Genomic DNA, 288,358 nt, shown 5'->3' with positions numbered 1-288,358 from the left:
GGAAGCCCACGCAGTCCCAAAAAATGTTACATGTTTAATTCTTTTGTAGTTTTTTTTCCTTTACAAAATGCTTTGAGCTTAACTTGAATGGAGGAACTTTGATAACAAACAGTGGGGAAAAGCTTTTGAGGGGGGACAGTGGTGTCCTAGCCTCTCATCCCGCTGTTACATGTCGTTGCAGCTGCTTCTGAAGCCTGGATTGCTCTGACCCGAGGCCACCGAGCACTGAAGGTGCATCTTTCACAAGACAAGTTGTTGTGAGAGGGATCAGGGTCCTGGCGAGGCTCTCACCGTGGAGAGCAAGCCCAACAAGGGATGAGGATTCGCAGGGCGAACAGCTCCTTCTGCCTCCGTACAAACTTGTGGGTTTGGAGGTATTATGGAAAATTGTGTCCTCTTACATTTAAACTTTTATGCATGTTCTTTTACTACTATTATTATTACTATTGTTATTACTAATTTTGTTATGGCTTATAGATATATATGTATTGTGTTTTTATCCTTAACCTTTCCTTCTTCTGTACTCCTTATGTTAGTCTGTCCACATTTACTAGGGTGTAGGTCAGAGTTGTGAGATTGTTTTGGTGTTTTCCTCTCTTGTTGTTCCTCTCCTCTCCTGGAATGTTCATTCAAGTCTGAGAGAGGATCTCCGTTCCCCAAAACATAGAAACCTAGACTGTGTAAATTATGATGCATCCCTTTGCTCGGGGCCAGACACCCAAAGCTGCCGTAGGCAGCAGGTCTCTGGACCCAGCTGCATATGTGTTGTAGTACTTCTCTGTTTATTCTCTTTTGTTAATAAATTCTTCAAAGACAATGGTTGGTTGTTAGTCAATCATTTGCTTAATCCCTCACCAGCAAGATACATATTTAACGACACTCACGTTCATTAGTTCAAACATGAGCACGTTCAGTGAACAACTCCGTCCAAATCACACAGACAGACTGATTTTAATTGATTTTTAAATCACAACAGGACATTGCTTGCTCAGTAAGTGGGTAAAAGAAGGTTTCCCGTGTCCAAGAGCATTACAGTCAACAACCAACAGGCTAGTAGACATGAATAGGCAACACTTAAATAAAATGGAGACAAAAACTTTATGCGGTGTGAGGCTAAAGAATGCAAGAGAGAGAGTTGGAGGCATGCTATTGTTCCAGCACAAACAAAGCAATTAGCAACATCCTGTTTGTGACAGGCTGGTCTTAGTTTTGAAAAACCACTTGGACTAATTATGGTATTTTGTAGCAAGAATGGTCTCATTTGTTTATAGTCAGTACCAAGATACACTTGTCTCAATCAAACTGACAGTAATGATGTCTGAAAATACATGTTGCATGTTGAACATTACTAGTTGAACACAACTCGCATTCGGAAAGCTTGCTCTGTCAAATAGCTAATGACATAATTGTTTTCCCCAAAAGTCAGCGTGTCAGCGGTTATGTTGTCAACGCAGCACACTTTCTTTCTCATTTAGGAATGAAGCTCTTCAACCTATGACGGCAATAAAGACATCACTGACATTCTCTCAGAGAAGCCATAAAACATTAATTGACAGTTATTGTTCAGACTCCCATTATCTTGTTGCTCTCCAGACCTCAGAAAGACAACAAACAAGCGTCTGGCTGGGACAGTTTACTGCACTGTGTCACACCTCTGCATTTCTTTAGCTGTGCTCAGTGAAAGTCTTATGTAGGGGGTCAGTGTTTAGTGAAAATGGTCGCCATCTATTCTCTCAGTGTTTGACTCATTTCCTTTCTTTATGTGTAACATCTGCGTGCATCAGGGGGGAAATGAAAGTGTCCTGTGAGGAGCCAGAGATGAAAGGTTTGTGGTGGTACTAAAGGAGTCAATTCCTGTAACTCAAATGTGTCAATGGTGGTTAGATAGTTTTGTCACTGGGTCATAGATTCGAGAACAGTGCACACACTTGTACAAATGCGTGCACAAGGAGAGTGTGGGAATGGACCGGCCGTTTTGGGAGAACCAAAAGGCAGAACATGGTGTTAATTGTGGGCCAAGCAGAGACAATTGTGAAATCTACCGTGAAGGCCTCCGCTCAGTCCATGTCACCCCATCCCCCCGTCTGTATGGCTCATCTGCTTCTGTCTCTCATCCCTCACGCTGTCGGCTCTTTTCTTTTCATTTTCTTTGCTCAAGTGCTCGCAAGCCTGCTAGCATGGCTCTGGCGATGGCAATATCGGTGGGTCCACTTTGGTCTAGGCTGAAATATCTTCACAACATGGAATGGACCATTTTCATGTTTCCCAGATGATGTGTCCTACTTATTTGGTGATTTCCTCTTGATCGACTTGTCCCTTTAGTGCTACCATGAGGTTCACATTTGTAGTTTTAAGTGAAATCTCAACAACAATTGGATTGCCATAACACTTTGTATAAATCACTCCCCCCTCAAGAAGAATTGTAATAACTGTATTTCTCCAACACCACCATCAGGTCATAATTTCAGTTTTTCAAATATTTTGGTTTATAACCAAATACCTGCAAAACTGACCACCCATAAGCCTTAGCTATACTTTGGATTTAGTGGTTGTTGGCAAATGTTAACATGCTAACACGCAAAACTTAGATGATAAACTAAGATGAATGACTTTGGTGATCCCTGATCTGATCTATTTATCTATCTACCTATGGATACGTTCAGTCTGCAGGCCCAAGTGACCCAAATCTAACCAAAGTCACATGGAATCTGATCTTTTCCAGTTCGGATTTGGGACACTTTCATATGTGGTCCAAATCCAACAAAGATCTTTTAAAATGCGACCCGAGTCTGGACATGGATCGGAATTGATGCGACTTTGATGTCACTCTAGAGCAGCTGTTTCACGCGGTGAACCAAAAAGCTCCACAAAAGCAATAATTAAACATGTGGCTCTCTTTCTCCTCTACCTTGCTATCATCTGCTCACAAATTCCGCAAGCTCTCTTTCGAGTTACGTGCATGCTACTTCTCCGAGCGGACGTATTGGGGAGAGAAAGAGAGTGAGTTGTGTGGCAGTTGCATTGTAAGGTGTCAGAAACCGTAATAAGAAGAACAGAAAGTTGTGAACACACTTAATTGGGGAGAAATGTGACCAGTGAGAAGACAATTAAATAGGTGAGTCTCTCGTGAAAATTTTAGAGAGTTAGCAAGTAGTAGCTAATTGGAGCTAACCATTGTGGCTTGTTTACTTCTTTACAACAGTGTGCTGTGTGTGACGTCATGTTATTCTTCTGCGCATGCGGGTCACTTTCAGGCCTTGGACAGTTCACACTGGAGTCTGATATGGGCCACATTTAAACAATAATGTGAACTGTAAAACAAAAAAATAGGATCTGGGAAAAAAATCAGAATTGAGCATTAAGGTCTGCAGTCTGAACGTAGCCTAATCTATGTCTTCATCCTCCCATGTCCTATTTCCCATGTCTCTGAACTGTCAGTCGTGACACTAAAGCCTCGTAAACCTCTGTGGATACCAGATACCAAATGCAGTCAATCAATGATTCCTGCTTTACTGTTGACTTTCAACCTTAATACACACACATTCCAGTAAATTCCTCAGAGCGAACATCACAGCTTTACGAGTACGATGGATGGGCCAAATGTCAGGAGCAGGTATTCAGCTTGTTGTCAGCAAGGCAGATGCATAGTCCCTGAGTGCTGAGCTCACAGTTGGCTCCCTGCAGGATGACAAAACAGATGCGTAAATGCTCCGAAGACACACACTCACATGGATGACCAGTAAATCAGGCAGTAGCCTCTGGATCGCAGCCAGAGGGACTGAGCTGAATTCTGACTCTTAATAATCAGCCAGTGGCTCAGCGCTGCTGGAGAATTTGTATGTGCGTGTGTGTCTTTTGTTTGTGTGTACGCATGTGGGAGCAATATGTGTTTGTGGGTTTGAGTCCAGTGTTGCGTGAGCAGGTGAACCACAGGGGTTTAAGCATCTCTGGCTGTATAACAGAATTTCCTTTGGCAATCCTGAAGAGAAAAGAAGACAAGACAAAGAAGAGGGAGAGAGATGCTTGCCTAACTCCATTTAAAAGATCACAGAGGCCTGTGTCACAGTCATCTAACCCTATTTCCTCCTCACATTTCACGGCTCTCTCTTCATCCTCTGTCCCCTTTCTTCTCGATCTCTCCCAACCATCATCTGCTCTAAAGGCACTAGACGAGAAGTTGATTCCCAGGAGTAATCTTCACTCTGCATTCACTTAACCTGTCTGACTTCATCAGTGGACACGGTGACTGTGAAAGAGTGTGTAGGTGTGTGTTTGCCTGTGTGCATGTGTGCATTTGAAAAGGTCAAGATGTCATTAGGCTTTTCCCTTGATGTTTCTGTAGTAATAATGGTGTTTGGTACAATGATCTTTGTACAAAAAATGAAAATAACCACCAATAAAACGTTTTTGCATCTGTAAAAATCATGTCTAGTAAAAACTTCAGAACAACCAAATCCCTGTGCTCCTTTTCTGACCTGTCCACTCCTCCATATGGGCCATGAGGGGACTGATGGGAGGGGGGAGATGTCTTTTCCATACAGGGAGACACAGAAGTAATGTAATGTAGGAAGATTCGATGTAGTCCCAACTTAAAGGTGGGGATTTAGGTTAGTGAATAAAGTCGAAGCACAAATCTGTTTGTAGACAAGTTGGGAAATAGGGCTTCGAAAGGCTTGTTGGAGAGAAATTGTGGATGTGAGAGCAACAGAGAGTAAGAGAGTAGGTGGACACAGAGCCCGTTTATGTGAAGATGACATAATCACCTGTTGCCCCTACATACAGCCAACATCTGTGAAATGTATTAACTTTCTATCCTTCACTCTCCTCTCCCTCTTTTTCCATCCAGCTCACCACCCATGCACAGACACTATGTCACACAGGGATAATGCTGTTATGTGTGAAGTGTGCAATTAGTTTTTATGTTCATACAGTCGTTACATTTCAGAAACAAGACTCTCAAACTGCAAATCTTAAAGGTCTATTTAAGATTGCTCTACTCAGTAATTGTTGAGCTGTGAATGTAAACAGTGAAAATACAGTGAATTAGCTAACATTTGAATTACGTCCACTTTGGACTGGATGCCAATTAGCACTAACTACAAAATGCAGCTGAAGTTTATGGGACTGCCTGATTAAATTTACAGATATTTTGTTATCAATTTCAGAACCCATCAGACATCATCTGACAGCGATTTAGCCTCTGGGGACGACGTATAATGGATATCCAGCCAAGACTTGTGGTTTCCAATTATCAATCTAGGAATCGTTCAGCTTTTGTCTGACAACAATTTGAATGCAGATACATTTTTAAAAGCTAATCTCTTTGGTTCCATGATTGATAAAAAGCATTTTGGACAATGCATTCCGCCTCTTTTGCACTCCACATGGACTGTTTGCCAGCATGCAGCCAAAGTCCGCTCAATTGTGATTGGTCAGACTACAAACCTGCAACAAACAGCTTCAAAATTCTACAATGCCTACAGTTTCTGCATATGCAGATATATGTAGAGATTATTTTGTTATAAACCAAAGTATCAGACAAATTTAAATTTTCATCTGATGATAGCTGGAGAAAATGGTTTACTTTTGCTCTTGAGGGGGACATGAAAGTGTTGTTGAGACATTTCACTTGAAATCACAAATATGAACCTCATGGTTGCACCAAAGGGAATGGTCAGGGGATCACCATAATAATTAGGATGCATCATCTCGGAATGATGAATGTATTTGCAAAATGTGTGCCAAGCAGATCTTGAGATATTTTACTGGATACCTGAAAACCTTGGCCTGCTGGTGGCACTAGATGAAAAGTCACCAGAGTAAATAGGATTAATCCTCTGGAGAATGTCTGTGCAAAATTTCATGGCAATCCATCTAATAGCTATTGAGATATTTCAGTCTGAACCAAAGTTGTGGCTCACCAGGCAGACATCCACAGAGCCATGGACTCTCCCATTTAAAATCGGAATACATGAAATAGGTTAATCCAGCCTTCCTGACTGTCACAGTTAACAACAGATTGATTTCTAACTCCCTTTTACACTCAATGGAATGAGGTTTCATTCATATCAAAAAGCTCCAAAATATCTCCCGAGCGAATACAAAGACAGTAGTGTTCTCATACAGGATCATCATCATAAAAACATGGCTCTAATCCTAAATATTAATCCTCCTGCCGCCTACACATGTGCCTATTGACTTATACCAGCATCCGGCACCCTAACATGTCCTTCTTTTAATCACAGTAGATTTACCAAAAACTGGGTTAATACTTAACAAAATCAGTCTTCTTTTCATTTACAGTATTTATATGCTGCTCCATTTTTCCAATGTATCTGTTTTTGTAAATGAGTTATTCCTTCTGTGAAGCTCTGTCTGAGACAACAGATATCCAAGTGATGGAAGAAACTGTTGCTATTTTTATCACTCATTTCATCCATCTTTCTCCATGTTTTCAAGATGGAAATCTCATATGAAACCAGCTCTTTCTCATTTTCTTTCTTTCTTGCATACAGGTTTCCTTTTTGGCCCTCTTTGTGTCCTGTGGGCAGGTCATATTATGTCTACACACCTCATGTGTGCAACAAACCTGACACACACACTGCCATACTGGAAACCATTGACTGCGAGTCTGTGCTTCCCTAAAGGAAGTGCAGAGCCCAGCGCAGACTGCTCTCCTCTGATTTTCTCCGCTGGCTCTCCTCTGGCCAGCGTGCATGCTTCCTCTGGCACAGCAGCCTCTCTTCTCACTGGACTGTGCTGCAGAAAAAAGAGAGCTCAGAGCTCCAGGCCTCCAGACGGCTCTCCTGGAGGTGCCACCGTCGCCGCAACCCAGCCCCATCTCTCTCTCACAAATGCTCACTCACAACATTCAAGCCAAACCAGAGCCACCTACAGTAGCACTCTTGTTATGCCATGATGCTTTTTATATCATGTGTGCCAGTGGGCCATTTCACTTAGGGCTTTTTGACTACAACCACTACATGACAAGAAAAAAAGTCTGTTAGTCAGCCTTGTTCTGGATCGCCAGCTGAAAGCCACACTAACCACTTTCACACATACTGATCCTGAGCTAAACACAAGCTAAAACACACACTTGCCAATACTAACGGCTGCATTCTTGCTTGTGACATACCTTTTGCTATTGCTTTTGTGAGTGTGATATTCACCCCTGTCCTTATTCAGCCATATGGCATGTGGATACATATGTTATCAATCTGTTGGGCTTCTTCTCAAAAGGGAAAGGTTTTCCACAGCAATTATGTTGGAATCTCTAACAAAGTCCAGTTGAGCAGAACGGGGTTAACTTGCTGCTGACACTTACCAGCCGTCAAAAGAAATTTATTATTCCACATTTAAGTGCATCAAAAATGTTGCTTAATTAGCTTTATTACTAACTTATGTTGCATTATTCAATTTATTCATCGTCATATTTGCATAACCATTGGTGTGTGGTGAAAACTGTGTATCTCCAAAATGTAAACTGAGGGAAAACAGCCTTGTTTTTAACATGACCGCTATGCATTTCTGAGTTTATCCAAAGGGTTTTTGAAAGGCTTTTATAAGACCAAGGGTGGAGGAATTTCTCAGCCCACAGAGGAGGACGTAATCCATCCAACTTGTGTTAAAATGTCAACATCACAAACATAGGAGTTACAAGGTTTTCACATGCCAACTGAAACTAGTTGTTTTTTTTACCCAAGTTTGGACACTAAGACGAAGGAAACATCAGCTTCACATAAATTCACAGAAATAAATGAGAGTAAACAGACGAAGTGGATGTACTGTCCTGTATGTGATGATGAAGGATGCACACCCAGCACACTGAGAGAGGTACAGCACTATGTAATGCCTTGGCCTCCCTGTGAAGGCCCTGTGCCAGCTCTGCTGCTGCCAAACAAGACCACAACATGGGCCTCTCTCTGCCTCAGCAGCAGGCCCTCTACTATTACAGCCACGCATGGCTGACCCCAGGCCTAACAGCTGTTCACAGGCTCCGTAAATCTCAGTTTGGTGCTGTTTTTTTACAACTGACCTCAGACCAGCTGTACTGTCACTGTCAATAAAAAGACTGCACTTTACAGCACACTAAGGGGAAACATGCATGCCACCATAAAGATAACATCAGTCAAATGATTGCCCTCAATGATGGCCTTTTTACACACATAGCTAACATAGCAAGTACCAGTCGTTCATTGCTAGAGGCTCTTGTCAGAGGCATTCTTTCTTTCTTTCTCTTCTTTTTCATTCTTCCTTTCTTGTCATGCTTGCATCCAAACTATAAAAATACATCAGTAACTTGTGGGTCACGTAACAGATCTGCTTAGACTTGGAGATTTTTACAAGTTTTAAATATATGTATGTTAAATACTGAATACCATTATGTGGACATGCAGTTCAAATGGTGGGCTGTGCATGATTACAGTGTAGCTTTTGGATTAAACACAGTGATTTTGAAGCCGATAAACACTTGAGATGTGTCATTCAGGCTTTTCTCTCCTTGGTTCAAACACGCTGTGGTGGAGAAAATGACACTTCTTGTATAAGTCAGAATCATAAACCATGGTGGCAGTTCTGCTCTTTTACTTTGAAATACACACACACACACACACACACACACACACACACACACACACACACACACACAATGACGCCAGCTCCTCTAGTCTGCCAGAGTGTGAAATCACACACACTTCTGGGCCCTTTTTCAGTGTGTGTGTCATTACACTTGGATTTCATGTGGTATTTTTGACAAAAGGAACTAAGGCCATGGTGAGGCCAAGAGAAAAAAAATCTCTTCTGCAGCTTCTACATTAATTAGTACTATTTTAAGCAGTTGTGAAAATTAGACCCTTTATTTACGGTGTGTAAAAGTAGCAATATCACAATATATAAAATCTTCCTCACAAGTTAAATTCCTGCAGAACAATCTTGATTAAGAACAAGAACAGAAGGACTGTCAGATAAATGTACTTATTTTACATTATCATCATATGTTTTATTCTCATAATTCATATATTGTTGTGGCTGATCCCTTTGCAATGTAGTGGAGTAAAGGTGTGAAGCAAAATTAAGTGGTGGTGATGGCCAGTGGATAAAACACATGGTGTGAGAGACCTGGGTTCAATTCCCTACTGTGACACATCCACCAATGTGTCCCTGGGCAAGATACTGAACCCCTAGTTGCTCCAAAGGCGTGCGACCTCTGATCTATATAGCAATTGCTGCCAGCTAAATGAATAAATGTAAAATTGAAGTACTGAAATAAAGTACCTCCAATTTGTAATTAAGTACAGTATTTGAGTAAATGCACTTAAGCTTCCACCAGTGGCTGCCTTCACTGTGTGCAGCTTTCTTATGTATAGGGAAAGCAACTGGATCATTTCCAGGAGCAAACAATAACAACAAAAATCCATCAAACCATACAAAACTAACATCTTCAAAACTTGCATTCAAAGTGATGGAATAACAGTCAAGACAAGCCAAAGTTGTGTTCATAATGAGCTTTTTATTTAAAAGCACATGTATTAGAGCTAAGTACATTTAGCAGAAAAAACAGCATTGCAACTATGTCTTTTTGTACAAAAAACGAGACAATAAAAAAATACTAATATTGAACTTTAATACAGGGTGTATTTTTTAACGTGTATTACAAACATAACTATTACAACCTACAATAGTTTAGTTATCTAGATACAAAATCTTTCAATCGATGCTTTTTAAGCAGCATTTTGTATAGAACACAGGTCTGTAATCATAGTGGATATATCTAAACATGTTAAGAAACGATATCTTACAGAGTTAATTTTAGTGATCTATACATTATTTATATATTTATAAAAACAGAGTGAAAACGGCATTGTGAAATGATAGGACGGACTATACGATGAGAAAGATGTGCAACATGGCGGAGTGTGTTGTTGGAGGATATCTGAGTAGGCTGTAAAAAAAAAGGGCTTCTGTATCTGTACTGTACAACTGTTAGTGATTATACAGGACAGGCTATAAACATACAAGGTTAAAGATGCTCCTTAGCAGAGAATAAAAATTATAGATCCACAGTTTTTTAATGTTCACCTGCTCACTTGCTCTGACACACAGTGGCACACAGACACACAGACACACACACGCACACCCTTGGCACAGCTGACTGTGTGTGTGTTTCATTTGACACACACAAAGTTTATCAACAGGGCTCATACATGTACACACAAATTCACACACACGAGATGTACATGTACAAGCACAAGCGTACCCATGCAAGCACAGGAGAGCACAGGACACACATACACACACACTAAGAGACAAAACTCCATCGCCAATGAGTGATTGGGTGGGTGGGAGCCCCTCCCTGCCAGCAGAAAGAGCCCAAATCATCCCAAAATAATGTGCCAGCTTTGCTGTAAAATCATCACCCACCTTCCATGGTGACAGACCGCACCCCTTCACTCTGCCCACCCATCCCCTTCCTGTTTAGGAAGTCAAACAGATGGCCCAAACACCAGGAAGTGGCATGGCACAGCCACACCTCTTATACTGGTGCTGGGAGGCTGGGAGATCTGCCTCCCTCCTTCCACAGAAAATTTACCTTTACTACATCTAACCCTCAAGAAATGCAACATCCCGGGTTTGGGCTGCTCTGAAAGTCCACTACAGAAAGCTTGACATGCTGATCTGGAGACAGAAATATTTGAGATTGGAGGCACAGTTTATTGGGTCACTGATGTATTGCCAATCAGTCAAAAGTTTCACAGACAGCCAAAGGACTACTCTGAAACCTGTTATACAGGTCTAAGAAGATCAGTATATGATCCCTACAGTGGCCTGGTACAGGGTTAATGTTATTAAAGCCATGCTATGCTAACCACACCAGGCTCAGTCGGCTTCTAGCAGTTCATATTTTTGTCTCGTGGATGTCAGCATCATCAAGTTTTCTTCCAGTTAGACATCTCAGGCAGCAAGTGGTGATAATGGACAATGAACTTAAAAACAGTGCTATAAGTTATATTTTTCTATACTGTTAATATTTCTATGCTGCTATTTATTGCAGTAATATCCTTCCCCGTAGCTAAGGAAGTTGTTGTCCTACGGCGATCCAAGGCCACAGAGAGTTCAGAGAGGGAGCATCACTGGAAATCCTTCTCTCCCTAGGCAGGGGGTTTGTCTTTTTTAAATGTCTTTTTGTCTCTTCTTATTTTGTCTTTATTCACAAGTGTTTTCCCCATCAAACCTCCACACCCTCAGCTCTGCCTGTCAAGTCATCAATTTCTTAATTCATTTCGTCTTTTAGCTTCAAATTCTTTTCTGTTTGTGCTCAAAACGATGGGCTCAAAAGTTGATTAGTAGTTAACATAATGGTAAATAATAAGTCTGGATAGTGAGAGTGGACTCTGCTGTGCAAATCTCAAATCTGACACCCTCATCCACAAAGCGCCACGCTGGGCACCGTAAAAGGGATGGAGGATGCCATTTGAGAAGCAGCTACAGTCTCTCGTCGCTACATTCTACTGTCCGATGGGAGGTGAGCAGCATTGTGATTGGCTCCTCAGTCACAGGAAGAAGTTGTTCGCCTCTCTCACACCATGTTGTGGTGGTTGTTCCTGTCAATGATGTCGGATGAAGGGAGCAGCTCCTTCTTGATGGGGGAGGGCGGGGGCGTGGCTGGCTTCACCCGGGGTTTAAACAGGTCTGACACATAGAACACCTGGTGGACACACATAGGGGAGAGCGGGGTGAGGAAACAGCAAACAGAGAGGACATAAGGAATCAGCAGAAAAAAAGAGAAGGAAAAAATTATCCCAAACCAAATAAAGATGGGATCAGATTGTTGGAGAATATGGAAATGGTTATTTAGACGTGTGTGTCCGGTTTTGTAATTTGTTTATATGAACCAAGTTACCAAATAATCCCCACATGTCTGTTCTTTAGCTATAAGGCTTCGCTCAAACATGTTTTTTTTTCTCAGATTAGCAGCAGTCATACTTTCTTGATATAAAAAAAAAAATCTAATGTAAATGCACAGGTGAAATTTGATTTAAAAAATCTTAAAAATCTTGACTCAAAATTTTTTTATATTAATTTAATACCAGGTGCACCTCTTAGCTGGATCTGCAAACAGTCTGGATAAAACATGGCTGGTCTGTAATGTGCATATGCACGCACAAGTTCTTTTATCTGCAGGGGAGCTGTGTGAATGAACGTTGCATTACTTCACAACGCCATGATGAGAAACTCCCTCTCGCCTCACACCGCCACACTTTATTCAATCCCAGACTTGCCGCACTGAGTAATCTGGCTGGAGGAAGTGATGTTATTTAAGATCACGCTAAACTGACAATCAAATTTAGTTAAGCATGAACCCTTGCTAATCTTCTCCTAAAAGATCGGGTGAATTCCCATTTTACTTCAACTGTGAGGTCAGTCTGGCAGGCACTCGCGGCAAACGAAGAAAGAAAGAGAGAGAGAGAGAAAGAGAGAAAAAAAAAAGAAATCTCTTCCTTATATCCTGATGACATCATATGTCAAACAGGAAAATGGGCAGGGGTGGACAGGAAGTGGGACCATGGAAACTACTGTCCACTGTAACAGTAGATTGTCGTTTCCACTTAAAGGGGTCTGGGGTCATTCATGAGCAACAGTGACTTCAGCTGCAGGCTAATACACACAAATACACATACACGTAATTGGCAGGCGCAGAAGCTTTTCCTTCCGTGCTGCCAGTCGAGGGCGAACAAAGGGACTGTGCCAGGGAGATGGGGAGGGCGGGCCGAGGGGAGAGGCTGCCATTCACTACTAAACTCTGAGAAAGAGAGCCCACTGTGCTCCTGCTCCTCGGGGGAAAACAATATGGATAAATCTCACTGGAGCAAATACACTGGGAAAATACACGGTGCTCTCATACGGGAATGTCCTTGGGAAAAACACATAGTGGCCAGTTCAGAGTTCATCTTTTGCTGTTTTCTGGAAAAATGGTGGACATACAGTCAGTGATCTATTTATAAAATAAAGGCTGTCTCATTGTGAGTGGTGTACTCAACACAAGGACATTCTCTTCTATTGCAGCTTGACATTTACTGAGCATAAAATGACCTTCACTGGTGACCTTTGACTGATGGATGACATCACACGTAGATAACATACATCACACACAGCTGCTCCCATCGTTTTAAAAGGGCCCTTTGTCTATACAGTCATTAGTTTGTGCAGTATCTTTACATGGGATTTCATATATGATATAATTAGGGGAGTGCATGGGGATATGATGTGCAGTCATATCTCTGAGAATCACCTGTTGTTGCTACATATACTATATATGTATATGTGTGCGTGAGTTTGTGCTTCTAATTGTGTGTAGGCAAGCCCGACACATAAAGACGCTGAGTCACACAGGAAGTGAAGGCACTAACTTGCAGGAACTGTGAATGTCTAAAAAAACCACTCATTAGACCCCAAATAAATGGTGAATTTGTTTGCACGCATATGAAACCACCTATGACTATAGTTGCAGCCTAACCACACAATACACTGTTGCATTTACACAAATGTGTTTTGCTAAATCTATATCTTAACCCACTGAGTGAAACTTTATAGGAATTGCTTCGGTGTTAATGGCTGCAGAATTATATTGCTACGGCTCTGTGAATGTTAAAGCTGAGGGAGTAAGATGGGCTCATAAGGGTTTAATACAGTAAATATTTTCTCTTTTATGTATAGCAACCTTTTTCTTTTGGCATTGTTCTGTATTCAGTCAGAGTTGCATCTGCGGACATTTTTTGTACTGGTTCCATTGTATACTGCGGCTGTTTAACTGTGGAGTCAAAACCCTTCCTATCAGAAGGATTTTTCATGTGGCCTGGAGTTCTTCTCTAATGTTATCATGTCACAATGTGTATTACTGTTTATGTGCGAATTTTCAAATAAACTACTTTGTATGTGTTAACTGACAGCATGGTAAATTTAGATTTAAAAAAACTAAAAACATTTTGTAAATAAAATATGACATCCTGCTTCCAGTTCACTGACCACACAGACACTGCTTCAATATTTGAGACCCTGAGTATGTGCAGCATGTCCTTGTATGTTTAAATCTGAGCGAGTGAAAGATAGCGACCTCTTGCCCCCTCCTCCTTTAACGCCTGACCCAACTCCTCTCCACTGTGACAATGAACCTTCGAAAAACAAATGGCCTCTGCCCCAGCTTTCTCTCTGACAGCTGCTTCCTGTTGGATTCGATACTCTTGACCTTTACTACGACACATGCTGAAAAGTAGGTCACTGTGTCTGATAGGAAGTGCCAGGTAGGATGGACGGACCATTTCCTGTGGTGGTTCCCTGATTCTCTGAATCACAGCCCCGCAGACATAGTCTGAAGTGTTTGACTCAAGAGATTAATCTACACATTCTAGACTTCATTTATCCGGCTCAGACACCATCTATCATCAAATGTGGGCTGACAAAGGGCTGTAAAGCATCAATTAACTTGCAACAAAGGCAACAAGGCCACAGTCTAACACGTCACTACATATGAATGTGTCCATACTTGGTTTGTATTGTTCATTTCCAGGCATGCACTGGGGGGTACACTGTGATTTAAGTGGTAACTGTAGTCTAGGGACACCTGGAATAGCAGTGACAATAAAGTCAAGGAGCAACACAGACAATTACTGAAATGTATTTGGAAGGAAGTCACCTTTCCACAAGGCCATATAACTCAACATGTGAGATTCAGAACAATTGGTCATAATCGCACTCTTGGGACTGACGTGCTAATCCTCTAATTTGCCCAATGTGCTCTCTTTTTCTCCGTCAGACTTTTGTATCGAAGACAAGTCCACTGTCTGTGTTTGGACACTGCTCCTTTCATGCATGTACACAAGCTCAGGCTGGATTAATGGAACACATTACCCAGGCTGCCATGGGGCTCTTAAAAATCCACTGTTTCTGCTTCATGAAAACATCTTATGAGACAATATTTCTCCAATAACAGCTGCTGCTACGACCACTGGGGTACGCTAAGAAAAACCTCAAAACTTTTGTCATGTCATGACCTTCACATAAAGCCATACATATAAACAGCAATCATTGTGCACCAAAGCGACAGGTAGTAGATCTAAGTAGAGAAGTGAACTCGTGCTTTCGTTCTGACATTTCAAGAATAATGATGGAGCCTGCACTTGTTAACTTAAGACCTAAAGATGTTCACACTTGGATTTAGTTTTTTCTGCTGGCTTTTCTGAGGCACTCAGGTTCATACCTCTTCTGTCCTGCCTCCACTCATCTCCTGTCAGCTCCGATGTGCTCCGCCGCTTATTGATAGGCTGAAACAGCCGAGCTAAATTATTCACAGATGTGTGTTTCTACTAAGACTGGGCAATTCAAAAGGGGCGTCAAGGACTGTAAAACTAACCTGACCGCCTAGATCGCCAGGGGTTTGACTACGTGTGTGTGTGTGTGCATGTATAAATATGTGGCGTGTATGCACATGGACGTAGACATTTTGTCTACGTGTACGTAAGCTGTCTCTCTGAGGGTTGTGGAATAGCTGTGTTAGATTTAACACACGCTCATCCCTGAGCCAAGCTGTAGACACGGCTCCTCTCTCCTGTAACTTCCCTCCCATCACTCCTCCTGCCAGATCTGCCCATCCAGAGGCTTTTTTTTTTCCTTGTCAAAACTGATGTCATCCAGGAGCTTCGCCCAGCTGGAGGAGCACTGATTTTGCCAGAGCAATACAGTCTATTGTAACTTGCTGTTTTTTACTCAGGATTCAGCTCTTCCTGGCACCCATGTTGTGTGTGTGTGTGTGTGTGTGTGTGCATGTGCATTTTAGCAGTGCCAAGGTCTGCCTAGGAGCCACAACTAAGTTCTTGCTAAATTTTATGCATATAATCCTTTCCACCTTTATGATTTGGATCATGTAGAAAGATAAGGGTTGCTTGTGTGTGTGTGTATGTGTATGTGCAAGTGTGTGAGTGTGTCTTTCCATACTTTTCCCAGAGGCAGCAGAGTTTAGCAGGGGCCTGCTGTGCTGAACCAGAGCCGCCAAATAAAAAACCCCACAATAATTAACAGCCTCATTCCTGTTTCAAAGGCTAATACTCTCTCTCTCTCTCTCTCTCTCTTTCCCTACTCACTCTCTTTTTACACTGCCTCTTTTTTTCCTCTTGACCCAAATTCAATTTTCCTTGGCTCCGTCTAGCTTAGTGTAATGATGAGGGTTACAAAAATCATCTGGCAACTGCCGTGGCAATATGTCACAAAAGTAGTGAAGAAGGTTGCAGAGTATGGATTCGCACTAATACGTAGACACACGCACACTCCTGGACTAGGGCCTGGCTCCAAGCAATGTGTTATTCATTAAAGGGAATCAGATTCTCCTCACGCTGCCAGCTCCCGTTCTCTTCAGAAAAAGTGAAGTGAAAAGAGAGAGCTATGCGGAGGCAAACGTTATTCGAAGGTTGGAGCTTCTGTAGGATCCCCCACTTGTAAAAAAGTATTAAGATGCAAAAAGATATTAGGTATTAATTCATGCTCACATCACGCATGTTTTCATAAAGTTTGTATGAATAGGTGCACCTAATAAAGTTAAATTTATGTGTTCTCAATGACATGTGTGCACTCACTATGCAGTATGCCACCAGGGCTCCCTGCACAAAGCCTGCCAGGACATCAGTCGGGTGGTGCTTGTGATCGGAGACACGAGATAAGCCGGTGTAAAAAGCCATCATCAACAGGGTGAACTGGAGCAGTGGGCGGAGGAGACGAGCGCCACGCCATGTAAATCTGGACTGGAGATAAAACTGGGAAGAGAAGAGAAGACACACAGCATGATTTAATATGGACAGTGTTGTGTAAAGGACACACAAGATGTATATGATGTAAAACATGTAACCCACATCATGTTATTGATGGCATTATCAATGACACTGTCACTCCTTTCTGATGCCAGTAATGACCTGAACCCTCACACACACCAGGCTAGACATTTTCATAAAAGTCATTACGTTTAACATTTGTTGCACCTGCAGTGTGTGTGTGTGTGTGTGTGTGTGTGTGTGTGTATTATTACTGTCTGAGAGGCCTAGACTGAATCAAAAGAGGGCAGGCTGGCCAGACACGCAAAGAAACACATCCTCTCTTCCACACACACACTTACAAACTTGACTGCCTGAGACCCGGACATGAATGATTCATGGTTCAACATCCCAGCTGTAAAAACAACATGACCACAGAGCGCCACTGGAACACACACACACACACACACACACACACACACACACACACACACACACGTATACCCTGCACTTTGTTGGGATGAACTCTCTACCCTCTATTAGAGTAAATAGACAAAGCGGATGCACCCCCTGCAACCAAAAACCTTTTTCTTTGTCACGATAAAGACTGAGAAGAGCCAAAACAGGAACAACTAGGTCCAAGGCCAATGTAAATACATGGACAGCCTCTTTCTCTTTTTACCGACATACATGCACGGTGGTGAGATCAGCCCAGGTTCCTCAGACATCCTGCGTTTCTGCACCACTCATACCCTTAACTTCCCGTCTCTCACACCCAGAGGTCTGTTAGGGCCTCAGCCAAGGTCTGCCCAGCCCAAAACCTCTAGACGTGTGTCTTATAATCAGCTGGGCTAACAATACCTACAGACAGCCACAACGCCTCCCAGCAATCCCAGTCCACTACGAGCCCCTGTGCGGACATAAAGCTCCCTCGCACTTCCTTTACGACTCTATCATTGTTCTCCTCCTTACGGAAGCACAGGAAGTGATCCCTCCCATCCCTTCCAGTCTTGTTCTCTCCTCCCTGGCAGGGATGTTTAAACTTCAGGCTTCCTCCGCAGTGGTTCTCAGGTAGCGAGCAGGGACTACTGATAAGTACTTTTGTCTAAAGTTCTGCAGCCATGAATGCAACATCCGAAAAACCCTTTGCACAACATCCTAAACCTCTCAATTTTAAGAATGCTTTTATGGAGGATATAGGAGGAAGAATCAGCACTTGCACTTAGCCAAAACACAGAGTTACGATGACCTGCCAATCAACACCGCCCTGTCTGACTGAAGGGCAGGGAGTAGACCCAAATAACCCGTCTCAGCCTGATTCCGGTGAAGCATGCACATAAAGTCATGATAAGCGATTTAGAAAGGTTAATGACCTAAAATCTCGAAATTAATTCTCTCCTCTTTAAATACAGTCCAGACTTAACTAGACTGCAGCAGAAAGGCATCTGCCTTTCTGACCCAAGCCATCCTCCCAGAAATTTGCTGTGTGTCTCAAATAGTTAGATCTAAAGAAAACAACAATAAAACACAACAACAAAAAGAGTCCCAGCTGATTCCCATGACAGAGAGAGACAACAGCGACACAAAGTCTGGTGGTTTGTAAAGGAATCCAGCTCATTCCAGTGAGATCTTCTCTCTCTGGCTTTCTTGCTCTGACTCAAAGTCAGCGTTAAATAAAACAGAACACACACAAACGAGTGAGAAAGTGTGTTTTTCCTGCCAGCCCCCTTCCCTTCCCCTCTTCTGGTTCACACCATGCTGGGAGACAAAAGCATAGTTGTGGTAAAAACTATTTATATCACAAGCAAACTTATTGTTTTTATTTAACCAACAACATGCTATTTGCCTCAGTGACAGAAGATTCTTATAGGCACTTAAAACCCAAAGAAATAACCCAGTCCTTTGCTACCGGATAGTTTGTCTGTAGAGATGTGTGCACATTAGACTTAACAAAAGATAGCTCAGTTGTTCTCTGTGGCTGTGGTGTTACAGCGTGCCATGCAGTCTGTGTGCCATCTCAGGCTGTGACACTGCTGGTATCAACTCAAACCACATCAGACACAGACACAGCACTCAGACACGCTTGGCAGGAAATGAAATGCCAATTAGCAAATGACTGGAGGCCGGGGGAGGGAGTGTGAGGTGACAGCCACAAAATGACACTTTCACCTTGGTGAGCAACGAGGGAGCAAAGACAAGGGCAGAGGTTGAGGGGAAGTACCCATGAAAGGGGATGCAGATTTGTCAGTGCTTGTAGAAAATGGTTTCTTGAGAACCTGTTTTCACCAGAACTTTACTGCAGAGTGGATGTTCAGATTTAATGCATCTAGTACAGAAATGATTGGTCAGAAAATGTATCAATAATAAATTTGATGAATGGTTTGTCATTTTAAAGAATAGTTACAGTTAGTAGTTACACATGGGTAACACAATAATTCTAACTCAAGGAGACTTAAAGAGAGTGGGAGGTTCTGTGAATGAAAACATGATGTCACATGGTTTTCAGCTGGCAAAAACAAAAATTGCCGCAGATTCCTTTTTCCATTTGGAATGCCACCACTGTGGGCTTTGATTCAGGATGGTTTTGTATTCCAAAACATCAACTACAAATTGTTCCTCCTCTCCTCCTCTGAATCTGCTCTCTTCACTCTTTCTGTTAGACTGTTTGCACCAGCCTCCTCTGGCTATGGTCCTGAGCTCGCCACAGCTGGAACACTGGTCTCGGACTAGTGTGTTACTCCGTGGTCTGGATGCAGCACATCTCCTTTCCCTCGCTGTTTTTTCCAGGCTTTTTATTCACTCTCCTCTCTTTTCCTTGGTCTAACCAGACTGCAGTTGTAGGTTCACACAGAGGCTGGGAAATACCCGCAGCAAGACTACACTGCATGCATACACAACCATACACCAGAGCTTCAACTGTCAGCCCACTTTGAGAACCAAGACCACCTTGTAACCAAGCTCGAGCCAGCCAGACCCAAAACATTGACTCTCTTCTCTCCTCTTCAGATGGGGGGAGATGACAGGCGAGCTATGAGTTGGCAATTGTGTGTGTGTGTGTGTGTGTGTGTGTGTGTGTGCGTGTGCATGAAATGCCTCTAGGGTGCTAAGCCCCACCCGACACCCAAAACAGGTGGAGTGAGAGGGAGACATTGAGGGAAATGGGAGAGGACAGGAAGTGCACACGCAGCTGCTCTGAAGAAAACAGGTGGAGTGCATCCATCCCTTTCTCGGAGGAGTAACAAAAAGAATTAAACTATTCATAAACTGGGTGAGGAGATAAAGCAGAGGAGCAAGAGGAGGAGAAGTGGATAAGTGGATAACAGTGTTTTGTTTTTTTCTTCATGGATCCCCCAAACACAGCCCAACTGTCTTTCCATGACTCCCTCTACAATCTGTAAACCACTGTTTCTGTTCCTGTCATGATGTGTGTGCTTAAATGAATGTTTGTGGTGTATGTGTAAGAGAGTTTAATAGTTACTTACAGCCAGGTAGAGCATGGTAAACATTGAGAAAGAGGCATGTCCTGAGAAGAAGGATTTCCTGTAGAGAGAAAGATTATCTTTTGTCATGTTTTTCAGTTTAGTATTTTTAATACAGCATATACACTGTATATTGTGGATGTATTGGTGTTCACACAAACCTGGCCTCCTGTACGTCACTCTCTTCACCAGTGCAGGTATAGTTGGTGATGTATCCCAATGAACAGTTAATGGTGGAGAAATCTGGTTTACAAACATCTATGAAATGGGGTCTCATACGACCCACTGACACCTTGGCAATATCTGTGAACGACTGACTGACGGCACATCCGAAAAGAAACACGCCCATCTGCAAAATCACACACATTAAAGATTAGACATATATCAATCTCGTCAGTTAAGTCTGACCCTGTCCCCCTGATTTACTGTTGCCAAGCCTGTCAAGCGGTGGCTTTCTGAAACAACATAGGTCCTTAATTTTAGACGTAAACGTAGGTAGACAAAAGCAGGCTACTAATTTCTTGCTTGCAATTGTTGGTTTTGTGGCTAGTGACAGCTGATACTAACAGATTTAATCAACTGTAACTCGCTAGCGAATTGCACTAATGATAGCTTCATGAACTGGCTTAAAATGTGTCTCTTTTAATTTTTTTGTTTTTACATTTCCAGCTGATTTTAAACCGAGAAGCCTGTAAAGAGGTCTTAAGTATGCACTTTGGCTAAATACATGATATCATGCTAAAATACTGAGGCTAAAGTTACATGTCCCAGGCAAAAAGTCAGCATCCTCACCAGATGATGATCCATGTAGAAGACATGGAAATCAATTAACAGCATTGCTCTTATATTTCAGAGCAGAGGTATTCAGCCCTAGTATTATATGATTACAAAAAATGTAAGATCAGACTGTATTTCATGCTAAGCTACATTCTTACAAGACAAAGGTGAGGTTTATGCTTTATTGTTCGTATTTTCAAACAGTATGTTTCACTTAATATTTCAAGAGTAAGGGCTTTCAGGATGAGAGCTAACTGATGTGTTTGGCGAATGTACCACCATCTCCAAAATCTAATAGAGCAAGACAGCTTTTTTCAACCTAACCTGTAACCCACAAAATAATGTAGTATGAAATGCTCCTTGGCCTCAGAAGTAGCACTGGTTACTTCTCTTGATAGTAAGCATGTAGCTCGACATGCTAACAATTGTAGCTTACGTGAACAGACAAACACACTGTTTAACACATTAAATACAATACACACACTTTTATTTTGGTGAAGGTCACCATGCAAACTCTTTAAATGTTCAGGGGAGGGGTTTAGCGAATGGTCAATTATACAATAATCAGAATATGTATGAAAGCACCCTTTTGGAGAGCTGACCTGTTTGTAGAGAGCTGCGACATAGGGATTCCCAACAAAAGACTTGGTTCCCTCATGTAGCTGGTGAATCCTGAAGCATTCTCCAATCACAATCTAAAAGAAAGGATTGTTTTTTGAGATAAACAGATGACACTGATCACAAATAAAAGACAAATTCTAGCTAAGTGATGCTGCTGAGTCCTACAGCCGTGCAGTACATTTAGATTCATATAACCATGCATTAAAAACAATAGCGTTTGAGTGTGTATCATGCAGGATATCTAAAATAATTCCAGACTGAAGACACAGATTGAATAGAAAGGATGTATAAAGGACAAACAGGAGAGACAGAATGAGTGGGATTCACACACAGACAAACATGTAGAATGAGCATGGCCTGCCTTTCCCTCAGGCAGTTTTGATGTGATGTGAGATCATTAATGAGTGAGTGGTGATGCTCTGCTAAATGATAAGATGGGGCTTTGTATGTGGGATATGGAGAATAATGAGACGGTGAAGTGAAAAGGAACACATAAAAACTTAAACCAAGGATCTAGACTGAGTCAATATCTCAGTCAGACTGACTTTGATATAAGGACGATTTATATTAGGGTAATGGTCTGCTATAAGGCTTAAGTCAAGTGGGCAGACCCTGATTCCTGCCTCATTCCAGCCAAGTGGTTTTAAGTAATGTTAGGGCCCATGGACAGACCTCATCTATACTGAGGGGGCTTACGCCAAGCTAACCCTCAAGGCATGGATATGTCAATCATATCTGTACCACCTGGAGTATTTGACTGACGGATTGGCTGCTCTCCACTTCTAACCACATCTCCCTTTCCTTCCTCTTTCCACACAAGGCTTCAGTCTTCGGCCTACCTTCTCACCGAGTCTCTCAGGAAAATATTTACCTGCCCATCTCTGAGCTAGCAGACACTGTGAAAGTGAATGGCATTAAGACTCTAAACGTGTGCACATCTTGAGGCTCAGAGTTCCCAGACATCCTATGAAGTCAATACAGATACATAATGTTTGTGTTTACACGTACTGTGTGTGCATTGTTAGGCTTAATGAACACACCTTTCCTGCCTATTGAGTGGTCAGCTGGCAGGCTCACAGCCAGAAGAAATAAACATGGTGGTGTATTAGTGTGTGTATGCTATTGTCAATGAATTGTTCTGATCTGACCTTAAGATTAGAACCACAGGAGGCTGATACAGGCCAGAGAAGTTTATTTGGCTTGTCAGCATTTGCATTCAAACCTCTCGTCCCCTTCTTTATCTCCTTGTCTTGGTTTATTCCTATGTGTCTGGCTGTCTAAGTGCAGACAGGGCCTGTCACGGATATAGCAGGCATCTCTGATCAGAGCAGAGGGCTCAATAGGTGCCGGATGTGTTTATTTTGATCATCAATGAGTATGCTTATAGAACAGTATTTCACTATTGCTAACTCTGCTTCACAGTGAAAACACGGCCTGTCAGACAGCGAGACTGTTTCCCTTGCAGTGAAGATAAACAAGAGGCCCAAATGGAATCTGCTACCAGTGCGCGTACATGTTTGCATATATGTGTGTGTGTGTGTTTGTCTACATGAATGAGCGCAAGTGTGTGTGCGTTAAAGGAATGGTGTAGGCATGGCAGTAGACGCCACAAATGGAACACAGCTGTGTGAGACACGCCAGCTTTGCCCACACGTGAACATGTGAGGGAACTAACTAACACGAGCAGAGTCTACTGGTTCCAATAAGAAGAAGAGCTGAGCTGTTACAGTGTAGGTGTGTGTGTGTGCGTGTGTGTGCCCACCAGAGGCAAAGTAACATCTCAGTCTGGAAACTTATGAGGGGGCTGTGCCACATAGAGTGTGGGGGCTGTAAAGATCATCTAGCCTGACCACGTGGCACTAATTGACATACAAACAGCCCACCATATGTCATTATAACATGTTTGCACTAACTTGACCCCCCTCTAATCTCCTGGCACTACACTAGAGCAATTCCTTCTCTGGAGCAAAAGTCAAGTCATAGGAATGAAGAATTCATGGTGTTGCTAACTGGTTAGATGCCTCAGGCTTTCAGTGACGCACTGTGGGTATGGGAGAGAGCACTGACACAATTCACCCGAAGCAATGTGCAGGGCACAGAGGGCATGGAGTCAGGGTGCAGGGATACGAGTGGGAGGTATGAGAATGGACCAAGAACTTGTAAAATCTCTTTGGTCTCTGGCATGCATGCGTCAGCACACACACAAACACGCACTTCCTAATGTCGATTGGGGGTCATCCCGCTACAACTGACTCGCTTAGTAAAGTCATAAAAACAGGCCATTACAAATGCCTTGGATGAAAGCTAACACGGAAGAATAAAGTATGACGATGAAAACATTATAGAATGAGAGGACAGGACATAGAGCACATTAATAACAAAAGACTGGATTATTTTGGAAAATACTGCATGATAAATCACTCAAACTTCTTGATTAAGGGGCTTTGTTAGTGAGACTAATCTACAGGACTAAAGTACATAAGAGTTCAAAAGAAGTGAGTTTAAATTGGAGTAAAAGCAACAAACAGAGGGAGGTTTAAAGGTCGACTTACAGAGAAGATGGCAATAAGAATGCCAACACCAGTAAGCACGGCATCGCTAATGGTGTCTCCCTCTTTTCGGGGGTAGCGGATGGACTCGTCCAAACAGTAAAACCCACGCTGGTACGGCTTTATGGTGCTAGTCTCAATGATCAGGAAAGGCAGGCTAGCTACAAAGAGCACAAGGAAAGAGGGGAGCCAAGAGAGAGAAAGACAGGGAGAGGGAGAGAAGAAAGAAAGCATAAAAGCACCAGGTCAGTGACACAGACATAAACAGAAGAGAACAGGGGGGGCACAAGGAGCACACTGGCAATAGGGGATCATGGGATATGGCAGAAGTGGGTGGGGCTTAAGGACGCCATGTATGGTCAGCTTATAGCAAAGGAGTGATGGATGTCCAAAATCTGATGCAACTGACACCATAAATGAAAAGCTATGTAAAGACGACTTTTCTGAACATTACTAGATCTCATGTAGCCTTGTCACTCCTTCACAGCCACCATCATAAACCACCAGCCCTCCCTGTTTCTGCCGTTGGTGTTCCCCAACACCGAGTGCTCTTTGTGTATGGGGGGGAGACTTACGGACACCGCAGGCAGTGTCAACCCAACAGTAGTAAGCACTGAGGAACGGACGGTGCTTTTCTTGTATGGGTAGCTCAGGCTTGAGTCACTGCAGTAGAGACCCCTCTGGTATGGACGAACAGAGGTACGGTGTAGAACCAGGCTGGGCAGCATAGCTACGCACACACATGAATGGAAGCATGAACCCATGCACACATATATACATAAGGCTGGCTCACAGTCACACCTATTATAGGGAATCATACTCCATCATACAGCTGACTCCACTTACCTGTAAGCTGAAGAAAAAAATATCACATTAAAACACAATTAACAGACAAGAACCTTAACAGGTGAATGTGAGCTCAGGCTATCATTGATCAGGCTATTTACTCAACAAACCCCCTCCTGCTGCTCCTGTTAATAGTGTGACACCAGGCTATTGTATCTTCTGTATGAGATATAACATGTTAATTACTTTTGAGGTGTTTGTAGGCAGATATCTTTACCTTTGAACAAAGCGAGGGTAGCCGTTTCATCTTGTTCTCAGTTTAAAGTTCTCACTTTATGCTAAGCTAAGTGGCTGCTGGCAGTAGCCACATGTTTACTGTACAAACGCGAGAGTGGTATTAGTGGTCTTCTTGTCTAACTCAACAACAAATGGACAAACAGTTGAGAGCAGCACTAGAAGTTTGGTTGGTCAAATTCATTCTGTTGTTGGCTTCTTTAACAACACACTCATGAACAGCCACATTCTACTCTGATAAACGGAAAATAAATACATATCTCCAAATCAAAGGACTACAAAAACAGGCGTGCAAACTCTGGCTGGGACTTTTAAAGTTTTCCCTAAGGGATTTTAAAATGTGTGAATACCAAGAAAAACAAAACCAAGCCCACCCAACTCACTGGAAAATGTTTCGCATGAGAGCATGTTTGCCTTGTGTATGTACGACTGCAGTAGCTCATAAATAGAGGGAGCACAAGACACAAAGGCGTCCTGAAGACCCACACACAGACACACCGACATATATATTTAACAACAGACTGTGCAGAAACTATTCCCACATGCAGTTCATGTGGTTAGCTCACATCACAGGGATTATTTGACATTTGGGTCAAAGTCAGAAACCTGCACGTGAATGTTTCTGAACCGCGGCCGTTGTCTCACCAGTGATGGGAGAGGAAGATCCTGTTACTGGTCTGTCGTGAAAAACACAGCAATCACCAGTAACCACTCGAACGAATTTCATAAAGACCTCAAAACACACTTTCTTATGCATTCTTGTGGACACACTCTCAAGGCTCTCACAGCTCCTTAACATCCACACTCTGGCATCTGCTCCACTCGAAAGAACAAAGTCTTGTTTCAAGTGTCTACTAGATCACTAGGTGCATGTCCAAACTAATATGGCTAAATCACAGAAATGTCTTAATTTTTTTGCATTTTAATATATGTGGTGGTGATTTATGACCACAGAACATTATTATTTAAAAGCTTGCGTTGTGATCTAAAGCTCCAGAACAGCTGCTAAATGGACACTGGGGTGAGAATGTTATTGTCAACTTAATGATGAACATAGTAAAGCAATCTTGAGAATCTTGCTGGCACACTCGTCTTCTTCTTGTCTAACCATAACAAAACAATATTTCAAAAACAGCTGAAAGAGGCATAAAGACTTTGAAGCAGTTTTCTATTGTTTTGCTGATTTAGTGTAATTGAAGCGGACTATCTCTTTCTCCAGTGGTTGGCAGAGGGCAGCTGATGGGATGGTCACTGAGGACAGACACCTGCACAAACAGGATGCAGCGCCAGAGCTCGACAGCCTGCTGGTGGGCCTGCACAGGGCTGGGCCAGGCTTTGGTGGTGTCTGAGAACCACACTGTCCACACAACAGGTAGGGTTAGCTTTGGGTGAGCCTTCTCATACAGAATTACAGGGGGCAAGGCAGGACAGGAAAGTCAACACAAGAAAGAGTAGATTCTGGTACAGATGTGAGTTTCACTACACGTGAGGTCCAGTTAAATTTTTATTATTAGATTATTTTTAATCATTCAAATTTAATAAGTTAATAATTAGTGAATTCTTTTAAGTCCCTTCTTAAAACATAATTTAATAGGAGAGCCTTTCCCGATTTTTTTTTTTATTTTACTTTTTTTTTTTTTTAAATTAAAATATATTTTATATTTATCTTAAACGTGTATTCTAGTCTTATAAGTGTTTTCTTGTTTTTAGCATGTAATTGTTTTTATGTGTTTTATTGTTTTATTGTGAAAGCACTTTGTAACTGGTTTTTGAAAAGTGCTCTATAAATAAAGATTATTATTATTATTATAATAACACATTTTTCTGTGGTGAGGCAAACACAGAGCATATATTCATTTTTGCTTTACACTGACTTTAAGTCACATAATGAGTCCATACAATGTTTTGTTGGGTAAACACTCTGGGGAAAGCTTTGTTCAGAAATTGGATCACGCTTTGTCTCACGCCAATCTCTACTCTGCTTTTCCATTCTCTCCTCCTTCTCCTTCCCTCTCTTTCACCATCCCTTCACTCTGGCCTACTTGTGTGTGTGTGTGTGTGGGGGGGGGGTCACATGCTAATGAGGAGAAGTGAAAGGAGAGCAGGTCATGGGCTTAACAGACATGGGAAACACACACACATGCAAACACACACACGCTTAAAGGCTAAACCGATTGGAGAATGGCAAACTCAGGAGTTGACCAGCTGAGAGACAGAAAAAGGAAAGTGAGAGATTAAGCACCTTAACGCTATGTATTGACTATTTATAAAAGCCTCTGTGTCTACATGCTGCCCAGCCTTGACCTGCCAAGCTGTTTTGTGCCCCCCCCTTCCATCTTCCTGAAAACAGCCTGGTATGTGGGCATTCTCCTCATACCACAGTCAGCTATGAACCTCTCAGCACAAGCTAAAACACTCCCTAGCGCTAACCCTTACAGCCCATCTGAGCCCTGTCTGCAATCAGTGGTTGTGAAGAAATATAGACCTCTTTAATGGCAATGGGATAAAGAGCGAGTGACCCTCACGGGGCCCGCTGACCCAGAGAGAGGAGGAGGAGAGAGATGGGGGAGTGGCAGAGGAGTGATAGATAAAAACAGAAAGCGGAGAAAAAGAAAGAGGTGGGTTGGACTGTTGGCAAAAGCCTGGGTTGCGTCAGTGAATTAAAAAACAACTATTTTACAAGCTCTGTCATGAGGTCAGTAACATTCAGTGATGCCTGAGATTCACTGAAGACGTGGGAGCACCTGTAGTGCTTGCAAACCGTCCTACTTTTTTCACCACTACGGACAGAGAGGAAGCTAAATGCTCAATTTTGCATTTACTTCAAATTGTTTCCACCCTTCGTTTTTATGTTTTTGCCCTGCCAGAGAAGTTGTGTGTTCTGTGCTTTTACAGCCAACGAGCCTTATGAGCTATCAAGCCACTGAAGCTGCTTTTAAACGGCACAAACAGGCGCCTGAGAATAATTGAGGCCTAAACACCCCTCAATGGGGAGAAAGAGGAAGAGAGAGGGAGGGTTTAGAAAATATTAAGAATGCAGCAGGAGAACAAACACACATCCTAAGTGGGTGGCTAAGCGAGTTTGGGGAACAGTTCTATTTGTCTTATCAGATCTTGTCATGCATTTCTCTCTTTCAGTCCATGAGGAGAACCACTGCAAGCCACTACAGACTACTTACCACAGGTCAGATAGAGAGAGACAGAGAGAGAATGTGTGTTAAGGAAGAGAGAGAGAGAGGTATTTCTTTGGCTGGTTGAATTAGTGTTTATATGCAGAAGTCAAGGCAGGGCCTTTGCCTGTGCGTGTGTTATTTTCCATCTGTAAATCCACTCACATGTTCAGGCTCCACTGCATGCTAAAAATCACGGCACAAAGTATGTCGGTGTGTGTTTACATCTGGTTTGTGTGCAAGTATTTGTCGGTTTAATTTTATATGTGTAGCTTGCTATGTATGTGTGTGTTTGTGTATAGACACGCATTTGTTTGTGTGAGAAAGATTATCCAGCAGGCGCCCGTATGATTGGCTTTGGAGTTAAATTTGGTATATCAAGTTAGCGCTTTGATTAGCAGGACTAACACCGCTAAGTCTGATTTTTACATTTTCCACAGACATTAGGGAAGAAACATGAAGGGAAATGTCTCTTTTATCAGCTTACTACACGGTTTGAGCTTTGATTTGGATTTGCATGTAGATGTATTTCAACACCGCTCATTATAAGAGTTATAAAGAGAGATATAAAGTTCCTCTGTCCTGCAGGGTTAGGATCAGCGAGGTTCTATTATTTTCTCTCATCTTAAGACCGCTTGTACTTACCAGAACAGGACACAATAACTATTCTTAAGGCAGCTAAAGCTCTGCATCGCTTAAAAGGTTAATTCCCCTTGACATGGCACTAATTTCCCTGTAGAGTAACACCTGCGTGTCTACTTAAACTAGAGCTGAGGCAAGCTTCCCGTTCTCCCGCTCTCATGACTCTCTCACCCTTCTGGGTTTCTATTGGCATTTTAATGGGCTCTCATGGCTTTCGGGATCAGCATAAGAATTATACCGTGATTATGGTGAGCGAGCTGGAGTGTCAGCAGTGTGTGTGAGAGGTGAATGGGAGGCGGTACGGGGCAGAGGAAGAGGTATTGTGGTCTGCTCTAATGGAGGATTTCCTCCTCCTGTCTTTCAAACACACCATGTGACCCATCCTGACAAGGAGTGGGACCAAGAACTCAGAGAAAGGTTAGCGAGGGCGGAGTCTTGACTCCATAGACTGGCCAGTCAATCAATAAGACTTTGTTTTCTCTTCTTCTGTGATTTTTCTTACTGCTCTGCAAAAATCTGATAGCTGTTAGAGAATCAGTGGCTCAGCTCAGCCCAGAGTATGGATGTTTATCTAACCTCAATGCTCTTTAGTACTTACCAATTTCTTTGGGGGCAGGTTCTATACGTTTTTTTTTGTCTGTAGCATTAGAAACAAAACCTGTCAAGTCCCAAAAAACAGCATAGGATATCTGGTTAGATCGTAACCTTATTTATTTTTTATAATATATATGTTTTTTAAAAAAAAGAAAAGAAAAAAAACTTGAACGTGTGTTGCATTTGTGATAAGTGCTGAAACAATTAGTGGACTAATGGATTAGGCGATCAACAGAATATATCATGAACTACTTTGATAATGAGATCATCTTTCAGTTATCTATTTAGCAAATTTCCAGATGTAAAAATTTGCAAATAAAAATTATCAATGAGTTTTTCCTTGACAGTGTCGCCAAGTGCTTGCTCATGGTGGGAATTGTTGGGTCTCTGTTAAAAATATTACAAAGAGTACGGTCTAGATCTGCTCCATTAATGACATAACGTTTGTTTTGAATCGCCGCTATGTAAATACAATTAAACTCAACTGAATTGAAACCATGAATCAACCTGAGCCCTCTAATCCAATAATTTGGATAAATGCCCTCCTCCAGCAGCAAGTCACAGTACAATAACAGTGTGTGTGTGCAATCTCAAGAAGACATATGCGTGTGATTGTGTGAGAGAGATTAACCTTGTGTGTGCGAACTGTAAGAGAGAGTGTGTGCTGTTTGCGTGAATCTAATAAAACGAGGCATCAGACAGAATGACCACTTGTTGGTGGACAATGTTTGGACAGAACGAAGGCAGGTGAGCAGGAAGCTTGCTGAGTAGCAACAGCATATGGGGTAGAATCATTTGAACAGTAAAACCTCCAATTCCCTTACATTAATATATATTACCATTTAGGGAGGCCACCCACACAAACATACACATCAGCTTTCAACTAAAACACTGCTGTGACCTCTGAGGTTTTGAATGCGGCCCACCGAGCAGATGCCTCGGATGTTCTGAGATGTGTCACACATGATCAAACACTACACAGTGCTGTGCGCCCACACATTTAACTTTATCTTAAGGTCACTAAAGCCACGAGCTTGAGTATGTGTGGCCTTCCAGACATTTGGGAACGGAGTGCACAGGTTAACTGAGGTTCATGACAGACCCTGGAAGTAGCTACAGGACCATGGGTCAAAGGTGAGGGATGTGACATAGATCTAGGATTATACTGTAGGATACAAGAGCAGGGCACACACGTCCCTGTAGCACTGCCTATTATATCTGTCAGCCAGTGTTCCTGTGTGTGTGTGTGTGTGTGTGTGTGTGTGGCTATGTGGGTGTTAAAGTGGATTACTGTGGTTCCACTGGTAACTTCAGCAAAGCCTTTCTCGAACATGTTTAAGTTGTTGACCACAAAGGGCTTTAAAAATGCTCTCGCAATCCAAATAAACAAACTCAGCTCCATAAAAACCACCCAGGCTTTATCCATATGTATAATCATAAACTGTTTAGGAAACAAACATTCAGAAACACGTGCATGAACATGCACATGTGTACACTGATGCAGATGTTTGGCTCTAGATATCAGTCCTTTGTTTCCACAAGCTGCTGATGTGTCTCACACATATACAAAGCTCACAAATACACAAACAGACACACACACACACACACATATATACAGGAGTGGCTGAGGTCAGCAGAGTGGTGCGCAGAGTGAATCCCTGTCCTTTTTCCCCCTCTGTGTGAATGCTGCAGCGACCGGGGGGCCGCTGGCTCAAGCATGTGCTTACTCAGAGAGATTTTATTCACAGGAGCAAATGCTTTTTACACACAGGCATCTGTTGGGACACTCTCTACGGGGACTTTTACCAGCAGGCACCTGCAAGGGCAGCCTCAGAATGCTGCTGCTGGCTCTGCGTTGCTGTTGGCTTGTAGGCACATTTGAAGAGAAATTGGATTCAACACATTCTTTTTGTGGGAAATTAACTATGGTAATGGTCCACATTACTGCGTAGAGGAGGCAAGAGGATATATTTGAAAATGTCTTTCAAAAAGATCAGTTATTCATCAAGACATTCCTAATGCTTGGCCAAAGTGTCAGTTGAAAGAGGAGGACGAACGCACAGCTGCTCCAATGAAGTGACATTTGAGCAGCGCCCAGAGGCCAGATCAAGATGATTTTGGCTGGTTGGGTGGCTGGCTGGCTGGGCGTTTCTATGTTGTTGCCATAATGGCATTATTACCCCCTGGGACAAAAGCCTGGCTGTGGAGAAGAGGGCTGTGGAGTCTTTGAAATCTGACTCCTCTGTCTGGATAATGCTCCCCTAAACTGAACTCCTTTCTTGTACTCCTTTCCTATCATGCTCACCTCTGCACACAGCAGGAGCCGTGTTTATCTGAAGACAATAGGTGTCAAATTGGAGCTACAGTGTAAATGTTCTGCATGATGTTTTCTAGTATTGCAGGGAGACTCTCTTATATACAGGATAGGGCTCAGTGGCTGCAGCAAAGATAAGGCCCGCGCCAATAAAGATGCTGAGCCGATTACTGCACAGTGCTGAGCAGATAAGTACTGCAGCCCACAATCCAGTCAACAATACTAGAAGCAACAACGGCCATAAACCACTGACAGATAATCAAACGGCATTGAGTGCCAGGCAAGGAGTCTCACACTCTCTCATCTCTACCTCATTCACTCTTTCCCTCCCTCCATTTCATCCTCCTTCTGTCTGCCACTGGCCTATTGGTCCTCGTTAACGAAACAAAGGGCGCTGAGATGCATCAAAAGGGGTATTGTTCTCAGCAAAACAGTGAAATCTCTCTGACCCCCAACCCCCCATCTCTGGCTGCGCACAGCATGTGCATGCACACAAATACAGAGGATTGTAGTGGGCAATGTAGTAAGAGAAAGTGACAGACAGAGGGGCCTGTGTAACAGCAGGGAGGAGGCCCAGGCGAGGACAGTGTGGTGTAACAGATTCATGTAATGAGGCCTATAGTTTTGAGCCTGCTGGCTATGAAGAAGCACTGCTGCCCATGCTCTCATTTACATGAAATGCTAGTTGCATTGTTGTTTGTTTTTTAAGCTGCTGATCCCATGTTAATACGTGGAAGTATAGAGAGTAAACCACAGTTCTTATTTTCATCGACATTTGTGTTTATAAATGTGCTCACTGCCCAGTCACAGGATTCCATAAAATATTAATTTACAACACCCTGTGAAAGCTCAGAAACACGAAAGAATGACTGCCAACAAACATTTATCGTCGGGTCCAGTCCAGGTATCCTGTTTTATCTGAAATAAGCAGTTTGAGGGTGTTTACCGAAGAGGGATATAATTATAGATAAGAGAGTGGAGAGAGACAGAACAGGCAGAGGCTTTACTACACTATTGTTGTCAAAGTGTAAACTACGAGCTGTTGTTCATCTATTGTCAAAGTTTAATCTTTTATTGTGCAATTTAATTGTTTGCTAAGATAGGGGCAGGAGTTAAAAGAGATGAATGTGTCTGGTTTATATAACAGCATGAAGAGAGACACTCACATCAGTCAACCTGAGGCCTTCGGCTTGCCTACGGGAACCGCATGGGACACACACAAACACACACAAATTGAGCCACAGATGCCTCACACATGCTACCCACACACGCGTTGTAGACATAAGCATACACATACACAGGCTCCTTCGCCCTTTAAGCTATAGAGTCCACGTAATGACAGCTCCCGGCGCTCCCTCTCCATCACAAACCCCACGGGACACACATGCACACGCTCACACCCACACACCTCTAATAGCAGCCCTGCGCAGACACAAACCCCAGGGGTTTGTCATTTAAGTCCTGGACCAGCAGAAACCAGCCACATGTCACAATGACGGGCTGAAAATGTTACACACACAAGTCTGGCCACAATACCAACGCTACTCTCCATCACGACACAAAGAAAAACATACGTGTATGCAAAAAAAGTTAAAGTTAAAAACTTAAAATCACATACATTCTTAGAGGACTAGTAGCCCTATGGCCTGTTGATCTTTATCTTATTACATAACACAGTGCTTGTCTTCTACCAGAGGGCACTCCTCACCTTCAGAAGAGTCCCCTAACCATGCATTGTCCTGCAGCCATAACATAAACACACATCGTAACCCACCCTGAAGCCACAGATAACTGCATACATACAGTGATGTAATCACTGTAAATGCCATACACATATCGACAATTATCAGACCAGAATCTTGAGGCTGATCTTACATACTCCTCTGTGCATGGAGCCCTTGCCTGTGTGTAAGCACAGGGAAAGAGCACTTTGGGCACTTGTCCTATATGATTCTATTTTGTGCCTGACCTTTGACCTTATCTGACAGGCAGAAGAATAGACTGACAAGGAGCATCAACAGTGGGACTGAAAATGCAAACAACTTCAATACTGCTCTTCAATAGATCCCTATGTTAGATACTAATGGCTACTAGTAGAAAGTGATCTATTTTGTTGACTGTTACAACACCCAAATTAGTTTGACATGACAGACTTCATGGAGAAATGAGTATCCTGGCATGTGTTTTCCACAATTAATCCAACCTCTCTTTGGCAGTCTAGAGCACCACTCCTCTCAGAGTAAGCTCCTGCCCCTGAATCGACAGACTTACGCAGAACTCCTGATAATATTTGCCCTTAGATTAAGGTCAGCAGCTTTGGATTGGAGCTTGTGTTTGGGTTTGTGTGTGATGGCCTCCCACACAGTGTTTGATTACAGTTTTACAGTGATTACAGTCTACCTGACACTTGGCAAAAGCTACTTATCTGTTGTGGTTGTTAGATAGATGAGTTTCTGAGAGGTGCTACTATGGATAATGTGATTTCTGGGGAACATCAGACTAAATATTGCAGTGCACTCGCCTTCAACGACACTAACCAGATATTACTGTATTTCACTCCACCGAATACATTTACATGCCATCTTTCTCCATTAGTGCAAAACCAGTTAAGAAGAGGAGAGCTCAAGTGGAGGGGGAACAGGGAGGAAAGGAAAAGGGAAATGGGCTGGGAGAAAAAAAAGGACAGGATTTTATTTCACAACCACACCTACCTCCGACCGACACTACCTTTCCGTTTCCCACCCTTTCCTGAGCACCACTAGGCATACACACACACACACACACACAAGTCATGCCCCCTGGTTCACTCACTCCCAAAATTGCACCAGATGTCACATCAAGAGTCTTCGGCCGCAGCACTGCAGCCATATGAAGAATTTGAGAAATTCTGGAAAATATTTGTGGAGCGGCTCAGGATTGAAGTGGCTGAGGCCTGGAGAGGTAGAGGTTAAACCTCTCCAGCTTTAATGAGGGCTGTGTGACTGACTGCTGTAATGCTATAGCAGCTAATGGGGAGGTGGGAGTTGGGCAGAGCCATATAGGGTTAATGCTCCAGGGCCAGTTATAAAGCTGATGCACCAGGGCCAAAAGGTTACACTCCCCTCCACTGCTAACAGCAATCTCTATGTCTGTTGCTCGTGATGTCACCATAAACCGGACTATACTGTGTATAACAGATGAGAAGAGATCGTATGAAATCTGAGAAGCTGATGGGAAAAAGGCTTTCAGTCAACTTAGATCAGCATTTGAGGTGTTAGGCAAGCTTGAGCCTGATATACACAAGTGGTTTGTCACTATAGCAACAATAAGACAGACCTTGTGAAGCTTTTAAATCAACTTACAGGACTGAAAGTCAGTGGAGCCAGTCCTGGACAATCCATGTTTAAATTCTGCAAAAAGACCCTAGCAGCTAAAACTTTGAATGGCTTCCAAACCCAGACAGACAGTAACGTATGCACCCAAGCAAACATACAATGCATAGTCTCTTTTGCATTGTGTAAACCTAATCTGGGTTTAGGTGGGGCTACTTTTAGAGGTATGGTTTCCTGGTAGCTCAAGTCTCTTTACAAAGTGTTTTCAGAATAAACATCCTCTTTAAACTGGATGATAGTGGGCTATCGGACAGTGTATAGCCACATTCATGAGCTCATGTGAGACAGGGAAAAACAGAAGAATGAAATTCCGCAGTCTGCGGTGGAGTTTGTGTATTTATAGTGAGCGTACGGTGTTTATGTGTGTGTGTGCTGCTTATAGCGTAGCTAAATCAACTCTGCTGCTCAGTAAGAGTGGAACCCAAGCCAAAGTGAAATCAGCAGTTGATTCTTGTTGCTTAGCTGCCAAAATCGTACACTGTAACTCTGGCCTCAGCAGTTGTGTGTGTGTGTGTGTGTATTAGTTTTTTTCATTACCCATTCTGGTCCTGCTGTGTTTATGCATCATTAAGCTTGATTAGCAGAAGCAACATAATGAGGGAACCTTTTTTTTCAGTTTGTACACATGTGTTGGCATGTGTGATTATAGATGACCTCAGATGGCCTTTACGCAAACAGAATCATTAGCTGTGTGTGAGGGTTTTCCTGCCAGACAGACTGACAACTTATAGAACGGTGTGTGTGTAACACCAGCTGGCAGATAGGAGCTAATTAAAGGTAATGACATATTTATGCATTAACTAGCTGTGTAGTGTACACTACCTTTTTCTGATACGCACGCAGAGCTAAGTCCATTCATGATCAGGCATTCTTCTGTGCCCTCTACACACCCACATTCCTTGTTCCTCATTCAGGACCCCCCTTCTCCTGGTCTTTCTTCTTCTCTCTTTTAACCCCCCCCAAACTACTAAAGTGGGCCAACCAATCATCACCCAGCAGCCAGATTGTGTTTAGCATGACAAAGGAGAATCTGTGTGACCATCTGTGTGTGTGTGTGTGTGCTTACATGCATGCATGTGTGTGTGTGTGCGTGCCTGCGGGTGTGTGCATGCGTTCTCCTTACATGACTGCAGAGCTTTTACCAGCGAACGAAGGAAGTTGGTTTATGCAGGAAATTCACTCCATATGTGTTCAAAGCTCATCTACATTTATGTGGGTGCAGATAAAACAGTGTATCTCTCGTCTGAGGTTCTTTAATAATCAAACCAATATAAACCCACTGGAAAACTTTGTGTCTGTCAAGCAGATCTGCTTCTACTACACAGCACTTAAGAAAATGTGGAGTTAATCTGCACCATTTGTAACATCCTGGGTAATAAAATACCGTTCCTGTGAGGCGATGTCACATATTTTGTTACTACTGTTGATGCTTCAGTTTCTCCATATAAAGCTATTGGTGTGGCTCCCACCTGCTCCTCTAATGCCTGGTCAGCCACGCGTTCCGCTTCTCCATCTCCCTCTGTTAGACTGGAGAGGCATTCCCCTGCCACAACACATGCTTAAGCAATTATTCCACACAGTCCTCTGGACAGAGAGGGAGAAAGAGGGCTAGATAGAAGGCTGGAGGGACAGAGAAAGCAATTTCAAGTGGAGTGATCAGGGGCGGCTGGCCAGGGATTTGCAGGGTTCTGGGAGAGAATGTGTAGACGTTTAGCGCAACTCCCATAATCCTTTTCTAAAAAAGAGGGAAAGGAGAGACAGAGGGAGTGAAAACAGAGCTAAGAGAAATGGGGGCCACTGGAGCTTGAAACTAAAAGGACTGGGCCACAGTGAAAAACAAACTATCAAAGCAACACACAAACAGTGGGCACAGAATCTGGACGGGACACTAGCGGAATAACAAGTTAGGACTAACACACAAACTCTACAGCACAAACAAGTTGGACAGTGACATCGCCTCTGCTTCGGTGACAGTTTCATCAATACCTTAATAATTACACTACGATTTTTACTTCAGCCGTGTTACATCTCTACCTATGGACAGCTGGAGCTGGAATGGCACCTCTGGAGGTTAGATGGTTAGATGAACAAGGTTTTGAGCGCACAGGAGGGGTGTCACTGGCTATTTAAAGGGCAGGTTGCAACACTTCAAAACATTTATGCCCCAGGCAAGTTGGCAGGAGCATCAAATGCTAGGTCCCAATGATTCTCTGTGGACTTTGAAATGATCAATATATTCTGTGATGACAACATTTATTTATTAATGTAAATCTAGCAATGTACTGGGATATATTTATAAATGGGCTAATACACATATCATGTAGTGGGTTGTTGCATTGTGAGATTGTATGCTCTCCAGTGTATTTTCCTAACATTGTGAAAGTCTGAAAAAGTGAGTGTGGTCAGTGTTTAGTTCTCTGGCATGGTGCTGCGTTGGAACTGGATGATAAGGGGATGTTGCAGATTAAGTTGCCTTCGTGTCACAGATAACAGGCCATACTTTTAAAACGATAAGGCCTTTAGTGCCAACAATTAAAATATTGTTTATGCTTTTTTTGTGTGTGAATCCAGAGTTTCTGAAGTGGCTGCCTCTTAGTCTAAATCAGCTGATGTGAGCCCAAAAGAAACACTAAACAATTAAATTTATAGCCTAACAGATACGGATATTTCGCCTAAACGTATTCATAAACTTACCAAGTAGAAGACAGAAGATGTCGAGCGCTATTAGCAGTTTCTTCTTACTGTTGTCAACACCATTGTTGTTGTTTAACGTAGAGGTTCCTCCGTTCCTTGTCTCTTGGGCCATCGCTTTCTCATACATGTACTTTTGCATTTGAGAACTCCCCGTTTCAGGTCAAAAATCCCACACCACGCGTAAGGTGAAGAAACTGGCTTTCAAGTCCTTCAAAGATTTGTCATGCACTTCAACGGGAAACAAACTTCGCACCTCGGAGGTCTCGTGAAGTTTCAGATGTGTTGATGTCTCGTATTTCACTTTTACAAGAAAATAAGTAAAAGAATATATCTATATGAGTAGAAATGATCTGGTCCCGGACCTGCGCCGCGGACTCAAGAAAGAAAAGTTGTCTGCGCACGAAATGAATGGAAAGCCCGCTCCCCTTTTATCGCCCTTGGTTCAAAGACTTGGAGTGAGTGAGAATTGCGCTGCGCATCGACAGCCGCTCTTGTTATATCAATCCTTCTTCTTCTCCTCCTCCCCCTGCGCTCTTCAAGTTCCCCCAGCAGCTTCAAGGCTCAGCCCTCTTCCCTCTGCTAGCGGTGGGTAATCACCTCCATCCCTGCATGGAAAACTTTCTTGGTCTGGAGACCAGGAGCGGGACAGGAGAGTAGCGCCCCCAGCGGTTAAGCAAAGCACGACAGACGCACCAGAGCGATGGTGGCTCGCAGTTTCAAGTTATTGGAAATGAAGGTATTTGCTCCTTCTTTTCATTCCGAGAATAATTAAAGCAATTAGTCATTATTTTAAATGCTGTAAATGTAGTTTCGTCAGGTCTTGTTGAAAGATGTATGTTGACAGATGAGAGTGAAAAAACGAGGCCATACACTTTGTAAGTATTTAAATGTTTTATTTCTCATTACATCCTAAACAAGACGTTGATATAATTTGTGTATTTTATTAATAGGATACTGAAACTTTATATATATTGTGCCAGTACCCATACAAAAAACATGTAGGTAGAGGTTTATAATTCATCATTATTATTGACATTTTTCTGTGGAAATGTGTAAAGGGGATTTGCTGAACAGAAAAAAAGGATGTAGACAAACATTTAATCTATTTAATCTAAATTTTGAATTTCAAAAATACACATTTAAAAGTGTAAATTCTAATTTGATTGCTCTAGTCGGTGAAGCCAAGCATACACACTCTGAGGAAACGAGTATTAAAAGGCATATGATTTAGTGCTTCTTTTCTAACTTTGAAAGAGGTAAAGCGCCAGTTCCACAAATGCTTGCAGAGAGTGCACAACGTAGGAGCCGTTCCAACAGTCATATTGGATGTGTAGAAATTAATCTTACACTGCCATCTAGTGGTACAAGTAATAGTAGCCTAGTTGCACGAACAACTGTAACTCATTCATCACTTCATTTAAATTCTGTTCGTTTGTTTCTTGTGGGACTGATACTTTAGAGACAATGGCCAACAAAATAACCTAAATATTACACTGTGTGTGATATGACCTCAGGGAGGACGCTATCAATATAGGATGAACAGTTAGTGCTCCGATGGCCTCGACTAGGTAGGCTACTTTGCATAACCAAAACAAAGTAACACAACAGAAACTGAATCATTCATTGGTCTTCCATTCATCCCGCATTTAGCAAATGTGAGTGATGTCTTTCAGAACTACCATTTTTATACCCCAAATATCAGCATGTGTTGCTCACAGCATGATAGGCTACTCCTTTCTTTTTTCTTTATATAAATGTCTTACTGAGGGCGAATCATATGCTTACTTAACACACAGCAGCTAATCTGATTTACACCAAAGGTACGAGTCTTTAAAGGCCTGTGTAAACAGTGGCGGGCTAATAATAGCCAATCCCACAATCTCAACCATATCTCTAGTAGGAATATGCTCATTTTACACCAAGTTATCTAGTAGGCTTATAGTAGGTACAGTATTAATCAGGGCAGGTAATTGACAAACAAGTGCAAAATTGGACACAACGCTGGGTCGGTGGGAGATGGCAGAGGCCGCTGGGCTCCTGGGAGGGATAATCCCGGTAATGCCGTACAGGCAATTGCGACAGATGTCAGCTTGCCTCCAGGAAAGCAATTACGTTTATCTGCAACAGATTTCACCGTGAACCTGACAGTGTGCGTTTATCGGGCTCCGTTGCTCTCCTCTTCCTCGCAGTGAGAGAGAAGTGAAGGGCCCCGCCCATCCGCGCGCCCCACCGGCTACCAGGCAGCACACCCACCACACCAAGCGATCCCAGCCGTCGGTCACGGAGAAGATGGCAGAGCGGCAACAACAGAAACACGAAGGCAGGGTAAAAATCGGCCATTACATCCTCGGCGACACGCTCGGAGTGGGGACATTCGGGAAAGTGAAGAGTTAAGTCATGTTTTTGTGTCATGCCGACATTATTGTGTACGTTTGCACGTTTCAGCTGGAGTAACGTGAAGTAACGTTTGACGCCGTTCCTCTCCCTCAACGGACAGTGTTGAACTTAGCGGTGAGCAGTTTGCGTAGCTGGGTGGTGTAACGGCTGCGACAGAAAGGATTTAAAGCGTAAAGGCTGTCTGAGAATCTGTTCGCTTGAAAGTCAAATTCTTTCATCGAAGTCCCCTGTGTGTCGCTAACGTTACTGTCTTCAGCTATGACAGGTGTAATTACCGGTGGGACAACAGCTACAAGGAGATGCACACTCGAGCTCACATTATTATCGTGTAACGTTAAACAAGGTTACGTTAATGTCGTGGTAGGCTTCTTTGCCCCGTCTTGCGATAAAGGACGTCTGTGTGAAGCTTAACGGTAACGTTACAGCTTGCTCGATAGCGTGAGCGTAACTACTGTTCCCTGACAACATGTTTACAAACAGCGTAGTTAACGTTAGTCCAGTATGTTAACATGGCAAGCATGCTAAGTGATTACTAAGTCGGGAAAATCATTTATAGGCGCAAAGTTTCACTGAAGAGGCCTATCACGGGATGTTATTTCAGTATTCCTACTAGCTGGTTTTCGAGCACTCTGCATGACCTTGTGAGCTTTTACTCCGCGCTCACCCCGTCTGTTTCTTGAGTGCGCAGTTTATGGGATGTGTTAGCTTAGCAGGTGGTAAACCCCCCTGAAGTCATGGCTAGCTGCATATTTCAATTCTGTATGAGGGAAATCTTTGTATGCATCATAGCAAGCAGTAGAATCCATGCAGTCTGAAATCATTGCGTTTTAATACAGAATTAAATCAAATGTTGCTATTGATAATGGTTTGCTAATAATGGTTGTTTGTGTTCGGGGGAATGCCTATGTGGGAGTTAAAGCACTTCATCCACCATTTGTCATAAGTGATGTTTGTAGTCAAGCTGTGAGTAGGGGTTGGCAGCTACAGTAACAACATGGCTTCAGAGCCTCATGCAGGCAGATAGCTGAACACCCTAAACCTGAACAAAGACAATGCCTCAAGTAAGGGCTACAGTAAGCCAAAAACTTTATTAAAATATATATATACACAAAATGATCATAATTTACTGTTATGTTAAAGCTTGCTATACAACAGATATCCAAATCAAACCTTAACCCATTGGTACCTCTACCTCACTGTGGGCATCCATATATCTTGTGCCTAACCGTCTGTGTATGATCCCCTGTGAGGTTTAACCATCTGTGTGCTGTATCAGGCTATCTGCTTCATATCTGTATTATTTTGTTTTCAGTTGGCGAGCATCAGTTGACAGGCCATAAAGTGGCTGTGAAGATCCTAAACAGACAGAAGATCCGCAGTCTCGATGTCGTTGGGAAGATCAAGCGCGAGATCCAGAATCTCAAACTATTCAGACACCCACACATTATCAAGCTGTAAGTGGAGAAAGACGACGCATCCTGTATCAGATTCTCTGTGACTCTCTGTGCAGACAGACGACCTAGAGAGATTATGTAGTTGTTGTAATGTTGTCCTTTTGCTATGCTGTATTCCGGCATGCTTTGCTTGTTCCTGTTTGTTTACTTCAGCTGTCCTGTACAGACCATGCCCACAGTACCATGCCAGGAAGTAGAACACACAAACATACCAATACACACACACACACACACACACACACACACACACACAGGCCTGGAACTAGATAAAGAAATCTGTTCTGGTCAGTACAAATCTTCAATTAAGATGATATGAAGTTGCTGTATTTTGTCTTGGCTACTGTCTTTTGCTTTCCTTCTGTCTCCCCAGCCCTTTCGTCCTTGTTAGTCCATGTCTCTCTGTCTCTCGCAACAATCTCTGTATTATTTTTAGGCCAGGTTTGGGGTTAGTCCACTGTCACACTGTAAGCTATGGTAGATATGTGAGCTCTCAGGTCCTGAGCTGGAGCACTGTGAAACACTCTGTCACAGACATATTCACCCACACACACAATTATATTTTATTTATTACAGACAGCTTCAAGTGTGGACGCTGAACTCAGCAAAGCAGACTCTGTGTGACATATTGGATCTGTTTGTAACACCAACACAATATGAAACAAATTGAATATATGAAAAAAATAGGTATTAAAATGTCCCGGGGAAAAAATTGAAAAATAATGACATTGTGATTTGGTTTGTGTTTATTTCTCGTATGGTGCCGGCATTTTGTGCTACACCCGGTTCAACAGAAATTAAGTAGATTGTGATGAAGTGCAGTATCTCCAGGAACCAACCATTCATGAGATTGGGGCTGCTTATATTTAATTTAATATACCTGACCTTTATAAAAATAATGCCTACACTCAGCAGCCATTCATCACAGCTTAGCCTCACAATTCTTTGTATTAGCTAACTTCATGTCAATACAAATGTATGTTTTTGTTTTAGGTACCAGGTGATAAGTACACCCACAGATTTCTTCATGGTCATGGAGTATGTGTCTGGAGGTGAGCTGTTTGACTACATCTGCAAACATGGACGGGTAAGACATTTCGTCTGCCATTAATTGTCTGGTAGATTTGAGTACACACCCACTGGGTTCCAGTGGTCTGTGCATCATCAGAAATTGTTAGTTCACTAGTAACCACTGCTCAAATTGGATTAACAGTAATGCCGTTGCGAAGCAGTGGCTGAGGAAGCGTGTAGTCTGGATTACAACTTTCTATTAAACACAAATTAATGGATTCTTTTTTTAATTGAATACATGGCAGCGAAGTAAGACTTCTTTCTTTAGCAGTCAAACAGTCTGCTACATGCTACTGTTGTTACTTTGTAAATTATTTTATTTGAGATAAGCATGAACAATTTTTTTTACTTTCTGAATGTATTCTTCCTCTGTAGAGAAATTAAAATTACTGTCAGACATTGGTTAAACTGCAACTATCCCCATCACTTACATATATTTTGCACCAAAATATTTACTTATTATGTATTGTTTTGGCAGTCAAAGCACTGTACAAAATGATATGATTTATAGTTTGAGTCATGAAATTTTGTTTGATGACAGTGTTCCCACCACTGCTCCACCATTCTAACAGAGATGTTTATAGGTATTTTAGTGTTTAATCATGTTTAAATGTTCACTTGTAGTTTTCTGAGATTTAAAGGATGTAGTGAAGTGTGGAATTCAACACAAACACACACACATGTTCAAGACAGATACTGACAGCTATGTAGAGACAACCTCTTCTGGGGACTCTTTTTATTTTTAATAGAACAATCCTACTTGAACTTTATCTTGGCCCTGAGCCATAGCAACCCCATGACCAACCCCGAACATGATATATTTGTTCTAAACAAGACACCACATGACCTTCATTGTTCTTTACACACATGTGCTAAAGGTCTGCTTGTGAGCTTGTTCTGTAACACTGTCTCTCGTTCATACAGTTAGACAAAGCCACAGTCCAATCATATCCGTTCATGTTGTGTCTTCCAGGTGGAGGACACAGAAGCTCGCCGTCTTTTCCAGCAGATTATCTCAGCTGTAGACTACTGCCACAGGCACATGGTGGTCCACAGAGACCTCAAACCTGAGAATGTCCTGCTGGATGCCAGCAAGAACGCCAAGATAGCCGACTTCGGTAGGATCCCCAAAGAACAGAGTTACAGTTAGAGGGAGTGGCAGAGGGATTGGCTTGGCTGATGAATTATTAGTGAATTTCAGAGGAGAGAAAGCATAACAGAATTTTCTTGGGAGGAATAGAAAAACAAAGAGGCAGAGTTTATGGCAGAGCCGAGTGGAATTATCAAGTAATTGAACTGTTTAATTAGAGTTACGTGAAAGTTTGTTGCAGAGTTGTAGGACAAAGCCTAATTCTACACTTAATTCTGCATTTTTAGAGAAGTGTGAAATCACCATCATGCGCCCGTTTACCTCATTATTAAATGAGAATGAATTTCTCACTGAACACTATCTCTGCTGTGATATAATTGTTCTAGCTGATTGGTTATAAGACTATGCCTGATGCAAAACGACCATGAGCGAGAGAAATATTTCCAAAAACGCATTAAAGCCCTTGTGTGCAGCAGGGTGTGTGGGGTGGTGAAAGGTCCCCTAGCAACGGCCAGGTCTCATATCATGTCTGGCAGGAAGCCTTGAGGCCCAGTGTCACCTGATAGGGAAGGAATCGTTGGGGTGCGGCAGGGGTGTACAGCAGGAGAAGTGTTTTGGCTGAGAGCAACAGACACCGGTGAACAGTGAGAGAGAGTATTAAGGGAACAGGGATAAAAGATAAAGGGAAGGTCAGCACATCGCAGAGCGTCTGGTGTTTAACGTTTGGCTGAGGCCCTGGCAGGCAGAGAGAGGCTCATCCAATTAGATGAGCTTTGTGTTCAGAGCTTAGGGTGTTGGAGGGTAAAGAAGGATAAAGATATCAGTGTTGTCCACAGTGTATACTCCTCACCCTCGGTGTGCAGGGCCTTGCTCAATTTAACCTGTGTATCAAAGGATCAACAGCAATAACATGACAATAGAGGATTGTTTCATTAGTCTGTGTTACAGAGTAAAAACCAAAGGGTGTTAATATGTCTTGTGTTTGGGCAACAGGACTGTCAAACATGATGTCAGATGGGGAGTTCCTACGGACGAGCTGTGGCTCACCCAACTATGCAGCTCCAGAGGTCATCTCAGGAAGGTGTGTGTTTATGTGTGTGTGATCACACATATGCTAATTCTACAATGATAATCACAATTATTTATGTGTAGAGGACAATTATTTGATTACTATAATTTATAGGGCCTTCCTCAAAACTTTTGCAAAGTCAAATTTTTAAAATCTTGCATTGTTTACTGTAAAACAGGCTTTTATTTACTAAAATCACTGAATTGACCCTGCTTAAATTTGGGACAGGCGTCCATATGGGACAGGCCTTTAATTCCTTTTGCACAAAACTGAAACTACTATGAAAACAGTTTATTTATTTTAAAAAGTATGAATATTACTTGTAAAAAAATATTATATCAAATGATTTCAAATACACTTAATTTGTTTGATCTAGCTCCGACAGACGGCTTATGCACTTTTATTTTGTAGGCAGCAATGTAACAAAAACAAACATACCCAACAACACGGTGCAGGATGAGAGTGTGGCAGAATTTAACAGACAGAGAGCAATGGACTTCACATGACAGGATTCACAACTTGGATTCAATTTTATGAAAAGCTGTTTTGATTCTTTTGATCGGTGGTGCTTTACAGACTGAAGGAATATAAATAATCAAGGAACAGACACATTCGGACTTAACAAGCGGACTTAATGAGCGGACTTAAAGAGGCTTCAAAGGTAATGGGAGTCGGCACTTTTTTCTCTTGTACCATGGGGGTTACACCGGTAAATCTATATGAATTTGACTTTAGCTCTTATTTCTGTTAAATGAACTGAACGATTGAATTGTTGAGAGTCTAACCTATCTAACAATGTGTAGCATGTTCATATTGATCATACGTTTAAACATGAATATTTGTATGGGTTTAAGAGGTTTTATACATCAAGAACTTCTATACAAACCAGACTAGGCGTCTAATGGAGACCTGCGTTTATTAGTCAAAATGTGTTCCCACATCAGGCCAGTAAACAGGGTAGATGGCTATTTGGGACTCTTTGGGACTTAATTGAAGTTTTATGGTACATTCATGTTTATAGCTTGAAGTCTTCTTCACCGCCTTTGCTGGCACATTGCTGTGTTCCTGTACATTGCCGCCACCTGTAGATCAGTGGAATAATGTGCAGTCATTAGAAGGAATGTGTTTCGCATCACCTGCCTGCGTGCATGTGTGTCCTCAAGCGCATTCGAACAAAACAGGAACCCATATGTAATAAAAAAATGTCAGAAAGAGGTTAGAAACTCCAGAGGGTACCTTGAGTTTCACAGATTCACACTATGTGTAACATACCCGTACATAAAAATAAAAAGTCTTTCTTCACTTGAGCTAAACAAAAAAACTGGACTTAGTCTTAATAATCACCACATCATGAAAAGAATTTATCCCTACATAGGAAGGCATTTATATTAGATTTGTGTGTGTGTTTTTGAGTAACACTTAATTTTAGCACCTCCTATTAAACGTTTAAACGCAGTATATAAACAAACTACCTAGTTAAATTGTGTTCTGAAGCTTCCATTAATTATATAAACACCAGCTGTGGATGCTTCATTGGGGAAGTTATAGTTGTTGCCAAACATATCAATAAAGACATAGGGCCATAAAAAGTTACCTAATATCTACATACAATTATATTACATAACATTTACAATTACGTTGTTATAAACAATTAAACATTTATATATCAAAGCTATGTAATGGTGGTTAAAAGACCGCTGCTTTTCCAGAGGACCTACAAGAGTGACACGTTGTGTATGGATCGTTTTGTTTGTTACGTGTCACATCTCATCACTCTGTCAGGCTGTATGCAGGTCCAGAGGTGGACATCTGGAGCTGTGGCGTGATCCTGTACGCTCTGCTGTGCGGCACTCTGCCCTTTGATGATGAGCACGTCCCCACGCTGTTTAAGAAGATCAGAGGAGGCGTCTTCTACATCCCAGAGTACCTGACTCGATCTGTGGCCTCTCTGCTCATGCTCATGCTGCAGGTGGACCCTCTGAAGAGAGCCACCATCAAAGATATCAGGTACTCACCCTGCACGGGTGTCCCTGACAGAGGCCTCCGTCAATTCTTATTGTTCTTTTCTTTTTCTTCCTGATTATTCTCGCCATGATCGCACCTCATTGTGAAGTGTTGCACTGGTTTCAGGCACTGTGCTGTGCTGAGGATTGCAGTCTGAAAGAGTGACATTTTTCAGCTTCATGCACTGCCCTCAATACGCCATTGCCTACAAGTCATCAACACTGGTAGATGATTGCTTTGAACAAAATCAGATAGAAGTAGGACTGGTTAAAGTTGTGGGAGGAAATCTGAAGTTAACATACATACAGCAGTGTGTATCCTCCATTTTATTGCTACCCTGTTAACTTTAAAGATTCCCCAGATGAAGTGTCATTACACAAACACACAACTGTGTTTGACAACAGTTCAGTGACTTCATGCAGGTTTAAATGTTATATACTATACATTTTGAGAATAATCACCAACATAAATCCCCATTAGATTTGGTTTTATTCTGTTATAGTAGTTTGAGTTGACTGATTACTCTCCTCTGTCAGGGAACATGAATGGTTTAAGCAGGACCTGCCAGGCTACCTGTTCCCAGAGGACCCCTCATATGATACCACAGTCCTGGATGAGGAGGCCGTCAGGGAAGTGTGTGAGAAGTTTGAATGCACTGAGTCCGAGGTTGTGTCCAGTCTTTACAGCGGAGATCCACAGGTACGCAATCAATTAGTATTTTGTGACTATAATGTGACTGTTTATACCCCACCTGATTATGTATGTCCAATATGTATGTTTTTATATATTTCCGGGGACATCTTTGGCGTCATAATCTTCCCTGAAGATCATTTTTCACGTGACATTGTTTGAGTGGAGTTTGTCGATAAAGTTGGAGGCTCTTTAGTTGTTTTTTGTTTGTTTATTTCAACTATTACAATACATTGCACAGATATATATATCAGCTTATCAATTGAAAAATAATAATTTTCACAGCTTGTACTTCAAACATAAAAAACACAAACATTTATGGGAGATATAAACTTACAAATATACTATATACCTTATTTATCCTTATAACAACGTATTTTTCCAATTATTTGACAGCTTTTAAAAAAAAAAAAACAGATGTGTTTGAAGCAGTCTGGCCTTATGGATGTGATCTTGCGGACAAGACGGACGAGCTTCAGAGCATTGTTAGGAGATTGTGAGCCTGTGTTAAAATTCAGAGACTAGACCATGTCTTCTAATGTTGGTGTAAATCTAAACATAGATAAAGCAATAGGGCAACTTCAAACCAGAACTCTTCAGAATAGGTTAATTCATGGAATAAGTGAATTCAGTTTCTGTTTTACAGAAAGAACATTCTGGAGAAATGCCTACGTTAAATGTATGTAGTAGTTTACTACAGAGATAGTATCTATGTAATATCTTCATGTGAACTTTTACTGGAATGAGTAATTTGTTAAGGTCTGACCAAACTTTTTCTCTACTAAGATCTCTGGAAAAGTTTCCATAACAGAGGCATCTTATGACATCTCAGACATCTTAGGACAAACTTTGATCTTGAAAATCTGATTGATTGTTAGAAAATGCATTAAAGTGACCTTCAGAGTTGCTTCTAATGCATGGTTTTCTTTTAACATACTCTGTTGTTTCTCCATATGAAGTTAAATAGGAGAGAATCAGTGGCTGCACATGACTTTGGATCAACTTAGAGAGAGATGGCAGGGTGTACTGTTCTTGAGAGATCTCCTTGCTTTGACTCATTCTACCCACCCAGCTAATAGACTAACATTAGAGTTGTAATCTGAAGGTCATCTTTAGTTTCAGTGAATTATCTCCTTAGTCCTCAGTTAACTTTCCATCCTCCCTCTGTCTGTGCAGGATCAGCTAGCAGTGGCCTATCACCTTATAATAGACAACCGGCGCATTATGACCCAGGCCAGCGAGTTCTACTTGGCCTCCAGTCCTCCACAGGGCTCCTTCATAGAAGAGGGCATGCCGCTACCCCCCGGGGTCAAACCCCACCCAGAGAGGATGCCTCCGCTCCTTGCTGACAGCCCCAAGTCTCGTTGCCCTCTGGATGCTCTCAACACCACCCGGCCCAAACCTCTGGCAGTGAAGAAGGCCAAGTGGCACCTCGGGATCAGGAGTCAGAGCAGACCCTATGATATCATGGCTGAAGTGTACAGGGCTATGAGACAACTCAGCTTTGACTGGAAGGTAATAATATACATAATGTAATATGTAATATGTATATTACACATGCACATACACACATTATACACATAGGTCTGCATTCGAACTAGATTGTCTGTTTTTTTGTGTAGGTGGTGAACCCATACCATCTGCGGGTACGGAGGAAGAATCCAGTGACAGGAAACCTGGTGAAAATGAGCCTGCAGCTATACCAGGTGGACAACAGATCCTATCTCCTCGACTTCAAGAGCATCGACGGTTAGTGATAGACAAAACTGATTTCAGAACATTTCTAATGTGTAATATATACAGCACTGAAAAACAAGTTTCTTTTCTACTTTGTTTTATTATACATTATATGGCTGTACCTTACCGCAGATGCAAAGCTGGTGATGCAAATGCATTAGCAGTGCCAGAACTCAGCAGTTCAATTTGTATGTTTTGTGTTATAAATCCAGCGCAGACCTTTCTTTACAGCGGTGGCTCTCGTCCGTCCCTTAAAGACCAAACTCCCTCTCAGCCCCACGTGTATGCAGGATTGGGGCTTACTTTTGCTAGCCTTCAACTCAACAATCAATCATGATCTCAGTTAAATGGTAAAGTTGCTGTTACTGTTACCTTGTCTGTGGTCCTCCGTGGAATTGATGATAGACTGGGTGCTTTCTGATCAGGTGCCGTCGTTCTGTTGCGGCAGGCTACATAAGTTTAGTTTTACGGTGCACAGACTGTCAAATTACAGAGTTGTTGTTTTCTTTTGCTTGAAATAATCCCATACTTTGAACACTTTCTTCTTCATCCCTCGCTATTTTCTCTCTCTTCCTCCATTTTGCAAACAGCTCCATCATAATCACGTCATGTTCACTTGATCACAGCGTTAGCGCGAAGTGCTGCGACAGTAATAAATGTTCATGTGAAACAGTGTGCTATATAGTTATATGGATTAAACGAAGCATCGATGCAAAGAATATGCGTCAATGCTTTTTAGTAATCTATGAATCGTTTCAGCCCCAAACTTGATAGTCACCATTATTCTCTTAAGCCTATGGCATTTTACCATGCATAAATTGGCCTAGCAGCTAGTGAACCTTTCCTCTCCTCACAGCTTAAATGACATATCATTTATACTTACTAATTTAATGTTATTTTCCCTGGTCTGTGCTTGTAAAATATCCACTGTGTCTGCATCTTCTAACATTATATCGTCTATATTTTTCTTCCACGGTTGAATTTCAGCGTTATGTAACCTAACGACTTGAGTCACATAGTTCACCCATCACCTGCTCTGCTTCATTCCACTTTGTGGAACACACACACACACACACACACACACGAAGCCCCTCAGTGCCCCCCCCCCCCCTCCAAAGCAGTCAACCTGGAGGAAACACTGCATTGCTGTCGCCTGCTGTTTAAAGTTTATAATGTTGGATTACTATTTGTTATTTCATGGGCAATTTGGGATTTTGGGGTAATGCATAATATTTAAAAAAAATGAAGCATTCAATTTTAAAAGTTCACTAAAAGCATGATGTTTCCTAATAGTCAGTAGTCAATCAGTAACACAGATTCAGTGTTATATAGGAGTACAGGTGGCACCCATGACCTTCTTCTAACTCTAAAACTGCCTTTGAATTAAACTTGGAATTTTAGCCGTTGATGTACTTGCCTTCATATTAACATAACAGTAATTTGTTGGAATTGCACATGCAAAATAAAAGTGCATTTTGGTGGTGGCACAATAATTTTTACCATAATAGTGTAATTATGAAATTAAAACATATTAACCTAACCTAACACTGGCGACTTGTCCAGGGTGTACCCGCCTTTTGCCGATGTCAGCTGGCATTGGCTCCAGCCCCATCTCGACCCTGTACAGAGGATAAGAGGTTGAAGATGGATGAATATTAACCTAATAAACTATTCCTCTGTTCAATGCTGATGTTACTATCCTCTGCTAATCTGACCCCTCAGATGACATCATCGAAGCAGTGGGCTTTAAATCGGGGTCGTCCACTCCTCAGAGGTCAGGTTCATCGGCCGGTCTCCTCAGACCCAGACTGAGCATCGACTCTGCAAGCCCAGCGATTGATCTGCCCCAGCTCAGCTCCTCTCTCCCTGGGTCGCTGTCCGGTAGCTCCCCTCTACTCACGCCACGTCAGGGATCACACACCATGGACTTCTTTGAAATGTGTGCCAGTTTGATCACCACGCTGGCACGCTGAGACCTGTCAACTCCAAACCTCGCTGTAACCTGTTTTTTAAGCCAGCCTGATCCGGGATGTAGGGAGTGTAGGTGTTCAGAGTGACTTCCTCTTTCTGTCTCCTCTCCATCTCTGTTCCGGTTGAATTATACTGGATGGGTTAATGGAAATGTGAAAAGCAAAGCCTGTCACCTCAGATTAAGGAGACATAGAGAGGAAGCCTTTCTCAGAAAGGCAGATAGATAGCTTCTTTTTTTCTTATTTTGACAGAGTCCTTGGGTCAGAGTCTTGAAGTTTAGACATCTGGCCACAGTTTGTGAAAACTGATCCTGGGACTGGAATCTGTGAACTAGCAAAGGCCCAGTAAAAGAGAGGTCACAATTCACATGGGAGTCAGCAAAGGTCAAGTTCTCTACCACTCCTCCCACAAATACCCTTATCAACTGCTGAAATGTCATCACCCACCATAACACTTAACGGTGGGAAATCCTGCTGCATTTTCCCCAGTCACTGATCAGAGGTCAGTTTAGCTACTTGTCGTATATATTTTGATTAAGGCACTGGTTGTTAAAACTGACATTAAATCTGTGTCTGAGGGAACATTAACATGTAAGATTTTATTTCAGGTTTTACAGTATATAGTTTGTAAAGAAACAGCTTTTGTTATTCATTTATATTATATTTATATACAATCAGATGATGTAGCTGAAAAGGTAAATAAAGGTATACCAAATAACAGACTTTATAGACCAGAAAGAAGATTATTATTTAGATATCAGATCCATATTTATTTCTGAGAGATTGTTTTTCGGCACTGTAGTTATTTTATTCTAGCACAGCATCGAGAGCTTTATCCTGATTTTAAGTAGAAATTGTAGAAATTTAATGAACCTAGGGAGACGGCAGGATAGTAGGACGATAATACTCGGTATTGCACGGTACTGACTGTGTCCTTCATTTAGTGTTGAAGCGCAGAAACACACCACCTCCCGTGGGTTTTCACAGCCACAATATTATCTGACTTTTTTTGCACAGCAATGGATGTATTTCAAAGATACTGTGCTTATTGTACTTTTCTCTATTGCGCATTCAGTAACTGTCGCAAATATGCAACACACATACACAGGCTCGTTGACACTTCAGTCTAGTCGTTAAAAATCTGAGCAGTTGTTAAAATGCTGCTCACCCATGCATGTACAGATTCATTCAGTCATTTTAAAAAAAGCAAATCTTCGTCAATTTTCAAAATGGCTACTAATCGTATTAGCACTGATAAACTTAATTAGCCCTGTGTCCATCCTGTAGGTGGATAAAAATGAGGGGATGATGATAATCCAGGAGGAGTAAAAGAGGCAGTGAGATGGTGTGTATCTGCTGCAGGACAGTGTAAGCCACAGAAACCTTTCTCCAGATGCCTTAAAGAATGCAACACAGTCATTCTGTGCATATATTTATGGAGAGTGTGTGCATGAGGATTTCTGCAGAGGTTTGTGAGATTTGTAGAAAGTGTGAATCAGTGAACAAAGTGACGAGGGTCAAAACATGATGCTTTGGTGTTTTTGTAGCTGTGTGGGTCTCCTCTGTTTAGTAGTTGTCTGTTCAGTCTGCACTTTAAAACAGACGCCAGGAGTTTGCGGATTTACTGTACCTGTTGTTTCTGTCCTACGTTTTGATGAATGCCTGTGTTATTTCTTTTACAAATGTTTAATGCATTGTCTTGTCAGATCGTACCAGGCATTGTGTATCAATGTTGTCATACAATATTTTTTCAAAATCTCTTCTGACTGAATGTAAAGTGGAAGGTGGCGCTGCTCAGATGAAGCCTCTCATCTATCTTTCTGTCTGGCTTTGTTCTCTCGGTTTTAGAGCAGTGTTGTTTTGATGGAGAGCAAAGAACTGTTGCCTTTCTGCTGTTCAGTAAAACACAGAGGTTGGAGGGGCGGTACAGACTTTACTTTAGACTGGTGTCACAAATAGGAAACCCCAAAATGGCCAATAATTAATATTTTTAATATTCTGTGATTATATGTAATTATTATTATATTTTAATCATCATTGTTATCTTCACTTGGGGCAAATGATTGGCAGAAGGGCAAAGAGGCAGGGGTTTGTGATAAAACTAAATTATTAGTATAAAATAAGAGTGATTACCTAATATTTGATTATAAGGAGGAGAATTTGGTAACGTTGAAGGTTCCCACACATCAGTCTAGACTATGACTCTTCAACCAGTTGCAATGTTGTTGACTGAGTACTTTGTTGGACCTACAATAATTTGATGTAGACTGAGGTTCTAGTTTGTTGCATCGTGTTTGAAATGGGGTCACTAATGTTTGCCTTATAAGAGCATTGTGAAGGCTTTTGGTCGATTTCTTGACAGTCTTTGTTACTCTGCTGACACCCTTTATTACATGTATGGTGTTTTTATGTCCTGTGAGGGGTTGCCTTTCCACTGAATATACTTTGATGTCAGGGAGACCCTCTGCTCCCTGCTGCAAGACACATGCAACTGCTCACACACAGCTTTATAAACACTAATCCATGTTGTTCAGTCAACCCTCTGTATTACACTCTATTGCTGTGTCTTAAATGACTTGTCCTCTGTATTGTGAGGTCACATCACGATCAAATCTGGTCTGATCCATTATGCATTTGTTCCTGATTCTGCTCTTGACAATGTAACATACTGATCAGTGAAGTACACTATCTTACAGAGGCCATGGGTTGTATTTATAAGCTCCTGATATAACCAATATTTGCTGTCAGATGTAGTACTGTACCATTACAACTGTATGCACCTACCAGTGGCATGTTAGTCATGTAAACTCTAATCTGTGTCAGAGCTGGGAAACACATGCCAGAGGGCCTAATCAATACAGACTTTCCGTGTTGTACCAAAGTGAGTATTTTCAACAGCAAGGCTGTGCGCTCTGTTTATCTGTGGTGGGGTTCTTATGATTACCGTAACCTTAAATACCCCAGTGTATGTCATTTGTGTGTGACATGTCTGCACTCGCACTGGTTATTGTGAAGGAATGTGTATAAGAGTGTGTTTCAGCGTGTGTGTGTGTGTGTGTGTGTGTGCGTGAATGTGACAGTGTGTTTCACTTGTCTCTCCTCGTCTCTGTCTGATTGGGGTTTGGATTTCTCTTGTTATGCACTGCATGATGTTGCTGTTATGATTTGCACTTTAATGAGTATTTATTGAAAAACAATAAACAAACACATAAAAGCAAAATGTTTTTGTCCTAAAGGCTTTTTTCAATTTGGAAATTGAGACGCATGCATACACACCCATCACAGAGGATTAGTTTACTGTTCCAAACAAAAATGCACCCTTAGATGTCAACAATATTTTACATGAAAATGACCTCAGGGGATCATCACACTACTTTCTTTTTCTGTAATACTTCTTATTCATCAGCTTGAGGGAAAGGCTGCACATAAAAGTGACACCTGCCACTACATAAAAACGAAATAAAGAAAATAAAGTTTATGGACAAGTCGCTCCAGAAGGAGAAAGTAAGACCATTAGCAACTGGTACTAGCAGAAACCTTTTTTATATTATATGTGTTTAAAACTTTCAGCATATAAATACTATGACATGAGTAGTTACATAAGCACTTCCATAATCTGTAATTATTTTTAACAAAATAATCAGGGTAAATAAAAGTAGAAAAAAATGCTCATGTACAAAAAAGGCACAATAATACAAAAAACTGACCAATATCAAGTAAATGTTTAGAGTTGGCCATGAAAACAATGTTAATCAGTCCTATAGATGCACATGTAGAAGAGGACAGAGCATGAAATGAATGAAAATATATCCCTTGTGGGGTTCAGGTGGCCACACAGAGACTTTTTAATTATTGCTGATGACCAAACCTAAAAATTGATTAAATCTTTGTTCATTTGAAGTTTATTAGATATATTGCTATTTATTCATTTGCTACCAACACTGTAAACTGGTAACAAGTGTGTAGGACATTCATTTCATCCAACCCTTGAAACTGCTGCATGTAGACCAAGATCCTCAAGGTGGTGTCTCAACTGGAAAAATACCTGGTGTGAGAAAAATCTATATTTCTGGTATTTGCATGGAAATTATGTAATTTTCCTTGTAAGAACCTCCAAGGTCACAGTACCCAGAAAGCGTCTGTGTGTCTGAAACAGTTTGCAAGTCCTTTCCTGGGATCAGCAGTCCTTGGTCCAAGGTTCAAAGTCACTCAGAGCCACCAGGCAAACTGTCCCTCACTGGTTTAACAGAGTGCTTCACAAAAAAAGTTCTGGTTGCTGAGATGGTGTATCGCTTGTGGAGAAAATCCACTTATCTTGCTCCTCTTGTAAATCATCATACTGATCCACACACACAGTCGCCACGTAAATAAGGTCACAATGCAGAACATGAAGTTGCCGTCACAGTATTAGGTGACTGGCACAGGTCACAGCTTGAAAAATAACAGAGGGCAAATCCTGTTCTGCTGTTCCAAACAGAAACACATAATGTCAGTATGTGAAGTGCACAGTGATGAGTAGTGAAAAGGCAGTCCAGGTGGTTCATCCTTACCTTGTTTTATGATAATTACTCCATGGTCAGGTCAGCATACAGGTCAGGAGGAGGTAAAATGATCATATCTGTTTGATCAAAAGCTACTTCCTGTGTTGAGCTCGCTTCAGGCCTGTGGAAAAAAAGATTTCAAAATCACACAACCTTTCCTCTCCCACCTCCCATTCTTTACTGGAGTAAAGTATTCAGGTGCTGCCACGTTGCCTAATGGAGCAGCAGGGACAAAACTTTGACCACAGATCTGATCCCATTGATAAATGTGAAGAGCACATTACAGTAAATCAGCAGCTCATTCTCCTTCCAGGACACAAGCCAATATAACTTCCTGGTTGGAGAGTCCCCTTTCTGTCTCTCTTTCTCTCACAGACAAAAATAAATTAAAATGTCTTTTCATGCTCAGCAGCCAAAAAGGAAGTAAACTTGTCTGTCTACAGGTTGCACAACATGTTCGGCATTTTTCTTTGTGTGTGTTTTACATACGGGTGAACTGATTCTTCATTCACAAGCACAGGACCTGAGATGGAAACAAAGCATTTAGGCATTAATTTCAAAATCCACTTTTCAAAGGCTTTATAATGGGAATGAATGGATCTAACCAACTACGAGCTACTGCTATTAAGCATTTATTATTTACTTTATAAAACAGATTTGTTTAATGATGTGCAACATCAACAACACCATTATACAAAATAAAATTATATCATATCATATTGGATAGTATTTATATATTGTAAATACATTCTATATTTCTATACAGAATTTCTATAGTTTTAGTATAGTTTTTGTGGGATTTTCAGGCATCACTTACTTGTCTCTGGTTCAGTGCTGTTGTAAAAAAAATGGAAAAGCAAAAAGTTAAACCGAGTTTGTGTGTGTCCCAACATGTGTGTGTATGTGTGTATACGACTGGTGCACCGCATGTGCACCATGCCTACCTGGCTGCTGGCTCCACAGGTTTGGGTGAATGGAAAAATGTGGACAACTTCTGAAGTGCTTCATTTTTTGTTCTGATAAAAAGACAAATACAAAATTAGTATATATACACATTAAAAACTGGTGGAGATTGACTGTAAGAATGACGCTGGTAAACTCACTGCACGTAGGAGCCATCTGTGTAGATATCACTGCGACTGTGCTGATGGTTTATACTAAGATCTTTATTTCCTAAGAAAATAAATAAACAAGACAGATACATATAAAGCACCTTCATAACAACAAACCTGCAGCATAAATTATAGCATAATGTCACCAGGTAACCAACTTTGGTATATATATATATATATATATATATATATATATATATATATATATACCAAAGTTGGTATATATATATATCTTCCTGTTTACTCAAACAACCTGCTCATCCAATCACGACTGTGCATCAGCATTTTAAGTATGTAAACAGGGCTTAGAGATCACCTGCCCTACACTAGCTGTAACAACCTGAAAAACCTTGATAATAAAAAAGTAGGATGTTTGTTTTATTTCTTGTATATTGTATCGACATACTACAACAACACATGGAGGAGATACAACAGAGTTGAAGTAGTGTTAATAAAGAAGACAGGTTTGGAATTTCTTACCCATGTCTGGCATTGAGAATGTCCTGGTGTGACCCCTGCAGAGGAAAGACATTGACCATTGGACTTCAGAAAACATATAACGCTTTGCCACCAGTGACTAATCAGAGATCACTGTCAGCTGTGCTGCTCATATCTCTCTGTCTCAAAAAGTAGAATACATTGAAAATCAACAATACTGCCACATAGATTCACAGACTTACATTGGAGCCAGTGGATTTGCAGTGTCAGGGAGGGGGGAGAGAGGTTCGTCGTCGTCTACGGTCCACTCCTCACTATCATCTGTGACTGTACACATCAACATCAAAATGCCGCAGATCAACTCAAATATATATGCTGTTGTTATGAATAAGAACAGGAATATACTTACAACTTTCTTCTGACGGTGGATAGTGCTCCGAGTCCCTGAGAAACACGGCTGTAAGTCACCCTTTTAACTTGACGGTGTAATGCACAATGAGTGAGAAGCTGCATAATGCTTGTTTTGTCTGTATGTGCATAAATACCTGATCCTCGTGCTGATAGCCTCTGCCTCGAAAACATTGCTGTTGCGGTTGTTTGTAGCCTTCTTCCCCAGCTCCAACATCTCCTTGATGTCCAGCTCCACGTGGTCCACTGCAACATACCCATCTGGAAGACACCCACAAAGTAAGCGGTTGTCAATCAATGACTGCAGCGCATCAAGTTGCTTTTCGGTGCAAACATTTTTTTGGTTCCAAGCGGCCCAGAATTTATACAGTTGTTTGTGTGTAAGGGAGGTGCAAAAATATAGTAGCTTCCTCGTGTGATTTCCATTGTCTTCGTCACACTCAAGGTGTAATGCAGTGTGTTCACGTCTTAACAGGTTAGAGAAAAGAGTTCATGAAACTACGACCTTTCTTAATGTACCTTCCCTTCTTTATGCACCCCTTTACCCCTGAAGTGAACACATTGCTAATAACAAGTTATTTTTGTTTTGTTTTTAACTCACAGTTGTTGCTGCTGTCCCTGGCCAGCCATTTGCCTTTGGGACAGTTGGTTGTTCGGATGATGCTGATGTTGTCACCGCTCTTGACGGGCAGATCATTCTTACGTCCCTTGGTCGTTACGGTTACTTTTGCCCGGTACATGGCATTCTCCTGTCCTGTGATCTAACAGCAAAAACCACATATACACAGTATGTACATATAAACACACACACAAAAATTGTTGAAGCACACACTACTTGCTACAGGTTAGGTGGAGACAGAAACACTTTTCTCCTGAAATGTGATCGGTATTAAAGCATAAGAGAGCAATATTTTGAGAAATTCCATCTGTTAAAAGAACTTAACACTAATTAACAATAATCCTAGAAGGACATACGACAAATCTTGCCAACAAGTGTATGTCCCTGTGTCACAACCTGAGGGAGAGCGAGTGACTCATTGAACTGTTACACTCAGTGTTGCTGCATGGGAGGTTAAATCTTGTTAATTCTTCTTTGTAGTTTACGTTCTATCTGAATTTGTCATTTTGTTGTTGACTGAATGGTCAGGATAACATTCATTCTTGTTATGTTACGTTAAAAATGTAAACTTTTGCTGCAAACCACTTTGGCAACATTGTTTAACCTAAACATTCATGCCAATAAAGCACATTGAATTGAACTGAATTGAAATTGACTGTGATAAATATGACATACACCTTTTAATAGACCTTTTCACGGCAGACATATTGACATGTCAGGAAAAGGTGTAAATAATAACTTTAAAAATGTCTGCTTTCCACTTAAGTGAGGTCCTGGCATTGTGCTTGCAGTCTGACTAGCATAGCTTACTGTGACACTTAATGGAAACGAGCCATCATTAATGTGTGACTGTGACTACTGTGACAAGTGAAAATGTCAGCTGTGAGAAATGTTTGTCTTTAGGTGCTTCATATTTAGTGACATAAACAAAGTAGCTAGCCAACAGTTATCTATTTCCTCGTCCTGCAGATACTGAAAAACATTACATTCAAAAAAAACATGTTTGAATGCTTTGAGGGCCTGCTCTGTAGAGCTGAAGGGAACCACAGAGTTGGTTAAATAATTATGGGGGTGGTGACGGCACAGTTAGATAAGACACATTCCTTCGGTGTGAGAGACCCGGGTTTTAATCCACTGTGAGACACCAATGTGTCCCTGAGCAAGATACTTAACCCCTAGTTGTTCCAGGGGCGTGCGATCTCTGACATAAATAGCAATTGTAAGTCGCTTTGGATAAAAGTGTCAGCTAAATTTATAATGTTTAATTATAATAATAATAGAAATTCTCTGTGGGTTCATCACTAAGAGTGACCCCATTTACATCGTAGTCATGTGATGCATTGGTAATATAAAAAAATATATTATAGCCGCTTTAATTATACTGGATGGCATGTTATTTGGCTTCATTGAAGTTATTTAGAGGAATGTATTGCCAGTTCTTACATAACTACAATGTGTACTATTCTTTCTTTTTGGTCAGGGATATTGGTCTAGATAAAAGTTTTTGAACACAAGCGGGACCTGATGGATCCTGGAAAAAGTCATGTTCCTTTGTTATAATATGGTAAGAATCTATTGCAGGAGTGAAGTATTATCACCAACAATGAAATGGATGTTGACACAGATTCCTTTTGAGCCTGCACATGTTGCTCAGCTCAACTCTTGCTCTGGGAGGAATGAATCCAGACAGGTTTGTATGCCAAGACATAACCCCACCCTCCTTGGCTGCTCGTTCAACTTCCATAGCGCCCTCCTCAGTCAAAACAACACCACTCACTTTGAATTTCTTCTTCATCTCGTTTTCCTTCTTTTCCCTTTCTTTCTGCTCTTTCTTTTCCCTTTCTTGTTTCTCCTTTAGCTCCCTCTTCTCCTTTTCCAGGCGCTGCTTCTCTTTCTTTTTCAGCTCCTTCTCATCCGGCCTGTCTGCAGCAGCTTTTTTGTCGCTCCTGCAGAAGAGAGAATGAGGGATATCGTCTTGTTTGAAAGGGACTCCTCGCCGCATGTTTAAATGGCAGAGGGGATTATGAGGGCTACAAAGGCAGACCAAACTCTCATCACTAACAGTGTCTGGATGATGATAAAAAGAGAACAGAGAAAAAAATAAAATAAAGGCCTTACTTTCCAAATCTGCCCGTCTTGGTTTTCTCTTCATTCTGTAAACACAAACAAAAAGATATGGCTTAATTAATTTTACACTCCATCATTAGATTCTCTGACAGATGAGCAACAATTGTTTTTTTAAATTGAAAAGGGACTTTATTCTCACAAAGCTACTTACTTTTTCCTGTGCTGCCTCAGCATATGGATCTGTGGAAAATGTAAAAAAGGTGCTAAAGTCAATGAAGAATCTAAGGGATGTTCACAGCAGGTAGAAAGATTATAGTATTCTGTTTTGATGTAGCCCTCAAGATAGACTCACACAACATTATTTATGTATGTATTATAATTTAACACAATACTATTGTGTTTGCACTTCTGTCATTTATATTTGTGGTTAAATGTTAATGCTAAAATTTCTCTTAAGTTTAATGTCACACTTCATCATACAGCCAAATACAGTAAACTTAACGAGTTCACTTGGTGAGCGATTTAGATATCTTATTGATATAAATGAATTTGATATGACGATATGCTGTAATTGTATCTGGTGTTCAAATGGTCTAATGTCTGATTGTGTTAACTGAAAAGAGTCCTTACTCTTTGGTGGTCCTTTGCGTTTCTTGCCACTTTCAGTTTTCTCTTTCTTTTTGGTGGCAGACGTGGGCATGTCCTCGTAGACATTTTCTGTACTCTTGTAAACACCGTTGTTGACGTCATCTCGGAGGCTGTGCGAGTCAGAGGGAAGAACAAATGGGAATCAAAACCAATTATCCAGAGATGGGCAAAGTATTTCAAAGCAAAGAGAGTAGAACAGTTCATGTCTCTTACCCTGCTGGTGGTGGAGATTCCTGAGCGGTAGGAATGGAGGATTCAAGTAGTGGATTGTCTTGGTCTCCAAATGCTGGTGCTGCATCGACCTCAGCTGGAGTAGTTATCCCGTTACTGTAAAACTCTGGCAGGTTCTTTGCATCTGGACTCGTGTTCTCCTCATTCCCCCACTCTGACGCCTGCAGCTCTGGAGAATAAGCATCTGAAGCCACATCGTCAAACTCTGTTGTGTCAGTCTTGGAGAATTCAGGAGGAACAGGGATCTGTGTAGCTGAGGGGGAACCACAATGTGAAAACAATGTTAGGGGGGCTGTTATAATAGGCGGTTTCCGTTTGGCTTCACAAAGTTTTAAGTGTAACAATGGTGGCCACACCATAACATTGCTCAGAAGGAGGAGGGGTGAATTCACTCATGTTGACAGATGCAGGACCCACAGACTCAAGGTCAGGGAGGACCTTCCTGGGTGGAGGAGGTGGAACCACCAGGAGCTCTGGGATAGGTCGCTCCTCAGCGATACCCTCCAACACTGGAGAGGCTTGCCCTGCAAAGAGTTATCATGTTGAATGTATGTGTATCATGATACAAATCTTAATGTACTTCTCTATAGCTAGCTTGAGAGCCATTTTCATTGTCATTTGAACACAATGAAAAAAAACAGTAAAAGCTGCAGCTGAAACACCTGAAAGAAGTTTCCAAACACAGAAAGGGAGAGAAAACAAGAGCCAGCTGAGTGGAAGAATTTGATTAGTGAGGAAACCAAACCGAACGGAAGCTGTTGTGAAATAACTCTGCAGAGCGGAGATAATGCAATTATGAGTGAAAAATCAGAACAGCTTAGCTGCAGACCTTACTTCAAAAAATTTTCTAGTCTTCTTTGTATTGTTTCTGTGACTTTGGTTTTCAAGACACTTGTCTTGTAATCTAAAGAACTTGTAAAGCACTCTGTTGTAGAAAGGTGCAATATAATTAAATTATAATACTTTTCTTCCTCTTAATGCAAACTATCAACAGTCCAACTTGTATTCAAATTTGAGGACTCTTTGGCTTATAGTGTCAAAACTGCTGTTCAAAGTTAGGATAAATATACATCCGTATTACTCCACCGTTACTTCATGAAATAGTAAATGGCTTGAGTTTGTTCACAAAGCTACATGCATGGACACCTGCACGTGCGCATTTAAAATGCTGTGTGTAAATAAAGTCCTTGTCAACACTGTCTTCTCAGTCAGTCAGTTTAACAGACAGTGTTTGTCACTGCGGCTCTCCGTCATAGTGATGGACATGCTGCTGTCATTGCTGACATACCTCTGCAGCTCTGCCCTGCCTGCTGCTCAGTTCTGGCACAAAGGAGGAATGTCAAGACTGTTCTTGTGTATGTAAGTGTGCCATGTTTTTAAACCCCAGTGGGGACTTAAACCGGAATGCACACTAACCGATGGGGACTCGTGTCACTGTGGGGACAAAAATTGAGGTCCTTATGGATAGAGACTGCTTTTTGGCTAGGGAATGCAGAACGTCAATGACTGGTCCCCATGAAGATAGTGACACATGGCTGTGTGTGTGTGTGTGATTATATCTTTAAAGCTGCTTCTTCTAACCAACACCTGAGGCAGCCCTGTGGCATAAACATTACTAAACTGCACATACCAGATTTTTTGTATAGCTGAAACCCCACACTAACAAATTATGTTCTGCAGCTGCACAGTATGGACAGTACGATGTCCTGATCATGAGATACGCTGGTCTGTACTTCAACACAGAACGAAAATCCCAAAATAATAGTCCACAAGAAAGCAAGAAACAGAGAGGTGAAGAGGAGGACTTTACGGGGATTAGTCCAGACTTACGGTGGCCAAAGCTGTTAACTTGTGCTGGTTTCGGTGAGAGGGTTTTCCCTGCCCGGTCCTCATAATCAATAGGCGGCAGCTCTGGGAGAGAGCAGGTAGGACTCTGAGGTGGGGCAATCTCTTCTAGAGGTGGAGTGGTGGAGTAGGATGTGGTGGGTTTTGCCTGCAGGCTGAAAACAGATTCTAAGATGTTTTTCAATAACAGTTGACTAAATACTATAACTGAAATGCAAATTCAGCCTTCATCACTCAAAAAATGACTTTTGGTACAGAACTGTGCATTGCATACTCTGCACTGATAAAGTTGTGTTTCTTTTACCTGGTGGCCTTCTTACGTGCCTTCTCCAGAGCATTGAAGATTCTCTGGTCAATCGAAATCCTTTTCTTGTCCCCCGCCCTCTCCAGGGCTGAGAGGGCTGAGACAGGATGCTCAGCTTTGAGAGATGATGAAATGGATGGAAGGTCTATGACTGGAGGAGGGGGCGTCTCCACTGCAGCTATGTGTACAGCCTCTATACCAGCCTCAGCTGCAATCTCAGGATAAGGAGGTGATGGAGAGGGAGCGGAGGCCACTGGAGGGGGAACTGAGATGGCACGACTGGGCGGAGGAGTTGGGACAGCGCTGGGTGGGATTGGGATGATCTCATTTTGGCTGGCAGGCCTGGAAATGGGCAGGGCAGGAGTTTCTATCTCAGGTGGTGTTACACTCTCTGTTGGGACTTTAGGGGTATCAGGAATAAAGGCAGGAGGTGGAGTGAAGTCAGGAGGGGCAGGGATAGTGAAGGGCGCGGGAATTTCCTCTGCAGCACTGGAGTCAGGCAAGGTGGGGATGTCTGATAGGAGGGCTTTTAGTGCAGAGATTTCAGGCTCTGGTGGCGCATCACTAATGTCAGAAGGTACTGGGATAAGTGGAGCTGGTCCAGTAATGTCTGAGTTGGAGGCGTCTAGGATGGGATCCGCCGTGACCTCGAATGAATCTCTTTTTGATGACATCTTGAAACCCAGGAGGCCCTTCTTCTTTGCTGTGGTGGATTTAGGTGGAGGCGTGGCTTGCACCAGCTCTGCAGTGCTCTCCTTCTTGTCTTTACTTTTGTCTTTCTTCTGCTTCTCATCTGCTGAATCCTCAACAAGCTTCTCTTTGCTTCCTTTTGTCTTGTCTTTACCTTTTTTCAGCTTCCCTTCACTCTTGTCTTTTCCCTTAGAGTCGGCCTGGATGAGAGGCCTTTTGCTCATCTTCTTCTCATCCTTGAAGACCACTCTGGGGGCCATCACTGTCTTCCCTTCCAGGCTCTGGTTAATATAGGTGATTAGGGAGGGGTGTGCTCCTGCAGGGAGGGTGTGAGGGGGGCTGTGGGGAGGAGGGACAACCTTTGGTTTCTCTGTGAGAGCAGGTTTGATCCTGGGTTGTTTCAGGAGGTGTTCCTGGTCCTGGAACTTGGCCCTCAGGGCCTTAAAGTCCATTGTGTCCTCCTGGTGAAAGGATCACACAATGCAAGCCTGAGTTGCAATACTGCTATTGTGCTGCTAATTGTGTGTTGTCATCATTAAAGATAGGGTTCTGCTTAGCTAACATGAAGAATGAAATCATGGCAATGTATCACCCTTCACAACACAATGATGGTTTTATTTTGTTTATAATTGCATTATGTGCATAATCTATCAGTCTTTCTGTATAGTTGAAGAGAGAAAGTAGGCAGACTTGATTTATAGTCATCTGCCTAAATCAGGAGAGTTTCAACACACACACTACACAGGAGGCTGGAATTTGTGTAATAAATGTAGTTGCCTGACAATTACTCTCCACAGTACAAACACTGAATCCGTCACAGCTTATTAAAGATTCATATGAAGTCCTTATGGCAGGAAGGAGAGTTACACATGTTAATACCATATTAAATATTATAATTGCAAATAGAATGGCTATAACATAATAAATGACCGTTAAATACACCTACCTTCAGAAGGATCTGGATGTATAAAAATTGCAACATACCTGATCCATTGTGCTTTTAATTATTATGTTCTTAGTGAAGTAGGTTACTTCTTCAGCCTCTCATTATGTGTCCGATGAAAATTCAACATTAACAAAAACTTCCAACACTTGTCACAACTCTGCGTGTTTCTCCTCAGCGCTGATCCAGAGAACTGTGCGTCCCATGAGCACAGGAGGTGGTTTCAGTGGAGGAATGAGGTTGAGTGGGAATACTCACACTGATCTTATACAAAAACTGCCCAGCTCGTCAAACGGGTCTGCCCCATATAACACCGACTCCCAGCAGCTTGTGTATTTTTTTTCTATCCTTCAGGAATGTTGCCGGGCTGGCACATATGTGACTCACTGTCATAAACCTTGTAGCTGGAGCTGTTTTGCTATGTGTTACATTTCTACTATGATATCTTTTTTAAAAATAGGTACAGCAAGCCTTTATCTTTGTAAAGCTGTCTATATTGTTTGTCATTGGGAGAAGTCATAGTAATGTATCATTAGACGCAGTCTGTTCTCTGTACGTTACATTTAATGTTGAGTAAAAGTAAACAGAGGAAAGGGAAACAAAAGAGGTCGGTCAACATTCCAGGTTTGTTACACAGAACACAAGTATTTCAACAGGTATGTGTGATATCACCACATGCTACAGGCACGTAGTATTCAGGCAGGTCTTATCCATGCCTTACGCCATCTTGAGCTTGTACTGACAGGTGTGTCAAAGACTCCGCCCAAGAGCTCAGAGCTCACATTGTTGCTCGTCGCTGTATGACTTACAGGCCTTGGTTTCCAGGCTACATGGTCAGTTTTGTCATACTGTACTTTTAAGAGAGGATCTGTTCACTGTTTATTTGGCTGTTTTTTAAAACATAAACCCACTGGTGTGGCCTGGATTGTAACATATTGGTAGACTAAAACACATTAAAACTGGACAGGATGAGAAACTTATTCTTAAAGGGTCGGTTCACCCACGGTTCATACACATTATGTGGGGTGGCAAAAACCTCACAGATGAGTATCTCAAAACCTCCTCAGGTAATACTGAAACGAACTGCATTGTCAGATAACACGGTGGGAAAGTGAGAAAATGTGTTTTGTTGTTGTGTGTGTGATTTGGGTGAACTGACCCTTTAAAAATATCAACAGAGGTTCAGGTTGTCCTGTATAATATGGAATTAACAATGTGTGTTAAAGTCAGTTTTCCTTTTCCATGGGGAGGATGGGGAAAGCAAGGCAAGAGAAAGAAGTCCTTGTTTGTAGTTGGTTTCAGCGCAGCAGAATGTGACATAAAATTACAACAAAATACTGTGGCACTTGCTTTACATTAACTAAAGACCCACTGGGGTCACCTCTGCCACGCACACACCATTAGGCGCACTCTCTCTTTCACACACAAAAACCCAGATCACAATTAAGACACAAGGAATATCATGTCATTTGGGATGTGTTTATTTGTAACAGTAATACATGGTGGAATACGTAAATCAAGAGAGAACCAAAAATCATCTAAAAACCCACTGTAGAATGTCATATTCATAAAGATAAAAATAATGTGTCAATTTACATTAAGAAACTGTTAGCTGAGGTAAAGTTAAAATCTAGAAATGTTATGTACTCAAACAGCAACGTTTCCCTTTTAATTCAACTTCTTTGCTCATCTTCTAGTTGTCAATTTTTTTTTGTTAATCAACATCGAAGTCCAAAAGAGTTCTCAGGTGATATGGGGACTCTGGCCATAAAATAGGGAGTCATTGGCATCACAGTTGATGTAGTTGTAGCAGAAGATGCTGCGGTCCACACACAGACGCAGCAGTTTGGCACCTGACGAACAGACAGACAGATGGGCAGAGCATCGCTGTATCTCAAAGACTATTCTAGGGGAACGCAATGTAGGGGAGAAGCATTCTGGACTACAGTGAGTGTGAGTGTTTCTGTTGCCTGCAACATAGAGTTGGAATATAGCTTTGTGGTACAGAAACACAGGGCTGTGGTGCATACATAGGCTTTGGGTAACATAAACTGCAAAAGCTAATTTGTTTGGGCCACAACAATGGAAGGTAGTGGGACTTTAAAAGACAAATAGGGGATATGTGTGGAGCTGGAATTGGGGTTAATAAGCGAGGTTAAGACAAAGACCTACAACATCCATGCATAAGAAAAAAATCAGAGGGCAAAATAAGGCAACAAAACATAGTGGGAAAACAGGAAAAAGAAAACAAATGTTGGTATTGCTTGGGTTAACGTCAAGAGTTTGCATAACTGAAGCCTTCCTATTTTATGGCACAGAAGTCCGGTGGACAAAATGGTTGTTGTTGTCATTATTTACAAAATGAGTTTGGCAAACCAACGATCAGATGCCTTAAAGCCATGTTAACTCTATAACTCCTATAGAGCTGACCCCAGCGGCTTGATTGACTTATAAAATAAAAATTCAATTTTTCAATTTCCTCTTCTTTTTTTTTAATTGGTATTGTACAAAAGCTATAGAGAATGAACAGTTCAATCACAGAATCTGTTTGACTTGCAACACTTCCCTCTCAGGGTCCTTTCCTCAGAATGTCTGGTCCTCTGGCCTCTGTGTGAGTCTGTCTGCGAGGAGAGACATTTGGCAAATTACTGTGTGTATGCATGTTAGAGAGAGTGAGAGATGACTGAGTGTGTGCGTGTGTGGTGAGCATATATAGGCTGCCGTGTGCACGGCTTGTGTGTAGTAGGTGTGTGAGTAGCTCCCAGAGAGTCTGTTTCTGCATAGTGATCCAGCAGACACTCACAAAGAATGGGGAGAAAACGCCCCAACCAACAAACCAATCAGAAGCAGTGATCCCAGTAACGGACCACCCCTGATAGGCCCGTTAGAGTCTAGCTCCTCCTGTGAGATCTCCTCGGTACTGATGCAAATTCTGTCAGTTAAAACGAAAAATGATCATTCTAATCCTGATGAGTGTGTGAGGGTGTGTGTCGGAGACAGGGAGGCACTGCTTGATTCAGTCCCTCCTTGGCAGCACAGTTTCTGGCCACACACAGGAGGCAGAGGAAGGAGGGTAAGGAGCGAAGACAGAGAGGAGGAGCGAGGGAAGGAGGGTGAGAGGGGAGGAGCAGGTTATGTCTGTAAGGCTGGGTGTGAGTCGCCACAGGGAGAAGGGAGGAGAGGAGAAGACAGCTCAGTGGAGGGAGAATCCGTCTCAGTGATTGATATCCCTTCTTGTCTGGGGTGAATGACCAAGAGAGCTCTCTCTCCTCAGGAGGAGAGCAGACTGCAGAGAGGAGGAGGAGGAGGAGCACAAGAGGAGGAGGAGGAGGAGAACAGAGGGAGCATGGAGGCTCCTCCTGGGAGGTTGTTAGCCGAAAGAGGTTATGAAGAAGGGCTTGGCCAGGCAGGGAGATGTGTCAGAAACGCACAGACACACACACACACACACACACACGCTGTGAGGGCTCTCCTCCTGTTCTCTCAGCGATGGTCAGGTCTGTCCTCCTGTGTGTCTCTTTATTTCTTCCCTTTGTTGATCTGGGCGTAGAGAGGGTCCTTCCCCTTCTGTTCATGAGAGAGAAAAACATCAGCGACTTCACACAGCTTTTACTTTTCTCTGTTAAAACCTGATTGGATTTGTAATGTCAACAGTTCATCTGAATAATTAAAAAGGGAGGAGCTGAGTTTCTGATTCTGATTCATTCTCTCATCCGACTGAACTGCAAGTATCACCAACCTGCAAGCCCTGACTAGTAAGTTCTGGCTCTGCACAGGTTTGTTAGGTCCTGTACCTACCATGGCCACCAGGTTGCAGTAGCACACTGCTTTGGAGGAGACGTCCAATCAGTTCTCCTCCAAGCCCCATTCAGAGCTCTCACTGAAAAATTCACCTCTCACTCACGACACGAGTTATTGTCGTGTCGTGCACGCACATGCATATTCTCTCCCACTCCGGGCTCCCCCCAGGACCAGTGTGAATCAGAGGTATAAACTAGTGCCTTGAAAGACCAGTTATGAGTCATCATGTCTGTATTTCTCTCCAACTGAGCTTGAAGACAACAGTGGATGATGGAACACCCTGCAGTCAGAGCACCAAGTCTGCTGCAGTCCCTCACAATGGACCAGTTATTATTGTACACATAATTACAGCCAGCCTCTCAATCGGCCGTGCGGACAACTTGATTGGAGACTACTGACTGGCCTATTATACTCTAGAACACTACTCTCACTCAGAGGTGCAGAGAAGTGTGCTTATAGTTTGGAGTCTACCAGCAGCTTCCACACAAGGATACGGTACCTAATGTTCATATAATCTGATGAAAACTGAGGATGTGAGGACAGCTGGAGTGATAGCAATTTCGGCTGATGTGAGAAAAGGTGCGACATTCTCTCAAGGCCTAAAGAATAAATGACGTTCCAGTAAGAGTCTAGCAACCTTCATCATATACAGCAGTTTCTGCTGCTGTCCAGTTAAATTATATGACATGAAGTGAATTTTAGAGACAACATGATGGGACAAACTAATGCAAACACGCATCTACGTGAGAATGTTTAACTTGAGCAAAAATATGATGATTATCCTGAGCTGTATGACTCCACTTCCGTAATGTAGAGTCAAGAGGAAGAGGTGACGGTCTGGAAGAAAAGACGGATTTCTGACAAATTTCTTTTGTTTGCCTGAGCTGCTCAATTTAAACATACACTATACACTTCACACATGCATGTCGTTGCAATGTAGAGCTGAAAAAAATGTGATGATTCATTGGTTAGTCGATCGACAGAAGATTCAGTCTTCTTTTATAAAAAAGCCCCCCACTAAATGTTCTCTGGTTCTAACTTCTCAAATGTGAGGATGTTGATCCCTTTCTTTGTCACAGAGTAAGTTAAATGTCTTTTTGTCTGTCAGACAAAACAAAAATTGTAATGGCCATTTTTCATTATTTTATGGACAAAACATTTAATTGATTAATTGAGGCAATAAGCAACAGATTTACCAGTAATGAAAATAATGACAGCAGCCCTTTTAAAGTTGATGTTCAAAACGTCTTGTTGTGCACTGGTTAGTTGTGGCCAAAACAGTAAAAGCAATTCTGTGTTGAAATTTGCACAAATCAAGCACAATCTGACTCATGTTGTATCTGAATACAGCTCTCTCATGGGACAGAGTAGTATCTGTGAGAAGAAAGAAGACTTTCTTAAAAAGCTGCTTCACGCTTAAAATCACACCAAAACCTGACCTGCATAATCTGGATCGGCTTTCATCTGAACAGAAAGGGTTTGGGGTGATGCTTTAGCTGAGGCTTTGGGCTCTGGGATACAGAGCTGTACCTGTAGGGCCGGCCAAGGCCAGACAGTCAGCAGAAAGTAGCTGCCAGCAGCCCTGTGAGAGGTGACAAAGAGGCTGAGACAAGCGGTGACAGCAAGCACATACTGCTCAGCCCCTGCACCAGAGCCACAGCCCGGCAGTGTCACCCCGCATCATCTAACCAGCGCTGCCAGCCGGGGCTGCTCCAGCTCCGTACACCCGGGCTGAGAGAGAGAGAGAGAGGAGGGAGGGACTGGGTGGAGGTATGAGTGATGTGCTGGCGTAGCACCAGCCCGAAGGCCAAAATATCTGGCCAGACTGGTACACGTGTGGACATTTATGTGCATGCGTGTGAGTGGTAGGCCCTGGGCAGGGGGAGCAATGTGAGACTGCTCAGTGAACCGTGGAAGCAGGCCATTTCACGGCTGAGACTCGGGAGCGTTCGCTGTACATGATGAGATCACCCCAGAAAAAAACACTTAAACTCCCACTAGCCTGAACACATGTCTGTCAGAGCCACACAGTGGGAGGGGAGGACAGGACATAGCCACCACCAAACACACACTCACAAACACACACGCGCATTATTTTTTTTTTGGCTCCAATATGAGCACAGGTGGTGACAGTATCGATCATTTGTGTGCTTGTCTGGGGAATAAGTGGGCCTAGTGCACAGGCGTGTTCGTTAGGGGAGATGTCTAAAGCCAATGTGATTGAGCAAGTAAACACCGTATGGGAGCAGATTCATTGGACCAGGACCAAAGCAGTCCACCTACTACAGAGGAAAAACTCTGTGCTTCTGGCCATAACAGTCAGTCTGCTGCCAGATTCACCACTCAGTACTCTACAATCCGTCCTCCTACTTAAGGCCCGTGTCCACCTGCTGCCCTGCAGCTTTCAGACCGACTGAATATGAAGACAGTACCAACGGGGGAGAGAGGCTTTTCAGCCAGCCCTCCTCCTCTCCTGGAGTGGGGAAGGACTAGAAGGCTTCTTGGGTTTTAATTAATGCCAATTATGTTGGGGCAGTCATTAATCTTGGCACCCCAGTATTAGCTGATGAAAACAAAACCCATTACATTTTTCCCTGTGTGAGTGCCAGCAGCTATCATTAAGGAGGCATCGTTGGGAATTGTGTGGGTGACGACACAGGGTAGGGAGGCAGGGATCAAAATGGCTCTCTCCTTTGGAAGCATGCCATTTCATGGCTGCGACCCAGGAGTGTGTGCGTGTATGTGTGCCCCTCCTTGAGTAGGCAGACCGCATGTTGACATGTCTCTAAAAGAAATTTCCAGCCTATACAAGTTGTGTGAAAGTTTTCCTCTAGGAAGATGTGAAAAAACACACTCCTCTTACAATACAACCCAAAAACTACACATATTATTACATCATGTAACATGCATAATGCATAAAAATGACAGCACACATCATTTTTATAATAATGCTAAACATTTAAGATCAGCATATTGCACATAACATTGACACATCCCAGAAGACATCCTGTTCGCTCAAGTGCACAGTTTATGATTGGCTGCCACACACCATTGGCTTTCCTACTGAGATATGTGCTATTTAGGGAACTGGGTGTGATTTAGGTACACATCACAAAGACATAATGAGGGCACAGAGCACCATGGTCAAAGTGATCATGCGTGATGAACTCGTCACACATTGTTTCAAAAACTCATGCAAATGCCACATCATAATAGATAGATACTTACGAAACTCTAGGTGTGGCTACGACAAAAATTACCAACACACGTAAGGTAATACAAGCAAATCCTCATACATGCACAGTCACACACATGACCACTCAAAGTCAGTCAAACACATGCCGTTCTTTGAGCATGCGTGACAGCAGGTGGAGAAGGAGAAAAACTCAGAAGAAGGAAGAGATGAAAAAAGATGCAGCACACTGAGACTGATGTAAGTAGGGGGTACAAGGGCAGGGAGGTGAAGGAGGAGGAGCTAGGGAGAGGAGAGGTATGGATACCTACCCTGCCCTGCTGCTATCTAGCTCCCAGCCTCTGGACTGGCCTGGTCTGGGCTAGGCTCTGCTGTCTCACTGGGGCAGGGTGACCCAGAGCCACAAGCCTAAAGAGGGGAAGAAGGAGAGGAAGGAAGAGAAATGTGGAGAGAAAAGATAATGGAGGGGTGTAAGAGAAGGAAATAAGGAGGAGAGGTAAGGAAAGTAGACAGAGAAGAATACATCTGAAAGAGGGATCGCAGGATTGTCTACAACAGTAGAAGTAAACAGGAGGCAAAAGAGAAAAGGCGTCAATACTCTGAAGGAGAAATTCAAAGGACTCTTAAAGTGAGAAAACACAGCCCACACAGCCTGTCTCTTCTCAGAAACACATCTGCAATACATACAAACATACTTAAACACACACACACATGTATTTTACTGATGTCTATTATGAAAGCATCTGTGGAGTTCATACTATTGATCTGCTGCTTTTTTCCTAAACCACTACCGCTTTTTACACCTCGCCCCTCAGAGAGTGGGAGGCTGTTTTCCAGCCTTTGCTCCATCTTTCCTGTCTTTCTTTGTAACCTTTTCGCGGCATTCACTCACTGCCGCCACCAGTGCACATTTCTCAGGGTTGTGTAAAGCTTCTGTGTGTTATTCAGGCCTGGTGACATTTTCAGCAGTGTGAAAGTCCTCTATTTTTTCCAATAATAGCTGGATTGGAGGCATAAAACTAATGTTTCACGCCTGGAGAGTGGAGACCAAAAGAGAAGAAAGAGGCAGGCATGAAAGAAACGCAAAAAAAGAGGGAAAGGCAGACTAGAAAAGTACTAGAAAAGTCTTCTTGGAAGTCACTCATTCTACAAGGACTTGGTCAAAGGGAGTTTCTCCGACCTTCCTAAAATCTCACTTTATCTTCTTATCTTTCCTTAATTTCACTCACTTATATGGATGTGCTGCTGGTAAAATAAATATTAATTGCCCCTGGAAGAAGAATTGGGGCATTATTCCGCCTCTATCTCACCAAAGATGAGTCTGTCCATATAGAAGTAGTGATGTATGGACACTACCTGGCTGGTATTAATAACAGCTTAATGATGCTTCTGACAATTCCACCAGCTAATTTAACGCTGTGTTGACCATACACACACACACACACACACACACACACACACACTCTGAACTACATACTTATGCAGGTACGCCACAGCTCATGTTCACACAGACACACACACTTCATGTGCACATTCAAACATGCACTGATACGAACACACACTAGCACACTAAGGGACACAACGGCATCGGTCCCCTAATCAGGCAGAGTGATTACCTGGCCCGCCAACACTGCTACAAAGGCTATTTATCAGCAGATCTCAACGCGCTGCGCAGGTTATAGCAGCATAAGGAGTGAGTTATTAAATGCACACACACTTGACTTTACCATCCTCTCTCACACACACACACAAACACAACTACACACACTTACAGCATCTTCCTCTCCACTGCGACTAGGGCTGCCCTCTGCTTCCCCAAACGAGTCATCTGTTGGGGGGTCTGTGGCGTCGGTGGGGGGGTCACTGACATGGGAGGCGGAGGACTTGGAGGGAGAGCTCTGCCTGGGAGCTGGGGTGGGTGCTGCAGGGGATGTCACGTTGAGTCAGACGTAGCTACAGACAGAAAATGCTACAGAAAAAGCAGGTCGCTTGGAGCACGGACAGACATGAATGGACAGAGTTCTTACGTGAGTTGGTGGATGGTGTTGTGGAGGTGACTGGTGTCAGATTCATTTGAGAAATGTCAAAGTCGTCACAGTCGTCCGTGTCCTGGGCAGTGCCCACACGGCTGAAGTAAGTGCTGAATGCCTCTGAGGTTCCTGTTAAACTGGGCTGTTCACCCTTTTTCGACGGCATGGCCGGAGGCTTTGCCAGCTGAAAGTCCTGCAGGAAGAGGTAAGCATTGGTCAGAAAGGCAAAAGTTAAACCTCACACAGTTACTTTAACTTTGAATACTTTGACTGACAGCATGGCCGTCAAATCTGATGAAGAGCACTTGATCACCGTGGCTAAAACCTAGGTGGCAGTGCTTCCTGTCTTGGTCTCAAGATGTTTTTTTCCTATCGTCTTGAACTTCTATCGTCTCAGCTCTTGTAGCTTTTTGGACTCAGACTTGTCTCAGCCTCCATAAATAGTCTCATCCATTCTTGTGTTCTTGTGTCAACCGTAGTGGGTTGGACTGTTTGAGCAACAAACTCCACAGAGGCTCATTCTAAATCTAGGTTGGTCTCAACGAAATTCCAGTTGTACCCAGGCCCTGCTCTTTGAGATTGGGATGCAAAAAAACAGTAAGAGTGCCAAGTTAAGGTGCTGACAATGTCCACAATTTCCCCATCTCTCTCCCCTTATTTCCTGTCAGCTATCTAATAAAAGGCATATAATGTCCCCAGAAACAATAGAAAAAGAATGATAAGATAAATACAGTTCCTGGTTTCTCTGGCTGATGTTAAATCATTTGGGCTTTTGCTGCTAATTTCTTCTTTTGCGTCATGACCACATTTTCTAAAAACAACACAAGGTAGAAAATGGAGTTCCCAACAGATATCATAATTGTGTTTTCATCAGAATTCTTTATTTTTTAGCTCCCCACCTTGAACATCTCTTTGCCCATCTTTCTCGCCCTGTCCCCGTGCTGCGGACTCGACGACGCTGAAGGGGAGGCAGCTGAAGCGCTTGCTCCAGCACCTGAATGGCTCTCGCCGGCGGGAGTCACAGTCGTGACGGGGGTGAGAGTCTGGAACATGGCGGCAGGCAGAGTGCCCACAGGTTGGGCAGGGAGGTAGGCTGTGGGGGGGAAGGCTCCGGCTGCCATGGCTGCCCACTGCTGCTGGGTGGCAGGGAAGATGTTGGCCTGGCCCCAGATGAGAGGCTGGCCGCCTGGCAGCACCTGGGCTACCGGGCCTAGAGGAGACTGGACCCCGAAGGCCAGCGGTGTCTGGGCAGCAAACGCCTGCTGGGACCAGTGGCCGGGGGGTACTGCTCCCATTGTCACATAACCTGGTGGTGAGTGGCAAGTTTGTAAACAGCTTAAGATTAAGATATACAGGAATATTTTGTAAAACCTTAATGAGATAAAAAAAAGAAGCCAGAAGAGGAAGTGATTAAAATACCCACAATGCAGATGCTCACCAGTGCTTTTCACACAGATAATAACCCATGCATCACAAGAGAATGCTGCCCTACTTCTGCCTGCAGCTAATGTGGTGTCTCCTAATGGTCATGGTGAACTATCATAATTACCTTTAGAATGAGGCAGAGTCATTATGAAAAGGAAGGGCTCACAGAACACACACTCATTAAAATCACTCAAACTCATCAGTAGAAGCTTATTCTATTATACACTTGATGGTCTCCCGTTTCTCGTGTCCCAGTTGATACCTACAGCAGAGAAAGCTGACATTTAACCTCAGCCAACCTGCTACATTGACATTTGAGAGACGAGGAGAGGGGACGAACAGAAGTGAGGGGGGAGTAAAAGGAGGAGAACCTTAAAAAATAAGTACACACTGATGTCTAATTCACAGAAGCCCTGTGCATACCAAGGAGTCTACAATCATCTCAGCATGTTTTATTACCTCTGACTTCCACAGTTGCATCAGCCACAGGTAAATCAGCAGCAGCTTAGGCAGCAAGCTAATAATCCATTTCATATTCAACACACAACCAATACCACCTTTTCTCTTCTTCCCCCTCTCCTCATCTACATTTCAATTCTATTCCGTCCCCCTCTATTTAGCAACCCCCCCTGAAGACCCCCCCACACACACACACACTTCTCTCCCCTCTGCCCTCTGCCTCCGAATCTTCTGACTCTCCAGCTCCCCTTCATCTCTTGTCTCGACTCTCTCTCCCGCTGCGTTTGTTTTCCCTCCGCTTGTAGCAGCGGTGTATTTAAGTAGAAAATGAAGGTCCTACCTGAGGGCACAGACGCAGGATTGAAGGGAGCAAACAGTTCTGTGGGAGGCTGCAAGCCCAGCGAGGGGTCGAGGGTGTTGGCTGGAGAAGCGGGGGTCTGCGCAGGGCGCGATTGGAGGTCGGATCGAGAGAAAACAATAATAATATAAAAATAATCGGAAAGTATAGTTAGGATTTTATAAGATTTAAATCACAAACCGTGCATGTATGACAGCTACTCACCGATGGAGAGGTGATGTCAGGAGGAGTGGACATGTCTCCAAAAATCTCTAATTGGTTGATATTCTGAGAATAAGAGAAAGTATACACTAGCAGTCAGGTACAATAGCTACACTGTTGTACTACATGCATTATCTGGGTCAGTTTACATTCCAGTGCAACATGCATCACACACTGCATGCAACAAGACACGAGCTTGGTTTGGTTGTGGTACCTACCTGAGCACTGTGGCAGCAACACAGAAGAGGTAACAGAGGGGTGAGGTGAGATGGGATAATGAGATGAAATGATTGATTATGATGACATACCTACCAAGAGTTATCACAGTCGTAGTTTTCTGCTACACATAAAGATGTTTTCCAGCAGCTGGTCCAAAGGCAGACTATCCCCCTCCACATCCCCACCCCACACCCCCCACCTTGCATCATTATAGTGTCTTCTTCTGGACAAGTCATTAATGTTCCTCTGTTGTAGTAGAGGATGTCTGGTGTGCCTCAGAGGAAACAGCTATCAAACACAGCAGCCTTTCTATTTGATCTGAATTTGTTCTGTATCGTTCTGTTTCCTTTCACAGTCTCCCCATGATCCTTTTCTTTAGTATCTCCGCATTAATAATATCTTTAGGCCTGGTGGCAAGTGAAGGAAACTCTATTTTTAGTCGTAAAGGAATTTAAGCCTTGAATAAATGGTCAGAGATTAGCATAAATCATGGTTGCGGATAATTTCCTTTGAAATAATGAATGTTCTTAGAATATCTTCCCTCTTGTTCTTTCTCGTAGGTCACACATAGACCAAAAAGTACTTTTTACATCTATCAGAAAATTGATCTGTGTGCATGGTGTTTAACAGTTATGGGTCTGGATGGGTATGTTAGGTTTTTTACAAAGAGAAGGGGGGAAGGAAGGCTGTAATGTGGACTATTGTTGCTGCAGAGTCTACTGCAGAAGATAAAGATCAATTCAACAAGATGCTAAGCTAGATATCAAAGATACAGAAAATGGTGCATCCAAAAGGACTGATAACAGGATTATATTCACAAAACGCATTTTAAGAAACATCCTTCTCAAACTAAAATGCAACAAATTCCTATGGCTGTTACTCAGTGTTGTGGCACAGGGTGCTCTGAGTCAATAACACACAGCATTTGCTAATGTTCTTTAAACAGAAACCCCCGGCACAGGAAAAATGCCACTGGAGCGAGTGTTCAAACAGTACAGGAAGTTTGACGTTAATAGACGTTCTGTCCACTTTTAGTTAAGTCACTTGACTCAATATTCTTTACGCATGTGGATCTGGGGTGGTGGGGTCAGGTTGCTGTGATTATCAGAGTGTTATGAATGCTTCATTAATGTGCTCTGAGCAGCAGCAGCACTCTGCAAGTGTGTCTGCAGGCGAGATGACCGCCGCTGTCTGCTAACCCTCCTGACCCCCACCCGTTCTCTAGCAGACACTCTGACCTTTACGTCCACTCTGCCCTTAAAAGACCTCTGCTCGGAGCTGCTGGGAGTGTTTTTCTCTAGGCTATACCACTCGTCCTCCATATTTTATGTATATGTACACATGCAAGTGTGAACGCACAGGTGCACCCATACGTATGGTACTCTACGCTACCTCTGCCTCAACCCGGTCACTATGCAACAGCGAGGTCGCATGTTTTATTCATAAAGGACAGGGGTCAAGAGTTGAGGTGATTTACGACTAGAGAAGAACAAAAGTGGAGCGGTACCGAGGAGGATGGGAGATCATCTGAGGATATGCCTAAAGAAGAAGTTCATGGGGGCTGATAGGTAACCTTTAGGACAGTGTGTTCCCTGCTTACAGATACTGAAAACCCTCCTAGCTTTTATCTGAACCCCAACCCCAACAGCACTGTCCTTTGCTGGATGTACGTAGCCTTACCTGAGTCACCATTTCCAGACCTAAGTCTATCAGATCCGCCACTGCCTGCTGCTGCTGTAGTTCAGTTTGTTCTTGCTGGAGTGGCTGATCATGGAAATGATGTTGGTGATGATGGTGGTGGTGGTGGTGGGGGTTGTTTTCTTGTCCATTCTGCAATCACAACCCCAGTGTTAGATGGCAGGTGGGATGAAAATGTGCTCACACACAAATAAATTAGTGGTTTTTCATGCACTCAGAGAGAGGGTGAGACAGAAGGGAGTGGGGTGAAATGAGGCTCATTTAAGAGGGGAATATAATGGTCTGCAGGTGTCACAAAACACACACACACTACCACACACATCACCATACACTCACTCAGGCGAAGGTACGGTTCTTCTTGACAGACTTAGAGCCAAAGTGAAGATTTAAAAAGGTTTAAAGATCATCCCTACCTTTAGTCTAAACTATAGCACTGAGCTGAGGTTTAAACCCTCTTTGTGTTTCTGTAAAGCCTGCTCCCCTGTGTCAGGAACCACAGTGTGAGACAGGCAGGCAGACACAGTAAGAGGAGCTGGATTAACTAACATGCTGTATGTGAGAGCAAAGGGAGGGAGTATGTTACATTTTATGGGTAAAAACTGCTTCCTTACTGCTAGCTTGCTCTGCATCATCATCAAGCTGGATCTCCATCAAAGTGAATTACAATCAAAAAATTACATGATATGTTCATGCTTTATTATCAGCAACAAATCCCATGAATAGGAATTTATCCAGCTAACAAATGTTGTCTGTACAGTCAACAGCTGATATGGCTTGTGGCTTCAGGCTTCTGAATTACGTCGTACTTGCATGGATTTTGCTCCCACCCCAGAAAAATCTGACTGTACAAACATCCTCCAATTTTTTTTTCAGCTATAGCAGAATGATCAAGGGTTCTGCCAGATCTTTTGCCAGCACTGGCACTGAAATATGATGTGCAGATAGCTCTGGCAAAGCAAGAGTAGTTGGTGCACTACAATATTGCTGAGTGTATGCTTTTCTTTGGATGAAAGCATGAAGTATGGCCATCATTAACTGATGATGAAGAACAATAACAGCTTGCCTAATACTAATCAGTTTTGGAAATACATTCTACTGGATGCATAATAGTTCATTTGAATCCAACTGATGAAATCCACCTAATCTGGATTTTTGAATATTTAAATTTACCTGACAGTTGGATTGAAACATACAGTATCTACTCGGCTAAAGGCTACAATCTGCTGTTGCCCATTCCTCTGCCTTTCTATCTTCACTCTCACTTTGTCCATCCCTCTCTCTCTTGCCCTGCCAATTATCCCTCTGTGCCCATTATACACTCTTGACCATCTCTTTGCCCAGGCCTTTATCTTTATCAGTACAGCTGCCACCTATCAATTAGCCATCTCCAGGGAAACAGTAATTACCTGTGCACATGTGTTCTGCATACAATTATCGCAGTCCCTTTAATTAACGCCACCTTGCTGATCCCTTACCGTCTGACTGATCACACAGGCAAACTGTCACATGCAAACACAAACACACACACACACACACACACACACACACACACCGTCTCACAACTCGGAACAAAACAGAACCGGACTAGGGACATTTTTCTCTCCCTTTAAGTCATTTTCTCTGTCACACTCTTTCACACACATACACTCACACACAGACACCAAAACCCTCAGCACCACACACACAAACACAATTTAGATGCAACCTTTATTTTAAGCTCAACGCAAGGCCAATAAAGACACAGATTCGAATTTACAGAAATGCCCCTTTTATATGGGTACAGTATATAATATGATACATATCATATCATATATCATACTAATTCAGTGTTTGAGCAGAGTTGATGTGTTTGGCTTGTTGGCGGTACTCTGCTGACCTCTACATGGTAGCGAGGGCTTCTGTTGATTCACACTCGCTCAGTTCTAACAGGGTCAAAAGCTCAGTAGATTGAATTGGTTTTATATGTGTGTCTGTGGGTGTTTTATTGATTTGTCATCGTTTACGGAGGTGACAGAGTAAACAACAGAAGAGATTGCTTTAAGACAGGATGTTGCATTTCTGCCGGTTCTATCATTTCATCTCAGGTGTAGTGGGTACACACACACAGCAATGATCCCATCTAATGCTAGTTTCAACTGTCATTATTTCTACTGAGGAGACGCCTCTGGTCACTCCGCCGTCAGTAATGTCACAACAAGTGCTATTGCTGCATTCATGCCATGTTGGCTGAATAGGAAGAATGAGAAAACATCTCAATTTTAAGTGTTAAAATAGTTAGCATCAATGCAAGCCCTGCAGCCACTCCATATAAACAATAATGTTGCCTAAATTTGTGATCATTAGGAATTAATAACAAATTCATCGTGTCAGCTATAAATCTCCTTTGTAATTAGCTGAATTGACTGTATTGATGTTAACAATGGAGTTTATTTACAGTACACTGGCAGCAACTGCAGCTTTGCAGCCATTTTATAAGGTGCACCAGTTTTTAGCTGTAGCTTTAGCAGTTCTTTTCACTAAATATAAGATGTATCCAAAATGCCTCGTTTCTCCTTGAGGCTGCTTATTGTAACAATAGGATGTGAATGCAGCATTTGGACTTCTGATGGAAAAATCCTGCTGTGACATCAGTGATGGAGGTGCAACATGCTTGAAAGATTCAACCCACGGAGAGAGCAGCACAGCGGCAGTTTTCTACCCTCTGGGTTAAAACCAAATTATATTGTCTTTAATACAATACATGCGGTTTGCCACAAAGTAAATTCTTAAATTTCTATGATCCATTTATATTTCTATGATCCTGGGTTATATTTACTCCCTCTGACTTACTGGGAAGCAGCAATTTGCTTTATTTAAAATAGGGTGGACGACTAGTCCGATTGGTTGCACAACAAGAGAGAAATATTGGATTTGTTCACGTTCAGACACCTGCCAACACAAAGGCAATCCAAATAGCAGCATGTGTTGTGGGCTGGGTGAGGAGAGAACAGAAATACTATGGTGCCTGTAAGCTTCTTACCAAAGCTGAGGATAATATGCAGCCAGAAAACTGCGAGACTGATTCCAAGCCTACCAAAATTCCTAGTGTGGGATTGTGACTGCCAGGAGTGACGTGGAGGAGTCCAGTTTTAGCGGTTTAAGGATAAAAGACTCACTGCAGGGGAATACACACAGAGCTGGTGAGCTCTGGATGGACTGAGGGAATACTGATCTATGGAACAGCAACATGGGCTCACAACCACACGCACAGACACATTCAGGACAGCAGCCTGGTTATTGAGAATGAAGATTTTAGCAGATTAAATCAGGCACAAATATAACTAGCATCTTTATAGGCAGATAAAAAAGCAACTGAGTTATAGTGCAGCCTGACAGTGGCCAAGGTCATCTTTCATTATAACAACTGGCAGTGTGGCAGCCACTAACAAGAGCTTAAAGATATGCCACACACACACACACACACACACACACACACACACACACACACACAAACACAAGTACTGTAAACACACATACAAACAGTGATTTAGATTTACTCTGGAAACACTCTTACTTATATGCATCAACAGGGTGAACGACTGTTCAACATCCTTCTATATAGATACAAAAATATGAGGCCATGCACATTAAAGTCAGACGTATAATTTATATCCATCAAAGAAAAGATATGACAGTGACAAAATGTGTGCTCAGCGCAATCTGGCGGGTCATGCAGCTTTGTATTGTATTAACCACTGGCAAACCACAGCCAGGCATGCGTCATAAAGCAAACTGACACGACACACGCATTCACACACAGTATTCTGGTTAACCATAAGGAGCAGGCACCACGGAGCATGAGGAGAAGGGCACCAGCCACCACAGCTACAGCACAAGCAGAAACGTAGCACAGCACATTGCACAAGAGCACTGGGTCCCAGCAAACCTCTCAGGGATAAATCACAGACACTGGATCACTGTGAGGGAGCGATGTTAACGGGAAGTAGAATCGCTGCAAAATTAGAGCTTCACAAGGCTCTACAAAAGGAGAGGGCACCGAAGGGAAAGGCTTTGCACTCGAGTAAAGGTGGGACGGCTGAGAGGTTTGTCTGAGAGGGGGAGGCAGGCTGAGTGGGGTGGTGGGACACGGACAAACACACGGTCACTCACTGGGTGTCGCTTTGGGACGTCATAGACCCCTTCCTTCTGCTGACTGGTGGGAACCTACACAATTGGCCAATGAAGTCAGAGAACAGCCAAGAGAGCCTGTTACCTCTGGACGATGAAACAGTCTTTACACATCACTGTTACAGCACTGCGACACACTGGATGCCAACACAATACCCTGAAACCTGACTCCTCAGGAATCAAATCAATCACTAGTAGAGTGTGAGTGTATGTGTGAGTGTGTGCAGGGGTAATCAGAATTAAAATCGGTGGAGTGAGAACTCATCCACTAAGGCTAATCAGTAGACTTATCGGCCTGCTGTGATGGTCTCTCCCTCTCGCTTTCTCCCTAATAAAGAATGGATAAGGCTTCTTATCGCACCCACAGACATGTAATAACTCAGATTGTCACACATGTAATATCTCCATGTCACACAGGCAGATCGATCTGACAGTGTGTGCAAGGAGAAGACACACTGCGCACTGATATGTATGAAACCTGGGATTCCTATGGTTTTGTTTCTCCTACAGTGACAGTTGGATGTGCCCTAATCAGAGTAGTAAATGAAAAATAGCACTGATGAAGAATGTGGATATCCATCTAGAACAGCCTGTCCCATTCATTCTCCTCCTCTCAATGCTTTCTGACTTCTTTTACATGTTTATTTCCAGAAGCTGCCATCTTTATTCATGCATTATTTCCTCTGTGGCTGGAGGCTGGCTGAAGCTCACGTTTCTTACGCCTGACGTGTGTGTGTGTGTGTGTGTGTGTGTGTGTGTGTGTGTTTGTTTGTACGTGTTTTTCTGTTTGTGTGAGCTTGTGCACGCGCCAGCGCTCCGTCTATTTCCAATCCATTTTATTTAAAGATCAAACGAGAGGCTGGTGATTAATCTTTCTTTCCCCCGCTTTCTTTCATCTCCTCTGGAAAAGAGGGAGGGGAGGAGAGAAAAAAAGAGGAGGGGTCCGCCTTCCACACAGGCCAGGAATAACCTCCACATCCCCTCCACGCACGCACCAAACCCTCCCCCTCTTCATCCCCTGGAGGTCTACCCACGCCTCTGAGGAGTGCACCCAGAGAAAGGCTTGTCTCCAGGGGGTATCAAGCTTTGGCTGTCAGGGCCCTCTAGAGGGTGTTAGTTGTTTGTACGCCTCTGATTCTTACAGTCTTTTATTTTCATGTATCTACAGTTTTATGGGTGAAAAAATAATCTATTAATTGTATGAGCAGTCCACAATATATCTATCCCATCAAAGAGCAATGTAGCTGCTCCTGATAGGCTAGCAAGTGGAAGATTAAATCTCTGGAGCTTCTTGTTGTTGGTAGCTTAACCACAGCTGACTACAAGATGACGACAATGTAACTGAGACACAAGCAGACAAGATGAGCTTGTGAGTACCTGATAAATGCTCTCTTCTGATTGGTCACGGATGGGCTCGTGTCCCGCCTCAAACACAATGTACTACAACGTCGGCAGCAGAGGGAGGACAGGGATGTAAGAAGCAGGACAGACATCGGAAGATAAAGAAATAGAGAGAAAAAGGTGATATTGCAGAGGAGATTAGTCAAACAGCATTGTCAATAGGTTCTCAGTGAAAAGCAGTTGAAGAACAGATAGTTCCTGGTGACACGTGGAGAATTTAAGCGGGAAAAATACCTAAAAGCAGCTGAGAAAACTAATCCATCTGTCAGCTTATCATGCATCCCAACTGGCAGACATGCACACAGACACACAAGACCCATGATCGCACAGATTCCTACAGTCTCCTACATATGTGGACCTCTAACCCTCCAAAGTGTACATATTGTGCTATTACCACACTGTCACACTGTAACCAAACAGGGGCTGTCTCCCCACAGTGCACACAGAGAGGAGCAAGCTGAATGCAGCAGGTGACAGCAGCGGGGTGATTGGTCAGGAAGTTACCTGGTAGACCGGGTCCTCCAGATCCTCCTCCAGTATTGTCTGCGGATGAGCGGTGGCAGGAGAGAGAGGGAGAGAGATCAAACGGGGAGGAGAGAAGGAGCAGAGGGGAGAAGACAGAAGAGAGGGAGGAGGCGAAGAGTTAAGCCGGTGGAGTAGAAAGAGTAGGCGGAAAGCACAACGAGACATAGCAGCTTCCCAGCATTCAGATAATCATTTGGCAATCATCAGAGAGAGAGAGGGGCAGACAGAGAGATGAAGACAAATTAAACAAGAGACGGAGAAAAGACAGAACAGAGGAAGGTGAAATAAGCACAATGGGCAGGTGGTGCCACTGATGAAACCTGAAAGTATGTCATTTGCTCGCTTTGATGTTTTTTCAAGCCTAACTTGACTTATCTGTCAAGAGTCTCTCGGATGAAGCTCATCATACTTATGGCAGATGATTAAGACACTGCTAAAAAAGGGGGGAAAAAAACAGGTAACAGAGAGTTGGTAAGTGTACCTGGTAGACCGCCTGCTCACACTGCTTGTCTTTCTGGGCCTTCTTCTCCATCTCCTCTCTCTGCTTTATCTCATAGATGAGCTGGAACAAGTCCCGAAGGTCCAGAATCACAGGCTCAGCCTAGGAAGACAAGGACACATTATTCACCCACCCTTTAACACACACACACACACACACACACTCTATATACACTAACAGTATCGATTAGAACCCATTGCAACCATGCCTGCTTATTGTAGTGTGGTGACTGAACTTGTCCTACCTCATGCCAAGAGATTAAGGCCATGGTCAGGCCAACATTAGCACTGCAATAGAAAACATTTTCACCTCATTCCTTCTCATTTCAATTAGACCTTGTCATTTGTTTGGGAATCCCGTGGGATAGGAGTCAGTTTCACCACTCATCATGGGACTGGGACAAGACAGGACAAAAAATTAACGGGAGTGGGTAGTCCAGGAATCATTATTGTTTTAATATATAAATATGCAGTTCAAATATTTATAAACGCTATTATAACTTCTGGGATTGGGATGGAGCTGGATTTCTTTTAGGAAGTGCGATGACACAGGAGGGAAAATCCACTCCCCTGACACCCTCTAATGTCAGTAAGATTGCTGCATTGGCACAGCAGTGTTCCCGATGCAGAGAGTAGTGGAAAAAAAAAGTTTAGCCCTACTCAGTGTTTACTGCAACCTTATCCAACACCCCGCTACATTGGTACATCAAATGTGAACAAGTGCACATTTTGTATCAATAACTTGGCCTAAATCTACTATTTGCCCTGCGATTGTCAAGACCAAGGACAAAATTATCGTAGCCATGATAGTTTTTCAAAATTGTAAAATGTTGCGCAGTGTTTTGACACAAGTTACTCAAACTGGACTTTCTGGATCATAATTTAACCCCCCAACCCCCTCAAAAAAAACCCCAAACATGTGTTTGTCTTATTGAGTGCTTCTTATGATCTGTGCGTCCTATTAGTCATGGTGAGTCGCAGATACATGAATGGGTTGTTGAGAAGTGATTACGGATGATTACATTATCATGACTAAACAAAGAAAATGGAAATTCCAGACAACAAATTGCTAAATAAATAAATACTGCCTATCATTGGGATCTGGAAAGCCGGTTGGGGCACACTTCCACACAACGACACACTAGACAGTCAATAAGCCTCTTACTTATCTACACAATCATTACATACGCTACTCTTTGTCTAGGCCTGGTTCAGACAGTGACAATTGCAGATACTAGCCTCTTGACTTACCTTGTACCACCTGTCTTGTCAGGGGAACAAAAGTACAGACAACAAACCAGTTAAGATGACTCACAACTTATTACTTCTGTCACAGCAGAGAGTCTTACACTACAATGGTGTTTCAGACCTAATCAATTATTGACTGATGCGAAGTGCACCAAGAGTTCACAGACTGAACGCTGCCTCGCATAAAGTAGTTCTATTTTAGTGTTTTCTTCCTACAAGATGTTCTCAGCCGCATATTGCTCATGACAGACACACTGGGGTAAACGGTGGCTCCTGCTGAGCCAACACTGAAACTTATTGTCACTCTGTCAGATTCAGAGATCCTTTGCATTTCACAATGCATGCTCTAATCTCCATCTTTTCTTGCCATCTCTTGCTCTCTCGCATCCTTTTTCGCTCCTCCTCTATCACAGCGTCTATCACAGGGAGCTGAGGCAAGCAGTGAATTTTAGAATCGTAAATGCAAGAGGCTTCGAGGATGATCTAGGAGAACTGGCCAGCTCATAGGATCATCGGGATGATATAACCTCAGTTCTGCACTCCTGAATCAGATGACTAATACATAGCCTAAGGCAACAGTGACGAATGATTCCAACAAAATGTGGTGATAAAGACTTTTTCAGGCTTTTTGGGCAAAAGATGACTCTCTCATCCACCCTGCATATTAATGCAACAGATTCACCCTCTTTTACCCAGATTAGATCCTGGTGTTGGTTACAGTTCACTGGCAGGATTTCTCCAGGATATTCCTCAATTTCTTTCTCGGTACATTGAATTTTACTCAACTTGCCTTGTTTAAATCACATTCATTTAGTGATTTCCTACATTATTTGAAACGAATCTTGAAAACCTCCAGAGAATGTGCATGAACATACAGCTACTTACAGAACTATACAGAACTTTAGGGGTTTCCCCAGGTCATGTTAGGGTCAACTGCTGTGCTAAAGTAAGCCAAAGGTGAGAGCCTGTGGCTCTCCAAAACAGTAGCTCAAACTTTTCTTCCCTGTCTGCTTGGTCAGCTGACTGACACAGAGGCCTCAATAAAGATGCACTCTGTGATTCATCTCCTAGGTAACCCACGGTCGACACATTATCTTTATTTTGTTTCATTACAGAGTGTCTGGCTCTATGTAGAAAGTGCACGTAACTTGAATGACAAACAATGACTTATGTAAGCATAGTGTCTTGGTTTGAACCAGCATCCAATAGAGGGGGGAACAACAACCCTATTTGGACACTTAGTGAATCTCTGTAGGTCTAGGAAGAATAAATATCCCCAGACAGGAAGTGTCCTTCAGATTTGGTTTGGTACTACATTGTGTCCACACTCTCTATGCTGTTGCCAGTCTCCCCAGCCAGGTTTCAATAAACAATGCTTTGTAAGACATCCAGAGTTTCGGAGGCCTTCTTTTGAGACAAAAGTACAAGAACAATAATCATTGAACCCTGTGCCAAATGGTGAATTATGACAAGCATTTGCTCCCTGAATCTTGGCTCAGACAACTTTGACTGGCACCCCTAATTTGGGTAGTTGATAAATGTGTTGCCATTAAACTAAGCTGGAGACACTGCACCAGAAAACCTGGACATAATCTATATCTGTACCCAGAAATGTACAATATACCTTGTGCACTGCAAACAAAAGGTAAAAAAGCATTAGGCGAAACTTTTCCATTAGTGAAAGCTTAGCTTGTCCTGAAACAGCAGCGAGTGAACACACTGTCCAGAGACAGCTAGACCCACCGGTGATGGCTGAACCACTTTACCACCACATTATTTTTCATTTGCAGTCGCTGCTATGATTTGTTCATGGTGGTAATTTTCCATATTTTTCAAAGAGATCAAAATAAAACATTTAATAACTGGAGATGTAATACGTTTAAAAAAAAAATTGGCAGTCAAAAAATTTGATGTTCTGGACCAAGTAGTCTTTTAACTCTCTGTAGCCTTACTACAAATTGGATACAAGGTTGCTTTTGTGATGAATAGACCTCTTCATATTAAAACTGTGATGAACTAAGAGACTGTCCACAAAATCCATTCTAACACAATTAGTGCACTTTCATCTCCACTAAAACTTGCTAAATAAAACATGTCTTTCTTGTGCTGAGACTTTGAATTGAGTGGTGAGCCAATTACTTTTCGAATGCACCCCTAAATTGGCCTTTTTGGAACAACCTAAAGTCTTATTCTTGATGACGACAGAGAAGCTTTGTTAATTCACTTCAAAGTGGTTACTTTCCAATTACAGCCCCAGCTTCTGCTCAGCTCTGTGCCTCCACCTCTTTCATCGACTGCTCCACAACTAATACTCTGAGTGCTAGTGATGGAGGGTTCAAATACCGAAAATGTGAGTAAAATATAATTGTGACCTTTCAACAGGCACACGTCAGATAAATGACAGCTTAGTTGACTGATGAGAGCTTAGCCTAGCTGTTCAGCAGGGTAGCATTTGGTTGGCAACAATTTTTTGAGTGCAAGTCTGGTTGGTGTGTGTGTGTGTCTGTCTTACTAAGTCAAAGAGCCATGGTTCATGGCTCTGGGAGGATGGATATGCCATTAGAGCTGGTGACACACACTCAAACCCTCATCGACTCACTATGGGAAATCAATATGGCTACAGAGCAAGCCAGCTGGATCCAGACTAAACTAGCCAGGCACATAGACACAATCATAACAGGTCCAAAAGAGGTACTCAATATCATATAGAGTATGTTGCTGCAGGACTGAACATGAACCCCTTCACACACAGAAACACACACAAAATCTAGAGACCTAGAATAAACAGTTTGTTTGATGAACACCAAAAAAAGGGACAGGAGCTGGTGTTCGAGGGTCCTTATCTAAATGTCAAGAGGTTCGTGCTATTGAGAAAAGACCCCGATGAATCATACATTAACCGACACAGGGCAGGTGCATGGTAAAACACGTACAGACCCTGGCTAAACACTCAAATGCACACACACACACATCTGTACACACAGATGCCTATACAGGCACTGACCGACTGTGCGGTCTTGATAGCCACAAAGCGGTGGTTCCCTTCCTTCCCACAGACGTAGCCAAAGGCTCGGTGGTCCGTGATGTCCTTGGCAATGTAGGAGATCTCGTGGACTGCATGATGGTGTTGGAGGACCTGCAGGAAGGCAAGACACAGGATGTTTAAACAAACCATGCATAGCGAAGCAAAAAAACTACGACTGTATTCTTGTGAGATTTTTAAGTTTTTCCTAAAAAAGTATGACTTCATGCAAATACAAATGCAACTTGCAAAGAATCTCAGCATCTTTTTCCCAACAAAAAAAAAACAAAAAACTGAATTTTAAACAGGTAGAAAATAAGTATATAGGGATTTAAAAAGCACCTTTCACCTTTCTCAAGTTTGATGCACTCAATATTTCTTTGTCGTCAACTGAACTGTTTGCTTCTCTTCCGTACCATGTAAAACACAAAAAACTAAGTTCTGTATTTTTCAACCTGGATTTTCCCATGTTTTTGTTCTATGTGACTAACTGGGACAACATTTTTTGAAATTGGTCAAGTATTGAGCGAGCGTGCCGCAGTCGGCAGCAGCGAAGCATGGCTTCAATGTAATGTTAAAGCCGATTGCGCCTCATCGTTTTTGCCACTGACCGGCTCAGATTGTTATTATAAGTGTCTGACAACATTGTGGAAAGGATCCCTACAGAGACAGACCTTTCTTACGTAATTTTACCTTGCAGAATGCGGAAGCTGCTGGTTTAGCTCTGCCTCGGTCGGATAGTTTGTTTGCGTTTTTGAGACTTTTGTGTTTTCATTTGTTTGTGTTATTGTGTGACTTTGGTGTTTTAAAGGGTTAAAAACACCAAAGTCACACAATTTCACAAACAAACTAACTGGCAAAAGTTTAGTGGACATACTATAATGGGGCAAAATTACTGCAAGGATTATGTTGCAGCCCTGTTTCCCTGTTCTGCCACGTAAAGCCCTGTTTTGTTCAATACTGGACCAGTTTCAAAAAATGTTACTTAGTCACATAGACACAAAAACTTGGGAAAATAGGGTCCAGGTTGAAATAAATATATCAAGTTTAACCAAAACATGTTTGAATATAGCATTTCATGACTGACAACGGAATTGAATTTGTTTTCAGTGTAAAAAAACAAAAAACAAAACATTTTGGACTTGAACACACACAAAGGTATAAAATTCCTGTACAGCTTTCCAAAAAAGCAGAAAAGAAAATCCCATGCAAACTCCCCCAGGTGTACAGACAGAAACAAGCACACAGAGACCTTGTATCCTACATTAAACTGTTATCTAGCTCCTCTGCCCTCTCCAGTTTACCCTGGGTGGGGAGTGCCAAGCTGGCATTGCCCATGGCAGATGGCACTGTTTTTCTCTAGGACAGAGGGGGGATCAGTGACAATCACAGCTCGGCAAGCTGTCGACTTGATCACTTCATCTGTGCCCTCGCTCACAACACACACAAACACAATTCACAACTTAATATGCAATAGCCCTCTGTTAAGTCACAGTAAATGTCCGCTTTGCTGTTATTGTCTATGCCAACTGCATGCTGGGAGCAGAGACACACAGTCAACATAATGACCCAGCGGCCCTTGAGTGCATGGTAGTGTTTGGAGCTCTATACGTCTGAGGCTAAACACACACTGCTCAATTTGAAGCTATTCCAGACGTAAGACACAAATTTAACATAGGGGAGTTGGAACACACACACACACACACACACACACACACACACACACACACACACACACACACACACCTAAGAGCCCCAGCAGAAATAGATAATCATTGCAGAAGTCATGTCTTCTAAATTAATAATTAGAGTAATGATTATTATTATCACCTCTGATTGACCTGAAAATGACAGCTAAGGCAGTGCATGTGCACACGCACACACACACACACACACACACACAGAGCTCAGTTGCTGAGGTTATTGAATTATCTCTGGGTGGGTGGTGAGGTGACAAAAGGGGACTCTGATTCAAAGAGAGCAGAGAATGAGATGACTGCATAAATTCAATTGCTCTGCTTTGTCTTGGTAGCAAGTACATCTTAGAGAGTAGGAACAATTTAGTTTCGGTTTAGTTTACATCTGGATCTGGGATGATTGCATAGCCAGACAGTGTCACTTTTCTGGAACAGTCTAGTGACAATATTGTTTAGAAATAATAAAACAGGTAAAACAGGTAGACTGTTACCACGAATGGATGCGCCTGGTCTTTCATGCGTGCTGTATAGAGGAATTGTGGTACTGGTGCTATTGGCTGTTTATGCCAGCAGTTTACCCTGGCCTCTATTCGACCTTAAAAAAAAATAAAATTATGAAAGCATCATTGCTGTCAAAATAAAAATCAGAACAGAAACTGCACTGATAAATTATTTTCAGTGTACTCTAAGGATAACCCTGTGAGATTAATGATGAAACTGAATGGGAAATGGACTTTTCACTTTTCAAATTGGCAGACAATGTACTACTTAGAGCAGGGGTTCCCAAACCTTTTCTGTGACCCAAACCGCTGTAACATCTACATTTATAAACTACTCAAAGACACACAAACAACAAACCATAAAAGTAAAATGTAAGTGAAATGTGTCATTATAATAGTACATCACAGCAATAATCATATTTGCTAAGTGTAAGATTTCTCACCACCTCATAACAAACATGCACTGAAAAATTTTTAAATCAATATTAAAATCAATTTGATGAAATGACTAAATATTCGCAATCTTGGATTTCCATAGCAGCACTCAAGCAACACTCTTCAATAGTCCAGTTTAAAGACATAATAAGTACAATAACCTTGTTCTTCTTAATTAAACTCGGACTCAGACTCAGACTTTTGCTGTGGTTTTCCCACCACTCTATACTGTAAACACCAGTTGTACCTAGTTGTTATTTGCAAATATTGTTAGATCTCTTATGTATGAGACATATTTACCAGCAAATCAGTGACTGCTGTTTGTGTTGCTAAAACATTCAGAATGTTTTTTGTTGCATCATCCTTGGTAAAGTTTGGACAGAACAGTGAAATGAAGTCTCTGGGGCATGGCCGTCGCTGGAGCCGACATGTCTGGCAGCAACATCTATGAGATGCCGCTCAAAAGTTGCTTAAATACATATATTCTCTGGGGAAGTGGATTGTTTGCAAAAACAGGTGGGTGTATCAAAACGTCAATACTGACTGTGTACTCTCTCTTCTCTCCTCTCCAGCACTGTTGATATGCAGTACCAGTCCTCTCACAATTTTACACACACACACACACACACACACACACACACACACACACACACACACACACACACACACACAGTGTCTCTGTGGGACTGTGGGCAGCATGCCCTTCAGCAGTTGCTGGCCACTGAACCAAGATGTCCCCTGTTAGGGTGGGAGTGGGGAGGAGGAGCAGCAGCAGGATACAGTTTCTCTCTCTCTCTCTCTCTCTCCTCCTCACATCTCCCTCCTGGAGGAGGAGACATCATCAGATGCTGTCCAGTCTCCAGCCAGTAGGACAGGACTGAGATTAGCAGTTAGCTTTGAGGTTTAATTAAATACTTGCAAGAGGTAGCACTTAAGAAACTCTCAGTAACTGATGCAAATACACATGCACATAATGTACTGTACCCATAAATAATGTTGGATATCAACAGTCTGACACTGAGGTAGGGCTGACCCCGAATAGTCGAAGATTCATGCTTCGATGGGCGGAGCCTGATTCGACTGATCTCACAGTTGAATCATCGCAGTGAAACAAGGATCATGCCATTTTGGCGATATGGGGGGGCTCAACGTCTGATTTTACATAGAACTACCAGTTTTCTCCCAATAAGTTAATATGCAGACTATAACAATATACATTTCAACGTTTAATGCTGTAACTAAATATGTAAAAAGGATAAAACTTTCAATAAATGTTTTTGAAGTGCGTGAATAAATCCAAAATTGTAACCCTAACCCTGGGTCGTCAGTGCGCATGTGTACGCGTAGCGTGTATGTGTGCAGTGGCAGAAGAGGAACGCTTGCTGAAGAGACCTCAGCTTCACGGTGTTGTGTCGAGTTGTCCGCACCTCGCGGGATTTTCGGGTTAATTTATCACCGTTGATGAACCACTTAAAGAATATTTTATCGTTTTTAAATAGCCGGCTACTTGAAATAGACCCGCGGGGAACCGTGACGTGCATGCAGTTGTCGGCAGCAGTAATGCACGTAAAAGTCTGCACAAGACCGTTGATTGACAGGCGAGAGAGAGAAAAGGGTCTTCAAAAAGCCTCAGTTTAGCTGGAAATTTACAGTGTAAGTTGAATGAAAAGAGACTGCAGCTCTGCAGCTTCTCAAGATTATAGCGGAGCTAACTGCCGCGCAGAAAAACACACGATTAAACTATCAGTCGACTATAGGCAGGACTTGACGATTCTGATTCGACTATGTAAATCCTTAGTCGGGGACAGCCCTACACTGAGGTGAGGAAGTGACAGAAAGAGTGAAGACACATATACAACATACACATACTGGAATTTCAAAGGCCCTAAAAATGTTCTCAATCAGCTTTTTTGTGCTTTTTTTACTGGTTTTTAAGTTGGCAGGGTACAGCTGGAAAAAAATAATCTCGCATACCCCCATCCACCAATCAGGATTTAGTAATATTGTCACAATCACAATCTGAGGGCACGCGGTGTACAGGATGTTTACAATGTCGCTTCATTCTCACCTAATTTCCTGTGTCTTCCTATATAGATATATAGTGTGTAAATCTCCCACCCCAAACGAACCCCTTTGTCTGCTTCCTCACCTTCTTCTCTGCTTAACTGAGAACTCCCCCGCCATGACACGTCCTGGTCTACACACTTATCAATTCCCATTCGACCCACGGTTCATGCCCTCAAGCTTGACCCTCAGTTCATCTCACCCTCCAATCTCGACCTTTCATTCCTCTGTGCCCTCCTTCAAATTATTGTCATAAGTGGGATGGTCTTTGTTAGTCAACATAAAGTTATAATACATCTGATAGGATCCAAAGTGAATGCATTGAAGGATCTGGAAGTAAATACCTGTGTTTCTCGCTGTACCCTTCTCTGTCTTGATTGCCTTGCTGCATCTCTGTCTAGCCTCCACATGAATACTTTCCTCCAGGGTGTTTTCTAAATAGCTTTCCATCAAGTTTTGCTGTTATATTGTCCTTTCTGTTGGCTGAACTGAACTAATTTGATCTTTCTGATTTCATTCTCTCATGCAGCAGCAGGCCGACTAGCTGAGCCCTTCACTCTTGTGAGTTCTTGACCTGACGTGGTGCATCGGCCCTGACGAGACTGACAAAAAGGGTTGAAGAGGGTAGGGCGCCTGTGTCTCAGTGCAGTATTCATGTGTGTGTGTGTGTGTGTCTTGAGAGAGAGGCTGGCAGAGAGAGACATGCTAGCCTGCCCTCTGTTAGATTAATGCCTCCCCTCTTCTTCTCCTCCATCTCAAGCACCACCTCTCTCCATCCTGCACGACCTTCCTTCCCTCCTCCAAGAGAGGGGCCATCCATCCATTCGCTCACCCATACTTCCATCCGCCCATCTGGCTGACTGATGCACAGAAGGGGAACGAGACTGTCAAGATCCCTGAACCTCAGCCGAACCATTCTCTCTCTCTCTGTCTCTCTCTCTGTCTCTCTCTCTCTGTCTCCTTCCCTCCCTAGCCATTAGAAGTGGTTGAAGGACTGATAGTAAGGACAGCATATCTCTATAGTTAATATTAATGTGCGGAGACAGAGGACAAGGTCTCCCTGAAGAGAGCTTTACTTTGACATATGCTCACTGATTCTCTACCTATCCCTCTAACTCTGTTTCAGTCTGTCTTTGTCCCTCCCTCCCATCATCTGTCTTTTTCACATCTTTGAATCCTCTCACCTTCTCCCCTTTGACTCTCTACCTCTTTATCTATCTCTGGTTCTTTCTCTTTATCCCTCTCGATCTTTCAGTGTAGGGAGTTTGAAACATCAGGAAGGGGAATGAGACAAAGAGAAATGAGGGTTATAAAAAGAGGGATGAAGGATTAAACCGGTGAGGGATGAGTTTGGCTGCATGCAATATGGCCGTCATTCGGGAGGCCACTAGGTACTGTGTCCTGCCTGTCTAATACCCCGCACTGTTGAATTACTGCTGGGTGCTCACACACACACACAAACATACAGTGTCAGTGACATCCAGCTCCTGTCGAGGTGTAAATCTCAGACTTAACACGTCACCCACTAAAGCCAGGTGCGGAGCAGCAAGCGTCATATTGTGTCTAAACCAGACTACATTCACAATCAGATCCACTGACAGCCAGACAGAGCAGAGCTAACACTGCACATTTGCACAACATACACAAGAGCAGCCGTTAATGTTTTACTCCAGCTGCCAAATCAAAAAATCCAACATGCACAGATGACCTTAGTGTGCTACAGTGAGCAAACCGAGCCAAGCACCTTATAACTTAAGTTTATGCGATTTAATGGGACATTAATTTTCCATTATTAACACAAATGACAGTGAAATGGCCTGTTTAGTGAGGGTGTCCTCCAACCAGAGCGCTAAGTATCTTGAGGAATGTACACGTTATATTTCTTGCTCAAGGATGCTGTGACAGGTGTGGCCAGTTGGGGAATCGAACCTGGACAGTAGCTGTCAGAGGATCCTTGAGGAAGAAATTCTAAAAGAAATCAATACGCTCTGCAGGATACTTTCGCTTGAACTGTGCCTACTCGTGCTGCAACCCGCATTTAACAACTGAATTCGCAGTTATTCTGTCCATAGAGGGTCCTCTATCTATGACCGGTCCTATTGTCGTAAATATCTCAGATGTCAATATTACTGCTGGGTCTCCGCATCAGTGTAGTGAAGAATTTTTTTTTTTGGTGGGTGGGGGGGTTACTTGGGTAATTTAGGTGATTCTATGATCTCAACCGAGAGTAAGAAGGAACAGAGGGAATCAAAATCCAACAGAGACAATTTAAAAAAAAAAAATTAAAGCAGTTGGAGAGCAAAGTCTGCCTAGATTCAGTAGATCAACCAGAAAAGCAGCCATGTAAGATGGAAAATGCATAATCCTGGAGCATAATAAAGAACCAGTGCTGTGGTTGTTTGCGTAGCGGCAAACAATGGGATAGCCATGTTCTCTCATCTACCGAGGCCTTGTTCTCAGGGTTTCAATTAGGGCCTCTTGATTTCCCCAGGGGTCCCTCTCTCTCATGGAGATGCCTCATTAACAGAGACACACACACGAGCAAACAGGCACACACACACAAACACATTTGCTTCTGAACTTACCCCTGACTTCTCATCAAAGATCTTGATCCCTCCAAAGGAAATGGTCAGAAACACCTTCTGTTTGTGTTCTCCTTTAGACCGTGCTGCTGCAGCTATTCCCTGCGGACAGAAAGACAGACACACATGGAGCAAACAACCACGTTAGAAGCAGGACAGAAACGCACATGCAGTGTAATGGGAAGGTGAGTCCATAAAGAGCCTCTCTTTGGGCACCTTCTCTCAGAAGGATTCTTTTCTTGTTGGATTATGAATTTTCTTTTACTTGTCAATATAAAATCGCTCTAAAAAATCATGAATAGAGAAATTAATCACAGAAGAGGTGAGATCCTGCAGCATCACTAGTCCATAGTCTTTTGATGCATGCTTGTGATGAATATTAACCACCATAACGTGGACAAAAACATGAATATCTGAAAAATATTTATTATTCACACCAATATCTGGTAAACCAAACACACAGGACTACAGTGCATTAAAGAATATATTTGTGAACAATGGCAGAGAAAGAACATTTTGAGAACACTGGTTAAAAATGTACAAAATAATTTTGAAAAATGACCCTTCCTTAAGTACATTAAGTACACAACTTTTTAATTGTAACAAACATTAAAATTATTATAGTTATTATTTAAGTCAAAAAAACAAATATCCCCAAATATCACATGGCCAGTACCAAGCTATGTTTGCTCTGTTCAGCCAAATACAAAACCATAATGTCATATCTTAGGCTGTTGAAAGGCATTGTGGGAAATGTAGAAATCCTTAATAGAAGGCGGGCAAAAGCAGACAAGGCAAGTTTAATTGCAACAATTCATGACAACATAACAGCTTGACTTCACCGAATGTGACATGCTGATTATTTATACCACTATAAGTGTATCTAATTCCCCTTTACGTTCACCCCACCTCCATTTGCATAGGTGAGTCACAAAAGGAGAAGAAAAGAGAGGGGCGAGATCAGAGAATTGAGGGAGTCGGGCAGGGAGAGGGAGGAGCAGTATGAAAGAAGAGGTGGAGAGATCAGAGAAAAAGAGTTGATGGATTTCCTGTCTGAATAAATGAAGAGGAGGGAAGCTGTTTGATCAATGAGCTGTCTATCCTCTCCTCACCCTTCTGCGCCTCGGCTGGATGGAGTTTTCACTACACAAACAAAACGGAAAATGTAATTTTCCCAATTTAAATACCTCCTGCAGTATGTGGATCCCATGTGTTAAAAGGCGATTAATAATGAATAAAGCACTCTACATACTGACTGTTTTCAAACTCTTTCAGCGTACATCTATGGAGGGAAAAAAAATCAATATCTAGGCTTTGTGTAAAGTTTTGACTGTTTTTGAACATTTTCTAGTGTAACATTATTTAGACATGAGTTTTCCATATGCACGCTACAGTAAAATATTCCACTAAAGCAGCTTGTTCATTAGGCCTCTATTTATAAATGAATAAATAAATGGCCTATTTCTCCACTCCCATCTCTCTTTCACCTATCATCCAAACTATCCCCCTCCATTATGCCTTCTCTCCTCTACTAACTGCCCCATCTGTCTACCTCTCCCTCTAATTGTTCCTGTCCTTGCAAATGAGACATTCACCCCGATTCCCCTCTCATCCATATGGCTAACCTCCTCACTTCCTCCTGCACTGATCATCGCCCCGCCTATAAAGGATAATGTCCTCATTTTTTATCCATCTCCTTCCACCCTTCTCCTCTGGTAATTTGCATAGAAAAATTGCAACCATACATGATTGCGCTTACACACACACACACACACACACACACACACACACACAGGCGCAGTTATTCTATGACTTACAAAACATGGATATTTAATTGAACTTTAGAATATGCATGAACTTGAAGAACTATTTACAGACAGACAACTGTGTTAGTTATTGAGGTTCAGTGGCTTTTGTGAGCCATGAAACTTACTGCGGCTAAGGGCGATCATGTCCACAGGATTTCTGGTTGTTAAAGGAATCCAAATTCATTCAGTCATTTCTACCTACTAACACGCAAAGATGCATGTCAGAGCAACTAAATTCTAAACCTAAGATGCATCAACAGAGAGAAAAGAAAAGAAGAGAGAGACTGTCCTTACCTTGAGCTTCATCATTGAGTCCTGGCAGAGTTTGTCTCCACGGGCGGCAGTGACCTCGTCCAGGCCGATGAGCTTGGCCTTGTAGCGGACGCCATCGCCCTTAAAACGCCTGATGAGAGCCGCCTCGCTGCGATCCTGCCCTGCACACACACACAAATGCAAACTCTGAAGTCTACAGTACATCTTCCAGTCAAGGACCTCCATCTACCTCAGACCAGTGCCATTACCTCAGGATCATCAATCACACAGACCATAAAAAACTTCAACAGTAATCCTACAAAAAGAAAAACAACCATGGTACAGGTCAAAGCTACTGATGTTAGCAACACCTTGTTATGTGATTAAGTCAGACTGGAGGCAGGCACTGAACCGTGCTATCATATGAATGGCACCGGTCAATATACTCAGACACATGAATCAATGCAGTTTGGCGGGATTAGAGTTACAACTGTGACATCTCCTCTCTTCTCTGCAAAATAATAGCATGACATTTTGCTCTCATCCCCCTGTGTCCCTCGGTCCTCCCTCTCTCCTCACCCTCAATTGTGTGCAAGATTGTCGCCATTGTGCACATGCATTAGTGAGTGTCGGCGATGGCGCGCGTGTGTTGACCTTGCTCTTGTCCAGGAAGTCTATATGTTATCTCCTGAAGTGACTACAACGCTCCTTGTCGCACACAATACAGAGCAGAGAGAGAGAGAGAGAGAGAGAGAGAGAGAGAGAGAGAGAGAGAGAAAAGCTGCTCATAAGGCTAAACTCACTTTGTGCAGTGCTATCTATCTTTCTCCCATTCTGTTTCTCTATCTCATCATCAAATATTGTATATATATGTGTGTGTGTGTGTGTGTGTGTGTGTGTGTGTGTGTGTGTGTGCGTCTCTGCGTTGTGTTTCTGAGTGTGTGAAAGACTGCAAGAATGATAGTGAGAGGGAGAGGCATAATGATAATGCAGCAAATTCAGATAATATATTGAGGCATTAGTTCTGTACTCTATAACAGCGTGACTCTTGGAAGGTCATAGTCGGAGTGATGGAGAGGTCCCACTCCTCCTCTCCTTGTTCTTTCACATTCCCTCTATTCACTCTGAGTCCCTACAGCATATAGTAGAAGCCTTTTAACCACAGGCGAGAGCATCGTGTTATATGGCTCTATTGAATCATCTTTGTCCAACACTAATCTCCCACCTCCCTCGGCTTTGTCTGCTGGCCCACACACAAACGTGGTCATTTTTAAATGCTTCATTTGCATTACCTGATTTCAACCATATATAGGAGGGGTTCTAGAGGTTAAACAATGGTCAAGGACATTTAAGGTTATAAAAGGCTCCATTATCAGAGAAATCACAGGATACTTGTGTTGGGTTAGCCCTTGCGATAATAACCTTGCACTAGGACAGCCTCAAATAGCAGGTTTTAAAAGTTTTAGGCTGCTGGAGATTATGTTTGTGGAAATTACTTTGTCTGAATATGAAGGAAAGATGGGCACACTCCATTGATAAAAAAGATACAGAAACACACACACATATTGGGTGGATGAGCTCATTCCTCTGAATCACTGACAAGGCACACCACTCAGTCACAGTCCTACTTGGAGTAAATCACGACTGTCTGCCTCAGAGTCTTCAGAGACAAAAGAGCTGACGAACATCTGTCCTTATTTTGGAGAGAGTAAGAGAGAACAGGTTCCTCTATTGTGTCAAGTCTCAGTTGGGCTGAGATGAGAGTAAATGATTAAACCACCGGAGGATTTTTCTGTTCAACGCAGAGACGTTTGAAGACATTTAAATATTGCCTTCATTAAACTTGAAACAGTCCCGTCAAATGTGCACATGGGCGAATACACATATAAACAACAGTCAGCAGCTATGATGAACCCCTGCCTCAACCCACCATCTCTTCCCTCTGCGTAAATAACATGAAACATGCTACTGTTGCTGTGTTAAAACACAAGACAAGATCTTTCACATCCAAATATGAGCTGCCTGTCAGGACACAGCTTTAAGTCTCTTTTGACTGCTTGTGAAAACAAACAAGGAAAATCATTTTAACAGGGTTGATAATTGTGGCTAGCGAACAACAGGCTTAAAACTAAATGTGCTCACCAGAGAAAGTGAACAGCCAACTCCTAATAAGCTTTTTCAACGGCGCTGGTTAAATTTACACAGTGCCGTAGGTACGAGTCACTCACTCTAGCCTGATTGAGAGGTCGCCATGGTAAAAACTCACAGATAATCCCACCCTGAAACATACTCTGCTTTATGGTCTATTTTCCTCTAAATGGGACCATAATTTACTAAATGACCATCATGTTGTATTATAGAAGACATGAAACCACCGATTGAGACCATAAACTTATTATGAAAGTGTTAAAGTGTTTACTAAGGTAATAAATCAGGTGAGAAGTACGGTCATTTTACCATTATTTCTAATAACCAGACTTCTTTTTGCAACCAGAAGAGTTGCCCCCTGCTGGCCGTTCAATAGAATGCAGGTTTAACGGACTTCCACATTGAATTCACCCAACTAGGCGAAAGCGCAAGCCATGGTGTGGCGATGGATGCAACTAAACTTTAAAAGTGCAAAGTGCAAAAGACACCAGCTATATGTGACATAGTGGTCAGAAGCAACACATGCAGGCAGGGGAGGTGAAAGAGTGGTGGAAGAAAAACTCTGTTTCAGACTCCCCCAAACTAAACATCCAACCATCTCGCCAAGAAAAGTAATGCATGGCAGATCAGATGGGGCTACCACATTTGTGAATAGGCTTATAGTTTACGGACCTCACTAAATCCAATGCTAAAGTTAGCCTAGCTTCCTTGCACACTTCTTGATGGCGTATACCTGTGCTGTGCTATCATCATCTGAAATCAGCTTTACTCATTGTGTGTATCATCATCTCTAACAAACAGTGCATTTACTTCTTCTAAACACATTTGCAAAGTCGATTTTTTTATCATTTAAATAGTGTTTAAACACTGTTTACATTCATGTTTACTAGCTTGAAGTCTTTTTCCAATAGAAACAAACAACTTGTATTACTTAGATTCTGATGAGATTGCATCTCAGTGTTTAAAAAATGTTTAGATCAAATACTTTTTATTGTACGAAGGGAAAAGCTACACTCATTTAATTGTAAAACCAAAAACTTGGATTTGAATGTTTGCTGTGATACATTTTGTTCACCTGGGAGTGTATATTACCTAAATGTGTGAGTGTTAAATAACCCTGGATGTGTCCAGCCGCTTTTGTTTCCCCGGAACAGCGGTTTTCATTTGGGTTTGACATTTAAGACCTGCTCCCTCCATCTGCATCCATCACTATTACTGCTGCTATACTTAGAACACCGAGGGAGAGAAACACAGAGAGAGGGAGAAGTTGAGAAAGGCCAAGAGGGGAAGAAGAAGAGAAAAAGGTAGAGGGGTCCAGGGTTACTTCTCCTGCTGAGTGGTTTATATTATTACCTTTTGGGAGCATGTTCCATGAAAGACCTCCCTGTGAGTGTGTGCATGTGTGTGTTTGCCTCTGTGTGTCAGCAGGGGAAGCATTCAGTCCGCTGTAATTAAATGTCTGCTATTGCTGTGACCCCGCTGAGCTTCAAACACAACTAATGAAAGAATCTTCCGTTTCATCTGTCATGGCTGCTCGTGGCGCACACACTCACACACACACTCACACACACACACACACACACACACACACACACACACTAGCTCACGCTCACACACATACAAGCTTCAAGTCTTGCACTACTTGCACAGAAAATACAACCAAACACACCACCTACCATACCAACACTAATGAAAGAATCTTATGGTACATCAGTCATAAGAGCTCCACAGGTGAACACACACACATATTGTTTCATTAACACACATTCACAAACATCTACTCACATCTGCACAGCCCAACTCATAAAACCACACCATACACTACAGAGGATACCAGTCGTAATATCTGGAATTCAGCTTCCTCAGCTACCGTGAAGCAATTACTAATACCGTATACAGTATATGTGTGTGTGTGTGTACTTGGTATGCAGGGAGGGACTGTCTGTCTGAAGCAACAAGCAGAGAGCAAGGAAAGGACATAAAGCGGAGAGGAAAGGATGGAAAGGAGGACTAGAACGTGATGGATGGATGAATGAGCAAGGCCTCCATTGGATAAATGTCACTCAGGATTAGAGCGTTATGACAGCCAGATCCCCCTGACTCTCTTCTCTTGCTCTCTTTCACACACACACACACACACACACACACACACAGTCTTCCACAGGTGATAGATTACAGGTGACTGCTGGTACAGTACATCTAGCCCTTCAGGGATGCCCCTAGCTTCGCCCCTGGCAACTGTAACCTCCTGTGTACCCCTCCATCACTCTCTCCCAACTAGTTCCCCTTTTACCCTCCTTTGGTCAGGTCACATTTATATTACATACATATTGAAATCAGATTTCTTTTTCTCCTTTTTGTCTTTTTCTCTCTCCACTTTCTGCAAAATTGGTAGACACTGCACATGTTTATTACAATTTGGGTCATATTTTTTTAGCCTGGTCATCATTTACATTAGTAATGATAACACTGTGTATTATAACATTGTGTATGATAGCATAAAATCTAAGATATGGAAACAACAACAGGTTTTCAGACGGATGATCCAAAACCACTGAGTATCGCTCAGATTCGGGGTGATCTTCAATGGCGCCGTTTTTCTCTATTCAAAATCATGGTGATCATCGAGGCTGAAGATTGAAGCCAAGGGTAAAGGGTTGTCAGTGTCAGGCCAACAACGCATAACAGTCTAGTTCATTCATTTCATTAGAAATTAGAGACTTAGGCCGTTAGTGTGAGGCCACTGAGTACAAAAGAGAGAAATGTACAAGAAAGAAAGGTGGACTTTGCTTTGACTTGTGATTTGTGACAAAACGTTGGTGCCATCTTTCTGTTCTTCGTTTCTGACGAACACCTGATATTCCTCTGAAGTGATGTTGGTGGCACAAACGCGGATGCCACTATTTATTTTCAGCAAGCCTATATTGTTTGCAGTGGCTAGTAAAGTGTGTAGCTTTTTTTTTTTTTACTCCTGATGAAGAAGCACCCAGAGGCTCTTAACTACAGCTGGGATGGTTCCCAACAAACACTCAACAGCACATGAGGGAACACATCAGTTACTCTCCAATTAATCCTGCTCCTAAACCCTGCTGCTGAATGTGTGTGTGTGTTTTTGTGCTTTCTTTACCTATCAGAGACTTGTTCAGATGAAGCACTCACTCATACCTGCTCTCACACAGACTCTTTTAAACCCAAAAACAGCATGTGCCAAGAAAACAACAGTTTCCCCCCTCAGCTCCATGCTTAACTCTGGCCAATTGATTTGGCACACAAAAGCTCACACTTGACTGAGTATACGCATATGCACATTTTACACAAACATAGCTATAGTTGCTGAAGTGAAATGCCTGGTGTAAACTGAGATGAGAAAGTGCCGTTGCCACTCATCAGTGCTCTGGAATTGCTGATATGCATTTTTCTGTCTTCATTGCAACATGACTACTGTTGTGTTTACTAAATGATGATGCTTCTTTTGAGCACAATCAGTTTGCTAAAATATGTGGAGTTTACACTACGATGTATTCATGTACTGCGTTGTGGTAAGTTGGAATCTACGCTAGAAGAAAACTGTGGCTCACCACTAGACAGTGACCCAACATCATAAAAGGAGGCTTTAGAGTTGAACTAAGTAAAGTAAGACTTGACTTCTTCCCCTCTTATCCCAACATTCCTTCTCTCTCCTCCTCTATTTATTTCCCCCGTTCCCCAGCGCCATCTCCCCGGGCACCCGCTGCTCCGACCTGGATGACAGGGGCACAGTCAGAGACCTGAGCTGTCTGTCCGTGAAACTGTGTGCATGCACGTGTGTCCTGAGGCATCCAGCTATCCTCTGTGGCAGAAAGTCATTAGAGCTGAAAAATACGTCAGGGACAGATGCAACGCACTTCCCATTATCACCCCCCCTCCCACAAACACAAGCACACACACACACACTGTGTGAAGGTCACTTTGGCAGAGATAGAAAATTTGACATGTGTATGGTGGGAGTTGGCGAAGACCTTTAAGGAGACTTTTTTCATTAAGTTATTTTTTTATAGCATTTGAAAGCACGTGCTATTTATTTATGTTAAACGTATTCATCTTTAAAGCTAAAAGTAATCTTGCTGACATTAATTCAGAATGAACATTATCGGTGGGATTTTTTTTTTTACATTAAACATTAAATTGTTAAGAGAAAAAAAGACCAGAACAGACATCTTGGGTCTTACACATGACTATTTGACTGAGCTCTTTAGCATTTTTAGATCCTTGATCTGTGACTTAAAATGCAGGAAAAAAACAAAAACTTCACAGATGTGCTTAATCTTCAGACAAGTGACAATGTCTGTTATAGATAACATGCTTCTACTGATGTATGTAAATCTAGTGGAATTAATTGCTGGTGCACTAAAAGTATTGGTGTGTTATCTGTTAGTAAAGCTTAAACATACTGAGATGCACACAGACACATATTTTGCTGTATGGAGCTGTAAAACTGTCTTAGATATGCACACACACCATGGGCCTGGATGAGTTTTGTGCTCGTTATTTTTTACTGCATATATCTTTGTACCCAGCCACGAGCCCGCTGAGGATTGTGCACACGACTATCATGGCAAGAGTTGATTTTATTGCTCACTTTCTGGTACGCAGAGAAGTAGAATTTTAGGAAATGCTTGAAGCTTATAATACGGCACAAAGAGCAAAACAGCACTGCTCCTTGCTCTGTGCCTGTATACTTTTCAGCACTATTGCTTTCTCAGAGGCAAAGTTGTTTTCAGAGCCCGTGTGTTCTGGGTTTTGTTTATTGCTTTCACCATAACAAGATGTACACTGTGTAATCTGGAAAAAGCACTCAGCTGAAGTTAGCAAAATGAAACCGTAGTTACTGTATGTACAACGCCTTGTTGATTAAGACCAAAATCTAAATGGAACTTTGATGATGGGGATGGCAGTGGCCGTCTGTTTTCATCTGAGAAAATGAATTGCATCCAACACACACAAACGTTCACAACATGAACACAGCGTTTTCTACAGGGGAATAAGGCGATCTAATCACCTCATCGCCCTTTCATTTCCATGTTCTCCCCATTTAATAACAAGCCAGCAATAGCTCTGCTTTAATTACAAGGTAATTGGTCGCACTAACGAAGGGGAACATGGCCTGTAACTGTGTCTATGTGCTTAATATGTGTGCATATGCATGCATGTGTGCAGTGTGTGTGTGTGTGTGCGCGCATGTGTTTTGTTTGTGTGTGCATTGGTGTGTTTTCTGGGTTCTGACAGGGCATCAGAGAGTGGGCTGTGTAAACATGCCGCTAGCATCCTGTCATGCAACGCTGAAGCGGTTCCCCATGTGGACTGCTCTGTTGGTCGCCCCTGAGCCGCCACTCTCTCTCTCACACACACACACACACACACACTTTAGCAAGGATGTTCATATAGAGCTGCAAAAGAAGATCAAGTAGTTCTCTAAGCCCTGCATGAGCTTCCACCAAATACTTCCTCTCATCAGAGTGTCATTGTCATTCATCTGTTACCTGAATACACACACACACACACACACACACACACACACACACACACACAATATAAACACTAAAAGACACATCTGACTGAAAAGTGTCAAAACTATTTGTTTCCTAAATCCCACCATCTGTGAGAACAGGAGGTGTGTGTGTGTGTGTGTGTGTGTGTGTGTGTGTCACTGAAAACACTAGAGGCCCTTCTTTCAAAGCATTAGGAAACACAGGTAACTCCTTAAAACACAGCAGTCCTCCTTTCATGCCAAGGCGAGTGTGCCAGAACAAAGCCTTCTCTCATGTCTGTCATCCCTGCCAAAATATGGAACCACTTGAAGTTGCTATCCTTCCCCTTTCTTTCTTTCTGTGTCTCATCTTGCATTGTGAACCCCCTACCATTCATTCACTCAGCTGGGGTCTTGGAAAAGAGGGATGGAGCAAAGGAGGACTGGAGAACATCATACAGCATGATAAGGAAACGGAAGCTCTGCCATCTGCTTAGTGTCTCTCTATGTCTCTAACTTTCTCTTATCTCCTCCCTGTGTAGACACTATCATCATCATCATCATCCTCCTCCTCCTCCTCCTTTGGGTCCAACTGAAATTAAATTGCTAGTTTTTGTTTCTGTTAACAGCACACAGATCTGCTTTGTAAATTACATGTCCAGAAGTTTTTATTATATAGAAAATCACAAAGAAAGGGAGCAGAAAGTGAGAAATGTATATAAAATCCTTTTGGGGGGCTTTGGCCTTTTTATTAGATAGTTATAGCTTAGCAACTGACAGGAAATATAGGAAAAGAGTTAGGGGTATGTAATGAGTTAAAGGTCTTTATATACACATATATACAGTATCTTGTGTAGCACACTAATATCAACTGAAGGAAATATGGACTGCTGACATAATTTTGCAGACTAATGAGCTTGTCGTAGCACCTGGAACAGTTTAACATCTTACCAAGATTGGTCAGATTAGATGCTAATTTTTTTATTCTTCAATACTTCTTCAGTTATAAATCACCTTTTGGTGTTACATTTTTCTTAATATTCTTTGCCTAAGACATATAAAAAAGAAAACATATTTTTCTAGTATTAGCACTGATGTTTCTTAGATAAGCACTGTACAGACAGCTCTGTTTGTGTGTTGTGAACTGAAATACAACAGCCTGTAAACATCCAACATATGAGAAATGTCCTTTCAATGCACAGTCCTTCAACCAGCACAGCAGGGTGAGAGTATTGGCCTCTATTAGGGCCTGTGTGTGACATCGGGACGTTTTTCCTTTTGTGCAAATTATGAGCAGGGAGCAAACTGTTGCTATGGAGACTGTGGTTAGTGATGCGGTGGGCAAAGCCACACCAACTAGTGTGGAGGAGAGGACTAAGCTGAACATACTGAGAGGATCACAGAATACACAAGCTACCCCAGGCACACACAGACACACACACAGTCCAAGATTCAGGAAAGCAAATAAAAGGCTTTCACTGAAATATATTTTTCTCTCTGAGTCAGGCGTTTTGAATGCTTATTCGGTGTGGTCACATTTGAAAGCTTTTTTAACATTCAGGGCAAAAGAGTGTGTCATTGGAGCTGCTGCATAGAAAGAAGATGTGGGTGTGTGGAATGAGATGCCTGTCTGGGAAATGCATTGAACACATCTCACCAAAGTTATCATAGTGCTGAAAATGGTCGATGGATAAATTGATGGGCAAGCACTGACTGGTTGGACAGGTCACAAATTTTCCAGAAATAAAATGATGGGAATGAAGGGCAGCAGATAACAAGAGAGGGCAGAGAAGAGGCAGTTATCTCTAAATATAGTTTTAGTGATGGGAAAGCCACCTTTGGAAAGTGTGTGCCACTATCTGCTAGTGAGAGTGTCATTTTTGTCTTCTATCCCCCCATATCCACTATTGGCTTTCACTGACAACCACAACAGCAGACAGCCAATTCAATTCAATCTCTGTCTGATTGGAGGGAACAGATCTGATTACCTCTCATAGAAGGCACACACAAACACATGCACCACACACACACACACACACTCAAAATACCATTGTTTGTGCTCTAAGATTCCCCAGGGAAAGATATCAGAGTAAATGGCTGCGGTGATTGTGCCAGATAGACTGGATGTGTGCATAATATCCACACGAAGTAGATAATGTGTTTGCTAATCGCACACCAGAGACGAGCAAACACACACACACACACACACACACACACACACACACGCACACACGCACACATCCACACACACACAAAGGCTAACAGCTGCACAGCTATAACCCTTAACCACTCTTTTCATGCTGTTGGCTGCCAGCTACACTGTAGAAACACCCTCCCACACATCCTCATCCAAATGCCATTGTGGGAGAGTCGTGACTTTTCAGAGTTGTGATGACAGTTGTCTGCGTGTGTTGACAGCAGTGGAAGTTATTATTACTTGTAATCACATTCTGAGTAACATCATGAAAGACAGACACACTTATGTGAATGTTTTACATTTATAACATTTAATGATGATATAAATACGATACTGCAAATAGAAAAGGAAAAAAAACCCAGCATCATCTGTTGGCCAAATTGGGCGATAAACCCAACAATACAAAAGTCAGTGTTGCTAAGTATGCTTATGTAAGTAGGGTCTTAGAAATGAATGACATCCAAGTGATTGCTGGTTACCTGCCAAAGCGGCTGCTTGGGAAGAAAAGCTTACCAGCTAACATTTGGCTAGCCACAGATATTCATTCACCACCCTGAAAATGTCTGTAAATATTGTAACAACAATTGGGCATCATGCCAGCTTCACAAAGAAATGCAAAAAACCAGCAGTTTCACTATTTTGAGCTGTATCTTTATTCACACTCATTGTTTAGTTTTGTCAGAATGGAGCCAGCGTAGAAACTGAACTTCACGCTGCATCAACTGTGAATAAATACTGCAGACAACTTGGGTTTTTTTGTGTTATACAACTGTACTAAATTAGAGTACTGTAAAACAAAACTGTCTCTCTTCCAGCTTAACAGACCAATCTTTGTACCCAGTTTTGCGTTGAGATTCCTCAGGAGGGTGAAGCAAAAGCAGAGCATACATTCATTAAGCATGCTGTAACAGTTTAAGTGTTATCTGTAATTATATTAATTACACCACATTTGACAAATGCAGAGTTGCTGAAATCCTACGTGGTAATGCCAGAATGATTTGCTTGCACAGTGAAAGTGGGAAATGCGATTCAAAGATCCCAACAGTAAGGCGTCTATGGTTCGTCGTACTTCATTAGCAAGGTGGGCGCTGAGATGTGAAAGTTTTAAGTGGAGACAAAACTGTGCGCAGCTGTTGCGCTCTTCACACATGTCAGATTGGCTTGCTGTTCTAAATAAAACGTGTGTTTGCGCTGGCAGACTGTCAGCTCTATGTTTTATTGATAATGAAGAATATCAAAATGAGTTTTCTTTTAAAAAACTAACAGTTATGCTAACTAACAAACAGCCACTCTAGGCATGTTACTGGAGCTGTATCTCTATGAGTAACTTCAAAGTTGCAATACACAGACACGAACAGCCCCGAACGTCTTGTGAAGGCAATCCAGTACACCAGTTCTGCCATAAAATCTACTTGTATGACAGTTTTTGTCATAGAAGTGTCAATTACATCTTTTAGCACCGAGGTCAGTGATGGTGTGGTATTGGACTGCATTATACTGAAATGTGTTTCTCTAAATCTGCCACCCTCATGTACTGGAAGTGAGTGTTAAGGACAAAAAATTAGAAACTGTACAGTCAAGTACAGTACAACCCACCTTTAACCATGAACTCAATAAATACAATTAAATTGTAAATTGTAAAGGCATTGCTACTCATAAGCCTAAAAGGTTGGTCTTCATGGAATAATTATGCTTTGCAGGTACACAACTGGGGGAGGAAGGAGGCGGGGGGGTGGAGAGAGAAAATCAGAGAGTTGGAGAGATGTAATCTCTCTGGATTTATTGAGGATTAATAAAGACTATGACACTTCAAGATTTAAGCATGACCAATAAGACAGACTAATGCATTGTCACAGGAAGCAGAAAGCGGCAGTTATTTAGCTCAGGTAATGTAAATACTAAAGGTCAAATGTTATCTCAATCTAGTCATGGTAATTCAATAAAACCTTCTGGTAGTGAAAATAGTTATCTTAGAAGAATGACCCCTGAGCTCACCAATAAACTGTACTCATAGACCCACAGATTCACACTGGTGCACAGGCACACACCATCTGTGATTAATGTGTAACACGCAGCAGTCCCATAGTCTTTTTCATCACATTCTTCACCACAGAACTGTGAAACAAAAGCCTGAGATTAAACAGCTCTCCTTCACATTGACTCATTAGTCTCTCTCAGTCTCTCTCTCTCTCTCTTTGTGATCAGTCTCTCCTCTGTGTCTCAGTCATTCAGGGCAAGGTCATTTAGGAGTCAGAGCAGTGGGCGGAGGAGGAGGATGAGGAGCCAGAGGAAGGATACTACAAGAGTGAAGGACTATCCTGCAGGGATTCTCACAAGAGCAAAGCCGCCATTTATACCCTAATGATGAGCAGCTTTTCAGTGGACCCATTTTCATTCAAATCCAGCTACAGAAAGTAGGGGGCTTAACAGAAACAGAAACGTCTGTAAGGTCATATACATGAAGCACAACAACAGGAACATTATCAAAGTTTCCTATTCCCAGAGCACGCTCGTTTCTTGTGTGTGGTATATTATTGCATTTGACTTTCATCACCCTGCTGAGTGTGTGTGTTTGTGTGTGTGTGTGTGTGTGTATGTGCGTGCGAGAGACATAGAGAGAAAGAGAGTTAGAGAAAGGGAAAGAGAGAGACAGGGGAAGAAGGCAGAGAGGAAAAGCTAAAAACCCTCAAGTCTGAATGCTGAAGGCAAACCATTCATCTTTCCTCTCATATGCTCTTCTGGGCTTCAATCCCAGTCCAAGCGTGTGCATGTGTGTGTGTTTGCATCTCCCCACATATGGAGAGCAGTCTGAATGATGAACATGATCTCCATTGCAGCAGAACAATACTGTTTCTAAATAGGACATGAGAGGCATTCAGCCTTCACACACTGTGTATGGGGGAACCAACGCTTGTTTGCAGGGGCTGAAGCGCATCGTGTGCAATGAGGCATCTGCTGCAGGTGATAGCGAGTGTATATATGTGTGTGTGTGTGTGTGTGTGTGCATCCATTAAGCGTTGTTCCCGACGGTGTCCGGAGCTTTTGCTACATCAATCAGATGCTTATTCAGAGAATGCTAGGCGTCGCTCTCGCAGTCGGGCAGGTGGCACCGAGCAGCTGGATGATGGCTGCCAGTCTGGCCCCTGGCATCACCTCTGCTCTGAGACCACCCAGGCCTGCTCTCATACACCTGCTAGCTACCTCCCTCTGGAGCTTTTCACACCTGGATCTGTTTGCTTCTCACCAACCACAACATCCCTGCACCTGTTTTGTAGCAACCTACTGTACCGTAATACCCCCACACCTCTAAATTAGCTATGAACAACATCAGCACTGCATTCTGTTGCCTGACCCGAATCCATCATCAACAGTAAATGAAGACACAATTAATAAAGATTTTTAAAAAGGAGCTTACAAAGGTGTTTGTGTATGCCGGTGTGTCTAACAATAGGTTTCAGAGGGTACAGCCTTAGAAAGTAATTAGTTTTTGCAATATACTCTTCTTGGTAATTCATCAGTGTAACAAATTTACATTTTGATTTTCAATGATTACATTACAAACACTGACCGAGTATTATATTACTGCATTATAACTGCAACCTCAACAGAATTACGGAACGATGCACTGAATGCACTTTGTCACATACAACATGGCAGAGGACCCACCTACACCACTGGTAAACAGACTGGGATTGTTTTTCAACGTTCAAACATGTTGCAAGATATGGTACCCATATCTACGGTCAAATCCATTTGGGAGTTTTTCAGACAAATTCTGAACAAAGTAGCAATAACACGTTAGGATTTTGTCCGAATCTAAGAGTAAATAGAGTAGTAGTAGTAAAGGGATTTTCTTTCCTCATGGAGTCAGGAGTAAATTTATTTCACTACACAACTTAGAAGAGTAATGAGCAATAACTACCTTAACACTTTTTTCAACTGTGCAACAGGTGTGATAGTGTACATACCTTTCCGCTTGGAGTCCCGTCTGACGCTGCTGGGCCTGACCGCTGGCTGTAGCTCTGTCTCTGTTGACATCCTCAGACTCCAACTGGGCTAGACTCCGCTCCGCTTGGCTCCGCTGGGCTCCGAGGGTCCAGTTCACAGCGTCAGTGACGGCTGTGGGTGCGTGGGCGCCGGGTGTGTGCGTGGAGGCGCCAGGTGTGTGTGTGGGCACACAGGCTCATGGGAGAGGGATGGGCTTTAGCCCTGACACAACATCCCACACACACCGACAGAGAGCTGGGGAGAAAGAGAGGAAGAAAGAGGTTTGCTTCAGTTAGGTTGTGTTTACTCCTGGCAGGCGAAAACTAGCAAGAGTTCCCAGCAGGCATGAGAATGAGCTTGTTTCTGATCGGGGCCTTGAGTGGATGTTGCCCATGGTAACAGACTGGAGACACCTGCTCTAAACTTCCTGCTTCCTGTCATTAATGTGTCTCTGCAAGGACACAGCTTGGAGAACAATCCCACCTCTTCAAATCACTTTCTGCCACAATTATGCATTAATTATTTTAAACAGGATTAAAAGCACTACTAATTTTCAAGTTTTACACCACATGGCATCTGCATTTAGATTAAAGAAATTAAAATTCTGGTCTCATTTTCTTAGTTTTATCCATCATTTTTATCAGTTACCATTTCACTGCACTCTGATCTAGGAACTCACTACAACAATGTTGGGGCAAGAAACACAAGCAGTCAGACAATCCAACAGGCTGCAAACAAGCAAACGGTCTAACCAGATAATCTAAAACCACTTAATTTGGAAGTAAAACCAAATGTGACACAGGGACACAGAAATATGGGTTATAATCCCTTATTGCACAGGAAAATTGCATGCGCAGAACAACAGCAGATCAAAGTTGAATCAGTCAGGCTGTAAACTGTGATGTGTTTAGAAGGGATCCTGGGTAATAATTTTACCATATTAACGGCCAAGACTTGTCTGACTTTTTCCAACTTGTTGACAATTAACTAACCATGCTAACAAACCAGGCTGTATAAATCTGTAATTTTCCTTTAACCCTATTACCAGCCTCGTTGCCCTTCCTGGGCCCTGTCCAGTGCCGAATGGGCCCCTCCGGCCCCAGCATTCTGTCCCTTCTTTGCCCATCTGCCACTACTTTATTCTGAAGTGTTGACTGGCAGCGACTACTATAATCTAGCAGCCAAAAACACTCAGATCCACACTCTAACCCTGTTGCTTGAATGCATTAAAACACACAAATGCAGACAAGCTCCTTTCTTGCACAGAGATGCTGGAGACAATAGGAGACAGCTGCAGGTTGACATGCTGAATAATGAATCCAACTACCTTCTGAGCTGCTCTTCACCTCTCCTTGGACTATCTGTCTTGACCTCGCTTTCCCTCTCCGTCTCCATCTAACAACGGCTGAGTACAGACTTGAACAAAACGAAAAGACGGGTGCTTCTTGGGGAAGAGGGAAATCTCTCTTATTCTCTTCCTCCCCCTCTCCATGGTGTTTCTGTGTGAATAGGAGGCCCCTGTGAGCCCCGGGCGAGAACAGATGAATTGAGAGGCTTTTAATTTGCTGCAGACAGAACAGAACAGAGTCCATTTAATTCTGCCAGCAGAGGCCATGTCGGCAAAATGCTGACAATATTCTTTATCTGGTCCAAACACACTGGAAAAGTGTGAGTCACTCCAATTACAGGCATTATCAGCAGCACTGTTCCACCAAATGGATGGAGAGAGAGTGAGTATGAAGAGAGGGGTTAGAGGGAAGAGAAATGAACAGAGTGGAAAGAAAGTGAGGGGTGAGTGAGCATAGAGTGGGTGAGTAAGATAATGAGCAAGGGGTAAAAGGGGAGAGAAAAAAGCCCAAGGAAGTAAAATAAGAACAGAAAGGATGGAGTTCGAGTGGCTTCAGCACTAACCCTGAACATGTCCCCCTCTGTCCCTCTCTTCTCTTTCCTTTTTGTTCTCTGAATTCGTTCTTCTCCTTCTAGCTGTGAAGTCTTTCAGGCAGCATCTGGAGCTTGTGTTTAAGAAAGGCAGTCCGTTAATCCTCGACTTGGACCAGAAAAGAAGCAGTCTAGAAATTCCCCTCACTGCCTTAACCCAGAAAATACAGCTTTTATTCTAAAACTACAAAAAAACAAGATTCAAAGATCTGTTTCTGTAGTTTTACATTGGATGTATAATCCAAAATATAGGAAGAAAGAAGAAATGGCAAAATGAGCTGTTCGTGCTCTGTCTGCTAAATTGCTCCTATGAGAGCACCACTCGCTATGTTGAAGAAGTCCAAGTCATCCAACCACCGCAAGCAAAACAGCCACTACTGCCACTGGTGAAAGTGAGCAAGAAACAAGACTCTCAGGCTGAAAATGAAAAATCTGCTGCACCACCAATCTCCAGACATATAGCTGCTTCTCCGGAGAGTCGGGGATGAGTTCTACATCTAAGCTACAGTCCCTGGTGGGGAGAACAAGCTCATTTCTCAAGAAAAGCAGCCCATGTCTGGCTTTGGCTGTACAAATACCCTGCCTCGTACACACACGCAGACAACATGAAGGAAAGAGCAGCACCATCAAAAGCCATCGTGAACACTGTAGTGGCAGTTTGACCTGGAATCAGTGCGCGAGCTAAAAGTAGCAGCAGAGTAGGCTGTGAACAAGGCTTAGTATGTCTGGATTTAGACAGCAATCTGAAGCCATACCAGAGGAGATAGGACTGGAGGAAAAGAGGAGAAGGGAGCAAGCAGTAAATTGGACGTCTGTAAATGGGGCGCCGCCAACAGGCACGAGGGGGTGATGTGAAGATCTGGCTTCCTGCGTGTGTGTGTATGTGTGTGTATGTGTATGTGTATGTGTATGTGTGTGTGTGTGTGTGTGTGTGTGTGTGTGTGCACTCCCCTGTATGTGTGACTTGATAAACAGGATGCTGCCAACAGGAGCTTAATGCCCAGAAATCATCTGCAGCTACAGTAAAGTCTGCCAGGCGACAAGAAAGAAAGAAGAGAAAAGGGAGAAGGAGGAGGAGGAGATGCTGGCTCTCCACCTTCCCCTCTCTCTCCCACCTCCCACTCTCAGGGTAATTGTGTTCTGTCCATCAGGCTCAGAGTTAGATTAGCAGCTCCACTCATTCAGCTCTACTGCCATCTCAATAATGAATAATCATAGAGACCACCTCTACACTACTTTTCTCACTACCTGTGCTCTGTCATGTACTGTTCCACCCCCCCCACCCCCACCCCCCTTCAACCACGCCACCTTTGTATCCTGACACCAATGCAGAGCCTTTATCAGCAACAGCCTCTGAGCTGTAATTGTTGATGAATAACCATGACTGTGTGTACCAAAGGTTATCCCATGGTACATTCTCTAATGGCTCAGATGCCTGAATGATAAACAAACAATTTTTCCTTTAACTACATTAAGAGTCAGACACGATCTCCTAGTTTTAGTTACCCATATGGTTAAATGCACCATGAAATGTCAACTGAATGTCATTTAGCAAACCAAAGAGAAAAATAAATGTCAATCAAAGCCAATCTGGAAAAAGCAAAGGTTTACCTCAACAGCAAAAATATGAAATATGGAGACATACCAGTTTATTATCTGCAGTAGGTAAAACACAGAGTCCACTCAACTCCGGTAGTCTGGCCAGACTCAAAACGAGACGGAGAGCAGTGAAGAATGAAATGGAGCGTAACGGAAAAGAACGGAAGAAAGGGTGAAAGATTAACTAACAGAGGTTAGAGGACAAGACGTACCACGGGGTGAATGAGTTAATAGACTGTGCGTGTGTGTGCAACAGCAAGAGAGAGCGAAAGAGAGAGAGATATAAGAAGAAGAATAGACTGGAGAATATGAGCTGTGGGTTAAAGTTCAGCGTCACACCCAGATAACCACTGCACTTCACTTCCCTTTTTCCAATAGTCAGCCAACCTCAAATGAAGTGCATTGTCACTTATCTCACATTCATTAGATTAGCATAGGACAAAATACGATTGACAGATGGTAATGATTAAATGCATGAAAGTGCAAAACAGACTGTTCAGGATGGTTTAGGATACAGGTGCCAACTAGGGATGAAAAGTTACAGTCATTTCCATAATCAAACCACAACCTAATGATCAACACCTGATTCATCATTAAAAGCTTAAAACACATAAAACAATGCTTTATATTAATTTATTTAAACAATTGTAATGCGCTATTTTCAGAACACACAAAGAGTAAATTAGGTATTTGAATACTTAATTAAATAAAAACAAATAATTCTGTCACTCAAAGCCTCTGCTCAGTGCTCCCGCTCTGCCTGTCATTCTGCAGCAAATAGCCAAACAAAATTCAAAAGACTAAAACTAATAATCCTGCTCAACTAACATGTTTTCTTGACGACATTATAATGAGAACATGTTAGGCACTTAAAACAAATCCGTTCACTGTAACTTCTTGTTGATTGATCAACTTTTTTGATAATCTATTAAGGGGTATCATGTTTTTCGAGCAACATGAATGTTACCTAGTTCCACCTTCTCAAATGTGAGGATTTGCTACTTTTCTTTATCTTATATTAATAGCAAACTTAAAATATTGGAGTTATGGACTTTTAGCTGAGCAAAACAAGCTGTTACCTTGGATTTGGGAAATCGTGATCTGCATTTTCATTATTCTATAGACCAAATAACTAACCGATTAATCCTGAAACTAATAAGCAAATTAATCAATTATGAAACAAACAAACTTTTTTGCAGCCTTAATACAAAATAAGATAAATAGCACTAACTTAAGACAGCAAACACAGTTCTTTAACTACAGCTGTTGGAACTACGAATAACACCATCTTACATTGCATCAAAGCTTCAAAAGTAGAATACTAAACAGTACTAAAAGCTGAACATAGAAAGACCTTTACAAATGAAAATGTCGAAATGCATATGATCACAGCTCACCACACCTTAGAAAGGCTGAAGCGTGATATACCAGGGCTCTGCTAAAAAGGGCCTTTTTGACACTGATCTAAATAGCCATTTCACCCCAATGCCACATTAGCAGAGCTGGATTTCAGACAATTCCTCTTGAGGTTGAAGCATGAAAAATAAAAAATTTTGTCTTTAGTGGTTACATCTGTACCACATACTGTACAAACAACAACAATTTATAGCAGCTGTCTAGTGGATAAAGCACCAGCTATTTCAGCAGGCCTGGAGGCCTATAAGAACAGCAGTGCAGCTAGTTCAGCAGGCAGTCAGCCAGCCAGGCCACCAGCCAGCACAACAGCACACTGCAGGAGGGAAACATGGAAACACAAAGCTGCTCTAGGTACTCCACATGGCTCCCTGCCTGCCTGAATGACTAGAAGGAACATTCAGCAGAGGCCTCATCAGGAAAAGGTAAACATTCACATACACACACTTTCCCACCCACAATCCCCTGCCAGAAATAGGATACCCCACAAGATGACAGATTCACGTGCGGATCGCAAATTAACACAAAAACATGCATGCACACTCACACGCTTCACATCGTCTTCACCTAACCTATTTACAGACACGGGGCTGTAGAAATCAAAGCGCTGCGCTCTCTTTGGGGAATTCCTCCTATCTCATGTTTTAAGGGGAATAGATGAAAACGAATCTAGCTCCCCCTGCACCTCCCCTATGTGTGTGTGTGTGTGTGTGTGTGTGTGTGCGTGTTTCCTCTGCCTTGTTAATGTGCTAAAATGTAAATTGGTCCTGCTCAACAATGTGCGTAAGGCTGTCTTTTTCATGCAGGTTGGAAGCTGCAGCTTTGCTGACAGACTGTGGGTATGCCTTTATTAACAAACCCACACTCTGATTCTGTCTGTCTGTCTGACTGATCTCCTCCTTCTGCCTCCTTAAACCCCACTCTATTATTCTACTACACCGGTCCGCATCATTATCATCTTCTCTATAAACACATGAAAAACACACTTTGCTGAACTCCCACATTGCTCTGAAGTTGCGGCTGATCATTTGGCAATTCATGCTTTTGTTCAGTTCTGCTGCAGCCTCTCACACATCCAGACCTACTAGATGTTGGTCCTCATGCCCAACACTAAGCAACATATGGAAGTGGTGCTGGAGCTCATTCCTCTTTAAGAATGATTCAGTGATTTTGTAGTGAACACAAGCGGGCAAATGTCAGCAATATGGTAAAGGGTTTTCATGATCAACCAAGAATAGTGCAAGCACACACTAGACCAGGGGTCGCCAAATGAGTCTGGCATTGGGCCAAATTTTTTTCAAGTCATTAGATGGCTCAGCACAGGATTCCCGGTAGTAGGGTTGTATGTTCAATTCTTTACTTTTCAAATTTTTTCTTCCTTTTTCTACAAGAATGTGAAGAAATCGTATTACATATCAATTAAGTGTCCACATCAACCTATGGACGCTTATTTTCGTTCCCCAGTCCCCCCCCATCTCCAGGCAGAAGAAATTCCTGCTTTTCTCAGTCATTGGAATCCTATCTCACGTTTTCTGACACTTTTTCAGAGGTATGTCAAGCAAGCCAGAGACTCTTTTGTATTTCCTTCAGAACTTTTCTAACGTAAAAGCTCTCCATTAAACATAAAGCAATGCTGCAAAAATTTTCTCGCACTTTTATTTTGTAGGCACAATCACTTGAAAGGAAACGATTATATGAGTAACTTTCGCTGCCAGGACCGAGATCTGTTTCAGCACCAGCTGCTATAATTGTTTTTTTCTGCTATCAAAGTAATCTGGCCACGGAACAGATATTATTGCTGATGGGCCAGCATTGGCTTTTAAATAAATCCAATTACTATGGCATCTTTACTTAGTTAACTTTATCCATAAGCATTGGGTGAATGAATGAATACATTTTGTACAGGACAGACAGACAGCAGACACAATAAAGAAGAGGACTGGAAGTTTTGCAGTGGTATTCGCAGTAAGTAACCGTGCTCACACTCAGCTTCACAATGCCATATTTTAAAATTTGGCCTGTTGCAGTCAGTGTGTCTCCAGCAGCTCTAAAGTCAGAGGTTCCTCTTTGATTTGGAAAAATCATCATCACTGAGCTGCAGTCATTGTTCTGCTGGCCTGTTAAAAATGTCCACTCGACATGATTTAGATCCCCCACAGCCCCTCTGGACCCCCATCAGCAGAGCCTTAAGTGAGTGATGGATTCGCTACATCTGTGGAGTGGAAGAAAAGAGAGGAGGATTCGGGTGCATAAAAATAGAGCTGGAGCCTGCCGGAGCAGAAGACTTAATGAGGGATGCAATCATCAATTATTCAAAACACTTAATCATGGTGTCGCACGATGCTGTTGCACAAACATACACATGCACACGCAGACGTACCACGGGCTTTTCAAACTGTGCCTCTAAAGGCAGACACACAGAGACAGATAGATGGATGAGAGGAAAATAAAGATGCAGAAAATTACTACTGTTGCTTCACTCTGTGTATGCATCATTTTCTACTGACACAGTTAACACAACAAAAGAACTTATGGACAGTAATGGGTAAACATTACATAATCCAGGAGCTGTGTCAAGTGTGCTTGCAAACACGCATGGACACTGAAATTTGAATCCATCCATCATCTATACCCACTTATCTGGTGCAGAGCCTATCACACCTCACACAGGGCGAAAAGGCAGAACAGGTTGCCAGTCTGTCACAGGGATATCAAAAAATAAGAGCAACCATTCAAACTCATATTCACACCTACTGGCAATTTGGAGTTTTCTCATTCCACTAACCTGCATGTCTCAAGACAAGGAAGCTGCACCCAAAGAAAACCAAAGCACACAAGGGGCCACCATTGCCTGATAATCAGACTGAATTGACATTTTCTTTTCACTATATTCATTTAGCTTGTTGATGTTAGCCCATATCTTGCTGGGAGGTGGGGTTACTTTTTTTGTTTTGTCCTAACCCATTAGTAGCAAGTGACGTTTCCGTCCCCATACGTCATTTTCATTAAACGTGGAAGCCACATACAGTCTATGCTTACAACATGTACGGCTGCATCAGTCGCATCTATGCTTGACATCACCTTTCTCATTCCCACCTACAAAGTTTTGTTGATTGGTGGGCAGTTTCTCCATTCGGCTTAAATAGTCATCAATGGGATTCAAAGGTCCAAAACCAAGTTGGGGACATCATGCTAACTCCACAAAGAAAAGACACCATCCATCTGATGGATTCAAGCTTAACCTGTGAGGTGACACTGCTAAATATAGCTCTGCACCACACTTCCCATTCAAGAGATTGAGGGATCCAATACCCTGGAGTGGCACAGTTGTACATACTGACCTTTTAAGTGGATCGGGTATCAGCCATGATGTGAGCCATGATGAAGAGAGATCACCGGTGTCGGATCTTATTTGGTATCAGGAAAGAAAATGTTTGACCGGTGCATCGCTAGCCCATTCCCAGACTATTTCTCTACAAACAGCTCACTAACACAAGTGAAAACACAAACTTTCACGCATATGATGTATGTTTGTATCCCTATAAACATTACAACAGTACAAAGAACCGTTTTGCTCAGTCTCTGCACATGTCTTAAAGTAGGAAAGAAACAACAAGATAAAGAGAAGGGGAAGGGCTGAATGGCAGAGGAAGGGAGTAGGTAGTGAATTAAAGAAGCTAAGGATGCTTTAGGCTAAACCTTCAACAATAACAGCCCCGATATTCTTCACTTGCAAGCCGCTGGCGAGCCCTGCCTGAGCAGCTTGCTGCCAGCTACTTGTACCAAGACGCACATGTGGAGAAGCCAACGGGCATGCTTTATCGATGGCCCCAAACTCTGTCAGTCTGTCCGTGCGGCCGGGGGGAGGGACAGATTCTCCACCTCCATCCTCTGAGCCCAGTCAGAGCGCAGAGGGAATGTCTAGGTTCAATCTACCCCTTCAAACCCTTGGGAGAAATCCCCGAGGGAGTACAAGTACATCTTCTCACCGGCCCTCTCTGTGCAGCCTCCTGCCACTAGCGGCCATCAGTCAGTCACAGTTCCTGCCTCCTGCCCGTGTGTCTAATCGCCCACGCACACTGTCACAGTCGCCTGCCCTTCCAGTTAAAACACAGACAGCCAAACAAAATCAATCTTTACTGAGTGTCCGTGTTTAATAAGGCCCTGTTGTTTCTTATGGACTCTGACAACATGATCAGCCCCCACACCACCCCACACACTCAAAAGGCGCACACACACACTCACACACGCTGAGGAGTAACTACAGCACCAATGTAAGCTGGATATTTAACACTTTCTCGCACTAAACTTCATATTTATTTGCTGTCCAATCAGTCTTTTTTCTCACATAGACAGACAAGGACATACACACACACACACACACACACACACACACACCGAGCCCAGATAAAGACTGCGCCCTCTGATGTCATCAACAGAATCACCACGGGATTGTCAGACTTGGTTCACATAATTTTAAATTCTTTTGAAGTTCGCGCAAACATTTCCAGCCAAATACACACACACACACACACACACACCACAGTAATGTGCAAAAAATCTCACGCTGCATATGGAGCAGTCTGTAAGAGTTCCTGGAGGTGAAACTTTCTGCCAGCTCTTGAAATAGACCCTTTTAGCACCCTATGGTCTATTGGACTGCTGGTCTGTCTGAACTCTCACAGAGAGTAGAGGGGCTATTGGCACTTCCCTGTGGAGCTCCAAGTCGATACAAACCTCTCAAAACTCAGAAAAGGATGTACTTGTGTGTTTCTGAGCTTGTGTGTTTCTATGTGTGTATTTGAGCGAGTGAAGTGGGTGGGTGGGGGTGTTCAAATTCAATAGTAATTTTTCCATCTTTAAGCAGGCATCTGAATGATGTCATTTGTTCCAGTCATGCATTCACTGTAAATACACTCTGGTGCGGATACGCACATACACACACGGCATCAATGTGATACAGGGATGTGTATGTAGTGCAGGTAATGATGGTGTGCTAAAGCAGAGTCCCACTCACGGCCCAGCCTCTCAGTGCCATCCATCATAGTGCAGCTGCTAATGATACCAATACATACACCAGTGCAGGGGGGAGCAGGGGAGAGATGTGTGGAAACCAAAAAGGGGGACAGGGATAGAGGAAGAGGAAGAAAGGAAGCCAGAGAGGAAGACAGTTCTGGGAAAAGTGAAGGATTTAGCTGGGATTAAAAGAGACAAAGAACAATAAGTATTTCACCGCAATTACTGCACTGTAGGTTATGTTATATATAAATCCCTGTCATGCCATTACAGCTAATTTGAATTTGCATTTGAGAGAGGCAAGGACAAGGAGGAGGAGGAGGGAAGAGGGAGCTGGTAGAGAAGAGGCAACCAGCATGAAGAGGGAAGGAAATGTGCTGTCACAAGCTGAGGAGTGAAAGACTATCTGTGTGACTGGAATAGGCAATCTGATCTGATTCTCCCAGCCCTCCTCCTCTCTCTCAAATACACACAAAGACACAGACACACACATTCAGTACTGCCCACTGCCGAAGAAGCTCATTGCATCTGTGTTGATTAATATTAAAGGCTGGTGGATGCTCCTTGTTCGACTTGACTTCCTAGATTCTCAGGAATAAGACACATTTTTGGTCAACATTCATAAACGTCTCATGAAAAGTCATGCTCAGTTCCTGCAACAACAGAGACAGAATATGTGTACATCGTTTTGGTTTGTTAATACTCCAAATATGGAGATTTTCAAGCATTCTTAAAGAGCTCTTCAAAGCATGATAAATGTTTTATATAAAACCATTTGACCATGTTGCTGTAACGAATATTTAAAGGGTTCTTCTTCCAAAACTTAGTGCTAAGCCTAGTTCACACTACACGATTCTTATCCCAATTTGCCGCTCAGCGAGCTCGGTGACAGTCAGGCTGTGATCGGGGGTAAATCAGCGGTCGATCGGCGGTCGCCACTCGTTATGTGTGAACTACACAACGACGCATCAAAACGGCTCCCCGACACATTTCTGCCACATATCTAGCATGCCAAATATCTGGAAGAGTCGGCCGACTTGACATCCACATCTAGCCAATGAGAGCAGGCAGCTGGCAGAGCAGGCAGCTACTTTTTCACCGCAAAACACTTTTTACTCACCTCCAGCTCTCTCTGTAGCTCAGACAATCCCTGCTAGCTGCGTGTGCAAATCCATTCTTTCACCCATATTTTTTGTCTTTATAGTTGCTGTCTTTATAATAACAAACAACAGCTGTTTCATGTTTAGGTTTGCGTCATTTCACGTGAAACCAGCATCATTGTTGTCAGCTCGCGTAGTGTGTGTAACCCCCGGTCCCCGATCAATCACGCAGTGTGAACGCCACAACGACTTCGAGACTCCCGTCACAAGATGGTAAGTTGTGTAGTGTGAACGGCACGGTCATCGACCGACGCTGAAAGTCGTGTAGTCTGCACGAGGCATTAGTCTATTTATTAGTCATTAGTCACACCCAGATTTTATCCTGCCAGTCCGGGGATTGAACCGTTCACAAGCTCGCTTCTCTAACCTTTAGGCCACCACTGCCCTATTGACACCAACAACAGCACAAGAGTTCACTTTTGCCAAATTCATCTTTTGATGCTAAACCAGAGAGAGACAGAAAAGGCTGAAGCACTTCTTTTCTTCTCATCGTATTCCCAAGACACATCATCTTCTTCCCTTCCTGGAGCAAGATGAAGGCCAGTGGGGCTGTGAAATTACCCTATCAGATGTCTCCAACAGCTAAAGGAGAACTCTGAATATGCTAATAGACAGGAGATTAAGATATGTAGCTGGGGGCACAACCACATGCGTGCGCGCACACACACACACACACACACACAGACTAAATCCTTTTATTCTATGATTATAGACGACAAAATTATAATGGTAAATCTCAAGAGCAGAGAGAGTGTTGGAAAATGTTACAGTGTCTTTGATGAGGATATAGGTAATGAAAAGGGTTATTTCCTATGTGGGGCTGAACAAAAAGAGAGATAATAAAAAGAAAAAGATTAAAAAGAGGCGTGTGTGTGTGTATGTATAATGATCTACAGATAACCTAGAAAGAGACTCACTAGATTACACAGGACAGCTGAGGAAATCCCTCCCCTTTTTCCTCCTCCTGCCTCTTCCCTCCATATTTCCCTCAGCCCTACTCCCTTGTTACCATTGCGTTACACAAACAGGTGCAACCCCTCTGACCCCACTCCACCAGCCCCCCCAATCTCCCCTTCCTCGATCTCCTTTAACAATCTACCCATGAAATATCGCATTCCTCCCTTCCCTTTGTCTCTTCTCCTCTGTGTTTCGCTCTCTGTGTGATTGCTCATCTTTCTTCATTGCTCTCCCTGCCTCTCTCCCAGGGCTTGCCATCTGTACAGTAACAGGTGCGCTGTGTATGTGACTGATGTGTTTGTTACCTGTAGCGCTGCCTGCAGCCACAGCCTGCGTGGAGAATAGCTGCCTCTGCCTATCTGCCTCCTGACCTACTAGCTACCACTCTGCTCTCTTTTTCTTCTCCTTTTCCACTGAGTTAGATGGCGACAGGATGAGGAGAGGAGCAGGAGATGAGCGGTGTAATGAGTTGGGGAGGCAGCAGCAAGCTGTCGTGTATTTGTATGTGTGTTTGTACATGTTTGTACCAGCCGTGCTGTGGTGGTGTGTTCACCGTGGTGGAGATTGGGTAATTAGTCCCACCAGTCTATGAACATGTACGTATAAGCAGATATGGGGGTGTGTATGTGTGTGTGGACCGCCGGCTCATCTCATTAGTCTCACAGGTGAGTGATTAAACGCTCTGCAACACCTGGAAGTGTATCATCCATCCCTCCCATCTCTGCTGTTGTCTTAATTTACAGCTATACCCCAGAGAACTCCCCTGGCCCAGTCACAACACACTCTGCAGGATGGCTATGCGCACCTTTCGACACACACCTTATCACTTACTGACATACCTCACTCTAGAGCCTTTTTCAGACGTGGAGTCTGTAACATTGCTGGGTCATCTACCCATTGAAGTATTAGCTTTTGGGTTTTCAAACCCAAGTCTTCATTATGTATACAGTTCCAAATTAAAATACATTTGTGCTGGTATATTGAAGGGTTTGTGGTTCAACCCACTACCACTACCAAAGTGTCCTTGAGCAAGATGCTGAAACCCAATTTCTCCGATTGATTAGACCAATGCCTTGTATGGTTGTGAGCTTCCATTCTATTAGATGGCTGTTTGGATATTTGCTATTTGGTAGGTGAGACAGCAGTGACACCTTCATATCAAAATAGAGATATGAAGGAAAATCTGTTCTCTTACAGGTTGCACCACTGATGGATTTATTGCGCAGGTTAAGGTTTAATGATTATCCATGGTGAACACTAGAGATGCTCGTCCCCAGTTTTCAATATAGGATCCTCTAAGTTTCCTCATCAATTTCAAAAGCAAATTTAAGGAGAGAGATTGAAAACTGAGTTTTGTCAACTATTATTTTACCCTGTATTGTAAAGGGGAAAATAATCAGTTTGTGTGAGTTTGAGTGATCTCACATGAGAAAAATCTACTCGCAACTTAAAACTGGCGATTGCTTAAACACATTTCTTGAAATGATGCCTCTTTTTCTAGAAACTCTAAACACAAATCCATAACTTCTCACTCAATTCCCCAAACATCCTATTTTCAGGTCAAAATGAAGCTCTCCACTTTAACAATTCAATCTTGCTGAAAAAACAAACTTTGCCCTCAGACATAACGCCCAAGTCCTCAAACACACCCACTTCAACACAGTCTTATACACTGGTAAGATAAATTCAAAACAATATTACAAAAACTGGTTATAAGTTATGTTGCTTGTGGTTCTCCCCTTCAAAAACCTTGTAACAAATGTACATTTGGACATTTTTTATTCCTTTGTGTTCTATACAGTACAAAACACCAACCAACAAATTATTCTGTCCCAGCATCCTGTTTTTGGCCTGGGACAGGTTCTCGTCCTCCTCCTCCTCTTTCTCCTCTCCCTACAGCTCTTCCTCCTCCTCCTCCTCGGTGATCTCTACCTCTTCCTTCTTATCTCTCTGGATCCATTGTTCCAAAACTGATTGAACTGACTCTGACCCTTTTATGGGTCTATTGAAGGTTCTGATTGGCGTGTTATCAATTATGATTATTTGTGTTTTCACATGGGTAGTTGTGTGCTAATTGCGCTCAAGCTGTGCTGACTTGAGTGAACAATGTTGAATGTTAGTGCTTTCTAAATGACCACATGTTGTATGCAATGAGAAATGAAGGGATTTGTGTAGAGTTTAGAGAATTTTGTGCACTTTTTGAAAAATGGGAGTTACGGTTTTGAAATTTTAGTTCAAAAGCAGGGTTATAGTGTTTAAGCTATTAATATGATAGCATTCAATTCAGACTCAAGCTATGTTGGCGGTGTTAAAGAAATGTTTGCTGAAACCAAGTGAGATTACTAGTGTAATGTTTATGGATAAGTGACTTGGAGATTTATTTAAAAATGAGACCAACATGTAAAATCACATTTGTGTAATGAAGTGGATGTCCAAAAGAGGCTTATGGCACTTTGATAGGAAGGAATGGTTGACAGAGATGAGAGGGAAGAAGAAGAATCAGGGAGGAGTCCATTGGGCTGCTGATGTAGATGGGGGTACAGGAGGAGTACTAGATCATATCAGTTTTACGTCCAAACATCCAGCTAGAGCACAAGTCACCCAGACATGTAATGAATAATATACATATAGTCACAGCTGGAGGCACTGTGTTGTACAAAACCATAGAGGAAGCCACAACGGTGGGCAGACAGTCATAAGGCTAGTTGTATGGGGCTACTGGGATATTAATGCGTGAGTGTCCCTGAGGGCTGACATGTGATGGATCTTAGCGGTGTAGGTAATAAATTGTGGAGGTCAAACCACTCTGGTGAAGTGGTACGCTCTGGGGGGAGGCCACCTGATAGACAATATGGGCTTCAAATATTCCCTTCAGCACACATTTCCACTTATTCCTCCGGCCTCCGTTCATCAGACTGGGAATCATTAAGTTGTTCTCTCAAGAGAGCCCTGTTCCAAGGTAGTGCAAGGGGATCACAGTAAGAACTCATTCGAGGGGCGATTTACAGCAAAGGCCAAGGTAAGAGTCTGTTTTCTCCAGGCAAGTGGAGAGTCTCCAGAGAGGGGGCAGACAAAGAGAGGTGAGACAGTGGAGCTCCAAAACCCATTAGACAGCCACACAAACGCATGAGGGCACAAGCACAAGCCAGGTGGCAGGGTGCAGGCAAGGGGTGGGTGAGGTGAGCTGGGCAAATCACAGCAGCAGGTAGTATGACTAATAACAGCAAAACTCATTGAGGCACACCAGGCAATCACAACCATTTCTCACTTCACTTCTCTCTGTCTCTCACTTACTTCTGCTCCTTCTTTATTCCTCTCTGTGTCATTCACATCTTCCTCTACCTCTTTCCCTTTCTAGGCGGCTCCATTTTAAATGCATGCCCCAAATAGTACCTTTTTCCTCCAACTTAACTTTTTATGTCCCTTTTCATTTTTTCTCCAGACGGACTATTCATAATGGCTGCTGAAGCACTTCGCTGCTTTATGACTTGCTTAAAGCACACAGTCCTTACAGATGCTACATGCTGTAGAGAACAGTGCTTGGTCTGCCTATGGAAAGATAAATGAAGAACATTCTCTCCTCACATAGAAGTATCCTTTTACAGCACATCTGCAAAAACCAGATGCCACTTAAGACTGAAGCAATGTGAAGCTGCAAAGTATAGAAAAAAAGCATGTGTACTATTTGAAATCATACACACACTAAATATTTTGGTCCACTCATCCACATCATATTATCAACTTCAAAATAAGCCCCTGACAAATAGCTCCAGCTCCAGCCACGGCTATTATGGGTGTGTGGGTGTGTGTGTGTGTGTGTGTGTGTGTGTGTGATTGAAACCATCAAATCAGTTCACAGTCATTTAATCTTGCAGCTCTTACATCTTGCCTATTCCATTAATCCAGCTTTATGTGCACACACACACACGCACGCGCCCCAGAGTGAGTGTGGCCACATGGTTGAATGGGTGGTCTTTAACACCCTCATTCCCCAAAATTACTTATCATTCTCATCAGCCCTCAGACTGCTATGGATAGAGAGCAGTCATTATCTGAACGCATATCCAGCTAATTGAAGGCTGCCTATCTTAATACTTAGATATAGAATGGGTGGGAGGGTATGTAAGTGTGTTTATGTGGGTATGTGTGAGAGAGAGGGAGAGGCAAAAAGAGAGAGAGATAGGTCATGGCCTAAGGGTAAGGGGGCCATCAAAAGCACTTTTATAATGAAAAAAATAATTTACCCTTCAGTTATATGTCCTCTTCATCATTTCAGTCTGTGTGTGTGTGTTTGTGTGTCTTCAGCAGCCCAGTAGAGTGTGTCAGTCTAGTAGATGCTCAGTGGAACTCGATCAAGGAGCACAAATGACCTGAGAGCAGGTGATTGAATCCTCCATTCGTCCTTAAAGAGGACCCCTGACTGAGAGGCTGACACACACTCACACACACACACACACACACACACACACACACACACAAAGAGAGAGAAGATTGCTGGATCCTTAAATCTGCTGAATGCACTTTCAGTCCATATTTAGAGGTAATGCCCTTCTGCTAGATTTGGCATTAGCCAAGTCCAAAGCCTGGTTTGTTCACTAAAGATACTTGAGGCAACACTGTTCACGTTGACACTGAATAATATTACCGATCCCACTGAGAATCAACACCCAAGTCTGCAGTTTTGCACAAATATCAGCCGCTTTGAGCTCAGATTTAATCTGACAGTTGAAATACACCAAAACTAAGCCAGTTCATATAAAACAACACAAAAACGCAGCTTACACAAGCTAGTTCATATGGTGAAATATGTTCAGTGTGAACAATTTCTTACACACTGAACATATGGTGAAATATGTTCAGTGTGAAATGGTGGAAATCCATCGGGAGCGGCTAAAGAAACTTTAGAAAATTAAAAACTGCGGGGAAAATGTAAATACTGGCACAAGAGGGACATATGCAGGGTCATTAATGTTTGATTGTGTAAGAAGGCATTAACATTAAATATAAATATATTAGTGAAACTAATGTATGTACTTTGGAGTTTTTGTATTTGTGTATACAAAAGAAATATTTTCCGTCCAAAGTCATAGCAGTGAGTCATCATTTCAGCCAAGCCTGAGATCAAATGTTGGCTGAGAGACAAGGGAGGTCTGAGTAATTGATTAGCAGCACTTGCCTAAAGTGTGGTGGTACTAGGTGTGATATCTCACAGAAGTCTTCATAATTCTGACGAGATTCCTGCATTATCAAACTTTGCTTTCCTTTAGCAAAAAGATGGCAAACTGTCCATTACTGGCCCAAACAAACCACAAGTTGGTGCTGAAGAGCTCTTTTACAGTTTAACCTGTGTATATCCACTCTGCAAGGTATGAAGGCTGCCCCACTGAGGTGGCACAAATCCTAAAAGGGTCAAAATGTATGGGCATGCCTCATGTCCCATTTCAGGTGCAGGCATGACAATGAGTGTTTCTCATTAAGTCTCATCTCATACAGTAAAATAAATTACTTTTGTAAATTTCTGAAATCAATCTGACATCATTGATTGTCATTGCTGGTATAACATATTCTCTATTGAGCACAACTTAGTTTTAAATGCAGTAGGCCTGTTCATTCATAATCTGCCCCTCCTCTCAGGGGTGGCTATAGGAGTTGAAGTGACTGACCTCTGCACAGCAGGCCCAAAAAATGGTCTAAAAGAGACACTGCCTGGAAAAGTGACAGACTGCTTCCCTTACCTCTTTAAATGCTTTGCAGAGTGAGAAGGGCCCAAAGAGTGTAATGTGCACAGTGGGAGGTAGATAGTTTGATGGGCAAAGAGAGTAGCAGTGCGTGTCCAAGTTTTTACACATGCACAAGCGTGTGTTCATACATGAGTGTTGACGACTCAGCATGGAGGATAAATGGCCGAGGCTGAGCAGTGAAATGGCCACTAACAGCTCTGCAGCACCATTCACACTGAGAAGCCTCAGATTTTACTTACCTCAGCCTTAACCTCCTCTGAGCTCCTTCTCTATTATGCCTCAGTTAATTTTCCTAACACATTAAAGTTTGTCAATTAGTCTATTTATTTGCAGAGGAAGAAACTGCATAATTGAATAATTAAATTCTTAATTTATAATGCTACAGTTACAATGTGTTCTACCTTAATAGGGCTGTTTAAAAGAAAAGTTACACATAAAGCACAGTAAGCAAAAATATAACAAAAACACTAAAGCCTAAGAGGTTTTCCACCGTTGCTTTAACACTGTATGAAAAAATGAATCCCATTTTGATCATTTTATGTTTCTACCTTAATTGAAACTTAACTTGGTTTATGGGTTGCAAATTTCATTAACCATGAATCCACATAAAACTCCATTCTGTGATCACAAAAGTGCTTGGGTGCGACACTGAAGTGATCAGAACCAGGAGCTGAAGCACACAAGTTTGTAGATGAGTGAAAATGATTGCAGATGTGTATGCATGTTATGCATGAGCAGTCAATGTCTGTGTGAGCTCAGCAGGCTGAATGCAGCAGCATTTGGGCATTTCCTCTGAGCCCAGTACCTGAGCCAGGCACCAGATGCTCCAGGAAGGCAACTCCTGATGTGGTTCCGACCCAGGGACAACTCTTACTGTATGTCCTGGACACAGGTGGCACAATCTGCCCCTCTTCCTCCCTGTTTCATCTGCTTTAACAGATGTCTGACACGCAAGGCAGCACAACCCTTGCCTACAAAGGACTGAATTAGATTACCAGCTCAGAGTCTTTCAAAACAACACAGGGTCAGACAGGCTATGTCATTTCTACATGACTGAGAAGACTGCTGCACAGCTCTTGCCATGCAATAAGTTACCTTACTGTGAAACATCCCTGTGAATTAGGTACAGTGAAGACAAAAGCTAATGATGGATATTGAATTGTGGCTAATCTTTGCAAACAGAGAGAGTACGGAAAGACAAAGGGGAGAATCATGGGACGGTTAAAAATTCATTAGTGAGCAGCCACAGAAAAGCACAGATGGAGATAAAGCAAGAGAGAGACAAAGACAGAAAGAAAGAAGGGGAGAAATATAAAGAGGAAATCCTCCAAGGGAAACATCTTTCCATTCCCGTCTCAGTCTGTTTCTTTCTCTAACTTTGTTGCAGTCTCACAGTGAGTGTCGAAGTCAGTGGAGCTGTTCCACAGGGAAGTGTAGCTAACAAACCCCCCAGCAAAACTGAGAGCCCACTCCCTTTCTCCCTACATGCATTCATTATCTATTGTATTCCTTGAATAAAGAATGTGATACAAAACCATGCCTCCTTTGTACATGGCTGGATGACAGGCAGAGAACGTAAATTAAAACGTAATTTATGATGCTTTGTTTGCTGCCTTCTCTCCAACACCTAAAATGTCAAAAGGAACATGTAATAATGCGGTCTAGTGCGGCTCGACACAGTACATCACTGGTGTGTGTGTGTGTGTGTGTGTGTGTGTGTGTGTGTGTGTGTGTGTGTGTGTGTGAGGTTTAAGGAGTGGGGTGGTCAGGGATCTTGACTTCTGGGGAAATGAGAATGTAAGGCATTGAATTAATTGAAGTGTTAATGTGCTGTGACTCCAGTGTGGTGCCTGTGTGTGTGTGTGTGTGTGTGTGTGTGTGTGTGTGTGTGTGTGTGTGTGTGTGTGTGTGTCTTTACCTCCTGCAAATGCCTGCTCTAAAGTGCTTTTGTTTGCTGTGAAAACTCATTAACAAAGTGAACACCTTTGCGATTTCACCCCAAAGTGCTACTCACTGGAGAAAGAAAAGCAGGAGGACCAGCAGGATGTAAAAGAAAATGTGATAATGATGATGTTAAATACTAATGGTGATGTGAATGTTAGCAGCAAAAAAGAAGAGGAACTCAAGAGTCTCAGTTCAATATTCAACATCTCATCTGAAACAAGAGGAAGCCCAGAGCAATGCTATAGGCAGATAGAGATGGAGTGAGAGAAGGGGAAAGAGAGAAGAGACAGAAGTGTAGAGAAAGATGTATAGTCATGCAGAAAAAAATCCCACACAGGTGGAACAGGGCAGAGATGGAGAACCATAGACAGAGATTAAGTAAACCCAGAGAGGACACTGTGAGGGTAAAGATGTGAAGCGGCGATAAAGAACAGATAAGCACAGGAATATAAACAGACTGGGAATGAAAAAAAGCAATTACAATGATTGTTCACTAATTTTCAGTATGAAACTGGAAAACTGCTGGTAACCCAGCTACTCTGATCTACTGTACTGTAAATATGAAAATATGTGTGTGAGGACCATCAAGGTCTTGTGGTCCATCCTGTATTTTTACAACTTTTCTAATACCTGTTGTATGTTCTAAAATGGCCACACATTTATGATAGCAAACACATAATTTACCACTTTCTTCTTAGTGATGCATACAGTACATTACATCATTTAAGGCTAACAGGCAAGGTCCTCTGTAAACAAGTAATCTTTAACTATATATACAGGTTGCCCTTTAATTTATCTGCTTATTCCCTTTCACAGTCAGAGTGTAATCTAAAACTGAGAAAACTGGCTGCAAAGGCAGAGCATGCCAAACCCACAAAACAGTCTTTTTGCGATCAAATACAAGGAGAGTGTGTAAAAGTGTGTGTGTTTGTGTGTGTGCAATGGTGACTACAAATGCTAATCCCAGTGGTGTGGACAGATTGCGAGTGTTTTAAGAAGATTACAGATTACAGGCTGCAGAGGCAGATTAGCTGCCAACTCGATCTGCACCTCTGGATTGGACTGCCCTGCTCTGTCGCTCTCTCTCTCTCTCACAGCCCCTTCTGTGGTGTGTGTTTACATGTAACAATCCTTTTTGTGTGCCTGTTTATATTTGTAAGAGGTAATCATGATTGGTGGTAATGACGGTGCACATCCAGTGTCTTCAGGCATGTGTGCGCGTCTGTGTGATGAATACTGATTTGCCAAGGTATCAAAAACACAAATCACAACTGCCTTACAGTGAATAAAGGAAATAGGGTACATATAAACACACATACTCCCAGTGGGCTGTGAACATGTTTGCGATGCCAATTATATCTGAGAAAATGTCTCCCTCACACACACACAGGACGTGGATCAATGGGAAGGGCAGCCAGCCAAGAGCCAGTCAATTCTTCCAACTTTCCTTTCACAGTAACAGTGGAAGCCCTACTGAAAAAAACAACAGTATTTAACATGTTACAACCTGTTTCAAATAATGCAGCAGAGCAAGTATAAGTTTCTCTGGGTTTTCTTCTTTTATTACCGTTTTCATTTCATAAGAATTCTACCTTTGACACAGGTGCACGTTTAAGAAGGATAAGAGCTGCATATTTAGCTCATGCACCGGAGAAGATAACCCTGGTGCACTGGACTTAACAGAGGTGAGGGGAGGCCTTAGCAGGAGGAAAAGAGTGCACAGTTGTTGTATAATTCCAGATGTACCCAAAAGGAGAAGTACAATGGCTGCATATTTTGATACTGGGCAGGATAGATTTTCCTGCCGATTGGGAAGACATGTTTGTAGAGATCTGTGCATGTCGTTGAGGAGAAAGTCAAACATGAAATGCATTTACACAGCTGTTCTCCTTTGAACTTAAAAATCATTTTGTCATATCTGCATTTGGAATATTTGCCCAGGAGCTGACCAAAATAGCATCTCAGTAAGGAGTTTAGCGGATACAAAAAACTGTAGTTGATGTAAAAAGAGCCATTGACATATCCATCTTATGGAACTGTAGCCTACATTAAAAAACAAACTAGTACTAATGAACCCAAAAGCAAGTGAACCTGGGTTCTGAATTTGGAGTTGTGTTGTTGTTGTCAAGTTTGATATAAAGTGAGCAAAAAAAAAAAAGATTCTCACTGGGCTTCCAGGTCAAACAAAGAAAGTAATAAAGGCAGAGAACTTGGTGAATGTTAGTTATCGACATGCACACATTTCATTCAGCTGTAGCTGCCTGCTCATTGTTTTCACCACAGCTGATTTAAAGAAATGCCACTGAGACACAGCCAGCGTGGAGTATTGAGTAGGTAACTTGAATAGGCTGTCAATTTATTGTAGCATTGAATTGTATCCATAGCAACAAGTGTCACTGGGGTGCAAAGCAGGCAGCAATGTGAATGATAAGGTTACAGTACAACGCTATGGTGTAAACAGGTTATGGCAGGAACTCGACTAATACATGTTATTTAAATGTCACAGCGCTTAAAGGCAGCAGTTTGTAATATTCTTACTGGCTGATAAAAAATGTGTTGTTCTTGGTCCTGTTGGGTCTAGTGAAAGTTAATTTGGACTTGGATTGGAACCGGCTGGGGACAGGTCCTTTCAGGTGGTTTCAGGGGCTCTGGCCACCCTTACTTTTAAAGTGCTTTGTTTCGACACAGTTAAAGAAACACCTTGAGCTTGATGAAAACTGTTGTGGTTTCTTTTTTACAGCTTGTCATTTCTTTGTAGACATTTACAAGGAGTCAGATGGGTTTCTGTCACAACACAGAACTAAAAAAAAAAAAAAAAAAAAGGCTTTTCAAATATCAGCGGTAGGCTACACCATGTTCCCAACTGAGATACAGAGTTACAAGCTCATTTTTTCAAAAGCTGTTCAAAAACTTTAAGAACTGGAAGAGTAAGCAGCGACTTTCTGTTTAAGATTTAGTCCAAAATTCATTCAAACTGTATTGTATTATTTATGATTTATTGTTTTATTAATTTTCTTTGTTGTGCCTTTATTGTATGTTGTTATTTATTTGTAGACTGTGTTCAGCACTTTGGTCAACAGTGTTGTTTTTAAAGGTGCTATATAAATAAAGGTGGATTGGATTGGATATACAGTGCACAGAGACACAAGACCTACTATCCTGCATTGGAAAAAAATAAATTGCAAGAAGCAGACTGGGTTGTGGAAAGTGACAGAATGGGCAAGAAAAAAAGGGGGAGGCTGGGACAGAGCAGACGGAGACAAGAATTGAAAGAGGGAGAAAGAGAGCCTTCAACTGTGTTTTCTTTGAGTTTCCACACAATACAGGGTTTCTATGACGCCCAGGAGTCGCCTGCTGGGGCCATCCAAGTAAGAGGTCTGTTTGGCAGTGGAGGAAAACGAATTCAAATCTTTAGATTAAAGCAGCAGCACAACAACATACATTTAATTACCTGAAAAAGTAAGTAAGTAACTATACAATCATAGTGCTATAAAATGTACATACAGTACTTATCAAAAGTACTCCTTTTAAGGAATAGTCGCTTTCAGGCTGCTAATGATTCATCTGTATATGCTGTATAACTATCAAAGTTGTAAGTGGTCTTACCGGTACTTGTTTGGTAGTAGATTAACAAATGGACATGCATTACATTATGTATGTTTTACATATAAAATCTGTATCTGCTGAATAACTAATAGAAGCCTTCAGAGAAATATGCTGCAGCTGAAGTACAACACTTAGACTTACCATCTGACATGCAGTACAACATAGGTATACAGTATAACAAATTGGAAATATTTAAGTAAAGCGACACTACCTCTGAATAAAAGAACAGTTGTTGAGTACAGGTGCAGGTGGTTGAAAAAACAAATACTGAGTAGTGGTTTTATTGTCCCATTTTAAAAGATGTTCACAGGATAGGCCTACAACCTATTCACATTCACACACACACCTACTACATGTATAGGCTATAGGCCTAAAACTGATGCAGGTTGCGTGTGAGACAGAAAGAGAGAGGGTACAGAGTGAGGAGCTGCAGAGCACCACAGCTTCATGATTAATGCGGCTTTTAGCTGCAGCGGAGCCTGGGCCCCCCAAAGCAAACTGACCGGGTCGCCCATTCAACTCTCCTTCCGTCTCTCTCTCTCTCTCTCTCTCTCTCTCTCCCCAAACCCAGTGACCGAGAACCAGCTATAACCTTAACAACAGTGACTACATTTGTACACTAACAACATCCATGTAACCTCCACTGTACCGCGTTTCACTTCATTTCACCCCACTCCCACTGTGAGCCAACCCTCCAAAGTGGACAAAACCCCACACATCAGGAACATTATTGCAACCGCTGCGGGCGATGGAAAGCCCCCGGTGCATTACAAGAGCGTGAAATAAGGGTGTGTGGCCATTCACTTGTAAAAAGTAAAATAAAAAACATCAGGCCAAGTGCAATGAGTTCTCAAAAACATATAACTGAATAGGCATACCAAAGCGTCATTTAAGTCGCAAAATTCCCACCAAGCATGATAAGGTTACTATAAAGTCACCATAGACTATAGGCTACATCCTAAGATCTCTTTCGTTAAGGGCTATTTTGCAATTGCTATGATTGCATCACTTTAAAAATAAAACAATTATGAATAATCTGGTGTTGAGTCTCCGAAGGGCGCCTACAGGAAACTACACACGCCGGGGAGCGGGGAGACAGATGCCAAATGCAGCAAACCAGCGTCTTTCCTCCCGCCTAACATCCCACAAACACACATTCAGCCCTTGACCACTATGTTTCACTGAGGGGGTCACCCACACCCGCCCAACACACACACACACACACACGCACGCACGCACGCACGCACACACAAATCCCGATGCACCAGCGGCAGCAATCTAATTCATTGCAGTGATACGAGCAGTGCACGCTGACTCCACAGGCTCTTCTATAAAGGTCCAAAACACTAGCCTAACTATCACACACTGATCTGAAAGTACACACTTTGTGGAGCAAATTCGTCACTAGTGCTTCCGTTCAGGCACTTTGCATTAGCGCACTTACCTTTGCACTACAGCGAAAATGAGCACAGTTAGTTCCCATTTTGTGAAAAGGCTTTAGAATCCATTAATTCCCGCGTATCTCCTCCTGGTTTATTCAGACATCCACAGTGTGTTTCAGCAGGGACAGTAATCCAGTTTTCCATCCCGGGGAGAGCACTTGCAAGCTTCGTTGCATCTTTTTCCACAATCCCCACAAAACTATGCCAGGCTTCTTTCAGCGCGTTTTTCTCCCCTCCTAGTTCCTCTGCCCCCTCTCCTTTCCTCTCCCTCTCTCTCCCTCACAGAGGTTGCCTGGTTACCTCTTTCTGTAGGCTGGTTCAGACCGCCGGCCGGCAGCCAATCACTAGGCTGGGTTACACTTAACCCCTCCGCTGCTGAACTGTCCTGATTTCCATCTTTCATGGAGTGGGGTTGGAGGGAGGGGGGCACTGGGTGATGGTGAAGGATTTGGAAAATGTATATTAATTATAATGAGCAATGAAGATGAAAGGCAAAGGAAAGAAGGAGGGGCTGATGGTTTTTAAATTAGGCTTGAAATAAAAAGTTGTGGGCAAAACGTCATCAGGCTTGTGCTTCACTGTTTGGTCAGGAAGTGTGTTAGTCGTAGTTTAGAGGCCGTGAAAGGATGAATGCACCGTCCAAAGTTCATCATCATCACACGCTCATGCTTTTTTCTTACGCACGCATAGTAATTCTGACAAAACTCATTGAGTCATAAATGCACGCAAGCAGTCGTCATGCTGCAGCCTTCACCCAGTCATTCAGCATAGACCACTGATCGATTAACTGCCCCTGCAGTTAAGTCGTGCAGCCTAAACCGTGTGTGTGAGTCATGGACTTGGCAAACTCACCATGTTGTCTAACCTTCTTTCTCTGAGTGGGAGCACACTTATCATGAGTATTTGGAACTAAGGGGTTAAAACATAATGTAGGTCCAAAGACAGAACATACTGTTTCCTTACTGCTGTTGATTAATCAGCATAAGACCGACAACAGCAACTATGCTGACCTCAGTGAACCATAGAATTTTGCTATTTCTTGCCTCTCCTCCATTCTTCCTTAAGCCTTATCCCCTTTAATCCACACCTCCTTTCACTTTTCTACCCCCACACCTCCTCTCCCTTTCTCCCCCACTTCCTCGCCTCAGATCATCCTCCTCTCCAGATGTGTGCTGCTGTCAGGGGTTTGGGATCCTCAGCATGGACACAGTTCCTCTGATCTCTGCAAAGACACAGCAGCCTTCCAACTAAACCTCTTCCGTCCACATTCACACAAGGATGTAGGTTTGGGTTCTAAGTTGGCAGAGAGAAAAGGGTGGGCTGCGATCATGATATATGATATATATTATAAACAACTTGCTTGATGTAAACGGCCATCAGGGGTGTTAAAAAGGAAAGGTTTTTTGAACAATATACAGTATGTGCCAAAATACACTTATAAAAGCCTTTGTTTTTCTTCCTTTTGAAATCAGAAAAAAATAGCATTATATTTTTGACAAGTCAACGAGAAGGCAAAATAAACTTAGATTCCCTCTTGAATTATCACGACTGTAAGATTCTAATTATAACCAAATTGCTTAAATTGTGTTCATTGGCTGACATTAGCTTGCCTGAAACAATACAGCCCCCTCATTCACTTCAATGAAGACGCTGCGTTGGCACAGCAGGAATGCCGACTCAACCTGGCTTCTGCTGCGCGCAATGCAACGTCATAAAGCAACACACTGCATTGGCCAATCAAAGATGTTAAACCGCACAATCTAGGTAAATGACTTATAACTACATTAATACAATCCACTGCATTGAAACCTTATTTCTCCATCATTTCTCCATCCCATCAACCTCACGTTTCCCCATAAACCTCTCTCTCCTCCTCCTGTACTGAACCCTACCACCTCATGACTCCGTCCCCACCTTCTCTTCCTTAGCTGCTCAGTTTTCCTACCTAAGTATAGCTGTACTTTACCTTCTCTGTGTGTATCTGTGCAGAGCCCTCCTGTCTATCCCCCTCCCACACTTCAGTATCTCTGCCCTTTTTGCCATATCTACCTCCCTCAGTATCTGCCTCCCTCCCCTCTCTCTCTCACACAGTCTCTGTCTGTCTGTCTCAGCTTGGCTGAACAGATAACTCCTGGATGCTCATGTGGGTAAGCCAGCAGCTAGCTTTCTCTATTTCCTCTCACTACTATGTCTCTCACACACACACACACACACACACCTGAGTAGATGTAATCGCATGAACACACACATAAACACATATACCCTTTTCAAAGACACGGTGTTCTTTAGGGTAATCCATGGGAATGTCCAGATGGATATGATCTCCAGTGAGAACTTGAAGGTCACCTCCCTCATATATACTGTTCACACAAAACATTGTTTTACAGAATTAGGATTCCTGTATTACGCACATACGCAAAGAGAGGGAAAGAGGCAGAGATATAGAATGGAAAAAGAAAAAGATAGGGAAAGACAGGGAGACAAGACACAGAGAGAGAAAAAAACAGAGGGAAGGAGAAAGAATAGAAATGTATGTGTATTATCAGCGAAACGGGTCAAACTCGTTAAAGGCAACAAAGGCAGCTCTCTAATTGCCTGAGCACAGCTCGGCAATGCTGAGCTACAGTAGCTCATCATTGGACATACAGTAAGCCTGATTAAAGTCCTAAGCTTTGTGATATGTAACATGTTGACCAACAATTTTCCAACTGCACATGCATCAGATTTATGGCAACAAGTATTAAACATGTTCGTATGGATGAGGGAAACTCTGGATAGAAATGATGCCAATGAGCTCAAACCGGTGGATCAGCAGAGAAGACAATGACATGGGATTTGGGGATGATGAGATCTGGATCACATGGTTAGAGCTCCAACTTGTAAAAAAAAAAAAGTGGAGCATCAAACAGCAGGTCTTCCTCAGAGTGACAAAGGGCACTGGCAGTAAAAACATTTTAAATCTTCGCACCCAGGTTCATTTGGCCCATATTCTAAAGTGATGTTAAATACGCAAATCCAGTAGTGTAAAATTTTTTCAACAACACAACGCATCAGGGTGAGGGTCACCCATGTTTTGCATTCATAATGCAACATAATGATGCGCTGTCACATACATAGTCTAGGTTCTAGGTGAAAAAGCAATCCTTGTTTTAAGAGCTCATTCTGTTTGGACGACATACATCAGATCAGACAACAACACATGATAAAATACTTTTGGTAAACTGAACCATATGGACTAAATAAAAAGATAATTTTATCTTATTTTCAATTACGTGTTCTACAGTATGATGTTTTTATGATGTATATTCATAAATGTTGTCCATGGCATTGGCTGGATGTATGAATAATTTAATAATTTAATAATAGCCGTGTGCTCAGATTTCATCCCTCCATACTATATTCAAACATAGCTTACTGTAGTCACATGACATTGTAATCAAACATTGGTTGTCGGCTCTAAATTACTCAGTCTCCTCTAAAAAAGGCGTCAATGCGTCTGGAGGTGAATTTGAGAGATGCATGCAGCCTGGAATGAGATTAGCTTTGACCCAAATGCACAAACAAGTACATAGTGACCTGTCTCACCTACAGACTTCCACACTGCCTATTTAGCTACAAACACCAGGTGTTGTGTGCGGATGTGGCGCGAAGAGTGGATGAACGAGAAAGAGAAGGAAGGCAGAGGTAGATGCAACATAGCTATGAAGCTGGACTCCCCCCACCCCCCACCTCCAAAGATGAAAAATCACAGCATAACTGTAGATATCAAAGCACGCCACTCTTCAATAACTCATGTATCAGGATATCAAGCACCTGACAGATGTGAAGAGAGTAAAAGAGCATGTGGAGATGAGGAGAGATGGTGTATCAGAGAGAAAATATATTGACTCTGAAAACTCTCTATGTGCACACCCATGCAGAGGAGTTTTGAGATGAGTTTTCACAATGTGACAGGCCATTCTTATTGTATTCTCATATGTAAATAATGTGAAAAAGAGACAGAAATGGAAATGGAGAGACTCCCGAGGATGATCACAACTTAATCTAGGTGGCAGGTTGACGTGTGTATTTGGTTATGGTAGAGGAAGGGGGAGCAAATGTTTATGTGTCTGTGTGTGTGTGTGTGTGTGTGTGTGTGTGTGTCTGTGTGTGTGTGTGTATCCTGCAGGGGGTTAGAAGAGGGTTAGATATAAAGATGTGCTCTGTTGAAATGTCACACATGTTTATGTTTTCATCAGGATGTCTAACTTTGAAGGCTTTTACCTCTGGGAGCAGCCATCATATTTCATTAACAGGTTTAATGCATATGTAGACATGGGACACACACATTCCCCTTAGAACAGAGGGGAAGTAAAGGCTACCTAATACCACCTCTGTTTGAGTGTCTCAGTGAGCCCTGCTGCTGAACTAATTGTACTCTATCAGCCCTGACACCCTGCCCCACTATGAAAAAACTGTATCACATGTCACTGCAGCACCAATAAGTCTTTAAAATATTCTTCTGTTAAAGCTTAATAGTAATGTGCTGATGTATTGACCCCAATTAGGTGGTTTTACATACATTACTATAATGCATAAAAAACACAACGCTCCGGTCAAGCTGTGAACATTGCAAGCTCTGGTGTGGCACAAGTGTGTGACACAGAAAAGACAATTATTTGTTAGTTGTTTTTTTTTAATGAGACAAAACAATAAATTAATTAATCTATCGTAATTCTAAAGTATTTTGTGAATGTGTACATGTATCATAATAGGAACATCATTTGTGTCTGAGAAGCAATTAAAGGAGGTTATTAGCAGAAATAAATTAACAGGGTCTTACTGGAGGTGACAGGAGGCAGTGGTGATAACATTAGCAACTGTTTGTTTTTGTTTTAACCGAGAAAGAAATTGTCAATGAAGCTCTAGTTTCCCTCCCAATTTTGCTTGCCAGTGAAAAAAAAGCTTGCAATGCGGTAGAATAATCTACAGCTAGATTAAACAGGCCCACTGTTTTAAATTACTCAAGAATTAAACATTTAATGTTACAAAAGTAGGTGTGTTTATCTAAGTAAGTACATGAAATAAAATGAAGATAAGCATGTGTAGATGTAGATTTCCATCACGTTTTATACATGATTTGACACTCTTTTAACTGTGTAATTTCGCTGTGCCCTCCTCTTCAACAGTGTAAGGGCACCCGACTGGAGAATTAGTGCAACCTGTTTTTTTCTGACGTTTGCCTCCAACTCCTAATAGTTACTGTCCATAACAACAGTGAATGAAAAAACACATTTTTATTTTCTTCTGCTGATTTTCTGGAAAGTCTTTTAAAATATGTGCTAAATTTGGATAGAAATTTGACTTCTGAGAGACATTTCTAAAATATAACACCGACTTGACCCTTGTGGAAAACAATTGTCCCGTGTCGTCTTGAAGAACACAAACACAGACAATATCTCTCATGCTTATGATGGGCTGCACACTTGATGTTGTGAGATCAATTAAGATAAGTTTTCCCAGCTGATTCAATAGCCTCTGTATTCTAGACAGTAGTGTTGCTTGGGCATGTAACATTGTTCGCATGATGAAGCTTGGAACAAAAAAAAAATTACACAAACAGAAGAATTGTGATTTTGCGGCACCTGTTCAAACTGCGTGTACCAGGGACAAATCCTTACCGCAGACAGCCAGTACATGTACACTTATCTGTGGAGAAATGCATCAATGGCATAAAAATCAAATACAAAAGTACATGTGTCAACTGAAGAGTTGATAAGAGGATCTGCTGTCCACTACTCAATTACTCTTGGCTACCCTCCGCTCCACTGGACTGACGAGTTATGACACTGACCTCACTCAACCTCTGGTAAACTCTGAACAGAAGGGGTTAGAGGAAAAGTGTGTGTGTGTGTGTGTGTGTGTGTGTGTGTGTGTGTGTGTGTGTGTGTGTGTGTATGTGTTGAGTGGGAGGAGAGGGGGGTGATGGTAGTACTGGGAGGAGGAGAAGAAAGGGAATAGAGGGCAGAGGAGGTGGAACAAGTCAAGCTGACATAGTTTCAGTGTATTCTCAATATTGTAAATAATGCAAGATGGGCTGTTGTCTTCATTCATATTTAACTGGTTCAGTTACATATTAGTACTCAAGCTCTCTCTCTCTCTCTCTCTCTCCCCTTCTGTGTGCCAGCATGTATGTCCAGGTATGTGCAAGTGCTACAAGTGCAGGCATGCATTTAATATGATAAACTCACCTTTTAGTTGAGGTCATAAAAAACAGGCAGGATAACGGCTTGGAGTTAATTAAACATATATCAGTATTGACCAGCTCACACTCTCTCTTGTGCTGCTTCTTTGGCAATGATTCAAGAAAAAAGTTAAGTGACTTTATGAATTCATATAAAACATACGTAGTTAAGCTTTTACACTCCAAAAAATACTTAATTTCACTGCTTTGATAACATCTACCAACTGAAAAGCCCATGGCCTCAAAATATCGCCCCATTTACTGTCACAGTGTTGCTTTGGGATGCGTCTCTTGACGACTCTGCCAAGACAGCCTTGACTCTTGTTTATCTCATTTTCATGTTTACAAACCTAGAATGAGCAATATCACAGGAATAACAGATGTTGGTGGGAGAAGACTTTCCGTACAGCAGAATGCCCAAACACAAGGCTGAAAGTGAGGACACAGTGGGAACTCCAGACCTCTGTGTACCTTCTGAGGCCTGATAATACAGCTAAGTGCAATACATTAGTTCATATGGTCAGACACAGTGTTGATGAAACCCTCTAACCTCCACCTCAGCCTCAACTCACAGCATGTGTGTTTGAGAGAGAAGGTGTGCTTCTGTGTCGGTGTGTGTCTATGTGTGCCCAGGTTGGTGAGTGAGGGCTGCCTGGGGCTCATTGCTCATCTCACTGGGTATAAATAGAAAAATAGAGAACCAGGAATATAAGAGCATCATAGTGTGTCTGTGGGGTGGAGAGGCAGCTCAGAGCTAAAAAAAAAAAGATACAAAAACCCCCTGATCCAGTAGCAGGTGAATGCGTTGCTGGATTCAAAGCTAAAAAAATGTTCTGTACATATGAATGTAACAGCAAGTTGTGTTTGTAAAACTGAAACCATATCAGATCAGTAGTATATATAAATATATATATAAATATATATATATAAATATATATATATATATATATCGTTGTAGGCTATAGGATTTAGAAAGAATTAACCTTTTATGGTGTTGAGGCCTCCCAACATAACACCAAATCAAAATGTTGAAGATGTAGTTTAATCTGACAATGCAGAATTGATTTTGCTAATACAAAATTTGCACTTTTTAAAAAATTTTAACAGGTTCAAAACAATCTATTTGGAGCTGAGTTTGCAGCACTCGTGTTTCTGTGTGTTGGCTCAGACCCTGGTTTGATTTTTGTGATTAATGAGATGTGTGGAGAGACTGCTGTGTATGTTATATGAGTTTATATTCTAATCTAGTCTATTTGCTTTGTCAACATTTGCTATGTGTGCTAATTTAAGCTGTGTCTAATAATAACGGCCTCATTCACCCTTTCACTACTCCCCATATAACAGACAATCTATCGGAAGCAGTAAATTAAGATTTATGAATCATCATCAGCATTTTGTGTCATCAGTGACGGGCTAGGAGTCGCACAAAGGCAATCTTTGTATCTATAAAATGTGACACATTGCAATGTCGATGCTGATAGTTAGCAGAAAGTACTTTATTAATTCCTTTGTGGGGATTTGTGAGGGCACTATTTAGTACATAAAAATCACACTTGAATAAAATAGCAGAGGGTAAATATAGCGCATAATATAGTAAATAAGGAGTGATTTCGGACACAGCCAGGGATTTGGTTTAGCAGTAGCTGAACAAAAGATAGAATGAATAAAGAAAAACAGAACAAACAGCACGTTATGATGTGATGACAGGGAAGTAGTGTTTGATGCACACAAACAGTGTGCTATGAGAATTAAATTCATACCTGGACGTCCCCACACCTGGTGTCCATATCACTGCTCCTCAAAGAAGGAAAATGCACCTGGAGGGAGAGGGGGGGGGGGGCATAGCATTAAGAAAAAGCACTTGTCAGGTAGCCCATTAGAGAACCATTACAATACCAATCTCTGCTCCCCATCTTTCCCTCTCAGTGTGTGTGTGTGTGTGTGTCTGTGTTCTCTTTGTGTGCCAGCGGGGAGATGAGATCATTACCTGTGACTGCGAGGGTAATGTCACACACAGCCTCAAAACACACATAGACACACACATAAGCACGAGCTCACAGGGCCACACACATGCACACGCACACTGGCAGACTAAAGAGGCTAATGTGACTCTGCCTCAGTAACAAAACTACGGTGACCGTGGGGCTTGTCTCCATTTGGATAAGCCAGCCTGTTTTACAACCTGCTTCCAATACCGGCAGACGAGAGAAACTAGAGGATAGAGAGAAGAGGGAGAAATGACAGAAGGATGAATAGAAGGGTATCTAATTGGAGACATGGTGGGAACGAACAGCCATCTCTGTCTTTCGGGTGGTGAAAAAAAAGAGCTGTGCTATATAGAGAAAAAGGTACAGCTGCAGACATAAAGTATGGCTCAGAATATGCTAATCAGCAGTGGTGGGACTGTGAATGACAGATAAGGGGAGAAGTAGAGGGGGACGATGGGAGGGGTAGAAAATGGGTCAGCATGTTGGGATGACTGGCCTGGCCTCTAATTAACTTCTCCATCAGTCCTATGGTTCTTACGTCATATTACTACTACAACATGAAACTGCCTGCAGTGTGTGTAAAGGCAGAGGCATGCTTCTCTTCCTGCACTTAATGGAACAAAGATTTGGTGTCATCTGGTGAAGTTGTGGTGGCCGTTTAATACTTGCACGGATTTTAAAGTGGAAGTTAACGCGTCCAGTTTAGTTCCAGAGTTTCATTCAAACTCATCTCCCAAAGAGAAGTTGGATCAACCAATCAGCTTGCTTCTGAACTGCTGAGCCACAAGCAACACGTTCTGCAGATCCGGGAGGTACAGCAAACGTTAGACCCTTCTCTACGTATATCTCCAAAGACATTTACATGTATCTTCACAGAGGTATAATTACCACATAAGCTTTCAAATGGAGGCAGCAAAGTGTGTGTGTGTGTGTGTGTGTGTGTGTGTGTGTGTGTGGGTGTGTGTGTGTGTGTGTGTGTGTGTTGGGTGTGTGAGGTGTATTAATCTAATATCATGGAAGCTTATCCAGAGTCTCCATTGCTTTTTGAATCTAGTGAATTATTGTAATACACACCATTAATACACCATGACCTCACAGAAGGCTTATTAAAGGCTCCAATTATGAACAATAATAACATTTCAGGGATTGTGTTATCAATGTGATACGGAATCTGTCTACGCTCTCACTCTCTTATTCCAGAGGGGAGAATTTTATGTACTGCAACTACTATATAGTTACTTATTGTGTTTCTTAAAGGAAGAAATGTCCTTCTCGTTCCATACAGCATGAAAATAAAGCTTAAAGGTGCACTCTTTGTTTATTCTACTGCTGTGAGATGCACAAACTGTGTCAGCACACATTTCACCCCTCAGACTGAACTACATATGGTAATGCTGTGGCTGTCTCTCTCCCTCTGGTGCTTCCCTTCTCCAGTCATCTCCTATTCTGTCTCTTTAATTGTCTCTTTCAATCTAATTTTATTTTCAATTTCAATTAAGCATCACATTAGCATTACTGGTAAGCACAAAAAGCATTAACAATGCAATTTACAACAAGTGTGATTTCAACACATTGTCTCTCTCTTGCCCTGTCTTTCACCTCCCAGACACGAACACCCACCATGTGTCCCTCTCATAATCATGTTGCAATCATGTGAAAAAGCGTGAGAATATTAAATATTAACTGCACATTCATTCTAGGGAAGCAGAATATGAAATGAATTAATCATGGCGTACAAGGCTGTCTAGATTCTTATCTTTTATCCTTATCTGCCTTCATGTGCAGTGAGGATGCTTTGCAGGAAATTAACAGTTGCAATTGAGAGAGACCAGAGTATGTACTGTATGTATGTCAGGGTTTTCCCTGCCATTATATGGCTTAGGCACAGAACTTGCGTGCAGCGTGTTTACGCCAAGCCTAGGCCGTATGAATGAGCATCTACGCGAACCGACACACAGGACGGTGGTGAGAATGAAGGTGTTAGCCAGTCAAAGGTTGGCTTAAAGGGTCATTTTGGTATTTTTAAACCTCTGTCCTATTTTCACATATGTTGTGGTCAAAATGACTAGTAGGTACAAGAAGGTTTGAAATCCATGCAGTGGATGGCTTCAGCGGGCAGCTGAAAGGGTGTTACCGGGTGTTACTTGGATCCTTTCAATGATGTTGTCAGACACCTGGTATAGCAGTCTGAGCCTGGAGGTGGCAAATCTAAAAATAAAAATAAGCACTTTTTGTGGACATATGTTGCAGCCACTGTATGGATTCCAAAACCTCTTGCACCTGCTAGGCAAAAGATGTGACAATAGAGCGCAGGTTTAAAAATCCTGAAAAATCACCTACAAATACACAGTAGCTTGTGGAGTGTGTGGGGTTGGAAGATGTGGGTATTTACCAGGCAAGGAGGGTCTCACAAAAGATGGTATAGAGTTGTATTATGGGAAGTGTAGGACTGCATGTTAAGAGCTTGACCCACACAAAGGATTAAGGTTCAGGATCTCTGTTGATACAACTTTGACCATTATACTTTGTTGAATTTGTCTTGCCGAAATCCCCCAACTTCATACAGTTCAGTGTCTCATTGTATTCTTCTATTGAGGCACACGAGAAGAGGAAACTCAAGGAGTTTATATTAAAGCCACACTTTAGGACTATCTCTTTTATGCTTTGGGAATGATTCTCTCTTAACCATCTTTCTCTCTCTCTCTTCATCTCTTTGCCACTTCTATCTCTCCATCTCTCACGCTTGATGGCCCCCCTACATGCTCCTAATAACCCATGATGAGTCCTCCACACTTGAGCACCCTCCCATCAGACACCCGCTGAGACTCACGCACACACACACACAAACACAATACACACACAGAGACACACACACACAATAAACAAACACTCTCTACCCCTCTGTGTCGGACATAGAGGGGTGTGGATGATGACAGCCGTCAGCATGGCAATTAATGGGCCCATCCCCGGGTTACAATACAACAGAGAGGAGAAGCTGGTAAACAACATTAGAAAATATGGCTAGACCCTAACAGTATAATTAGCATAGCGGGCTGCTCCCCACTTAGACCCAAAAACCCAAAGGCACAGCCAAGAGTGACGCAAAGACGTGGTGAAGGAGGGAGACCAAGGAGAGATGAAGTGTAGAGAGACGTGGAATATGAGTACAAGAAAATACAATTCAAGGATAAGATAAGGTTGCTGAAAATTTGCTCTGTTTTACAATAAAAGAGGGCTAGATCAGGAATGGATGGAGTACCAAAGCCAAGTAAGCATAGAGAGAGTGATGGAGGTAAGAAAGAGGACTGAGAGGGAGGGCATACAGGAGAGGTGGATGAAGGGAGGGAGAAGAGAGTGGTGTAGACACAGGACCATGCCAGTAGCATACTGATGCTGCTGTAAGACATGCAGTCAGCGTGGCCTCGGCTAAGCAACCAAGCATGTGCTGCAGAGGGCTGGGCTGCCTCATGAAAGTGTGTGCAGTTTCACGTGTGCATGTATTGTTGATTCTGCTGTGTGTGAAATAATATAAGGTAAAGATGGGATTATAGAAGCACATGCACTTTATATGAGTGCATGTGTGTTTCTGAGTTTGTACGTGGGTGCGCACGTGTGTAAATGTCTGTTTGTGCACAGTGAGCTGCAGTGGGCGGTGGGTTATTCATTATGCTGTGTGTGTCTCCCCCTGCAAAGACCCTGTTATCACAACACAGAGCCCCGGCAGCTACTGCGGTCTGTTGCCATACCTTACTCCCATGGGAGCTCCTATAGCATATTCTGCAGTATACTGGAGCTCCAACAGAAACACATACCACCATAACCCATCACATGAAGTTCAACCCATGAACTCCTGCTGATCGACATAGAAGAACATAAAGAAAGTAAGTTTCCTGAGAGGTCATGTAATGCTAATTTTCAGGTTTGTAATTATATTTAGGGGTTGTACAAGAATAAGTTTACATGGTTTTATTTTCAAAAAACACCATATTTTTGTCATACTGCACATTGCTGCAGTAACTCTTTTCACTGTGGGTGTTAAACATGCTGTTTTAGCTACCGAGTGAGGCCTCTCCATTCTGTTAGATCTTTGTTGGGAGTGGCACCTGCCCAGTAGCTACAGACTACTAGGCGGGTCCTGACAAGCAAGTAAGTGTGATCCAACACAAAGCTGCTTCAGCCAGTGGCTGTGGCTTCGGTTCAGTCTTACATGATCTGCAAACACAGGACAACCAGAACCAGCTTCGCAACCTAAACTGGAGCAAGACGTTTTAAAGTGGAAAGTTATAATATAGTTTTGTAAGATAAAACTATAGATATGAGATGAAATATACATTTGTAACAAATGTATATCTCATACATAAAGTTTTAACTGTGCACTGTCTCTACATCGCAGTAACAACTTTATGTCCGTTGACTGCCTGGAGGGTATCTAACGTTATTTTAATTTCATGCTTAGGTGTACCTGTGGAAACTGCTCGACAACACCCAGGCATGTATTATAACAAGTGTTACATAGTGACGCAGATAAGTTAAGATTACAATCAAACTGTTTTCAGGCAGTTCAGGAGCAGTGGGAGACAGGAACTCCCTTTGGGGTGGACTTAGGTTTGCAAAGTCAAAAAGCCCAATTACATGCACGAAAAAGATATATAACTAAATACCCTATAATGCAAGAATTAATATTTTTTATGACTTCATGCCCCTCCAGTGCAATTCCTGTTTACACGAGTTATAAATACACATAGCACCCTTTTTGCCTTTTTCTGCATGCTTTTTTTTTTTTTTAGCATTTTGTAGCAACAACTTGCTCTGTCACACTCTTTTTCTTTTCTTAGCCTTCTCCATCAACATCCTCTACAGTCTCGCCTCTGCCATGATTTCCATACTGAGAATACAGAGCTTCTTCTTATAGCTAGCTAAAGACCCAAAGTTGGTGGTGTGTTATGCAGTGCCCTAAAGCATTACGCACTTGATGGAGATCGTACTCACTCCACTATAGTGGGAATGAAAGAGGCACCATTCTCCTTATTTCAAGTCAGTGTACCATCAAAATGATTTGGAAGCTGTTATTTTAAGATAAAATAGTTGCATAATGTTCCATTTTGCCCTGTTATAATTCATTTTTATGTACTTTGTATTAAAAAGAAAAAAAGGAAGTGAATCATATTGCAAGTGTCTATGTCATACATCAGCACCAATTTTAATTACATTTAAATTCTTTACACATAAATTCGCAGCAAAACAACAGAATTGTAACTGCTTCCTACTATAAAGTATTGCCAGAAGGCTGTCTGTGTGATCTTGCTTTTCTCTTCCTACTCTATTTGACTCTGTCCAGGAGACAACAGGAGGTCTGCACTTCCTTTGTGTCTCACTCAATCCCTCATCTTTACCCGTATCTCAGAAAGACATCCAGAAATGGATTTCATTCATTAGCAGAGATGAGAACCGCTTACAGGGGGTACAAAAGTGTCTTTTTCTGCATTTCTAAAAGTGTGCCACATTGTGAAAAATGGGAGGAAAATAAAAAAGATGCAAAAACGCTCAGCAATGTTCTTCTCCATCTTTAATGAAAGAGATTGAGAGGAGCTGTCGCTTTCTGTCTCCCACTGCTCCACCACAACCTGATTACTGTCTGATGATGATGGCACTACTTCCTGACATCTAATTGAAATAATTGTGTGTAATCACTTTAAAAGACTGGCAGGAGACACGCAAGCGATGAAAAGTAGTTAAGAAAGGCAACGGCATTTTAATTGAATCTTCACAGAAGCATCTGATTCCATCAAACAAGTCTAAAACCACCAGGAGACAGGCAGAGACACAGCGGTGGCACAGTTCAATTGAGAGATGAATAGTGGGGTAATGGGTTTAGGGGCTGTGAAAGTGAGCAGGGTTTAGGTGGATATGCTTCAGCCATTCCCTCATAGTCACATACTTTATCCCACATAATCTGTAAGAAATCTTCAGAGTACCACACTGTCTCCAGGTTGACTTTCCCAGAAACGTATCTTTAATACAGTATTTCACATGAACAACCAAGCGAGGATTTTTATTTTAGGACTGTTATTGCTGATGCTCTAAAAAAAACACCTTTTCTGGCTGGGCAGCACCAAAGCCGAAGGCTTGTCATCACAAGGCAAAGACAGGTTCTGTTGGGATGAATATCGGACTTAAATGCTGGGTCTGGACCTCCATGCACAGCCGTTACTGTTTCGTGGGCCTGTGGACTGTAAGGGTTCTCTGTGAGTGTCTGAAGGCCCCATATCACACTGAGAGCGCAGGCTGGGGAGAGTCTGTCCATAGCCATTTCCCTACTCTTTAATCTCAGCGGCCGACTGGAAAGAGCAGCGCTGCACATTCCATTAATGTAAAGTGGGGCTTGAAGGCCCGTAATTTATTGGCTCTGCAGGCTCGCCTCCCCTCATCTCACTCATACTGGCTCCTGGCCACCAAATACTCCCCCTGATACCCGCCGACATGCAGCACCCTGCGCTCAGCGTTTTACGCTATTTCACTCTCTTTCTCCTTTTACCGCTCCCCTTCCTCTATACTCCTCTCCCTCCCTGCCTCTCTTTGCTTCTCCCTCCATCTACACTCTCTTCATACCTTTGCCTTGATATCTCTCTCAATAGTTATCTTGTGGTACCTATCTTGCATACATACAGATATTCACTCTGCAGAACCCATCTACAGTCAGAATGATCATAGTATTTCATCTCAGTTGCTCCCAAAGCATTCTGCTATGAAAGGAGCCATGGATGAAGTGAGGTTCCCAGCTCTCTGAGCCTCTAAATAACTGCTTTAACAGACAGTTTAATTACTATCAAAATGACCAGCCACAGACTACAGAAGAAAAACAGGGACACAACAAACTTGTTTTCCCTGTTGATCCTCCTCTCAATCAGTTCCCCCTTCAGTCTGGACTAATTGTCATGATCTGTGCTGCTATAGCAAGCGTGCCTTCCTGACCATTAAGCTGCCAGGATGCCAGACAGTACCGGGCTCTGCCAGGTCAGGATGGGGGACAAGCGGGTAAGAGGCACCACAAAGGTGCCAATGTAGCTGCTAGTTGTTAAAGTTAAGCCTGAACTGTGGTTACAGTGGTATAGTAAAATCAGTTAAGACAGCACATGACTGGTGTTTCAGAGGAAAACGTACTTGCTCATAACTACGTGGGTTGAATACCCAGCAGTGTTGCCCCTGGCTTGGCTGAGCTCTCTATCAAACATCTATGGGTGAGAAGCTCTTTAAGAATCATACTGGTGTTGCAGCACTGCCATCTTGTTGCAGTGTCTGCAGACCTGAACACAGCTACACAAAGCATGTTATTTTGTAAGAACAGAATACACCAACCAAACCCCCAACAGGAAAACACAGTTTTCCTTAACCTCTGACACCAGTCAGTAAATCTCCTCAGTCAGTCAGTCCCAATGCTGAGACAAATGCTGAGGTAAAATAGTGAAAGTCTAAAAGCTTCAGACAGTGCAACAGACTGACCAGCACATGAGCTCATATTATATTGACCATACACTATTGTAACTGTTTTGTAAAGTCACTGTATATATAGTCTAATTAAAGACACAACGTTTATGCATAAAGAAAATCAATATATTGATAACAAGTTAATGAAGGCATTTCATCAAAGCCATTTGCAGAATTTGTTTGATTTGCTTTTATTAGTTTGATTATTTCATTTATACCAGTGGCTATAATAATTTGACCATAATTAGGTAATCAGCAGTGTTACGTTATGGTAAAGAGGTTATTTTATGCTCTTTTTCAGGTTCATAATTATATTTAGGGGTTGTAACAGAACAGGTTTACATGGTTTAATTTTCATATATCATATTTTTGTCATACTGTACATCCTCAGTTCACCCTGTATGTTGAAGGCTCCGTTTTAGCTGCAGAGTGAAGCATCTCACTTCCGTTAGATCTTTGTTGGGAACTGCACCTGCCCAGGACCTATTTAAGAACTACTAGCCAATCAGAAGCAGAATAGGGTGGGTCCTGACAAGAAAGGAAATGTAATGCAAAACAAAGCCACTTCAGCCAGTAACTGTGGCTTTTGTTTAGCCTTACACGACCCCGAAACATAGGCAGAACAACCCGAACCAGGTCACTGAAGAAAAGGCTATACTACAATCGAGCTGTTTTCAGGCAGTTCAGGAGCACGGTTTTCTAAGGGAGATGGTTAACTCCCTTTAGGGTGGACTTTGGACTTCTATCATTTTGCAAACCTATTATATGCACACAACATTACATTCAAATAACTGCAACTTTATTCATCCCATTCTGTTTCCCACTGAACGCTCCTTGAAAGTAGTATTTGGTCAATCATCCATATCCAAAAATTGCCTTTATGCTCTATTTATCCATTTATCTCATGTATTGTGTCTTTTGTTGTTTAGTTGTAATTTAGTTTTTAAAAAATGTGTCCTGTTTGCTTAATCACGTTTTGGTTATTAAACTTACAACAACACAGCTCTACATATAATGATGCAAGTTTTTTTTAAACCAATAAATTGGTTATTATTTTTATTACTAAACAGTAATAATAATAGAAACATAATAGCATTTCACCTACTTTGCCACTGATGCTTCTTCCCCATTTGGTACTCTAATAATCTTAAATTAGTAGATTGGTCAATCATATTTTCACAAGACAGAATGTGAGATTGCAATAAAACTAAGAGGGTGTGAAGGAATTTTCCTTCTTTAAGGGTAATATCACACAGGGTTTCCCCAGATTACATAAGGCTCATTTGCAGAGCTAAAGAAAGCCAAAGGTGACAGCCTGTGACCCTCCAAAGCAATAAGTTGAACTCTGTCTCTCCTTTGTTTGGCTGACTAGACTGATGCAGCAACCTTGATGAGGCTGAACTCTGTTGTCAAGGTCATAAGCTTTATTTTGTTTCAGACAAACTGACTGCCGCTCTAACAAAGTGGTGTATAAATGTATAGATGGGTGAAGAAAACTTTATTTGGACATGTGGCTAATCTCATTGGGTCTAAGAAGGTTAAATACTTCCCCGCCAGGAAGTAATGTTCAGATTTGGCTTTGGCACTAAACTGTGTTAGTACTTTGTAGTGCTGGTGCCATTCTCCCCAGCCGGTCTTCAATACTTCTGCTTAGAATTATAGAAAGAGAACAGCTGAACTGGCACTTGTTAGACTTGGTAAAGAGTTTTTAAAGCCACCATTACAAGAGGAGGTAGGTACAGAAGCAGCAAGCATTCAGTCTAAAGGGATGACACAAATCAGAAGATAAGAGTCGCATATTGTAGGTTAATGGTATCTAATTGCAGCAGCAGTGAATTAAACATCTACATTCCCTCATATTTCCATTGTTCATATGCATGTGAAAAAGTATCTCCTATCTGTCTCTTACCGCCATAATTTGCAGACTCACTAAGTGGTAGTTAAATGAAAACAAAATTGAATACAGAATTAGTGAGACTATCAAGTAAGCAAGCAGTGCAATATTTATGAGCTGATTAAACTGTGAACGCGGTCAGAGAGAAGCCGTGAGAGGGGCGCAATTGGCCAGTGGGCCGCCTCTGACTTATTCATGCTAGGGGCTAGACATCTCTCTCTGTAAATTATTCAGACCTTTTCTTTGTGTGTGTGTGTGGTTGTGCACGCATGTGTGTTTGAGAGCAGTATATGAGGGAATCATTAAGGTTATGTGTATACAGCCACAGTAGGGATCCTCTTTAGAGGGGTCACTGCCCATGCTGTTGAAATAACATTATTATATTGCCACTGTGCTCGTGCGTGTTTGTGTAAATCCATCAGTGAGAGGGGTTTTCCATTTAGGGAATGGATCCTTGGGGATGTATCATAGACACAAAGGCCAAACTGACTAAGATAAAGAATACATGATGCTGAGGTGGAAGGGGGGAATGAAGAAAGAGAAGAAATGGGAAGAGAACAGCATTCTTGTTCCTGTTTTTTGTTGTTTTTTTTGTTTTTTTTACATACGTCTGTGAAAAATGAGCCCTTCTGCTTTTTTTCCACCTCAGAGAGGAATGAGTACATGATGGAAATGCATGTCTTTTCATTATGAATGTATTGTCAGGACTGACTGTAGGGTCCTGAGAGGGGTGCTTGTGCATTTTGACAGATTAACATGTGAAATAGCTATGCTAATAGCTATGCTAATCACGGTTCGGAACGCATGTTAGCACACTTTAAGCTTTTCACAGCAAACAGCCATTGCCTAAGCTGTGAATAATGACCACTTCAGCTTCTGCAAGGATATGTAAGCACTGGGCCGCTGATAGATAGGGTTAGTGGGCAGTTTAGAGAGTAGGGAGCAAACAGTAATAGAGGGGAGACGGGGTGGAGAGGAAGAGGAGGATGAGGAAGGATGGAAACAAGGTATGACAGCTTTCTGCATAATTACTCACATCTGTCTCACCACTCTCAACCCCTGAGTAACATTCATCTGACAAGAGACAGAGAGATAGGAACAGCCCCTTACTCAAAATACTTGTCTTGTGGCTGTATTACATCATGTATGATTGAGTCTACTATCTGCTGAAGAATCTCTGTCTCTTCTACAACAGATTTCTCCCTGTTATTTTTTATGGCTGGTACAAAATGGTGAATCTAAAGAAGCCCTTGTTCTTTGATTCTGAGGTTCTCATACATTCAGTAAAGCTGATGTCTAAAGGTGTTTCAGATAGTTGAAGTTCTTCCATTAAGCTGCTTTACCCTTGTTTAAAGCTGAATTTGAACAGACAATAGCACTGTGTCCCAAAAATTCAGTCTCCATATTCATTACATTGAGACCATTGTGTTGTTGCAGCAGGCAGCCAGAAATAGTCCAGCAAAAATAAAAAATAAATCACCATCGACAGTGCAGCATTGTGCTGATGAGACAATGATGACTGCCACGATAACTTTCCAGATACACCACCATGCAGTGTCATGTTATCTGATCTTTTGGCTATTCTCACAACAACATGCAACATGAAAAATACTATACGTAGTCACACAGTGACAACAATAATCATAGCCACAAAACTAAATGCTATATACAGGTGGGATGGACTCAATTTAACATCTACTGACCATGGGAGGTGGAGATATTTTACTTTTAGATAGGATACATTGCACTTGATTGGCAAAAGACATAAATGCGTTAGAGCAGCTCTACTGAAACATATGCAGTGTATCTGTTGTATAGCTTGAAGAGGCCTTATGAACATTTGTGAACAAAAACTTAATTATTGGCTACATGGAAGGTAGTGCATCGATCTAAAAACTTAAACTTCTTTCCACATGTGCTTTGTGGGATTTAGACCTGTACTCATTGCTGGCCACTTCAGAACTTTCCAGTGCTTTGTCTTAAACCATTTTTGGTATGCATGCTTTGGGTCAATGTACTTCTGTAAGACCCATGACCTCTGACAGAGACCCAGCTTTCTGACACTGGGCCCTACATTGCACCCCAGAATTTTTTGGGAGTCTTCACATTTTTTAATGCTATGCACACAGTCAAGACATCAAGTGCCTGAAGCAGCAAAGCAACCCCAAAATATTAGTGATCCTCCACCATGTTTGACTGTAAGGACTGTGTACTTTTCTTTGAAGGCCTCATTTTGTTTTCTGAAAACAAAAGAATGATGTGCTTTACCAAACAGCCCTATTTTAGTCTCATTTGAGGATTTTTGCTTCCTCAGGTACATTTTGGCAAACTCCAACTGTCTTTTTTATGTTTCTTCACAATGATGCACCCAATGGACACTGAAAATATAATATCTCTGGAAATGGACTTATAGCCTTGAGATTGTCCATGCTTTGGTTCTTAAATCCTCAGACAACAACACAAAGGTTGAGCCAACCTTTCTCCCTATTTTTCTCCATGGTTGTAAGTGTGATTTCTATATTGCCAGCACCTGTGAATTGCAACAGGTGAGTTTAATTACAAATTAAAGGAGTAATACATGCTTGAAATACAATTATTTCTGAAGATTTTGAAAAGGTGCCTGTTGTTCCAATGCTAACAGAAGAAATAAACATGACAATACCAAATAATTTGTAACAAATTTCTGGGTGAAGTAGTGCATTATGTGACAGACATGCAGCAGTAGCCATAATTTTGGCCATGACTGTACTGTAAACAGCATAAACAGTGAAGTTGATGGGTACAAATATTCTAAACCACCATTACAGTCCTTTGGTAGCTGGCTTGGTGTAAGGACCCATGTGTAAAATGCCGTACTGTTCGTTGTTTGGGGTGGTGGTGCTCTGTGTGTTAGTGGTAGAAGGAGGGAGAGGATGGACGGAGGAAAGGCAGAGCGGATGACCTTTGAACCCCTCCTCTGGGACTATGGTGGGCTCTGCTGAATAGTCTTTCCTCCTCATCTCGCTGCTACACGGTCTACATGGTGATCATTGACAGATGGATGGTAGTTGCCACCTTTGCTCCTGTGCAAACTTAGCACACATGTTCCTCTGTCACAGCCTGGTCTCCTTTACATATCTCCCCAGATTCACCACAAGCTCCCCAGAGAATACCTCATCATAATGACGAACATATACTGGGACCCCTAAAAAAACCTCTTGCACCTCTCTCCTGCTATACTCATTCATTTCCATTTTTCCGTCTTCTCAGCTTCCACCTTCCCCATGTCTGTCCCTGGATCAGCTACCCTCCTGGTGCTTTCCTATTTCCTCTGTTTTTTTTTCTGCATTCTGGCCAGGGAGTGATATTAGAGACTGCAAAGTGTTCTAAACCTGGAGGAAATATGTCTGTAAAGATGCTGTCTTCATGTTTATAGAGTAGCCAGGACTCCTCACGGGCACAGAAAAGTGGATTCACACAAAGGTGAGAACAGGACTAACATATTCTGCAGGAAAGATGATTTGTCACTCACTATTTTAAAGCAGGAAAGCTAAAGCAAACACTTGATCTGTAGGCCCACTGCCAAAGAGCTATTAAGGCAAGCTATGTCACTGCACTTACAAACACTTAAGACAATGTAAACAGGCTAATGTTAATGAAAAGAGACAGACTGACTTCTTACAGCTACCATTTAGCCTTGCATTTAGTTTTGCACTGAGGTAACAGCCGCTGTCATGGGAATGCTAATGAAGCTAAGGAAAACAAAGCCTGGTTAATGAGAGCTCTGAGATAAGAGAGCAGAGGCTAGGACAGACATGTGCACACACACACACACACACACTGCGACAGGCTCTTCTCCTTCGACACTAATTAGACAGGAAGGACTATATGTGGAGGAAGAGCTAACTAACCGTCCACATCAATACTGCATCTTGCGAGCCTGTCTCGGCCATTGGCCTCAACGACACGGAGGGAGGAGGGGACGGAGAGCAGAAGGAGGAAAGAGACAAAATAGAGAGAGGGCAAGACATGGAGGGCAGAGAGAAATTAATTTGTGGGAATGAAGAGGATTTCTGGGTATAGGTGTGATCCACACATGTGACACATGTAGTATTAGATCTAATCCACGTATTATAGTACATGAAGTGATGAACAGCCACCTGGAGCGAGCTTCGTTGTCACCTCTGTGCATATATCCACCAGCTGGACTCACATGCAGTTTGTGCTCACACATGTCTACATTGTATTTCAGAAACATGCTCACACACATACACATACACACACAAAGATTAACACAAATGCAAAAGTAAATTGATGGGTATAAGCAACCACGTTGCCTATAAAAAAGGCTCATATACAACTAACTTGCATTGGCAAACTCTGTTATGCAAGAAATGTAATTCGGCTCAGTTTACATTTCCTATCAACATAACAAGGAAGTGTTTATATTGAACATATGTGCAAACTGCAAACTACCCATACAAATGCTCCTTCTGAAAGTGTAAAATGTTCACTGTTATTGTATTTAATTTCCTTTCACAACAAAACCTCCTCCTGATAACTAAAGCATGATTCAGCTTTTTACGGTTAGGCCGAAAGCACTTGGAAAAATTAAAGTATTGGTCTTGGTTGATTCTACAGCCACACTAGCAGCTCTATGAAGCTTTATTCAAGCACAGCAGTGCTTTGAACTAAATGCACATGTCAGTATGCAACGTTTGCTAATTAGCACTAAACACAAAGTAACCCTGAGATTGATGGGAATGTCATAAGTTTTGCAGGTATTTGAAAAGAAAACAAAGTATTAAAGTATGGAAATTTTGACCTTATGACAACAAGATGAAAAGTAAGGGGATCAAAGTGATCACCAAAATTCATCCTCAGGGGAAACATGAATGTCTGTAACAAATTTTCATTTAAACTATCCAGTAGTTTTAGAGACTCAAATTTCACTCAAAATCATAAATGTCAACCTTGTGTTGTTAACAGAAAAGACAAGGGATCATTAAAGTCAAGAGGATACACCATCAGGAAACCTAAATGTCTGCCCAAGATTTTGTGCCAATTCCTGCCGCTAGCATGACAATATTTAAGCAAAACCGCAGTCTTTCCTTAAACTTCCTTGTGTTTTGGTAGCCTAAACTTAAATTATTTGTGTGACTCATACCCCTGACCTCATCACTACTATGAACAAAATAACGAAAACTAGATGTGAAAAAACATTCTGAAACATTAACTGAAATAATAAAAACAATGCTTTACAAAAACTATAATATATATATATACTAACTAAAACTATATTGTAAGTTTGCAAAACTAACTAAAAGTAACTCAAATGAAAGTAAAAGTCATTCGTTTTTGTCTATTTATTTATTTATTTCATAGGACCGAAGCCTACATTTCAGTGGATATAAAGCCGGGGGAATTGACGTTGTGGGGCAGTGGCTCTTGCTGGACCGGCAGTTTAGTTGTGCGTGCGGTGACTAGCAAATTAGCAAAGTCCGATAGGCACCTGTTGGTGAGCCACGGGTGTGTTATGCTTTTCTCCTCCACGTGAAGAGCTGGCCGTGTGGCTGGCCTGCCACAATTGCTTTATCCATCAAGAGAGCCCGGGGTCAGGGCGGCGTCTGGCTGCAGCGTAGCAGCTGGGAACTGCTGTTATGACGAGAACCCCATGTAACGTTATAGGGAGGCTAACTTAGTCGGGGAGACCCAGGTAGGGATCGTCTGCGTAGTTGGTGGGATTTGAACATTTTTCCTATCATCTTTTATACATGGCTTACATGTGTACAAAATAATATGAACGCAACAACTGTACAGTTTAGTTTGGGTTGCAGGTAGTGAGTCACTGTCTTAGTGGTTTTCTTTTCCTTGTTCTGTTCTGATGGTCTGGCTTAGTGCTCATCCTGTGTATGGGATAAAGTTGTTCCTTGCCCACTGATTGTGAGCTCCCCTTGTACTGGGTTAACTGTCTACTGGTCATTATATTTACTGCATGTCAGCCAGTCATACTTGCCTTCAGGGTGCTAGGGACCTGTTGTTTGTGGCTCTAAAGGGGGCCTCCACTATCTCCCAATTTCTTAGCTGTCCATCAGCTACATTTATTGTATTTCACCTATTTAACCAAGAATGATAGAACAGACTGATGTAATTATTATTATTATTATTAATTTCTTGGGACCACTGGGAAGTAGGATTAGGGTAGTTTGCTCTTAGGGTTTTCTGTATGTAGGTTTTAAATTATACCGTAGATGTAGCATGTGCTTCATTTCAGATTTGTAGCATTTATTTAGACAATGTGTTAGTATTTCAAATATATATATATATATATATATATATATATATATATATATATATATATATATGCATGCTTAGTGTTTGGGCCCCTACAAGCTTCAGATAGCTTAAAAAAAGGTGTCCCTTTTCACAAATCTGCATTATTTCTAATGATTGTACTTGCATTTTAATGTTTTGTGAATAAACTAAACTGGACTGAACTGAGCTTGGCATCGTGCAGCGACAAAGACTAAAACTAACACTAAAACTAATAAAAACTAAACTAAAACTAAGCATTTTCAAAAAATAAAAACTAAACTAGCAAATTCACGTTAAAAACTAATTAAAACTAAACTGAAATTGAATACAAAAAGTCAAAACGAAATAAAAATAAAAACTAATGAAAAATCCAAAACTATAATAACCTTGGGGTCCAGGAGTGGGTCTGTAATGGATTTTAGGTGGGACAACACAAGGCATTCAAAGGAATTCATAACCACAGAGGTCAGGGCGGCGGGTCTGCAGTTGTTTAGACCAGTGGTCCTCGGTTTCTTGGGGACAGGGATGATGGTGGAGGCTTTGAAGCAGGCTGGCACATGCCATGTCTCCAGTGAGGTGTTAAAAATGTCTGTGAACACCGGAGACAGCTGATCAGTACAGTGCTTCAGGGTGGATGGAGAGACAGAGTCCGGCCCAGCTGCTTTGCGTGGTTTCTGCCTCCTGAATAGACCGTTGACTTCCCTCTCTGTGATGGAGAGAGGAGGGGAGGGGGTGGAGCTGGCCAGCTCTGAGGAGGGCTGAGAGGAGGAGTCACGGGGGATGGTGTCCGATTGACTCTCAAAGCAGCAGTAGAACTGGTTCAGCTTATTTGCGAGGGGAGAATCGTTTATGGAGTGGGGGACTTTGGGTTTATAGTTTGTGATCTGTCTGAACTCTCTCCAGACAGAAGTGCTGTTGTTTGCAGAGAACTGGTTCTTTAGTCTCTCTGAGTACAGTCGATTATCTTCTCGCACCTCCCTGCTAAACCTGTACTTTAACGCCCTGCACCCAGCTCGGTCCCCACTCCTAAATGCCTCCTCCTTTTCTGACCTTAGCTGTCTGAGTTTAACTGTAAACCAGGGTTTGTCATTGTTATATGAATCAGAAGGACCATCACATGATCAGAGTGTCCCAGGGGAGCGCGTGTGACGGCGTGATAGGCACCGCTAACTGTGGTGAAGCAGTGATCTAAAGTGTTCCCCTCTCTGATTGGACTCTGTATTTGGGGAGTTCTTGACTAAGATTTCCCCTGTTAAAGTCACCGAGAACAATAACAAGGGGGTCCGGGTTTGTCTGCTCCACACACAGTATCTGGTCGGCTTATAAAAGGGGGTGGAGCTGCAGATAGAAATCCCCCGATGGAGACTAGACAGTGGTGGTAGTGTGATGAAGGACGGAGAAGATGCTAAGGGATCTGATGAGAAGAGGCAAGGCTTCTGCTGGGCAGAACCGCACCTGGATCTGGGGAGCAGGAGGTGAATGGGGTGGAGGAAGGCCGTCTCGATTTGTACTGAAATGACGGCTGTCAGCGAAGGAGAGAACAGATTTAAAGTGTGATAGTGACTTCCTGATGGGCTGAGCTGATTGTTGTGAAACCTGATTGGAAAACAAGGTGGGAATGCCCATAGTCAGCTGTTAGGGAGAGAAAGTGAATGAGAGAGAGGGAAAGCGAGAGATTTATGTCAGAGTCAGTCTTTCTGGTTGAACTGGGCTTCATTACACATTGTTCTGCTGCTGTATACATTGTGTGTCTGCTGACTCTTTTTGCCCATTACTCATGATCATGTTACTTATTTTAGTCACTCAACCAACATATTTTGTTCATTTAAAATCCAGAAGTCATTGAATTGGTTGTAAAAAAGTTCCAATCATACAGTAGACTCCTATACAAGACTCATTTGTATTTATGTCAAATGTGCATGGGGTTATTGCATATACTTTGTAACTTTACATCTTTACTGTTAATGCATATGATTTTCATATGTTTACATAAAGTATTGGCTATAGAGGGTTGATGTCACTTCCCCTTCCGGAACACGCTGGACTGAGTGGCAGAACATCTGTTACCGTGGCTGCGTTTAGCAATCCGGGAGTAAAACAAGTGATTATTGGCTCAAATTAAAGGCAGTCCGACTCGACAGTGATCCTTACTGCTTACCAAAGAACCAGTGGTCCAGCTCTTTCCCATTTTAGATGTGTTGTTTGTGTTTTAGCTGAAGTAGTGCTGCTAATTTTATTTGTGGTTTTCAGTTTAAAACTTGATAAAATGGTTTCAGTGTGTGTATGAGTATGTTTTGAACATTTTCAGCACATTTTAACAATACTGATAATACTGATAACAATGTTAATTTGTTCACTGTAATCGTGATAAGAAATTTTCATACTGTTCTCTATCTCTAGTATACAAAAATGTTTCTACAGAGTTGATGAGAGTGATGTTAAAGGCCACATGCAGCACCACCAGAAGTTGACCAGTGTTTGGTTTTAGCTAAGTTAAAGCCTGTTCTTCCAGACATCCTCTCCCTGCCCCCACCAGACACTGTCTACCCTCCATCTCACCTACTGTCTCTTTCCCTCCGACACTCCGGGAATACTAACCACTGGGCTTTTCCCCTCCCTGGGCTTGACCTGATATTGCTGCCACTCCTCTTCCACGAGCCCGAGGCAATGGCTGAACTTAAACTAGGTTAGGAATGGGAATAGAAAAAAGGTGCAGTAACACCAGAGAAACAGCACATAGAGAAGGGCTAGCTTAATGAACATCCAGTAAAGGTTTGGGGAGTGACTACCACTCCATCTCTATCTCTCATGTGAATCTTTCTCTCTCACTATCCATCTATCACATCTCTACCTTCCATTTTCTACCACTCACTTCCAATCCTTCCCCCTCTCTTGCAATCTAGGGTCCTTTTTATTCATCTCCCCCTCTCTGCATCTCGCCCTCTTTTGCACTCTCTCTCATTCTCAATTTCTCACTCTCTCTTGTACAATCAATCAGTTCTGAATTACTCATTTACTCTGTCTCTCAGTGCTGCATATTCTCTCTGCCACAGAGGACTCCGTTAATTTTCTCCCCTCCCGCGCTCTCCCTTTCTCTATACTCTGCTTGATAGAATCAGATGCTATTTGTCTATTAAGGGGCCACAGGGATATTTAATAAAGGGCCTCTAATAACTTTGTGGTTGCATGTGTGTGTGTGCAGGGAGTGTGCATTTCCGACCGGGCGGGTGAATATCCTTCCATTCTCCACCTTGATGAGGAAATTAACATGTCCGATGTGGTGATGAAAAGTCATCTCGACGCCAATGGTGAATGTCGCAGTTAATTTTCTATTTAGCTACAGTAACCCTAACCAACTCTAATTGATTAGGTGATCAAACGTAATTGGTATTAGGCCACAGCTATGGATTCATTTGTCTTTTATGAATACTAATTGACCCCAGGCTGCCCCTGTGCCCACACCTCTCCCGTTCTCTGGTGCGCTTCCTTTCCTCTGCAACACTTACTGGACCTGCAAGTCATCATACAATCTTCCCACACCTTCACCAGCCTGTGTGTGTGTGTGTGTGTGTGTGTGTGTGTGTGTGTGTGTGTGTGTGTGTGTGTGTGTGTGTGTGTGTATAGCTCTACACCGTGTCAGTGTGTTTCTCTCCACTTGTGTACATGTGATTAAGGATTCGTCTCTCAGCTGCCTTGCCCCCGAGCTTTGGGGAGAAAACATATCTTTTTGACTTCCATTATTTGTGCGACTGTGTGTGTGTGTGTGTGTGTGTGTGTGTGTGTGTGTGTGTGTGTGTGTGTGTGTGTGTGTGTGTGTGTGTGTGTGTTGGGCACTTGAATGTACACCGCTATGTCCTTCTGTGAAACAAACTGGAGCAGGGAAAACTGCAGGCCTTTGGGAATTAATGCGGTGATGAATCTAAATAATCTAAACAAGCATAATTTCCTCAATCCATGTTTGACATTTATGAGGCCTGGTAAAAAATAGAATGAAAGAAAATGTGTCTCCCCCTCTACTCCCCATACTGAGCCTCTGGCAGTGGCGCACACGCACAAACACACACACACACACACACAGATAAACATATAACCACAAGCCAAACATATGCACAAAAATAGAGACAAAAACAAAAAATAGATGCTCGCAAATACACACATGCAGACACCCAGACTTTTCCTCAATACATCATAGATCAGTAAACAGTAGAGACTGTTACCCTAGCATGATGTCCTCTACAGAGCCAGACATTGATTGAAGCTGATCAGAAACAGATATTGATTGAGAATGATTGGAGACTTTGCTGCTTCTTCATCAGCTTCTTAACAGGTAGGCCATGTTACCAGACTCCAGATAAGAACACCAACACACCCACAAGACTAAACTGAATCCTTATCAATGCTAAGTGTCTTTATGGCAGAAGCATAAAAAATCAAGATGTATATACATACACACACACACACACACACACACACACACCTTTTTTAGCCCTGCAGAGGCTGAGGCTATAAGGCTGTCATGGCAACCACTCTGCAAAGGTGTGATTGGTCAAGGGCAGACGACGTGCAGAGAAATGTTTGCTGAAAGGAGGTATGTAAATTTGCTACACATAACAGGAACATGCAGTTCAAACACACAGGCGCCACAGGGCACACACACAGAGTCCAGCAGTACTCAAGTTTTCTCATGAGGCAGAAAAGACACGTTCAAAATCGGTGTATCCTAAATAATGCGTAAACAGATATATACTGACAAGTCAGGGCAAAAATTAATTAGTTAATGCCATAATATAGGAAGTGACAAGTTGGTTTAGATGATCGTCAAGAAAAAAACAAAACATGCCCACACATTTAATTAAAAATATGCAAATGTGCTCACAGTTTGGAGGCTATCAAATTCAACTTATCAGAAAAAACATATTTTCGGACTACATTTCAATTACAGTCTGTCTGTGCATTTTTTACCAACTCCACTGAAACAGAGAGTGGAGGTTTCTTCCAGTGGTCTGAAATTAGACATCTAACACAAGGTTTGTCTTTGACTAAATGACAATTGTTCTAGCTGCAGCAGCACACAGACAAGATTAACAATCAACATTATTATTTTTGATTAGAACACTCCAACCACTCGTGGAGCTTGATGAAAGACCTAATGGGAAAATTATGAATATTATTTGTTGTAACAGCTGTCACAATCACAAATTGTGTTTTCTTTTGCTCTCTCTCACTGTTTAAAAAAAATAACTACTAAATACTCCTGTCATGTGTGCATTGTTAGATTTGTGTAATTTGTGGGTGCACAAAGGTACACCACATCAAAAGGGCAGTGTGGGCGAATCCAAGGCCCTTTGGCGTATCCCCTGTGTCCAATTAGAGAAGAAAGAAAATCAAACCAGTCAGCCTGGAAAATGATCGATCACACTGACCCATTGTGAGTAACATACGTATATGTAACAATGTCAGGCTATAAGCTGGGCTAATACATCAGCTAACACGTTTGTTGACCCCGACATACCCCAACAATCCCACTGTGCCTGGAACATTTGGGCTGTGGATAGTTCAGCAGGCTGAAAATGACAAAACTGTCACTGTATCATAACAGTCTGCCTTTATTGATGATTGATGACTTGTCTAATTTTGTTCCTTTTTTGAGCATGTGCAATTATTCAAAGTGGACTTTGCACTATGGGCTTTAGTTTACACTAGTGGTATAAGGTTAAGATCTATGCAAATCAGCTGTGGTCATTCCATATCCACATAGAAGAGGTATAGCACTCTGAATCCCTCTGCATTACCCTAATTAATCATTCATACTTCACATCTACATATTCAAATTACCTGAGATTAAGCCACAGCAAGTGGGGGAGGAGACAGCAGGAGAGATGGGGGCATAAGTTGCAGGAAAGAGGAGAGGAGAAAGCAAGAATGAAAAGAAAAGAAGAGTGGGCTCCTGATTAAATACTTATTGTAAAAAAGTTTGTTGATGTTAGTTTTTTCTTGGATTCATCTTGGGGCCCATGCAGCATCCAAATAGCGTAGCAGCTAGCTGTTAGCCTGTGAACATGCAGTGCCTTCTGTATTAGCACTTGGGTCTCCTGGTAACTCAGAAGAAGCTGTGTGCTGTCAGAGCTACAGCACTAAAGTCTTTAAGGCCACAGCTGACAGACTCCAACCTCTGCCCTATTAGTGAACATACTGGGAGCCTCTCTGCTCTCTTCTTTCTGTCTTTGTGTGCCTCATCTGAGAGCCTTGATTAGGGCTTTAGGGAACCAGAAGAGAGAGAGTGTAGTGATAGAGAAAGAAAAAATAAAAAGACAAAGAGAGAACGGGAAGAGAGAGGCACTATCAGAGGGAGAAAGAATCAAGATATTCAAACTATTTAAAAAAGTGTAATGCTCCGTATTTGTATAGCGCCTTTCTAGTCTTTTCGACCACTCAAAGCGCTTTTACACTACATCTGCATTCACCATTCACACACATTCATTCACTGAGCCTCAGTGCTGAAACAGAAACAAACATTCACACACATTCATACACTAGTGGAATAGCCTAACTTTAACCTTCCGATTAACAGGCAACCCGCTCTACCCCCTGAGCCACAGCCACCCCACAATGGGTGGATTCTATATATTTATCTATCCATCATTCCACAGGCTCACGTCAGTTGATCTCCAATGCATTCCAGACAGTCCACTTCCTGTATTACGGTTTTGTGCCATGCACCTGAGTGTGTTGATATCTGTCTGGCGTCGGTGATACCATCCAGCCACTCTGTTTGGTTTTCCTCTCCTCGATGATTCCTTCATTGAGTCAAACACCATGTTTTTCACCAGTTGTCTTCCATTCTACAGATATGTCTGAACAAGCTGAGTTTCCTTTTTGTGATGATTTGAATGATATTTCTTGTATTTCCCACTCTTCTCCTCAGTACTACGTTGGTGATTTTGTGTTGCCTTCGGATGTGTACACAGACGATACGCAACTATTTTTTGTTTGGAGATTGCAAATGTCTGATATATACGTAGCTAAGAAATCTGCAACAGAGACATGAGGAAAGTATTTAACTCTAAGACAGTGTACAGAGGAAGGGAGGAAGAAAGACAGAAGTGTGACAGAAGATGAAGTGCAGGTGGAGGTGAGCGAGTACATGAGAAGCAATGTGGTGCATGGTGAGGGCTGTGTTAACCTGTGTGGTATTGATGCTGTGTACCAACCCCCCTCTGTTATCACCTACTGGTACCCCTAGGGCTCAGCACACACAAGATAATCTTTGCATCCTGGAGGAGTTGTATGGGGTCATTGAGTCAGGGCTGGGGTGGGGCAAGAGAGCTACATTTGGCCAACAACAGGGCGAGTTTAAGGAATGGAGGGCCCAAAGTCCACTGCATGTCTCTCTCACAATTAGGTAATTGCACTTAACACAGCATGTGCGCAAGCCCTGCATGTGCCTCTTGAAACTTTTTCTTGCAACTAACGATTATTTTCATCATCAATGGTTTCTTCAATTAAGTGATTAACGATTTAGTTCATTTAATGGTGAAATTAGGAAAATGTGCCAATCACAGTTTCTTGCAGCCCAAGAGGATATCTATACATATTACTTGTTCTGTCCCCGATATCCAACATTTAACATGATAAAAGTAAATGCTTAATACATTCTTTAAATCATCATTTTCTGTCAATCCACTGTTTCAGCACTACCTTACATGTCAGAGTTTGTTTCACACATGAAAATGCTCCTCACTTAAGGGAAAGGATGAGAGGAAAGCTGTTATGGCTGCAGAGGACACACACATCCACAGAGCAGACAAGCCACGCACACACTGAGCATGTTTCAGCCTTAAGATAGCAAAGGTTAGCTGGAAACTAGGTGGAGGGGCTGGTGAAGGCTTAGAGCTGCAGGTAGGGGATATCTTGAGTGGGAGTGGGGGTAGGAGAGTCAGGCTCGGCTAATGACTGGGTAGCTGATGAGGAGAGAGGCTGGCTGTCAGCGCGAGCCTGCAATTGAAGGTGGGTGTGAGCTTCCCCCATGGATTCCCTACATTCTCTGACAGCTGCAGCGCAGTACAGACTGTTCACACCGAGCCGTAGTAATCCTCACCTGCTGCTACTGGCTGGACTAATGCGCATCTCCCTATCAGCTGGTTTACACAGATGGAATGTGGTGCATACACAGACCACTGGAGAAGGAGAAATAAATCTGATGTACATTCTGTTCAGAAATTAATGCACAACAATGAGTGGCTGTTCGATGTAAGGTGTATTTGACAGCAAGAGAAACATTGACTACTTTCTCTTAAGTAGCTGACTGACCTATACGGCTCACAAGAAAGACACACAGAGAGACATTTATTTCAAAAAGCCATTTTGTTATGGGATATAAAAAAATCCTTCATTTTCTATTTCGATCCATAGTTGAGTGGTGTGTTTGGTAAAGTATAGCTCCCCAGGGAGTCTGGGCCTGTGATCTGGCAGTGCTGCAGGTTGAAAGGGAACTCACATCTGCCAGTGCCTCAAATCCACCGCATCAATAAACCAGACTTAAATGTATTTCAGTTTACCATTTGCTCACATCGCGCTGGCATTTCAGAACTCTTTACAGCCGTCTTTCTTTCTGTCCCTGTTTTTCTCCCTCCCCCTGCCATGTTTTCTTCACTGACAAGGATGTAGCATTTAATAAACCTGCCATTCTCTCGCTTTTATTCTCTACCGCTCTCTGCCCTTTCTAAAAGCGAGGGGATTTGTGGCTAACCCCTGCTGTATTAGTTTCTGTTGACTTTGGGTTATCAGCATACTTTGTCTGGCCCAATGGAAAAGCCGTGTTGTGCCCTGGCTGTCTCCTAACTGGCGCACACACGCACGCACACACACAGCCATTCCATATAACTCACAGGGAAAGCTTGGAACAAATCTTCTGCATGGTAGGTCGCCGAGGCCTTGAGGACCCCTAACACTTAACACGGTCACCCACAGATGTGGCCTGCATGTAAAGCACCGAGCGGTCACACTGGATCCACGGTTTTCAGCGGAAGGCGAGGGAGCAGCGGCGAGGTGAGGTTTGGACAGAACCAGAGACACGCTCCACTGGACCACACAGACGAGCTGCTGTCGCTCTAATTGGCTGCAGAGCACGGACGAAAGCCCAATACACTACACTCATATTAGCCTCAGCTTTAAGGACAATAGCAGCTGAAGGACCACAACAGCAAAGCAGACAAGAATTAATGATAGCCATTATGGCTGCCAGCAACCACAAACCGTTAATTTCAAACCAGGTTTTTACAAGACGGGTAATTAAGGGCTAAGTTTGCCAGGCTGCATCTTCTGGCATGGAATATTTCCGCTTTTAGTGTAACACATCTGACAGTGAGATTCAATATTTAGATCTCAGCCGCCACCTCTAATCTGCCTTGACTATAGCTTTGGGCTATTTGGCAAAAACATTTATGTTCGTTTGGTTAAATGCCTTAAATTAGCCCACATCACTCTGCTCTCAGTCTGACCTGTTTAATGCATCCTGACACCAGCAATCCTCTAACAAGCGTCTGAATGTGCACAGACATGGGCTCAGCAATCCCTCCGTGCTGCTCTACTCCAACAGGGTAATTCAAAGACTCATATTTTGGTGAGGATATAAAAAGGAGTGGGAGAGCCCAAGAGAGGAAAGAGACAGAGAAAGGAGGGAGTGTTTTTTATGCTGAGAGTGAAAGGATTTTAAGTAGTCTGCGTAAAGAGGTGATGTTAATTGCCACCGATTCCTCTCTCTTGCTCAGTTTCTCCTTCATGTGTATGGCGTCTGGCTAACCAATTTCCACAGGCAGCATCACGGAATTTCTGTGTGCAATCAGATAATACGCAGAAGAGCCAGAAAGACTGAGCTCTGTGTCAAGATAATGGCTGGATTTAAGGAAAATCTCATCACGTGCCTCTTCTTCTTCTCACCTGCAAGTTAATCAGAAATACAGACAGGCAGAGGAACAATGAAGAAACCCATGTCTGCTTGTGTGCATGCATATATTTATGTATAATATGTAAAAGAATGAAACATGAAAAGAGGAGACACATCCAGAGGGAGACATGGGGAGGGGAGTCTCGGCATTCAGAAAAGGAGAAGCAAAGAAATCCTGGAGATGAGATTCTGACAAGTGCACGACATTCACCCACTCTGACAGCCGACTTGGTGAGAATGACGTTGGTGGAGAGCAGGAATGAATAAACTCCATCTGACACGGTGATGAGCCCCGACCTTTCAGGATGAGAGGAGGAGGATGTAGAGACAGGACTCACACTGCTGTGGGGGTGGCTGAGTGACACAGAAAGAGAGAAAGATGGGGGCCCTTGTATGCATTTGTGTCTGTACATGCGTACATGTACAGACACACACACACACACACACACACACAGTGTGTGTGTTTCGAAACCGTAAGACACACATTCCCATGCACTGTGTTACAGTAAATTCCTTCAAAATATGACATGGATCCAGTGTGATAGAGGCAGAGTAAGTGTAGTGGAATGTTTAACCCTGCTCAGGGCTGCTGTGTTGGGCTAAAGAGACCAGACTTGGCCCCATTGTCTCTCCTCTTTCGAGACAGGAACTGATGCGAACAGAAACACACACAAATAAAACTGTGCATAAGTTTGCTTGTGTACAACTGTGAGACTAAACTATGAGACTAAAAAGACAAAAACAATCAGAAACTAAAAACGACTGATGGATGTTTGAAGCATTCCCCTCAGATTAGGTAAAACCTGTACAGCTTCATGGTTGCCTCTCCCCTTCTGCTCCTCTGCCCCCCAGCTGGGTGAGACATAACAGCTAGTGACAGAAGTTAAGTGATTCCCAATCCCACAGTTTGCACAAAAAAACCCGGCAGCAAAACACTGTCTTGCACATGGATACTCATACATGCACTCACACACACACACATACACATCAGATTAACAGGACAACTGCGGAACAGATTGTCCTGTTCAATCCGCCTGCATGTATGCATATGTTTATGTTGTTAGGATTTAGTTTTCTTGGCTCCTGGCAACATCTCCACGGAACAATTCCAATGCACACCTGCTCATGTAAATGAACTAGTAGCTAAATACATCTCTTCTCCTTGTATGAGATTTATGTGTTTTGAACGTGGTCCCTGACAAATTAATGTACTGAACTACACTTCTATACATCCTATGCTGACAGTAGTGTCTCTCTCTGTCTTCATCTGATTCTTGATGTCAACATCAAGGTCTTAATCCCACTCTCTTCACCCAGAAGTGAGGTAGGAGCAAACGTCTAGACTAGCCAGCAAGAGTATATATCAACAGAAGTTAAAACACTTTGTCAGCAGTAGATGTCATACTTCAAAATTATGGCATAGTCAGACATATACTCACAAGCATGTACATACACACACACCCCAACTCTGGCTGACAGCAGGAGGTGAGGAAGTAGTAGAGATGGGCATATTGCTCCTTTAAAGATGCCGATTTTGTGTTGACTGAGCAGCTCTGCTGCCATGATCAAAGACATGTGAATAACTAGCTGAAGAGGATCTGACGGCCCTGCTCGTGCACATCACAGCTCGGAGAAAGAATTATCAACCACGGTAGTGGGACTTTGCGAAATGAGTTGCTCTGCAAACAAAGCAGAAACATTTAAATGATCTTTACATCAAATTAATATATGCAAACATACATGGATGCAAAGTGAGCGAATAAATGTGCAATAGACACAGAGTGCTGAAGTCCTATAAACTAAAGGCTCTCTATCTGTGTCCATTCACTCCACTTTACATCCACTGTGCTAATTAACATGCAAGCAAGAGCATTTGAAACCATTAATCAGGCATTTACGAGGCATTAAAAAGGTTATTTGCCTAATAGATAAAGAGTGTGTAGTGAAGTAGTGAGGTCTGTAGCACTGGTAAGAGCTGCGTTGCTCCTTAGTAAAAACCACTGAACTTCCTGAGCCTCAACTCACATCACTGACAGAATAAATGACCACAAAGTCACACATACACACAGCAAGCCACACACAGAAACACACACTAGAGGGAGAGTCAAGCCAGTGACCCTTGATGAAACAGTGATAAAACAGTATTTAATACATACATACATATTTTTTCTTGAACGGGAAATTAGGCCAAAAGTAGCAATTTGTGACAATCAGGGAGTGAAAAACAATTGCTTGGTTCGAGTCGTTCACTGAAGACACTCTTTTTTACTGTCTAATAACTAAAAAGTATTACATTTTAATATACAAAATCCTATACTATATGAAGATATAAGACATTTAACATTTGCTCATCTGGAAACCAAATGAGAAAGAAACAAACAGACTATTGAGCAGCAGATAGGAAGTGCTCCTCATTAGTGTTTTATTAAAAAGCAGCCTTTAAAGTTATTGTGCAAGGTTGTTGAATTTTAATGACCCCTCACTGTGCTCCAGATAGCAATCTGGTTGTGAACATAGATGGAGACAAGAGAGGAGAGAAGTGAACAGAAAGGGAGATGGAAAGGAGAGGAAAGAGAGATGAGGATGGGAAATAAATGGAATAAGAAAGAGGAGTAGAAGAAAGTGAGAAAAATGTCAAATGGCAAGAACAGAGAAGATGAAGAAGAAAGAGTTGGAGAGGGCGTGATCCAAATTAGTCTGATGATGAGATAAAAAGAGGAATGATGACATAGCTGCACAGATCTCAAGAGACGACCGAGCAGGAGGAGGAGAGCCAGACTGGGGAGAGGAAGAGGATTAGACACTTTCTATCTGTCTAGATATCTGCCTACAGTATGTCCATCCTCTGCACCAGTGCTGCCTTCCAGTGAGTCAGACAGCAGAAAAACAGTTGGTGCCTGTAAGCTGTCACTGACATGTGTCACATTGTGATGCCACATCCCTGTTGTGATCTTATTGCCTGAATGACAGCTTGTTCTCTCTGACATCAGCAGGACACACACACACACACACGCACACACACACACACGGTACAGACCACAGAGAGTGGGTGTGTTTGTGTGAGCATATATGACGGTGGGCACTGTGCAGCCTTGAGCAGTCTGTTCAGCATCGTAGAGCTTCTTCATTCAGAGTCATCCCCCCCTCCGATGCTTTTGATTTCCACGACAAGGAACCTAAGGTAACTCCTCAATCACTGCAAGCTGTGCCGAGTAAGAGTGTCACAACAAGAGTGTGATGGAACCACAGCTGCTGCCAATGATGAACAATATACTTTATGTGAAGGTTTAAAGCTTCACTAATCAATACTCAAATGACAGTGTGTAATGTGAAAGGTGACAGTGATGTACCCACAGAGAATGATCCCCTCAACTTTACAAAGTGTTGTAACATCCTCTCGCTAATTTATTTGTTTTTTTGGCTCATCACTGTAATTTCCAGCAGCAGCAAGCAGTTGTTTTCAGCCAAAAAGCTTTGATATACCCACTATATGCTCCCTGCCCAGCAACAACTGGCAAACACAAAGTTAGACATCACTGCTCATTGTGTCATTTATAGCAGCCAGCTGTTTTCATTGATAAAAGTTCAAATAAACCCAGTGCACACCACCCGCCCAGTACCAAACATCAGACAGACACAGTTAGCGACTAGCTGGTGAACATAGTGGAGCATTTAGCAGCTTAAAAGACGGCTGTTTTTCATAGGAGTAGACTAAACCCGAATAAAAACAGATATGAAAACTGGACAGGTAACACCAACTGTTGCTCTGGGTTTGCTGGATGTGTAAATGTTGCTGACATGTTCACCATAGCAACTACACAAAGTACACAGTGATGATGTTGTGTTGACAGCTTATTTAAGTCCCAAAGGGTCCACAAAACCACTTAGTGCAGCTTTAATGAGGTGGTATTATGCTCATTCAGGTTCATAATCTTATTTAGGGGTTGTACCAGAGCAGGTTGACGTGGATTAATTTTCAAAAAACACCATATTTTTGTCATACAGCACATTGCTGCCGCTCCTCTCACCCTGTGTGTTGAACGCTTTGTTTTAGCTATGGAATGATACATCTTGTCTCTAAATGATCTTTGTTGGGAGTTGCACATGCGCAGTTCCTAGTTAGGCGCTACTAGCCAATCAGCAGAGAAGGGTGGGCCAATGAGAAGCCGATAAACACGGCTTCCTTTCAGCTTACCAGCTTAGCAACATGGACTGGAGCAAGAGTTTCAGAGTGGTGTTATTAATCTGTAACAGATGTATCTTTCATCCATAAAGTTTTCACAGAGCTCTGTCTCTACATTTTAGTAACAATGTTATGTCCATTGACTGTCTGGAGGGTAGCTAGTGTTTGAAAGGGAGATGAGAGGTTTGTGCTGCAGGTGGTGTTTTTCCACCTGTGTTTATGAGGGCGTGTTGGAGTAGTCGCTTGGCGAGCATTATATGAGGCAAATTTAGCATTTATCCCTGTGACATCACAGGGATGAAAGGGAAGCGGCTGGACTACAAACGATATTTTGACTTTCTACATCACCAGTATTGCAATCGGTGATAAGAGGCGCAATGATCAGAGCTACAAGCTTAGGAATAACACATGCAGCAATTATCTATGTTCATTTTTGCTTTTACTCATATTTATAATCACCCATGGGAGGAAGGACACACATACACAAACACACAAAAGAAAATCCTTGCATGACAAGTAGCAAACATTTGGCCTCTCGACTTCCTAAATGGCAGTAATTGTGTTTTGGAACTGAGTGACTGGCAGAGTATGAGTGGCAGAAATGAGTGCAGTGGAAAAGGTCGTTTAGCTCGTTCTGACTAGCAGGTAGCAGCGGTTAGGATGCGGCAGCCGTGATTGGACCATTGAGTTCCAGCCTTCTTGATTCCTCTATTGTTTCTGATGTAGGGCTGAGATACACAGAGGGACACACACACACACACACACACTTACACTCATATGTGTGTTGTCTCCCCCCGGATGTCGTGAGTCCGTGTTTCAGAAGGCTCATTGCAGTTTGACGCCCACTTCTCTGGCTAAACGGGTTAGTTTTTCAAATGTCAGATCACGGTGGGAGAGTGTGGCGGCCCTCCGATGAGGCTATGATTGTTTTCCCAGAAAAATGGAATGAAGGCAAAGAAAGAGGGAGAGCACAAGTGGAGACGATGACTGCTTTCCATTATTAGCCTGGCTCATTCTACCGACAGAGGAAATAGTGAGGCTCTCTCATTCTGCTGATCGATCCCTCTGTTCTGGGAAGATGGCCAGCACAATACGCTCTCTATCTATCCCTTTCTCTCCATTTTCTCCCTCTCTTTTTTTATCTGTCCGTCTGTCATTTGGTTTCTATTATGTTTTCTCAGATAATTGCTTTTCACTGCAGATAATTCTTGAAGTGAAGTCCTTCGCCAATGAGCAAATTGTCATAAAAAGTTATAAGTTCTTACATTACAGTCCCCGTAAAATGGAATCCAGAGCTCTGTTCATGGCGTGTGATAAAAGCGAAATACGAGTACAAGTTGACGGGTGAGGGTGTGTGTCATCTTGATGGTGGTGCTCACCCAGAGCCCAAAGCCAGCGACTGATTATACACGCTTTAAGGTCACAGCAATAAAAGCTAAAGAAGCACTGATGAAATATGATTTGAGTCAAACACATTTATTACTCTACTTGCTGTAACTTACTAGGTGCACTGGCATTTCATTGAAATTGCTAAGCATGGGGATCTCAACAACAGCACATCTCCCTGTGTTTAATGTTCTTCTGCAGTATAGACAAAGTGAAAAAAAAAACTTCAATATATAGTGGATTGGAAACAAGCCATCAGCGCTCACCAATAAATTAAAACAATGCACTGCTGGGCTCATGAGACATTAAACTTCACAAAACATGTGAGGAGTAAAAAAACTTAACTGCAGCAAATTTCTACTAAGGCACTTTTGTATTTTTTCATCCTGTATCATCATTTAAGTATTTTATAAAGTAAATAGGTAGATTATTTAACAGCTAACAAAAGGATGGTGTTCACTAAATAAGACTTGAAAAGGATTAACTATGTACTCTGTTACAGCACTGATACTTGCACTGCATTTTCACATGTGCTCTGAAAAAGGAACAGCTTCTATTGAAATCAAATATGTGATAAGGATTTTTTAAGGCTTAGCTGGTGGTTGAAACAAAACCAAGCAAAGCAATATAACCTTAAGGGCCAATTCTGGGGTTCAAGCCAACACAGACTGTTAGCAGGTGAAAGCTTTTGAGCTGGACCTGGTCCAATGTGGTTTAGATGTGAAAAAAGCAGCGAAATGTCCCTTTGTTGCATTTTCACTAATATAACAATGGTTTCATAACAAGGCCTTAGCCTCTCTGGGATAATCTAGTTTAATGACTGGAATTGAAATAGTGATTTGTTATACTATTCGCTACTAGAAAGAGTAACATTATTACTGTCACGCAGTACGTCACATCGTGTCAAAATTATACTCTCTATTATCTTAAGTATGAAAGGCAAATAACAATATAGCAGTTTTTTACATTTATCTGACACTTTTATCCAAAGTGACTTAAAATTGCGACACATGTCAGAGGTCGCTCGTCTCTGGAGCCTAGGGGTTAAGTGTCTTGCTCAGGGACACATTGGTGGATGGGTCACAATGGGGAATTGAACCCAGGTCTCTCACACCATAAGGCATGAGTCTTATCCATTGCACCATCACCACCCCATAGTTATGTAAAACTACTACTGACATGGTTTCCATTATGACACTGTTCATCTGTTCATTACTCTAACATTGTTACACACTGAATAAGTAATGATGATTCATGTTACTGCAAAATGTATGCAGAGTATACGAACTTAACTTAATGTTTAAACAGAGACTTTCATTCTCTCCTGTAAGCCCACATGTAAAGGATTTGTGGCATCCCCTATTGGCCAATTTTTAGATAAGTTTACAAACTTAGTTCAATATAAAGATCTACCCAAGTTGTGTGATGATTGGACAAACTTACTGATTTATGGCACAAGCTTTACCAACACCCTTGTTTGGCAACAGCAACACCCCCTTATTGGTCAATACTGAACCCCTAACCCTAACATTTTGTGAATGTTTCAACAGCTTGACAATGTTTGGACAAGCTGTCAATAATTTATAGCAAAATCTTTGCCAGGCCCATGCACATGTTTGCAGCTGGTTGCACACGTTGTTCAACAGTGTAATGAAACATCCTGCCAGTTTTGTAAAGTTTAGGGCAATTTTGGGCCAGGTGAGGGGGAGGAATTCCCTACATAAGTCAGCCTCTGTTCTCTTGTCACAAAGTATGGAAATTGCATATTTCATTGTGAAAAAACAAACAAATAAAGAAGTCAATTGTCTTATTTATAGTGATATTTATTAAAAATAAGAGTAGCACATAGTAAGTGATTCAGCTGAAGGGCAGATCTCCACACCAAAGTGTGCAGAGAGAATCTGACCAGGAGAAACAGATAACTAAAACATTTATCACTATAGAGAAAAGATGTGGCATCTAGGAGAAAAGCCTTTCTCATCCTTGAGCCACAGTGGAAACTTATTTCTCACGGGGAGTCTGCATAAGACAAAACAATCTCACAGAAGTTCATTGTATGAAAATACCGGTACACTTGGTGGACACCACACAAGATATTACAAGTGCATAGGGTAACGATATGTGGGATATTATAGGTATAGGTAATGATTAATTTTGCCCTTACAGAAGGGGGGAAGGGAGGGAGTGATTTCACTATGGCACCTCAAAATGCACACTAAACCTTTACCATCACCTCAAATACTGCAGTACGGAAGAGGATTAGGGCCACATGTGATAAATCAATCTGATTTCTCCAGAATTCTGACTTTAAACTCAGAACTCAAATACATTTTTCACATGTGGCCCTAATCCTCCTCTGTACTGCAGTGTGGTACTTTGCTGTGAAGAAAATATGCCATTCTTTGTTGACAGCCTGTATTACAATTCAATAGAGCACAGGGGGGAAAAATAATTAATTGATTAAATAAATATATTTGGGTTTTGGACTGTTGGTTGCACAAAAAAAGCACTTTGAATATATTACCTTGATCTGCATTTTCTTTTTATACTTAGACATTTTATAGACTAAAGTTATTGAAAAAATAAAGAACAGATTCTATGCTGCAGTCCTAGTGTGACATGAATATATTGATCGTGTATTGCTGTGTTCGCATCTAATGGTGAGGTATTCTGTCTGCTGCGGCGACTCTCTAAATAATTCATGAGACAAAGCTCAGAGCAGAAGGGCCATCCCTCAATGTCAAAGATTCATCATCCCAACACACAATCACAGAGTGAGCTACTTCGACTTACTTCTGACTTCATAATGCAGACTGACAAAGCCAAATCACAGTCATGCAGTGAGAGGAAACTTACAAAGAATCAGACACTCAGGAGAATCCTCAGCACAACACAAAACCTGTCACACACACAATCACCTCCCACAAATCGGTAAGAAAGTGTGTGTGTGTGTGTGTGTGTGTACACCCTTCCCATGTGGTCAGCGGAACAGAGACTGCATTGTCACTGACAGAGCTCCCTGTGACATGGAGGTGTTGACAGGTAGCACTCCTATGGGACATGTGCAACCACAACAAACTAGTACGCCACGTGCCAACACACACACACGCATGCACACAGGACGTGACGTGAAGGAGTGAGAATCTCAGTGACAATGTGGCATCCTCAGCACATCAATAATGCAGCGCCTCTGACAACTGGAGGAATCAAACTCCCCGCACCTCCATCCTTCTTTATCCCCCTCTCTCACTCTCTCTCTCTCCCCATGTCGCCATCTCTCGCTCTCTATCCCCCCATCCATCTCTGCTCACTTCGTTACCCTCTCCTCTGCTGCGGCAGGAAGATGGAGCGTGAATTAGAAAGCAGGCAACAGGAACAGCAGAGACGCTATTGTTCAGACAACTTTGCTGGATAGTATCGAGAGTGACAGAATAACACATTTGGCCTTATGGGATCTAAACACATCTAAACAGCTGAAATGGATATGAGTGCTTATATGTCACAACTGTGTGTGTGTGTGTGTGTGTGTGTGTGTGTGTGTGTGTGTGTGTGTGTGTGTGTGTGTGTGTGTGTGTGTGTGTGTTTGTGTGTGTGCATCTGTGTCTACAATAAATGCATATTCGGTTAGGCTGTTAGCCACAGGCATAATAGTTCAGCCGTTTAGCTAGCTTGTCACATCAGCTACACATACACAGCGAAATGTCAGTCATAACCAAAGAGCAGCGTGACACAGCAGCCATCTGTAGCCATGACAGATGAGAGCTGCTGGAGACACTGAGAGTGCGTATATACAGTACAGACACACAGATAACAGAGCCGGAGGCCTGCTGAGTTTGGATGTCACCGCAATGGCTGTCACCAGCTGCCATGCCATTGTATTGCCACATAAATCTGTATTTTCTGGTGCCCTGTGTGTCCGTCCCTTCCTTGTCTGTCCTTCTCTTTTGCTCTGTCTGTTTCGCAAGCATGTGTGAATCAAAGGATGGTTCAACGTTGGCCTTAACTTTTGTAGTATTTCTGTTGGTTGATAACAATGGATTCACCAAGTTGAATCATGGGTACAAAGCGAACAGAAACTAAAAAAGACACATAAAAATAAGACAGGTCTTACACAAACTCCCAGGTCTGCCACATTTATTTGGTAGTAAAAACTTCCTGGTTCAACTCAGTGACCTACCAAACTTCATGTAGGTGCACCTCCAAAAAGTGGTTTTCATAAATTGGTTAAAATATAGGCTATTTCAAACTTTGTCTGATCGTCTGACTGCTGACAGCAAAGCATTCCCAGATCTCAGCAGTAACTTGTACAAAGGATGAAATAATTGTCATCATAACTCAAAAAACTGCAATAAAAAGACCACAGTTGTAATAAACTTGAATTTTCCTTTAATATGGAGGTTAATAATATGTTTCTGCAGAAAGGCCTGTGCATTCATCGTACCTGGTGATTCTGTCTTTTACTTTCTCTCTCTCTCATTCCACACTTCCTTCCTAATGGCTGAGACACAGTCAACCATGTGACTGGTCACAAATGCTAATGATGCATGGCTAACGCAAGACACTCTCCCTCTTTCTCTGAACAATTCCTAACTGCTATACCCGCAATCTAAATGGGTCTGACAAACACGCTCACATGCACGCACACACCTACACACACACACACATACACACGTCACAGACATCAACTCATCCATATAATGCTGACAGCCAGTATTGCTCTGCAGAGAGATATTACTTAGCTGTATTGTATTGCTTGCACTAGCAGCAGAGAAAAGCATATTACTCACAAATGCCATTTAGGCGCGAGACTGTGGTTGGCTGCTCCACACAAGCTGTGTGCGCTCGTCCTGTGACCAACTGCTTCAGTGCACCACATGGCACTCACACAAGTCACTACAGTGCTGTTTAGGCATAGTGACACAAACTGTTAAAAGGTTTAATTCTGAAAGGCCACTATTTTTGGGCAATAGTTGTTTCCTTGGTGCTATTACAGATGAGCACAAAACCATGGCAAGTTTTCTAAGAATTTCTCTCCTGCTGCGATGTCAGTGGTGTGTGTCATGGTGGTTGTCTGGGGAATCTAGGGTGGGGTGGATGGGGGGGGGGGGGTATGAATCCCCTTCCTTTCAAATGCACAAGCATACTTCCCTTCGCCTTTGAAGGGAAGCGCCACGCGTGATGCCACAATCTCCTGATGAAACGGGAAACCAGAAAAGAGGATTGGCGCATGGTCCCTCCAAAGAGACACCCTATTTTCCCCCTCCCTCCCTTCCGTCTCTCTCCCTTCTTCCCCCCAAGTGCTGGCAGGACGGGCCAACAGAGCAGGAGACTGTTTGCCATCTCCCATGGAAGCGCCGCAATCTATCTCTCTCCCTTTTTTTCTCTGTCACACTTTCTCTCCCTCTATCTCTCCTTCTCTCTGCGCACCCTTCATGCTGCCACTGGAGTCCTGTCGTCCTCTTTATCTCCTCTAGGCCTTGTGTTTTCCCTCTCTATCCCGTCTTCTCTGTGTTCTGTTAACCTTCCATTAGCAAGTCTAATGTCAGGCCTTCCTGGCTGCCTACTGCATGGCTCCCGGCTCTGCGCTTTCCAGGCACTATGACAATGTTTTCCTCTAGCCCCATTAGTGCCTCCTCACACCACTAACAGCCATGCAGCACAGAGAAGGATGAGAGGGGTGGGGGAGGAGAGAGTGGGGGGTGTATTGGGTGAGACTGGGGAGAACACACTGGGCAAAGTGGCTGGCCAAGTGAGAAAAAGGGTGGAAAGGGGATTAAGGGAGAGTGAAGGGGGGAATGATAAAAAGGGAAGGAGAGGGCAAGGGGAGGGTGAAGTGGGTGGATTGGGAAGAGGGTTGAGGGGTGGGTGGGATATGAGGGGGCTGGGAAATTAAGGCCTTTCCAATACTCCTGTTTAGCAAACATAATTTGCATAGAACCGATGCGGATGGAGTTCTGTGTCACAGTTATTTGCATACATTTGCATAAAATTAATCCCCTTCCCAATTGCCGCAGCGATTGTTTCTGATGCAGAAAATAAGTCAACAAAATGAACTGACGCATCCAAACAAAGCAAACATATTGACACAGACGCACGCTGGAAGAGAGCACAGGGTGAGTTTGGGCCACTGTATGTATGTGTGTGTGTGTGTGTGTGTGTGTGTGACAGTGCATCCGTGTGCACGTGCGTGAAGCCATCTGCAATAATTTGAGGTCATCTACTGCTTGTTTAACAAAACAGAGGTTTTGATCTTAAACAATGATTCTTCAGCTTTCCTTCTTCCCAAACACACACACAAACACACACACACACACACACACACACACACACACAGGGATAAAGTCCAAAGAAAAGGTTGTCAAAGAGCTTCACATTTGCACTACTGATAGATAGTTGTATACTGTTGGCTACTCTCTCCACTTCTGCAGTTCAGTATCTTGTGCAAAGGCACCTCAACAGTACGGTGATGGTAGCACACTTTTCTACCCATGGGAAATGTTGAACTTTAACAGATTGATAGCATGATGAAAGATTACATTAATATGAACATGCAATATGCACTGTGTGTATCAATAGATAGATAAGAACATTTTCTTTTCTGCCATTGTGGTCATTTTCAAAGAGTGCAAAAATTCAGGTACAATGCACTGCAGAGTTTCTAACTCACAGAGCATGATAACAACCAAGCATGAATCTGCAAGCTCCTTCAACATGTACCCGTTATGTGTTTCAATAGCAAACCAAGATCCCAGAAAGACACATCCAAGGGCAAATGCTTCTCCTTGCAAATTAATTCCAGGAGGCTCGGTGTGAGGAAAAAGGAAAATAACGACATGAAAGATTCCTTCACTAATCATTTTATCCTGCAATCAATTAAAACTACTGAGCATGAAATAATGCAGATCCTGCTCTCAGGCCGAGTGGGCATTGATCGAACTCATTTGGATGGTTTTGCATCCTTGCCCGCGTGTGTATCTGTGCACTTGTTTGTACGTGTCAAAGCAAAAAACAGAAAGAGTGAGAGTCTGTTTATGGTTGGGTTTCTGAGTGTCTGAGCCCATCTGTGTGTGTGGCCATTGATCAAAGGCAGAACCCCAGTTTGCCAGTGAGGAGAGGAGCCAATTGATCAGAAATGGCTGTAATTGGAATCTAAATAAGACCTGCAGCATCGATCCCATCTCAGTTCTCAGCTCCTGGCTTCTGTAAATGCGGGTTTGCTCAAGGCCAACCAGCCCACCTCCTCTAAACCTCCACCTCCAGCACACAGCGTTTTGCATCAATAACTGCTAAAGTTAAACTCTCACATCTCGACTGTGAGTAACTTGGATGATTGACTAAGCATCCTATATTTTAAAATATGCTGCCTGTAATTTCTCTTTTCACTGCACCACCTACTCAATGAAATGCAGTAATTAGCCAAAGTAAGGGAGAGTGATTGCAAATGCCAAACGTTTTTAAGACTCAAACAATAGAGCAAATCAAGGTGGCTGGAAATACAATGTCCAGAGTTACAGGTGCCTGGTCCACAGGCACAAAAGTGGCTGCTTGAAAGCATGTACACTTACACCTACACACACACACACACACACACATTCCCCTACAAACAACCTCCACCAGCAAGATAAGGGCTAAATTATGGGATCTGTGAGTTGCCTGGTGAGAGCAGCGTCATGAAGACAGAATGCAGCAAGTACCAAATGGCCTTTACACTGTTTACGTGTTTTTATTACTGTGTGTCTGTGTGTGTTTAAATGGTCATTCATGCATAACCACAGAAGAAGCCACAGTTTTACTCCTGTCAGGCATTTAAAATGCATTTTTCTGTCATACCCATTACTATCATATAAAGAGATGGAGAGGAGGGATATACGTTTAGACGTAATAGGAGACATATAAAAAACAAACATGTCCTTCAGAGTGTTTATGCATTCCTATTTACCAGTACATGTCATTCAAAAATCACATTAGTATTGCAAACACATCAACACGGGAACAATCCTGGAAGCATACATAGTGCAATCTCTCCCACAAAGCAACTGTACACAAACACACTCATGAACACAAATAACAGAAATGTCACACCTGTTACCAAAATGATATGTAAAATGTAATGTAATGATAGGCTGGGTGTGATCACAAGGAATAAGAACTTACGTGGTGACTTAAACATCAGTACATTTATTACCAATAAAGCCAAATATCTTAATATAGTCAGTTAAGTCATGAGAGAAGATTTCTTCTTGCAAAGCTATTGCAAAGCTAAGTCAAAATATTGTTTTCACCTTAGTTTCTCCTCTGCGTGACCATTGCCTTTCCTAATTGCAGTTGTTACTGCAATACACTATAATTAGTAATTTAGCACCACATTTGCATATGCATATCACTGAAGTACAGCCAATGAGGGAGCGACAAAAGTGGTGAAAAAAGGGGGCGTGGGAGACGTGGTGGTGCGAGGCAGCTGTGGTTGCCATGTAAATGCTTTGTGGGAAATCGGACATACTGCACCATGTGTGACAGCTGACTCCCATTACAGTATTACAATTTGATGCCACAATCTCTCCATATGCAAAGCGTGACCTTTAATGCTAATCCAAAACAGCAGAACATGGAGCTTTCTCATAATGATGATGTCTAGATTAAAAAAGCTTGTTTGCAAGTGTGTATTAGGAGGGTGTGTTTGTATTAGCCTGTGTGCATGAATCTTATTGTTTTTCTTGTGATTGTGCATTCAGATGTTGCCTTATGTATATATGCATACGCAATATATATAATACAGATCAGCTATATGCAGATATATAATACATCAGTGTGTGTATGTGTGTGTGTTCTGACTGCCTGTTCCTCAGCCACAGCAGGAGAGCTGCTTGAGTGTTAACGAGGCTGTTAATTAGTGTACTTCAGAATGTACATCTAATGAGTGTGTCTTTTACAGCAGAGAAACACGTGCGCACACACACACACACACACACACACACACACACACACACATTTTCATACACATACAAGGATGATGAAAAACAGCATTTGGATAAGGTACACATCTGGCAAATATCTCTTTCCATTGGAGAGGAGAGTGTGTGTATATGGAGAGAGATGGTGCATGCGTGCTGTATGTATGTGTTGTGTTGACTGTGTTGAAAAATGCAGACCAGCAGGAAAGATGTTGCTGGAGGCATTTCTCAGTGTGATGTGAACTAACATTCCCGTACATGGAGAGAGACGAGCTGGAAGTGAAGACAGTTCTGTGCCTTCTGCCATCTCTACTCTCCATCTGTTTACACACACTCAGTGCTCACGCCTACTGCTGCTGTCAGATTCAAGACTTGTACTGCTGAAATGTATGTTTTTGGGAGGAACTGAGTAACATCCAGTCAGATATTCCAATTGATACCAGGGCATTTTGAAACTACACAACGGGTTTGTAATGGGTCCCTGTGGGCCTTTCGGTCATAAAAAAATAACAGCGCTCAGAAAAGCACAATTCAATTCCAGTCAGAAACGATAAAACATCAAAACTGGGGGTATGAGGTTTTTGTCTGACAGCAGCACCATGATGCAATGCTGCTACATTCGCTGTTGTCCTGTAGCCTGAGCCAAATCAGATTTTCACATATCCACAGCCTGCGTCAGATCAAAGTATTAAAGTATTCATAAAGGCAGAAGACCAAACGTGCACTAATATTTATTTAATGCCGTCTGTGTTTTTGATAGACATTTCTCAAGTGTGCATACATAAGGCAACCATCAAACACTGAAATCATGTTGAACCATGATTGTTTGGATTTGAATATTTGAATTTGGCACAAATTCACATTGACAACATCTGAATGAGGGAGGGAGAAAGAAACACACACACACTCTGAGAGAATGAGTGCCTGAGCGAGACAGAAAATAAAACTTAGACAAACAGTCAAGAAGCCACAAAAAAACTGTGCAAAACAACAAATTTTCATCTCCTGAGTTCTGCCACAAACTGTCTGCTCGACATAAAAGCAGGACTGCCTTCTCATAATGTCTTAGATACAAACGTGTCCCAAACAGCACGTTTATTACGCAGTGTTGCAGCAGAAAGCTTGAGCAGAGACTGTAAATTCCAGCTCTCAAATCTCCTGTGAGTTCAGCACCAAGGACAGCTCCTCTGCTGCTGCTCACTAAGAACGTTTCCACTTTTGGAGGATTTGTAGAGGCCAGATAGGCTCATGTATAAACTTGAGAGTCCGGACAATATGGGACTTTGTAAAATGAATTACATTTTCCAGCATGACTAGTTCTGACTTTATGCCAGTAAATGTAGCATGCAGGTCTTTTCAGTCCAGAAATGAGAACTCTAGTGTTACTGTAGGACTCTTGCGAGTGTACTGAAAACACATTGTTACTGTTGTCTACTACCATAAAATCCCCACAAGAAGGATTGAGAGCCATTCTGGATCTTAAACCATAATTATTTTTTTGGGGGGGGGGGGGGGTGTCAAGAGAGTGTATGTAATAGTGGTGTCATTCACCCATACTACCACATAAACATGGCTTGTACAGTATCAGTCACAGCTTACAAGAGTGGTGATAGAAATAGTGATAAGAAGGTACTAACCTCTTACAGCTGTTCCAGGGGGATGCGGGGGAGAGAAAAAAAAAATATTCAGTGTAACAAAACAAACAATGTTCCGAGCACATGTGAAACTGTCGTTGTTACATCTAGTTACATCTAGTGTCATAGCCTTTCATTATCTATTAAACTTTGATTATTTGTTGAGTATAAATGGTCAGAAAATGAAATGCCCATCATAATTTAAAAAACAATGTCTTCAGGTGGCTCATTTTGTCTCACAGACAATCCCAAAACCCCAAATTATTCAATTTATGGTGAAATAAATAGGAGAAAAACAGCAAATCTTCACATTTTAGAAGCTACAAACAGTAAATATTTAGCAATTTTGCTTGATAAACAGTTTTACTGATTGACAGGTTATCAAAGGTTTCTAGCATTCGACTACTTGTTTCAGCACTAGTGTCATCCACCCACACATACTGTATGTCATACACAAACGCTCATACACACAGACATAAGTGAGGTCACCCACAGAGGAGAGTCTGATAAAAATGTTCTCAAAAAGTGGATGAATGCCAGAACTGCAGCAGAGGTACATCATTCCCTGGCCTCTGCCATGAATCACTCACTCTTTATACACTCGCACTCTCTCATTTTCACACATATGCGGACATATGCCTACACATGCTCATATATGTTCTCACATACTCAGAAATGCCCAAATACACACTCACACCCACAAGCCCTCCATCGCTCTTTCACGTTGCAGAAACTGTGTAAGTGTGCCCTTTCTGCGTGGCGCACTGCCAACCACTCGCAGCACATTACAGGGGTGTGACCCCTGCATGTGCTGAAAAAGGAAGCATTTAACCCCCTGCACCTTTTCTGCTGATGCACTCTCATAGAACCTCATCCTATGTTTAATATGGACCAATAAACAGTCAGCACACCACTTTGGCAATGTGTCTAAGAAAATGGTTGCATTTGAGTCTGTGTGTGGGCAGCGTCGACTTATGCATCCTGAATTCCATATTCTATATGTTTCTTTCAAGTGTGTCTTTCTATTCCCGTCTGTAAGCTGCAATGGATTCATTCCTGCTGTGGCTTTCTATCAGAGATAACATCAATCTACAAGAGTGACATTTAATCCCAAGCCTGGGCAGGTAGAGAAACACACATTCATGCACATGGCACACACATACCAAACAAACGGACACACACAACATTAGCTGCTCGCATACAGAGACACAAATCAAAAGCCGAGCATAAACCTGTGTGGAACAGAACTGCTAGAGGAAGACAAGCTAAATAAAGCTATGAAAAAATGAAGACAGAGGAAAAGGCTTGGAGGGAAAGTGTTTCCCGCATCAATCTATTGGTTGAGACGTTGACAGAATGGCTTAGAGATACAGGTGGTCAAGGAGAACGAGGAGCTGATGTATAGACGTCTGTGGTCTGTTTCTCATTGCCAGGGTTTCACCGGACACTTCAGCCCGCAGCCCTCTTTTTGCACCTGGCATCTCTGTATCTCTACAGCCACACCTACCTCTCCCCTTCTCACCATGTGACCTAATCAATCCCACCTGTTCTCCCCTGGTACTCTTCTTTTTGTTCTTTTAGACCTTTTCTCATTTCACATCTTCTCATTGAGGAAGTCACTGCAGTGTCCTCATTACCAACAGTGGTGTCATTTTCTCTACAAGCACATAGCTTTTTCCTCCAATGATGATGACTTCCTTTAATAAGGTCATGCTGAGAAATCCTGTGTGGGTCTGTGCGTGTCTCTGATTGTGTGTGACAATATTCTTACTATCATCATCAGATGCATCGCCACCTGGCTTGTCACAAAGGGAGGAATAAAGCACCAAATGAAAAAGAAGTAAAAGAGCAGGGACAAGAATACACAAAAAGCTGTTTAAAATGGTGAGAATACATGAACAAGAGCACCGAGAGAGGAGAACTATTACTGAAGGGCACCAAACCAGCAGGGCTCTGTAATCAATTTTAATTAGCACTGCGCATCACCTGGAGCCATATATTTTAGACAGCGTTGGAGCAAGGTCTGTCAGAGAGCACGGCCTCTTTTGTCACACACTGCCAACCTTCTCACTGCTCCAGTCGCAGCGGTGCCCCAGTAGCAATCCAGTCACTGTCATTATCATCTTCTGCCAGCGAAGGTCCAATTAATCAAAATCGTATGTTTAGTCCTGTCATCAACACTTTATTTTTTACAGTATCACATCAAGCTCCTGTTTAAACTAGCATCTCCGTCCAAACTCTTTTAGCACCCTCTCCAGCTGGACAGCAATGTCAATTGTCTGTAGTAACAGCAGAAGATGTTTCGCTGGTAGTGTTTTAGATTCAGATACAGGAAGATGTATAAATGTACTATAATTGCTTAAGTGTATAATATAATCACATTTTATTAATATGAATATCAAGCTAAACTATACTGTCACAGCAACAAAGATCCAGTCTAGCAAGAACCCGGTCGATTGTCAGGAAAAGTTATAAAAATAGGAATTTTTGAGAAGCAATAGTGAGTTTTTTTGGCTTAACGTCTTATACAAATTCGATGATCAAAGTAAACATACACAATGATTTCTGGCAGCATCTGTATACCTGCAGAAAATACACTAGCAAAATATGGAAGATGTTTTTTTGGAGCACCCTTTCGCACGGTGTGAAATGCTGCCTTCACAAGTTGGTCTGAAGGCAGCTTACTTGTTTGAAAAATGCTGCTCTGGCTCTTTGACACAGAGAGCCGCCAATCAGCTTTTTTCCTCTGTGTGGAAAGGATTCAAGAGGAAAGAAAATAAGACATAGTTACTGCAGTCAAAGCAACAACCATGAGGCAAGTTGAGTACTTATTGCTGGCTGTCAGAGGCACCAAAAAAATCCATCATGTGCATCATTCTACAAATACACGTTTTTAAACCGGTCGTTTCTTTCCATGCTCATGTTTTGAACGTTTAGTTAATTATCTGTCCTGTGTTTGTCTGGGTTCACCACTGGTATATATAGGTGAAGATGGGTTCAAGTGCTCCCCGCGACCCTGTACGCAGGATAAGTGGTTGACGATGTATGGATGGATAGATGGGTTCAAGTGCTAATTCATCTCAAACTAATAAGACTGCACAGACTGCTGTATTACTGAGTGTCCCTGACAAACACACGCATGTTCCCACCGCAGTGCAATTAAAACACTGATTGACTAAACAGAGAGGAGTGATGGCTCCCTGGTAGAGTGACAGCGACCAGAGTATGGAATCTGTTCCACTGTGAAGAGTGACACGTTATATGATTAGACAGCATGCTCATGACAGCTGCTACAGGTACGCACAAGCACACCCACAGCGAGAGAGAGAGAGCGAGCGAGTAGGCTTGGGACTAATGTTGCAGCTCAGTTACAGCACAGTGTAATAAAAAGAATGCTTGAATCTGCAGTATAACACAGCTAACTCCCCCTGAACATACACATTACTAAGTCACTACTAATAAAGGCTCACAACCGAGACACACAGGCCTACTACAAAACTCTACAGCGGCTAACATTTCATTAAAGGGCATGTGAGTGTGTGTGTGTGTGCGCATGCATGCGAGAGAGAGAGAAAGAGAGAGAGATTTTTGCCCTCAGGCTTTTCCTCTGATAAACAGTTGCATTAAAAGATTTCACCCGCATGGACACACACAAAGATCAAAAAAGCTACATACAGACATGTACACACAAAAAAATACACACACATAAGTGCACAAAAATACTGGGGGTTAACCCTCGTAAAGCCTTTTTAAGCACACATTCCCAATAGGGAGAAACCATTACCAGCAAAGCTTTGGTGTAAAGGGACCTGTACAGGAAGTGATGGTTGGAAAAATACCCAACCGCTGAGTTTGATAAACACAAAGCCTTACTGGTCACTCCAACTGCTTGAACGGTGACAAAGCGAGTGGGGAGCGATCATGCAAAAGAGCTGAATAGGCTACATACAGCGAGCAATAGCATTTATGATGAGACATCTAGAGAGAGAGAAAAAAAATCACCGCACATTCTCAAACAACACTCGCGTAGGAACACAGACAATACTATCAGAGACTGGGCCCCTGATAGTATTCATGAACCATCTCTTTAGCAGCCATGTATATGTATGAAGAGGTTGCAGTGAGGCATTGGGACGGGGGAGTCACTGAGGGGGACGTTAAGTCTCTTTATAGAGACTTCACAAAGCCCCAATCCCCCACATTATAGGAACAAAATTGTCTTTTTTTTTGCCGGCGATTTGTTTCACATATCTATCTATGCAGCTCAGCCTCAGATGAATCACTGTCGTTTTCGATCTGCACTGCATCTTCAGGGTGAAAATATTGTAAGGAAGAGCAAGATTTCTACACCAACTTATTTGGTATAGACTTCGCTAAGAATCCACCATATTCTTTCTTAATGATGCCCTCATCTCTTGTTTTTTAAACTAGCATCATTCAAGCCATTTTTTAAAGACCATTCCCTGAGGCTTTGGTTAACACTCTAACACATAAGCACTCGCTAGCTGTTGTTCACACGTTTCTAAAGACAAGGTGCAAATTGAACGGCATTGCTTTCTCTCTGAAAGTCTAGCACTTTCTGTGAAAACAGCACCAAAACAGCTAACACATTAGCAATTATTAGCCTGTGTGGAAGACAAAACACAACCAGCCTGAGACGTTCCTCTTAGGCTCATTCTGAATAAACAGAGGGAAAAAAAGAGGACAGTTCAAAATACACATACATCGCACACACGGGAAAAATAAAACAGGGAACTGACAACAAATGAATGCATTGTCACGGGAGTGCACTGTTTTTTTCTGTCGCACACACACACACACACACACACACACACACACAAAGCACTTCGATATCCCCCATCCATTCAGTTTCTATTTCATTATGTGTCTCTGGAAGTCTTCTCTTATTCCAAAGTGGTCCTTGTTGCAATACAATTAGTCCATCAGCTTTTAAAACAATGGACCTTAAGTTGTCTCTGCTGTTCATTTTGTGTGTCTAGTTTTATTACAATACACATTTTGTGGGTCTAGTCTTATTACAATACACTTGAGATTAAATTATACTCTTTATTTCCATTTCCTCTATGAGGTCTGACCTTCAAATGTATCAGCGCAGATCAGAGCCCAAAGCCTGAAAACTCTAATATATCCTTTTTGGCTATTTGCGGGGAAATTACATGCAGCACAATATTAGAGAAAGAAAATGAGATGTATAATGAAGAAGTGATCCAAAGTCTATCACAAATTTGCCAGGGCTTGGACTTCTGTTTCAATCCCTTCATTGTAGTGCCACGGTTGAAAAGAAATTGGACTTGAAGTTATATTAACATCAAAATTGAGACCCTAATTTATTTAGTAAGGTCTGTTAGTCAGCAAGCATATTAAAATGTGTAAAGAGGTTGGAGTGTCCTCATCTAAAATAATAATATTTCTTTTATAAGGATGAAACACCACAAAACTGTGATAATGTGCCGCATCAAGGGTATGGAAACGTTATCGGAAACCTAAGGGACACAGTTAAGACCACAATTCATTGCTCTTATATCCTCAAATCTCCAGCTTACAACCAATTACCTCCCTCAGCCAACCTCAATAAATCACCATTCTCTGTCTGATCACAAACCAGCTATCCATCCAGACAAGCAATCCTTAACCCAGCAACAATAACAAATCTGACCCCAATGCAGCATTTAGATGAGACCTGGACGGAGGAGGAGTGCGCTGTCACTGCAGTGCTGACCTCCGACCCCTGCCCTTTGAGCCTTGATCTGATTGGCTCTGCCCAAAAAAAAGACCCATCCCTCAGAGAAAGAGAACAGCGGCTTCCAGTTGAGTGCATGCTCATGCTCTCTCACACCCACACTATTCCAGATCTGTATCAGTACTGGAAATAAATTATATATTTTGTGGCCTCATACTTGACTTGTTTTTCCTTTGTGGACTACAAGACTAGTACCTTCTGCAAAACATTAATTTGGTTTGTTTTCTTCTTAGGCTCATTAATAAAAAAAAAAGGAAAAAAAAAAGAAATATGCACATAAGTTATTTACATTTTTATTGTAAATGTTTGTTTTTCAACAAAACATACAGCATAGCAACAATATAATTTATTCAAACTTCAGAATACACAGTATGTCATATGTAGTAAGTTTGTCTCAAATGAAGAAGTTAGACACTTGTGTTTTATAGGCCCTTTTCCTGGCAGACATTGTGACATGTAAGAAAAACACAGGTGTAAATAAAGAAAATGAATGATGGTTGATTTCCATTTAGCTGCTTCGGGTTTCTCACTCCTGTCTTTGTTTAGGCTGTCCTGATCAAATATTTCTATACTGGATGTATATATCTCAATAAAACCATATTCTAAAATGAACAGGAAAAAATATATATATATTTCACAGGCACACAAACATATAAGCACTTTTCAAAAACAAGTTACAAAGTGCTCATATGGACAAATATTCACACACACAGGGGCATTGTTTTGGCATGTTCATGTATCCTCTCATCTTGTCACACAGAAGAGGGAAGATATAAATTATGTGTGCCTGCACACACACAGAAGTGACTGATGACTTGGTGCAGGTGATCAGAGACTGGTCGGAAAAATCCCAGTGGCTCATGTATTCTCAGGGGAACCACACAGAAGTAGCAACAAACAAACACAGCCCCTGATAGTGCTCATTTAGGGTTATTACAAGCACACACACCTACTGAAAAATACACACGAGTGTGGAAGGTAGCGATGTAGTGTGGTATTGTCCCTAGGGGAAGATAGGATAGTACAGAATCAATAAACCCAGAGGAGGTTTGTCCATCTGATCCTCCTCAAACAGACACTAAATACAACACAATACACTGACACACATACACACACTGCCTCTCTCACGGTCTCTCTCTCCAAGGACATGTAGCAGAATCCACCCACTATGAGGTTTGGATGTTATAAAACATGCTGTAGCCTTGAAGCTCAGCGCTGCCTCCTAATAACCAGCTAATCCAATCAGGTCAAGCTAAAAACAGACCAAGTTTCAGGGCAAAACTTTGATGCTTTGTCTGGCTGATTTAGACGCTCATATCACTCGATGCCTGGGAGAGAGGGCTAATGAACAGCTACTGAAACTAAGATAAATTCTTCTGTCTCCCACACTAACTCATAATGCATACATTGTAATTTATGTAATATTCTATAGCGTTCAAGCAAGGCAGAATCATTAACCGCACCATTACACCTAAAGATAACACGGACAGTTTGGCTCATCCACCAGCCGTTTGCCATCTGTCTCATCAAACTGTGTGTGCGTGTGTGAGCGCGTGCAAACACAAGAATGTGCACGTTTGTTTGTGTGCGTGTTTTTCATTTCATTGCTTATTAAGTGTCTTACCAATGCAATCCTTTTTTAAAAATTGGACAAAAAAACCATTTGTGTGTGTGTGTGTGTGTGTGTGTGTGTGTGTCGGTTTTTGTAGAAATCCATAAAACCAAGCAACAAAATTTTATCATTCCTCTTTTTGCAATGTTTATCTGTGCGTCAACACTGTCATAACACACACTCTCTTTGACATGCCAGGATACAAAAACACCTCTGAAATGAATCTGTAAAGGAAAGGTTGCTCTCTGTCTCTTCCTCCTGCTCATTTTGCTCGCTCTGACTCTCACCTCCCATCATTGACGGACATCCTCTGTTCTGAACTGCTTTATCGAGCTGCAAGTTGATGAGATACTACTGGCTACAGCCAGTACACAATGAAAGACACACTATGTATCTCAGAACCAGCTCTGGTAATAGCTTGGGGGAGGGGTCCGCTCTACAGCTACTCATAAGAATGCAAGGGCAATTAGATAGCTGTCAGTATCAATGAGAATGCCTTTCTAGAAGTACAATGTGTGGTGCAAGAGAGGAGATGAGATCTGTCTATAAACCAGTGAGAAGAGAAAAAAAGGATGGGGAGATGAGAGGAAAATAGTGGTAAGGCTTGTGAAAAAAAGGGGGGGTTACTTTGAGGGAGGGACAACAATGGAGAGACTAGTGATGTAAAAAAGAAGAGGTAGTAATAGCAAAGGGTCTCTCTCTCTCTCTCTCTGTTGCACAGACAGGTAAATTTGTCTCCTATGCAGAGCCTTCACAGACCCACTCAAAAGACATTCTATTGACCTTTGTGGTTCCTATAGCAACACAGAGCACGGGCCAGCATCTTGTAACACACACACACAAAAACCTTTCTTGAACAAATGCAAGAGTTTAAGTAAACACAAATAAAGACACAAAGCAAACACAGTAAGTAATTAAAGTACTACTCTGACTGCTATGAGTTTAACACAATGAACACCTGTCCCAATACAAGCTGTGACAGCACCAAAATTATTATCTTATCTCCAGTGCATGGCGCTAAATGCTTTTTATGCTGACAATGGCACCCAGTGTGTTAATCAGAAATCAGATGAGACTAATGATACAACGAGGCCACTCTGGTAGAGGTCTGTGATGGACAGCGTGTGCAGTCAGTCAAATGTTAGCAATATAATAGATAACAGGTGAGACATTTTCATCCCTGGAGCTATTTTGTGCCATTACTGCTGGGCAATTGGAGACTTCAAGCTGTTTTTGTATGAAGAGCAGGTGTCCAAAGTTAATGCTATTGCACTATAATCTCCATTAATAATTGATCTACAGACCACTGAATGAAAACCAGTACCAATTTGTATTACTACAAAAGCTTATCTGATAGTAACCTAAGGCAGTTTTCAACACAATATCAATCCTTCCACCACATGCTGGGTCGCCTAACACTCAAGCTCATGCATACAATCGAGCTTGTGCAAATTAAATAGATGAGTTAAATCAAGATAGCTTTCCTTCTGACCCATAACTGGTTAGGCTGATTTGAACATTAAATCTAGTTTCTAGTCGCAGTTTGTTGGTTAGTTAGGGTCTGTGCATCATTTCAATACCATGTTCTTTTTAAACAGCTGATTTGGACTTCAAACATTGTTTTGGTTAAGTTAATGAGATGCAATAAAGTAAAGCAGCTTAGTCCACAGTATGACTCTCACTATCAAATGGAAGAGAAGAGGAGGAAAATACTTTACTATAATTGGTTCATTAGAATTGTCTGAAGCTGTTGGATCTCTTGCACACAGCAAATAATACATTCGGGCATGCACATGCATGCATGAACACAAACATGAACACACCAGTGTGTGAGTGTGCACGTATGTGCTGTACAGACAGACACGCACACAGTCAGACACACACTAATACTTCAAACAGGCTTGGATTATACAAACCAGTCTCTTGTGTCGAGGAAAGACATTTTCAGTGAATGCATAACATTAACTTTGCTTCATAAAAACACACACACATATGTACAATATATATACATCTCTCTGTCAATCGATGACAAATCAATTGAAACCTCTGCTGCATGCGTAGTGAATATGCGTCTGATTTTCAGTAAAAAGGGAGATGATTATTAAGACATTGAAATAGACACAGCCTGCACTGTGAAATGTGGCGAGGCTTCGTTTGTATCAGAGTCAAAAAGAAAGAAAGAAGCAAAGACACTCAGGATTCAGCTGTTCCCTTTCATACGCGCTCTAGGGGTTATTGTTGACATCCTCCTGTGAATTAATTCAATTTGGAAGACAGCGTTAGCATTGATGAAACTGGGTTAGCATCGACGTTAGCATTCAGCAGAGAACAAAAGTCATGATTACCAAAGCGCAAGCTGCAATTGCTAACCCCATTTAGATATACGAGGGCAGTGCTAACCTTATTCAGCGGCATTGCAGCAGCTAACCTTATTCAAAGTGAAACCCACATCTCTTAAGACCCTTTTAGCAGCCATGTGGAGTTAGCTAATTGTACTCTGGGGCTTTTTAGATGAGAACTATGTGACAAGGTGGCTTTTGAGTTCAACCCCACAGAAGTGAGATCTGTTTTCCATTTCCAAAGCCTCAGCTAGAGCTTCAGTAACATTTCCTGCATCTGCACCTGTTTGTTAGAGATGGAAAGACAGAGGTAGAGAAGACAAACGAGCAGGAAAATACTGAGATGGTGAGAACATACACTCACATTCAAGTGCCATCCACTTTACTTCCCTATATTACATTCTGACCTCTTCTCATTTTCCCCCAGTTTTTGCTTCCCTACTTTTTTATATCCCTTATCTCTTCATTCTCTTCCACTATGTTCGCTCTTAGCTTCACAATTTTTACATTCGTTATGATTTGGCATCATACCAAAAGGATTTACTTTTCCAATTTAACTCAAGCAGCCTCTCTGTCTCTCTCTTACTTGCATTTTCCCCAGCCCATCCTTCTCCTCAGAAACACACACGCCGTCCACAGCCATTTGCATGGTGTCACATTAGGACAGGCTGTGAAATAGTAACAAACAAGCCCATCTTAATGTGACAAAGTACATTTGTCTACATAAGGAAATGAATCAAACGGAAGGAAGCAGGAGGCAAACAAACGAGTAGTTTTTCATTTAATTTGAGGACATTTTCATCAGAACATTCTTGTTCTCCTCTTGTTCTTTTATTTCCTTCTCACCAACAGGTATTGTAGACCGGAGGAGTCTTTCTCTGTTTTCTATAATTACCAGTTGCTATCTACCACACTACTATGCAAATATGGAAAATGTCCCTCACAGTTACAATAAATTTGGTCTGATTGACAAATATATACAAGACCCGAGTATAAACTATGAGCTAGATACTGTACTTCAACATTTGGATAATTGTAAACTATCCCGAGCCACCTGGATACCTGATGTATATACTGCAATCGTTAATTATCAGTGTAAATTTTTCACATCTGTTGACCGACATGGCTGCCTTTGCAAGGCTGCTTACAACTCCTTGTGTTTCTAGTCAAAGAGCCCAGATTCATCTCTCAGCCTAGCACTGTATAGACACACCCAGCTCTTAGCTGCTCTCTGTAATTTGATTTTCTAGCCCTGTGATTGGATTACAAGGCTGACATCCATGTCCAAGCTACGAAAGCCATATCTATTCATTCGCTGCACTGGCACAAAAAAATAAATACACACAAATACACATACACTTGTCTTAACTTGTTTGTAACTCAAAAATTAGCAGATACTTTAGAAACCTCTTTCAAGTGGAACATCTTGACAGCACCATAGCGATAGCCTTCGTTTGGTGAGTTACTTTAAATTTTGAAATGAAAATCTATATTTCTGCTAAAATAAAAAACACCCTCTTGCTTGATATACACAAAAACCCACACATCCTGGAATTTACACACATACACATGTTGTAGGCAGCGCAGCCTTGATGTGAAATTGATTACAAGCTGTTCATTACATGAAGACGAAAATCCCTGCTCCATCTGAATAATCCTCCATAGCACTCACACTCTGTACATTAATCTTACCCTTTCCCTCATGTGAGACACAAGAAACATAAGTGTGGAACTACACCCACGGCTCACCTGCAATATTTACCCAGCACTATGACAAATGTTGCATTTAGATGAAGGTAATTTCCACACTGGGGAGGATGTGTGAGCTTGCAGTGATATCTTATTGGGACTGATGATTGAAGGAGCTGCTACACATGGTCCAGGAGCTGAGGATGTGTCAAACTTTAAGTTCTTTTTTTTTTTAAAGAAATCTCAAGACCCATCTTTTTTGTTTAGCATTTTCCTAATTCATTTTTTGTTGCTTTAATTGATCTTTTCTTTTGTGTCTTTTTGTTTTACTTACCTTTTTACTTTTCTATTTAACAATTTCTATTTTAAACCTTATTTTCTTTTCTATGTTTATCTTACCTGATAACTTTGCAATGCAAACTCTTTTATTACTATATTTTTGTTCCATGGTTATGCTGGTATTTTAACACATTGTCAAGCATTGATATAATGCAGTGTTTCCCACAGGATCTTAAGACTATAACTATGGTGGGTGGGCCTCGGACCCTGTTGGGGGGTTCTTACTTTCAATGGACACATGTAATATTTTGTATACTTTCTGTGAATATTATCCAATTAATCTTAATTCCAGTAGGCCTATAGACACCTTATTTTGAAAACCGGACGTTGTCACATGTGTGTCCTTGTGCTAAAGTCATCAAGTCTGACCCAGTTTGATAAATAATGTTGTATATGGTTCTCGTATCGCGTAAAATTAAGACTTCATAGCCTCTCTTCAGGTAGGACTCTCACACTGCAACACTTGTCTTTGTAAAAAGAGAAACTGACAAGATAAAGTCGCTAACCTGCCTAAACTCAAATTGCTGGAGTCAAAAGCATTTTACAAGCTAAAAATGGGTCCATGGGTCAGAAAAGCTTTGACTGTAACAGTCTCTCTCTCTTTCTCTCTTGCCCTCTCCTTCTACAATCATCACTCATGACATGATGATTGGAGGCAGCATATGTAAACAAGTGAGTGGCCTCTGACTCAGTCATCTCCGCTCTAAGTCCTCCTTACACATAAACAAACAATTTAGCATGTTGGAAGAGCACAGACTAAACAAGACACATGCCAGTTGGAGAAATAAAACAATTGCTATTTGGAGACAGACCTTACAGTATATACCAGTCACATATTTCTCTGCCTCTCCTGTCGCTCTTCCTCTGTCTGTTTTCTTCTTTTATACACAGCTCTTGGCTGTCTTCCTCCCTCCCACTGCTTGACAGGAGCGGAGTGGCAGTCATTTCTAATGCTGTTAATACTGGTAGAGCATAGACTGTATAAAAGAAGTGGAAGTAGCCACTGTGATGTCACCCACTGGTTTGTGAAATACTGTTTTGAAGCCTTTAGTCTGGTATATAGGCTGTCACCATCTTGAGTTTTTTGGAAGCAGAAGTGACCATATTTGAACGAGAGGGTGAAGCTAGGGAATGTGTATCCCCATTGCTACGTCCAACAGGTCGCTGTGGTAGCGACATGTCAATCACAAGGTAGCCACGCCATAAAGTATATCCATTTACATTACATTTATTCATTTAGCTGACGCTTTTATCCAAAGCGACTTATCAGAGGTTGCACGCCTCTGGAGCAACTAGGGGTTAATTGTGTTGCTCAGGGACACATTGGTGGATGTGTCACATTGGGGAGTTGAACCCGGGTCTCTCACACATTGCGACATCGCCACCCCCTGGCTCTATCATCTTTTTTACTCAAAATGGCGCCATAACTTACAAAATGAACGTCATACTGTATTGAAGAAGACTTGAAACCAGCGAATGAGACCATAAACTCATTAGGGCTCACCGGCATTATTCAGGGATAAATAGGGACATTTTCTCATAGACTTCTATACAATGACAATTGAGTGAGTGAACGAGAGAGAGACAGAGTGAGTTGATGTTTGGGTGTCAGAGTGTCGAGGTGTGTGTGCGTGCATGATCCAGCAAGAACCCTCGCAGATCAACGACAGGAATCAGTTCTATGAGTCATCATCAAGATCACCGAAGGTTTCCCCCTCAATCTTTAGGGCCGCAGGGAGCTGCCGGCCAACCCACACACAGATAGACCTATAATGACGAAGGAGCTGAGTCACCGTACACCCACCGTCTGTCTGCTTTTCCACTGATTAATAGCTCTGATCACAGGACCAGCAAATGCGTGTTCAAGTCTCACTGTAGGCAATGTTGACTTCTCTCCATTTTTTTTTTAACAATTCAAAAATAGTAGAAGATAAATTTACTTAAATTAAATTAAGAATACTATTCACTGTTGAGTCATTGCCAATAGTCAACGCCAAAATTCTGAAAACATGAAAGTCGTTTTTAACTACAGTACCGGGGATCCAACACATGGAAGATGGCGACAAATGCAGCTGCAGCAACAGCTCCGCCTTGACTCGTTGAAATGAAAACCAGTAAGACTCGTGTATGGAAAATGGGGTGGAGTTTAAAGTGCTTTAACAAGTGTAAAGACAATTATACCCAAAAGACAATAATACAAAAACAATACAAGATAAAAGCAAGAAAACATTGAAAAGACTAAAATACACATTTAAGATAAATATAAAATAAGTAAAATAGAATAAAATAAAAGGGATAAAATAAAGTCAAATAAGATAGGAAAGAGGAGAAAGGCTCTCCTATAAAAGTATGTTTTAAGAAGGGACTTAAAAGAGTTCACTGACTCAGCCGACCTGATTTCCTCGGGCCGGCTGTTCCAGAGCCTCGGGGCCCTGACAGCAAACGCTCTGTCCCCTTTAGTTTTCAGTTGAGACTCTGGAACAGACAACAGGCCTCTGCCCGAGGATCTCAAGGTACGTGCTGGTGTGTATGGGACTAAAAGTTCAGAAATATAACAAGGCGAGAGGCCATGAAGAGCTTTAAAAGTGATCAATAGAATTTTAAAGTCAATTCTAAAACATACTGGGAGCCAGTGTAATGAAGCTAAAATAGGGGTAATGTGGTTATATTTTTTTGTTCTGGTTAAAAGCCTGGCAGCTGAGTTCTGGACAGTCTGGAGTCAATCAGTAGATTTTTGGGTTAAAGAAGTGAAAAGGCTGTTGCAATAATCCAGGCGTGATGAGATGAAGGCATATAAAATGGTCTCGGTGTCCTTAAAAGTTAACATAGATCGAATTTTTGCTATATTTCTAAGTTGATAAAAACATGATTGAATAAGCTTTGTGGTGTGCTGCTCAAAATTTAAATTACTATCAAACCACTTTACTAGGGAACCAGCAGATGGCAGTATTTGCCATCTGCTGGGACCCAATGACCAGGATTTCTGTTTTGTCTGAGTTCAGCTGGAGGAAATTATTTCACATCCATTTTTTCACTTCACAAAGGCAGTTGTTAAGTGAACTCAGCATTCCAGGGTCTGTGGATCTGACGGGCAAGTATATTTGTGTGTCATCAGCATAAATATGAAAATAAATACCATGTTTATAGATAATATGTCCAAGCAGATACAAGGAAAACAAAATGGGTCCTAAGACCGACCCCTGAGGCACACCATATTTAACTGGACAGAACGAAAAGAGACATAGTTGTTTACAGACACGCAAAACTTCCTATTTGACAGGTAGGATGAAAACCATTCTAAGGCAGTACCAGAGATCCCCACCCAGTGCCTCAGTCTGTCTAACATGATGTTGTGATCAATGGTGTCAAAAGCAGCGCTAAGGTCCAGGAGTACCAGGACTGAGCACATACCTTCATCAGCAGACATTCAAAGGTCATTGGTGACTTTAAGCAGAGCAGTCTCAGTGCTGTGGTACTTCCTGAAACCAGACTGAAACTTTTCAAATAATTTCTTATTTTCCAGTACAGTAAATGTCTATCCAACACACAAGTCGCTATAGGTGGAGTGAAGGACTGTAAAAGTGCAATACAAGCCATTTCAATCATCAAAAACAGAAATCTTAAACATTTCACACGTTAGTTTGTAAATAAAGTAAAGGAAATATTTAATTAATTGTGCACATTGCAGGGTTGTAATTTCCATAGTTGCTCATTTATGAATATATTAACATCAAATCACCTCTCATCTGTCCTGGACATCCCCTCACAACTTTCAAAGCTGTTAGTTGTTTTTTTTAATGTTCAAATGTTTCTTATTTATAGAGTGTATGCTCAAGTGCTTGGTTGTTTTTTTTTATTGTGGCATCAAACTGGGTATTGAGAATTGTGGATATTGGTATGGACTACTAAATTTCTGGTTCATGACATCCCTAATTGCCAAAGCATGAATGTAAACCTAAACACAGACAAAGTTCATTTGGACTGTCTCCCTCTTCAGGCAGTTTAAATGGACCTTTCCTCAGCTGTTCTTCCAAGTCAAAATTAACTGACATCCAAACACCACATATGAGACAACAGAAATATCTATTTTACATTTGAAAACACACATCTACAGAAATTCAACATTTGACATGCAATTGCCAAACCTGAAAGCATGAATGACATGATGAATCTCATAATTGAACACAGATTGCAGTTTTGTAGAGTTTTGTTGAGTGTTTTTTCCTTTGATGGAGATGCAAACAAATTACAAGCAACCATATTAACTACAGATGTCCAAACCTTGCTTTTTTCACGAATGTTCTGATGTAGGCTAGAGGTATGCATACTAGCTGCGTGGTTCAAGGAATGGCAATGTTGGTCGGTCAGTCAGTCCACTAATATCTGTTGGATGGATTGCAATTAAATTTGGCACACCCTGACTTTGACTCCCTGAAATCATCAGGTCAAAAGTTTGTCCAGGTTTATGAGCAAATACTTACAAAACTAATTAACACTGCCATTAGCCTCAGCTGTACTTTGTGTTTGGAGTAAATTTTAGCATCCTAACACGCTAAATGAATATAGTGAATGCGGTTAACATTAAACTTGCTAATCAGCATGTTAGCATTGTCATTGTGAGAAGTGGGAGTTAGAATTTAGCATTTAGCCCAAAGCACTGCTGTGCTTAAGTACAGCCTCACAGAGCTGCTAGCATGGCTGTAGACTCCTAGTCTAGTTTCATTTCTGCACCTACCCCTTTCTGCAGGGTTTCTACCTTGCCACTCCTGCAATAATGATCCTAAACACAGATTTAATATATTCTGCATAACAATTGTGTTAGGTCCTGCCTCACCTGCTGGATAATGTAGGGCTTTGTGACCTTAGCTTCCTCAAAATCCATAAAAAAACTGCATAGTGTCAAAACATTCTAGCTCTAACAATAATCTTTTTTATTTTGCCTGTTGGATTGGAGACATTGACTATCCAGTGGCACTACAATTTATATTCCAGTGTATAATTTGTGGCACTTGGGAAGTTTATACACTTGTAACAACATAAAATAAACATGAAACCCCTACCCTCGCCATCCAGATACTGAAGCGTGAAGTCTGCGTCCACATACGGGAAGGTAGTCATTTGTAACACTGAGGATAGAGGGTCTCACGGGCTTTCATACTATGAATAATTCAGATTCACACACCACTGGGTTAACTCGGTCACTTCAACTATATACACACAAACATGTTGCACATGCATACACAACAATAAAACCGCCACCAAGGACATACATCAGCATATGCACATACTGCCATTAATTTCTATTTTTCTATATCTTCATCATGCTGGATCGTGCGCACAATTAGGCTATTATTGATGTATGATTCATGTATGAGGGAGATTTCTTACCAATTAACTTTTATAAACATTGCATACATGCTATTCTGTCATTACCATAAACTTTACTCACTTTAACTCAAAGATCAGGAAAAAAAACAAGCTTTCTTAGTCCCACTCAGTCATGAGCCTAAACGCCATGATTCATTTAAGAGAAAGCACCAAGCGAAACACTGGAAAGGCTTTGTACAGCAAGCAGGGCAGGTTGGGGGGGGGGGGTGTAAATGAAAACGTCACTCCTTTTTGTCGATATTAATTGACCCCATTTGGCTAGTTTCGGCCCAACACCCTTTATTACTCCGCACCCATGAAAAAGTGAGCTCCCCCTAAAGCCATGGCATAGTTCGCACACTGCACACTTTTCCATCATTGAAGCATTAAACTCCAACATTTCCAGTGTTTCCTGACTGTCTTCTGCAGCTGCTTTATTTGCTTTGAGTCAATATTTTCTTGGAAGGAGAGCTGCGTTGACCTTTCACCTCGACCTTGGTGAGATCAGCAGCTTTCACCACAGAAACCCAGTGACTCAGGACTTTTCAGCTTGTTGCTTGGTAACGGAGCACAGCGGCCTCAAAAACACCATCTAAATCCAGACATCCCTTGTTCATTCTCGCTCTCTCTTCCTTGCCCCGTCTGCTCCAACTGGCTCTGCTTTTTATCACTTCATCTACACAGAGATGAAGTGATAAGCAGTGAGAGTTAAAGAGAGGAATTAGAAACAGGGACCTACTCCAATTAACGAGCTATTAAAATGAAATGATACTGCAACAAGTTTGTTGTAAATGGTCGGCGCCATTTATCTTTCTCCTGCTGCCATCGCTTGTCTTCAATAGGTTTCATCACATTAGCTTATTATCCCTGCTGAGACACATGAGAAGAAAGAAATTTACAGAATAGAAGACAGCATGTCCCACTGGGGGTAGGTGAGGAAGTAAAAAGCAGGAAAGAAAGATGTAATATCTACTGAATAATGCTGCAGAGAACAGATGACCCCCTTCACCTTCTTTTCTGCAATATTTTTCTCTTTTTTCTCTGTGCTGCTTCATTCTGCTTTGACTGGATAAGACAGCAAAACACTATGTAAAACAACACTACTATTCATCTTTCTTCTCTGTCCCTCTGCAGGACATACATATTCATTGAAGATCCCAGTAGTTTGCATGCATATGTGTGCCCATATGCATGTGTACGTACATGTGCACCCACTGCAGATAATAGCTGAGTACCAATATGCATAATTCACATTCATCAACGCAGTTTAAGATCATAAGGAGTTGATATCAATATGCAAATTGGGCATTGTGACAACAAACACCAAACAGGCGAATGAAAGAAGGCTGGGGACTTGGACCTACCCAAATGGCACACACACACAACACAGGAAGAGAGAAAGAGTTTGGCCTTGGCAAGCTCACGTTAGGATCCAATATTCAGTACCCAATATTCTTCACAAGAATTCTAGGAAACAAGATGTACTTGTGTAAAAAATAGGTAGCTTTGTGCCTGTTTGTTCTTGTGCACATTCATGCGTATACCATATGTGAGGAAGTGTGTGCTCAGGTGTATACACGGTGTGTCCCTGTGTGCAATGACTAGATGTGACTCTCACTGCGCTGTGGGACATTGTGTGATAATAGGTGTAACATCACACTGCTTCAGTCCAAACTTCCTCTGCGCTATCTATACTTCCTGTCTGTAGGGAACAGCATTAGTCCTGGCAGCTCCTACTCTACAACACCGGCAGAGTTCCAACTTCTTTCTAACAACTGACTGCGGTGGATAAAGTGGATACTATTACAACAAGGAAAAAATGTTTGCTGATGGTCAACCCCTGACTGACCCCTTTACAAAAATGGTAAGGAGGGCAGTTAATGTGTTTGACAGATTTTGTATTAATCAGATACATAGATATAAATAAGGGAACATGTGAGGAAAAGTGTAAATCCACAGGAGATTTAGTAAATAAATGGGAGATGTGGTAGGACACAAGGAGATCTACGTAAGTAGAGAATGATGGAAGGCATAATACCCAGTGTGCATCTGTAAATACATCTGATTAGACAATTATGCTGGGCAGAGAATAGAACTAGGAGGTAAAACATAAGCAGTTAGAGACAACACCATGTATTTTCTGCCAAAAATCAAGAATTCCTCTCAGGAAAGGCTTCAAGAAGTAATCCTGCAGATACTGTACATACTGAACATGAGAATGTTCAGTATGTACACACAAGAAGAGGAAGCATATGATTTGTTTGTGAGAAGTGAACTCGGTTGAGTGAAACTGCTCTTAGGGATGCGTGTGTTGTTTTTCAGAAAAGAGGGTTTGTATAAACATGCAAATTACAACTCATCCATACACATGTGGTTGCACAACTAACAAAATGAACAAAAAAAAGGGTGATTGGCTAGATAAGATATGGGCTGGAACTGAACAGCATCAAGCTGAGCTACTTTAATATCCCGATGGCGCCAAGGAAAAGGTTTGTTTTGATTAGGCACATAAGCACGCCTATACAAGAGCAGGGAGACAGTCTTTCAGATTGACAGGTTCCATTGTGGGTGGGCTGTGGTGAATTTGCATGCGCTGTCACGGTGATTTCACACAACTTAACCTGTATTTCTCCCTCTGTGATGGTGCAGAGCTGGAAGAGAGGGGCCTGATGAGATGGAACACTTGTAAATGTCTCCTGTTCGGAGCAACAATCTCTAGGGAGTCCTCTCTCTCCACTCTGTGTATGTGTGTATGTGTGTGTGTGTGTGTGTGTGTGTGTGTGTGTGTACGCGCCTGTGTCGCGCACTAAGGATTTGGAAGCTTGCAGGAGTAGTTATATCTACTGTGTTAAGTTTGGAAAGGTGGCAATTATAATTTTAGTGGAAGTGACAACATTCTGCAATTATTTTGTGTGTGTGATCTGACGTATGGCATATTTAAAAGTAGCAGTCAGCCCCGGGCCACTGATGGGCTTGTCTTGTCTGGGGACATGTGCACCAGTGATTGTTGGGAGAAATGGAGGGGGGGCTACGGTGTGAGGGAAGTATTGTTAGCACAGTTCAGTTTTAGCGAGCTAAAACACAATAGGGGACAAAGTTAGGAGGCTATTCAGATAGATTCAAATCGGTAGAGGGAAAGAATCACTGCTTTCCTATTTCTCACCCCTGAATCTATTACAGTTTTGACAAAATAAAGTTAAGATTTTGCTCAAAATGTTTGACCTTTGACCTTCTCAATGTTTTTCCTGAGACGTGCCAGAAAGCATAAGAAGCACCTACTTGGTCTGACTCATCCTGCAGACTGTTTTTCATAATTCAACAGCTGCATTTTCAAACACAACTAGAATAACAAAAATATCACGATATTACAGTATGACTGGGTTGAAGTGAACGAGAGAGCGAGAAACAATCACTGGCCCCCTGGGCGTCATTCTGCTCCTTGCACACAACAGGAATTAAGTCGTTTTTATGGACTGAGTATCAATGCAATCGACTTAGAGGCCCAGGCTCTCAGAAACAGTGCTAAAACTACAGGCCCTTCTCAACTCTTTCTTTTCAGTGTTTCTGACAGCTACAACAAGCAGAAAGAAAACAACAACAAAAAAAAATGCTTCATGCTATGACCACACTATCAGATTCCCTTCGTTTCTGTCCCTAACTACCCTTGGCTGACTCAAACACAAACTCAAACACTCAGCATAAATGTCCTCTTACTCAGCCCTTCCCTTCATCCTTCCTATAATAACATGCATAAACAAATTCAAAGTGAACTCCAGTCCCTCCCTGAGCACTGTCCACCATATGGCCTGAGAAAAAAAAAAGTTTTAACATTCAATTTTCATTCCAGTACATTCATTAGTATTCATGAATATGCAAATCCAACTGTCCCAGTTGAAATAACGATGCAGGCTCCCACTGGGAGGTGTCACCGTTGTCAGGGGAGAAAAAAGCCAGCACCCTTCCGGTTGCAGGGACAGTGCATACGTGTGCGTGCATGAATGTGTGTGTGTGTGTGTCTGTGTGTGCATGCAAACCTCAAACAGATGCTCCTGTATATTTATGACCCGTTTGACTGCTGTCTCAGAGCCATGGGAATAAAACCAGTCCCATAGCATCATCCATACACACACACACACACACACAAACAGACAGACAGACAGAGGGGGGATACCGGGGCTTTGAAGGACTTGTGAACAACCTTAACAGATCTAAAGCTACAAAGTAAGATGCAAAGTAACTTCCTCTCTTGTGAATGTGAAGAGTAATGAATGAAATTGAAGAGGTGTGGCTGTATCAAAGGCAAACTGATTTACAATATATAGTAGCATACGCTGTACTGTGGAGGGAATAGGAGAGAGACTTGGGGACAGAAACACACAGTCAATACATATGCAAAGTTTCTCTGTGCGAAGTAGCTGTGTCAGCAGCTCTAGTGGCTCACTGCAAAATGAAGGGTAATCTCTAGGTAGAGAGCGCTTAGGGCGCGGAAATACACACCCCACTCCAAGGGAAAAAGGGGGGAGAAGAAGAGCAGCTGCTAAACGCTTCAGCACAGTAAAAAGGGACTAACAGTGGACACAAAGTTGACAGGTTTTCTTGCAGCGCCAACACAACATGGTGTCTATTCATGACTATGCTGGATGCCGAAATGGAGAGGCACTTATCCAAAATACAGATGGGGAATGAGACGGAGGAGAGGGAGGAGGAGGACGGATTGGGTATACGACAAAGCTTGGATCTTCATAGTGACAGTATACTCTAAAGAAAACTGAATTTGGCGCACAGGCAAAATGTGAGGTTTGTAACGAGAAGGAGGCAACAGACTTCAGTGTGTGCAGTGTGCCCAATGCAGGGCAGTTTACGTTTTGGAAACTTTCACTCAGCCTCATACATACATACATTCATACATACTTTGAATGCACCTTTAATACGATTGCTTGACAAGGTCACGTGATTGGTGATGTAGGTTCTTGTGTTTGACCTTTAGGATGCGTTTCCATGTTTCTCTCCACTGGGGCATTAAATGAACAGAGCAGACGCACAGAGTGGCAATTCAACAGCCTTTGAAAGATGTGGATTTTAATTTTGTTAAGAATATACTGCCAACCTTAGCAAACAGAAATGAAATGTACAGTATGGTGGGGATATTTCACTGTTTCCCATATAGTGTAGAAAACTGATTCCACTCAACTCCACCAGTTTTTATTTATGATAAGTATGTGTGAAAATGAATTTGAGAGAGCACACTGACTCCAAGTGTGAGTCTGTGGGAAACACTATAACGGAATATCTACCTCAAAAACACACGACTATCCACAAAACATACGGCTATTTTAGTTTGTAAGCAAATCTCTTTCAAGACGACTTCAGTAATACCCTGTACAGTATTTCTTTCATACCAGCACTTTTGCTTTTCACAATTTTCACTTCTTTCCAAATTATATTTTTGCAACAGAGATAAACACGAAATGAAATGGCAACATGCTTCTGTCATTTTATATTTTGACTGTTGTAATTTGCATTTTATAATATTCTTTTTTCCATTTCAACAAGAAAAAGGTCTTAATTTGATAACTCCAGCAGCTCCAATGCTGCTCCAGGAAAAAGAGAGATTCAAAGTGTTTTTTGAAGAGACGGAGAGAGTGTCTCCGAGGCAGGCGATGTGACACTGGGGATACGACATGGCTGTGGTTAGGTGCACCATAACCAGGTTATGGCTACAGCAGTGGATATATGGAGACAGATGACAATGGCTTCTGTAACTGTACCTGCAGAGGGACTGTGGAGGAACATCAATCCAGCTGTACACAGAGGACCACAATCCAAACTCTTATTAAACCATAAAATGTCATAGTATCTGTTAAAATACATATGTTAGAATTTCATTTATACCATACCATTTCCCAGATGGAGGATAATATGTGTGAGCAGCTCAGTATGTCAACAGGCCATATTGGACAGTGACAATGACAAAACCAGCGAATACAAAATTCTGTAATATAACTTTAAAACACTTACAGTGAGCCAATCTAAAATAATCTTTTTATACAACTTAATGTCTTTAGCGATATAATGATTCTAAAGTATTTTGCAAGCACTAATAAGCATCTCTGAATTAAAATTTATATCCCTAATGTCTATAAAGTGGGTCTAATTAATTACATCTATGTATTTTAACTATCTAATAAATTAACACTATTCCTGTTATTACTCACACATCCCCACTCTTCTGTTCAGTATATGATATTGGTTCAATGAAAGCTGCAATCCACAGCTACAACTCAAATTAGACAGAGCCAAATAAAGGAGTAAATTATAGACCATCCTGCTGTTTTATCTCTTTTCTGATACAAAGGAATTTGCTAAAGTCACATGGCTTTGTTGTAAAAGAAATGTTATGCACATTGGTTGTGTAACCTGGTTAAGCTGGAGTGCGTTGATCGAGGTATGGGGAGAAAAGTAGAATGTTTTCCACTGAGGAGGTTTGACTGAATATGTTTTGTGGTTATTGACAAAAGGAGAAAGACGCGCGCACACACACACACACACACACACGTATACACACATACATAACATGCACTCCACTGAGAGTAGATTCATCTGAAATTGCTATACAGCATTACTGAGTTTACTGCAATCAATACCCAATTGTCATGCTCCAAATATGGCCCATGAGCAGATACATCACACACACACACACACAAAATATCCACATATGACCGACTCTTCCATCTCACTCGAAGGACTTGCAGGCTGTTAAGTCAGTAGGTGTTGGAAAGTGCGTGGAGGTCTAGCATTCCTCATTGGAGAGCAGAAGTAGAATAACACATCTCCTCTTTGTGAAAGCTTGACGGGTGTTACCGGCTAATTATTCCCCCAGCTCCTTCCTGCAGTGTCACGGCTATAGCTTCCCCCTCTCAAACAGCTGCTCTGCTAATTACCTCTGGTGGAACGCACTGTAGTCTCTCCCTCTGTCTGTCTCTATTACCCATTCTTTCTCCCTCTCCATATTGTCACAGTTAAGGCATAGAGACACCAAGCTGAGACTGAGGACCATCTAATAATTCTATCCCACAGTGAAGTCATGTTCTTCTGCCAGTATGTGACAGTGAAAGCAAAGCATGCAAGCAGAGGGACTCGGTGTGACGCCGAAGCTCATAATAAAAAATAAATAAACACACATTTTAATGATTAATTATCCTCGCTAAGGCGGAATGGACTTACTTTTGTGTGGCTTTGTGTGTTTGTCACCGTATGTGTCAACGTTTTGTGTCCCCCGTTTGTGTGAGCTGACTGCGGTGACAAGCTAAAGCGTCAGGATTAGCGGGCCCCTGCCTGTCACTCAAATAGACAAGCACACACGCAGACACGTCAGCTCTGATGCACACAAACTTACACGCAGACTCACAAACACACTGTACCTACACACAAGGGAGCGAGTAGAGACGCAAGCAGGTTAATTGACTTCTCTTTTAGCTGTGAGGTATTCTGAAGGAGTCAGCACATTCAGAGGAGAAAGCGCTGGGTGAAGAGATGCTACTGTCTCTCTCTCTTTGACTGTCTCTCTGAGATGGGTTGAGTCTGAGGAATTATTATACAGGACAAGGCCTCTACTGCTGTGGTATGAATATGATAATGAAGTGTACAGGAGAGAGGATTACACTGTAGCAACTCTCCCATTGGTCTAATCCAGGTTCACACACTTGCATAAAACACCCGAGTGTTGCATGCGTCCCACCAGCACAACACTGATATGGATGCAACAAGCAGCAGGTGCAGGCTGTTTACACTAACATAAGAAAAGAGAATTGAGAATTGCCAGTAGGGGATTTGCAGCACTGCCTTTGTAGCTGAAATAATGCTGAATCAGAATGTGCAGTTTGCACTGTGATACACTATCACTGGTGTGCTTGGGGAGTTTCAACAGTTTCAAATGAAACTGTATACAACAGCACAGGGTCTGCGTAATAAGCATAAATATTATTTGAATTGTATGCCGACTATAAGAAGATTAAGAGAGCTGGCTATGCAGTTGTTTATACATTGAATAGTTGTATGGCATCTGTGCCACACTCTGCTTTCAAAAGAGGCTATTATAGTCTGCCATGTTACCATTTATGCTGTAGAGGAGGGAAAGGGATGGTTCACGGCGGCTTTGAAAAAAGACCCCAAACAAACCAAAAGATGCCGTGAGCATTCTGTGACTAGAAGATTTTTAGAGTAAGCTGGTAATTGAGCACTATATTTTGTTGGGTGGCACCCCATCCTGTCGCCTTCAGAATTATGGAAGATGTAAAAATCCATACCTGGAGACTTATCATAAACAGTCCAGCTCTTAGTGAGGCCTAAAACAGGCTCCATCGTCACTGGCAGTGATCCAGCAACCACATCTGTACCATTCAACTCTCCATTACCTTCATTCCATCCCCCCATTCATCCCTTCATCCATCTATCCATCCATCCTCACCTCATCTCCACCCTGTCAAAACAGCGGGGCCGTATGTCAGCCCAGCATGTGTGTGCACCTCTGCTCGTGTATGTGTGTGTGTCTTAGTGTATGTGCTTGTATGTCAGGGCAGCAGTAGTATGTCATGGTCATCTCCTGCCTGCAGAATCATGTTATTGATTGGACGCATGTCTTGATAGACTATAGCTAGCCATGACTGATCACATGCTGCACAGCGTGTCATTGGCAGGGCAGTCACAGCACCTGGGAGGACAGACAGAGGAAGCAATAATAAGTAATATTGGGAGTGGGGGTATTCACCTCTACAGTAAGACCTCTGCCGTGTAAAATTTCTAATGTAGAAAAAGGTCGGGGGTCTGTGGATGATCCTGAGTAACCAAGACATTTGTCTTTGGAAAGACACATTTCAAATGAAATGGTTTTTCAAATGAAAATATGTCAATGAATTAAGAATCTCAAATCTCTGAACTAATGCAATGAATCTGCATTGTGTTGGCAGCAGTGTACAGTACTGCACTGGCAGATATCTTAAAACCTAAGCACATAAAATCAAAACTGAATTGTCTCAATGCCATGACTGCTGAGTGAGAAAATATGGGGGGTTTCTTTGTTAGACAAACCCCTTAAAGAAAGAATAAACACTAGGAGAAAGAGAAGGGCATAAAACAGCAAAGCAAGAGTGTGAGGGAGTAGAGTAAAACAGGAGGAGGCATGCTGATATGAGGTGGTGCACTCAGACGGAGGCTGATAGGCCTGAAGGTGAACCAATCAATTATTCTCCACCGTCAATAATTCAGAGTAGACCAGGCGCTCTGTGTGTGTGTGTGTATGGACCAACACACAAACACACACACACACACACACACACACACACACACACACACACACACACACACACACACACACACACACGCTGAGCAGCCAGCCCAGTGCCCTGATTTGATTTAAGATGACCAGTCAATGTGGATTCAAGGCTTCAGAGGACTGAGGCTTTAAATTATTGCTCGGCTTAAAGACAGAGGGGGAGCAGTATTTTCTCCCTCCATGGCAAAGCCCTCTTATTCCAGCTCCCTGTCTCTTCAATCCCGCTTCTCCTCTCATTCCTGCTCTTGGTCTCCTCCGTCTTGACGTGTCCCAAGCCACCAATGGAGGAATACAGGCCCCTCTTGGTGTACACCTTTGCTCTTTCGCACTATGCTTCCTTACAAAATCTTTCTTTTTCCCGTTTTCTTCCTGGCTCTCCCTCTCTGCCTTTGTCTTTTCCTCTGCGCGCAAAGACACACACACACACACACACACACACACAATCCATTTCTCTGTAATTGAAAAGATGCCCTGGCTGTTTGCCACACTACTAAAATGGATCAGATGGCAGAATATCCCTGAGGTAGTACATCTCCAACAGAGAGAATTAAAGAGAAAAACCTCTCTCTCTCTCTCTCTCTCTCTCTCTACCCCTGTCCCCCCCCCCTCTCTCACACGCACACACGCAGAGTCAGACACAGTGAGTAAGGCTGACTGTGCCATTCCTAATGTCCCGGCACTCTCCTTTCTTTGTTTCAGCCCTCTATTACAATATGAATGGGCCTGTTAAAGTAGAATTGGACCATTTGTCTTGTGTGAGTTTCTTCTTCCCGACACAAGGACTAGAAAATGACTCCTCAGCTATCCAATAAAAGGCAAAAGTCTACGAAATCAAAGCAGACTGGAGAAAAGGTTCTTTTTCTCCTTTGCTGGGATGATGGAGAAAAAAAGCTACAGCACTACATCAGCCATCAACGATCCACATCCCCAAATAACAAAAGCAAGTAGCCAATGACGAGTCAACGCAACTAAAATCATACCAGTTCATCAAGTTGGTGTGACAGCAGGGTGAGATCTGTGTCAGTGTTTATTTTTGTTGTCTGTGAGAAAAGACTAAGACAGGGCTTTTGACAAACTGACAGAAATGCAAAGGTAATGCAAAGATGAGCGTTGAGCCATGAGTCATAATCAATAAAAAGGGACTCTTGAGAGATAAAATAAAAGCGTCTAAACACCACGTCAGCGATGGATGTGTGGGAGTAATGACTTGGTGCCACACAATCACCACCTGGCAGCTTTGCATTGTTTATGGAACAGAAGCTGAATTAAATTGAAAAAAATGGTGTGTGCAACTATGCATGTCAGTCATGATGAGCAGCAGGATACCAGCAACAAGGAAAAGATTTACAGTTTTTTTCAATGGCTAAGATGCAATGATCAAAACTGAAGTCACTTTTTCAAAACTTCGGAATTACCAACATGCATATTGGCACTCAAACCACCAAAACACTTCATACAAGTCTCAAAATAAACTTGTTCAACCAAAACACTGGCAACAATTCTCACTCTGAAAGCATACGATCTCACTCGCATACGCATAGGAGCCATTATATGTGGGACATGTCCCCCCCACATTTCAAAATCTGTGTTTTGTCCCCCTCACTTTTTCCCGTGATTTCGGAGTTGGCTCATAGCCGAGGCGGTTTGAATGACTAGTCAGTCAATCAATCACACACTCCGCATCAGACATGATTAAAGGTTGAAATGCGACAAAAATCATGTTGGCCTATAGAAAACGTGACACAAGGCAAAGGTGGTGCTGAAATGTTAAGGGAGAAAAAAAGAGTTCGCTCCAGGCAGGTGCAGCAAAGTGCCTCAATATTACCTTTATTTTGTGCTGCTGTTACTCATAGCCTACCTGAAGACAGCAGTGAGGACTCCTGCTGCATCGTGGGTAGAAACTTGTTACAAATAACGCACATTTGCAAAATAAATAAATAAAATAATAGGCACATTTTCATGTTCCTTTTTTAAAACTGTACTTTTACTCTTTACTCCAGTATTTTCTTTAGGCCAGTAATCTACTTTTAATTTCGCTACATTTTCCATTCATACCTTCATAACTTAACCAGTCTGTAATCTGCATTTTACTTCATTAACCGAAATGATCCAGTCTGTGTGCGCGAGTTATGCAGAAGAGCGCCTGTTATCGGCCGCTTGTCACAGTCACAGAGCTGGGCAGATGCAAACATTTAGAAAATGCATTTTAGAAAAAAGACACCTTTTTTTGTTTGAGGCTTTATTGTTCTAATAATACAACTGAAATCCAGTGAGCGCACACCATAGCACTGCTGGCCGTGTTGGAAGGCAGCCTGCGTCGCTCTTTAACAAGCCGGCAAATAAATACTTTCGCTTTCCATTAATGCCGCATTAAAAGTGTCTTCACTCTCTGCAGAGCAAACGTATAGGCCTACTTCACACTGTAACATTAGTTAGATAATCACTAGATTGATTCTGATATATTAACAGTATCCTGTTGTTGAAAAGAGCATCGCTTTCTTTTGATGGACATTAGCCTGTTTATTTTATATTGGTTACTATTTGTTTTATAGCGATGTCCGACGGTGTGTCCATAAACAGAATGTTGCCGGTGAAACGAATCTTGGCTTTCACACAGCAGCTACCAGCTGTTTATTCAGGAAACAATCATTTTTGAGATGCACAGAGAGAGAAGATATGGTGTATAAAACAGTCCTGTTGGGCTTTACCATAGATTGTATATAAAAATGGACGTAGCGTCCGTGACGTCACCCATTGGTTTCTGAAGAGCCGTTTTGAAGCTCAAAATTGGGCAACCAAAAATGGGCAAAGAGGCGGGTCGTAGGTGGAGCTGAGGTGACGTGTTGCTGAAACCACTCCCGCCTAGCTCGATGTGACCGAGTTAGCTTATGCTAAGGAGCTAATGCTACATGCTACTCTGCAGTGCTGTACGGTGGAGGTTGGAACCTGTGGCTGGTTGTTACCAGTTTACCGACATTACCAGCTACAGTCAAGGTAAGACACCAGAAAATATTAAAATAAATCCCATATCTGTTATTGACATTATACTTCACAAGGTTTTAAATTCTTTTTAATATATAAATGTTGTAACGTTAACGTTATTTTGCAACACTAAAGTTAGATTTTGTTGAGACCAACGGTTAACTTAACGAAAACGTTAACTATGAATCAGTTAATAATTACCTTAAGTTTACTTAACGTTACAGCTCAAACGAACAATTTCAAGCAAATCAATTTACATACCGTTGGTTACGAGCGGTTACGAGTCGTTTATTTGGACGTCACCTCAGTATGTTACTTGTAATAAACCTGATAAGCTAGCGGTAGAGTCCTCAGTTACATGATGGAAGCTACATATCTTGTAAAACGTTAGCCATGGCTGCTATCACGTTAATTAATTCCCCACACCGCTATTTTGAGTAACGTTGCTGCTGTCGGCAGGGCTGTGTGGGATTATTGTCTGGAATAGGACATTTGTGAGAGAAAGGTACTTTTTATATTTGTCACAAGATTGTTGTTGAGGTTCTGATGCCTCCACATCTGCTACTCAAAGCTTAAACTTTGAGTCTAAAATAATGTTGCTACTCAAAGCTAGACATTTGACAGCTGATTTAAAATTGTCTGTCTTAAAAGGACAACATAAAAACGTTTAAAGAGTCTCCCTTGTTCCATTTTCTCCCAAGTATGTGACATAATAGTCCTGTCAACATTAAACCATCGAGGCATATTTTAGAGGACCATCTCAAAAAATTTGAATACTGAGGAAAAGTTCATTGTGAGCATCACAACCAGACTGAGAGAGTTAATTAGCTGATTAGAGAGCTCTTCTCCGGTGATTTCTGTATAATTTATAATACAGAAATGTATTTTTATTCTAAAATGTTTATACATTTTGAGATAGTGGAGTTTTTATTTCCATGAGCTGTAAGCAGTAATCATCAAGATGAAAACAAAAAGGGTTTGAAATGCTTCACTTTGTGTAATGAATCTAATATATCAAAGATTCACTATTTGAATTAAATTACATTAGAAAATTAACTTCACCACACTATTCTATTTATTAAAGAATCATCTGTATTTACTTTATATTTTTTATCACCTGAAGAATTTATTACACATTTTCCTCACAGAGTCACACTGTGGATCATGTGGTCCCACCTGCTGCCAGAGAGCTGCAGAGACCTGGAGTCCTCATTGTGCTGATGGGGTGGACTGACGTGGAAAGGCGTTCTCTCCGGTTCTCTCCGGTTCTCTCCTTCTGTTTACTTTGACTTTTAAATATTGTCCATATTTGTATCATAGATCATACAGTTATTATAATGATAGAATCTGCCTTTAATATGTACTTAGAATCAATCATCCCCACTGATGAACCTCACAAAGAATAGTATAACGTTATCGTTTTTAAACAGTAACGTTACACTTGGAGGTGCACGGCTCTCCTCAGGAGAGACAGCTAGCTCAAATAGTGGCATCGGTGCTCCTCGGTGTGACAGTTTCAGGCAGAACTCCGCAGCCGCTCCCCCCTCAGCTCTCTGCCTTTAAACCCTTCGTTTCCATCAGGATCAGGTGCAGCCACTTACAATAGTATCTGACTAGTATCTAACCGAACAGTGATTCCGTTACAGGACATAGCTAAATCTCACATCGCCCATCAGTAAAAGTTACCGTTAACATAACGGCAGCTAACTGAGAGCTGACACACACTAACTTACTTACTTACACTAATTTAGCAGCTTGGGGCTGCTCGTATCTGGCTAATTAGCGTTACGAGCTAACGTTACGTTAACAAGCTATCTGCCGACAGCGATACCTGTTAAATGTTAACACATAAATAAAACACAGGAATTTCACTCACCAAGTAGAACACGGATTTCCTGGAGGTTCTCTCTCCAACGAAGTGCACAGCCTGCCATTATTCATCCGGTATCTGCATGCAGAAATGTCCAAAAGGCTCTGACAGGCTGAGCCTCAGAGCTCCGTGTGGCTGAGTGAGGCTAACAGACGGCGGACCGAGTGCTAACAGTGGCAGCGGCTAATGGCGCCTCTCAATCAAAGTGGCCACGCCCCTAATAATGCAGAACTTTAAGGCTTAATATAATTTAAACAGGTGAGTTATAGAAAAAATTCACCCCCCTCACAATTGTCACAAAAGGCAAAATTAGTGATTTGCACTAAAACCATTTTTTGAACCAGGCTGTAAACATGTTTTATTCTGCCGTAAAGTTGGGCATTTTAAAGTGGGGGTCAATGGAGATTGACTCCCTTCTGCAGCCAGCCTCAAGTGGCCACTCGATGAATTGCAGTTTCAGATACTTCCGCATTGGTATCGGAAGTGAGAGCCGGAGGTTGCCGCTTGGGCTTTACACATGACGCAGAGCTTCCTCTGTATGTAGGATTTACCTGCTTCAACAACGAGCTGCTCCGTGTTACTGTCACAATAATTATTTGCGTTATAAAGACTATTTAGATGCTTTAGGAATAATCAGATTGTATTGGCTTCCTGTGCTACTGCAAAGCAAGCGGTTTGGTTGGCCACATTTCCATAAAAGATATAGGCAACAATAGTGGCTGGGCAGTAAGCTGAGATTTTAAAGTGAACTTATCAATACCTTCATGGAGATTTAAAAAGGAAAATAATTGTATTGAACAGAAATAGCTAAAGATAATCAACCAGCAAAGCTAATTGCATTCCCTAGAAATAACCATGTTGCAGCTGTTTCCAACCTGATGAACAGTAGATGAAATATATTATTATACTTTTACTTGAGTAGAGAATTTGAGTACTCTACCCGCCACTGGGCAGCAGCACCAGTACTTGCGCTGACATGGTGAACATGAGAGAGACAGCAGAGATGAGTGCAAGAGCAGAACAGAGTCAAAGCCAGCACAGTCCAAAGCAAACCAGTTTATGGTCAGATTGATGATGATATGACTTATTGGGTTATCTACTCAAGGGCTCAGCTGAGGTGATTACTTTACTTTAGGAAAGTTAGAGAGGTGTTTCTAGTTTTGAAAATGTATTTTAAAGGCTCATTTAGTTATGTACTCTACTTGATTAAAATCCTCAAGAATGCAGGAATAAATGTCTCTAAAGACCCAGAGGCCCCGACAAATGCTTTATCTGGAGAGTGGGCTGACCAAGGACAAATTCCTGGGCCACTTTTTAAAAAACTTGTGTCCTGAAGTGTGTATGTGTCTCTGCTACGTGTCCATAAACAAGTGAAAAGTAGTCAGTGTTCACACAGAGACGAGCATCCTGCAGTATTTTAAGACGAAGAGGACAGAGGTCATAGGAGCAGGAGTAGAACAAACAGAGGAGGACAAGCTTGTAAGTTGTATGGATAGGTACTAGACGTAGTAAATTCTAAAACTCACAAGTAAAAATACTTTGTTAGACCATTGGCATGTCATCAGAGTTTGCATTCAAGACAGTTCTGTGTTCACAAACGTGTTGCAGGGAGAGTCAGGTCCAAGTGAGACACAGTTAATATCACAGACCGCTCACATGTGTAACATTAGGATAACTAAATACATTTGTACTGTGGCTAGTTAATTAACTCGCAGCTGTTCCATGGTTTTCATGGTATGTGGTCGGTTTTGTTCTAGTTATATTATTCTCCCTCTCTCTGACCCTCTCCCTCACCAAGTTTTTCTCCATCTTCTGTCACTACAAAGATCCTTTTTCAGCCACACTAATAAGTACATTCTGTTTTCAAAAGTCATTAGAAATGAGCAGTGCTTTATTTTAAAAAATAAAAATAAACGGAGGAGCATGCCCCCGAACCCCCCTAGCATTTCAGCGCCCCCCCAGGTTCAAAGTTGCTCCTACGCCCCTGCTCACTCGTAACACACTGACCTACAAAACACTAACAACAGGAAGAATTACGTAAATATAATGAAATTTTATCTTTGAAATGTGACAGATTTTTTCATATAAATCAGTATTTCATATAGAATACAGTTGTTCTCAGTCACGTTGGTACATTTCTCAGATCAGAATTGAAATTATACTTGTTCAATCTCCACATCATCTAGTCACTTGTGCACATAGCAATTTCTCAGTCTTTTGAGAAATTGCAAATGCTTTGACACATTTATGCAAATGATTATGTATATAGTTTACAAATACAAATAGTTTTGCAAATTTTAAGGATCATTCTAGAAATGTACCAAAGCGACTAAGAACAACTATAAGAATAACACATTTTTTCTATGTCATTGCATTCAGTAATTGTGAAAAAAAAGTTCCTGAAATTTCAGTGCTTAAATACAGTTTTTCTCAGTTGTTTTCACAGTAAAACTGAAACCTGAGACACTCTGACCAAAACCTGTAATTGGTGCACCAACCCCTTGAACCAATTCTTCTAAAATTCAAGCACATTTCCTGCTTTACACTCAGCTTGCAGTTTTAAAACTACACAGTTTTACAGTAAAACTACATTCAAAACACTACACACATTTCTACACACACATAGACGTAAATGTTCGTAAACGTTATGCTATTCTGCAGTTCTGTATATTTCTGATTACTGTAAAAATGCAGGACATTTGCATTCATTCTGTTTTGAATGTGTTTTTAACAGTTTTGGATATAGTGTGTTTGCAGCACATTTTTTCAGATGCTGATATATAGTGTTTTGCAGGTGGTGAAGTAGTCGTGAGAAAAGTGTTCATGGATTTTGGAGAATGTAGTCATTGAATGCATTTTGTGTGAAAGCAATGAAAAATTCACAGTTTGGGCCACATACACTTCTGTTTCGCTGACTGTGTGAAGAGTTCAGTTTTCACTAATGCAGGTTAGCAATTGAAAAAAAAAACTGTAATTGGGTTTGGCTGGTAAGAATGAATATATAAAGAAATAACACAGTGGAAAGTCAATAAATTACAAGAGTCAGTTACTGCCAATCCTTATGGGATAAAATGCACCATTATTCCAATTTATTTCAACTGTGTTTGTGTGGCATTTTTGCATTTGATGGAAAGATGATAGTACAAGATCCAAGTCACAATAAAACAGCTTTATGTTTTTATATATAACATACACCAATGCAAGGATATGTGTTGTGTGAAAATGTGTGTGTACATGTTTAATAACATCAGAGCAGTGGCCCTCTGTGTCTCGGTTCAGCAGACAACAGGTCTGATTGGATTAAGACACTCTACAGTGGATTAGTCATGTCTGGTGAGATGCTGGACACATGGAGAAAGAAAGAGGGAGAGCAGTGTGGCTGTTTCGTGTGTGTATTTAAATCTCATAACTGTATGTATGTGCGTGAGTTTAATCTCCTAACTGTGACAAAGGGGGTTTTATCACAGCTCATGTACGTGAATGAAATCCCAGGATAAATGCAGATGCTATAATGGAGATTGGCAGCTCATTTAGTTTGTAAATGTCCCAAACATCCACCACTAAGCTGAAAATGCATCCTAATTGCCATAATAAATAGCTGTGAGTAATGTAGGCACAGCGCTGTCCTAATGTGTACTTCTACATTAAATGATAGACATATTCATCTGAACCATCACTGAGATCACCAAACATCATAAAAATTGTGAAAAATGTCCCCCAGAGTTCATCAAATACAGGTTTAGTTGTCACACTGAAAATGTGTGTATGATGTTGGTTTTAATAACTCATAAAACATCATAATTGCCTCAGTTTGGAGTTCGTGGCAGGTGGCTGACTGTATTTTAGCTAAGAGAGAGACGTTTAATGCAGACTGTAATACCTCCTGACATGTAGACAGGACAAGAAACAGTCTGAACTTTAACAGGCTAAATACTTTCAATTTTTAACTTCATTAGCATGATATAACTTGCATGGACATGTGGTCCATCCTTTGTCAGGATGACATATGGGTGAAAACGCAAGCAATGTAGACTAAAGTAATATGTTTAGGGTTAGTAAATATCTACTCAAAGATGTTTGTACACTCGTATGCATCATCCATTATGACAAAATATTTGTTAGTATATTATTGACTTATTGGTTTTCTTTTCAAACGTAATATACCATTTTGGTCCAGAATGAAATATCTTGACAATTATCGGATGGATTGCCATTTTATTCTGTACAGACAGTCATGCTTCCAAGAGGACTCGAGTGATCCTAGACAGAGCACCACCGTGCCTTACCACAGCCTATCCGCACCACTGTACCTTGGTGGCCTCTTACGGTACAGTCGGACTGAACTTCGCTTGCTACTCAATTCCATGTGGAGTGGGTGAGACACAGTTGCTTCTGGTCACGAATTGACCTGCCTTTTTTCGCTTTCAGATTTAATTGCAAAAATGTGAAGCTCTCCGATGTCGAGCTAGTGTGAAAGAGGAGGTGGGACTGACCTCTCAATCTGAAAATGTTTTATAACTGCGGTAAAATAAAACAAACAGCAGTAGAGGGAAGCTGCTTGGCTGCAGTGAGTGCAACTAGACAGAGACAAAAATGAATAACATGTTTGAGAAAGCACTTTATAGAATGCTGTTCTTAGCCCCGCTAGCTCCAGCAGTTTATGTTTGCAACCTTATCCACACCACTTCCTATCACCCCTGCTTTTGGCCACACTAAGCAAATAAACTTTGCTAGGCTGCAGCATCAGGAAGGTGGGCCATATGTAATAGGAGCCTCTCAGAGGCAGCCACTGGGGTCGAAGGAGGAAGAAAAACACCAGTGCAAGAAAGCTGTCTTGCTGTGGGGTAGGCAAGAAACTCCTTTTGTATAGACCTAAATTAAGCGAAACAAACATCAAGCTGTGAGTTGTTAGTGCACAACTGATGAAACACCAGAGGATACTGGGTCTAACCCCCACCACCCAGTTTGAGTTAAGCAACATTGCAGGTGAATCATCTGACTCAGCCGGCCTGCATCCTGTCTTTTGGCATCACCAACCTCAGTATATGTCCCAGCCTATAAAGAGCTGGTACTGCTGCAAGGTTTAGTGTTAATTAATTCCCTTAAGACACAACAACAAATTAGTTTACTCGTACTCCCATTAAAAGTGGTTGTATATTAAACATGCGTAAAAAAAGAAAAAGAATTATGAGGTATGGATCTACAAACACATGTGTGTCCTGCAGCTGTACTTTTCCTACGGTGTGTGTATAATGCTAGAGTGTGTGTCACTTGTCACAGGAAGTGATTCGAGTCAAGTTGGAGTCATTCTCGCGTTAGGCATGGTATGCTGGTGCATCTACTCAAGTTTATTAATTGACATAAAGAACCCTAGAATAAAACTGTTATGGGCCATAATTTATTAACTGTAATTTTGAAAGAAAATGAGGGTCTTGCTAATTGCAGAACAGTGCAAGTGCAGACTAATCTGTCACTACCATTGCTGCAAATGCACATTACCTTCTTTCATCTAATTGTGTGGTTCATGTTGTATAGTATAAGGTGTATAGTAGCGGTGTGACGATATATTTAGCTCACAAGAACAATAGTCACAATATGCAAAACAATGTCCAGTTGCCCTTGATTTTAACGTTCTTTGGATAACTATGACCTGGATGACTGAGAATCTTCACAGACATGTCTTGTCTGTCACTCTGTCACCGTTTATTGCTTCCAATAGGTACCCAAAACGCTGCCACACAATCGTTTTAAAGGTGGGGGCATCTTCTATGCTAATTTCACCCTCACACTCAGTCATGCTGACATCGTGAGACCCCTCAACGAGAAATGTTGTCACGTTTTAATATTGCGAGATCTCTTGGCTCGACATCTCATCATTCCCCTAGTGTATAGTGGGTGTGTGTGTGTGTGTGTGTGTATGCGCGCGGTGGCGGAGGTTGTGTGTGGTGGTGACTCCACTCTGCCCTTCCCTGCAGTCCTCTCCTCCCTCCTGCCACCATGGAGCAGCCTGCCTTTTAATTACCTGGACCACGATAAAGAGAGCAAGCAAGCGAGCTAGGGAGGGAGTGTGTGTGTGCCGGCAGGGAGCGAGTGAAGCGTGACATTCCAGTGTGCCTCATAAACTGTAAACTGATATTGTCTCTGAATGCAAACCAAAGAGGAGAAAAGAGGAGGGAAGGTGCAATTTGGGGAGATGGAATAGGAGAGGAGGTGTGTGTGTGTGTGTGTGTGTGTGTGTGTGTGTGTGTTAAAATCAGAGCAAAGCGTGGCTCCCAGTGTGCAGCAGATTGCCTCAGCTCACACCACTGCCTCCGCAAATTAATACCATTGATTTTTCTTTGCCTGGCGTCCAATACACACACACAGAAACACACCCCAGCTGGTCAGGAGGTAGGCAGAGGATAGTGGATCTGTGGATTGAACTGCTGGAGGAGTCTTTACCGCCTCCTTTAACACACTCACACACACACACACACACACACACACACACACACAAAATGAATGATGCGATGCAAATGAAAGGAAGGAAAAATAAACTGTCAGTTGTGATAACTCCCCTAACACAGGGACTGGCAAAGGCACAGAAGCACACACATGAACACACATACACACACCACAGTCAAAGTACTGGAGGCCTGCCAGGTGAATGAAGCCAGAAGCAGAGGGATTGTCAAAGTGTTTTGAATGCTGAGAAATATCCAAACAGATAACAAAACGCATATTAATACTGAGCCAGAAAGCTGAGAGGCGTAGCAGGGAGCATCTGACACTGACTGACATACAAATCAGACAGAGAGATCCAGTATCAGATGAAAAGAAAAAAGGGTTGGAGAGGAGAGAGACAGAGACTGCCCCCTCCCCGAGCTTCCTGATGAATGCATCTGATTGCAGTAACTAGAGGGCAGCTGGAAATTATCATTAATAATCCCCAGCCAACTCTTAAACATATGTCCTCCTCCACTGCATCACCAAGCTCATCTATCACTGTGTGAGTGTGTGGGTGAGTGAACAATTTTTGGCCTCTTCTTAAGATCAATTCACAGAAAAAAATGGAGAGTAGGGTGTTTAGGAGAGTAGAACCAATCTATTTTCTTTTTTACCTGACACCCCAACGACAAGAAGTGATGCCTCTGGTTCACTTCACCATCATGTGTGTTCCGTTTTCAGGATGCTTCTGTGGATCTCATTGAGCTTTTTTTTTCTGGATTTGATCCTTTACCTAGAAGTGCCCAAATGTGTCTACTTCTAAAGGAACTCAGCCATACATTAAAAATGAAACAGGGCATTAAACAGGAGTAAAAATGTATACTCCATTCAAAATCAGGCACTGCACTGAAAAGGCAACTCCAAGTGAAGACATTCATCAACACCAATCCATGTCATGTTTGAATACTTATTTTGTCAATTTGATTTGAATATATTAATTTCATTCATTCATGAAGTAAACGTGCCAAACAGTCAGTTGTTCATGCTAGGGCTGTCGCTGTGAAGTAATTTCCCCCGCAGTAATTTGTTGCGGTATTATCGCATTTTTGATCAATGAAGTCATTTGGTGCCACATAGCAAAGTAAGCGTGTCTGTGTATCTCACCTCACTGCACAGCGAGCCGCTAACAGCAGGTTTACGGTCCGAGCAAACTACCTGCTGGGCGCAGAGCAAAATAATTTCTGTAGTTTGACCGTGTCTTTTTCACACATAGCTATGTCGTTACCTTCACGGCATGTCTATCAAGTCAATTTACATGCCGCAGCAACGTGTACACACACACACACACAAAACAAAAACACACACACACACCCTGATGTGGAGCAGAATGGGCTTCCATTCAACTTTAGCAACTGCACTGTAGCAACATTATAACAAAATTTCCACAGAAAGCAACATGAGAAACAGCTGCAGGCATCCGATACACTTTGTACAGAACAAACTATCAGAAGATGGTATTTTCAGCTCCTGATTAACCGTGATATTGACATTTTGTAGGCTTGATGAGTAATCAAATGATAAAGTTTTTATTAGCTTGTTGAAGCTTCTACGTGGAAGTTTACAACAGTTACAGTGGATTCCAACAGTGCTGAGTTTTCATGGCCCAAAAAGTGAAACAAAGTCTCAAAGTAGAAATGAAACAAAGTGCTATCAAAGACAACTTCAAATAAATAATATCTGCCATGAATACAGTGGAAAATATAGTTATGGCCTGACCCATGTTTTTCTATGCAAGCTTGAAGGCACAGAGTCAGTGTGAATTGATGCAGCTCCTGTCTGTTGTGCTGTCAGATGGTAAAATGGCTGCTCTGCAGAGGCCATATTTTTGTGTGTAAACCACTGGGCCACCTCTGCACAGCGACTTGCCTGCTAGCCTTGTGTGAGCCATTTTATGGAGGCGGAGTAAACACTCTCACAGCAGAGTTTATCAACTGGTCTCTCATCACTGTACAAGGTCACCCATTCTCAGAGAGAGCACTGTGTGTGTGTGTGTGTGTGTGTGTGTGAGTGTGTGAGTGTGAGTGTGAGTGTGTGAGTGTGTGTGTGAGTGTGTGTGTGTGTGTGTTTTACAGAACTCCCATGTCTCGGAAACCTTGGAAACGGTTGGAGCTGTAACAATAAGGCAGCCTGTTGAGCATTGAAAGCTACAGTCGTCTGCCTGAGTATACACATACTCTCGAGTACACACATAACACGCATGCACATACGCACAGACCTGCCATCTCTAATGATGATTTATGCCGGGCCCGAGGGCAGGCATGCATAACTGTAGCAGTCACAAACACACACAGATCCACTCACACATGCTCACACAGCTAAATACACAGGGATACTGTATCTCCTTCTCTCTGTCTAGCTCACTCTCCATCTCGTGCACCTCTAAAGAGGAAAAAATGACAAGATGGATATGTTGTAACAGCCGTGAGCATCAGGGAAAGAGCAATGGTAAAATGCATATTGAAAGATGGAATAAATGAGAGCTGGGGAAAAAAGCATGGAAGCAAGAGAGAGAGAGAGAGAGAGTTGTCTCCCTGTTGACTACCATAGTCTATGCTCATTTACCATGTACTATCTGCAATACTGCTGTAGCTGTCCAATCTCTTTCTAGATATTTCCTTTTTGCTCTCTTCTTAACACAGAATACACTAAGCTCCTGGTCTTATTGAAAACACATTTCTCACATGGATCCTCTCTCTGCAGTGCGTGTCTGTGTGTCTGGAAAAAGGAGAATGTGTGTGTATATTTGCCAAATACAAAACAGGTGAATAGATGCACTAAGTATGTCTAAACATACTTACATTTTATAAACATACAGGTCACACCAACGCACACACACACATTAACTCTGCACACAGGCTGCTGGTGAGATCTGGTCTCAGTCAAAATAATTAGAGTGAGTCTCAGATGCTTCATTCATGCTGTTTGGTTGGTGTTATCAAAGGACCAGGACGACCCAGAAACTCTCCCGTTTCATCACCAATCAGTCAGTCGAGGTGAAGGGAAATGTTTGTCTTGATCAAATTTAACTGAAGTCATGTCTTTGCAGCGATGCAAATTTAGATCATCTACAAGGCCACAACACTCCACTCACAGCAGCCACTAACTAAAATCCACAATAATGCAATTCCCTGTTTTGTAGATGTTTTTTTTTAACAATAAAAAGGTACACTATGTTGTTTATTTTCATCTATCTGTCTGGGGACTTTTGTCTGTGGTCTACAAAGCACTGTGTGCTGTTTAGCAGAATAAACATTGTTTATAAATACATTTCCAATTTTAATTGGGAGCGTCTGACATTTTTAATTTGTCCCCCTTAAAGGTGCTTTAGGGGGCGATGTGTCCTCAGTGTTCATAGCATTTGTTAATCAGACTACATCAACTGACATCAAGTAAAAATGAATTATGGGTAATTCAGTGGCTTATCTGGCATAGCTGTGAAGTCTGGTGTTTGTTTATAGAGCAGATGCTACAGATGGTACATTGTGGAAATTTTACTACTGACCTTTTATTATAAAATACACAGTGAATGATGAAAATAAACTGAAACAAACTGAAAGAATTCCATGGCGCTACATTAGAGGCCCAGGTGTTTTCAGTTACTCGGGTTGATTAGACCTCTAAGCTGGGAATTGGGTAATGTCACTCAAATCTATGGACATATTCAATTTCAGCAGCCTTTTTAGCTCCAGCACTTAAGTTTAATCTGATTAAACTTTGACATGCACAGTTGCGAGGCTCTCCAATATCAAACCAGTTTGAGGGGGGTTGGGACTGAACTTGCACTCAGGAAATATTTATTGTTCATATTCCTGTCTCATTTATATAACTTCAAGGCAAAAAATTCAAGCAGCAGAGAAGAGTAGAACTACGTGCAAGGACAGTGACATACAGCGGGTTAATGACAGTAACGTGTTTGATAAAAAGTTGCATAATTTACATCTTTGTAAAATGCTATCATTAGTCAGCTAGCTCCTGCAGTGTATGTTTACAACCCTACCTACACTGTTTCCTGTCCTGCTTGCTTTTGCCACACCATGCCAGTAAATTTAACCTGACGAAATCTGGTCTGCATCTTTATTTAAAAAGGATACGGATACGTACAACGTTGTCCCTGTATTTATATAAATACTGTATCAGCTGGTGACTCCATGTGTGTCAGAGTGAGGTCTGTCCATATTTATACTAATCAATTATTTTTGCCTTGACCAAAACCACTGCCAAGCGTGTTAATCAGCTCAGGACATTCCATCAGACCACCTGGATAAAATGAGCGTGTCTCTCATCTTATCCATTTAATTAAACTAATGCCCCGGAGTTGATGCACTGGCTGATGCTATAAAAAAAGCCAATACTGCAGGTAAACACGGACGCTACAGTTAGTTACCCTGCTACAGAACAAGCTTCAGCATGACATAAGCTGAAGCCTAAGCATGCTGTATTCATATATCCAAGTGCTTGACAACAAACCGTGAGTATAGCTCATGCCGCACTGAGCGATCACATTCCCAAGCGCTGTAAGAGGATGACGACACTATTTTCATGATAAAATAATTCTAAATCTGTCTTTCTTGCTTGAAAAGAGATGCGTATTGGAATTTGAGAGTTGGCATAGATTCACTTCCATGATATTCATGCAACATGCAGGGAACGCGAATCATTTTAGATGGGGTTTAGTACAGTCTCTGAGGTTTCAAAGAAAATATAAATTATCAACCTCTCACTGCTGTGCGTAAAGATACAGATGGTGAACTTTGAATGTGTTCTTTCTTTCTAAGATTACTGTGTCAGTGGGGAAATTAGAGAAAAGAAACCCCTCTGAAACTGTACCATCTGTATCTTTACACTTGGTGTCAAGAGGGTTGCTTAATTGGGGCAATTAAGCCCATTTGAAACTGGGTGAATACATTTACAAATTAGGTTTTGTTGCCATTTAAAATTTCACACCTTTGCACGGCCATGGTGAGTATAATAAACAGTATACCTTGTAGTAAATTACTATAACCAATAGTACATGTACTGTCTATAGTCATAGCAGACGCCCATGTCCTCCTAAATCAGATAGGCCAACTACAACTACAAATTAGTGACAACCTAACTTATTCAAACTGTTATTTTCTTCATGTGAGTAAATTCTAAATTCAAACTATTACCCACTATTGTGCTATTAAGGTACTTACTAATTAAGTAGCAAACGTCATCTAACATGATGGCAAAATTGCAAAGTCAATGAGACGTCTACCCTAACCAAAGTGTGCACCATCATCATCATAACCTCTGGGGCTCTAATTACAACCTCAGTCATCCATGAACATGGAAACTCTGAATTTCTTCTCTTGATGTTTTCTTTCTTTTGTTTTAAGGTTTTCGGGAACTTGAGTCAGAAGCGTTGCTGACGCTTATTGATTAAAAATACCCATACATACATATCTCTCTCTGTTCTCCACTCCCCTCTTCTAACCTCCTGTCTCCTCTCTTGGTATCCTCCATGCAGAGCAGTAGTGTCCTTGCAGCACCCTCAATCAACCCCACACAGGGAGTTGCAGGCGGTCCAAGCCTAGTCCCTTGAGTCCTGGCTGGGTGACTTCCAACCCCGGTCCCCCGGCTTCGCTCCAAGCACTGGGCCTGAGAGCTGGCACCTAAGGGAGGCTATTGTCCGAGAGAGATTAACCACACATGGCAGCTATTGTACAAAATGCACACACATGCAAACACACATCTTGACAAATACAGAGCCACATATTCCCTCAACATATCAGGTTTTGTTTAACATCAATGAAGATGTGAAATGTTACCAGGCAGATTATCACCCTGCAGCACTGTAAATTATCCTATTAGGTGAGCAAATGTCATGCCACACATACCACACCAGTGGTATGTCGACACTAGTACTTGCACATGCTGTGTGCCCAGTAATTAATCCTGCTGAGGATATTGATTTTCCATTCACAGGTATCCACAAGTGGATACATAGGGCTGTATCTTTATCAGCCTCCAAACACACACACACACACACACACCTGTCCAGGTGTAATCCTAAGTGTATCCCTGTATAGTTACAGGGACCTCCAACATACACACACACACACACATACCAAGACACAGCTGTAAACACAGCAAAAAAAACACTTGTGTTCAGTACAACATGTATATTTCCATGCAAATATGCAAAACAGGGTCCATGTAAGTGGTAGGTTGAGAGCAAATGCTACTTACACACAAGATATATGCACACATTCACAATGCTAATCTCCCCCCCCCCCCCCCCCCCCCCCCCCCCCCCCCAAAATAAACCCAGCAGCCTGGGGATAGAGATGGGGTGATGGCAGAATAGATAAGAAAAAGTGGAAGAAAGCAGAGAAAAGGATGTGAGCTGCTGTGTCCCACATACATACACCACACACTCCCTCCCTCATTCACCGCTCATCTCCTCCCTCCTCCCTGATTATCACCCCCCCAACACACACACACACACACCCCCTTCCGCCTCTCCCCCCTCTTCTCACCAATCTCTACAGCCCTCTTCACCCCTCTGCCTTCCCTCCCCCCCACTACAGGATCCCAGCAGCAGCTCACAGGAGAGGTGGCACAGTTTGAGGATAAATTTAGAAATGAGGTGCAATCCCAAGGCCGGCACAGAAAAGAGGAAAGTAGAGACATCACATGTGTGTGTTTGATCACATGAACACACACAAACCAATGTATGAACATACTCTTAGCACATGAAGAGCGCCACAGAGTGTAATAAAACAAACATACAGAGGCATGGTGACGAGGAAGGACCGAGAAAAGAGAAGAGTCATGTCTCGCCTCGTCATACTCCTCTGTTCGATGGGTGGGAGTTGTAGTGTGAATCTTAATGCCAGAGCTGACTGGACCCCCTGACGAGAGGGAGGGAGAGTGTGTGAAAGAGGGGTGGAGGAAAGCAAGTGACACTGGGCTGATGGGGAGACGGGTAGACAGGAGGGAAAGAGGAGTGAAAGTGACTTTGAGGCGACGAGAGGACGCTCGGCTCCTTGAGGTCTAGGGTTGAAAACTCATCATCTCAGACAGACCCATACCCACAAACACACACACACACACACACACACACACACTTCAGCCTCAGTGTGCAACAGCTTCTCTGCTTCACTGCCCAACCCTGAACAACCTCTTTCCTCCCTTATAACGCTGCCCTCCATCTCTCCCCTCCCTTCTCTTATCCAATCTTATTATTACTATCTCACCTCTCTTCTCAACCGTTGCCCCTTCCCACTGCTCCTCTCCCCTCCAATCCTGTGGAATCCATTCGACTATCCTAATATTCATCACGAGTGCGTACATTTTACTATGGTTGGCCAGCAGAAAATAAAAAATCTCCACCCCTGCTGGTTTAGTTTCATTCTCTGCCTACTGAGATAGTCACCAAACAGGACTCTCAATGACAGGTTACCTGGACCTCAGTGACACATCCATACAGTCAGCTAGTGTTTAGGACTGATGCACTTTTATAGTTTGTCTTAAACTGCACTGTATACATTACATACACTGTGTGTATTAACAGGTAGAATGAGTTGGCCCCTTTCACTAACATGATACCAAAGATGGATAATGTGAGAGATTTAAGATTTGTTTTTACAGCAGTTTACCATTTTAACAACCACACGTGCCACATACCCATCAGTCTGTGACAAATCAACAGTGAGTTCAAATTCCTCTTTAAAGAAACATTCAATGCAAAGTGCAACATTTGAGTCAACCACTTAACAAGGTCCTGATGAAATATAAGCAATTTGACCATTTTTATATCATAATTCACTGTTTATCCCATCTTTATCAATTTCTGGCAGTGCTGGGCAGTAATGTATTACTTAGTAAGGCATAACAGAAACATGATTACTTTTTCCGGTAGTGTGAGGGATTACAAATTGAAAGTCAGTATTTACCATACAGTAAAACCAGCAGTGCTTTGTTTTTCTTTGCTATCTTATCAGGAGTTTAATGGAGGCTTGATTCTTCTTGGGCATCTGTATGTTACTCCAGGGCATCTGGACACACTGCAGGGCAAAGTTAGCTGTTGATGGCCTAAGTGTTAAATACAGAAGATACAACATGTGGGCATGGAAGCTTTGGAGTTGCTTCTGAACGTAACACAGTGTAACACTCACGTGAAGGGTGACAGCCATATATGGCTGGCTGCATGAAAGTAGACATCTTTTCAACTCTGCCAACTGAGAGAACACAGATTGACATCATGTGTCTCACACTGCAGTGTTTTAAACACAGCTTCAGTATCATGTAAGGAAGATACAAACCATTAAACATTCAAACAAATGAAAGTGTTGTCAAAGCACTAGCTGGGCTGTGAGTGTCTATTAGGCAGCATTAAAGATTGTGTGTAAGTGTGTGCGTGTTTTTTGCACTTTCATCTGTCACACAGCAACTCTACAAACAATTAATGTAATACAGTTTGGATTCAGAGTCTGCATTGTAATGGTAATGTGTTTGAAAAGCTCGAAGTCAAAAGCAATTAGAGAGATAGACTGAGCGAGCCCCGTAGCTTCAAACACAAACCACTACACACAGTGAATAGGATTCCACTCGATGGTAAAAGGAGAAAAAAAAGACATCTATCTGTGGAATTTAGTCACAGTGCAGCAAGCGTAATTTGATGGTACAATATGTTCATGTTCTGCAAAGTCAGAATTGTTGGCTGGTTTCACAGTACACAAACACAGACAGCTACCCAACCAAATATATGCACTCTCATACTTTCGGTTTTGTGCTGCGACAAACAAATCAAAGGAAATGAATGAACAAAATGAAAGAGGACAAACAATGTTGACAGTATTTTAAATAAAAGCCAGAGCGCAAAACTAAAGAAAACGTGAATACAATCCTTTAAAAGAATGTGTGAATCTGACTGAGACAAATAGTTTAAGAGGGGGAAAAAAACAGAAATGGGCACGAGGGATTACTTACACTTGGCTTTTGACAGACTTGCTGTAGGAATAAACACTATAGGGAGTGGTAGAGATCAATAGTCTCACTGCTATAAACACGCACACAGAGAGCCTGGTTTGGATCAATACTCCTGGTGCAACAGCGTTCCAGTAAACAACATTAATGAACACACGTTTGAATCCAGCAAATACCTCACCCAACAAATTACGACATACAGTAAGGTCTCACGCACACTGAGTGTGTAACAAATATGTAAAAAAAAAAGTACCTCAACAACCCATGTAACAGGCCTGCAGACATGCCTGTTCTCTCTCACACACACACACACACACACTAAAAAGGTGCATATGGGCAGCTTGGCAAATCTATGGTCACCCTAAATGACCAACGCACATGCACACACACAAACATGCTTGAGCACGTGAGTAATTTGACACACATGTGGACACTTACACACCCAGGCTGAGGGCTAAATAAATCACCAACAATCAGGATATAAATGTGAGCTAGTCGTGCAGGACGGCATGTGAAGCAACACTAACCACACACAACCACACACACACCAAGCACATGCTGTGCACACACACACACACACACACACACAGTCTATGTATGTGTATACATAGACTGGTGGAGGCCCAGCAGAGAGAGAAATATTGGAGCATCATGCAGGGAGGGAGGTGTGTGGTTGGGAGCGCTGCTGAGTGGGAGGGCGAGTAAAGCTTAAATCCATTTACACAGCATGCAGAAAAAAACGCATTTTACAGAGCAGATGGGGAAGGACAACCTGACCAATGCTACATCTCTGACGCACCCTGCTGAATCACTCCACCTTAAAAAAAGCATAATCTCATATGTAAAATGCACTAAAAGGCTACTCTTCTATGTAATGGCTGATCTAGTCAGTCCCTTTCCAACCCATGTCTATGAAGATTCTCAGTCATCCAGGTCATAGTTATCCAACGGAGGTTGGTTTCCAACCCATCTGCAACTCCAGGATTTTAGTTGCCCTGGCACAAGGGAAATTCAATCTTGGGACTTTAACAAGATATCCATTGAAATGAGACACGTAAGTAAAATCAGATCAGAAATCAGATTAATCTCTTGAGCTTTACTGTCAATTAAAATTCAATTTCACCACACATAAGCCTATTTTGTATTTTGATTTCTCACCCACACACCTTTAATCATCTCAACATACACTCACAGATCTCTTTGGGTGTAACAGTAAGTGTGTGTGTGTGTGTGTGTGTGTTTGTGTGTGTTTGTGTGTGTGTGCGTGCATGTTTAGCCTGTATATGTAGGTGTGTGCCTGAATCAGTTTGTTTTGTGTGACCTGATAGTATCTGGACAGCAGTGCATTTTCCCTAAAAATTATGCTGTCTTTGGCTCCTCTGATTCCATGAAGGGCGGGATTTGAATATTAATAGGTGTTTTAGCTGGCAAGCTGACAAGGGGATACTAAATGTATTCAGCTAATGATACAGAGTTTGCTGCTTTCACAGATCGACTGTGAAGGTGGAGCATCAGGGAGAATTAAATGTTTGTTGGCTGGCATTCAAATTAACTCACCTCAATGTATACTCTCTCTCACACACACACACACACACACACACACACACACACACACACACACACACACACACACACACACAAGGACATCAGTGAACACAGATGTGCACCAGTTTCAGTACACACACAGTGCCAAGACAGGTGTCTCCGCACATGTCACAAACTGCCTGGTGATAGTCTGAGTACAGCAGATGTGGTGATGTGATTCTCACCTTACCAACCTCCAGTGTGGAGGACACTGTGCAAAAAAATCTGTGCAGCCGTAACAGAACATGAGAAAAGGGCTTGGGTTTAACACCGAGAGTGATATTACATATTGTAGAACACAGTGCTCATATTGTGTAGAGATACAGGATATAAACATTTCTTTGAGTGACAAAACTCATAAAGTTAAACCGGGGGCGGAGCTAGACTATCAGCACAGTGGGGCTTCATCATGGGGCCCACCTGCTACCAAGTAATTTATACCAAGTTTACATGACCCTGGATTCACTGCGTCCATCTGCGTTGCGGCTGCCGGAGCTGATCGCAGCCATTCTAGTCAATGCTTGTGCTCACAACAGAAGACCTGTAGTGCGTCCCAGAAGTTTCTCTCTGCTCTGGAGAGAATATGCAGCCAGTGTATTTTTGACGGAAGACACGTCAAGCAGCACAGAGCGGACAATCCGGGCAGGAAGTCAGACATGGAAACGGCATATAGAATCCAGTCAATTTTCAAAATCGTATATCAACAATAAACACAGTTAAAATAGACAAAAAAGAATCAAATTAATTGCTTAATCACAGTAGAAGCACAAAAAACAAGCATTAATCACCAAATCAACAAAATCTAAACATGTCAGCAAAATCAGGCAGGTAAAACGCTCTTATTCTGAAATGCTCCCTTTGGGAGTAGCCTCAGAATTCCCATGATGCATGACGGTGAAGGTAGTAAAAATTGCTAATAAGTTTTTAGTTTGTTTGAAATACAAATGTTACTTTTTGAATTATGTTTTTTAAAACGTGTCTATATAGTGTTTTTTGTTGGTAATTGTCATTTTTGTGGTGGTTTAGATTAGATTCCCTCAGAGGGGTGTGGAAAGATGAAATAGCTGCCACGTACACCTTGAGGGTGGAAGGGGAAAGACCAGCAGAGAACCGGTCCTGGAGGAACTCAAGCACCTGAACCACTGGGCAGGTAACAGGGTCCACCGACTGCTCCCTACACCAAGTGGAGAAAACACTCCACTTCAGGCCGTACATCCCTGCCATCCCTGCATCCCTGCCCGGCCCTGGAGCTGAGGAGGGTCTCGACTGCTCCGGCTGTTAGACCCGCCTCTAGATACTGTGCCCCCTCAGGGGCCAGACCCACAGTCGCCATACGGCGGGGCAAGGGTGAAGAACCCGGCCCTGCGCCTGGGACAGCAGGTCTCTCCTCAGCAGGTCGCTCCTGGACGGTCACAGCAGACATGATGTCCGAGAACCACACCCGGGTTGGCCAGAACGGGGCTACGAGCAGTAGGCCGACATTGTCCTGGCAGACCCGCTGGGGGAAAAGCGTACAGACGTAGCCTTGGCCAGCCCAACGGGGCTGGAGGAACGAGAGAAAACCATAGCGGGCAGTGCGTAGTCTCTTGAGACGCAAACAGATCCACGTCTATGGGGCCGAACTCTCCGCACAAGAGCTCCACCACTTCGGGGTGAAGTCTCCATTCGCCTCAGCCCCTGCCTCGACAGCAGGTCTGCTCCCTGATTCTGCGTCCCCGGGAGATACATCGCCCTGAGCGATAGTAACCTCTGCTGGGACCACAGGAGGATCTGACGCGCCAGTCTGTACAGAGGGCGCGAGCGCAGACCGCCCTGGTGATTCAGATAGGCCACCACCGCAGTGTTGTCGGAACGAACCAGGACATGGTGGCCTTGGAGATCGGGCAGGAAACTCCTTAGAGCCTGGAACACCGCCAACATCTCGAGACAGTTGATATGCCACTCGGACTGATGCAGGGTAACGCCGGCTTCTCCAGGGAGGACGCAAGTTGAGGTGACAGATAGCTTGCAAGCGCATCCTCCACCCGAGGCATCCTCCCATAACCATAGTCCCTAACCCCCATCACATTACTGTAGTTCAGTGATAGGGGTGTGGAAAGACGTGTAGAGAAGGGTCTGCCCCATGATTACTCAGTTCATCATGTAAATCAGGAAAGAATAGCAGAGACCGGCGTGGAGGTGGCGTGTGGTGCTTAAGAAACCTTTCATCAAGCTTACCACTAGCCTGTGGTGTCTGCTCCTCCTGTGGCCAGTTGATGTTGAGCTTAGCCACGGCTCTAGTCACCACCTCCAGCAACTCGTCATAGTCAGGCGCCCCCTGATGACGCCGCCCCGACACCCGGAAGTCATCGTCACATCACCACTATGCTTAGCACGTCCACCTCCTCGGAGTCAGATTGCTGCAGCGTCTACGGATCCAAACCGCAAGCGGGAGAAGCCGAGAAATGGGCTCCTGAACGAGGAAAGGAAGCGTCGGAGCCAGCGGATGAAGGTCGGGAAAAAGCCTCAGCAGTCCCGAAATCCTCCGACAGATCACGCTGTGAACCCCATGAGTGAAGCCGCCGGGCCGCCTCAGCGGCCGCAGGGCCTTCTCCACAGGGAGAACACATCCGGCCATCCTCGGAAAAGAGAGCCATGCGGGACCTCAGTACCCGCATGGAAAGGGCTTCGCAATGGCCGCAGGCAGCCCCCTCGAGAGCTGCCCGGGCGTGCTCCATCCCCAAACATGAGACACACATCTCATGAGAATCTCCATCCATGATGTACCGAGGGCAAGGAAAAACACACCTTCTGTTCTTCTGGTTGCCGGACATGCTGGTAGACTTCTTCTTTAGGTAAGACACACTGCTTGTAGGACTGGAGCTTTCTTCAAACAACAGAGCGCCTGCTGAATAGAAAAAAGCTAATGATGAGTGTGTACAGGTGTGCTTTATACTCCTCCAGTTATTCCGTCACACCTTACCGTTCTAGCAACAAACCAATAGGATTGGAGTGATTTCATTCACGTTCAGACTTGCTACGCCTAGAGGCGTTCCCATAGTGTCGTAACCGACGCAGTTTGAGTTCCCTCGAAGGGGAACTATACAATATGTACAGCAGTGCAAATGTGATTATGTTTACCATTGAATCTATTTTGATAAGAACAGAATTGGTTTTTGGTTTTTGTAGGAAACAAACTGCATGCACCGTTCTTGTCTAGCTGTGTCTACAATGATCTGGCATAAGCTTCGCGGCTTCTTTCCAGCAGTGTCAACAACAGTTTGTCGTCCTCAGAAACAACTGACAGCTTGTTATTATAGAGAAGTACAAAGGGATTGAGTGTCTCATTCCATCCCTACATTTCCTACTCTCTTCACTTCCTTTTATCCTTTGCACTCTGTCCATCTCTCTCCAGAGGAATCACCATCTGCCCAACACTTTGATAGGGGTGGACAAAAAATGAAGGCAGTCAGGACAGAGAGAGAGGAAAAGTGCTGCTCGCTGAGGCTTCATTACAAAACAACCACCGCTTTGATGTTTTCTTATTTGGCATTATCCAGACAGCGTTACAAGGTGTATGGATTCAAAACGAAGGTTCATAACTGCGCAGTTCCAGCAATGAAATGCATATTATTAAAATGCATTCACTGTACATGGACTTGTGTAATTAGTTACGCAAGTGGTCAAATTTTAAAAATAAACAAATGACTTATAATTGCATTGTATATGTTTTTCATGCTACAGTTATGACATTATTAACATTTTGACAGTGATGTCTGAACTCTGTGTCCCCACATCCATAAATCATAAACCTTTCCAAGCTACTGTGATGCTCTCCTCCATTTGACTCTCCTCTGCAGACCCATCTTTTCACCATAGTTTATAGATTTTAAACACTGAAAGAAAGATTAAGAGATAATGTGTGCACAAACATATGAAATACACCCACACAAAAATTGATAATAGTGTAAATGATCTGTGTTATGGCAGAAAATTGTGTCCTCTTGCATTTAATGTTTTATGTATGATCTTTTAATGTTATTATTATTATTACTATTATTGTTATGTCTTATATTTGCTCAATCCCTCACCAGGAAAATCATTTCTGCGACAATCACTATTCACCCCACTCACACATTCAAACATTGATAGCAAAGGTCCACACCAGCGTTTCAGAATTTATGTCCATCTACATTAAAAAGACTGAAAACTCACATCTAGTGAGGCCATTCACATAAACTGGGCATGCTGGTGTAAACAGGAAGCCAATAGTCTACTCTGCAGTTGCATTTGGCCAAAGAAGACAGTACAACAGACGATTGACCAACAACAAGGTGGAATTGTTACTGAAGGTAATACGGGCGTACAAAGCGAGTGTGGCGGCGGAAAGTAATGCAGAGCACAAGTGTATAAGTACTATTCGCAGTACAAAATATCTTAATAAAAATACCAAAACATAAATTCTGTCAAAGTCCTCTGTTTTAGTCTGGACGGGAGGTGCAAATGTAGGTCTGTGTTTTAAAACGAAAACATAATAGTGTGGCTGTAGCCTAAGTGGCCAACTGCTCATCAGAAACAGAAATTAACATTCACACGCACTCACACACAGATGGCAAAACCATCTTTTAGAAACTGGCACAGCTGTTTAAAATTGTTGTATGAGTTGAGTAATGTGACTAGCTGAGAGGATAACAATTGATCACCATACCTGCCAACTTGTATTCCACTTCATCCAACCCTTTTGGGTTGAAAATAGCAGGTGCTCTTGGATGGCCCCTCATTGTCATTGACCATATGACCAAGCACTTTGCCCTGTGATTTGTGATCTTTGTGATTTGGTTGTTAAAAGTGAGCCAATGACAGCCCTCCACCTCCTCAAAAAAAAGCACACATGCTCTTGCTCACACCAATAATTCTTCAAAAAGATCTGTTCCTTTTGGTTTAATGAGGGGAGACATGAAACTCTGCTTAAACATCACAAGAAGCAGCCCCAAGGCACTATGAGCGCACACACACACACACACACACACACACACACACACACTGACGCACACACACTCACATTAACACAATCAAAATCTTTCCTTCTCTGTCCTCATGTTCATGGTGTCACTCATAATGAAGTATATTTTGCATCATGAAATAAACAACTCCAGTATCACAGAAGATTTGCAATTTACACACACACACACACACACACACACACACACACACACACACACACACACACACATTTCACACTGTCTGTGTGAGAAGAGTCCTACAAGCAGTGTGGGTTTAATAAGAAAAGCAGACAGTGGGATGAGGGAATCTCTTGACTCCTCTTTTAATGCCAGGTTCTACCAGCATCTCCTCGCTTTCACACATATGGAGCAGGATTTAATCACACAATATATTGTATGTGCACATTAAATACAACTTATTGGAACATCAAAAATGCTGCACCATGTGAACCGTCAGTTGGAAATGCTTGTGTGCACTCATGCATACATAGTATGTTTGTTGTCTACGTGCATATGTGTGTGTAGCAATCAGTTGAGCACCTTTTGCTTCGGAACGTGTAAGCATGGTTGTCTAATTTAAGAAGTAAAATGGTCAACATCACCACAGATATCCTACGTGAATAGAGAACAAGAAACAAGCGCAGAGGTGTAAATGAATCGCGAGGGGGTAGGAGGGGGGGGAGCACTGAAAAAAGGAATAAAATTAGGGGTGCAGGGAGCTGTAGGGTGAAGTGAGTGTGAAAGGAAGAGATGGAGGGATGGTGAGATAACTAGAAGGAAGGATGCAAAAGAGGAGTTTTACCATTCCACTGGGTCTCATTAATTTAACCTAATCAGATAATATATTGCTGAGGAAACACTTGTACAATATCCTGCACAACACGTAGTGTATGTGCGTGTGTGTATGTGTCTGTGAGGATGAACATCCTATGAGCTACCCACAACCTGGCAGTGGTATTTTTGCAGTTTCCTGTGCATTCAGGTGCAGGATGGAGGCCTAAGTTCAGTTATTATCAAGAGGATGTCCTACTGTGAGACAAAGTGAGTCACCATGGTTCTGTGTGTGTGTTGCCTGTGGATAGAACGAGACAGTCTGGATGACCCTCTGTTTGAACACAGCCCTCTCACTGTCTAGATAATCTGTCTGAAAACATGCTGCCCAATCCTGACCCTAGAGGCAACACCATCAGAGTCAGAAAAAGAGAGAAAGAAGTAGGAAAAGACCGACAGAGGCCCAGATAGTAGGAGACAGATAGAAACAGAGACAAAAGGGGGGGGCAGAGTTCCTCTTCTAAGTCTCTCGCAACTCACACCGATCCTCCTTTCTGCCAAAACTCTGTTTTATCTTCCTGTCTCTTTCTCCCAGGCTCTCAAATAAAACATTCCTGAAGTGGTCATGCTAGGCCAAAGATGATGAGGATGCATAAGGTCCTCGCGGATTCTCACAAATGTCTGCACATTAAGTACACACTATGCCTCTTCCTGTGAAACAAGTCCGCTGAGACACAAGCAAGCAGACACCACAAGCAGACGCACATTATATTTGCACATACATATACACACAAAGGCATACACACACAGCACTCTTTGTTCCTCCGAAGCTGTACCCTTTCATGTCAGAATGGTTGGCCTTATTTGTAGGGAGTCAGTCCCCCGCTGAGGCAGACTTGGTCTGAACCAATCCAGCCCAGAGTAGGGGGAAGGGCAGAAGATTCTTGATGACAGATGAGCGATGTATACTGATACCAGTTTGTGGAGAAGGGAAGGACTTGGTATATGCGAAGATGGGGGGGTTAATGAGCTGGGGCAGAGAGAAGAACGAGGGAAGTAAGTATGGTGATGGGGGTTGTGGACCATATTCTCCTTGTAGTGATCCTTCACCAGACTGCTTCAATAAACACACTGGGGAATGACCCTTTAATTCTAAGCCAACATTTAGCCTGGTGCACACACACTATCACCAAGGGAGACATGTGTGAGGCGTGATTGAAATTCTGCATGTGTCTGCAAAAATTCTGATAAGTAAAGAGGGAAGACAGACAAAAAAAATTAAAAAACTTCTGTTTAAAGACATTTTCACAGCAAAAATATCAATATTCTACCAACAATACACTCATGGATTTAGAAGCATAATGCTCCAAAATTCTTTAAAACACTTGTACGTCCGTGACATTAAAAATCGTAACCTACAAACCCACATCCGCCCAGTCTAGGCTAAGAGGGCATGAAATGGTTGAAAGATGACCCAATTAATAGCGACACACAAATGCATACACCCACACACGCATGTATGTTTAGCAGGCATGTAAGTGTTCAGAGCAGACCCTATTAATTCAGCTCATTTAGCCCCAGTGCAGCTATTAAATATAAGCTTGCCCCAAAGCTCACAATGCAACACTATGGTTCAACCCCCACAGTCTCTCTCTCTCTCTCTTTCTCTCTCTCTCTCTCTCTCTCTCATCAAGAGTAAAATTCCAGTGAAGAGATGGTATCGGTTTTAGAACTGGTGCAGAAGTCAATCCAAATACACCCCCTGGTGTACACAAAAAGGCCAGTCTAATGTCACCAAATACTGTTTAATCGTAAGTCACAATACCAGGGCACACAGCCAGATTCACAGCTTACATTAGTCATTTAACAGGAAAAGATTTGTAAAAAATAAACCATTAGTATTTCCAAACCCATTTGCATGTAAAATTTGTATTTCTACATGATTGTCGCTCATATGAATTTGATATCTGACCAACTCTGAGGGGAAATGAGAGCTAGAAAGAAAGAGACTGTGGGGGTGGAGGCCAGCAGCAGCAGACGCAAATTAGGATTAGAGGAGTGTTCATCCCTCCTTTTCTGCTCTTTCATTAGCGCACCTCTGAGGTGTTTTTAGAGGCTGTTGGAAATAAGCCGATTTCACTGCTCAAGAGGGCTCACCCACTACACATTAACATTACCCAATGTGGCACATAGGCACACACACACGCACACATAGAAACTCATATTACTCTCGCTGTCAATCATGGTGTACTAACCAGTAGTATCTGCATACAGAGCCAATGGCTGAACAGTATGGGGGTGAAAAAACGAAACAAAGCAAATGTCAAAAGGGGTTGAGTCTGATTTTGATGCAGAGCAATTCATGTCAATTCAATTAGTGTGAAGGGAGACGAGAGCATGTCAGCCTTATCTATGGCCTTTAGACTATCTATGAGCTTTTGTCAGATAGAGCTGGTGAACAGGGAGCAGATGGATTAATATGCAGAGGGGTGATAGAGAGGCAGTAGAGCTATGAAGCCCAGATAGTCATGGAGATAAACTAATAACTAAGATAAGACCCTCACATACAATAAGTCTTAAGCTTGTACAGTTCACACAGACCGCTACTGGCACGCTGCAGTCAAGGCATCATATTCATCTGCAGAAGGAAAGAGGGAGGAGAAAGCAAGGAGGTAGGGGACAGTCTAATGTCCTCATCTTAGACGCTTACAGTAGGACAGACAGAGAGGAGTGGGAGAAGACAAAGAGGAGACAGAGAGAGAACGGCTGGAGGATGAGGAGGGCATTCAGAGTGTGTGTGGGAAGGAGACAGTATGAACCAGAGGACAGGCAGATAGACTGGAATACTACAGTAGACATGCACTGCAGACCAGTGACAAAGGACACTGCAGGACAGAGCTGCAAAACAGAGTGAAAGCTAAAGCTGCCTCCAATCTGAACCAGACAGCAGGCCTGACCTAAGGTCTGCCAGTAGGAGTACACAACAGGAGGAAGCAGTTCAAAGTCACTCTGTGAAGATACACAGCGAAAGAGCTGCAGGACAGAAAACATGAAAACACAGCAGCATCAGGACATCTGTGAATATGTATTCAACACCAGCAAGTAACCTAAAGTTTTCAGTATAATGCAGCCGCATCAAACACAAGTACATGCACAGCCTATGAGATGTAGCAGCACGGACAGCTCCAGCCTCGGGGTGATCTCAGTGCACTGTTTCCCAAGTAGCTCCTGTCCTCAAAGTCTCTGATCCAACTTTACCTCGGTTTGTGGCTGGTGACGGGTTGAGAAGTACAAACAGATCTACCTGAACAGGAATATAATTAAAGTGCATGGTATAGTGCTTTTTTTGGGCCAGGTGCCCAAGTGCAAAGAAACAATAACTTGCTTTAAAAAAAACTATGGGAAGGCTGGGAATATGCACCATTTTATTCGTTTGTATCTACTAGATCATTTACTTTAAGGATATACAATCAAGACTGGAGGTTTAGCGTGGGAGATGCGATACACAATGTTACCAGAGATTAATTTATTTGCTTCCAAAGAATGAGAATATGATGAGCTAGGAGGTTAGTAAAGAAAAAAATGACCAGGAATGGCACAAATAAGCTTCCTAACCCAAAATACACTGCTCAAAAAAATGAAGGGAACACCAGATCATTCACACTCCTATGAAATCAAACTGTCCACTTAGGAAGCAACACTGATTGACAATCAATTTCACATGCTGTTGTGCAAAAGGAATAGGCAATTAGCAAGACACCCCCAATAAAGGAGTGGTTCTGCAGGTGGTGACCACAGACCACTTCTCAGTTCCTATGCTTCCTGGCTGATGTTTTGGTCACTTTTGAATGCTGGCGGTGCTTTCACTCTAGTGGTAGCATGAGACGGAGTCTACAACCCACACAAGTGGCTCAGGTAGTGCAGCTCATCCAGGATGGCACATCAATGTGAGCTGTGGCAAGAAGGTTTGCTGTGTCTGTCAGCGTAGTGTCCAGAGCATGGAGGCGCTACCAGGAGACAGGCCAGTACATCAGGAGACGTGGAGGAGGCTGTAGGAGGGCAACAACCCAGCAGCAGGACCACTACCTCCGCCTTTGTGCAAGGAGGAGCAGGAGGAGCACTGCCAGAGCCCTGCAAAATGACCTCCAGCAGGCCACAAATGTGCATGTGTCTGCTCAAATGGTCAGAAACAGACTCCATGAGGGTGGTATGAGGGCCCGACGTCCACAGGTGGGGGTTGTGCTTACAGCCCAACACCGTGCAGGATGTTTGGCATTTGCCAGAGAACACCAAGATTGGCAAATTCGCCACTGGCGCCCTGTGCTCTTCACAGATGACAGCAGGTTCACAATGAGCACATGTGACAGACGTGACAGAGTCTGGAGACGCCGTGGAGAACGTTCTGCTGCCCGCAACATCCTCCAGCATGACCGGTTTGGCAGTGGGTCAGTAATGGTGTGGGGTGGCATTTCTTTGGGGGGCCGCACAGCCCTCCATGTGCTCACCAGAGGTAGCCTGACTGCCACTAGGTACCGAGATGAGATCCTCAGACCCCTTGTGAGACCATATGCTGGTGCAGTTGGCCCTGGGTTCCTCCTAATGCAACACAATGCTAGACCTCATGTGGCTGGAGTGTGTCAGCAGTTCCTGCAAGAGGAAGGCATTGATGCAATGGACTGGCCCGCCCGTTCCCCAGACCTGAATCCAATTGAGCACATCTGGGACATCATGTCTCGCTCCATCCACCAACGCCACGTTGCACCACAGACTGTCCAGGAGTTGGCGGATGCTTTAGTCCGGGTCTGGGAGGAGATCACTCAGGAGACCATCCGCCACCTCATCAGGTGCATGCCCAGGCGTTGTAGGAGGTCATACAGGAACGTGGATGCCACACACACTACTGAGCCTCATTTTGACTAGTTTTAAGGACATTACATCAAAGTTGGATCGGCCTGTAGTGTGGTTTTCCACTTTGATTTTGAGTGTGACTCCAAATCCAGACCTCCATGGGTTGATCAAATTGATTTCCATTGATAATTTTTGTATGATTTTGTTGTCAGCACATTCAATTATGTAAAGAAAGGAGTATTTAATGAGATTATTTCATTCACTCAGATCTAGGATGTGTTATTTTAGTGTTCCCTTTATTTTTTGAGCAGTGTAGTTTAAAAAGGTTGACTCAATGTCATGTTTTCAGAAAAATGTACATTCTTACATTTTTATATATATTGAGCCGACCAACCTTTTATTAAAATCACTCATTCACATAAAGTAGTTAATTCTGGTGCTAGTACATATAAACATAAGGGGGGCTGGAGACAGAAACAGATGGAGGTATGTGTGGGGGAAAAGGGAAAGGCAGACACAACAATTGACAGACAACAAGCAGGGAGGGGAGGAGCAAAAGGTGAGCAATTAGCGTGGGTCCAAATTTTTATGCACACACACACACACACACACACACACACACAGACACACACAGACACAAAGGGCGATAATGGCCCTGCTCCCTATAGCACCGTAAGGACATCAGTCCATCCATGACAAACGCATTCACAGGCAAACCTCTGACCCTCTGCCATGGATAATTGTGTGTGTGTGTGTGGGGGGGGGGGGGGTGTTGGCCAGCATAGACAAGCTCAGTGTGGAGCTGGACAACAGGCACTGGCTCCACTTCAGATCTAATAGATGGGGATCAAACTGTTAATAACCTGCAAACATGGATCCAAATGCTCAAGGAGAAACAAACGTGCCAACACAAAGATTATACCAGAGAGAAGAAGGCAGGCAGCAAGACAGAGGAAGTATCAGGAAGTAAGAAGTAGAATCACAACACTGAGGACAGACAGCAGAATCAGGACCATCTTTTAAATCACTTCTCAAAACTTGTGTTTATAGACCAGCGGCAGTGTGATGTGTTGCCTTTAAAGCCCCCCTCCAGTGTATTTTGACATTTCTATGATATTTCATATTTTTCTGAGTCATTTCCTTAAAATGTTGATTACCCACATAGTTCACCAAATATTTTTTGACAATTAGCTTAATTTTGTGCTCAAAGTTGTAAAAGTTGCTTAGTTATTAAAACGGGGTGGTGACGTATGTCATTCTCCAAGCTTGCGTAGGCGCACCTTCATGCGCCGTCAAAAAACTGTCACGCCGCCACGCCTCGTTAAGTCAGAGCATCAAACTGATAAACATCGCTGTGAGCTAGCTAACCAATTTATCATGTAATTTACTTAGAACTTACAGTAGGTCTCTCTGTGTCTGATTGTTGGCTTGTCTTTCTAGTTTACTTAACGTTAGCTAAGTTAACTAAGTTGTAGTTAGCCAGGTGTAGTTAGCTAACATAGTTATTGCAGAAAGTTAGCTAACAGAGGGTCTTCATTTTATTTTTTAGTATCCTCCTCTTGGTTTAGTGTGCTGTTCATTTTCATTATGGCATCTGTGCGTGCGGTGTTAGATGACAGATGACAGAAAACACGTTGCACTTTCACCTGCCACCGTCTTATATACAGTCTGTTTTACCAATGCATCGGCGAAGGCACCCCCCACATCCCGGTGGTACAGTAAGCGCACCATAAAACGTAGTGGGAGTTATCGTGTGCAGTGCGTGACAGGTCCATCGACTGTATGATTGATAACAGCTGATACGTGCACATTAGTTTCTATCATGGGTAAGTAATAATCCTGCCAGCAGTAAAGTGTACTAAACTTGTAGTGTAGTGATGTTAACACAGCATATCGTTAGTGAACACCCCAGCCGGTCAATCTGGCTGGAGGGGGCTTTAATTCTACTTTATTATTGATACTGTATAACTTGATTTTATCTTCATTCATTGTCTTTGGTTGATTTGCTGTTTTAAAGCCTTTTATCAACCACTCTGTATCCACTGAGCAGCATGCTTTCACTGTGTCTGACAAAGCAATTTGTAAACATTGTCCACTGTGAATTAAGTCAATTACTATCATTCATTGACTGAATTTGTCTCAACTCATCTGCACTTCTGTGGAGTGAGGCAGCTTTGTGGTGTAAAAGTCCTCTCGCAATCACAGACACCGGTTCAAACTTTCTATCCACTATGCAGAGCTTCCTGTTTAACAAGTCCAATGGAAAATGAACAAGACAGGGCTATCAGAAAAACACACCACCATCAAGGCTTAGGAAAATACCAAAGGAGCACAGAGGCTGATATTGCAAACCCTCACTGGGGTCTTTAGTAATCAAACATAATTTTCCTCGTCATAGTGTTCTCACACACACTGATAATCATATTCCCACGCACGGTGGCACACACACACACACACACACACACACACACACACAGATGCATTAATCCTGGCAGCCTACACGAGGATCTTTCGATTGATTCTGTTGCAGAGCAAGTTAATTTAAGGGTCAATGTCCCACTCCTGAGACACCCTGCCCTCCACTGTTCCAGCTGCCCGTTGTGTGCAATTTTTTCCCCCTCATTTCTCCCACATCCTCCTTCTCCTCCTCCCCACCATCTCCCTGTCTCCTCCACTCCTCCACTCCTCTACTCCCCTCATCACTCTCCATCTGCATCCTCCTTCTCCCCCCCATATCTGTAATATAGGTTGTGGTTTTCTTTCAGCTCTCTAACCTTAGCCACCCCAGTCCTTCTTTGTCTCCTCCTTTCTTTACGTCTTCTCCACAGAGTCCCATTTTCCATGTCCGACTTACCGTAACTACCACCCCCTCCTCTTTCTCTCCATACATTTAGCATTTCACCCAGTCAGTAGTCAGTCACTAGTCTAGCGAGGGGAACAGTAAAGTACCTGCTCAAATGTCATCAGCATCAACTCTGAATCTCAATCATCTCAAATGGGATGAAAACGGGGTCTTGTAGAAGAGGGGGGTATGGGTTTGGAGCTCTGAGATAAAGCTGACAGCACACATTGGAGGTGGGTGGGGGGGGTGGGGGGGGGGGAATTAGATTCCATTTCCCCACGGGTGTCTCGCCTGGAGCACAGCCCTCTCCAGGTGACATTTTGACAGAGTAGGCCTCAGGCTTGTTGTGCTAAGGTTTGCCGTAGCTCTGACTACACAGATGAGATCTATAATTGTGGTGAGCTAGCCAGTTAGCTCTCGCTTGAGCCTGTCAGGAAGCACGCAAGACACTTCTGAAGACGAGTGTCTGCTCAGAGCCATTGTCTGGTATTATAGCTGGAGGTGACAGGGCTATTAAAATGCACACGGGAGTCTGAGCACAAGCATGTGTGTGTGTGTTTGTGTGTGTGTCTCGCAGTGATGGGTGGAAAGAGGTGTCTTTGGTATAATCCACTCTGTGACACAAACCTGAGTCCTCTCTCTCCCCCTCCCATTCCCTTCTACCTCCCTCCACCTCCTGTCTCCCTCTCTCTATCATCTGGCCCTCCCTTATTCTGTCTCTCCAGAATAAATCTTTAATGGAGGTTTTATTGTTCCTGATCAGCATTCAGCACTATGCATGTTTATGCAGGCTCATCACACACACACACACGCCTCACCTGTGCCTCCTTCTGACTTGACTGTCCCAATTTCACGTTCTTGCTCTCTATATCTTTACCATCCATTATTTTTCTCTTTTATCATAATCACAAATCAACTTAACTTCTCCACAAAGAACCCAAATTCTATTTCACTTTTTTTTAATTTGATTTACTATAATTCCAAGAGTAAACTGTCCTCTATGCTTTTCACTGAAAGGGTGCTGTTGTGTTTTTTGTCCTACCCAGTGGGAGGGAGTGTGTGTGAGAGCAAAAAGGTGTTATGCTGGGAATGTAAATCCTGATTGGGGTCCTTACTCGGTGGACCAGGAAAAGGATGTTTGTATAAGCAACAACAAAGACAATGACAGGTGAGGCTGGAGCTATGATTGATGTGCATCCAACTGAGGACTGTATGTATAAGCGTGTGTGTGTGTGTGTGTGTGTGTGTGTGTGTGTGTGTGTGTGTGAGTGAGAATACTATGTGTGTGTATTAAAGACTCAAAGGTAAAATTGTGGCAATGCGGTTCCTCTGTTCACAGTGGGAGAGCAGGGGAATTATAGTATCACTGTCCTGCAGTTTACACACACACACACACACACACACACACACACACACACACACAACTAAAAGTGCCACACTTGGGTGTACATCAAAGCATTACAAGGACAGAATGTCCCTCTGAGAATGTACTATTGAAAATGAATAATGTTTTGTGTGTTTATAGGCTCCTGTATACAGTATGTAAGGACAACATATACAACACGGTGAATGATTTCTCAGCTTTTAAATGTATAAGCTTGTGTGTTTGTGCATGAATATGTGTGTCTATGCAATGCACTCTAAGGAACATGTTTTGTCCTCTGACAAAAGTCAGCGTATCTATACATTATAAACAGTGCCGCTACCCAGCAGACCCCCACAAAGTCACAGCCTCACACATTCAAGCACACACCAAAGCGCACACGCCATGTCAGATAAACGCTCAACTTTATATTCCGAAGTTACAGCCACAAGCCTCACCAGAGACCCGCCTTTGTGCCTTTTGTCTGGGTATAAATGTATAAGTGTGAGAGATAGAGAGAGACAGAGACATGAAAACTATGAATGTTGCACAGATGTAGACAGAGATACACTGACTGAGGGAAGAGAGGAGCAAGGGAAAGGGGGGATAGGAGCGACCTTGCTGCAGGGAAGACTTCTCCACAAAGGCTCTCTGTAGGGTATCTGTCCAGCACACATCACACCCCAAGGCTACATACAAACACACACAGTATACAGTGTGACATACATGTACACACACGTATGTCGTTGGACACAGACACATGAAACAGATTTCAGAAAGAAATGGTGCAGAGATAGAGGGGCCCGAAGGTCGGGCTGGTTGATATGGCTATAAATAATATAATTGGGTCTTTCCCGGTGTGTAATGTGCAGTCACGTTACCTTACTCAGCCATAAAGTGTGTATATAAGCACAGGTTGCAGTATAATAGCTACTGAAAGGCTGTGTGTTGTGTTCACCAAAATTAAATCACAATGATTCGTAGCTGCTATCTAGCTAGCTTTTTACCGTCTGGACCAACTCTGCTGTGAAGAGTAGAAAAGGCCGTAGTAACGTTAAAGAAACAGGGATTTTTATTTACTTTCTGTGCTAGCAAGCACACCACATAGCTTTCAGTAACTATTATTCGGCAACCTTAACTTATCTACACACTGTATGGATGACTAAGGTAACGTAACTCAGCGGCGAACAGCGGAAAACACTGAAAACTTGAATATGACAAACTGGTCATCTGCTATATAATAATAATAATAATAATAATAATAATAATAATACATTTTACTTGTGGGCGCCCTTCATAGCAATGAAGAACACCTTACAGATTAAAACAGTTAAAACACATTTCAAGAAGGCAATACAATAAAGAAAATCAAAACATGACACAATTTAAAGATTAAGATAAAATAGAATAGAGTAAAACAATTTTAAAAAGCAATTCATCATGAAGCTGGTGGAAGATGGAATTATGTGGGGTAGGCCTTTCGAAATAAGTGGGTTTTGAGCAAAGTCTTAAAGGAGGATAGGGAGTCTGTTGTACGGATGAATAGAGGGAGGGCGTTCCAAAGGTGAGGTGCACAATAGCTGAAGTCACTGAACCCCATTGTAGATGGAATGGGGACAGAAGGAATGGAAAGTAGTGAGGAAGAAGAGGATCGGAGAGTTCGGGATGGGGTGTAGGGCTGAAGGAGTTCAGAGAGATAAGGAGGAGTAAGATTATGGAGTGTTTTGAAGGTGAGAAGAAGAACTTTAAAATCAATACAGTGTTTAACAGGAAGCCAGTGCAGTTGTTTTAGAAGTGGAGCAATGTGTTCAGAGACTGGGGCTCTGGTGATAGTACGGTCAGCAGAGTTTTGGACCAGTTGGAGTTTATGAATGAACTTGTGAGATAGACCAGAGAAAGGGAGATACAGTAATCAATACGGGAAGTGACAAGAGCGTGGATGAGAGTAGCAGTGTTATGATGTGTAAGTGACGGACGAAGGAGACTGATGGTGCGTAAGTAGAAATAAGCAGACCAGGTAAGATTATTGATGTGTTTTTCAAAAGAAAGTGTGCTGTCGAGGATGACACCAAGACACTTGACGTGGGGGGAGGAGGGGACAGTGGAACTGTCAATGAGGAGAGCGAAATTTGGACATTTTGCTAGGGTGGATTTGGAGCCAACCAGGAGAATTTCAGTTTTATCACTGTTAAGTTTGAGGAAGTTTTGAGTGAACCAGGTTTTAACTTCATCTAAGCAGTCAGTTAGAGAAGACAGAGGGATCATAGATGTAGGTTTGGTGGAGAAGTAGAGCTGGGTGTCATCCGCGTAGCTGTAAAATTGGATATTATATTTCCTGAGAATAGAACCAAGGGGAAGTAAAAAAATTATAAAAAGGAGGGGACCCAGGACTGATCCCTGGGGAACACCACTGGTGACTGGGGAGGGTTGTGATTGAACATTTTTAATTTGTACAAAGTGAGTGCGGCCAGACAGGTATGATGTGAACCAGTTCAGGGATTTGTTGATGATACCAATGGATGCTAGACGGTCCAGGAAGATGTTGTAAGAGATGTTATCAAAGGCAGCAGTTAAATCGAGAAGGATGAGTATGGTGTTGGCTGATTTATCTAAGGTGAGATTGTTAATTCCAAATCACACATTAACTGATATTTGAATATATTCTATATATCGCCCAGCCCTCCACCAAGGGCAATCTCTCTCGCTGTCACTTTAAACAGTTTTACTCACTTTCTCCTTTTTATTTCACATCTCTGTACACTACCTTGGAGGTGTTTGGAGCACTTAGAAATCCAAACTGGTGATGAATGGAAAGGAGGAGTAAAAGATTAACCACAGCTGCAGTGGCACTAAAGATGAATTCACAAAGAATGAGTTGTCTTTCAGAGGTTATTGCAATATTCTTGTTAGCGTGTTAGGCTATGAGATACTGAATGATGTTCAGATGAAGGTACTTTTACATATGTCCGTGAAGGTTCTCAGTCATCCAGATCATAGTTATCCAACAAAGGTTGAGGTCAAGGGCAACTGGACTTGGTAGAAGACACTAGAAGACGTTTCATCCCTCATCCAAGAGACTTCTTCAGTTCTGACCGACTGGTAGGGAAACTCAACTATATAACCTCTGGGATTATTAGCTAGGATCATCGATACTGCTGGTTCGTTAGTGCTCCTGGCTGTGGTAACGACAGTCGTCATGGTCGTTAGAGCCACCCATGACCAAGGCATCTTCACCTGAGGCCAAGAGGAAATGCTTGTTTAGTTTCCTGGGAAGTGATGAAAGGACAGCATAGTAAGTGGGGGATAAGTGGTAGTGTAGACCCCCTCCTCTGTTCAACGACGGCTTCTCTGACACCTCTTTCAAACCATCCATCTTCTCTGTCTAAAATGTGCACCTGGTGATCCTCAAATGAGTGTCCTTTATCCCTCAGATGTAAATAAACTCTTGACCTGTCTTGACCTGAGGAGTTAGCACTTCTGTGTTGAGCCATGCGTTTGTGTTGTGGTGTTTAGTTTCCCCAATATACAGGTCTGTGCATTCCTCACTGCACTGGATCGCATATACTAGATTGTTTTTTGGTGTGCGGTCTTTGGGGTGTACAGGCATCTATCTGTCTTAGCATGTTCTTGGGTTTAAAAAACACAGGGATGTTGTGTTTGTTGAAAATCCTTATGAGTTTCTCTGATACTCCAGACATATATGGAATCACAATGTTGTTGCATTTGACCTCCTCATCACCTGTAGTGGTGGTCTTCTTCCTGGATTTTGTGGCTGTTTTCACAAAGGTCCATTTAGGGTATCCACAGGCTGTAAGTGCCCTCTTCAGGTGGTTCTGTTCCTTCTCTCTGGCTTAGGCGCTTGTTGGTATGTTGTCCACTCTGTGGTGCAGGGTTCTGATGACCCCTAGCTTGTGTTCCAGTGGGTGGTGGGCATCAAAAAGTAAGTATTGATCCACGTGTGGGTTTCCAGTAAACCCCAATTTGCAGGCTCCTGTCCTCTTCAATGTATACAGCACAGTCCAAGAAAGCCAAACTGTTGTTGTGGACATCTTCTCGTGAGAACTTGATGTTACTGTCCACAGAGTTGATGTGTTCTGTGAAGGCTTGCACTTCTTGGGTTTTAATTTTGACCCAAATGTCATCGATATATCTGTACCAGTGGCTCTGTGCTGTTCCTCTGAAGGAGTTAAGGGCTTTACCCTCCATTTCTTCCATGTAGATGTTAGCCACAATAGGTAACACTGGTGAGCTGTTGAGTTGTCTGTAGAATCCTTCGTTGTATTGGAAATAGGTGGTGTTTAGACAGAGGTTGAGTAATTTACAGATCTAGTCAGGGCTGAGGCTGGTTCTGCTGACCAGGGTGTACTTTTACATACTCTCACCCTTGGCAGATGTCCTTAAACACATTTTGTCTGTAGATTCACAACCTTATGTATCGAGAGTCTCTATCTGCTTCTTTCTGCTGGGAAGTCGAGGGCTTAATTCCACGGGAAGCGGAGAAAAGACAAGGTCTTTGACAGTATTCTGTCCAATATACAACAATATAAAGTGAATATGATTTTAAACTACAAATACAACAGCCAAAATGGGACCACATAACATTGAGATGAACAGTATAATTGCTCCATTACTCCATGGCCAAGGAAAATACTAATTTAACTAAATCTGATAAATCCCTTTGACATTTTAACCCCAATACTAAAGCAGTGTGCAATATAAAACACAAGTTAATGCTCCGTAATGACATTTTTCTAACAATGAGGAAAAGGTTCCACCAAACCTTTAAAAATGTATGATGAGTTGGACCCAGTTTCTCTTTTTTCTGCAGTAAATTAACTTGCCATAGATTATATACTCTAATGGTGCTTTCAGACCAAAAGCAAAGCGAGCGTTCAGGGCGGTGAGTTTACATACAAAGTCAAAGCAAAGACGCATAGAGCCGCGATTTCCTGTCAGGCGGCGCAAAGCGACGAAAAGGGGGGCTGGGCTGGCGACGCAAAGGAATTTGCGTGAGTTGAATATTTTCAACTCAAGCAAAGAAGTAGCATAACGCTGAGTCGCGATAGCCTATCAGTGTTGAGATTGTCCGTACGTCACAGAGGCTTCAGAGTGTTGTGTGGAGTGGGCCAGGCAGAGCAGGGGATTGAAAATCTGCTGGTCGGCGGAGAGCTGCTAAACTTGGGAGAGAGGAGCAGGGAGCAGCGCTGCAACCATTAGACAAATAAACACCCGTAGTTGGTCGGATTCTGCTCTGACAACTATGCCGTTTACTCGCGGGAGGAGCTCGGAGTTAATTATTAATTGTTATTTCAACGTTGATTTATCCTCACTGGAGCTTCTCAACAGCTAGCTAGCTCAACAGCACATCCAGTTCCAGTGTTGTTGTTAGCGTCGTTAGCTCTGACGGACTACGACTTCATATTTATATAAAAACTGGACAAAACTCGACATTATTTGGAGAAAAGAAAGCAAGGAGGTTGTACTATCTGGTGAATTCAGAAAACATGTGTCTGTAACTTTATTCCAGCTATCATTGTACTTTACTGTGCCCAAGTTAGCATAGCATAGCCCTGGTCGATCCAAACTCCATTCAGAAAACAAACATTTTAGAAGTTGTTGTCCTGCTGTCTTGCTGACAGACCTGACAAAGCATCAATTCATATGTTTAACAAATCTGCATCATGTTGTAGTTATTTCGGCATCAGTTTAATCCATTTATTGCTATTTAATCACAGCAAAATGTTTACTTTGGATTCATACAGCTATAGTAATGTCGAGTTGTGTTTAGTCACATTATCGTGTTAAAATCGCCGGCTCGCGTTGTTTGTGAACACTTGCAGCGAATGTACTCACTCGTCATGAGGCGAAAATTCGCGGTTGGTCTGAATGCCGCATAAGGTGTCCTGATATAAAATATAATGGGTTTGGCAGAGGAAAAGCCACTACAATTTGTGTTGTGGTGTTAACGTTAGTTTACACAGAATAACGTTTTGATGGGCTTTTATGTCTTTTAATCATAAAGACATGTTATTACAACCATGCTCTGCAGATCTCATCCCTCCCAGATGTGATTTTTTCGTTCCTGTCTGTTGTGACGCCAGTCTGTAATTTACAGTGTCCTTCATTATCGTACATTGTACAATTGCAAAAGATATTCAGTATACTATCAAATATGACCGCTAGAAGTCTGGAAGCAGCAAATATGGCAATTTCCTAGAAAGTCTGTTGTCCATCAATGTTTGGTTGATTGACCAATTGATTCATCAACTAATTGTTTCAGCTTACCCACCTTACCACATCACCTATCCTCCCTCCATCAGTGCATCTCTGTCCATATCTGTGCAACATTGACAGTTTGTGTCTCCATCTCTCCTGCTCTCAGACACTCACACTTACAAGTTTATACTCAGATAAAAAGCACATTCTACATGAATTTATTTTTTGAGGGAAGGTCTCTGGAGAGGCCAGTGGTTGTAATTTGGGAATATAAAGTTGAGTGTACATCTGACAATGGCATGTGTGCTTATGTTTGTGTGTGATTATTATGTATAGATACAGACTTTTCAGCGGACAAAATATGTGCCTTACAGTGCATCACATAGACACACATATTCACGCACAATACACAATACATACACACCTTGGCACATATACACTCCCAGTACAATACCCATTCTCACCCTAACTGGGTCAATCCACAATCTATTCTGCTGGGGGAGGGGAGGAGACATGGGTTTAACTGAAATGGAGGAAGCAAACACCAGAAAAAGCAGTCTCGCTGGGAACAAACCTACCAGTGGTGAATCTAGGACAGCTGCACGAAGGAAGGGAGGATGGAAGGACAGAAGGAAACCAAATGAGAATGGGTAGCAGTGTGTCACAAGAAAGTAAAAGAATATTTGCACAAGAAGAGCAAATGATGAGAGGGTAGAGGGCAGGAAGGGAGAAGAGAGAGAAGGATGAGAGAAGAGAGAGAAGAAAGAGGCTGTGGAGAGGACAGCGGTTTCATTAGTGAGATTGATTAGATGAATGGAGAAGCTAACAGCCTCTCTGCTCTTTAGCTAAATGCCATCTCTGGGCCTATCAGCACCAGCTCCAACAACAACACATAAATTAGGAAGAGGAAGAAAGAGAGGCAGAGAAACAAACACAAAGAAAGCATAATCGCCGTCACAGAAACACACAGCACAGTGTGCCTGGGGAGGCCTGAGAACACAAACAACGGCAAATGGCTGATCACCTCATTTGGTCGCAGGAAATGTATGTGTGTGTCCAAGCCCATGTGGAAAAAGGCCCTTGAGAGACTTGAACCTGCTCCTGATTTCATATTACTAATACGTGTACTATCAACCCCCTGACATCCACACAAACACACACACACACACACTCTCGCACACAGTCACTAATGACATGCAACCCCCCCCCCCGGGGCTTCTTTCTAAAATGTTGCCTTTTACATGGAAACTTAACAAGTGTGAAATTAGAAAGGTTACCAAATAATTCACACACACACACAGAATAACAAAGCATGTGGCAGAGAGTGGAGCTCAGATGGGGGAGAAGTCCTAATTGAAAAAGCCTCTTCCTTCCAGGAGTTTTCTGCTGAGGAGAGACAGCACAATAAGGTAATTAAAAAAACGGCTGTGTGATACGCCAGGGTTTATCACGCGATTGTCACACGCTGACTGATATGAATTTACATAAACAAATCATATTTTCTGCCCTATTAACTGTATGCAAAAGAGTGTTCTTGTTTGGCTGTTACATGTGCGATATGAGAAGATGTACAAAATACTAAGAACTACAATTACCGCCTTAAACAGTCCTTCTGCTGCTGTTTGACCGCTGACATTTGTTGAGTGAACCTTCGGTTCATGCTTCTGCGTAGCAAATTCATGCTCTCAGAGATCAATAGAAAGTCCAGATGTTACATCACATCTAGCTGCTTTTCCACTGGCTTCTGTAATTCAATGCAACCTCTCATTAAGGATTTTTTTTCATTGGTTTTCCTGTTCCTGGGGTTTGCGATCATGGGGTTCCTGGGGTTTGCGATCTATGTTCTGTACATTAGAATTTGATTGATTAATAAAATTAAATATAATTAATTTGTTGGCGGCACGGTGGTGCAGTGGTTAGTGTGGAGTTTGCATGTTCTCCCAGTGTCTGCGTGGATTCTCTCCGGTTTCTGATCATTGGTGATCTAAATTGTCCTTAGGTGTGAGTGTGAGCGTGAGTGGTTGTTGGTCTATGTGTGGCCCTGCGATGGATTGGTGACCTGTCCAGGGTGTACCCCGCCTTTCGCCTGATGTCGGCTGGGATTGGCTACAGCCCCCCCCGCGACCTTGTACGCAGGATAAGCGGTTGACAATGGATGGATAATTCATTTGTTAGCGTAGCAGTGTCTGTGAAATGTAACAGTTTCTTCCTTAAGTCGAATTCATACTTTACACAGTGTCAATGAGGGTCCACACAATGTAAGTGTTGTCATCCACCGACGTCCGTGGCCCAAAATGTGTGACCGAGCAGACTTTTTCATTGTAATTTCTGCTGTTTAAAAAATTTCTGTGCTGTTCGAACTTCCTCGTCCCTTCTCTTAGTTCACCACTTGACTGGTCTCAGTCCGTCAACCTGGTGTGATGCTGCGTTCAACAACTTCTGTAACTTTTCGAAACAAACAAGCAGACAACAGATACTGCGACTGGCCTTTTTTCATTCTTATATATTTTTTCACTTTGAGTGTATAACCAAGTGCAACACTGAATGCCTTCTAGGAGTGACTATCCAAAAATGTGCACCTTTATCCACGATTAATGCGTCTTGCCCCTCTTTTTGATGATCAGCTTTTTACTCTTCATTGTGCACAGGTATAAAAACTTTTGTCAGACAAACTAGGTAATTTCAAGCATAAATGGTGTTTTGTTAAAGGCTGCTAAAAAAATGTATTAAATAAAGACATATCCTATTTTGTTAGGGTCCCTGTCTGGACAAATGGAGGTAACATAACACTGTTGAGCAAAGCTATGTTGTAGATCTGGCTTTCTTGTAATTTGTGTTAAGACAAATGTCAACGTGATTTTGAATTCTTGCTTATGAAACAGAACCATGTTCCACTTTCACTTCCACTCTCTAAAAAGGGTATGACATTATTATCTTCATTTTCAAAAATATGGTTAATTGCAGAGCTGCATAGCTGGGTGGGAGCTGGAGATATACATTAACAGCTGCTTGGAGGCACACACATTCACCGGTAGACTGAGTCTCCCCAGCTATCTTCACCTTTCCTCTCCCCCCCTTGTCATTTTCACTCAGGATGGAGCACAGTTTGCTCTATTAAATCTGTAATTATATGCAAATTATATGCAAATCCCTCCCAGAGGAGTGGACTGCTGGAGGGAGGCTATCTGATGTCAGTGTTCAAGAGAGAACCATTGCCTCAGGAAGAACCAGACAAGAGAAAGAGAGTGTGTGTGTGTGTGTGTGTGTGTGTGTGTGTGTGTGTGTGTGTGTGTGTGTGTGTGTGTGTGTGTGTCTGTCTGTCTGTCTAAGAGAGAGAGGAAAAGGCAGAGCTGTTGAAAAAGGGCTAGGGCATTGATTGCAGCTGTAGAAAAATGTTTTTGATTTATCTTGGACACAGGAGCAGAATGGGACCTTCAGTATCACTGCATGGCAGAAAAACTCAGTCGGAGAAAAATAATACCCTCAATCTGTCCTCTGTACAGCTCCAGATAGGAGGAGGAGAGAGAGAGAGAGAGAGAGAGAGAGAGAGAGAGACTGGAGAAATGTAAGGAAAAAGGAAGAAATTGTGTGTGTGGGGGGGGGGGGGGGGAGTCAATGAGACCCTGATGCAGCCATGCCTGGTGTCAAGAAAAAAAATACACCTTTCACTGAGAAATAAAGCTTCAACTCCCTCACTGCTGCATTCCCTCTGACATAGCAACTCATCTGGCCTTGCCTCACTCACACCGCAGAGAGAGAGGGGTGGGAGGGTGGGGGTGGGGGAAGGTGGGAGAGAGGAGGAGAGAGGGAAAAGAAGAGGAGAGAGGGGGACTCAAAAAAAAGAGGGAAACTGCATCACTCTGCTTTTCTGACATCAGCAGTGAAACTGTGTGAGAAAGAGCAGTGAAAAGCACTACTACACATACACACACCTTGTTCTCCCACTGTGTACGATGCGCCATTGCATATGGACCTACTGCTTGTCAGAGTTACAAACCCTGAGCCAGGCTCTTGGCATCAGTGCTGTGTGTGTGCTCCCTCTCACCCACGTCTCTGTCCGACTGTCCAACTTTTTTTTTTCCTCTTCCCAGTTTAAGCTCAGCTGTGGCTTAGAGATAAATACATAAAGTTGGAGCTGGACACAGAACACAGTGCCCATTTCTCTAGCCCTTGCTCACTTTCTACAAACATAAAACCAGGGGGCCATGTGATGGTGATAAACCAGCACTATGTTTAGCTTTAAACATAAAGATGGAGTCCAAACTTCTAAATTCCACCAGGACGGTAACATTGTAGGTTGGAAGCTTCACTGACCCACTATGTATGTGTTTATTTAGTATTCTTGTATCTCAGAAATGGCAGCCATCCATTAGCACCTACCCAGCTCCCCCCTGACAACAAAAATAACATTGCACCAGTCAGTCAATCGAATCAGAGGTGTGAGAGTCTGGAAAGCTTGGCAAGCTCATAGGTAGCCTCATACTTTCATTTCTCATTTACTTGACTATTTGTTCCCTACTGACATACACTACCTAAACATACCTTTTCAGTAATGTCCTGATTCATTATGTACTACTGTGCTTTTTGGGTGCTGTATATCTAATGTTCTGCTCTACACACAGATGTTGATGTGCTCTGTATGTACAGTCAGTCCTCTGCTGTTTACCAGAGCATGGCCGGGGTTAAATGACTTTCTCAAGGGCACATCACTGGGTTTTGAGGGTGAGGACACTGATAACTGGTTTGCTACCCTCTTTACCCTTTTTCCTACAGTGCACACACACACCAACAACACATCCAGGCCCACAGACACACACAGATATAAAATATTGTAGATTGTTAATGTGAATTGTTTCACAGTGGCTTAAGTATAACTGAAATCAATAAATCAAGGGTGTGTAAAAATGTACTGTATACATTACCAACCCGTTCTCACTCCCCAACTCGTCACATATGGACGTATGGTCAAGACCCATCGGCGTGAGTTTGTAACGCACTGGGAATCCCTTTCATAGTTCAACCCAGTGGGGTAAGCCCTGTAGCGTCAGATTTCAACGTTAAAGGCAGGTAAATGATATTTGACAGAAAAGACTGTTTAAGGAGGTGGTTGGGGTAGATGGAGAGCCAGAACCCAGACTTTGAACCAGGGGACCGGGGTTCGTATCCCGTGTGAAACAAGAAGAACATGAAATATTTTTATTTAAGTTACGTGAGTTATGTAAATTGCTTAAGTGACGTAAGTTAACTTGCGTGTTAACTGAGGTACGTAGTTATTTTACCATGATGAAACCATGATCTTTTTCTAACCTTAACCAAGTAGCTTTTGTGCCTAAACCTAACCAAATTGCAATGTTTCACAACTTTAATAACGTGCCGTTTCAAAATGGCGATGTTTTGAAATGCTAGCGTTTTATTTTGAAAGTCTAACCGAATGTTGCATATTTATTGTTGCTAACTTTACTGGACGTTGTATATTTGTTGTTGCTAAGAGTTACTAACTTGACCGTGGAGCCTTAAACATCTTAAAATGACGCTAAAGGGGTACCCTGGGCATTCACAAGTGACGCCAAAGGGCCTTGAACAAGCGTCAATGTGTGAAGAGTCGGGAGGGAGTATGTGTTGCAACTTGACATTACGGAAACAATCTGAAATCGATGTAACAATAGTTTGAAAGGTCATTCGTGTCAGTATCATGGCTTAAGCATTAACGCAGAGAGCTGACTGAGGGTGAGTGAAAGAAAGGATTTGGGAGACACATCATTATATTCCATCATTATATAATGGACAACTCACACGGTGCTGTCAGCACAAAGGATATGCAGTATACTGGATTAATATTTAAAATATTTCTGTATTTACCTGTATCTGTATAACATTTTTGTGATTCGACAATTATAAACAGAGTTCAGCCACTGCAAGCACAGTTAAGAAAATGCAACAATATTGTCACATCTAACACTGCCCCGTGTGTCTCCCTCTCTCCCACTCTTCACTATCAGCAATAATGAAAGACCATTAAAATGCTTTAAGAGGGTGGACTGCAGGCTCTTCCGCTTTTCTAGGCTGATAAAGAAGCAGCTCTACTGTGAGTTGGTCCCTGGGTCCCAGCCGCGGTCGAATGAGCTGCACTCAGACACCTGCTGCTCATTAACCACAAAAGAGAAAGGTGACCACTTCAATCAGGATATTAAGACAGGAAATGAAATGGACAGAGGAGGTACATCTGGGGGAGCAGGAGGAGGACAGGAGGAGATAGAGCTCCTACAGAGTGTCCCAAGGTTAAGAACGAGGAGAGGAGAGGAGAGGAGAGGGGGTTATTCTTTGGCATTGTGCCCAATTTAATGTTGTGTCCCTCATCTTCGCTCAGATGAAAATTCCCCAGCACTCAGATGTGTGTGTGTGTGTGTGTGTGTGTGTGTGTGTGTGTGTGTGTGTGTCTGCCCTGTCCACCTGACATCTCTTTAACAGTAATAATGTATTCCCTCCTATTAATATGTTATGGATCAGAGAGTATATTATCGATCAGCCAGCTCAGCCATATTGTTAACCCTGGTCCACTCTCTTCACCCGCTGCCTCCCTCTCTTTCCACTGCTGCAACACTGAAGGGTGTTCTATCGGGAGGTTTAAAGTCCTCACTTACAAGCTCCTCTCACTGTCTTTGCCTTGTGGTTTTGACTTATATGGACTTTAAATTGCACATTACCTTAATCTCCTATCTTCTAGCTGATACTGATGTATAGTAAAACATAACCCATGCTAAAATTAATGTAGGAAACAATGATATATAGAATGCCAAAGATTTACTGCTGGTCATTTTTTAAATAACATTTGTATGTGGCATAAACAACATCCACAGCTATTCTAATCAACTTGTCTTGATAGAATGTATGAGAATATGAGAACATGATGAGCACTGTATTAATCATTTGGATAACATAGTCACATGCCACCAAACAAAGATTTTGCTTCATCCAACTTACTTGAACCACATCCGACATGGTGGTAGTACCTATCCTCAGTCATGGATCTGGATCTCTATGAAGTCATGGCAGTGGTTGTGCCTTTGTTTTTATTGTCAGCACAGACAGAACTGATGAAATCCAGTTAGAAAAGAGTTAGAATAAAAAGGTGTGCCTAAAGTGTAGATACTGCATCTCTCAAAGAAGATATGTCTTCGACACAACCAACACTGCCATACTCCATCACCATAATTGATGCTTGAGATTCTGCTGCATTGCATTTCACTTACAACAGGCCCTTGAATCCGCCTGGAAAAAACAGTGACTGTGCACTTTGTTCCTGCACCCATTATTTCTTCTTCTTTTCTCCGAGAGGTCTGCACAGACAGACCTGTTAAGGTTGTAAAGCATACATGTACATATACACATAGAGAATGCATAATTATTACAAGAAATAATACATTTAATTATCGTTAGTTGTGTTGTTTGCATTAAAAAGGGGAAAAAATGGTGGATGACACAAACTTTTCTTTAAATATGGCTACTTACAATGTGTCCAGACATAGAACAGCCTTTTTCTTACACATCTCAGACATCAGCAAACCCTCACTACTATGGACATTTACAGGGGCAGCGAAACACAAAACAGTAGTCAGCACTCATAACCAAGATGTGAGACAGCATCAACAGCATCACACACATACACCCAAACAACACTTCACACATACCAGAGCTCATGACATTCATAAGAGGAAATGAAAAAGAGCACGGCCCTGTCCGACTGCGAGACAGTGATTGTGTTGAGTAAATGTGATTACCTGGGAGTCAGGTAAGTAGGGCCTCTCTGGAGGCAAACGCCACCGAGTTATTACACTCTTATTATTCCCAAACTAATATCATAGCCTGCCAATCACTTACAACACATCCCTTAACCACACGCTGACAAGCGTGTTGGTGCCACACAAACTGGATGAGAGAGGGGTATACACACACACACACACAAAAGTACATTCAAAGAGAAAGGCCCCCACAAAGATCAACACTCACAATTATACATGGTGAGAGAGCAGAGCATGCAGAATGAATCCAGACACCGGCACGCACACTCATCCGACCAGGCTGCAAGCCAGCAGACATTTACACACACACACACACACACACACACACTCTTCCTCAGAGGGCCCCAGGGCGTAGGAAATCGCCCTCTTCATCTGAAGTGTAGAGGAAGCCCATTGGCCAAATTAGATTCTGCCGTTTCCTGACGGAGTTAAGCATCAATCTGCGGTGCTGCACCATGATTCGCCGTGACCTTGGCCTATCATAGCGCAGCGTCTGGGAGTGCTCAGCAAGGCTCTTAATCAGACCTGGAGGACATGGGGCCTGTGATGATATTACTCAGCCTTTATCTCTCTACACACGTCCCTCTGTTTCTCTGTGTCTGTCTCCCAATCTGCCCTCTCCTCTTCCCTTCATTCACTCTCAGCTCGAGGGTGAAGAGGTGCCCCCCCCCCCCCCCAAGCTCAAATGGATGCTTACCTAACCTGACCTCTGAATGTAATCCATGTTCATTGATCCAATTCTGCGCTGACAGTTTGCCCTCACAGTGCTCACCAAACACAACAAAACATGGCCCTCGTGTATCAAGAATGACCCATTTTCCCTCATTCTATTCAACAGGTGCATCAACAGGTCAGTTTCTGCATCACTGATTGCACTCAAATATCCTTTCTCATACACACACATACATACATGACCGTTTCCTAAACAACACACACACCCATCCACATTCCAGATCTGCTGCAATCCCATTGTGAATGATGAGATTGTGCTGAGATGGAGATAAATGAGCTTTCATTACAGGCATGATAGCACCAAGCAGAAACCAGAGAGAGAGATGAGAGGAAGAGACGCTCTCCTCCTTTCATTCCCTCCGTCCATCATTTACCATGTCCAAGGGTACTTAACACGTAAGACACAAAAGGACAAGGTACATACTGCAGATATACAATAAATATGTGCATTTATATAGCCTGCACTTATACAAACACACACATATGTGCACCACGTAAAAGAAATATGTGCATTTATATTGCTCATTCACACACACACACACACACACACACACACACACACACACACACAAACACACCTATACAGTGCTTTAAACCAAACTCCATCCATAGAAGCTATATAGCAAACACCTACATAGATAATGGAATTATCTGTCAGGATCTATCAAGGGAAAGCTTTTTCCTCCACATGGATAACACACGTATCCTTAGCTGGAAACATACATACACACACATTTATGCACACACAACTTTCTCAAACCCACAGCCATGCTGCATGTATCAAATGAATACAGTAAAGGCATACCATTTTAGGTACATTTGGCCCATTTGATGATTGAACTAGATTTGTAAAATCAAAGATATAAAAAGTCTGTCTCATTGTTGGCAGACGCTCTAAAGGAAAATGTAATTGGATTTTTTCCCCTCTTGGTTTAACAGATGATGTTCTGCTGTAAGGAGGGTGGAAAGTTATGAGCGCTGCACAGCACCTGTGTACACATTCAGACACACTTGTACGTAGGAAATACAGTACAGCAAACAGTGTGATATTACAACTGCCAGTATGATACAGTGGACCTTTGCTATTTTCAAACAAAGTAATATTACTGCTCATATGCACTCTATATCACTGCCAATATTCACATATTCTGCACTGTAGCAATACAGACACAAGAACAACATTTTTACAACCTCAAGACTACCAATAGGCAGCAACTGTGTGTATGTGTGCCTGTGTGTGTGTGCCTGTGTGTGTGCCTGTGTGTGTGCCTGTGTGTGTGCCTGTGTGTGTGTGTGTGTGTGTGTGTGTGTGTGTGTGTGTGTGTGCCTGTGTGTGTGCCTGTGTGTGCCTGTGTGTGTGTGTGTGTGTGTGTGTGTGTGTGTCTGTGTGTGTGTGTGTGTGTGTGTGTGTGTCTGTGTGGGCTTCTGCTACTGAGTCACGCAGGGTCCAGAATGCATTAGTTAATTCTCAGTAGGCTAATGTCTAATTGTTACCTAGAAAGACAGGACGCAATGGTAAAAAAGGAAGCCAAAAGACAGAGACCAACAGATACAGGAAGACCATCCTCAAGGCGTTGTAGGTCAAACCCTGACTTTGCTCACACACATACAAACACAGTTGACTCTATGCTTCTCTCTCAGGCTCTGGCTGTTGTACAAACACATGCGCATAAACATGTGGACACAAACATTCACTGAGGCGCTGGATTGGGTTGGAGCCAATGTAATGACTTGCAGGTTTTGTCTTTAGACATTTTAATTGCTTTTTCCATTTTCCTGTCCATTCATCCTCCCACATCCCCCTGCTCTCTACCTAGCTGTCAGTGGTAAACACATTCCAGCACATTAAACTGACCAGTTAATGTCTAAAATGACAAATTTAACCTCTAGAAAATTAGCAAAACTCTAAGTGGCCTTCAGAGGAGATTCTGGACAGTGTTCAACCTGCTGAAGTACCCTCAAGCAAAGCACACTAATGTGTGCTTTGCTTGAGGGTACTACAAAAGTGACAGCAGGAAGTAAAGACGCACTGACCGCATTTTTCTTGGCCTAAGTCTGACCTGCTGACTCTGGCCAATTCTCATACACAAACATTTTTGGAACTTTTCTTTAATGGAGGTATTTTTTTTCTTTCTTTCTCTATTAGGATCCCTATTAGTACCAGTATAAGCATTGGCTATTCTTCCTCCCACCAGGTTGCCGGACATTCTCAAAATAAAAAGTACCTCAGGTTAGGCAACTGGACATCTATTTTGTACAAATAAAATCCAACTGAAAAAAAACTGCAGTATAACACGGCTTAGTGTTTCCCACAGAAGGAGAACAGGGGGCATATCTGTAAATTTTATTTGAAGGAATACATTACCCTATTTCTAGTATGTTATTTCTTATCTCAGCCTTTTAATTCTACTTAGTTCTCCACCTTATATTTGTATTCACTCACAAACTACTTTAACCTTTTCACCTTCCTTTTCCCTTCAGACACACACACACCTACACCTCTGTCTCTTACTGCACACACACTTGCCCCGCCCCTTTCGGTAAGTCTAAGTAAAGCCCAAAAAACTTGTGTTTTGGATTTTCAGCAGCTGAGCTTGGAGGAGGCTTCTTGTTAATGACGTCGTCTATCGAAACGATCAAGATCAACATGGTACTGAATGACACCGGCACTGGTGTGTTCACTGATCACTTGTTGCTTTACTTTGTGATCTACCCAAGTAAAGCCTATGTGGGGAAATACAATTTATTTTGGCCTGATGTATCTCAAACTGCAAACTTTGTGTCTTCATTTGTGTGTGACTGGCTGTGACAATGGTCAGTTACTGTTTATACAACGCAGCATGCATACATTTTTTAACGGCATGGAATCAGATATGTGAGACTGATCAGCCCAGTTATAGCCGATCAAGCTGAAAACCGGCCAATTCCGGTCACAGGCCAATCGATCAGTGCATCTCTAGCAGGAAGGTTTAGCAGCGAGGAGCACCTCCTGTAGATGAGGAGGTTCATTGTCTTGCTCAAGGCTCATATCTGTAAGTAAGACTGGACTAACCCTTCCTCGCTACATCCGCTTGCCGATTTCATTAAACTATTGAAAATATTCTGCAATAACGGTTTGTATCTTTTCAATTGGCGACAAGTGTTGTGGTGAGGCAGGGCTTTCAGTGTTGGGTCCTGTAATGCATACAGTTGTAGATGTACAGTAGATCAAATAACTACATGATACAATTTATACCTGAGGACCAGCTCCCTCTAACACAAATGTTCCTTTTATTCTCCAGCCCATCAGTGCCAATAAGTAAGCATACTACTAATACTGTAACCGCACAGAAGGACAAATTACATCTCGAAAAGACACACACAGATACTCCCAGAGAGCTGTGAGAGCATGCTTCTCTAGCCTGCAGCCTTGAGGCAGCGCCCAGCCCACAGTGATTGATACTCCGATACAGACGTTTCCCTCGCTAGCCAAGTCCAAGCCAGTAAGAAAACACACACACAAACGCGTCTGTCATCCTCGCTGAGCTCTAGCTGGCACAACATACATCTCCCTCTCTCTTCTGCTCCATCCATCTCCAGTATTCTCCATTTATATCTTCTTCTCTGTCTTCATATCAGCATCTCTATATCTGGCTTCTGTGAGGATGGATCTACAACATGTCATAGAAGAAAATCTCTCTTAATACTTATCTTCTTCTCTTACAACTCTTTCTTCAGCTCGGTACCTTTTTCTCAATTTGAAGTCAGCACTGCACTGAATTCCAGGATTAAATGACATGTCAGAGGGAGATATATTTACACTTAAATGCATTGCAACAGCATATTTCTGTACTCCATATAATAAGAATCCTTCTTATTGTGCCATGCACAGCCTCTGAATACAAATTCAAGCCCACAGCAGACTCTCACACTCTTTCTTACTCATCCCTTTAAGTGCTGACACACACCTGATGGATCCTGTGCCCGATCCTCTTCCTCTGCTTTGCCACCCCACCACGAAGGTCACTGCTGGCCCGCTGTCGGAGTTCTCCTCCTGTGTTCCTCTTCTCTTACTATCAGTCCCTCTCTTTCTCTCTGCTTTGGCCAGAGAGAGAGAGAGAGAGAGAGAGAGAGAGAGAGAGAGAGAGAGAATCCTTGCCTGTGCAGGAAATCCTCAGCTGCAGACAGAGACACTTACAGAGAGTAGAGCCAAACTGCAGCTGAAGCACACTGGAGCAGCCAGCTGACTGAGCTGTGGAAGTGGAGGAGGGAGGCTAACGTGGCTAAGCTACAGTCTGCACCACAGCAGCCTACAGACACACACAGCCAGAGAGCTCAGAGAGTCGCTAGCTCAAAGCTCACCGCAGCAAAGCTCAGAGTCAGCAACCTAGCCCCCCTCCCCACCTGCCTCTCTTGCTCTGCCTCTACCCCCTCCTCTCCTCTCTCACAGTTACCACATTCCACCTAATAGCAGAATCCATTCTTCCTCCCTTAACTAAAGTATACATCACTCCCATCCTCAGCTCTCGTGTTTCTCTTCAGCTCAGTGATTTACCTTCAGCGAGGCTTATGATTTTTACATGTAAGCTACATCGTCTTATTTTCAGATATCTACTCACTGTCTCCATGGTGCGTTTTGTGTTTTTGTGCACAAAAGAAAGGGCAGAAACCTTGTCAGACATTACCTGTGCAGTTCCTTGTCTCAAATATCAACATGCAACCACTAACCAACAATCTTATGTTCAATGCTGTATGTACTAGGCATCACTTTGCTGCAAGACATACTTCCCTTTGGGGAGGATAGCAAAGTTAATATTGAAGTTAACAGTCTGCATGTGTTCATGCAGAGCAGTCACCTCTCTCAAGTAAATTTACTGACGTGTTCTTCCCCGTCTACTTGAAAGAGTGCTCATCAGTGAGTGGAGTTTTTAGTTGGAATGAAAACCTGCACATTGTTGGTTGTCCATGGCACATATCTGTCCACCACTGGCCTAACAGCATCTGGCCCTCCCTTACCATTTTCATTTGGTAGAACTACTTTCTGCCAAATGAACTGTTCAAAGTAAAACCTCGGGACATGAAACAAAAATTATCTGCATGACTAGATACCACTCACTGTACATGACAAAACCCTTTTAGTCATTTGAGTTAACTGACCCTTTAACATGCATTGTGGCATACAGACCACACAAATGCACACTTATGACAGCAGGGGACACAGAAATGGAAGAGAGGCGGTGGCATTCGGATGAATCCAAATCCACACGCTGCCACCTTCACCGCCACCATTTATCATTTAATGTATTCATCCTCTACAAACCTAATGCCCTGACAAAGACAGGCTTATTCAGCCCTCCTTAACATACCGATTAGCCACAGACAGACTACACATACAGACACCCGCACAGAGGAGAGGGAAGAGATGAACACATAAACAGTAAGAGGGGAAGTCAAGTGGAGCATCATCCATTGGGAGAAATGAGCAACCTAGGGAATAAGTGACAACAGTAACTGTATTAGACAGGGTCAGGGTGGAGAGGTGTTGGAAAATCATTAACATATAGCCTGCTGAGAAACATGTGAAAAGCGCTATACAAATTCAATTTATTATTATTATTATTATTATTTATGTTCAGAATGTTAAGATTGTTGTGTGTTATTGTTGAATTGTTATGTAATAGTAAAATGTCACTACTTTTTTTTTTGTGGTTGATCTAACATAGTAACTCCGTATGTCACACCATGTGGGGATAAAGCCACGGTTCAAGGGGGGCAGGGAGAAGACAATGACAAACTTATAAAGAGTCTGCCACAGTGCTCTGCCGGCTTGTAGAACAAACAGCCTTCGCTCGGTCTTCTTTAAAAATTTCTTCCAGCCCTGTCCACCCCTCCTTTCTCTCTCCATCCCTCACTCCCGACACGCTCGCATCCCTTGCTCTCCTTCTCTCTCATCTGAACAAGGACATTCAGTGCATCACCTAAAAGTGTCATCTCCATCTCCACTCCATGGCTGTTGCTATGGCCACAGCAATAAACCTGACTGTACTGCTTCACTCCACACTGAAGGAGAGTCTGTACAGGATGTTTGTATGCCCTTACATGCTCACTGTGTCAAATCTATGAGGAAACACACACACACACACACACACACACACACACACACACAACTGTCTCATTCTTCACTGCAGACCACATTTAGCGTGGCTTCCCGCAAATCTATACATCAGGACTCACATGGGTATTAGAACATCATAACATCTAGGAAATTAGTTTCGTCAGGAATACAGTTTCCGTGATAAAGATGTTGTAAGCGGCCACAGTCTATTGACAGCTGTCGAGTGTGGCTATAGGGGCAGACTGATAAGTGAGTGTGTTTACTGTCATTTGGAAGAGAGGGGATAACATGTGAGTAACAACTGGCTATGTGGAATGTCGTTTCCTCTCCCTGCCACTGTCACATGCTCATTAAGAGCATCAGAGCATGTCATTAACATACACACATGCGCTCACTAAAGCATATCATTAAATAGATTTAATTATCTAAGTTTCTTGAGTCTCTGAATAGCAACAACAAGTACACAGTGCATTCAACTTCCAAACAAATGACTCTCGTCAGTACATTTCTAATTAGTGCAGAGAAGAGGAAAAAGATTGGTATTAACCTGGGCTTATTCAGTCTGTGTGTGTTTAAGTGTGTGTGTCTGTGTGCGTGTGTATTCATTCTCAAGTAATTATATTTCCAGGCAGTGCTGAGCAGAGAGGGGCAGGCCTGTGTGTATATTCCATTCGGCTTATCAGACGTGTCCAATCCTGAGGCAGATCAGATCGAACTGTAAAAGCTCATTAATTACAGATGGTTGCTGAGCGACAGAGAAGGGGGTGGCGGCTGGTAGGGGTGAGGTAAGGGGACGCATGGGTGAGGAAGTGGATGAGGTGCAGTATAGGAATGCTGAAGCTGAGAAATAATTGAAAAAAAATCTCCCTCTGGTTTGTATTTGAGAAGTAAGCACTAAGCCAGCACAGATATTGAGATCAAAGGGTAAATGTTGCTGACCATCTCTGCTGATGGGAGGCTCACACAGAGCCATTCATACACGAAAAAGGCTCACACAGCATCAAAGAACACAGGAAGATTAAAAGGTGTTTGGTGAAGCATTGAAGAGAAAAAAAAAACCTGGGGGGGGTGTTTCTTGGATTAAATTTTATTTTAGCTGAGTGACACTGATTCTGTCTTAACACATGATCATCATCTGGCAAATGAATGGCAGTTCTGCAAAGTCACCTGTTGTCTATCAGAGTTATGTCTATTTGTATGTACTGCTTTAATTCATCAGTGGTATCCTCCAATGGACTTTTCGACCACTTAACTTCTGGAGAAGGATTGCAAAGCATCTGGAACCAAAATCAACTTAGTAACAACTTATTAACATGTACAACTGTAGATTGATAGATTATAAAATGAGAAACTTAACCCTTCTTAATAATGACTGACATTCAAATAAGCCATCAAGCCTGCATTTATAAATGTATGGTATATCAATAATAAAGAGTTTTTAACTACAGGAAGCAAAGAGATTAAATGTTAGCCTACAACTTATTAAAAAGTGGTACCATATAACTTACATGTAGCAGTTCTTTGACACAGTACTGTATGTAGTCCTGAACAGAAATGGTTACAAGAGGTAATGGCAAAATTCTTTGTGAAATTAGCCATGGCATTATACTGTATGTTGGGACCACAGGGACTTCACAGATGATGTGTTTCATTTGTGTGGATATAAACTGAACTTTCATCATGTGAGTCATTGAACTTAAGTTTCTCAGGAGTCCTCCAGGACATCACACCTAGGTGTGAAATCAGTGTGTGACCTCGACTCGACCACTGAGACAGGTGTGTCCCGCTCAGACTGTCTAATATGAAAAATTAAAACGAATAAGATCTTCGTCTACACCAGCGTTTTAGAGTTGATCTCCGTCTACATGAAAACGCACATCTAGTGGCCGTTCACGTACACTAGGCATGCGTGGGCCAGTGTAAACGTAACGACGTAAAGTAGATGGTTTATTCTGTAGTTACAGAAGATTTGGCGAAAGAATAAAGTAATGCAGACAAAGAATCAGACCAGATTTTTGGGGGGATGGACCAATAACGAGCTAGGACTGTTAGTGAATGTAACACGAGTGTGTTTCAGCGGTAAACCGTCTTCGATTCATCACAAAGTAAACGGTGGCATGCACAGTGTAGGCAGATAAGTGTTATTTGCATAGTCCAGAATATTTTAATAAAAATACCAAGTCAAAAACTCTGTCAGAAGCCCTGTGTGTCTGCTTTGCGTGACTTATGAGACCCAATTAGAGAGCCAAGCGTGAGCGTCATCATTTCTAAAGTCCTCCGTTTTTGCCCGTCTTCACTAAAACGCAGGACGGGAATTGCAAACATAGCGAAAGGCTCTGTTTTAAAATTCCTGCAAACCAGCTCAGTTGGCCAGCGGCTATGACACAAACTTTACCTTCACAAGCTAACAAAAGCAATGAAGTAACTTAGCGCTGAGCGGCTAACTTTGAGGAGAACAGACGGAGCAACCGGGTCCTCCATCTGCATGATCAGAACATGGCACAGTTGTGGCGTCCCAGTCTCACTAACAACTACATTCTTTAACAGGCTTATGCACACACACACACACACACACACACACACACACACACACACACACACATTCACCCGCACGCACACAGTCTCACACATAGACACAAACAAATTTAGGTTGTCCTTGGTAGAATTATTCCTGATGCTTTTCTTTCAGTTACTTATTTAAATTAATTGTTATTATTCCAGCTCTCATGGCTGTGCTGCTTATTTGTGTTTCTTGTTTTCATTTTTCTCTTGTCTTACTACGTCAGCTGTTTGTTTGTGTTTGTTTGTTTGTAGTTGTTTTACTCCTCCCCAAGCCCCCCTCCCCGTTCTATTGCAGGTTTCGTTGCTTTCTGCAATTGGTGTTTCCCTCTGCTATTCCCTGTTGTCCCCACCTTCCATCCCCCTTCTCTCGCAGGTGTTGTCCTTTCTCTGTGCTGTTTGTGCTCCCCCATCCCCATGTCTGGCCCCCCTGTCCGGCCCAGTGACAAATCAATACATAATTAAATAAATAATAAAACAGACAAAGGAGTATAGTAATACGCTCTTGTTAAAGTAAAATCTGTCTGGCACAATATGGTATCCAGCTCATCATACTCTATACCAGGCTGCTGGGCAGGACAGGTAAAAAAAAAAACACGACACAGGAAAAGACTGCAACAGAACCAAAATTTTTCCCTGTCTGACCAATCCACAACGGACCTGCCAGCTAACAACTAGCACACCAAAGCAACTGTTCTTTCTTTATGGACTGGTAACGTAACTGGGCTTTATATAGGTTCACATAGTTTAACAGTGTAACGTTACTAGCAGGTGCATAGTTTATGGCTCATTGCAGAGGGGGCGAGCATCTCTAGTTGGCCCTTATACACTTTTTTCACACTAATACTTAATTGTTGTGAAAAACAGCAAGGGAAACTGAAATACAGCAGACAGGCTGCAAGCTGCTTTCACGTCTGTTTGGTTCATCTGGTAAACCAGGACAGTGACGGTTTATGCAGCACTTTAATGCTTGTATATATTTATTTCTTTATTAATATTTATTTGGTGTCACAAAGAGCTCAAGAAGAAATAACTGATTTTAAGCATTATTATTGTTATTCGACTGCAAATCAACCACATATTATGAATAATGGAGTAGAGACCGGACGAAGAGGAGTCGTCTTGTACAGCAATGATTCAGGGCTTATTACTGTGGGATCGCTGTCACACTCTTTTTAATGGACTTAATGAACTGACAAAGTACACGAAGAACAAGCACAGCATTTTTAATAGCTTTTGACCTATTAATCAGGGAAATGCACACATGCTGATGCGCATACGTGGTTACCAAATTATTTGCATAAATATATTAATGACTTATACAGATATATAAGATCGATTCCTGAACAAATGTAACAATCAGCACATGGATTTATCAATACTTTAGTTTATGAAATAATGCTAAAATCACATATATGCAAATCTTAAAATCATGCGGTTGGTTCTTTTGCTTTCACATCCCAAGCAACCCGCACCAGAGTCCACCTTTTTCAAGCGGCCATAGTGCAGTTGTTTGGTCCATACCAGAGTAAGATAAGCCCAAACGAAAGGTGTGAAAACAAAAAGAGAAGAAGAGTGGTGAACAGAGGTGGGTAGAAAAAAATCTTTACTCAAGTATAAGTACAATTAGTCCTATAAAAAATACTCAAATAAAAAAAAGAAGGGTGCCGATTATGATTCGCCTTCTCAAATATCCCAGGCAGCCAAAACAATGAAATAATAATAACAATAAAATCGTAACAATGAAAAGAATTATGGTGGCAATAAACTCAGGAACACGTCATTGCTGAACGAAGTAGGGTAAGGGTAATATATAGTGGGAGACCTGTGCATTACGCAAACAGCCCAATAGGACAGTTTTATCCTTCCATATTTGCTCTCTCCCTTATTCTCAGTGATAGCTCATCTTGGTTCATTTTAATTTTGGTAGCAAAATGCATACTAGATAATAGACTTGATTTAATGACGGAAAAAATGCAAATGTAGCTAAGTTAAAAGTAGATTACTAGCCCAAAAAATACTTGAGCAAAGAGTAAAAGCTTTCAACCGTGAACAATTTTGTACTGATGCATCAGCTAAACCAGCACAGCTACGTGAAACTTAGCCCGTAGAAAGAAACTCATTCAAAGAAACTCATGTAGAAAGAGACTCAAAGTCATTACAATTTATGAGTAATTTGTCCAATATTGCAGCTAGATAAATTGATGTGCTTTCTGCCCCCTAGAAGCACGCGCATCTCTGTGATGACGTACAGAAACCCGTCTATACTCACCCTTCAAATAACTTCACTAAACCTTTATACATTACAGTCAAACTACCGGTTTCCTTTTTCTTACACATATACTGTTAGCTACCAATCATCCACAGACAGCGTACGCAGCTCCCTACACAGCTAATCAAAGTAACAGAACTAGCAGTAATACCCCATCCACCCCCACCCCTGGCTAACACAGACACAGACACACACACACACATGTACAAATATATATGCATGTGGACTCATGCACCTCCTTTTTCCATTAGCTGGTGATTCTCAGATGAATAAAACATAGTAGATGATCATGCTGCAGCCTGCAGATTATAGCAAACGCATACATACATACGAACACACACATATACTGCACAATCACATTTATGGCAAGACATGAGAAACCAATTTCCGTCCGTCACACCCACGTACAGGTCGAAGATAATAATAAAAATGTAATTGGTACACTCTTGAAAATACTGGTGTTTGATTTTGGCTCCATCGAACTCCCACATATTCACCCTCTTTTGACCAACACACTGGGAATATGGGCAGTGTGTTACACAAGATTTTATTTATCCTATATTAGGATTTGAAGTAAGGATAGCAACAATGGCAGAAAGCCTTAAAGAGAAGCTTTTCTGTTATGATTTTAACATTAATACAGTATATACGGTGCAACAGTAGAAATGTGTCCACCAGTGGAAACTTAGCTCAATGATTTCCACTGCGGGAGCTCAGTGTAATAATGGATCCCGTTCACTAAATGTAGCTGTCACAATTTGCACGTTGTAGTTTGGATTTATAAGTATACATTGTTCTTATATCTGCTATATGCAGCATCTTAAGATTAATAAATCACCACATTAATTCTGTGACAGAACCAACACCAAAGAGACCTGTGGCCTTTAATGGTCTCTTCACTGCATTTTATTTGATGTGGCATCAAGTAAGGATTTTGTACAGCTTTGCAGCACAAACAAGCACCACAGAAGGAAGCAACTATTTCAGGAATATTTGGTTTTATTTTGAGAAACACTAGCATTTACAATGGCAACTATTTATTTACATCAATTCTACCAAGGTATCATAACACATTTGCCAATGATATATTGATGTTTTAAAATGCTATGTGCAGCACATTTAAGTACCTCTCAGCAATAACTCCCCAAAAGAGCATCTCTCTGTTTCCCTCTATTTAACCCCCCCCCCCAATGCCTTCTGCGATGTCTGGGTGTCATTAATCTGACGGTGGTGGAGTGGTACCCATTACAGTCGCACACCCTAAATCAATGACTGATACATGGGGGTGTATGTGTGTCTGCATAGCTGAATTTTGCGGTGAAGAATTATGTGATGTTCCTTCTCCTCTTCTTTACACTGTCTTTTGATTCCTCTCCCCGCATTGCTGATGAACTTACTCTACAGGAGGGCCTAATGAGCTGACGTGCCTTCATGAATAAAGAGAGAAACCACGCACACATATATACACGCACACATATACGCACATATGACTCAGACTGTTTGTTTTAAAGAGTGAACAGTGTGATAAATCACAAATGCTAGTTAGAAGTAAATATTTGCATGTGCTAATTGGACTCATTAATGACAGAGATATGAGTGGGGGGTGGGGAGGGAAAAGAGATGAGTGACTACTTAAATATACACCACTGATCAACTATCTAATTGGAGCTTTGTAATGCACATGCACACACACTGAGAACTGTGTGTGTATTGGTGTGTTGGGCTGTGGGAGAGAAATGATTAATACCTTTCTTAGACACACAAACACACACACACACACACACACACACACGGGCGAAGACTCCTCACTGAACCCCTGTCTCCAAAGAGGCTTTCAAGTAAATTGAGTTTGGGTTTAGGGTCCTGTTTATATTAATGAGTCCACTGCCGGTTGAGTTAGACCCAGTGCTCTGTGTTATTACCTGCTTGATAATGAATGCCAGCTTGACTAGCAGCAGTCAATGGAGGCTGCCACACACAGCAGATAATGCTGCAACTTGCCACTGGCTTGCAAGAATAGATTAGCTGAAATCTCCCTAGACGAGAAAATGATGGCAAATGCAGAAAGAAACTGAGACGGACCTGGCGGCTTGAAGGACTTTGACAATTACTATATACTAGACCTTGATCAAATAGCATTAGCAAATAATTGAATGCATTTGTTTTAACCTTCCTGGAATAGCAGATTGGTGGCATTTGCCAATGCAATGAGTGCCTGGAGGTTTAAACTATTTTAGAGGTAATTTGGTAAACATCTCAGTGATTAACTTATCCCACTATGGAAAGCACTGTTCATCACTTACACTAACACAAAGCATTGTTACCAATACAATCTTAGCTATGGGTCAATACAAGTGTGCTTCATTGGTATTCAGTAAATGAAGACTAGGCATCAACCTGTTGCTCAGCCCTACAATATCTATATAATGACATAGTAGCTGTAAAAAATATAGGTTTGAAGGCTCAGGTAATCACAGTTTTAAGAAATAATGAATAGTCAGTGAATCAGCTAAAAGACCACTATTATGTGAATGAGTGTGTAGGTGGCGCATGAAGGAATCACCTGATCACCAGCTCATCTAGGTGGCACAAATGATTTCATGTTCCTGCTTAAGACCTTCACTGTGAGCTCCATTATAGCAGTTTAATTAAACCACTGGGTATGGCGTCATTCTGTCTACTCTCACTTTCCTCAACTGTGGTAAAATGTTACTAAAACATTGTTATAGCAATTGCTTTATGCACCTACATGGTTATAGCACAAAGAAGCCTTTTCTCTCTGGATGGCCAAATGTTATTCTAGGAAATAGGAGAAATCAGTGACTTAAGTGGTGCTCGATCACAAAAACAACTCCACCCATTAGTTGAACATCACAAATTGATGATACATAAATACAACATTATCAACAACAACTTACATCGTCTGAGCCTGTGAGCAAACTGTGTCAGCACCTTGAACTAGAAATACCAACTCTCCAAAGGTACTATTGACGCTCGAAGGCCAGGCTGTGTCAATCTGAGAGTGCAGCTAAGTTAGCACCTTATCCAAAAGTATTACTAACTAACTATTGACTGCAGAGAGGAATGACTCCAATCATGTAAAATATTATGAATACAAATATGACACCTTCCATCCACACTTCTCATGGCACACTATGAAGAATCACACTATGCACACAGCTACAAACAGCGGGTCAGGCAGATCGTGGACAGAGAGGCTTAAACTGGTGAAAATAATTTTCAGGAAGCTGAAGCTTCCATGTTTTCTGGCTTTAAAAGAAGACAATTTATTGAAAAGTGTATTCAATCTGTAAGAGTTACCTTTCTATAAACCCTCATGCACTACCTCATTTCACATTCAAATTAATAACACCGGTGTGTCACTGTACCAATTATTACAGTTGCAACTCAGTCCGCTTTCGTCTTTTAGTTTCCATTCACTGTTTGTCTGATAAAACAGAAATGCCATCAGAATGAATCTTTAAAAGGTCAGAGTGTGCAAGGCAGCAGCAAGCCTTCGTAAATCTTGTCTGGCTCTTGAGTTGGTTTCAGACTACTAGCTGCAAATGTTGTGAGCCAGGTGGGATGATACTTTTTCCTGCTGTAGTAAGCTGTAGTAATGGTAGCCTATAGCTAGATGTTTGAAAGGCTACAGAAGTCCATCTGCAGTAGCAAACAGTGAAATCCACCAGCTTTGCTCAGCATGAGCAGTCAACATTCTTCATGTGTAGTGATTGTGAGTATGGTACGCTGCGGGTATCACATTGGACTGGCCTCTCAGTGTGTGTGTGTGTGTGTGTGTGTGTGTGTGTGTGTGTGTGTGTGCGCGTGTGTCTCAGTGGTCTGCTGGTTCTGTATGAGTGAAGCTTCAGCAAGCTTTAATAATTCACCAGTCTCTTTTAGCTCCCAGACAAACTGAGTTTTCACCAACAGGGGATTCAGGGAGCAAGCAGAGAGGCAGCTTTGATTTAACTTGAGTCCAGTCTTTCTCTCTTACACACACACACATACTAAAATGCACAGAGGCTTGTGGTACAGTTCTCTGATATGCTTCCATGCAAACACTACCCAAAAAAAATAAGGTAAAACCTAAATCACATATCAGATTTCAATGAACAAAATTGTTCATATATAGTATGGTCAAATTGTTCAGCTTCAGTTTACAGAAAAAGTCAGAGAGACAAACCAAAGCGAAAAAGTTAACTCACCCTGCGTTCACAATAAGGTTATTTTCTTCAATCAAGTTTCCCTCAGCACTCTCATAAAAACTAAAATACAACAGATGTTGTGACTTAATTCTGCCTGCCTGCCCAGAATTGCGTGCACCTCGCAGGTGATAACGGTAATTTATGCTGAGAAAAGAGGTGGATGCAAATCTCGGCAGGTAGCCTACAAAATTTGATCTGCCAAATTAGGGATCCACCTCTTTTAGGTCCTTTTCAGACACTTTGCTGTGCTCATTAATCAAACGGTGTTATCCCCACATATATTTACTGAATGTCAAGTAATGGTACTTCTACTAAGTGTATTAAAATATTAAAGACTCTAAACGTTCATAAAGTATATACTTCATCATTTCAATCATTTAACACCATTGATGGACCCCACAAAGAATAATATAGCATTTAAAAGCAGGACTATTTGGAGGTGCACGCAACTCTCGGCAAGCAGGCAAAACTTGGCCTAACACCGGACTTCAGAGTTACTGAAAAATCTCTGCAGCGTTGTCTTCCGCCGTGACCCAAACAAACCCACGTTGCATTCTGCGCATGCGCGCCTGCTTCTGGGAGACACTGGACAGTGTTTGCCATGAGATTATAACAGCGCGGTTAACCGTACCCGTTCTCATGGTAATTAAAATGTGTATGGTAATAACCATCGGGGATTTTACCATGGTTAACCGTTAAACCGGTAATCGTTTCATCCCTACTATACAGTGTGGCAAAGTCTGTATTTGTAGGTTCCTCCAAATGTGGCCTCCTTTTTTTGAATTTGGAGCACATAGTCATTGTAGCCCACAGTGTGCATCCCTTCAGAATCCATTATATTTCAGGCCAGCCACTTGTTTAGTCCATGCAGGTGTCCCATGTATGGTATCCAATTACTGTATTATTTTTCTCTTTACAGTTTATGATTACCGGTCATGGTTTACATGTCATATTTACTGTTTATTTGTGTTTGTTTTTTTATTCCAGTATTCTTTATGCTCCGCTAAACTACATTTGGTACCAGTCCATGACCATGCTGTATGTACCATAATTGCATTACAGTTTGCATTCACACATTCCTCTCATTACCGGAACCAATGAAAAATGTAGGTGTAAAATAATGTAAGCAAGACTTAAGTTACATTTACACTATATTGCCAAAAGCTTTGGGTCGCCTACCTTTACACGCACATGAAGGTTAATGACATCCAATTCTTAATCCGTGGGGTTTAATACAGAGTTAAATGTAAATGCTCCGTATTTGTATAGTGCCTTTCTAGTCTTTTCGACCACTCAAAGCGTTTTCTTTTTCTGCATTCACCATTCACACACTGAGCCTAAGTGCTCAAACGGAAACTAACATTCACACACATTCATACACGGAACAGCCGCCAGGGGCAATTCGGGGTTCAGTATCTTGCCCAAGGACACTTCGACATGCAGCCAGGATTGAACCGCCAACCTTCCGATTAACAGCCAAACCGCTCCACCTCCTGAGCCACAGCCGCCCCAAGTTTACCCACCCTTTGCAGCTATAACAGCTTCAACTCTTCTGGAAAGACTGTCCACAAGGTTTAGGAGTGTGTTCATGTGAATTTTTCACCATTCTTCTTGAAGCGCATTTGTGAGGTCAGGCACAGACGTTGAATGAGAAGGCCTGACTCACAGTCTGTAATTCATCCCAAAGGATCGGGTTGGGGTCAGGACTGACTGTGCAGGCCAGTCAAGTTCTCCACACCAAACTCGCTCGTCCACGTCTTTATGGACCTTGCTTTGTGCACTGGTGCACAGTCATGTTGGAACAGGAAAGGGCCTTCCCCAAACTGTTTCCACAAAGTTGGGAGCATGAAATTATCCAAAATGTCTTGGTATGCTGAAGCATTAACAGTTCCTTTCACTGTAACTAAGGAGCCAAGCCCAACCCCGGAAGAACAACCCACACCACAATTGCTTCCACTTTGTTATAATACCACTAACTGTTGACCGTGGAATATTTAGTAGTGAGGAAATTTCATGAATGGACACAGGTGGCAACGTATCGTATAGAGTACCTGAATTCACTGAGCTCCTGGCCACGGACAGTATAACCATGCTGTGAAAAGACAACTTGACACACTCTCAGATGAAGACAAAATTCAATATCTGCTTGGAGGAAAAACTGACATTGCTGTGGAAATAGCTAAATATGTCAGGGCATGACACAGCCTGAGGGAAAACACACATGACCGCCACACAAAGCTGTACTGAGCTCCTTTAGAATCTGCCTCCTCCAGTAATGGTGAGAGTCTTCTATGGTTCACTGTGTACTATTTTTCAGTGCCACTTATTCAGTCATATAGTCACTTGGATTTAGAGCATCTGCAGATAAGATGAAGCACTACTTTTTCCCAAATGACATTACAAAACCCGAGCATATTATACAGGCTATATTTTACTGTAATTTTTATAGTAAACTAAAATGCTAAATTTGGTTTGTGAATGGACGGCTCACTAACAGAAAATAGGCTCGAGAGCAATTCAGTCTTGGATTACAGACCTTTGTGGGCCTGAGGCAGTCCTGCATGAAGGAGCATTTTGGCTATATGCATAAAGCAAAGAAAATCCATGTCATGGGTCCATATATATACAGTACATTAAGATGGTCTCCTCATGTGCAAACCCTGAATTAAGTTAAAGCATTGAAGTCCATCGCCTCCTCACAAAACAACTTAACACAAAGAACCACAACTCTTTTTAACTCTTCAGAATAAAAACGCACAAATACACGCACACACACACACTTGTACTAGACTTGTATGACAGTGATCAGTATTGAAAAGGCTACATTGTAAACCCATGTCTAATTTCACAGATGCTGAACAAATTGTCCTCTAACCTAAAGAAGAATGTGTTTGTGCGGGTGGTATAATTTGTGCAACTGTGTATGTGTGCGTGTTTGAGTGTGTATTCATCTCAGATTCAGACAATGAGAGAAAGTCAGGGAGGCGTGACGAGAGCTCAAGATGCAGGGGGAATATCTATGTGATTGTGTCTGTTCGTACAACTTGACACTTGGTGTGTGTGTGTGTGTGTATGTGTGTGTATGTGTGTGTCTGTGTGTGTGTGTGTGTGTGTGTGTGTCTGTGCGCGCAAAAGGTTGGGGGATGTGACCAATACAGTACATCTCTGCATTAGGCTGCAGTGCAGAATGGCCGACAAAGCTTCAAGGATTCAGAAGCCGCCATGTATCTTGCTTGATGCAAGTTGACAGTTTCACTTCTAAACCGATTTACTATGAAATGACACTCACACAGCCTCGTATGGAGTCAGATCAGTCTCAAGATTGATGAATGCACACAGAGGGATTCACAAATATATTTGGAATTTATATATATATGACTCCACAAAAATATTTTTCAAAGCACACAAAAATATGTATTATTGTAAATAAATGTAAAACAAATTCACAAATAGGTTATAAACAAAATAACTAATAAACAAATTAGGTTCACAAATGTATCTCTGATGCACACAGAAATATTCCGTTTTACATAAATGTAATAGAAATCCAAAAAACAAATGTATTTTAAAGTCTTTGCAATTTTTAAAAACATATTTTGGATTTTGTTTTGCTTATGTACACTGAATAACCAAACGTGTATTTCTTCCCCCTTTACATCACAGTGCTATAAAGTTTATTGGATGTGTGTGTATTTGTGATCCGTATCTTTCTCTAGGTCTACAGATGTCACTTTTTGAAAGCCCATTTCACTCTTCAAATTCATCCCAGCATGTAGTGCACTGAATCAAAGAGACATCCATACATTATAATATTCAGGGTTATTTAAATAAATCAGCATTTCATCAGGAGAAGATTATGAAAGCTCTGCAGACCTATCAGGCGACATCAGAGTTCAGGTGTGAGTTTATTGCTTTTTTCAAACTGGGTGGGGGGTTTTCAGCCAAAAACTAGAAAATCTTTTTAGCTCCAATAACAAAATGACAGCTCAGGAGATTACCTCAGTGACCACATCCAGGACAGAGTTCAACCTTATTACAAACAACATCTCCCTGATGTCTGGATAGATGTGAGATGGTCCTCTGGGAATGTGTGTGAGGATGAGAGTGTGTCTGTCCACTTTATAGTGTTTACTCTTTGGAAATACACATACTACACTTCACACACATCAATCTACCTCGCCATAAATAGACTGTCAGAAAAAGTAGTTGTTTGTGTTCAAAGAGAGGCCAAAAAGGAATCAGAGAAGAGACAGAGCGACAGAGGTGGAGAGATCGAAGGGAAGCTGTGAGTGTACAGAAGAGAGGAGTGATTCTGAGTGTGGCAGGAGGTTGTGCCTGCTGTGTTTGAACCCCCATCTACATCATATTTATAAAATGATTCTGACATGTTGATTTTTCAGATCTTCAGCCTAACCTTATTCAAATGTTCTGGAAATTTAATTAAAATATTACTGGGGCTCAATATTGAAGATTCCTAAGGAGATTACTGAGTTTGAGATCCCCCTGTTCACTTAAACCAGCCTTACTAGACGGCATATAATCATCCCTCTTGACAAAAGAAACAAGGTCATGGTTTATCAAACTGGCCATGATTGCTAATTGGTCATAAATGTATTGCTTTGTTATGGAAAAGTGCAGATCCTCCTCTTGTCTCCATGTGGCTTCAAGAAAAGTCCTCAAACATGGCATCAGAAAAATTAATGAATCAAAAGGTTTGGTTTTATGAGCTAAATGAGAAATATTTCATATTCATAGTTGTGGGATATGTTTGAAATTTATCGTATCATTCCCTTGTAGTTTGTATTAAACTATATTTCATGTCTTGTACAGTTAACTACAACTCATGTAACTCATTGAGGCCTATGGCAGCTATTGTGCAACCTGTCTTTATCTCGAGGTGCACAGCTCTAAGTAGTGAGACTGTCTGCTTTCAGTAACTGTTCTCCTTGGAGAAGCTCCTCTGTCTGTGATAACATGAAAGTTCAGGCCCGTTGTAAGTGTTGTAAGTGTTGTGTGAACTTGTTTTTCTGAGAAGAGACCTTGTTGCTATAAATTTGTGTGACATTGTATCACTCTTGGTCAGATACTTTGAATACATACCGGGGATGGAAATTAACACCCGCCACCCACCAAATGCAGGTGGATTTTCCATTTGGCGGGCAAATGTTGGATATATTCGGCATATAATTTCTATTTGAAGGTAATTAGCAGCAGACCAGCGTTCTTGCTGGTTGTGTGTCGCACTTAAATTGGTCCCCGATGTACCAAGGTATCTAAAGTCGCGTAACACACGGATTAGGAGCGTTCATTGGTTTTTGTTTATGTTCTTTTCATGTTACTTGTGTTTGATTGGGGTAGATTTGTAAGAGGTGGGCGTTAGGGGACAGGCTACAGGAGTCGGGATGGGAAGAGGGGAGATTGAGAGTGTAGCCGGTTTCATATGGAGATCAGTGTGGACAGAAAATCTGCATTCATGTCGCAATCGCCTATTCCTACTGAACAAAAGTTTGCAGTTTTATCCCGAGTGAAAAGGCCTTCATCCCGCAATCATGTGTTACAGGAAGCAGTAGCGTGCCGTGGCATGTTGGCTGTGGCTTTTCACGAACAGATCGTTCTGTCTTTCTATGTCACCAACTTTCCCTGCTCAGAGGCGGATAAAATCTCCTCCATACTTTTCATAAAGGGCAGCAAGCCGGCAGATTGTTGCAATACCCCCGTGAAATAAGGTAGCATGTAAGCTAGTGTTAGGAGCTAACTTTAATTACAAAAGTTGTAGTGTATTTAGCTTTTAGTTGGGTAGTTGGTGGTCCAGTCTAGAGTCTGACACACAGTCAGATCTTCTAATGGTCCTGCTGTCCTCCCCAGAGATCAAGGATTATGATCCATGGGCTGTATAAAAAATGTTGATCCCACAAAAGCTGTGATGCTGTAGTACCAGGACTGTCAGAACCAGGAGGCCAGAAGAGGTTGACTGTAGAAAGTGAGCAGTCTGATTAGGAGGTTTAAGTTGAATGCTAAAGCATGACAAAAGTGAGCAGTGATAAGATTTAAGCTGAATGATTAATAAGCATCTTGTAAGTTTATAAAACAATTTACTGTTATGTTTTAAGTACATTTATTAGCAATAATATATTTCTGTTTCAAATTTCCCTCTGGCCTCTTCTTTAAGTTTGTATTTGACATAATACCTTATTATCTCAATTAAAAGGAAACAAATGTATGTGACACAAAAGGCAATTTATTATTTTGGCCGGTAAAAAATATGTTTGGCCGGTAGATTTTTTCATCTACCAGCCACCTGGACAGGTGAGCCAAAAAGTTCATTTCCACCCCTGATACATACAGTAGCTGTGTTAGGAACTCTGTCCGTTCAGCTGAAGCACTTGCTTTGTATTTTTCCTTTGAATAAATAACACAAAGACAACTGTTTGTTGTCTCATATACCCTCACTTTTATTTGGGCCCTTGTCTGGTGGTGGAGGTGAGAGGGATTGGTCTTGTGGGATTATTCCTTTATTTTCAATTTTTCTATCTTTCATATTTCAATTCAGTGTTTTCTCCATTAGACTGTGTTTGGGGGGTGGGGTGGGGGGGATGATTCTGACATTGTTTTCTCAGGGAAACACTGTTTCAACAATCACATATTAGTTGTCTGGTATGGATTCTGCTGTGACATCCTTCATTTAATCAAACCTGTCCACAGATTAGACCAATTTGTTCATGTGTTCAGCTCACTGTTCTTCTCAATACGAGATGACAACACATTGTGACAGGCTGATCTTTCCCAGCCTGTTTCCATCCCACCCACACAATCCATCTGTGAGGAGCACAGATGCAGCCCCTGACATTACAGTCAGATGACATTTATGGCATGGCAGGACAGTTTTAACACATTCTCCACTGTACGTGTATGTGTGTGTGTGCACATTATGTGTGCAAGTATGTGTATGTAGGCCCAGGATGTGTCGCTGCCTGGTTAAATGTGACATTTCCGTGGTTAGGGCTTGTGAGGCCAATGCCTCATTAAAGGTTATCTGTTAATTACGAGGACAACTTGGGGTCACATCAAGTTGACAATGCCCCCTCTCGTGATCTATTTTCATCTAAGAGTGTTTGTCGTTTGCTCTGCCTGACTCTTTATTGTATGTAAAGCCACTTGAAGCTAAGAGGAGCTAAAAGGAATCATCACCGTAACTTTACTGTCCCAGCTAACATCAGTGCTCACAAACACAATGCGGCGCAATCTTGAATCGTGAATCTTCCACGTCCACATCGCGATGCATCTAAGAATTGATTTTTTCTCCCACAGCCCAGCTCTCAGACAGAGAATAGGAGGCCATTAGCCACAACACAGACAGATGGAGCAGAGGATGAACGTCCTGGAATGAAGCTTCACCAGCCTTTCTATCATGCAAGCACAGAGCACCACTAAGACAGAAACAATCACAAAACAAACTTGGAAGCTTCAGTATAAATTTCAAGTTTCAAGAGGCATTTTGGATCACCTCTACGCATTTGCTCTAAACTTGGTTGACACAGGTGTTTTTGGTGACATTTCTGGAGAATGCTGACTTAATGCGTTACAGAAGTGAAACAATATCTGCAAACTAAGAAGGCAATTTCTCTGATATTAAACTTTAATGGTCCCTGTGGGTAAACTGGGTCATTGCATCAGCAATTATTAGGAAACAGCAAAGGAACATAATGTGGAAAAATAACATTAAAGCA

At 42.2% G+C, this 288,358-nt stretch overlaps 4 protein-coding genes and 1 long non-coding RNA gene across 18 annotated transcripts; 2 read left to right on the top strand and 3 right to left on the bottom strand.

The window, feature by feature from the left end:
* Positions 1 to 9,488: 9,488 nt before the first annotated feature.
* On the bottom strand, positions 9,489 to 38,688 carry plpp3 (phospholipid phosphatase 3). 2 transcript variants are annotated; one of them, XM_038716442.1, is made up of 7 exons: positions 38,085 to 38,223; positions 24,223 to 24,380; positions 21,652 to 21,744; positions 20,434 to 20,621; positions 20,276 to 20,333; positions 16,623 to 16,799; positions 9,489 to 11,704 (listed from the first exon to the last, which is right to left on the bottom strand). In XM_038716442.1, exons 1-7 carry the CDS (start codon positions 38,221 to 38,223, stop codon positions 11,576 to 11,578), a joined length of 942 nt encoding a protein of 313 aa, XP_038572370.1. In that variant the 3' UTR covers positions 9,489 to 11,575. The 2 variants fall into 2 exon arrangements, with proteins under 2 accessions (XP_038572370.1, XP_038572371.1); XM_038716443.1 differs by lacking the exon at positions 24,223 to 24,380 and adding an exon at positions 24,795 to 24,949 and having other exon boundaries at positions 11,566 to 11,704; positions 38,085 to 38,688.
* A 1,685-nt stretch (positions 38,689 to 40,373) lies between these two features.
* On the top strand, positions 40,374 to 54,783 carry prkaa2 (protein kinase, AMP-activated, alpha 2 catalytic subunit). Of its 4 annotated transcripts, none has more exons than XM_038716438.1 (10): positions 40,374 to 40,473; positions 41,794 to 41,935; positions 42,926 to 43,019; positions 43,977 to 44,121; positions 45,087 to 45,174; positions 46,945 to 47,169; positions 47,703 to 47,865; positions 49,033 to 49,371; positions 49,479 to 49,605; positions 51,316 to 54,783. In XM_038716438.1, the coding sequence occupies exons 1-10, from the start codon at positions 40,374 to 40,376 to the stop codon at positions 51,564 to 51,566; spliced, it is 1,674 nt and encodes a 557-aa protein (XP_038572366.1). In that variant the 3' UTR covers positions 51,567 to 54,783. The 4 variants fall into 4 exon arrangements, with proteins under 4 accessions (XP_038572366.1, XP_038572369.1, XP_038572367.1 ...); XM_038716441.1 differs by lacking the exon at positions 40,374 to 40,473 and adding an exon at positions 40,720 to 40,894; XM_038716439.1 differs by lacking the exon at positions 40,374 to 40,473 and adding an exon at positions 40,928 to 41,542.
* A 304-nt stretch (positions 54,784 to 55,087) lies between these two features.
* Positions 55,088 to 65,662, bottom strand: LOC119901029 (FYN-binding protein 1). 2 transcript variants are annotated; one of them, XM_038716436.1, is made up of 20 exons: positions 65,451 to 65,662; positions 63,777 to 64,927; positions 63,458 to 63,627; positions 61,984 to 62,151; positions 61,610 to 61,880; positions 61,379 to 61,506; positions 60,960 to 60,988; positions 60,800 to 60,834; positions 60,459 to 60,627; positions 58,664 to 58,823; positions 58,200 to 58,323; positions 58,064 to 58,098; positions 57,897 to 57,981; positions 57,697 to 57,731; positions 57,208 to 57,277; positions 57,049 to 57,120; positions 56,922 to 56,938; positions 56,594 to 56,627; positions 56,114 to 56,225; positions 55,088 to 56,027 (listed from the first exon to the last, which is right to left on the bottom strand). In XM_038716436.1, the coding sequence occupies exons 1-19, from the start codon at positions 65,457 to 65,459 to the stop codon at positions 56,129 to 56,131; spliced, it is 2,859 nt and encodes a 952-aa protein (XP_038572364.1). In that variant the 5' UTR covers positions 65,460 to 65,662; the 3' UTR covers positions 55,088 to 56,027; positions 56,114 to 56,128. The 2 variants fall into 2 exon arrangements, with proteins under 2 accessions (XP_038572364.1, XP_038572365.1); XM_038716437.1 differs by having other exon boundaries at positions 55,088 to 56,024.
* A 1,205-nt stretch (positions 65,663 to 66,867) lies between these two features.
* Positions 66,868 to 269,716, bottom strand: dab1a (DAB adaptor protein 1a). 9 transcript variants are annotated; one of them, XM_038716428.1, is made up of 19 exons: positions 269,446 to 269,716; positions 187,634 to 187,642; positions 145,630 to 145,686; positions 112,812 to 113,085; positions 99,035 to 99,174; positions 96,936 to 97,034; positions 89,637 to 89,768; positions 85,368 to 85,487; positions 84,866 to 84,904; positions 84,338 to 84,400; positions 82,943 to 82,996; positions 78,776 to 78,925; positions 76,880 to 76,942; positions 76,658 to 76,754; positions 75,333 to 75,739; positions 74,431 to 74,626; positions 74,176 to 74,324; positions 72,715 to 72,811; positions 66,868 to 68,976 (listed from the first exon to the last, which is right to left on the bottom strand). In XM_038716428.1, exons 4-18 carry the CDS (start codon positions 112,879 to 112,881, stop codon positions 72,731 to 72,733), a joined length of 1,860 nt encoding a protein of 619 aa, XP_038572356.1. In that variant the 5' UTR covers positions 112,882 to 113,085; positions 145,630 to 145,686; positions 187,634 to 187,642; positions 269,446 to 269,716; the 3' UTR covers positions 66,868 to 68,976; positions 72,715 to 72,730. The 9 variants fall into 9 exon arrangements, with proteins under 9 accessions (XP_038572356.1, XP_038572355.1, XP_038572357.1 ...); XM_038716427.1 differs by lacking the exons at positions 145,630 to 145,686; positions 187,634 to 187,642; positions 269,446 to 269,716 and adding an exon at positions 137,649 to 137,905; XM_038716429.1 differs by lacking the exons at positions 72,715 to 72,811; positions 145,630 to 145,686; positions 187,634 to 187,642; positions 269,446 to 269,716 and adding an exon at positions 137,649 to 137,905.
* Positions 94,878 to 98,265, top strand: LOC119901028. The gene is made up of 4 exons (XR_005444140.1): positions 94,878 to 94,974; positions 95,111 to 95,350; positions 97,013 to 97,117; positions 97,856 to 98,265. It is a non-coding gene; the product is annotated as an uncharacterized LOC119901028 (long non-coding RNA).
* Positions 269,717 to 288,358: the final 18,642 nt, after the last annotated feature.

This window comes from Micropterus salmoides, unplaced genomic scaffold (assembly GCF_014851395.1).
Source record: "Micropterus salmoides isolate LMB-PRFRI ecotype aquatic unplaced genomic scaffold, ASM1485139v1 Ms_hic_scaffold_13, whole genome shotgun sequence".
NCBI lineage: Eukaryota > Metazoa > Chordata > Actinopteri > Centrarchiformes > Centrarchidae > Micropterus > Micropterus salmoides.
This window is presented reverse-complemented; position numbering and strand designations above follow the sequence as displayed.

Excerpts from the sequence above, each read along its gene's own strand:
- plpp3 (XM_038716442.1), bottom strand. The coding sequence starts at position 38,223 with ATGCAAAAGTACATGTATGAGAAAGCGATGGCCCAAGAGACAAGGAAC. Across the intron at positions 20,622-21,651 it reads TCGCAGCTCTCTACAAACAG|ATGGGCGTGTTTCTTTTCGG; the intron begins GTCAGCTCTCCA and ends GTGATTTTGCAG. Across the intron at positions 16,800-20,275 it reads TTACCATGCTCTACCTGGCT|TTTTATCTCCAGTCCAGATT; the intron begins GTAAGTAACTAT and ends TTCTCTTCCCAG.
- dab1a (XM_038716428.1), bottom strand. The coding sequence starts at position 112,881 with ATGTCAACAGAGACAGAGCTACAGCCAGCGGTCAGGCCCAGCAGCGTC. Across the intron at positions 89,769-96,935 it reads TCTTTGATGAGAAGTCAGGG|GTCCTCCAACACCATCATGC; the intron begins GTAAGTTCAGAA and ends GCCTTCCTGCAG. Across the intron at positions 74,325-74,430 it reads AACACCATCCACCAACTCAC|CACCCACCCCAGCTCCCAGG; the intron begins GTAAGAACTCTG and ends CATCCCCTGCAG.
- LOC119901029 (XM_038716436.1), bottom strand. Across the intron at positions 61,507-61,609 it reads GAATCTCCACCACCAGCAGG|CCTCCGAGATGACGTCAACA; the intron begins GTAAGAGACATG and ends TGACTCGCACAG. Across the intron at positions 58,324-58,663 it reads CAGGGACAGCAGCAACAACT|ATGGGTATGTTGCAGTGGAC; the intron begins GTGAGTTAAAAA and ends GGTGTCTTCCAG.
- prkaa2 (XM_038716438.1), top strand. The coding sequence starts at position 40,374 with ATGGCAGAGCGGCAACAACAGAAACACGAAGGCAGGGTAAAAATCGGC. Across the intron at positions 44,122-45,086 it reads CGCCAAGATAGCCGACTTCG|GACTGTCAAACATGATGTCA; the intron begins GTAGGATCCCCA and ends TTTGGGCAACAG. Across the intron at positions 47,170-47,702 it reads GCCACCATCAAAGATATCAG|GGAACATGAATGGTTTAAGC; the intron begins GTACTCACCCTG and ends CTCCTCTGTCAG.